Source organism: Onychostruthus taczanowskii, unplaced genomic scaffold (assembly GCF_017590055.1).
Source record: "Onychostruthus taczanowskii isolate IOZ18803 unplaced genomic scaffold, ASM1759005v1 scaffold75, whole genome shotgun sequence".
Classification (NCBI taxonomy): domain Eukaryota; kingdom Metazoa; phylum Chordata; class Aves; order Passeriformes; family Passeridae; genus Onychostruthus; species Onychostruthus taczanowskii.
Genome location: NW_024505339.1, coordinates 3816112 through 4102939, shown reverse-complemented (window position 1 = coordinate 4102939; position 286828 = coordinate 3816112). Strand labels below are relative to the sequence as shown.

The following is a 286828-nucleotide window of genomic DNA, read 5'->3' as shown; positions in this document are numbered from 1 at the left end:
CAACGACATCAGGAGCCACGTGAACTTCTGACCTGTCCCTGGAGAGGACCCTGCACCGAGGGGCTGGATGAGCTTCACCTGTCCCTGCTGTTCCCCCTTGTATATTTACCATTTGTATGTTGAACAATACACCTTTTACATATTATTTTGTAAAGAACTGTGAAATAAAATACTTTTGATATGACTCCTCACATGCTGTGGTTTTTGTTTTTGTCATGGGAAGGGGACGTGCTGCAGGTGTTTTATATTCAGGGTGTTAAGAGGGTAACTCTTGCAGCTGCCTCAGGAGTGGGGGATTGCTGCTCCCTGGGGTTATCCTGGGATGGTCTCCCAGCCTTGCTCCATCAGGGGTTCCCTGGGGGGAGGCTGTGGCAGGAGGCAGAGGAGAAAGACCAGAGGCATGCACACACACTTCAGCAGCTTTTTTTAATTTGGAACACTTTCTCCATAAAGGACACACCTTCAGTACAGTTAACAAATGGTTACACTGGAATCCTGGAGACAGCAGAATTCTACACCCACGATTGCACAGGACACCAATGGCTTGGCTCACTGGAATGCAGTATTGACTTCCAAACACTGCCTTTTGCAAAAGATGGCTCTGCAGTCCTTGCCATTACAAGGCCAATTCAGTCTCTGCTGTAGACAGACTCTAGTGGACAATAAGGAATTGTTGTCCCGCCCCCCCTGCCCTTGGAAAAGGCGCCATGGTGAAGCTCAGGGGGGACAGGAGTTACTGCACTGCTAAAACAGGGGGGCACTGCTTGGGGGGTACCAGACATGCTGCAAGAACACTTTGTACAGGTTAAGACTATACAGGTACAGGAATGCAGACAGAACTCCACCTGGGCCCTGTTACAGCCTCCACCAACAGCTCAGCCCGTCACAGCTGAGCAGTGACGCTGCCTGAGACAGGAGAACCCACCCCGGCCCCAGCCACGCTCCACAACACCCAGAACTGGAAAGAAGAGCATTTGTTTTCTCATGTTCATGAACACCAACACCAGAATCCATCATCCAGTGAGTATCTACACCAAGAGCTTTTCCTACATTTACAGTCTTTTAAACTTGCTCTGCAAATTTGGCACACACTGTCTTGTTTTGCTTTTGAAGGCCCCTTTGAGTTCAGCAGAAGCTCAGTTGCTGCTGCTGAAGCTTTGCTGTCCTTCCCCCAGGAGGAACAGCAGTTTGCAGGGAGCACATCTCCCACCACTTCTGTGAACAGCCAGGGTTCCAATTTCAAACTGAATTGTTTAGAAGTCTGACATGACAGCAGTTGGTGAAAAGGGTGACTCGTGTTCCAACACTAAAATGGTCACAGCTGGTACTGAGACAGGAGCACAGGTGTTGGGCTGGTGATGGAACAGGGAGGTGAAAAGGAAAAACCATGCAAGAGCTGCCTGACCTCCTCTCCACACCAAAGAAAGTTCCTCGAGGCACTTGTGCAGTGCCTGCTTCACAAACCAGGAAAAGCACACAGTGCACACCCTCCAGACCTGCAGATCTACCTCTGGGAACAGCTCCACAGGCCCTGGGGCTACCAAGGAGCCCAAAGCACTTGCCCCACTCCCTCCTTCCTGCCAGGCTGCAGCCATGACCTTGCCCTGACACCAGCACACCTGGGGAAAGCTGTGCCCACGAGCCATAAAAACAAACAAGGAAAAGCCCCCAGCACTGGAGCACCTGAAACGCTCTGAGCCAGCACAGCCAGGGCTGCTGAGAAGAGGCCACACACAGGGACCAGCAAGGGCTGCTGGAAGGGCAGGAACAGCCCCTTCCCCTGCTCTCTCGCACTGGGACCATCCAGAAACACGACCAGAAAATACTTCACTGTGAAAGACCTCAAGGTGCAGTTCCTAAAGAGCTCAGCTTGCTGAAGAGGGTGCAGGATGTGGTGTAGTTTTGCCCTACAAGAGGCTTCCTTACACCTCCTGCACAGGTGAAGTAGTCCCCAGTTACAGTAACTAACCCTGTAACCTGTTACACATTAGTTTTTGGCAAGGGAGGGTGGGAACAGAGAAAAAAGCTTTCCTTTCTGTTCTGCAGCTCCTACTAAAGGCCTGTAGTTTTGTCTCCAAAGTCTACCCAGCCATTGGAAAACTGAATAAAAATATCTGGTCCTGGATTTATGCATCAGGACCTGGCTGCTGTCACCCACAGTTCAGCAAATAGTGAGGAAGAGTAAAAAACCCCTAATCTGGTAATAGCCAAATAAGACTCAAGCCATACTTCAACGTCACCTTTATGTGACAGTGTCATCTCTAGACATGACAGCTCTGCCATTTGTTAGTCATTACTAAGGTGGGGAAAATTACTTTTGGGTGTCAGGATTATGAAGGGAATTAATTGCTAGGGTGAATAAAATGCTTTAATTCTTGTAATGAGTGGAAAGGAATTGAGCTTATATGATGCTTTTTTGGCTGTTTTTAAGGCATTCCTCTTCAAAACCACTGGTTCTGACTTTATGTCAGTAGCAGGATATACACTGCTAAAAATAGGATCTAAGCACTTAAAATATATAGTCATGTGCATTGCAGTTTGGAACATTTTCTGTCACTTTTGAAGGTGATGAAGAAAAGCAGATCTCCCGCCAATTATATGAAGAAAAAAACATCAAGGAATGGAGGAAAAACAAAGAAGTTTTGGACAGTGGGATCTGCTCCTTCAGCCTCCTTTTAACTGAGTTGCAAAGTCCAAGAATTGGGTTTGTACCACCAGGATCATCAACACCTGCAACAGCTCAGGAATCCATCCAGCTGTGTGCATGAACTCCAGGAGTGCAGGAGGAGGAGGAGGAGGAGGAGGGATGCTCATGTTACCTCTGGACATTTATAGAACAAGAAACCCAAACCTGGCAACTGAGTGACAACAAGAATTTCCTGCCTCTGCTGCCACATCACTCAGTGTCATTTAACTGTCTGCGAGCAGAACCAGGGGACAGCACAGGAGCCACCTCTGAGCAGTGCAGGACACCAAAGAGCTGCACTGCCCCCTGCAGCAGCACAATCCTGCAGCTCCTGCAGGTCTGTGCCCTGGCCAGGAGTGTCTGGCAGTGGTTCCCTGTGAGCTGACACGAGGCTGACCTGGCAGAGGGGTCAGGAACAGCTTCACTCAGCACCTGCCCTTCCCCAGAGAGCTCCTGCCTTCACACCTTGTGCCACCCCAGAGCAGAGCACACCTGCCCCACCTCAGGCCAATGCTCAGACATGCACATGACTTTTATCAGCTTTTTTCTGTTTGGGTTTTTTGTTTGCTTGGTTTTTTTGTTTTTTTTTTTTTTTCCACAGAGAAGGGATTCCAGGCACTGCTCAGCTTTAGGAGATGAGAAACAACCGGTTGTAGCTCCATATTCTAAATTACATTTGTGAAAAGAGATTACAAAACAGTGCATTTCTTGTGCTTTTCTTTCTGTATCTGAATTCAACAGAAAAATGGTAAGGAGTTAAATTCTCAGTACAGTGTTCTTTTTCTTTTGAATTAGCATTTATCTGTTCAGGAGATACACAGCTCACTCATATCCACATTTCAGCAGCATTCAGATTCTTCACAGAGCCAATGGTTTTTAAAAAAAAAGGTACTGAGTTATGAAATAAGATCAATATCCAGTGTCCTGCTAATAAAGTCATATTTTAATATAAAATATTCATACAGCATACTCTACACCTCATTCTCTCTGCTAGCTGAATACTGTTACTGACTATTCAAACAGAAAAACTTCAACCACTTTGCTCTTCAACGTTTTGGAGGGACAATAGTTTCCAGCAGCTACTTTGATCACAGTAGTGGGGGAAAGAACAGAGGGAAAGACAGGGGTATATGTTCCAAAACTCTATATTAGGTTACGAAGTCGGCTGAAAGAGGGAAGTTTTTCAGAATGTAAGGACTGATCCCACTCAGTGGAACACGAAACACTGCACTCATTAGTGTTTCCATTAGAAATTCTCCTTCCTACACTACAAGTCACCCTTGTGCTCTCTTCCTGCCCAGTACGAAACCTTTTCCCCTCTAGAAACAAAACTTAAGTCATTGCTCCCCTCTGTTGTCTTCTGCTCTCTCGGTTAGAGTTAAATAATAATTAATGTTGCTATAAAGATGAGTTAAAAACCCCAGACACAGCCTTGGAGCCCATCAGGGTGTCATGTTTCAGGGAGCTGATTAATGTCCGTCAGTTTTGTGTCGTTCAGGATTGCACGGATCCTCTCCAGGGAATCTGCCTGCCGGATCCTCTCCAGCTGCACCTGCAGGGAACCAACACAGGCACTGCAGTCAGCAAGGGGGCAGAGCCCAGAGCCAGGCCCAAAGGGGGAAGAGCTCACACCCAAACCCAAAGGGAGCCCCCGAGGGATCCAACATCACCAGGGGCTGAAGAAATGCAAGCTGTGAAGGAGGACAAGCTTAATTTGGGTGCAAGAATGGGAAGAAGAAGACATGAGGCAGTTGTGATTTTACAATAAATCCCCACATTCTGGGGGGTTCCAGGAATCATCAGGACTCTGTGTTTTATCTCATGTCCAGTCACTGACACTGTACTGGAAAACTGGAGCTGTGCAAAGTAAACCTTCCCAGGAGCAGCCCAACACATGCCTTGGAGGCTCTCAAGGTCACTGCCAAAATGCTCTTGGAGCAAACATCCCATTTGCAGGCTCACTCCTTGCTTTGCTGATAGTCCAATTTAAGCTATTTCCTGTCTGCTGAAAAAGGGCCCAGCAAACCTGTGGTGAAATCAATGCAAAGAGCACAACTGATTTCTTTCTCACACTCAAACTTTCACCATCTTTGCAACAGGATCTGGGCTTTCAGTTAAAAATCCCCAACTAGCATTTAATTGCTTTTTAACCCTTCCTCTGAATTGCTGATAACTAATTTGGCCAGTGGACCCCTCACACAAGGGGTACCTGCCCAGGCTCTCACTGACAAGGGCAGGCAAGGAATAACCCTGCCAAAAAACCACAGTCCTCCTCTGATGCTCATCTCACACTGTGCACAGTGCACATGGCACAAGCCATTGCTTAAACTGGAGCACAAACTGATGTGCAGTACCTGCTTAGGGCAGAAGGAAAACACAAAACACAGAGCTACAGTTCTTACTGAGCTCAAGGTTTACTAAACCACCTGCAAGTTGTGGAGGAGTCCAGCACACATTTTCAAAGTGGTGGCTGTTTGCTCTAAGAACTGCAGGACTTTAAAAACCAAAAAGTGAGGATGAGGACAAACAAGAAACAACTTCCCTAAGCAGGACAACTCAATAGTCTCCTTTGTTCTACCAATTCCTCCAGACACAGAGCCAGAGAGGACAGATCTCTATTGTCCATCCAGCTAAACTGTGTCTAGTAAACAATCTCCCACATTCTGATGTTAATTTTCCAAGTAAACCTGAATGCCTGACTCAGAAAATATGTAATTTGAATTCTGCTGGATGTCACTGAGGGCCTGGCCAAGGATCCAAGGAGATGGGGCTGAAATTCAGCACCTCCTCTGTGAGCAAAGCTGGAACATAAAGAGGGCACAAACTCTGGAAACACAGACCCTGCAGGTGAGCCCAGTCCAGCCTGGCTTCCCCAGGACACTGACAGTCCCTCTGCACACAAACTGCAGCAGAGAACAGCCTGACAAACCTGCATCAGCCTCAGGGACACCCCTGACAAAACTCCTCCCCTCAGCCACCTCTTGGCATCTCACAGCAACCACAGGTTCACTTGGTAGAAGAAATACAAGGACAACAACAGAGACAACAGCAAGGAAAAGACTTCTAGAACGTACAAACAGAAATCAGTAACTGTAACACTAAGAACCATTTCATATATTCAGGTCAAGCAGTACCATTTCCTTACTTTGCCCTCAAATATTTGCATCTGAATGATTTGCTAGGAAAGTATCACACTGTAAGCATCAGGAGATGGACAAGGAAAAACACAGGTCTGGAAGAGCCATCATCTTTGGCCCTGCACAGTTTCTTTTAGTACAACAACTGAAAGTTGGCTGAAAATCAGAATATAATCTCAATAGCTTTAATAATAGTATCATAGCAGGAATATCCAATCAGTTTATTACACTAACAAATTCTAAAATAGATCATAAATACCAACATAAGAAAATTTACAACTGCTCTTTCTTATTTTACTCAGCTCTGGAGAAGTAAAGTACACATTGATTGGACTCTCTTACCTGAAGTGTCTGAGAAAGCTTTACAAAGTCTCTCTGCACTTGCTCACTGACATCCAATTCAGTCTGCAACCGCTGGGCTTTGTTCTTCTCTTCAAACACCAGCTGCTCAAGGTTGGCCTGAGGAGGAAAAGGTTCTTTTGCTTGAACTGAATAAAAATCAGCAGCTTGTATAAACTGATTAAAGTGTGACACCAGAGGAAAGCAGCACAGCATTCACAGGGCCCTGGCAACAAACTAAACCAGTCTTTCCACACCTCAGTTTTCCAAAGTGCAAAATCAGGGGCTAATACCCATTAATAGGTGCCAACAGACTGGTTAAGGCATGGAAAAGCCCAAAGTCCCTTAACAGCACCATAAGCAGGGATCTCAAAATACAAAGGCAGAGCTCTGGTTTTAGTGCAGTAAGTTCATGGTAAGGGCAGTAATTTGCTGCTGGCAATGTAACTGCCTTGCTGTCCTGAGCTTTAGTCAGAGAAGTGTTGGGGGAAAAGGCATAAAAAACCAAAACCACAAAAGAGAGGGCAGAAAATGAGTGCTCAGATCACAATTAATTCACCTGAGTGCTGAAGTAGAGCCCCTTCCTACAGCAACTACAAAAAAAAACCCCACCATTTCTTCAAAAGCATCAAAGCATCCAAGCCAAGGTTTGGTATCAGGACACTCCACAGGCAGGAATGTTCCTGAGCCTTGACTTGGGAGGACAACCCAAGGATGGTCAGGTCAGGTCAGCAGCAATTCAGAGCCACCACTTCACAAATCCCAGTGAAAACAGGGGTGAGGATTTAACCACATCCAGAGGACATTACTGCCCTGCCAGTTTCTTACCAACATTCAAAAGCTTCTTTTTTTCATTCTTAGGTAGTGCCACATTCTCTGACACAGCTGCTCATCACAAAAGATGCAGATACACTTCACATCCAGACATCATAGCTACCTTTGCTGCAGTCTCCTTCTTCAGCTGTTCTTCTAGAGCATTCTTTGCCTCCTGCAGACTCTCCAGCTGCTGCAGGTTTTCCTGTGAAGAACTTTCCAACTGTATAATAATAATAACATTGAAACAAAATTAACTAAATTTCATAACATTTCCATCTCCCACAGTCCCTCCATAAGGAAGTCTAAGTATCTTTCAGATACTTAGGGGACTCAGAAACACACCTAACTAATCTCTTCTAGGGCAGAGAAAACACCTGAATAACATCACTTTCTCGCCATTTATTTACTTCTAGAGCTGGAGAGAAATGTCCAAACCTGACATTTAGGTTAGCGTTAGGCAGTCTAGTAGTAGTTAGGAATTAGTTAATCCAGTATTTAGGTTACAAATTAATAAAACAGATCAAACACCTTTTAAGGAACAGAACTATGAATGTGTCCTACTCCTACACTGACATCAACACAGGAAAGAGGAAAAAAACCCTGTTATTAAAAAACCCCACATCACCAAACCCAAAAATTCCACAGTAAAAGAGCTTCTTACCTGTTCTTTTTCTGCTTTTATTCTTTCCAGTTCAGCTTTTAAACTGGAAATGGAAGCTGAAAAACAAAAATATTAAAACTTAAATGCAAGAAACACAGGAAATTGTTCATACCCTGTTTACTTCTGTTAATATTTAAAGGAGGATTAAAGTCATGTTACATCAAAGGTACCTCAAAAGCAAACAAATAATTGTACTTTTGTTTTCAGCTGCACAACTTTGGTGTCTCTGCTTTCAAAAGTGCACAGTATTTAGAATTCAGGTAAGTCTACTACAAAATCAACTCTGAGCATCTTAATAATTCCTTATATTCCTATTCTGAGACCGTTTCACCCCTGCTCACCTATTTCCTCTTTGCAATTTTCTATTTCCAGCTGTAGAGTTTCTTCTATATTTTCTTTCAAATATTGTTCAGCTTGGATCTGCTCCTTCAAGAAGAGGATCTCTGCCTTCAGCTTCTCCTCCAGGTGATCTGCTGCTGTCCTCACACTGATGATGTCCTCCCGGTACTTGAGGATCAGCTCCCGGAGCTCCTGGATCAAGGATTAGCAGAGATGTGCATTTGGCACCACCCAGCACTGGGCTATCTGCACAAGGACAAAGCTCTGCTGCCCCAGGGTCTGTCCTGACATCCCAGACCCTGCTCCCAGCAGGGAATTACAGCCACAGTCTGCTGGGCCACAGGAAATGAAAAGGTGGCACACATCCCCAGGGGTTTATGATGCTCCCCCTGCCCTTCAGCCCCACCAAATATTTTAGGCTTAAAGGAAAGGAACAGCCATGAAAGGGATGATAAGGCCTATCATTATTCAAGGCTTTGGATTATCACTGGTTTTAACTGGACAGAAGTGACTGACTTCACTTGAATTACTGAATCAATACAGTGGGGCTCTGCTGACTGAACACTTGTGTGCCCAGTTGGAAAATGCAGCTTGAACTGGCTGAACTGGACCAAAGCCACAGTAACTGACCACAGAGCAGCTGTCAGGCCACAGTAGCTGGTTTTACAATCCATCCAACACCCTGAAGCAGCCATGGCACAGGGGGACCACTGGCTGACTTTGTCCATCACAGACTTCCAGGGTTAAAACCCCAATTACTGTTCTCTGTGCTGTTTGAGAGAGCTTTTTGATAAAGAATAATACTGCAGTGAGATCAAGTCACAAGCACTATTGGTGTTAATGACTTAAAAATGTTTTACCTCTGTTGCTTCAGGTAGAATGAAATCTTCAGCTTGCTGTAAGGACACATGCAAGCTGTGTTTTCCTTGAAGACTTTCATTATCTTTTTGCAGTCTCACCAACTCTTCTGAAACCTGCTCCCTTGACTGTGTCAGGACAGCCTACAATGCAAAGAAAAGCATAAATTCACACTCAGGGTCATGCTCAGATCTCTTCTGCCCCATTTACTGCCCCTACTTTCAGAAGTCTGGTGAGTTGATATTCTTTTTAAAGAAGGGAAACAAAATGATGCCGTGGATCAACACCAGCAGTTCCCTCTTGCCTGGCCTATGCACCAGAAATAAAGGCAAGGCCAACTTTAAGGATCCAGGCAGACAGAAGGAAGACAGTGATAAATAAAATACAGCTTTGTTCAGTGTCCCACTTTTCTCCATTAGCTGGCTGAGCTCATGGAAGGGAAGAAGAGTGGGGAATCACAGGTGCTTTCAGGAGCTGCAGGGATGTTTATTAACACCACCTCAGCACTCAGCTGTAAGAGCAGGTTATCCAAAAACCTGAAATATTCACCCTGGAACTTTCCCACTGTCCTCCCAGCAGAGCACCAGAACAGCTGACCCCATGGAAAGAAAAAGGATGAAGATTGCACTACAAAAGAAAAAAAAATCCAGGGAAGTTTTCCAAGAGGAATGGAAATGGGGAAACAGGGACTTGAGCAATGGCAGAAGCTGTGCTACAGGGGGCAGAAGGAGAAGCAGACTCAGATCAACACATTTTCTGGATTTCCTGCACATCCACCAGATGTGTTCTCATGCAGAGCATCTCTGCCAGCAATGCCCTGATGTGCTGCACACAATCTCTGACCCCAAAATTGGGTCAATGAGGATGAATTCTCTTGGTCCCCCACAAATGCTGGGCCAGGGAGGAAAAAAGAAGAAACTTTATTCTGATATAGAAAGGAAAGAATTGCTCTAAGGAAGTCAAACTTAGTTCTAAAACATGAGGTCCTCTTCCTATTTTCTGGCTTAATTCCAACAAGATGCTTAAAAATAGTTTTTAAAAATTAAGCTTCCACACATAGCTCTCCCTGGTTGTTAGGGCTGCTATTTTAAGTCTGACCTGCAACAACACTGATTATTCATCTCTAAAACCTGAGAAAATATTCACTAATGATAGTACTTGTGATGAATCCTAAAACAGTCTTCTGTCTTCAGATCTGAGGTGAAGTTGAGATAGCACAGAGACATGGAATTAGACAATGAGTAAGGGGAAAGAAGCTGGCCAGTGATCTCCCTGCTCCTGAATGTGCAGGAGCACAGACAGCAGCACAGAATGACACAAACTCATTGTGTCCCAGCCCCAGCACCTCCCATCAGAGATCACTGCACCAGGTCCTGTGCAAGTGAAGATGCTCAGCTCCCTCCAGCCAAGCCTGGCTGGGCAGACAAAGCCTTTAACAGACACACTGAGCTCCCAGGGTCAGACAAACAGGGCTGCTCATGGGTCTCTGCAATTAACCTGTCTTACCATTTGCTCCTGGACACTTCTCTTGGCTTGCAGAAATGCCTGCTGCAGCTCACTGAGGAAATTCTCTGACTTCTGACACTTGGCCATGAGCAAGGAGATCTAAAAGAAAGAAAACACAGGCAGACATGTAAGAAATAAAGCCTAGAACAGATTCAGAAAAATAAGTAAGTTCTCTTGCCTGTTATCATTACTAATAGGTACTTTGAAATTTCAAACTAAGCCACTGCAGTTTATGTTAATTCTTCACTCAGTCAAGCAGGAAAGCAGCTCCAGGCAGTAAGGACAGATGTTGTGTTTCTGCACCAACAATATTTTCATATTCTATTTACCAAACTCTGAATCAACAGTTAATTCTAATAAAATTTACACGTAAGCTACTTTGGAGACACTGAAGGGAAACTGAAGAGCTTTTTTCTAAGTTTTCAGCATTTTTTGAATTTTTGTACCTTTCTGCGAAAGCATCTTCAAAAACTTTACAAGTCATTCCACAACAAATATAAGATTAATCATTACTTAATTAACAGCACCCTGGTACAGCCAGAAGAACATAGAAACATATTTCTATTGTCTGAGCTGGACTTTGTCTAATGACTGTTTCTTTAGTAAGAAAAAATACTGGGTGGGATGAAAGAGACAAAGTTCCAGCCCAAGTGAAGTAAATTCAGTGTCTGGTACACAGCATGTACCTACTACTGCAAGCTTTAATAGGACAAAGATGATGACTTTTTACTACTCTTTAACTATGACTACCACCCATTATATTTGGCTTCATTGTTCCAGAAGAATTAGGTACACATCTCAGACTGAGAAATCTTTCCAGTGGGCTATTATTTTAAGGGAGTTCAGTGCCTATTTTGGCCCTGCTAAGGCCTGCTCAGCTCCTCATTACTGCATTCTTCACCACAAGTCCATTAATTTGGTGTCAAATGTTTTAAGAGCAGGTGGTGGAACAGAACCACTCTTCTAGCAACAAGGCTGTGCCCAGAGCACAGGGCTCTGTCTGCATGTTTGGGTCATTTCAGACACAAGTCACTCCAAAACTCAAATATTACTCAAACTCCTACTGCCACTCTGTAACGGAGTTCAGGATTAGAGATAATATTTTAAGGCCAAAAATGGGTAACACAATATTAGAGACACAATAGATTTATCTAGAAACTGTGGCAGACTCAGGTGGAGCATAACTAACCCTAGAAATTCTCATTTGTGTTGCCTCTACAGGCAGTAGCCCATCCATATTTAGCAAAACACAAGCTCCTTCTGCATACTTTTGAAGAACATTTCATCATTCCTGGATCTCAATTATCAAATCCGTGTACCTGATTAGAAGAGTCTTCAGCACTTTGTTTCATGTAATCCTCCAATTCCTGTTTATCTTTCATTGTCTTTTCCAGCTGGTCATTAGCTTGCCTCAGCATCACCTGCAGCTTTTTCACCTGTGTTGTCACAACAAAATTAATTCATTTTTCATTCTCTCGGGGAGAATTTATTTTCTGAACCCCTTCACTCCTCAAACCAACAACATAAAATCCCTCAAAAATCAAAAAATCCTATGCAACCCAGAAGTTCCTTTGCTGATGAGACAGGCTCCAGCACAGATTATCCCCCTAAGGAAACATGGGACATCAAACTGCACTGGACCATGGCCACATAATGACTTCAATCACTTATTTCAAAGCACAACGTGACTCATGCCTTCCACACCCATCTGAAAATTGTTCTTTGGTATATGGCAGGAAACAAATATCCTCCAAGACTTGAAAGTCATTTTATGCTGCTAGGATGAGGTCCTTTTCTGTTAACAGATCTTACAGTATCAAAGATAATAGAATTTAATGCATGACAAGCGTTTTAAAATATAAATTATTAAAGCTCCTGACTTCAGCATGGGCATAATACTTTTTATAGAACACTACCTTTACTACATGGTCTTACAGCATCAAATAAAGGGGTTCTTCAAGGTGAATTCCCTAAGAAATATGTACATGACCACACATGAAAAAGAAATCAAGTTATGTCAAGTTATCCAGTATGTTGATATTGGTCAATTAAAACCAATGAATAAAACAGCACTCCTAGTAGTTCAAAAAGCTGCAAAAGCCTGGCTAAAGCAATGAGGGAATTCCCACCTGGTCTCTGGTCTCAGCCTCCTGGATCTGGATCCCTTGCAACTGCTTCTCATAATTGGAGCACATGTCACAGCGCCTGCCCAGCTTGTTCCCTGCATTCTGCACCTGCAGGACACAGAGTCAGCACCTGCCCTGAGCCAGGGAGGTCTCCAGGGAATGCAGGAATGCTACACACACTCAGGTGTTGTGTGACCACAAAGCATTGTAGATAAAAGACAGAATCATGTAATGGCAGGACTGAGTTGCTCTAGAAGTGAAGGATGGATAAATCAGCTGGGGGATATCAGCTTTTCCTGCCAGGGTCCCACCATCAGCAGAAAAAGCCATGACACAAAGAGTTCATCAAGTCACTGCTGTGTTATTCTGACAAGCAGAAACCAAACAGGAGAGAGGAAAATAACAGTGTTGGGAAGGGCAGCAGGGAAACCAAGAGTAAACCTGCTGTCACGCTGGAACTGCAATGGTTTTGGCCAAGGGGATAAATGGAAGTTTAATCAAAGTTCCAGCTGCAGGTCAAGTTTGAGCTGAATCTGTGCTTATGTTTGCTGCTCCATGTCCAACCCACAGCAAGAGGCATTCACACCCCAGTGTGTGCTCCTGCCTCCAGAACATGTGGGAAGCTGCATTTCTGTTCTGGATTCTGAAACAGGGCTGAAGTAAAGTGTCACCAAAATGTCAACAGGGCAAGGGAACACTGAAGAGTAAGGATTTAACTCAGCTCTGAGCTCAGGATGCTGTAATTTCTCCAGATATAGCAAATCAGTAGAAAAACAAAAACAACAATAACAAGAACAAAGCAATTTTACAACAGGTTTGGAGAGACCTCCTAAGCAACGATTTGCACTAAGTTAAATTTCAACAAATTGAGAAAAAAAAATCAGTAATGGTTAATTTCATCTGTCTTTCATTTGGCCTTTTCTCCTTCAATACATTTTTTTTTTTACTCCCATCTTGTCTCCCTTTTCACCCAGTATTGATTATTATCTACCCCCACCTTTTCTTCCCCCTAAAGTGTTGCTCCTTGGCCTCTCTTCCTCTGAAAGAAAAACCACAGGAAACCCCAAATACTCCACTTTTCAGCAAAAAACCAAATACAAGCTTTGAACTGGCATCATATAAAGCTGCTGAAAAACTGACAGGCAGAACACCCAGAAGCAACAATTTCCTTGGTCATTCACAGTGCAACTGGCCTAGAGTTTAGTCTAATCTGCTGCTTGCTGCTCTCAAAAATGGGTTTGTGATGATGCAAGTCCCCAATAATTTCCTAGAGTCTCTCTGTGGTACTTTGTGCCTTGGGCATAGTTTGGCTGCTCATTTCCAAAGTGCCCCCTGTGCACAGCCCTCAGCAGACACCCCAGCACACAGAGCAGCACCCCCAGCTCTGCTGCTTCTGCTCCTCTCTGCCCTCTCCTATTCACCCCCAGCTCCACTGCAATGCCCTCTCCTCAACTTCCCATTCTCTCCTAAAGTTCTCCTGTCACCCTGTTCTTTTGAGTTCTTCTAAGCCTTCTGATGTTTACATTCTTGTAATGAACTTTCCACGGACTTTATGTAAATAATTAATTTTCTGGACTGTTGGTTAGTCCAGTGTCATTGGAGAGGTGGCACTTTTACCCTACAATCCACTGTCACTTTTGGAAATCTATAAATGTTGGAATCAGAATTAAACACCCTTCCACCTTGGAGAATCCAGTGTCCGTGTCTTCCTATGTTGTGTCTTAGATGACATTCTCCCACCTTTTTCCCCCCCTCAGACAATCGAGAGTTCCACAGCCACCTCCTCAAAACCCAAAGCATCTCGTGTTTAGTAAAGGTGCCTGTCCCAGGAGCAGGGCCAGCTCATACACCTTACATTGGATGTGTTTCACCTGTACAAGCATTCAAAGAGGGGAAAGTGAACATCTGCTCTGGATGTGACCTCTTCCTCTCCCAGCTGGCTCTGGGCAGAGCCCAGGAGGCAGGAGCAGGGCAGGAGCACTCACCTCCTTCTGCAGCAGGTTCCACTCTGTCTCGCTGACCAGGCGGTACCCGCTGGGGGACACATAAGCACTTTCCACCCCCTGGGTGACACTGGAGAGCAGGGAAGCAGTCTCTTCTTGCTCTGGTGTCATTGCTTTGATTGCTTTTTCCTGATCTTTGGTCAACATGAACCCGCTCGGCATTTGCAGGGATCCAAGGGAAGCCGTATCAAAGTTCTCAGACGCTGAATCTGCTCCAACAAGTGGTCCAAAATCTGACTCATCTAGGTTCCCAGCAGATTTTGCTTTGTTGTTGTACCCTAAAGCTTTGGACTGTAAGGATCCAGATGTGCCCAGACTGTCTGTTGACTGTGCTCTCCTAAGTCCATCTTTAAACATATCAGTGTCTGGTTTATTGAAGGATTCGCCAGAGGAAAGAAGCAAGTCTGCATCCAGGGAATGGACTGAGCCATGGGTGCTATTCACATGCACCTGGAATTGAAAATCAAGGAATAAAACAAATATTTACTCCATTTTAGTGGTACAGGAGGAATGCTGGACACTAATTATCAGGCATGGCAAAGGCAAGTTTGAATTTCTTTGGCAAAAACATCTGCTCTCTAAGTTTAAGGTCACATAGGAAGGGACAGAGAACTAAAATGAACCAGCTAGAATTCAAGAACAAGTAAAACAAGTAAAAAAGTCTTCTGTTAACAGAGTGCTTCTGTAAGACTACCTTCCTGCCAGACAAGCAAGGACACAGTCACCTTCCATCTTCCAATATTTGAGGCAAGATGCTTCCCCTGAAGAGATGTACTAGCAACATTCCCTCTGCAACCATAATCTACACAACAGAAGGCAGATACTCTACTTCCAAAAGGAAATTCAGAAGTTTTTCATAAAACAAAACACTTTGCATTAACACAAAAATAAGCAGAGAAAAATATACTTAAAGTCTACTCTATACCAACAAGTATATGTTGGACTTCTATTTTTCTCTTCTGCTTTGAGTGTCTAACAAAATACCAAAATATTTCCTTCACAATGTTATTTGTACATAAAGAAAAGGGAAAAGGCTGGGCTTAGACCCAAAAGGTATCCTGGGGAATGCAGCACCAAAAGCCACACCAATTGTCCTGTGATGTGTATCAGGCACATGGAGCCTCTCGATCTATTTTTGCTTTTTGTAGCACTGAAAAGAGAACAGTAATGCTTTATTTAAAAAGCACATGACTGCTTTCAAAATACCTTCCAAAATATTATGCACTTCTGCTTTGCCATTAGACACATAAGGAAGTAACACTGGAACCAGGCTCTTGAGAAAAATTATCATTTCTGAAATAGGTCCAGAGACCAGCAGGCTGCTGGCACTTCATGTAAGTGCTCGTAACCTATAATAGATATATATTTATATCATGCACTACTGTTTTATGACTGTTGTAAATGCCTTGTTTTATCATTTTTACGTGTAATATTTATATTTGCATGTATATATACAAGTTCATCATAAAAAAGTCAAGAGAATGCAGACTTAGATGAAACTGCATTTTCAGGCTACAGCTGTTCTGTGATAACCAAAACAATATTAATGAATCATCTCCTTGTATTGCAAACTGCCCAAGAGAGAGGATCTTAGAAGCTACAACAAATTATAACAAGTTGCAAGAACTGATGAATAATATGACTGATTACAACATATAAAACATATTCTGAACAGCTAAAAAGGTCATAAATAACAAAACCAAACATATACAGAAACCCAAACCACTCTGAAAGTTATGCTCCTTCTCAAAATATAAATTTTCCATTATGCATAAATTTTAGAAGCAAATAAGTGCTGTGAATGATGGACTAAAGAATATGCTATGAACTGAGATTTAAGAAAACATCAGAAGATAAATTTTTTGTTCCTCACCAATGTGCCTCATTTGCATATCTGGAAGATACAAACAGTATTTGAAACAGAAAGTGACTGTAGGCTAAAGGGTAGAACTAGATCTCAGCTACCTTTAGATCTCACAATTCTGAACATCTTCCTGCATTCTGAACTGTTATAAATAACTTATAAAAGTAAAGGAATTACTTCAGAATACATATAATAAAGTATGTACATTTTTTCCCTTCAAAAATGATAAAAAAACAGGCAAAACACTGGCTCACTCTGAAAATTCTCAAGTCTCTTGAAGGTTAAATAAGCTCCTATAACACAAAATCTTTGTGGGTTTTTATTAATTTTTCCTTCATTTGACTCACAAAACCAAAATGGACCCTGAGAAATGATAAGTACAGAGTTCAACAATTTGGTTAGCAAAGTAGCTGCAACACTCTTGCTGAATGTTCAGATATAATTGGCTTAATCCTGAACATTTAGGTGTGTTAAAACCTTCTTAGAAATCCCAGGAGAACCTACCAGCAGTTAACCTCCAGAACGCAAAATGTAAATTACCATTTTTAATGGCACCTCTCAGCATGGTGCACTATTGTCTTCCAATCTTAATTAGGATTTTTAGATTCAACTGCAACTCTGAGGATTTTTTATTGCCTAATAAGATTAGAAGCTACAGAGAATAGAGGGCTGTAACTCTGAATTTGTATTTGCAATGAACACCCTGAGGAATGCCCAAGTACAAGTGAAAGATTCAATTGTTTTACCTCTTCATTGGAGAGCTGGGTAAGGGTTTCTTCAGGGGCCAGAGAACACGAAGCCTTTGTTTCATCATCTGAATCCTTTTGCTTCTCTTCCTTTCTCTTGCTAAGCCTTTGCTGATCATCTTCTTCCTAAAAATCAGTGGTCAATAGAGCATACACAGAAAATGGGATTCAGTTTTGCCATAATAGTCATGACATCAGCTTTCATGATAAACTAAGCTACTGAAAATTATTATTTTGGTTAAAACCCAGTGGTTTTCACATAAATATTCTTTTAGTTAATAAATACAGTGTTCATTTCACAAGGCACCCAAACTGACTAAAGTGAGAACTTTGCACATTTAGTGGCTGAATGATGTTCTAGAATGATTTCATTGAAAAAGCATATTACCTAGTTTAAAATTCTAATTATAAAGATTAACAAGTAACAAAACTACTGGTACACTGGCTATTGTACAGACTATAAATATATAACATATCTACCCCTAAAAGTCCCATCAATAGCCATTACACAGGCATGAGCATGAAAAAAAAAAAAAGTGAAATAGGAAGTGTCTTGATCACTAAATGATGGAATATAAGGAATCAAGAAAAAAACCCTAATAGATGACCAAGCCATAAGTATGTACAATCACTTGTGTAAGTTAATTTAAAATGAAAGTCTTAACTTATGTCTAGGATATGTACTGGAAGGCTGAATAAACCTAGAAAGAAGTGAAACTTGCTGACATCCTTAACCCAGACATTTTGCATCACAGATGACTCTTTCTTCTTCCAAGAGCAATTTCTGGATATTTTTACATTTTCATTTAACTATTGGCAATATTAGAGCTCCTATATATAGCACTATTAAAATACTTGCCCAAATGGGGTCTGTTATAACTGCCAGCTGTCACTCAAAGGGGAGATTTCAGTTAAAACTGTCAGTTCTCATTTTTTTGAGCTATTACCACACTTTCACCCAACATGTGATTTCCATGCCTGTTACACCACAGTAAACCTACAGTATTACAAAAAAATAAAAGCAAAAAGAGGAAAGCAGCAGGCAACCTGATCCTTTTTTTTCAGCTCTTCCACCTGCCGGAGCTGCTCTGAGGTGAGCACAATTTCCATCCTCTGCATGTCCCTCATCAGCAGCCTCTGGGACTCCAGGAACTGGTCATTGGCTTTCTGCCACGTGTGTTTCAGCTGGTTGTGCTGCTGCCTCTCTTGCTCTAGGAGATGGCAAACTATGCAAGCAGAGAAAAAATTCTTCTGAACCATAAGTGTTTAAATATCTTTTCCAAAGAGAAGCATTTTCAGGAATAAAAGCAATTATTGGTCTAATCAAGAACAGTCAGGCTTTGTTCAACAAATATTTAGGTTAATAATGTCTTATTTCAAATACCATTTTCTTAATTTCCAAACTTGGCTTATGATTAGGGATATATTACTAACAGTTCAAGATTTCCCAGTGAGAAGACTAAAGCCTCAACTTCATTAATGAATTCTAACAGTTTTGGGGTTTTTTTAGTGGTGGGTTCAGAAAACTGTCTTCTACATCGCTATTCTCTTCAGCAGCAGGTTCTGGTTTCCCCTCCTCTGCAGTGACCCCGGGCTGTGGTGCCCTACAGGGGTATTTCCACACTCAGCACTGCTACACCTCAGGAAGCCAGGTCTATACATTATGGAAATAATGCTCATAATTATGCAGAAATACAACACACACCTAAAATCACTTCAGCAAGAATGAAGCCTGCAATGCTTAAAGAACTTAGAAGATATTCCACAATAAGCCTTGAGGGAATTAATGACTCTGCTGTTTTTCTGACATAAGGGAATTCCACATTCAATTCTTCTGCAAATATTTTATGGCTTTTCACATTTAAACGTCCTGCTTCTCTCTCCCAATTTCTTTTATCAAGTTCAAGTAAGAAATTACAAAAGAATTTACAGCTCCACTGGGTTTTGCATCCTCAGTGGAAGAGAGTCAAAGGACTATTGTTAGGTAGGTACCTTCATGCAGCTCCTTCCTCAACTTCTCTGCATCTTCTTGCAGGACTGATTTTTGTGTGTTGAGAACAGCCACATACATCTCCAAGTCTGTCCTACACGACTTCTCAGCTTCTAAATAATGGTTCAGTTCTTTAACCTGAATAAAAAGAGGAAAATAACCAGCTCAGTGGGGGAACACTCTCAGACATTTCCTTCTTATTAGAAGTTATAGTTCTCCCTGTTCAGGTAATGTACAGGTGCTGAAGGACCAGTTTATTTGCAGAAATCCTAAATATTCAACTACCAGTGTGTAAGCAGTGCTTATGAATGAGTTACTCATTAAAATTCTAAGTCAAACCTATCAGAGTATCACAGTTATAGCAGCTGGATCACAGCAGCAGCAGCACTGAGCACAGATGGTAAAAAGGGAAATGTCTTAGGAAAGCAGACAGTGAAGTAATCAGTGCTGATAGCCAGGATCTAAATAGCTGATAAACACTGATAAGCCAAGAACTCCTTAGTTCAAAACAGAGTAATCACAGTAGTCAGAAAAAAATTAGAGGTCAGCTTGAAGTAAGTCTAGGAATAGAGAAAACTTGGGGACAGACAAGAAAAGAAACTTTCCAACACATGAAAGACTGTTGCAAAAAGGAAGAAAATCTATCAACAAAAAGCAATTATATCAAGAAATATTGAAGAAATATATTTTGATTTTCTTCTTCTTGCTTTGCTTTTTTAGATTTTTTTTTAAATAGCAGAGCTAACAAATAACTGAAATGAATGTCCTGCAGAATCTCCAGCCAGAACCTTGCAAGACAGGGTTACATAAACATCTGTCAGACATGATGCGTGGAGAAATGGATTCCATCTTGGAACAAGGAACAATTTGAAAGATTTCTTTATGGCACTATTCAGCTTTACAGTTTGCTGAGTCAGAAATCACAGGAGGTTTTATCTCAGAGAAAACCAAAGCCTTCAGGCAATTCCTAACTGGCTGCAGAGAGCTGCTGTTCATCTTCCTCAGCACAGCACGGGACACGCCGACGCCAAGCCAGGGCTCAGGACAGCCTTGGGCTGGGACTGCCACTGATGGTGGGGACAGATTTCCTGCCCTAGGACACCAAACCTTCCATCTGCTGCCCTTTAAGCCTTTCAAATGTGAAAGTCTGACTTCGTAGCTCCAAGTGTGCCAATAACCCAGAGGCCAGGTGGCTGGGAGAAGTGCAAAGTAGATATTTTTCTAGAGCTTTTTTCTATTATTAGTAGACCTGGAGCTGTGCAATTTATTCTAAACCCAGATCCCACACACACAGTGCAACTCTCAAAACAAAAAGATGCAAGAACGTATTTAGGCTAAACATGACATTTGAGCTCCAGGAGAGAAGAAGGGCATGAAGAGTTTCCCAAGACACCTTTTTCTTTCTTATAAAATTTGACTTGTCCGCATCAAACTAGCACTCTGCAAAATATAAATCAGGATTCAGTTAGAGCTCCACCTCACCTCTGATGCTGCTTTTATTTTTTCTTCAGCTTCTGCCAGTTTCTCCTTTAGGGCTGCAATCTCTTTCTCCATGGGCATCACAACAGAGCGCAGCTTCTCAGCATCTTCCTGAGCCTGAAGTTCAGACAATAAATTGTAATGCAGCATCAGAATTTTCACACCAGTTCCCATTACTGGAGACATTTGGAGAAAATGTCTACATCAACAAAAAAAGCTGACTAAACTTCCACTTTCAATGCTCATATTACTGCTATTTATTTAGTTCAGCAGCCATCTCTGTGACAATGGGCTGATACTACTCCATTCACAGAAGGCGACTAAATTTTAATCTGTGTATGGGTTAAGCCACAAATATCTGTTTTAAAAGAGAATGTTAGCAAATCTATCACTCTTGATGCCTGGGAGAAAATGTATGGATCAAGCATTTAAAACAATGTGCACTCTATTAAAGGCCTAACTGTCCCACAACCTGCTGCCACAGAGCACACATGAAAAAAACCAAAAGAAGTGCATGATGAGGTACTGATCATGCAGTTACTTACTCAAAAAGTTAAAAGCTAATGGAGCTGCACAGTAATGCCTAGTGTAGCTCAGTTCTCTTTTAGAAGATCATTTTTCAACTTTACATTACTACTGATGCAGCATCAGGTTTTGGTGTTACTGTACTGAATATTTCAAACTATATATAGACAATTTATCCCATGATTTCTTTCAAAAAGTAGTTCTGAGAAGATCAAAGAGCAGTATAATTAGAGGATTGTTTCAAGGAAAGGGAAAAAAAAGGGAAAACCAGGTAAAAATAGCAAGAATTAAAATGAGAAATAGCATTCGGGGTTCAAAACCAGAACTGCACATTAACGTGTGGCCCTGACATCCTCATTTCTTAAATGCCCTGCCTTTCCTTCAGGGATGCACTGCAGACTTTCCAAATGAAAGGAGCAGCTCCCACAGACTCCCCAGGAGCCAGCAGAACACTCAAATACTCGCTGCAGTAAAACTCTCCAAGGCACAGAGAATTCCAGCATTCTAATTTGGGCTGGCTTTGTGCATGAGGCTCAGAAAGCTCAGTTGTTCTCTGCCTTCTACTGGAAGAACTCAGCAGGGGAGGGAGGGCAGGGAGTTGTGCCCCAAAGCTGGAGTTTCAAAAGATGACACCTTTCATAACTTCATCAGCAAAGACAGACAGTAAATGATAACACTCATGTCTGGTTTTGAAACTAGACAAGAATGCAGGTTTTAGAGGTTATTCATTTGACTTTCAGTTTCTGGTGAGCTTATTGAGATCTGTACTCCTAGCAACACTTTCAGGAACAGAAATAGAAAATATTTTTAACCACTGAAGTTTTCTAACTTAGAATTAATAGACAAAATAAAATGTTATTGCAATACCTGTCAATTATATAAGCAGTACAATTTTAAAACTTTACAGAAAATTCTGAACACAACACTAAATTTAATTTCTTTACATTTCATTTATTTCTGCTACATTTGTCACTGCTAGAGTACCAATGAAAGCTGTGAGGAAAGCAAGGGATGTCACTTGGCAGTGAATTCAATACCAGGGACATGTGACTGTCATACACACCCAGACCCTGGTGCTTGAAGCCAGCAACTCAACTGTCACATTTTTCAAACAAATGGGAGCAGGAGTTCCACTTCAGGCATTGCTTTATATTTCATTTATCATACCAGTTCTATTCATTTAATAGAACGAATTGAACATTATTTTCTAATTATTCAGGATAACTGCAGCAATATTTCACTGCCAGCCTGGTTTCACATGGCTCACCACAGAATACAGAGCAACAAATGTGCCTGAGTAGGAACCAAGCAGTTCAGAGAAACAGTCAGAAAGTTCTCTGAAAGCAAAACCAGACTGTGAACAACTGGAAAGACAAAACTGTATCACATTTCACATACAGAAAAATTACTCCAGCTTTTACTGCTTGGTAAACACAGCTGAAGTTTGACACTGTGGTTGCAACATATTGTAAGGATCCCTATTAAAGGTCAGTGTGATCTTGAGCTAAACACTCCCAACAGCCTCTCTCTGCTAACAAAAGGAGTGCTGGGCCCTGGGTCTGCTTCTGGACATAAAGCAGAATTACTGAGACTCCAAAATCGAGGTTAAAGCTCCACTCAACGTTTTAATAAAACGAGAATACCTGTTGTGTTGAAAAATGCTACTTAAAGACACTGTCACATGTGGCAAGAGGCGCCACAGCACCAAATTTCCTGTGCTAAGAGGTGTTTTTCAGACTCTTCCAGAAGTGTGATCCTTAAAACATTTATTTCCTTTTAACTTTTTATTAAACTTAACTTGGCTGTCAACTGCCACAGTTCTACACATGATCACCTCATCTTTACTCATTCCTTAACCAAAAACCAAGCACCCAAACCACTTCTGCCCCAGCCAAACCTGTTTCCCCCAGCACGGGGGCTGCAGAACACACTGTGGGACCTGCAGACCACAGCAGAAAAATGACTCCATGGAGAGTTAATACTAAAAATGAGTCCAAGTCATTCTCAGAGGAACAAACATGTGACTGGAGAAATCCCCAGCAACATTATACCTGAGCCTGTTCCTTAAAAATGAGACAAGTGAAAAACACACAGACACAATTTGAAGATTTTTCTTTAAAGCAGGACTAAACTATTTAAAACTCCTCTAAATTTATCCCACTGTTCTTCACCATTACCAACAAAAATAGCTTACTGTATATCAGATTTTATGGCCAACTCTGTCACAAAAATCTGATTACTCTTCCTTTCCAATTTCCCCTCTCCTGACTAATAAGCACAATTCCTAACAGGAGCTTTGTACTTTCCTGCTCTCTCTGTACACAAAATATCTGCTCTGCAGACTTCTGCTACTCAGAGTTTGACACAACTGTGCTAAGAAGAGTATTTACATTCATCACAGCTCCAACAGCAAAACAGAACCTTCCCTAAACAGAAAATGAGGACTGACTTAAAAAAAAAAAAAAGCCAAGTCATATTTTGCCAGTGGCCAAAGTTTGGGCACAGCTCATCCCCAAGCAGTCATTGTGCAGAGTCAGCCCAGTCAGTCCCCAGCAGGGAAGTACATGCTGCTGTGCTAGATTGCTTTTAGCTGCTGTGAAAACAAAAAAACCCAGACCTATCTGGTACTACAAGCCAACAGGAAAACAGATTTTTATAAATCACTGCCAAGTTTTCTGAAAGATTAATCACTAGGTGAGCATGTTAATCATTAGGTCAAGGCATACACCTTTTTAAGCTGGGAAGAGAGATTAAGAAGACAAAGTTGCAAGGTTTTCTTAGAAAATGTTTTCTTAGAAATCATTGCTTTATGATACAAAATCACAGAACAGACAATTTCTCTACAGAAATTAGCAATTTGCAACCTGAAATTCACATGGAAAAGCAAAACAGTTGCTTCCAGACAAGAGCATGTGTTCCACCAGACAAGCTCCTTCTGACAAAAGAACATATAAAGATGGAGTATAAGCACTGCTGGCTGCAAATGGCATTTTGCATGAGGAATTGATCACAAGTCTTCAAATAACACATCCCAAGTGATCAAGAAAGTTCCTCTTTCACACTGACTGCTGACACATGAATATTCATTATTTTGCTGCCCAAGCAAACCTTTTTATGGGCTTGGGATTTGCTTGTTTGTTTTTAGGTAAAATTGAATGTCCTTTTCCAATTTTGATCTAATTCTTAGCCTCCTTGAGGAAAAACCTCACAGGTTTAATAATAACAAAGAAGATTAAACCCTCATGCAAAGCAGTTTAAGCAATTATTTCAAGCTGCACTCTGAAAACCAGATTTCCCCCTCCCCCTCCTATTACATAAGGTACATGTTCCTCTGCTTTACAGGCCTAGAAGGCTTTCCAAACTCCTATTACCAGAGATTAATAAACTGATCACCTTTTCCTTTAGGGATATTTCACTCCCTTTTAAAGGACTACAGTCAAAAATGCTCTTTATCTGCTATGCTAAACTTCTCTACTAAAGCCACAGATTTTACGTGAGCTGCGCTGCCATGTCAGCAGCTTGCAATTTCAACTTACACAATCAGTAATTTCAGATTAAAAATATGAATCAGTTGAGAGAGAGTGTTCTCTAGAAATGCTTATTGACAGGTAGTTGGGAGTGCAATGCCAGGACTTTTACACTGTGAGCTCTGCATCTTCTGGGCTGTTTCTACAAGACTCACTGATCCAGTTTTAAACCTCCATTCAGCTTCAACCAAAGTCTTTTTGTTCTTAAAAATACTAAAACCTTTTCTTAAAAACAGTAAATGTCTTACAATTGCAGTGGGATTAGAACAGGCTTTACCCTGACTCTTACCTTTGAAATCAGGGCTCCATGAAGAGCAGACCCACAGCAATAATGCAACTACAACTAGCAATAGTCAGGAACCTCTTCCTAAGTCTCAGAAAAAGAATTCAACACTAACACTGATTGTCTGCTACAACACAGTAAAATAGCTAAAATGTTTCTCCATACTGCATTTCTTCTGCTGACAGCAAGCAGGAACAGGGACATGCAGCGAGGTGGCAGATTCCCAGATGTTAGCCTACTTCTTTATTAAATATAGGTTCAGTCACTACTTTAAAATTTTGTTACAACACCTTGAAGCTTGGTGTAAGGTAAGCTTGCTGAGATGAGAAATCCATGACAATGCAAGCTATTATAATAAAATAATAAAAAGATTTTCATAAAGCACTGATTTGTTATGACCAGTTCAATTTCCTTCCTGTCTGAAACACTAAATCTTCAACCTCAACAAAAATAAAAAAGAAAATCCAAACTCAAGACAAGGCACCTCAATCTACTTCTATGAACTTTTCTTAGTCACAGATCTTTGAACAACTACAACACTATCTGTCCATACTCCAGAGCAATTATTTTTCATCATCTAGAGCCTGCTGTTCTGTGACAGCGAGGTTCTGCCCTTCCTAGGGAGGCAGCAGTACTGTGATGCACAAACATGGCTTACTTTAGAGAAAGAGGGAAGACATCTTAGATATTCTCAGGTTTTAATGGGCACTTTAAGTTTTTAAGTGCTGGAAAAATAAGTAAAAGTAAAGAAGTGTAAAGAAATCTTTATAGAACTGCGGTCAATCCAGAAAAATCTAAACGTGGTTTTACTTGAGCTCATTTGACATCATGACAAGTGCCTTGACAAGACTGCCTGTTTTTACAAGCTGAAGGCTAAACTTTACCATCTTCTCAGGTGCAATTCTCTCACTGAATGCACATAATTAGGAACAAAGCTTTTAAGGCTTTAAATGGATTAGGTCATGATGACTTCCATGAACAAAGGCTGGCAGCTGGCAGCACCAGGCTGTGTGAACTGCTGAGGAATTACAGCAGCCATAGGAATGAACCCATGCCTGACCTCACGGGCCTATCCTCACACAGAAACTGAGCAACTCCTTTCCAATGTACCTTTTTCATTTCATTTTCTAGGTTTTCCTCCTCCTGGCCTTCAGACAGTCTCCTCCTTAGCTCTGCAATTTCCCGCTCCATGTTCTCTCGGTACTGGCTCCATTGAGCTCGCTCTTGCTCCATCCTGTGGTGATACTGCAGCTCATAGTCACGGACAGTCTCTAGAAAACAGCGTTTTCAAAACTTATTTTCAATGTAAGTTAAAGAACAAAGCTTTAGGAACTCCATCCCCAACCTCTCAATGATTTACTATAATTAATTAAAACTAGGACAACTCTCCCTTCCCTCAGACTTCTGCCCCAAAACCCAAATACATAAGTAAAAGAACTGAAATTAAATTTCAATTAGTACCATCAACAGAACAGAGAGAAACAACTCGCAAAAACTGTGCAACTCCTAATTTCAAGGTAACGTACATGACTAATAGCCTACTTAGCAGCACACAAGTACATCATCCAAACAAATGAATAGAGCCTTAAAAAGGTACTCCAAAATGCAAAGAAATTCAAACCTCTCACACAGCTTCTATTTCCCCAGAATTCACACCACTCATCTCAGCTCAGGAGCTGCCTGTTTACACAGGCACAGCAGCTGGCACAGCTGAGCCTTAATCCAGGTTCATGTATCTGTGCAGATCATAAATAAACAGACATTTGTGTACTCAATATACATAAAGGTTTGTCTGTTCTGGGTGAAAAGCACAATGAGGTGATGGAAAAACTGCCCACAGCTGACAGCCTCTAGGCTCAGGATAGTCTGATCCTGTCTGTGAACCTTTAAGAAAACAGACATTTGTGGCAATAGTCTGTTCCCACTTCATATCCTTTTGTTCATTTCCTTTGTGTCAGAAATGTCAGCAGCTGTGCAATGTGCAAATATAACAAGGAAGAGATCAGAACTATTAAGAAAAAAAACCACCCAGGACTGAGAGAGCAACATGTGCAGTCAATACCCTGGGGGAAGGCCCACGTGAGTACTGGAGGGACACTTGACTGTGTGAGAGCAGAACTGTGTTCACACAGAAGGAAAGAAGAGAATCATGCTGGCAGCTTAAAGCTGTTTGCAGACTTGTCAAATTACAAGCATTATACTTATCTTCGTGGAAGGCTGAAGCATCACACTCACAGTCCCTCAAAAATGCTTTGCATATACATGAGGTTCCCTTAGCCATGAATTCTAAATTCTGTCCTCAAGCTGACAATAAAAAACCCATCAAGCTCCTTTTCACAACCTTGGGAGCTACACTTCATCCAGCCCTTCTGCAGCTTTCCCAAGCCACAACAATTATCCACACTCTGAAGAAGAGCAGGCACAAATCCCTAAAGAATCAGGGTGGCTGATCTCAGCAGCTTGCCTGGTTATTACCTTTCATGATGGCCTGGAGGGAAGCCACTTCTTCTTGCCACTGCCTCTTGACCTCATCGATGGCCTCCTGCTTGGTGGTCTCTGACACTGTGGCTATGGCCTTGATGTTCTCCATTTCGGCGTGGGCCTCCATCAGCTGGGTGCGCAGCTGGCCCAGGTCGTCCTGGGCTGCCTGCAGCACTGCATTCTGTCTTTTCAGGTCCTCTGAAAGGAGGATTGGATACATTTAGCTGGATTAATGAGTTCAACCTGAAGTGTAGCCCCAGTTGCTATGGCAAAGAACAGAAGGGAGTGAAGGAAGCACTGGTATTAAAACATCTACCTGTAATGACTGAACAGATGTTGGCAGGTCTCTTCAGGCAATGCTTTTTCTTGACTTTGCTTGCCCTTGCCTTTATTAAAGGAGCATCTTATGGATGCAGACGCTAGATACAACTAGGATCAGCATACTTGTGAAAGTAAACTGTGCTTTTCATCAGTTCTTATTATTTAACTAATTCTGGTAATGAATCTGGAAAAGGCATGAACAGACTGGAAAACAGTTTTCCCCCCATTTCTGGGACTAACTTGGTTCTCAATTTGGATGGAACACTTCATGTTTCTTAAACAGAAACACTCTGTGACACTTTAGAGAGCCCACACAAGAAAAATATACAGCCTAATTTGCTTTTTACTAAAGACTTTGGTAAAACTGAGCTTCTACAAAGAAAAGGGATACATTCAATGGAACAGGCACGACTTCTCTAATTGTTGCAACTATAAACAGAAATTAAACTAACTTTGCATTATCCTTCTGAGTTCTCGGCTAATCTGAAATAAACAGCTCTGGAAGACATATATAATTAATTCCAAAAGCACTAACACAAAATATGTGTTTTATGCCCACATAGCCTGCTTCAATGGCAATCCCTTTTAGCAGAAACATCTGGCCAGCATATAACCAACACCAAGCTATCTCCATGTATTTCCCTCAAGGCCAAAAAGCTGAATCAATCCTGGTGCTCTCACCGTGACAGAGAATAGAGAATCCCAAGCTAATCAAATACATAAAAGGACATTAATCCTTGTGTAAAAACAAAACAAAACTCTGTAGCATTAATATTCTTAGTTTTCAAATGACAGCATTAAAGGTGGGTCCCAACAGCCCCAATGAACATTTAGGAGAGGGTATTGGAGACAGGGAGGGGAAAAAACTTTGCAGGGGGTAAAAAAAAGTAATTGCTTGTATATTCTCCTCTGATGTCCTTTCACTTCAGTAGCTGTGAAAGTTGGGGTGTTTTTTCTTGCCCTATCACAATTTATTTTGTATTTTTTGACTGTACCAAAATGGGAGAATTATTGCTGATCTCATCAGTAATGTATTGTATCTTAAATTTCCTTTCATCCAGCCTTAGAAACACCAGTAAATAGGCTTGCTGCATGATCCAGTCTTCATTATGCCTGTTGTATTTCTGCTCTCATAAGCTTATACAGCAGCTGCAGTCTTAATGCATTATGTTTTGGCTCTGCTTTCATATGTTAAAGACAGGAAAATCATCAGAATTAGATAAATCAATCTGGCTCTCAGAACAGCTATCTCTACTCTCTGATCCTTCATCAGATATTTGAGCTCATATGATTTAAAGTTTCCTATAAATTGTGTTATTGAAATAGATGCCCTTGGCTGGTATTAAAACTTTTATAACATTTGCCTGCTTACAGCCTACCTCAGATAGAAATTTAAGACAAATAAATGCTACATAAAAAAAGGCCACAGAGTAGAAACAGCACAGCATCCAGGCTATGTCTTTCCATTTACCAGATCAGCTCCTGCTCAGAGAGCACACCCTGAATTCAGGAAATTAGTATTAAAACTCACTAATAGTATTTCTGCATGGACATCAAGTTGCTTTGGCTCCTTTCCATGAGGCATATCTTTAAATTTAATTCTAAAGTTCATTCTAGGATGCTCAATAGTCACCTACTGAATCTCTTACATTCTTATTATAACTGTTTAAAAGACAATGCTTTGTACAGGGATTATTTGAAGATGAAGTTCAATAAATTTCAGAATAATTCAGAGAACTAAGAACTTACCTTCCTTAGCCAGGTATAACTCCTTAAATTTTGCTCTCTTTTGATTAAATTCTTGCTCAAGTTGCTGCTTTGTGCGCAGAAATTCTGCATTGACCTTTTCCAATTCTGCTACCCGTTGTAGAAGAGCATCTAAAAATAAAGCAGAAGATAAGGTATGTCACTAACAGTTATCCAGACATCCCATTCTGCAAGGCTGAGGTTTGGGGCTTACTCTTTTTAAAATATCTTTACTCATTAGCTCTGCTGCTGCCCCATGATAACGAGGAAAACTAGCCAGTCCTGTAAGGCACAAAGAAAGGTAGGTTTTCTTAAGACTGTAACATGAAATTATAATTAAACTTCTCTAGGGAACTAGAGGCAACATGGCAGAGAGTTCTACAGAAAACAATCTTCCAAAGAAAGCCACAATTTGGTATATACAATGAAGGAAGAAATAGAAATAATTCTGGTGATGGTTTTTTCCCCTGGGAAGTGTGTGAGGGCTGAGCAATAAAGCACCAAGCGCTCAGAGGCTGAGGTCAAAGAAAGCCAAGTGACAGCAGCTCAGCTAACAGCTATGAAAGGGCAAAGCACAGGAAGGAAATGCTGTGAGCTAAAAATTAGGTGCCATTATCAATCCAGTCTTCAGTTCTGCATGTTAACCAAAAGATGAACCAGATTACATCTGGAGAAGTTTGCCAGAGGATGACCACAACCTACAGAGAATTAATTGATTGTGAGATCAAACCCTCCTCATTTTCAGCAGGTAAAAATCCTCAAGGGGGCACATACATCACTTTTTTCCCTAATTTACCACATCAGTCCTTCATCTGGTGGTACAACGAAAGAAGGAAGAGTAGGAAGTCTACAAGATTGTTATAACATGCTTATTATTGGAAAAACCCCCTTACGATACCATTGTGTGATGCTATAAAGACCCCCTACAACCACCAACCTATCTGCATGTGCAATATCAACTTCTTTGCACCTCAACTTCTGCTGTAGGTGGCAGTTTAAACTTGCACACCTCAGAATTCAAATATGAAATAGAAAGAAAAGACTGATGAACCAGAAAAAAACACATCTCTCTGCTGAAATGCACTGGGGGAAAAATGTTCTTCTATATGAGTCTCTGTGTGTTCTGCAAAAGCATTTTGTGGGCATGTTCCAACTCTGCTATGCAAAGCGAATCACTTCAGTTACAGCCTCTATATAGCACAGACTAGATACACAAAATATTGATCCATCAGAGGTGTTTGTGTAGCCCATCCAACACTTCCCACCACAATCAAGTAGTGAAAACATTCCAAAGGCTACACGACTTCAGTATCAAACATTCAAACATTCAGACTCACAAACAGCTGGAGTCAGCTCTACAGCTTGCAGTGGTAAAACACTGGATGGGCAATGCCACTGAGATGGGGCCAGTTATTTTTGGTACCAGATGACGTAGACTAAGAGCAGACACAAACAAAAGGACCATCTAAGAGCACAATTATGTTTTACTGATTGCTGTTTATAAGAGCTTATGGTGTCACAAAATACAGCACCTAATCTCTTCAGCTCTGTACTGAATAAAAGAGAAATGCAGACATAAGACTGACGAAATTTTAATGTCGCTTTTTAAAAAGAAATCCTAATTTGGGGTTTTTTTTAAATCACTTTAAATACAAACACATAGGTTTTTCTGGCCAGCAGAGAGGGGGGATAGTTCCTTATGTGACAGATCTTTATGTGGATAGTTCAAAGCCAACTGCACAGGAGTGTTCTCCAGAAAATGAAAGGAATCCGCAGCAAAGAGACACTGAGAGCAAAGCTTCAAGTGAGTTCAGAGAGAGTCTGGATCAAAACCAGGGATGAAACAGCACATGTGGAACCAGGTCTGGGTAGGAAAAACGCTTCCCAAGGTTAAAGGGTTGCCTTTGATCTCTTGCTGAAGTCTTGCAAAGGAAAGGGTTTGCTTGTGTTTCCACTCCCCGCAGTCCTGTGCAGAGCGATGCAGAGCCCGCAGCCACCGTGGCACCTCCTGCTCCACGCCCCACCAGCAGCTGTGCTGGCCTGAGAAGCTGGGCTTGAGCTCAGCTTCAGCTCCTCAAGGGAAACTCCTGGAGGCACTAGAGCCTAAGGGAGCTGTGTGCCAGGGCCAGCCAGGCAGCTCTGCATCCACAGGTACCACCCTGCAGCCTCAAGCACACATTCCAACTGAACAAGGAGGAGTCTGGGCATCAATCACCTTGCACACACTCTTTTGAAGACCACACAAATAAACTGTTTCATTCTACAGTTAGTAATCCTGAAAGTTAAATCAACTGTAGACTCAACTCTCCTGCCCTCAAAGATGACTAGAGCATTCCTTGTTTACTTAATCCCTTTCCATCTTCCTTCAGCAGAGAGACAGCAGCAGCTGTGCTGCTGCTCCCATCAGAAAGTGCAAAGCAACCAAGCTGTACTTCTTCCGAAGGTGTGAGCTGCTTCTACTGAGGTTGGAAGGGCAAGTGGACACCCCAAGAGCAGAATGTTCAAGTGCTTTCAGCAGGGGAAACAACAGACTCATCCTTTTGAAATCTTCCTACCCAAACAGAAAGAGGGAGGGCAGAGTCACCAAGAAGGAAATGAAATTTAAATATTTACATTTTTACAGCATTCCCCCCTCTCTGCAACCTGGCAGTTATGTCTAAAAAGTAATAAATAAATAACTAAATAATCAACTCCCTCCACAACTGAGCTCTGGCAGCTGTCAGGGCCAGCTGCAGGCATTCAAAATAACAAGCAGTTTAAGATCTCAACTGCAGGTCATCCATCACTGCAACTGTGCATTAACATTGTTCTTTTGATTCTATACTAAGTTTAAAGTGGTTTTATCACCTGTGCTACATATACAGCTCAGGACAGAGCTCAGCACATCCCCACTGCAGTGAGACAAGGCATAAACTTGAGGACAACAGGTTTTAAAGATCAACATCAACCCCCTCAAATGCACCTGGATAAGAAGTAAAAGCAAATGAAAGTTTATTTTCTGAGACACCCTAACAACTAACACCTTTCTGCTAAGTGATTAATTTCACAAAGAAATTATTTTCTTCCTCAGAGGTACAATTTGTACAAAAGCCACACAGACACTTCCCAAAATGCAATTGTGATCCCAAGCCCAGACTGCCAGGCTCAGGTACCCTCGGGCTCCATGGCACAGGTTAAAGTCCACCTGGACATGCACTGGAGTCAATGGCAGGAAATGGGCTCATCCATAGATTTCCAATTAGGCCTTTGTCATTTATCACTTAATTTTCACTCTGAATTTAGGCTCAACTCACCCCAGGCCTATTAACAGAGCTCAAAAAGCAAACTCAGTTGCTATCAATTTAAAGGCAGCCCCGAAGCAGCCGTCCATCTGCAGCCGGTGGTGCCCGGGCTGCCAGGCGCCGTTCCCAAGCTGCAGTGCCGGCTATCAATGTTTAACCAGAGCAAACACAGCCCGGGATGGGCAGCGCTGCTGGAGCCGAGCCCGGCTGCAACCGGAGCCGGGGTCACACACGGCACCGGCACGGAACGCTCTGTATTTCCTCACAGCAGCACTGTGGAGACCTAATTCCCTATTTAGGGCCCTAAGTCATCAAGAAACAAACAGAGACCCTAAAGAAACTGCAAAAACCCTATCAGTTTCTTAACTTTGTAAATAGCACTGGGAAAACTTTACAAACTAAAAAAATCCTAAGAAGAAATTCTTTTGGCCGACAATTTAAAATAGCGTTTTTTCACAGATTATTAGGCTAAAAAGACTACAGATGACAGAGTCATAGATGCCAATTAAATCACTAACTTTATTTCTAGCTGGCAACACGGATTTTGCAGACACTCCAGGTCAGACACAGGGATCCCCATCTCCTGTGGAGCACTGACATTACAGCAAAGCACAGTGAATGTCATCATGTGCCTCAACCAGGGAGAGGAACTCAAAAGAAGGGCAGCAAAATCTATTTCAGAGCAGGCTCAATGATTTACAGGAGAACCATGAAACTGCTGCAATACATGAAAAGAAACTCTAGTGAAAAAAGATACAGCTTTCTGTTAACCCACTGCACAGCAAAATTCCAATTCTAGGAAAACACAGGAAAAACATACATTTCTTAGTGACTAGTTATTTATATGCTGTTCCACAGATCAGCTCCAAAAAGAGTTAAATTTTATATATGACAGTTTCCAGTTACACAAACATGTAGCGATCATTCCAGAACTAAGACAGACAAAGCTGATTATCAATAAGACTATTTTTGAGTACCAGGTCTATTTATAAAATTAATGCCATAGAGCTTTCTGCTTGATATTTAAAGAATCAAACATGACATCAAGAGTTCAGTCCAACATAGCTGAAATATGAAAACAGAGCAGAAAAAAAACTACATGTACAATCAACTTTTTGGAGACAAAAAAATACATAGTTTCTGTAATTTTCTACCCTTCTTTTGTTGTCATCATTGCTTGAGACAGAAGTATGGAAAAATACTTATTTCTGTGAGTTTCTACTATGACTTTCTACTATTTTCTATGAGGACTAATTTTCATCTATTGTGACATCATTCTGGAGCCACAATTCTGCTACTACATAAACTTTTAATCTGTCTGCCACCAGACCGTTCACATAGACTGCTAAAAGCTTTTCTTTATTTTACTCAAACAGGATTTGATGAAAAAAGAACAACCAGCCCCCCCCACACACACACTCTTACAATAAACCCCAATTTAAACCACACAAACCCCCAATAAACCCCAGCTGTTTGCATGAGGCACTCAGAAGCAAAGGAACAGATTATGGTTCTTTGAATAAGCACGTTAAACAGCAGCAATTCCTGACTTACGAAATGGGGTTGCTTTCTTTCAAGAAACATTTACCCTTACACACAGATACCCAAGAGCAGCAGATCAAACTGGAGGGGAAAAAAAAGGAAGAAAATAATTACTTACTTTTCTCAAACTTGCATTTGCAAGCATGAAGCATTTCAATTACTTGGCCAAATGGCTCAGGCTCACTGGTCACACACTTGTTTTATTTGAGGGCAGAGAATGACCCCTGACTTCTCACTTGCCACCTTCTGTTTCAGAGTGGCACCAAACACCTCCGACTGTCACAGCTCCCCTTTCAGAGCATTTCACCGGGTGTGATGAGGAGAACTCAACCCCAGAAAGGGGAAAAACAGGGGGTTCTGCCCCACAGCTAAGCCCTGGAACAGGACATGGAACTCAACCCCAGAAAGGGGAAAAGCAGGGGGTTCTGCCCCACAGCTAAGCCCTGGAACAGGACATGGAACTCAACCCCAGAAAGGGGAAAAGCAGGGGGTTCTGCCCCACAGCTGTGCCTGGCACAGGACATGGAACTCAACCCCAGAAAGGGGAAAAGCAGGGGGTTCTGCCCCACAGCTGTGCCTGGCACAGGACCTGCTCCCAGCACTGAGCTGCTCTGCAGAAGGAGCTCAGGCAGTTCCCCATTTCGGGCAGCGCAGCTTTCAGACACTGCTGCATTCATCCAGCCATTCTGGCTGATTGTGCAGCTGAAGGTTATTTGACATCCACAATTTGTTCTCTATTGACTAAACATTCACAGGCAAACAATCCAGTACCAATTTAAGGCTAAATCCATAAAAACTTGGTGTTGCTGACAAATGCAGGTATCACCATGCAGATCAGAGCCTTGCTGCATCATATCTGTTACAGAAGCTTTATATTTATTACAGTAAATCAGCAAGTGGAGGATGAAAAATATTCAGCCAAGCACTGCATGTTACCAACATCTAAACACATAATAAATACTCTATTAACATCAAGTGGAAGTGTGCAGTATATTATTAAAGTTTGAAAGTAATGTCATTTTTCATTGAAACTGAATGACCAACATCTTTCCACTACAGCCTGTAATCTCTGTAGTCCCTATTCCTACTCTTTATTTTCCTTTTTTATCCTAAACACTGTTTGACATCCTACATTAAGGATCTTAGAGAGAAATGAAAAGCCATCACTAAATTAAAGTAATTAAAATCTTAAGAAATTTAGATGTTTGAATAAATGGGAAGACTCTCTTCTATAATACAATCAAGAATCACAGAATGGTTTGGGCTGGAAGGGACCTTAAAGATCATCTCATTACAAACCCCTGGCTTGTACAGGGACACCTTCCATTAGATGAGGCTGCTCCAAGCCCTGTCCAACCTGGCCTTGGACACTTCCAGGGATGAGGCAGCCACAAGAAGAGAACAAGCAAAAGGGGGAGAGAAAACAAAGGTCCTTTAAATGGCTTAACTAAACCTGCAGAGACAAACAGCCACATGCAGTAACAACTAAGTCATTTTCCCCAACAGCACAGCAAACATCTTCATGCACAATTACAAGGAAAAGAAGGCAAACACACAGTTTCTCCTTCCCCATTTTTTTTCCACTTCCACTTTCCGCTTTTTCTCCCTTTTCACACCACTCACAATGTGTTAACTACTTCCTTGCTTTGTTATTGCCTCCTTCATCTTCTTTCGTGGACACAAAAGCAGGCAGCTGCTTCCTGGGGTCCAGATCTCCATCTCATGGCACTCCATTTCACTCAGTAAAGGAAAATCACACCTGACTTCCAGTCAGGTAAACCCACTTCATGAGACAAGTAAAGCTCTTCTATACACTAGTAATTCTGACCTCAGGTTAACTTAAGTCCAGTTTTAAATTTATGCTTAGTTAACTATTATTTACATTGGACTGCAATGGAACACTGCTCACTCACATCAAGTATCACAGGAATGAACTTAAACGTGGATGTCGATGTTGACAAAAGTGAGCTTGAATTTTTTTTCCAAGAGTTTATTTTCATTTGCCAAAAGCATAATTTCTTTCCAAGAACAGTCCCCTACCTCCATCATTATAGCCTGGTTTTTTGTACATCCCTGCTCACCACAGTAGCTGCTTCTCTCCTTTTAACTAGTCTGCCATCAGAACTCTCAGTTTTGTGCAGTCTTCTCCACGTTAGTCCCAACTTAATGCACAAGAAGCTTTACCACCATTAGTTTTCACTCTATTTCATCTCTGCCACTGGTGTTTTGGTGAGGAGAACAAGTAATCCAGAAATTTCAGGAAAACACAGTTGTTCGCCTTTTTTTTCCAAGAAAATCAACCACACTCTCTGCTTTATCAGTTCTTTGAATAATTTAAATAGGGCAGCAGTGGATGAATCACAGAGTTGGAAAAGTCAACCAGGTAACACCATTAATGGAATCCTATGGAAAGGATTTTGGCTGTGTCCTGCTGCTGCCACCAGTGAATCCCCTCAGAAACACAGTGTTGCTAAGCTTGAATGCATATCAGAGTATTGCAAAAGTCAACAGCAAGCTACAGTCTGGTGAACTTTGAATTCATCTAAAATGACACAAAATGGAGTGAACAGAGTTACCAATCTCATCACAATCACCAGCATTTTCCCTGCTGCATAAATGCTTGCATCTTGTTGCCCTTGCTTTAACAATTTTTCTTTTTTATACCTGCTTTTTTCAGGAGGATCCATTTGGAAAAAAGAACAAAACAAAACCAAACAAACCAACCAAAAAAAAAAAAAACCAAAAAAAACGCTCAGTGTCTCCTTGGATTTATGAAGAGGGTTATTTACTTTACAGGCTTTGGGCATTTACTCAGACCAGTCACTGCTTGAGCAAACAAGAGCAGGGTGATGGCAGCACAGAACTGGGCAAGGTGAAGTCCCCAAGAACCGGGCACATTTCTCCAAGAGGGTTCACAGCTGGATTACATGGCTGCCACTCTAGGCCAGCCTAGGTAGATCTCCACAGCCTGCAGGCACAGCAAAGCTTTTTCAGCATTTCACACATCTGAGCTCAGACAATGCAGCTGTCAAACGCTTCACACATGTCCCTGCCCCTTTCATTTCACCAGCCCGTCCCTCCTCATTACCTGCATGATTAACACCAACAGAAGGTGTTTTAAGCAGGCGCAGAGGCTCCTCCAGCCTGGAACCAGACCTCCAGCACAGCCACCTATTCCCTTCCACAGCATTTGAAAACAAGTCCCCAAAAATGTCAAGTCACATAAGTCTTCCTGACCAGAGCAAGACTGAAAATATGAATGAACCTTCATATTTACACAGGAATATTTCTGCCAAGTTTTTCCACACTACCACGTCTCATCATTTGTATGATATAATCAGAAAACCCAGAACTGGATTACACGTGGCAATTCCACTTGACAGTGAGGTTTTCGGTGTGTCTTCCCAGTAAAAGAAAATTTAAGTTGAGGATATTGTCTGTTTTAGTAAACCAGCAGGAATTTGCTGTTCTGATGAAATAAAAATATTTCGTTAAGAGCCATTTAGGGAGAGATTCTGAAATGCATTTCATTTTACAGGAGACCCCCTACACAATTTGCACTCTGAGCACCACTAATATAACCGTTCTCTTAAAATGTAAACATTTGCTAAACCCAGACAACAGACTGATTTTCTTTCAAGATAATTTAATTGCTGACTCATTTGCAGTGGGAGGAAAAAAAAATCCCTGTGACACCTTATTATATGTTTATCACTTCGCCTACAGATTTATTAAAGGCTGTCCTCTTCAGGCAGAAAAATGGGAATAAAGTATGACTCAACTCTCAGGAAAAAACAACCAACAAAACAACACAAAACAACCCTAGTGCATTGTTCTCTTTGAAGAAGTAAGTTAATATATAAAAGAAAACCATTACATTAATTCCAAAATTCCCCCAGACACCACTAGTCTGAGATCTTGTGCTGTCTTGCTGTTTGTCATGGGGCCAAGAACTGAGGTGTAGCTTTGAGAGCATTCAGGCTGCAGACCACCCCAGGTACTCTGCTTCCCAGTTTCTGAGCAGAAAGAACAAATTAATGATAACCTGACACACTTTAAAATTCCAAGGAAGCTAACAAAAGTGAAATATAGCTTGACCAAGAAGGTGATGTGGAAGAAACCAGAAAGAAACCAATGTTTGTGAAATTTATACAGGCAATGGCTTTTGTAATTTACCACTGCTACAGGTATGAGGACACTGCCATTTAAAGCAAATTGGCATCCTTATGGACATTTTTGAAAGCTGAAATAATCACAAGAGCATGGAAACTCACTTCCACATGCACAGCTACCAGACAGCACTACAGTAATTTCACAGGTACCAGAAAAACTTCAGAAATAGCAGCAACTCATACACAACTCAAGAGCTATGGACGTGAACAAGCACCACAAAAGGGAGTTAACATCTGATTTCTCTCCCACTGTGGTTCCCTACCCCTTGCTATATAATTTGGCTACTCAAATTGGTATACAGAGAATAAACTGGGAAAGAGAACAGGTAAAAACTTATTTTCAAGGAATAGTAATTTTAAAATTTTAGTTGCCAGAACAGCAGGTTGTAGGCATGAAAAAACGGCACTGTAGAGGAGCCACTTAAAGGATATAAATCTAATAAACGGCCTGGAAAATAGCCTGTTGCTAGATATATGTATGGAGACATTGTGATGATAAATATAGTATAACAAGTAATAAAAAGAAAAGACAATTAACATCTTTATTTGATAAGGAACAGGATACAGATCCTATTATTTGGAGTAAGGTTTCTACAGCAATTTAATAGGTTCCCTGAGAACAACAGACTAGTACTCCCCCAAGCTCTAGAATTTATTTCTTGACAGAAAATACTGCTGAGATTCTATATATTCATATTTTTTGCTATCACTTGTCAACTACATGAATTCCTGAACAGTTAAAAAGGAAGAAAATCCTGCTCCAGCATGAAATTTTCAAATAATTTAAAATATTCCAGGGGTCTAAGCAATACAGAATGGGAAGGCTTGACTAAGCCTGCAGTTACAATAATTTAAAATCAATTTCTGTACTGGTGGTCATCTGACAGGGTAACTCAGCACTCCCACCTCACTGTGAGCACATGTGCCTTTTATCCCACCATGCTATGGGAGCTTTTGACAGAAGTGACAGCGTCATTAGTGATAGAGGAAAAAGCTGGAGGGTGGGAGGGGAGTGAGTCTCAAAGCAGGTCCAAAGCAGACCACACCTAGCACTTGGCTGAGCACAGAGTAGGTCTGACACACACGTGGCAATGAACACACAGATCAGAGTAAACTGTGAAAAAAAAAGCCAGAACGATACCCTTGGACTCTCATATTATTACTGTGTGGTCTACACCCTTCCTTTATGCCAGCTCTAATGCTTATCAGGTCTTTCACTAAATTAAACTAATTAATTCAGCAGTGAGTAGTTCTCAGCTGGGTGACTGAGCTGAACTGGGCTCAGTGATGAGTCCAATGTGCAGAGCTGGCACAAAGGAAATGAGGGAAACACGACTGTGGGAGCAGCAAGAAGAGAGCAGGAACACTTCTTTCAGCTGCAGCAACCTTCTAGACTGGCTTAGCTGCAACACGAAACCACAGCCTATGGGTACAGTCTGATTATCAGTTTAACCTAAGTGCTTGTTGTCTGCCAAAAGAAATAGTCTGGCCTTCCTTCTGTCCCCCACTCTCCCTTGTGGCTACTGAGATTGGTGTAGTCATGCAGCAGAACTTACTTTTTAAAGACTTGATGACTGACATTTTTAAGTGATAAATGACCTCTTTCAAATCCTGATTTCCATTCAGACTCTCCAGGGGAAGCTGACAAACTTAACTGGTATTAGAAAGCAAATTCCAAAGCTCAGGTTTCCCACCAGTGTTTGTACACACTCAGGTTTTGAACAAATGCAGCTGAAAGAGTTGCACTGCACTGCAGTTTCCAGTATAGAAGTGATTAGACTGGTACAAAACCTAGAGCTGTAGATAAAAATATATCAGAAAACGTCCCTATCCCACAATAAGATTAGTCTCGCATTTACTCTTACTTGAAAGCAAATACAGTTAGATTAGACATTGTAACAGGCCATTACAGCCCCTCCTGATGGATCCTCAGCTACATGTAATCCTCAGTGCCTCCAACAAATTTAACTCTGTAACATCAGGAGTTAAAGCACCAGTTTGAGATTTAACATCTTTATCTCCAGTTTCATCTAAGAGTCCAACAGAAGCTGTGAAGACCAGACAGACAGCTCTAATATCCTCACAGCTAGAAGTGTCACTCAAGCACAGAACCCAGAGTTTGCCTAATTGCTTTCCCATTAATTTCACATGGGAGAAGATACAAACAGACATTGCAAGCTGGCAATTAAGAAAACCTTACTTGAAACCAATCTTTAAAAGAACATTTAAAAGATGCAGCATATGACACAAAGATGCCAGCCTGTCAGATGACCTGAATTAACAGAGCCAAATTTATGCTTTGTACTTCACCAAAATAAACCAAGTAACACCACAGATAAAATGTATCAGAGGGATTTTGGCACAGGTTACTGTTAATGTAAGATGAATGTTCCAATTCTTGTGCCTGAAGTCAATGGGAGGTTAATATGAACTCCTGTAAGCCTTAGGAAAGACAATTTTCTTAAAGGATACTGGACACAAAAATTAACTGTAGATAGTTAAAATACTTACTGCTTGACCAATAACTTCTAGCACTCCTCTGTGTTTCTTCCTGTGTAGATTAAGGCAACGACACTGAACACACAGATGTAAGGATTGTATTATACTCTGTGGTTTTATCTGCCTTACTGTTTGCAAGTTACTGCTTTGTTATTTTTTAAAGCAACCAACCATGGTGCTGCCTCCTATTTTGCATAGCACTGATGCAGCACAGATGAAAATAAATCATTTCTGTTGGGCAGTATTTTAATGGTGACCAGCCATGCAAATACAAAGTTACCCTACCAAGGCAGGGGTGTGAGGGATAAACAGTTATACAGGAAACACTCATCAAAAACGGTGAAAGAGCTGTTTCTCCTTTTGCTGTGCATATTCCTCTCCTTTGTTGCCATTTAAACAGCATTGCAAACCTTGCTGCAATTATCTGCAAGCTAAAAACGTGTATTGGCAGAAGATACAATACAAACCACACAGTCTATTCAGGTCACTGGCTTAAAGGCATGGGAAAACCATTATAATCAATGCTGGTTTGGTTTGATCCCCAGGTAATCCTTCCCTCTCTCCTCCAGGCTATTCCCTCTGGAATACACACAGTTAATGCTACCATTGCCATTCCAGTTATTGATTCCAATTCACTTTGCCATGTAGAACTTCTGTTATTGCATTTTTGCTCCACAGCTTTACCAAAAAACACTTTCAAAAACCACAAAATACAACAAGATAAATATTAATAAAATCCCACCCAAATTTAAATTTCTTCTCAGTGTGACTCACCACAGTAAGGCTTATTAAGTGCTTCTGGCTTATTAAGAAACTAAAAATCAGACTGCCTTTTTTTTTTCTTTTTTTTACTCCAGGATTCTGGTTATTTTTCAGTCCCTAACCCAGCCAGATACACAAGACAGGGCCCTTAACTGCCCAGAACCAAAGGAGCAGATCACAGCTCTGCTGTTTCCTGTCCTCTTCTCAACTGATACCAACTTTCAGAACTGCTCTGACAGCCAAAAGATGGAATGCTTTTATTTTCTACTTCTATTTCCAAGAGGCATAAGTTAATTTCCAGCAATGAATTTTTTGCAATCTGTGAGGCACTTACCTACTGCAGTTTATAAAGATACCAAGGTATTAAAGAATTAGATGTCAGCCAACCTTGTGATTAGGTAACTGAAGTTCACTGCCTCAAAATTCTATAATCTGTTCTGAAAAACCACTCAGAACCTGGACATGTATAAGGCAGGGCTGCAAAGCAGGTCTGTATACCAAGAGTAAAGTACAATGAGATCTTCCTTCCTGAGTGACAGAACCCGGAGAGCTCTTAAATAAAGAAAAATATATTTTAAAAATAGTAAAAAAGCTGCAATTCAGCATAGCTAGGGAGCCATATTGTTTGAAAAAGCCATTTTTCACTGAGGAAGTTTGTACAGTCATGTGAGTTTCTCCAGAAGAGGAAGAATAGAGGGACTGGTGTGATCCCACCGAGGACAGCAAGGCCTGGAGCTGCCAAAACAAGGGCAAGGTCCAGGGGATACCCCCAGACAAGAGGTTGCAAAAGGCAAGGAGAACAATATTAAAGAAGCTGAGGTGGTGTCTGGGGAGGAAGGCTGAGGAAAGCAGAGGACCTGCTGAAGAGCAGAAGTTGCCCAAGACACTGCCAAAATGACTGACTGGGTGTTTACCAGGGAGGGAGCAAAAACCTGAGACCAAAGAGCAAGCAAGGCCACGTTTCTGCTGCTTGGCTGTGTGGAGCAGGAATTGCCAGAGGAGATGGAAACAGACATAAAAGGTGATTCAGAAGCTTTTATTCTTCCTCTTCATTGTACTGAAGGAGCCAGGCCTGGGAAGAGAAATGTAGGATAGGAACAGGAAGGAGGGAAGCGCCACCACAAGTCAGCTGAATGCCAAGGGGAGTTGTGGCTGACAGAAGGAGACATGAATGGGAAAAAAAATACATGCACATAATTCCTCTTTATATCAGTGGTCATGCTGCAGTTCTGCACTCTTAGGGTACTACAGGCACTGCTTGCAGAGCAACAGAACAACTCAGAAGTTTTCTCAAGCACCAGGTACTTTCCAGGTAAAAAAACCCCTCCTCCTTCTGAATAGCACAGAAATATTAACCAAGGGTACACTGCTCACTCGTTCTTCCTATGCCAATTTACAGAAAAATATCAAATGATTTAAATTTTTCCAGAGATAATTCATCATCATGCCTAACTGACTATACTATGACTAAAATGACACAATGCTTATCCTATTTATAGAATAACTTGTGGAGGATAGTACCATTAACTCAGCCACTACTAAATCAGACACTAAAACCAACTCTGTAAGTAAAGGCTGAACCACTGAGAAGACTTTTGATGCACAAGATGTTCCTCTGAAATACACACACACAATGGCTTTCATTGCAGCCTTGTTAGTAAGTGCTGCTTATCAATGTTACCAGCTCTTACCTTGAAAGACTTCAGTCAGAGTAAAGCTATAATCTCAAATTCAGGCTTTTTTTTAACTACATACTTGGTATTTTTTAAGAAGAAAAGAGTGTAGTTAAAATACCTCAATTTAGGATAGAAAACTTCACATCTGAGAAGCACTTTTTAATAAAAAGCCCAGCAAGTCTGCCAGTCAACCATCACCCATAATGAAGCCTATGGGATTTGGTCCACTCCCACAATGACAGAAATTGTTTGGTTTAGCTTCTTGAAAGTTTTAAAACAAAATTCCTTCTTCAATCACTTTCAAGGGAGTGCATACAAACTAGTTTCACAGTGGGAATCCAGTCCACCCACCAAGGGCTATGGGAAAGCAGTTAAGCATCCAGAGGCACCAGGCCAGGAAGGGAAGAAAACACATTACTAAGTCCATCTTCTCCCTGACAATGGTGAAGTGGCCAAGATGCAATAAAAATGGGCAAAGAATTTACATCTGCCAGCGTCCAAAATGCAAGAGTCAGTCCACAGGTCAAAGCATATTCACTGTGCTTCCTGGCAGATCAACAGGTAATGATAAAGAACATGGTCAGGGTACTTTGCAAAATTAGGAGATCTGCAATTTGACTTCAACAGGAAAACAGACACCCCAAATATGGATATTCCCATTTCAGAGCAAACTGACCTGCTGAGCAGATCAAAATTTCCTTAGGAACATGTACATTCAAGGTGTCTGTTTTGTTTTTGAAACCAAATTCCCTATTTGTCCACTGAAATGACACAAAAATACACAACCTAAAAAAATAAGTGTGAATGTTTGTGTTTTAATTAAAATGCATTTTAGTATATTAGTAATAATATGCTAAAAACATAGTAATATCAGTAATTATTGAACAATAATAAAGCAAGGACTGAGCAAAAAGAAAGTGAGGGAAGCAATTTTTTGCCTCTTGGAAAGTACCAACAATTTTGAAGTTAATCCCCAAGAGATAAGAGTCTGACACTTGACAGTTGCATCAACAAGGCAGAGCTGAACATCAGCACTCATGGCCAGTCCCCTATGAACCACACCTAGCTTGGAGATGAGTAACAGCACTTTTAGATCCTTCAATTTTGTTTAAAAGTGATATACTTACAAGGAAAATAACTAGAAATATAAAAGCACCTGAGGTTTTGTTAGTTAATTTTCTGTGACATCCCTGACCTCTCCACCAGCAACACTTGGTCCTGGGATGTGTGACAGTGACAGCAAGTCCCAGCTCTTGCTGGGATCCTGGATTATTGACACAGGGACACAATGCAGATCACGGCACTGCTGGTGGCACCAAAATCAATATGGCAACATCCTCCAATCTTCCATCTACAGCTGAGCAGCTCTCTCCACTGAGAGCTGGCACTGCCTCCCACTGCTGACAGACTGACACTTTTTACTGGCCTAAGTTACTCCAATACTGGATCAATTCCTTCTGCCAGCAAATTCTTATTAAAATATTTGATAGACTGTGCCATTAACAGTTTATCACGGCACAGTATCAATGGATATGCTAATTATCAGTCTGACTGCACTAATGGTTTAAGTTTAGAGCAGTAAGAAGAGTTTAATAATTGGCCTATCATTCTAATTAACTTTAGTATTGAAGAAATAATGTTTTATGTTACTGCAGTTCCTTCATGGAAGTGTTTTCCAGAAATGAGAAGGAGAATTAAATCCTGAGCATTCTGATAGGGAAAAGCTATGCCAACACATTTTGTTTGGCAACCCTACATTCAGAGATGGCAAGCACCCAGATCCAAACTAAACCCAGGGAGCCTGAGAGGTTTGAATTTTGAACGTTATAGTCAAAGTAAAAATATTTTGAAAAATAAGACATTACAGCTGTGGTAAAGCAACATAGACAACACACATAAATTAAAACCTCTCCAAAAAAAGCCCCTTGAGGAGGATCAGCAGGCAGCACACACCTACCTGCAGCACAGGTCAAGATGATGAGCTCCCAGCACAAAGCTCCAGCAGTAGCCAAGGGCTGCCCTCGGCCTCCCTGAGATTCTTATCATATAGAAACTCTGTTACTCCACACATTGGATTAGAGGGTTATTAATGTCTCCACTAATCCAAAGTACAAACCAGAGTAGGACACAACGCCCATTCTTTTCCTATTTCTCTGCACTATTCCTTCCCCTATTCTTGGACCCATTTTCATTTCAGTGCAGGCTTTAGAATAGAAGACAGTTTCTACATTAATTCTTCTCATGTTGTTCCATATGTTATTTCTACCACAGCAGAAAAAGTAGTTTTATACTTGCTTTCCACAAAACAAATCATAGCTGATGTGTCTTGCATGAGTAAAGAATGCATAAGTTATTTAAAATCAATACAAGTAATTATAAAAAGCCATTATTTTTCCTTAGGGGAACACACTAATCCAGTTCTATTTTGTCACACGTAATCTTAAATTGGAGGTTATGTCACTCCTTTAAGGAATAAATTCAGTACACAACTAAAGATATTAAATTATTTATTGAATTTTTTTCCACATTAAAACAGAACAGTTTCAAGGCACACTTTTGGTAAGCTACTTACAAACAAAATCAACACAGGTGAGAACAACGAAGTGGATAAGAAACCCAAACTGGTCCTTATGGTTGCCAAGGGAGGATGGGGAGAGGAGCCATTTCAGGAGCTCCAATTCTTTAGTGTAGGACACAGCAACCACTTTCAGAACCCATCCAACTTTCCAGCCAGTCTCCTCTACAGCATCCCCATCTCCCCACAGCCAAGGAGCAGGAAAGAGACAGCAATCCATACCCCTGGAAGACAGGTTTCACCAACCTATCAAACCACTCAATTAATCTGCACCTTTTTGCCTTCCTTTTAAAAAGCAACAACACAAATACATCCAACATGGATCTTCTAATACACTACAAACCTACAGCTACCTTTCCTGGTCAAGAGGCAGCAAACATTTGTACACTGCACAGCTCCCCTGCACACTTGCAGTCTGTGAGAGCCAAGAAGAAAATTTGCTGGAAGTTGTTCTGCAGCCCTTAGAAGAACAATAAACAATGGTTATTCACCACGAAGTACAGGAGAAATTCACCTTCTCCTCAGTGCTCTCAAAGGACAAGCCAGCAATGACTGATCTTAATGTAGGGAAAACCCCCCAACCTAAGCACCTTCATCACTGAAACTCTCAAAAGGCAGGCTGAAATCCCTAAGGATAAGCACTTTCTGGTGTAACTCAACAAAAAAAGAAAAAAAAAGGCCCACGCAATTCCCTAGACATGCACAATTAAGAATACATCATTGCCCTTTTCTAACAGAGTGCTTCCCCAAGGAAACTCAAATGTTCTCTAAAAGAGGAGAGCCCCGGCCTAGTCCAATGGCTGGGTAAGCACCAATCCTGCAGGATTCTGCACATCCCTCCAGTTCTCCTATACCTACATTACAACCAGCCTCAACTTAAATTCCTGGCTTTATCACCCCTTCCCACACATCCCATACAGTAAACACTGTCCCTTCAACCTCACCTCCCAAGCTGAGTATTACCTACAACTTTTTTATATGCACGCAGCTCTGTAACCTCTTCCAAGGTAAAATACGTTCACAATTCCTCTGAAACCAGAAAGAAATAACCTTTCCACAGCAGGAACCTTCAGGGAAAGCTTAGCTTCCTTCTGCACAGGTACATACCACCTTGAGAGAAGACCTGTTATTCTCTTTGTCTTTTCCAGCAAAGGAACGCACTGTTCACACCGCACATCCCGACCTGCACCATCCGAGGTGCCTTTTCGAGCACAGCCAAACATCCCCCGCCGTGGCCAAATCAATGACGGCGTCCCACCCGGAGGATCAATGTCTACCTGGATACACCGCCACCCTTCCCCTCCTCCCCTGCCAGGGCGGGGAGGCCTCGTCCCATCGAGGCTGGGCTCCCCTTCCCCAGCAGCAGAGCGTCCTCCCAGCGTTATCCCCGCACCGGGAGCCGCCCTTGCTCCACATTCACAGCCTAAAAATCCACTTGCGCTGCCTCCCGCCCCCTCCCATGGCCTCCCCAGCCGTGCTCCCCGCGCCGCTCCCCGCTCTCTCCCGGCGGGTCCCCGCTCCGTGAGGGCTCCCGGACCCTGCCCGGCCGATCGCGCCCAGGCCGCCGCCCTCGCCCCGCGGCCGGCGCGGCTCCCAGGCGAGCCCGGGGCTGCGCAGGCCGCGCCGCCGCCCCCGCGGTACCTTCGGTCTGGGCGCTGGGGCCCGGCTGGGCCATGGCTCGGCGGGCGGCACCGCCGCGGCCTCCTCCGGGCGGGGACCGCTACGCCACGGGCAGAGAGACGGGAGCGGCCGGGCCGGGCCGCCGCCTCCTCCGCCTCATCCTGACAGCGGCCGGCGGCGGCGGGAGGGGAGGACGGGCGGGAGGAGGAGAAGCAGCAGGAGGAGGAGCCCCGCGCAGGCGCCCACGGTGAGACACGGGACCGGCTGCGGCTGCCGAGCGGGGAGGGACCGGGAATTGGAACTGGGAATGAGACTGGGAACGGAGACAGGGACTGGGGGTAGAGATAGGGAACAGGAACCGGAACCAGGGACGGGGACTGGGACGAAGACCGGGAGCCAGAGGCAGGGCGCAGGGAGAAGAAACAGGCGCCAGAATGGGGAACAGGGGCCAAATACCGGGGCCAGGGACCAGGAACGGGGTACAGGGACAGAGACAGATACTGGGGACCGGGGACAAGAGCTTGGAACAGGGACTGGGGACACGGCGAGGGTGATGATGGCTTGTCCTCAGCCGCGGGCAAGGCAGAAATCGCCAGGCCTACAGCCCGGAGGCATAACTAATGTTTATTACTGAGGAAACAACACCAACAAATTCTGCTCTTTAATCACAGAGGTTGGAAAAGACCTCCGAGGTCATCGAGTCCAACCTGAGACCGATCCCCGCCTTGTCACCCCGGTCGTGGCACTGAGTGCCACATCGCTGAGGTGATGACGCACCCTGAAGGGGATGGAAGCACCCAAGGTTCACAAATCCTCGTGGCCAAATGACCCTCAAAAGTCATGATTTGTCTGCAAACAATCAGGAAGTTTTATTAGTAAATTACACACTTGGCATGGAAATCAGTGTATTAGTCCCTGGCCTGTTTTTAGTTGTCACACTTGTCACACCAATAATGACCTGGCTGGGCAGTGGAAGGAGCCTGTCCTGCCAAGGGGTCCCTTCCCCAGCCCTCAGGGTTGGGCTGTGTTCATGGAGGCTTAGTCCTTTGATGGGTTTTAGTCCTTCCATCTGACTGGGAGAACTTGTCTGAACTCCAGGTTGTAGCAATAAAATAGTAGATCTACATCATTTGAGCACATGTAAAATCACAGAAGGCAGAGCTGGAGTAGAAATTACAACACCAGTTCCTTTCAAGGGCAGGATCTGTTACAACTCACTTTTCTTATGGCTTGCATACCCTAAAATGAGTCACTTTAAAACTGAATCTCACTTGTTGTCACTGTCTTTGAAGCTTTGCTGCCAAAATACATGGTATGGCAAGGCACAGGATTCTGCATTTCCCATTAAAATTTTGCTCATTTAGACCAAATGCAAACCTGAAATAGGGAGTCTTTGAAAATTATTCAATTTTGCCCTTTTTGATCAGTTGAGGTAAATTTTTTCAGTCTTTGCTGTTGTATAAAGGAGGCTTAAACAAAAGACAACTTTTTGGTGTTCCCACATTGAGACATCCAGGGCTTTCTTCATGGAAATGTGGAGAACCCAGAAGTGTCATCTGCTCGCAGAATTGCTGACTTAGTGGCAGGTGATCAAAGGATGAAGTATCTATCACTTGAGGTACATTTACAAATGTCTTAGCTCCTTCTTAGGCTTTTTTATAAGTAGCTGGATGTTATAAGCATTCAGTGCATGAACCTCCCTGAAAATCTAGTCCTGAGTGTAGGAACTGAGCTCTTGAAACTCCACCCTGGTGTGTGTTCATATGGGTACCTCAGAGCACCCACATAAGCAGCTAATTTCATCTTATTCATGTTGAGGCAAAACTCTGACACATTCTGGTCGGTCAAGGATCAAACTCAGTGCAGCACCACTCCTGCTGCAAAAAGCAAGTAAGATAATAAGAAGCTTGATATCTGCTGAACCTACAAGTGCTTATTAAGGGATGAACATAATTTTACTTTCATCACGTCCATAGACTGGATGACAGGATATTGACTATTGGAATTGCAACATTTCCAAGTCTCTATCTGAACTCCTGAGCTCACATTCTGAATGGGTTTTATATGTAGTTTGAAAAATATAAGAACTCTCAAGGGGTTTGTACTTTTATTTTCCTTTCTTGTTCTTCAATTTAGAGCTGTACTAGCTTTATAGGTGTAGTTCTTACTTAATCTTTCTTTTCTGGACAGTAATTGGACTTGACAGAGGTGAAGGTTTATGTAGTATCTAATAGAATGTCTTCTAACCTGAAACAATTGAGTAACTTCCTCTGTGCCTCCCAAAATGTCCCATTTAATTCTACTCACTTGTAGTTCTTATAGCCTTGATCTCCCAGGATTTCCCAGCATGTCTCAGCTAAGTCTTAAAAGAACTAAAGGAGGTTTAGCAGCAGTTTTCAGTCAGAGGAAAAGGTCTTGCAGCAGCGAAACAGCAGAGTCCAGAAGTCCTGAATTGCAATCCTGGTGGTTGAATGTTAGACAAGTGCAGTGTTAAGGAATCAGTGACGCAGGTGAGCAGAGACTATTTCTGGAATAAGCTCCTCCAGAAATAATGCTCCTAAAATCCCATGATTTTTTATCAAATTTATTTGGCCTAAAAGCCTAACATGGGCATTTTCAGCATCAGCACCACATGCAGCAGACACGTGTGAATGGAAGATGCATCTTCCTGGAGAGTGTGTGCTGTGTCAGTACAGGTGGAGTAGCTGTCACCTTGCACTCTGCCTGAAATGTAATCCTGCAGGCTCATTGAAAAAAAAGAAGTTTGCAGGTTTTGTTTGAACAGTAACATCCAGGGGCAAGCAGTGAATGTGAACACACAGTGGCTGCTGGAGACCAGGAGGAAACTGAGGAGGGCTGGGGTTGTTTGGTTGCAAAGAGAGCAGTGAAGTAATTCACATAACACATCTAACATAACATAACAGGAGAAAAGAAGTATTTTCATTTTCCTTGAGGAAAATAAAGCAAATAAGTGGAGAACAAGCTTATTAAATCTGTTTTCCTAATAGGTCTTATGGTTAATTGACTTCTGTGCTTATGGGTGCTCAAATTCCAAATGTAAATTTCCCTGCTTATTTTTTTGATAATGTAGAAAGATTTTACTCTTTCTGTGTCTTTGCCTTTATTTTTTCTTCTTTTACTTGGGGCACTTTAACCTCAACTGAGGCATCTATTTTCACAAGGCTTTAAAGAATGTAATTATCACTGTCCTTATCTGTGACACTAGTCCCAGATCCTGAGGCTGGTTGAGTTACCCTAACTGTGTCCCAGCTCCATGTCAGGACAAGACCCAGTTACATGCATTGTACTTGTACAAAGGGCACAGCTTTGGGGGAGTCCCTGCAACTCCAGCAAGTCCCTCATTGTGGATGTTAAAGGGGCAGGGCCGTGATCACACCGGGGAAGAGGGTGATCCCAAAAGCTTTGTAGTCACAGAAAGTTTGGCTAATAAATACAGAGATAATTCCTTTTGTTTTGAGTGATACAAGATACTATTGTTTCATACAAGAGCTAAGCCAATTCTACAAAACCCAGAGTCTTTAAAAAGATAAACTGAATTTCTGGACTTGCAAGGCCAAGTCTGCATGTGGTGTGAATCCAGTGGAAACAGGCTGGTGTGTGGGAAGCTGGCTGTAGCACAGAATCAGAATGCAGATCCAAAAGGCCCTCTGAAGGGCTGCTCCCCAGGTCTGCTGCTTTACTGGCCACAAAGAAGTTGGATTCCATTGTGCCCTGTGTGGTGGGGGTTGGCAGTGAATCACAGGCCCTGCTCCCAAAGTAGTTCATCTCCTAACCACCCACTGCTTGATTCAATTAATCCAAAAAAGCTCAGTAACAAGGTGGATTTGGGAAGTGGCTTTGTGTGTTGTTAAGGCTAAACTCCATTGCACCCACAGGGGATGAAAATTGCAGAACTGGGGCCCTCTGCCTCAGCAAGAAGGAGATTTCATCTCCCCCACGTACTCTACCTGGAGAAGTTACATGTGGAGAGTTGGGTAACAGTCTCCATTGGCCAAACCATGCAATGACACCTTTGGAAGAATGCAACAAGAATGTTTCAGGTGATATGAGTAAACATGTTACCAGAAAAAACCCTGTGTTTGAAATTGCAGGTGAAGCCCAGGAAGCAGAAGTCACACACATCTTTAAGGAGAGACTCAGTGGTACAGGACAGTGAGCCTTGGCTGCATTCCAAAGGCAAGTAACAGCCTTGTCCTGCTCACAAAAGAGAAGAGGAAAACCAGAATTTATTGCTTGCACCTTATATATTTCTAGGTTCACCAGATTTTGTCTACTGTTTTTCTCACTTTTTTTTTTTTATTGTTTAAAATAAAATGTGCAGTTTCCTGATTTTTAAATATTTATTTTCCTTCTGTTGAGATTGATGGGTCATTAGCATTAAGTATTGGTTCTGCAGCTAGGAGTGTTTCTGGGCTTTGGTCCTTTCTTTTTAAAGCAAAGCTTTTGCAGAAAATTTACATTCAGCTAAGTATTACCATAAAGAGGCTGGCTAAAAATCCCAAATCAGTCATGCTCTTTGCTTCAAAAGTTCTTCTGGAATGCAAGGAATTTAGTCTGGAACAATTACATTATTTGCAATGGTAACTTCTTAGCGAACCCTGGAATAGTTTATGTGGTTAAAAACCTTTTCAAGAGCAATTGAAAAATTATGTTATCCCATCTATTGTTTAAAGGATCCCATGTGGTGCTGTTCTTTGAATATATGGGAAGAAAATTGAGCCAAAAATGAAAATTTGGCAGGCAAAAATTCCAAGTGCTTGCATTGGCTCTAAATCCAGATATTTACACATTAATGATCTCATTTGAAAGATGTCTATAATAAGATCTGAAACTCTTGGTGTTCCCAAGGGACAAGCTCGTTGAATGTTGTGATATAGCATGAAACGAAACAATTTTTCTTACTGCAAAATAACGAAGAAATCAGAAATTCAGTCTGTGTGAGTAACAAAGAGCATATTATGAACACAGTCTTTTGGGTAACCTTGCTCAGCAGTACATCAGTATTGCCATTGCAGGGAGGCACAACTCTGCTTTGTGCTTACACTCTCTTTCCTGGGAAGATCTAAAAATATGCCATACCCCATTCAGACTCACTAAAGCTGCATTACCAAGTTACCTGCACACACTGCAACTACTGCAATACCAGCATCTCTACTTGAATCTGCTGAAGGCAGGCTTGGACAAAGGCTCCCTCCTGGAAGCTCTGTTATTGCAGCAGGATGTCACAAGAGAGGAGAGAGGCACCAGCAAAATGTGTGAGATGGTATTTTTTGTTTGGATTTAGATGTTTATTAGTTTTCATTTATATTATAGTTTTATAAACTGTGAGTTTCATAATATTTTATTTTAATAAACTAAAAATGGAGTAATTTATTTTTTTACAAAGGTTTTTAAGGATAAACTGTTTCATTAAGAAGTGATACTTAAATTATTTTTATTTCTTGCTTAATAACTAATTACCTGTGGTTTGTAATGTGGACTTGTTTTATCTAATTATATAATACTATATTAACTTATGAAGAAGAAGGACTAGCTTCTGTTTTAAAATATCTATCTTGTTTGATATATTACTACATTTTAAAACCTTAAATTTTAAGTTTCCTGCTATGTGATATTGCACACTTCCAGTCAAACTACACACCTATAATCCCAGTTCTACAATTCAATTTTGGAAGCCTTCTTCACGGCCTCAGGTAAAAATGCAGTGTTCTCTTGGGGTCAGTGCCTGTCAGCACAGAAATTCTCAAATTCTCAGTAACCAGGGCTCTAACAAGTCACCACACTTTTCTCAGACCTTATTGAGCAAACCCAATGTAGTCCTGCACGTGGGGACAGCAAGGGCAGTGGGACCCCAGAGAGAACTCTCTTGTTTTTCACTCTGTGCACGCAATTACACTTTCCTTTTAAAAACCCAGAATAACAACAGGGTTCCTGCTTCTTGAGGCTGTTTTACACTCAAGCATTGCCTGTAGTAGCAGTTCTCTAAGCAGCAGCCTGTGTGAGCAGTAGCATCTCCTGCACTCAGCTTCCGAATCTTGAGGCGGCCGGTTCGTTAACCTCGATGGGATGAGTCATGGCAGAGCTGCAGTTCTGGGCCTTTCAGCTTATTTTCTTCCTCTGAGGCACAAGCAGCTCAGTTATCCCATAAATCCTAATGGTTTGCAATGCCCACTTGCCAAGAGAAGGAGGGAGTGTTGCAAGTACTGTAAAATTCATTATCCCGTGTGTATCGTATTAAATGGTGTAGCCAAAAGATTTCCATGTTAAGGCTTCAACAGCAGTGCTCAGTTTGGAGTGTTTTATTCATCCAAGTGCTGTTAACCCTCAGTTTGTCCCTTTCAGAACTGTCTTTGGAGACATTTAGAAGGAGGATGCCCAAGAAGACAGAGCGGTCTTTGTGTGAAGAGTGGATTAGGCAGCTGAAGAGTTGCCACAGGCTTTCAGGGGATCACCAAATCTGTGCAAGTCCTTCAGAGGAACAAGCCCACCCTCTGAAGTGCTTAATCCAGGTAGGATTGTTGGAAAGTGTCATTCAAGGCCTTCCTCCAGGTGGGATTCTTCAGTGATTTCTGAGCTTTTTCTGGGGCTGTGCTGTATAGCCAGAGGTGGTCCAATTCAAATACTTATCAATACAGGTTTAAATCTCACATCTTAGGTCAGTGGGTCCATACAGCTAGTTCAGATGTTTCTTATCAATGCCACCCCATCCTTAGGAGTCCTTTTATTCCCTTTTCCCCTGTTTCTCCTAAATGCTACAGCAATCTCTCTACTTGCTTCTTTATTTTGCTAGAGTGCCTTTTCCAGACCTATGTTCCTTAGATGCAGATACACAAAATATTTTGTACTTCTATGGAACCTTCCATTGAAGAAAGAGCCTTTTAGAAGAGCTGGAAGAGAAGGAATTATCACCAATATACAAGGCTGAGCAACTTCAAAGAGACAGCCTGATTTGCCTGGGGATGCACAAAAATCAGCAAAATAAAGGAAAAAAACCCTGAACATTTATCTCCTGTCTCCCTTTAACTTTTTTTTTCCTATAAAGTATATTTCCTTTGCTTATTCATGACACCTTTAAGAATATCAAAAATCTTCTGACCTTATGAAAAATAACTGACGATAAACATCTGGTGTAAAATCAATATTTCTTAGTAGGCAAAAAGATCAAACAAACTCATTTTCTATAGAATCTGTTTGATTCTCTCAAAAAGGTTTGCTGCTGAGAGAGCTTCCCTACCTCACACAGGCAGCCTTAAGAAGCTCCCTTCTCCTCTGGGACCACAGGAGGTTTCACATTATGTTGTTAACCTCCCTCAGATCATCCCCTCCATGCACAATCCAAGTCACATTTACATGCAGACATAATGTCACTCAGCCCACTTGATGCCACTTACATCTCCTTGTTGCTATGGGGAACACTGATAAGGAACCAATTAGCAAATAAAATATTTGAGGCCGAATGTGAAAGCCACTGCTCTGTGGATTTGTGTGTGTTAGGCAGTGACATTTCATTTGGCATTTGTCTTTACCTAGCTGAGCTTCTTCCACTGCAACCTCAGCTACATTCTGTGTAGTCAAAACATGCTCTTCTTGGGATTTAGAGGCTTAGACGTGCAACTGTATGTGACCCCGGGGAATTTTTACAGCTCTCAGGAGAAGTGGGAGCTTGGAAAGTGCTTTTGCAGCATGGAAGTGCCAAGAGCACCATCCAGTGCTTGAGCTGAGTAAACACACAAGAACTCGGTGGCGCTGGGACAGAGGCAGCTCTGCACATCCCATGGTCCAGCTGCACCTGCTGGGATGCACCAGGAGTTCATGGAAAGAGACTACAGTCAGTTAGAAAAGGAACTTATAAGGGAAGGCTGGCAGAGCTGTCAGCCTCTCAGAAGGGCAAGAGACAACAGAGAAGGTCACATCTTTTAAAGAAGAGCTGTATTCTGAGTTGGATTTGCTGACTGAGAGAGCAAGAGATAGAAGGAAGGAAGGAGGAAGTGGAGGTGGCAATAGATGGGGCCAGTTAAGAAAAGTAGGTGAATTGAATCCATGATGGAGAGGAGAGAGAACTGGGCCAGATACTTATCCTGTTATCCTTCCCCTTTGCAGGGTTGAATCACCAGAAAGAGACTAGGAGGGTGCACTGGCAGCTGAGAAAATAAAGGAGAAGTGACCTCAGCTGCCACTGCAGTCTCAACAGCCTGGTACTGTCTGACAAATGTACAGAAAATAAAGGAGAAGTGACCTCAGCTGCCACTGCACAGTCTCAACAGCCTGGTACTGTTTGACAAATGTATGTAATCCTGGATTTCAAGAATTAAAATAATTTGGAGAAAGGTTTTGCACAGATGTGTGCACTAAGTAGTAATTTTTACTACATATGGCTACAGGCTGTTAATGGGCTAGAGAGAAGGAACTAATAGGAGAACAAGGAGTCCATGGGGCTAAAAATGGGCACAGACAAAAAAATATTGTTATCTGTAAAGAAGTGATACGTGCACTAAGTAGTAATTTTTACTACATATGGCTACAGGCTGTTAATGGGCTAGAGAGAAGGAACTAATAGGAGAACAAGGAGTCCATGGGGCTAAAAATGGGCACAGACAAAAAATAATATTATCTGTAAAGAAGTGATATCCAAATAGATGTCCCAGAAAAAGGATGCAACTTTTCTGTGGAGTAGGAGCTATGCAATAATCTGTGGAAACTCTAGGTAAGCAAGGAAATATTAATTTGGTATATTATGAACCAGATATTTATTAATCAGAGATGAAGAGTGCTCCAGTTTAGCACAATATTTGTGGTAACATATTACTAATATACCCTCCCCAAAGCAAGACTTTGGGCATAATTTGGAAATGCTGTAATCCAAGACAACTCCTCTGTTGTGTTCAGTGTTCCCAGGAACAGCTTAGCATATGTTTGCTCTTACTCTTTTTATATTGAACTTGCAAAGAGCAAAGAGAGCAAAACTCACTTCTTTGATTAATATTAAGCAGTGTTTTGTTTGTGCCCTGTGGCAGAAGTGCCCAGATGGAGTGGGCTGGATACTGAAAACACAAGAAGCATTTAATGTTCTGTAGAGGTCTGTTAAAGTAGTCTGAATAGAACATCTGGTATCAAATATTTGAATAAATCAGTTTCTGCAAGTATTTGGACCTGCTCTGGGTCTGTGCTTTGTTCCAGCTTTGCATTCCCTCTCTTCCTTCCTTGTTGCTAGAGCCAATAGATGATGGTTTATTGCCTGGTGCAACCCATTAAAGTGCCTTTGTTGGGGCTTGGCAATTAGCTGAGCACAAAGAGTGTAAAAATCACTTTGACATCTGTGGGGTTGAAATGGCAACACCGACTTAAGATCTCCCTGAAAGGTTTTTTATCTGTCCACAAGGTGATGGAGAAAGAGGAAAGAAAGGTTATCCAGAGGTTTTGGGAAGATATTGTCTGATGTGTCTGCAGAGTGAGACCCTGTTTGAGAGCTTTGGTCTGTGTAAAATGTGCCTGCCCACCACAGGGCCCTCGTGGGGATATATCCATGCAACACCTGCCTGCCAGGGAAGGTGAGTGCTACCCCACAGCTCAGCACTTCCAAATGCCACTGCCAGCCCAGCCTTCTGTGCAAGGAAAACTCCTGCAGAGCTGAGGAATATGAAAACAGGAGCTGTGGTGTGTCATGGGACTGATGCCACTCGACAGATGGAGGTGCCCATATTGCAGTCACACAACATTCCACAGCCCTGGTCTTCCCAAAATCATCCCACTGCTGGGCACAGTGAGGAGGGGCAGGCTCTCACATCCCCAACTGTGACTGCAGAGGTGAGTCACAGGCTGGTGCATATGAACCACCCAGTTTAGAAGTGTTTGAGATTAATACTTTCACTTTAGGAAATGTTTCCGCTAAGGAAGGCTGAGTACACAGAGCTACTGTTACCCTGGCTGAGACTTTGGACATTTGGCTTCACTCCTGGACAGATTTTCCTATGAGTGGTGTTTTTCCCTGTAAATTTTACCAAATTTACCTGCTTAGAGGCTCTGACTCCTGGATCTATGACCAAAGCTATGAAAGAGCACCAAATGGGAATTCCTAAATTGCACAATTGAGAGAATTGTAAAGCAACTGTTTCATGTATAGTAACTAAGAAAAATGTCTCACAATGTAACATTCTGTGCTACTAAGAAAATAAGGTACTTTGAGTTACATTCCTTTAAGATGTCTTGCTATGTTTAAAGGGCTGGATTTCTTCTCTTTTTTCTTGTTTTCAGGCTTGATACATCAAGAAAACTTCAGAGGAGTTATTGCTTCACACCAATGGTAAGGCGAAAGAGGAGTAAGTTATTCATGTTTAATGTTGTTTTGTGCCAGATGTTTTGCTGGTAGAAATCCATAGCTCCACAGGCATCAATTTCTTCAGGATCTGGAATGTTTGACACAAATTTTTTTTCTCCTTTCTGGATGGTCTGTAAAGGAAGCTGCTTGGTTTTGCAATGTTGAATATTCACGCTGAGAAGTTATAAGCAAAAACAAAATAATGAGAGACAGGGTCTCTAATAAGCTTCCTGTCACATGAGGCTGTGGTTCTGGTGAAGCAGATGTGGTTGCTGACTTGTTTCCAAAAAGTTTGTTGAGTGGTGATTAGATTCTGTCATAGTGATGTTATATCTCTGTGATCTCATTCAATACAAGTAGTTCTGCAAACAGTGAAATATTTTTTTCCTATGGATTTATATCTTGGATTGTGTTTAGGCATGGATTCTCTGATGCCTAATGGGAATTTAATTAATTTTAGCCTATTTCTTCAATGAGAAATGAATAATCTGTCTTAACTTGGCTGTCAGTTTTCACAGACTTGCAGGAATTAAATATCGTAAGTTCTAAAAATCTGAGTGGGAATTATGAACCAGTTCCTACACTGTTTGGGGCCAATTCATATAAACAAACATAAACATGAGTCTCATTTTCTTACAAAAGCAAAAGGTAAGAATAAATCTTTATTACTTTGTATTTCCACATTACCTGCTTGATTCTTTGCTGATTTATTTGTGATCAACCACAGAAGATATGCTTTATTTATAAAGCTGTATGAAATATGGGACTTTTCCCCACATTGAATGCATATTAAGTCATCATTAATTTATGCTTGTTACGGGCCACACAAGAGGTCACATTCTCTTTTTATTGTCCTTGCTGGAGCATGGGAAAGAGGTGACATGCATTTTAACTTACATGTTTGCACAGACAAGTGCAGAGAAAACTAATTCTAAAGGAAAAATTATCTATTCTATCACCAGTTCTGGTGAAGGAAATGTAGAATTAAAATTATCTTTTGGATTGCTGAGTCCAGTCCTCTGCTCCTGTAGTGAGCCAAATTTCCAATCTTTTTCATAAACAGCTTGGTGCTATTCAAAAATATGCTCTTTCCTCCTTGTTGTCTCTCCTATTCTCCCAGTTTCCCACTTTATTTGGTGTTTGTTCCAGAATTCCTTCTTTTGATGGGAAAAAACCTTTTAATTTCCATTGTCAGTTTAGGCATGTTTCTCTTGTTCTGTGAAATTCCTAAAAAATTAATTACTGCAGGTAGCCATGTCTGTATAGGGAATAAGGGAGGAAAACCCTTAGAAGAGGACAGAAAATCTTCACTTGGGTAAATCCTTGAGACTTAAGTCTGTTGGAAACTAGGCTTTAACAGCACTTAGCATAAAGTGTTTGTGTATCTGATACTACCAGGTTTTTCTGGGACTGGCAAATGAATTATTTAGTAATGGAAACTGCATGTGCATGTGTTTGGCTTCTGTAGTTTCACATGATAGAAATTGTAAGAGTGTCTGTAGGGATCACAACTGCACAACTTTGTATCTTATACCCTATGTCTTAACAGGGCTCAGAAATTCCCATTTAGCTGGGTAAAAGAGAGAGAACAGAGTGGCAAGTCTCAGCTTTTATTGCTAATGCTTTAGTATAAAATAACTTTTACGGTCTGTAGATTTGGTTCTGTGTAGGTCTGTGTGACTTAAAATTTATTACACCACTTCATATTTGTGCATCTTTCTCCAGTTCCTGGATATGAAAAAAATTAAAGGTCCAAAAGGTTACCTTTATGTTAATAGATCCAGATATACCCAATATTTAACTTCCCTGCACAAAGGAACTGCATTAAGGGCTGGCTTGTCCTGTTAGCATGTGACAGTGTCAGCCCTGTGTGCTGCAAAGCTTCATGAAGCCTTAGAGAATAAAAAAGAAAAAAGCCAAGTGTACGCTCAATGGAAAACAGATGGAGTTTTCATTAGATATTACTTTTAATGATCTGCTTTAAAAGTCAAGATACACCATTCTGAGCAGAAGGGCCTCATAATAGCTGTGTTTGAGTCCCAAGCTCATTAACTTAGCTACAGATAAGGAAGACTGCAAGATCTTTGTATCATTAGAGGTTCCAGTCAAGCTTGCCTACCATTATTAGAATTCCAAACACAGCAGAACTATTTTGGAGCCTTAACAATAATTTATCCTGAAGATGTATCTTTATTTAATGATTCAGAGTTGTTATTATGGGCCTGGCAGTCAGTTGCTCAGTTTCTGGAGTATTACCATGTAACCTAGGTCAGGATAAAAATCCTGGAATATTCATTGCAGGGCAGACCTGAGGGCCTGTTCTTTACAGTTCTCTTGGGTGTGACTGTCCCAAATGGTGCCACTGGCTGTGAGAGGTGACCCCAGCAGTCTACAAAACCTGAAGATCCCTCCTAAAAAGAGGGACCCTGCAATCTGTGCCTGTGGGTACTAAATCAACTTTTGACATGTAAAGAACAATGCAATCCCAGGGTTTTAGGAGTAAATGCTTGCTGCCAAACCACAAGAAATGCTTTGTCTGGAACTCATGGAGCAGTAACATAGCAGTGGAGGGTGTACCCTTGTCTGTTATTCCCTCTGAGCAATTTCTCAGAGACTTGTTACCAGGATTCAGATAGATTTCATGGAACTAGGAGAGAAATAGGCTTTAATTTCCTTACAAAAGGAGGGAGAGACAATAGAACTCAGCAGAACGTGGCTTTTTTTTTTTTTTTTTTTCTGTCTGACAGTTATGCAAGCAAAACCCAGTGCCCATCTTCAGGCAGTACTCTCTAAAGTGAGACTCATGTGAGAAAATTTGTGTTATCTTTCTTCTGGTGTGAGCCGATAAAACTGCTTCATTTCCTCTGCATATGTGTAAATACAACCTATGTCTTCAGCTGATCTCCAGCTGGGGAGCACAAATCAGAATCCAAGTTCCTCAAAGTTCAAGGAAGTCTGGAGCTGATGTTCTGGTTCACTGCCGCCTCTGCAGAAAAATACCTGCATGAATAATAAAAAAAAAAGCAGCCTCTTGTTTTCATAAGAGGCAGACTAGAAGGATCTAGTCCAGTGACAATCTATCACAAACTGCTAATTAAACACTGTTATGGAACTAGGTTTTTCCCACTTGTTAGAAACCTTCTTTAACTTCCAGACTAGAGTTATTGGTTGGCTAGTTTGTTGACATTTATTATTGTGCCAAAGCTGTCTTTTAGTTTAGATTATTACAAACAAACATAATGCATTAGATTTCCTCTGTTTATAGTTAGGTTTGTACCTTAGTTGCAATGGTCCAACCCTTTTTCAACAACATTTCTGCTCTTCTGATTGCTCCTGCTACCTTATGTCCAAGTAATTGCAGTGGATTTCTTCCTTTGTGATTTATTTGCAGACATCAAGGATATCCCCTTGCAATGTTGCTAGAGTGAAAAAAACAATGCTTCTTATACGATTGTTTCTTTCTTCTTTAGCCATTCAGTGGCCTTTTCCTGATTCAGTGTATTTTGAGCATGGGTGGCCAAACCTGAAAAAGCCAGTTCCATCATAGTGGTGATTCCAGCAGGAGGTGAGAGGTTCCTACTGTAGTTTGTGAAGAATTTTCACAGGATGAATTCTCAGCAAATTCTAAGCAGGTACCTTTCCAAGGTGTCTAGTTATGCAAAGCTCAGTCACCCAACTTGTCCTAAGTAAATAATCTGTATGGATCAATGCAAAAATGCACACCTGAAGTGACAAAAGGCTTGCTTTGTACAGGGGAGTTAACCCCTGCACTGCCTGGGGAGCAGCACATGGTGTCTGGTACTCCTGGGTGCCATGGTGTCTGTGCACACACAGCACTGACTGAAGCTGGGGGAATTACTGCTGCAGTGTTTCCAGAGTCTTGGGAAAGGCAACTTCTCAGCAAGGTAAATTGGTATTTGGCAGATCTTTGCTGCATCAAGTATTCCACCAGTAGATAATTCTGAAGAAATGATTAAGAGGAAATGCAAGTGACCTCCATAGCAAGGTACTCCTGTTGGAAAGTTAAGATGTGTTTTAAGAGGTCCTGGATACCTTCTAGAAGTTGTTTCTTAAAGCATCTGTGTGTCAGCACCCTAGATATTTTCAAATGAGCATGCAAAACCCCAGCATGGATGGGCACTCTACAGTGAGGGGGCCTACATGACTCCCTTTAGTCACTTGGCAGCACAATAATAGAAATAGGAACGTGGGATTTCTTATGTCTATTGTGTCCATTAGAACAATACTGCTGAGAGCAACTGAGACCAAAGGCCTGGCCTTCAAAATATATGACTTGAAAAGAAAGCTGCATTTTTTTGGTAAGGTCCAAATGTATTTCATTCAGTTTTGCTGCTACTCCCAAAGTTTAGTTGTAAACAAGTCACACATCTGGGTAGCACTGCCTGTAACTGTCCTCATCCTCACCAGGAATTGCTGGCTTCACAATGTTCTGTGTGTGCAGAAAACAGTATGTAAGAGGTAACCTGAGCTAACTCTTACAACTGAAGAGCTTAAATATCTTCAATGACCTGCCTGCAAAGTAGCCACAGTCTTTAAATTTATGGGTATAACCCTAAAGTCTTGAAATCCTGCATTTTAGCCCTGCAGAGTTCCTCTGATTCTGACTCCTTATCAAATTTCCATGCTGACTCTTTGTCCAGACAGATCAGCTGTCCAGAGCAATGATGTCCTAACTGCTTTCATGGGAGGTGAGTAGAACTCATGTACAGCTATAAAGGGTTTTGCAGCTATACAGCAATAAAATTTTGAAAACCATTTCTGTACATCATAAACAAAATGAAGTAAGCTGTCAGAATTATCATTACTCAGTGCCAAAATAATGTTGCACCTGAATAACTTCTGTTGAAGTGACAGGTTTTTTTCTCACTGTATGGTTGGCATATCCTGGAAACTGAATTCTGTACTCTGGAGGCTAAATTTATTTGGATTAATTAATATTTAAAATGTTCTATGCTCCTGATTCCAGCCTCAGCTCCCAAAACCATGACAGAAAAACAACTGGAAAAAATACCCACTGAATTCCAGTATGGACAGGGATCCACAGAAAGGGATAGGGAACTTGGAGACTCCCAATTTGTGCACAGCTGATACAAAAGCCAGGGTTTGGAGTTCATGGCTGCTGACAGGATGAGACGGGGACACGACCTGTTCACCCTAAGAGACTGAGGACACCTGGAGAAGGTTACATTTTGGAGGAGTTGTCTGCCTTTCTCTTGGAACAGCCACTCCAAAAAGCCTTTACAAACTTCCCAGCATGGTGGTGAGGTCCTCAGCATGGAAGAATAAAATAAGAGTGCTCTTGCTGCAAAGCTGCTGTTCTCCTCTGCTCCTAGAATGTTCCTACTCCCAAGCACACAGCTTGCCAGCTGATTTGTGGCTGATTGCCACATGCTCCCAGTTTCCTTTACAATTGCCTGGCACTTCCTTGGTGTCCCAAGCAGAAATAGGACAGCGCACAGAAGAGCCCCTCATGAACCACCTGGCTTCAGGCACAGAGACAGTCTGAGTAACACCAGGATGTGGCATCTCCTGGGGCTCTGCAGGCTCTGAGAGCCCAGAAAGGCAGAGGCAGAGACCCCACGGGTGCTCCTTGGCATTCCCACACCTCTCTCCTAGCTGGGTGTCACTGATGGCCTTTGTAAATCATTAATGAAAGATACTTCCGAATAAATACTTTCTCTGTTATCTTCTCCAGTACTAAGGATTAATTTTGCATGAGTCTATGCCTTTACTGCTCTTCAGCAGTGACAGGAATTCATTTCTTGGCCAGATTTTATGAATGATGTTCCATATTGTGTATTATGACCTTTTTGGATGATACAAAGTTGAGTCTAGACATCTGTCTTTGGTTTTCTAACACTATTTTTCTTCTCTGATGAACAGTGTGTTGCAGTCTATAGATACCTGTAATTTACAACTTTTTTTTAGTTTAAACTAAGATCATGATTGACATTTTATATGAAGGTGATGAACAGGAGAGTTCATTGACTTTTCAACCCTGGAATCACCCAAACAGTTTTACACTCCAAGTAAAATATCTGGTAGGTTTCACACCAGTCATTTACCAGTGAACATCACAATATTGCTGTTGGGAAAAAACTGAATTTATTAAGGCAGTATATTTTAAAAATTGGCTCCAGCACCACACAGCTGGAAACAAGGAAAAAGTAATCTAAGGCAGCATGTAAAAAACTGTTCTCTAGTTAGACTGTGTATTTTTAATAACTGCTTCCAACAGACCACCCTATGACACTGATTGCAAGCACAGAAAGCCTGATTGTTCAAAAGCCGTGTAAGTAAGACAGATGTTGAAATGCCAACCTCCCACTATTCACCTCCAACCTATTCTTTTCATCCTTTTCAGCTTATTTCACTTGTTTATTTCCTGGTGTCCTTTCTCTCAATGATGTTGCTCTTCAGTACCACCCTCTTTGCCTCCCAGAACCAACTGTATCTTTTAGCTTTAATGGCAGAACAAGAACTATTCAGAGAACTTTTAATCTTTCACCTCACATGCCACTTGCACAGGCTACTCACTGCTCAGAGAAGAACTATGAAAATAGGAAAAATAGTAGATTAATTGAGCTTGATCACCAAAAAACCCAAGAATCTCTTACTTCTGTTTTCTTGCACTAAAATACATTAAGTACTTCCTGGTTTGTAACACACTTTCTCTAAAGGATGTTTACTGAAAGACTGTGTCAATGTGGTGTCATTCCTTTGGCTACTTGGGTCCCAGTTTTTGAAAATGTCTCTTGTTGTAGGCTGAAATGTATTACAACTTTATCACTATTTTCCTTACTAAAAATGAAACAAGTTGCTAAGAGTTCCACAAACCCATAATTTACTTCCCCTTTGAGAACAAAGAGGATGCATTTTTAAAATGTTTTTATTGCCTTAGTAATACACGATACAAAAAAATGTCTTCTGCAGCAAAACACACAAAGAACAGGAATGAGTGCAAACCAAACAAATCAGAAAGTAAATTATCTATGAAACCACTTACTTCAATGCAACAGGGAACAGTAAAGTTTTGAAACAGCTTTTCCTCCTCTGGAGAACGCAGAACTTATTGGAGCTCCTGACCTAAGTCAGAATATTGCATTAAACCAAGATTTCAATTCCTTCCTCCCAGAGAGACCTAAACATTGTCCTCACAACGTGTTCATTTTGTTGGAATAGAAGAAAAACTTAGTCTTGAGAAAGACTGCAACCTGCTCTGTCCCGCCAAGGCAATGGCTGTGCCATGTGCTCTCCTCAAGGGAAAGACAAGGACAACTTGGAACATAAAAATCCACATGGTGGATTCTACACCATGACTTCTCAGATCTCTATTCCAATCAGTTTGTACTGACTTCCAAAGACAAGCCTTCAGCAGCTAACACGAGCACTTTGCCCAGATGCTTCAGCAGAACTCCAGTGTCTTATGTTCTGTCAGGCCTTCTTCTCCCAGCAGTCCTGCACAGAGGAATTCTCAAGACATGGCCCATACCTTTGTATTTTGGGCCACACTAACACGGTAACACCTTCCTGTGCCTCTGATGCCAAAGTGCAGCTACAAAGTTACTCAAATTCCTGGATGTGCAGCCATCTCCTTGACACCACAGTTCACTTGATGTCACCCCTTGTTCACAGGCTGAAGCCTTTGTAGCCTGGCAAATTCTCCTTGGGAGGGTCTGTTCACAGGATAGTATAGCTTACAAAGGGAAAATTGTATTTTTTCTTCCTTGTTCAGTATCTTTTTTAATATTATGAGATAATTGACATTTCTTCCCTCTCTCTGCTCTCATTTATTATAGTGATAATGCTTTTGAAGTACTTGATGAATTCCATCCGAACATCTTCAGGATCTTCTTCTAAGTTGGAATGGATCAATTTTAACTTGTTCAGTGGATAAGCTTTGAAAAGAAATAAGAATAATTAGGGATATTCCTCTTATAAAAGAAATAGTCACAATCATGAGACAGCTCAGCTGGAATTCAGTAACACAACGTATGACAACCCAGATAACACAGAGGAGGGCAAGGAGAAATACAGCAGAGTTTGTCAGTGCTGCAAATAAATACAGCTTTTTGCCAGATTAAATTCACAATCAAATTAACTTCAAAGTTTATTATTATTGAAGCATAAAGTCTGGTTTTGGTCTCACATTCAGTTAAGCAGAATTAAACAAATTGAACACTCAACTGCACTTTTATTATTAAAGTGATATGATACTCTTTGATTATTTCAAAATTATGGAATGATATTGTTGTATTAAATATATATTAATATATTAATGCCTATAACAAACATGTGCTTGTTTAAACACTGGAACAGGTTGCCCAGAAGGGAGAGTGTGTTTCCATAGCCATAAACAGCCACAAATAATTTTGCAGTATCTAAGGTACCTATTGCTAATTTTAAGATTCAGCTCATTAGCCTTTTATTTCAAATAAAAGGCTATTTCATTAGCCACTTATTTCTCCTGTTCTTTTGGCTGGCAAAATACAGACTTAAATGTCCTCAAAAGTGTCTGTTACCAAAAAAACATCCAATGTAAGAAGAGTTCTAGTTTCTGGCTCAGCTGCATACACACTTAGAGAAGCCACTAAAACCTTCCCTTCCCTTCCCTTCGAATATTACTCACCTTTGAAATCCATTATTTCTGTTTTTGCCAAGCACTTTAATCTAGTAACAGTTCTTTAATCAACAGATTTAGATGAAAAATGCAAGCCACGAGGTATTAACAATTTTAAAGACACAAAGATCAATCAAAAACTCTGAGCTACAAATGGAGTTTTCCATCTCCTTACCCAAGGACAGGTTTTCTGTGTCCCCTGCACTGCCAGGCTTGTGATGTGCCACCAGGAGACACTGACTGTCAAGCAGAGGCTGCTGCTGCACGAAGCACGAGTACCACATCTCAATTTCTTTCAGGTGGCTGGGCAGCTCAGGGTTGAAGATTATTATTACACCATGAGAGTCCTTCATCAGGGCTGGCCAGCATGTTTCAAACCTTGAAAAACACAGAAAATGGAAAGACTGACAGCTGTAGAGAAGAAACATGCACTGATATTTCCTCAAGTTTTTTCCCCTTCTCAAGAACATATTAAGTGCCTTTTTAACATCAGTAATCTTGCAAGTTATATATCATATTCCAATTATTTTGATTTATCTATTATGATAGTTGATCCCATGATTTTCTGATTTGATGACAATGTAGAATTTGGTCAAATGCTCATATAAACTTCATTTAACATTGCCCTAAGAATGGAACATTCTCAATTCCATCTTTTAGAAATTAAGGCCTCAATCATATGCATACATTGTTTGAAGTCCACTCACATAATTTAATGGAGATGAAGGCAACTACAGAGTGGTCTCTGTCTCCTGTATCTGTAACTTCCTTCCAGGAGTTGTGTACTTTACTGTTTGAGTCAGTCCTTATCCAAAACAGAGTTCAGCAGTGATCATGGAAAAGAGTACCTAGTGTTGGATGCTTTACAGCAGAAACTATAAAAATATTTTGGGGTAAAGAGTCAGGAATACTCCTCATATCAAACAGATCATTGGATTGTGCCTTGAGTATCTTGTAAACAGAACTATCAGGAGTTCTGTAACCTGGAGGAAGTAACAACGCTGGCTTACTTCTGATCACCACTGCAATCCCAGAGCTCGAATCGACACGCAGCTCCCTTGTTGTTCCCGTTGAGGTTTGGTTTCTCATACTCCAGGATCCTGCGGGGATGATGGATGCACAGTGGGATGCGATGGCACCCACAGCAGAGCGCGGGGCTCGCGGGGCTCTCGCTCACCTGACCCCCTGCGTGGGGCTGTAGCTGCAGATCCCTTCCGTGCTCTCGGACACGAAGTTTGCCAGCACAGACTTTCCAGCCTGGCACAACGCGGGGGTGAAAGACAGGACACGCACAGGAATTTAATGTGCCAAAGCCACAACGTCAGCGCTCACCCAAGCCCCCCGCGCCATCCCTCCCGCTCAGCCCCGGTGCGTCCAGGCCTGGTCCCGCTTCCTCCTTCCTTCCTTCCCTCCCTCCCTGTCGCCGCAGTGACCCCGCGGGGCTCGGCGGTGCCGTTCGGGTGCTCCCGGGGCTCCCGGCCCGCGCTCACCTCACGGGGCCCCACCAGCAGCACCTTGGCCCTCAGCATGGCGGCCGGGCACGGCGCCCCCCCGCGGGCGCTGCCCGGCAACGCGCCGAGCGCCGGGAGCGCGCGGCCATTGGCTTTGCCGCCGTCACGTGACGGGCGGACGGGGCGGGACGCGGCGTGAGGCGGCGCTCTGTCCGTGTCCCTGCTGTGTCTTCTTCGTGTCCCCGCTCCGTTACCGCACTTTCCGCGCTCTCTTTACTGCTCTGTCCCCTTCATGTCGCCTCTCCGTTCTCTCAGTGTCCCCGCTCCGTCCTCGTGTCCGTCCGCTGTGTCCTCACTCCGTCCCCGCAGCCTCCCCGCTGTGTCCCCTTCGTGTCCCCAGACTGTGCCCGCAGCGTCCCTGCTGTTGCCTCACTGTGTCCCTGCTCTGTCCCCGCAGTGTTCTTGCTTGACAGAACGAGAGGACACAGTCTTAGGCTGCACCAAAGGAAATTTAGGTTGGATGGTAGGAAAATGTTTTTTAGTGAAAGAGTGATAAAGTGCTGGAATGGTGTGCCTGGGAGGTGGCGGAGTCACCATCCCTGGATTGGATGTGGCACTCAGTGCCAGGGTTTCGTTGAGGTGGTGTTAGGGCGTGGGTTGGACTCGATGATCTTAAAGGTCTCTTCCAACCCAGTCATTCTTTGTGTGAATTGTGTGTGCGAAGTCCCCTCGCTGTTCCCCGACTCTGTCCCTGCTCTGCCTGGCCTGCCCATCGGTCTGCTGGAACAAATGTGGTGTCACAGCAAAAGGGCAAAGGGATCCTTCACAATGCACGTGCTGCTGTGGCCCAGGGCAGCTTTGCTAAGGGGGAAATCCTCCTGGCATTCCCAGCTGCTGCTTTCAGCCAGGGACAGGATTTCCAGCCATTGAGCTGTGTGACCCCTGAGCACTGAGCAGAGGAGGAACAGCTGGTGACTTTTGAGGGCAGAAGTGGGAGAAAGTGGAAAGTCCCTCTCAGACTGTTTTTCTGCCCACAGATACCAGTCTTTGAACCATGAGAAGATAAAGCCTATGGCTCCTGTGCAACCTTTCAGGATCTAAAAGTCAATGAAAGATGGAATAGACACCACCAAGCCCACTGCTGCACCCCATTGCTGGCCACATCCATGCAATGCTGCTCCTGCACTGGCCTCAGTGCCCTGGCAGGCAGCCCTGGAGGGGTGAAACAGGCAGAGGTCAGTGCCCTCTCCCAGAGCCCTCTGTCAATGTGGTCTTCAGGCCATTCTGCACTGCTCTGGTGTCCCTCACTAGCTCCAGCAGTGCTCTCCTTCCTCGTTTCTTTGCAATTTTAACTGCAGATTCTCCTTGGAAGGATGATGAAGCCAAGCTCTTGAAGATTCTTATTAGGGCTTGTTAGGGGAAGCAAGAGGCTTTTTGAAATGGCAGCTTCTAAGAAAATAAAACATCTGGCAGACAGATGTGCTGCTTCAGAGCTGTTTAGTGCCCAGGTACAATAGCACTTCTAGACAAGCTTTCAAATAGGGCCTCTAGGCGCTACCACAATGTAAATGTTTATTACCAGTGCTGCTAATAAATGTGAACCAGAAATGCTCTGCTCTCACTGAGGGGGTACAGTCTTCTCTATCACAGTGGAGACTCATTTGTTGTTTCACTCCTTGTGCAGGGATAGTTTACAGTACTTCAGTGTGGCAGTGGCATCCCGATGTTCACACAGTATTTTAAATATCACAAAGCCCTTTCTTTTCAGGTTCATGGGACTAAGACAATGAAAAAGCAGTAGCTGCAATTACCCATTAATTTGATTCTGCTGTAGCAGAATGGATGTGTGCTTTCTGTTTGTGTTCTGTGTGATTTGGGACCAAATTCACAATGAGCTGGGACAACTCATAGTTAATTCTTTCCTCAGCTTTGTTGTTTTCCACATTTCAGACCCACAACTTCCAAATGAAAGACAGAAAGGGTGGCCCAGAGAGAAGAACCAGGACAGCCTCAGCTGGCATATGGTATTAGCTGACACTAGCACATGAGGAGAAATGTGTTATGAAGGGTCCTATTGTGGACACCAGCACAGAAGAAGGGGAAATAAAGCATAAGAGGTAACTGAAACTGGGTAAAACTGGCTGTTTGTGCAGCTGCCCAGAAAGCTATTAGGATTAATTTTTAGATGGAGTGTCAGATAGGGACTTTGTGTGTTTATATTAGCCACTGAAGAGTAAGGAGAGCACAGCTGACTAAGGGTGCAATTTTTGGATTTATCCATGTGATTTAGGGTTTGAAGTCACTTTAGAAAGTGGGAATTAAGCTTTCAAGCCACTTAGGATGACTTTTCGAAGGCATCTAAGTCAAGTACATTTGATGTTATCAGCATCTGCCTTAGGCATATGGGTAAAGCTATGTTAGTGCCTGATGTATTGTTTGCTGAGAGCACATGTGTGTGAATTATTTTCCTTCACTGATTTAAAACTCTTTGTCAGACTGCAGCAGAGAGGAAGCTCCAGCAGTAAGTGAACTACTTCCAGACAGTGCTGGTAATGGTCTTTATGTCTTGCATTTATTAGATGGTGGGTTTTCCACCATGATGTTTTGATAGCAAGCAAAAATTATCATCTTCAGGTGATTTTCCTTGTGAAAATCCTCCTTCTTCCCTCAAAAGCCAGTGGAAGGTATCAATAATATTTTAATAAAACTGTTGTTTGCTCTAGAAATGCCAGTGAGAGATGCAGTTGTTGCTGTATGAGGGCAAGTGATGTTTTTTGCCTCAGTTGCAGATCAGAGGATATTTGCCTTCAAGGTAGAGACCCACTGGTTTTACTGGAAGCAGCAGTAAAATGTAATGCCAGTCAGCTTTCAGATAATACTTGAGCACTTGCAAGACATTCAGTCTTTCAGTATTTTAAATTTGCATTGTATTTCGTTTAATGTGGCACATAAAAATTTTCCTATGAAAACAACTAAAAAAAATTTTTCATAAGCTTTTGTGGCTCAGTATTGGTGCTTTGTTTAATGTACTGTAGCAATGTTTCCAAACTTTGGGAAACACGCCCTGGAGCACTCCAGTTGTGTGTGAAAATGCTGCCTGGGTTAGAAGTACAACCACATGGCACAGCTCACCATGAAGGGCAGGCTCTGCCTGGTTGCTGTGTGTTGCGTGACATTTATTGTGTGTGTGCAGAAACAGCTCTTCAGTGGGTGCAGACAGAGACCTGCATTACATCAGCCATTTATTTATACTGGTTCACCTGGAGGCAAGGCATGGAATACAGAAATTGAGAGGAAGGAACACCTATTTTTGAGCATTGTAGCCCATTATTAAAAATTCAGGAGAAAATCAATATTGTATTCTCAAAGCTTGTTGGTTAAGAAGCTCAGGGCAGGGATGTGTCTCTGGGGCTCAAAGCGTAGCTGATTAAGTAAATGATGGTTTGGATGAAGTGTGGCTGCTCTCTGGAAAAATCTTTGGGGGGAGCTATGGCAAGAGACCAAAGGGAAGCAGGACATTAAGGTGCATTGACAGGGGTGCAGTGCAGCCCTGCTCTTTGTCATGAGTCTGTGGGGTAACACTCAGTTCAGTCTCTCTCAGGAAACCCATTCTGGAATCAACAGGAACAGCTCATGCAAAACCTTATTGCTTTGTTCATGCCAACAGATTGTCAAGGACTTCAGCTCTTATTGATCTGTGGCCTCACAGTCCTTCCCAGGGGAGATGAGCATCTTTGTTTCTATTTTGTAGATGGAGAAACAAAGCAGAGATGTAAGAACAAACCCAAGGAACATCAGTCTGCCTCTATGGTCACCCCAAGAAAAGACACCAAAGTGTTCTGATTTTTGAGTTACAGTACATGAATCCAGAAGTGTTTGTTTCTGTGGTTTAAATCTTCAGGTGCAGCTGCAGATGACGCCTCTGATAGATGTTTTCCTTATTCTAAAGTCCGTGGAGCAACAGTAACACCTAGTGGCTGAATGTGCCAGTCTGTTCCTCCTTCCTTTCCTTCCTTTCAAGAAGTAGAGTTGGAGGGCACATGGTGTGATTGACAGCTTTGACTTGCAAGGCCAACACTTAGGATCTCCAGGGATTTGCTATTTTCCTTTCAAGCTCCCACCACATTCTGTTTTCTATTAAAAGTGGTAGATGAAATATGAAACTCTTCCTCCCACCTCCCAACCCCCTTCACTTTTCTGGCTTATGGAGGAGGTTGTTCCAGTCCATCTTGATCTGTAGGTGGGTGGGCTGTGAGTGACCAAGCCTACTGCTTCCAGCTTGGAGCACTCAGATTTCTGTAAGGAATCCAAGCTTTTTCATTTTCTTTTCCTTTTTTTTTTTTTCTTTTGGCCTGAAAAGGATCAAGCAGATCATCTGGTGGAGGTTGGTGACCTCAGTCCATTTGATAATGTGGTGTTAACTTGCCTGCATTAAGGCAGACCAAACCAATCAGTTCCAAGAAGTACCATTTCCTAAAATGTGGTGTGTGGGATTGTTTGCCACAATCTACTGGGACTGCTAATTCATCAGAGAGGGACCCCTAGAAAAACAGCATTAGGGAGGAAAGAACCCACAGATGTTTATTGTGTTAGCAGGAGAGCCCTTCAGAGGGTCTTCACTGCCCCTCACAGGGGAAGGTTTCCATTTTTCCATGGAAAAAGAAACATTAAGCAAAAGTATTTCTGCTTAAGCCCAGATCATATGCATTTGTAAATAGAACCTCAACTCTTTGTGGGAACTACTGAGACACTGGGTTTGTCATATTCATGCTGTTCAGTTTTAAATTTCTGGTTTAGGTATTCTGAATTACCATTGGAAGCATCTGTTTAGGGGAGTCTTCACTGCCTGCTGCCAGAGCCTGAACTCTAATTTACACTGTGGATATATGCTCTGTTACACATGACATTAACTTGTATCACCAGTCAAAGAATAGTATTTGCCTTCCTTCACATCCCCAGTTCTTCATCCAGCTTCCTCTCAATTACCTGTTTAGATGGAACAGACTAAGTTGAAAACTAGCCTGATGCCTCTGGGATAAAAAAAGAAAATAAAAGAATCAGCTCCATGAACCCATTTACTGAAAAACTACACAAAAGCCTGGTGCAAACAGAAGGGAGGTAATGGGGACCAGTGGGGACATGGCCAAGTGAGACAAGGATGGGACCTTTTGGCTGCTGTGGAGATGTACATGGAATTAAAGCATGCATATATACATACCATTAGTCAGACCTCCTAAACCTGGTGTTCCCAATACATGTTTGTGAGGGAAGGCAAAGAGAAACACACCCTGATGATGAGAAATGAGGAATTTTGTGCTGGCATGTGTTGGGCAACATTTACTCTTAGAAGGAGTGTGGCAGCCTTTTTGGGCTGGGCGAAAAGTCTTCCTTAATTTTTGCTAAAAATGCTGTCAGAGGTGGCAGACCTGAAAGTAATGAAAGAAGACAATCACAGGCTAATTGTTATTTGTAATTCATAAGGGATCTTGGATCCTCTTCTATTAGACATGTATGCTTTTTGTTTTGAATACAGAATTTCAAAGTCAGCTTTATTTCTCAGTGGCAGCTGTGGTGTTTGCCACCCGTGTTGGTCTGGGAAGAGGCAGCATTTATTAACGTTCTCTGTTCTGGTTATTCACTCAAGCCAGACCCTCAATGACTTCATAGAAAGAAAGCAAAGCAGTGTGTAGTGTCTTTAGAGGGACTGCCATGTACCCTGTAGGAGAGGAGAGCCTACTGACAGGAAGATTTTGTTTTCTCTCAGTTTCATTCTCTGGTTTGACTTATGTGTAACTTTGCAGTTTATGGCCAAACACAGAAGTTCCTTAACCCCATGATCCTTCCAGGCATTATGTTTCTGCTAACATCCTGGGTCAAATCAGCTGTCTTTTCACACGTCTCACATTCATTTTCATTTAAGGCTCAATTACCTCTTGGCAATATGCCACTTGTGACAACAGATTTATACCAGTAATTAGTATGTTTTGAGAAGTCTGAAATAAAATCTTTGCTCCTTTGCTTAGGTACCTGGATGCAGTGATGAATTTTTAACTCTACACCCTAAGCTTTAAAATATTTATTCTTAATAATTTTGCCTCAATTCCCTTTAAAACTTAGTAAAAGTAGTGCATTAGTTTCCAATGCTTGGCTCACTTGCAAACTCCTCATTTGAAATTCCCTCCGTAATATCTCTGGGCCGCAAAAACCCGTGTGTGAGACTGGCCCTCTGAAAGGGAGCTGCCACTGCAGACCTGCTGAGACTGAGCCTCCTTCCACTGCTGCAGGTGGGCTTGAAGCACTGTGCTGTTCTTGGTATTTTAAACACCACGAGGAATGTCTTGGAAATATAAAAAGCAAAGTAGACTGGGCACTCTGAAGGAGTTCATATTTAATAGAGATTGTTGATCATTTAGTATTAAGTGGTTCATTATTTTATTGTTCTTCAATAATTTGAGAGCTTAAATCTTCTACTTTTGGCTTGGCTAGTGATGCTGTCTTGAGCTGGGTTATAAAAATACTGTGCTTCACCTAAGCACAGATTGTTATAGTTTTCATCTTAATTAGCAAGCTGCAGATTTAGATGGATTAATACGATCACCCTTTCTTTTGCCATAGAAGTTCAGAAGTATAATCTGTCACTTGTGAGAACATAAAGAATTGGACTGGAAGCATTCCAAACTCTTTACTGTAAGTGTTCAAAGATTTAATGGAGTCCTCAGTCATAAAATCTTAAATTTGAACTAGACCTTTATATTCTCCATTCTTAAATTCACCATTTTTATGTCCAGGGGATTTCCTGTTATCCAAGTATGTACGGAGGCCCTTTATTTCCCTCTGTGTGTGTTTTTTAATTCAAATCAAATGTGTATGTCAGTGGTTGATTGCACTTAACCTCTTTAGGTTCATATTTCTTATTTAATTACATTACATTTTAAGGTTTAAGGCTATATATTTACTGCAGTTAATAGCAAGCCATATTTTAATGAAGCTGTTATCATCTGCAAATATATACAGAACAATGGAGATTGATTGTATAGGACCTTTTGAAGAAATTGTATCTCAAAGCCATTTAAAATGAATAAACACAGTGGAGAGTTTTTCTTAATGTAGTTCTTCACCTAACACAGCTTTAGAACTCAGGAAATGAGTGGTTGGGTTATCAGGGCTGTTGTTCTCCTGATCCCCACCCAGGGACTGCACCTCTGTGGGTTGCAGACACAGCTGGAGTGTCCCAGTCCCAACAAACCAGAAATGCTCCAGAACTGCAGCTCCAGTCACCTCCCAGGTACACTGGCCAGGATCCCCCTCTGCCCTGCCTACAGCTCAGCTCTGTGCATCTATTGTCAGTCCATTCAGGGAAGGCTCAGTACAGGAACAATTATTATCTGATTTTACTGAAACATCTGAAAACAAGGACAAGTATTACCTAGAGATCATGTCCAGAAAATCTGGGACAAATCTCCTGTGCTCCACTAGAATTCAGCCAGCTGAACACCTGTTTTCAGTGCAGAACAGGGCATCACCCTATATTGGGGCACTGCATTGGGTTCCTCACAACAATCTGAGAGTTAAATACTCTGAATTGAGCCAAAAAATGTTGGGAGACACTTCTTTCCAGGCACACAGCAAGGCTGATAGTCTTGTCCTACCATTCCATCACATACCAAAAATCTCCTTAGTCTGGTCAAAAGCTTTTATTTCTTCTTTTGGGCAACAATCAGTTTAAATATTTCATAGTATCTTGCAGACTTTATAATTTCCTTTCTGCCAAAAAACAATTTATATCTCTCTTTAGATTACATCTCATCTTGCTTCTTTTATTTTTATTTCTCTTCTTTCATTGTTGTTACTATTTATACCATGTCATTTTTATTCCATTCCTATTATCCGTACAATAGCCATGATACATAACAGAGCACTGAACCCTGTGCTACAAAGGGAAGCACTGAGAGATTTCCTGATGGCTTTGGTAGGTCAGGGAGTTCAACCAGATTCTTTCTGGGTGTAGACTGACAGCCCATGTATCCTTTCTGCCTGAGACCCTGTGGCATGAGGGGCTGTGAGCCAGTGTAATCCCAGAGGATTATTTGGGGATTGGTTTTGCATTTGTAGAGAGATTGATCTCCCTTAGGCAGAAGAGAAAACAGAGAGATGAAGAGCATTTCTTGTGGTAAAAGAGATTTGTATTCTGTGTGTAGAGCTGGACATAAGTAAAGTACAATTTAGTAGCTCCAGCTTGGGTCATTTAAAAGTGGAAGCGAGGCCCTGGAAGAGGGATGGATTTTGGAAACCAAGCCCATTAGGTGTGGAATCCATTGCTGACAATGGAGTATACTGTGAACACCTAAGCTAGCATTAGTGTACACGTGCTTAGCCAAGAAATACTTGGAACCTGTTGCTTTGCAGTGACTTTATCCTTTAATGCCTGCAATCTTTCGTGTTTAGCACCTTAGCTGCCTTTTTATTGCTTCCTTGGAGGAATCAGTCAGGTTCAGAGAGGAGATTGGGTAGAGAGCCAGCTAAAGAGCAAGGCAGTGCCACTGAACAGTGCTGGTGTTTGCTTGGATGATTGCTCCCCTTGGAATGAGGAGACCCAAATGTTCATAAAGGTAAATTGATAAATCTGGCAAATATTCTCTTTAAATAATCCCCAGTGCTCCCAGAATAACACACAGCTGTAGGGGAAAAATAAGGACCCCAACAACTGAACAGGATGTTGGGCTGCATTACAGTAAGAACAGAATATATATCAAAAAGGTGTTATTGTTATTACCTAAACCACTGGTGAGTTCTTGTTGAGAGTGCTCTTTTCAGTACTGCTCCTTCTTCCTAAGGAGGATGTGATTAAGGGATAAAGCAAGGAAAATGACAGTAATACTGTGCCTTTCAGCTTTGAGTTATAAAGCAAGACTGAAGATATTTGGTATTATCTTGTTTTAAAAGAGAGCTTGCAGTGATTTTAAATGATTTTAAAATAATGAAGGAGATTAATCACAATGAAACAGACAGAGTCTATGAAAACAAGAAGAGTTACATTGGAAAATAGAATCTTGGGAAAAGAATGAAGACAGAGAAGGGAGAGATTCATGTGAATGCTCCAATAAATATGTGATGTCAGTTATCAGAGGGGTCCTGTGAATCTGGATGTGCAGGGTAAGGTGAAGTTAGAACCGTAAGGAAAATAGGAGAGTGACAGTGGCATTGTGACTGTTGGCCAGTAATGCAGGCAGTGGAAGCCACACTGGAGCAGGCTCTGGGAAACACCTGCAGCAAGGAGCAAAAGGGAGGTCCTGCAGCCTGGGTGGTAGGTCCAACACGGGCAAGGATGCTGCAGGGTGGCACTGACTGACAAAGAGTTTGCAGTGTGAAGACAGGCTGACAGGTAAGCAGCTTGTGGAACAAGGCGGGAGAGAGAAGAGGGAGAAAGCACATGGCTGCTGTTAATCCACCTGAACTGCAGACAACTAAGGTGAAAATACTGGAGGCAATTTCAGCTCTTAGCTGGGCAGGATCTTACTGTGGACGTGGTGGTCCATATACAGTGGGACTGAGTGCAACAAGTTTCAGCTTGCAGCCCACAAATTTTTGAAGGACCAAAGCCAATTTCTAGGGGCCCTGTGAAAGTCAGTTAAGAAAAGCAGACTATTGTGGTTAGTCCTTGTTGTAATGGCCCACAGAGAAAGTTCCTAGGAGATTTTAAAAAAAAATCAATAAAAGCTGTAAAAATATGGCTAGAACATTCAGATTTGTTGGATGGATGAAGGGGAACACCAGTCTCCCCACTTGCATCCCCACTGGTTGTTCTCCTTGGTTCCAAAGGGCAGGTGGCAATGAGGGTGTGCAGGAACAGGGATGAGGGTGCTTATTTCCATTACTACTTAGGTATGTGTTTTGTGTGCATTTACTTGTGTATTTTGTGAGGAAGGGAGCGAGCCCACTCTCTCTTCTGTGACTTGCACAATACAGAAGGGGGACTCAGACTCCCACTCAAGTCAAGCAACCTTTGTCCATGGGAATATTAGGAGGAATAGGAGGATTTAAGAACCAGAGTACAAAGCTGAGACATTCTTGGGTCATAAAAGTCTTTCCTTCTCTGAGATTCCGAGAGGCCAATACTCAGGACAGGTTTTCAAATTAGCTAAGCCCACTGTATCTGGATATCCTATAGTCAGTGACTTGAATAAAAAAATTGCAGCCTTGTCTCTGGTAGCTGCTCCCACTGCATCTTACAAAGTACTTTGTTTTGTTGTAAAAGTTCAAGATTCTCTGTGGTCTGGAGAATTTATAGTATCAGTGTTTATGTCCTGTACAGAATCAAGCAAGCAGGCAGCCCCCAGTGACTGAATGATGTTTAATGAACAGTTAATGAGCAGGATCATGGTTTGGGGATACAGACATGGAGACAGACCTCCCAGTGTTTTCTTTAGTGATCTCAGTGATGGAAGAGACAGCAGATTTATTAAATCTGTAGATGAGGCAAAGCTGGAACTGAATGCAAGAGTTCTGGAAGGCAGGATTAAAATTTCAAGTGATCTTGACAAATTGGTGATATAATCTGAATAAAATTAGATGAAACTCATTAAGGACAACTGCAGGGCACTTTGCTTTGGCAGGAATAGTTTTAACTAGCAAGTACAGGATGAGGGAAGGTCAGGCTAGCAGTCCTGTGGAAAAGGTAGAGAATCCCAAACTGAACAGGGATTAACAATAGTGTACAGATGTCAAAAAGGCAAATCCTCAGCAGGGCAGTGGTATTCCACAGAAATATAAATTATGGATATCATAAAATAGATGTAGACCAATTGGAAAATCCAGAGGAGAATACCAAAAAGAAGCAGAACTATTCCATCTATATGACTATATATATATAACTATATCCATCTCCTTCACATGACCTGAAGAAACTGCTGTTGTTTTGCTTCTAGAAGACAAAGAATGTTATTAAAACATTTATTAAGTATGTTGAGGAATTAAAAGTCTCTTCAATGAGAGAAGAAATAGTTTTCTATATCCATAATAAAAAAGTAAGCCATTAAGAGCTTAAATTACGGTAAAGCAGAATGAGGTTGGATGCTAAGAAAAACTACCAGAACAGAGCACAAACATTGAAATTTGTTTTCAGATGACCATGGAGACTTTCTATCTTGAAGTCTTTCAGAACAAGGCAGAAAAATTTGTGCCAACAATAATCTGTGTATATCAAATCTTTCCTTCTTACTGGGAAGAGGAAGAAGGAAAGGGTAACTCTTACAGTCCTTCCTGGCTACTTCTGGATGTGTTTCTACTCTGGCAGGTCTGAGTGCAATACCCTTGGTGCTATTTCTGCCTTTTCTTTATCACACCTGTGTGCACCCCTGCTGCATTCTTGATGATTCTGATGGTGTGTCCACAAACTCCCTGTGCCTGTGCAGATCAGTGCCTGACATCAAAGGTGACATAAATCTTTTTTCCCAGGACACAATCATGCTCAGAGTATGTATAATTCCACCGGACATAGGCATTGTCTTGCTGATCAGTTGAGTCATCACATTTTCCATCTGCTGAATTATGCTTCAATCTGAGTTATTTTATCCCTTGTATTACTTTATAATACCCACACAAGTGCTTCACTCAGGCAAAGTTCTCATCTATGGTCAATGAATTTTGCCATTCATGACTTCTGACTCATTTCTCATGCTTCAGGCAATAACACTGTCTATCAGGTTTGCTGTATGCTAAACTGCTTGTGTAAGTGAGCCTTTTTTCATTTCTATTCCATTCTGAATTGTGATGAAATTATTCCTGGTCAAATGTAAGTAATGTCCACACAATAGCTATCTACTAGCTTAAAAGAAAAACCTCCAAAAATTTTCAGTCTGGTTTAGGTTTAGTTTGACTCCCCAGTAATAGACATGTTACAATAACCTTAGTAATCATATAATTTAATTTATAATAGAGGTCGTGAACTCTTACTGTTACTAACCTCTTATCCATCTCTTTCAATTTTCCAATGTTTCTTGAACGCTTTGTATATCATAATGATCTAGGCATTTTGGGAAGCTAGAAGGGATTTATCTAAATTATTTTTGGGTTTAGATGATCTTATCAATGACTTCATTCTAGCTTCAAAAGGACACTTCATAATTCTAAAGCTCCTCAAGGTTTTATCAACCAGAACAAAGCTGCTTTTCCTTTGGTCTCCTCTTAGTATCCACATGAAAAGTGCACTTGAAAAATCCTAGGGATTGCCCTTTCAAAATTTGTATGCCATGATTCTAACAACACTGTGACTTTTCTTTTTCAGCTAATTACTGACTTTTGAAATAAAAGTGGTGCTGAAGAGTTGAGATGGCATTTCTGTTGTGGAGCTGCAGTCTGCTTACAGATACAACAGTGCTTTTCTACCTTTTTGTGCCACAGATACCTCTTTTGCTGTATCATTCCAGTTTTTCCCTTTCAACTGAACAAAAATCAGACTAAATGTTGATTATTCCTTTTATTGTCTCTATTTTCCACCACTTCATTTATTGGTTGGCTTGCATGCCAGGTGTGTATGGTTAAAGAAATTATAGATATTTTCTCAGAGCAATTTCTGATGTATTAAGGCTCAGGTTTGCCTAGTGGGTTGGGAGGCTGAAACACAGTCCATGTGCCCACATGGTTTATGTTCAATGGATTATCCTTCTAACATGACAGTGTAAGGCTGGCATTTGCATAGCAGGTGAGCAGAGTGCAGGAGGACAGTCCTCCAAGGATTTCTTCTTTATGACAGCAGAGTTCACAAGGCTGCTAAATGAAAACCTGCCCCTTACCTCTTTACTTATTTCCCCCAGTGCTGCTCTGCATTGTGGCTTTCCTGTGTGCATCTGCCCCTTCCATCTTGAACTGAATTAGTGAAACACATCCAAATAATTTATTTAGCCCTGCTTGCCTGGGCAAATCTTTAATTAACAGGCATAAAAAGTGTAGCTTTCTATTTTAAATATAGTACGTTTGGTTTATAAGAACAGGACTGTTCAGATTTCAAGGGTTTTCTTCTCAAAGCCAGTCCCTCTGATAAATTGAAGGGATTATGTTTTTGTTGGCTGTCTTTGTTACCTCCATCACTGTGTTTCCAATTTATCAACATAGTTTTGAGAAATTGTTAGAATATGTTGCACTCGTAAGCACCGTTGGGAGAAAAAATATTCATTTATTACTGCTATTGTGTTTGATTATATTACGCATATCCAAAGGACTAAAATGAAATGTCATCTTTAATTCTCCCCTTACAGTAGACAATATCACCCTTTCTTCTCTCTTTCCAGAAACAGCTTGGAAGTCAATTCTTCATTTTCATTTTAAATCAACCATACAGAATAGAAGCAAGTGTGTGTTAGGGACACGGAGAAGTAATGGGAGTCTGGAGATCTGAGCTCTGTTTCTGGCTCTGCCTTTAGCTCTTTCCAGTCTTGAGCAAAGTCATTTGACCTCTGGTCTCCACTCTCTCAGTTCATGAAATAGGAAGACCATTTGCTTCCTGCAGATGTCTCTAACAATTTGCCAGAATCATGTCTTGTCTAATCACCTGTGTTTAATATTTCCTAGGGTCTTGCAAAATCAGTGAAGGCTGAAGCAGCAAATTTTCCATGCAGTTGAAAATAAAATGCTTTTGGAAAGTTAAGACTTGAAGACTACGAAGAGCTTCTGGAGGATCTAACCCAAGAGAATGGGTCAGAAAGCCACTGGTGCTGTTCAGAGTTGTTAAATATTGATAAATGATCTATCTGAGCCTGTCAGGAGAGAGAGGTGTGACTGGGACAAAACCCTGAACCCTGCCCTTAACATTCAGTCTGGTATGCAAGGAACTGCTGGGGTGGAGGTCCAGCTGCACCCACTTTGTGCACACAGAGCTGAGGATGAGCACCCAGGTTGAGGAGAAGGAGGGTCTCAGAGAACTGCTCAGTTTTTGCTGTTCCTGCCTCCTGTCCTAGGTGAAGGTTGAATTTGGAGTGGTCTGTAGTCCAGCTTAGAGGGAAGAGCAGGGAGGAACTTTCTTCTTTTGTTGCCCTGTCAGGCTGAGCAGAGGTTTCCTGAGGACTGACTCTGAACGGCATGTCTGAAAGGCTGAAGATCCTAGGGTGACTTTCTGAGAGCTATGTGCTTTCTTGGGGGTGAGAGAAGGGAAGGGAAAACGTTCCCCTTGCTGGAGGTGAGGGAAATACAGAGGGAAGAATGCTCAGGCTGCAGGCCTGGGGATAGAGGGCCCTGTTATATCCCAACTTCAGGCACTGAGGGCTTTTGTAAATATATAGTATCTGTTTCTGAGTGGGCTTGGCATCCAGTGTTGCTGTAACAGAAGTTTTAGTTTTTTTTGGGCTCAGAGAGTGCTGGTGCACTGCCTGCCCCAGCTCTGGTCTGGGGCAGCCTGGGGAGGCTGTGCTGAGCTGCAGTGCAAACTGCATCTCTGCCTCCTTGTGTGATTTGCTTCAGTGATTAATGGCAGCGGCTGTTTAAAAACCTGGTGCCTCATTTGCAGTCTAAACTTGTCTGGTTACAGGCTCCAGCCAGGGGCTATTTATCTCTGTGTGCAGGCTCTGGAGGTGGGCACCGTGGGGGAAGGGGTAGCTGCTCACCTGTGGCTGGGGGCAAATGCCAGATACAAGATAGTGGATTTTCCCAGCATCTTGTAGGGAACATTTTTTCAGCTGCAGCATCTTGCAGGGATTGTATTGTTCTTGAGGGAAGAGGGTCTCTGCCTTTGCAGAACCCAACAGGGAGGCCCTGGGCCCCTAGAATATCCCAGGAAGAGACCTGCTTTCAGTGGTACATCAGGGCTGTCTTTGGCTGACTGCACAAACAGTGAAGGTGCAGAGGGGGTGTTGAGAGCTTGCAGGATCTGAGGGTAAAAAATTTAGAAAGACAGTTGTGTCATCTTAAAAATTAAATCCCTTATTGAGGTGTTTGGTGCAGAGAAGTTGCTTGCCTAATCAGTGAGCTGCAGCAGCCCAGGTTCCTTTGGAGCTGGGAAGGGGACACGGAACCAGCAAAAGAGGTCATGACACTGTTGCCAAATGGGGGATGTACAAGGGTTTTAAACACAGATTCAGCTGCTGTACTGAGGGGGAGCCTTGCTGCTGCCTTTCTTCTTGGGGTGTTACTGTTGTGAAACACCCACATCCTTCTACAACTGCAAAAATGTTCCTCCTGCCTCTTCAAGTTCAGGGCCATCCTGGGTGATAAACCAAGGGGGTCTGTGGGAAGTGGTGGCAAAGGGAGTGCTTGTGTGTGAATCATAGAATCATGAAAGTTGGAAAAGATTTCTAAGGTCATAGAGTCCAACAGTCAACCTCACACTGGCATGTTCACCACTAACCCATGTCCCCATCTGAGTGATGCCGGAATGAGCAGGATGCACATGGTGAAAGCAGAGATCACTTTCTCACTGCTTACTGTGTGAGTGAAATGTCTTAAAATTATTTATTTCCTATTTTATTTGTGTAACTTCCGCAGCAGAAGTTATCTGTGAACGTGGCAGCAGGCACCAGCTTTCGGGTATTTGGGCTGCACTGCTGAGCAGTGAGTTCCCTTCGACCTGGCCCTCGGTTTATTGGGGAGACACATGGACTTCTGCTGTGTGTGGGTGATGCCTGGGTTGGGGTGGGGATTGGAGCTCCCCGGGCGCTCCCTGCCCGCGGGGCGCTGCCGGCAGTGCCCGGGGCAAGGCGCAGCCCCGCGGGTTCCGTGTCCTGCGGCAGCGCGGCTCGCCTGGCCCGGGCCGCCTGCCCCGACGGAACCCCTCCGCAGCGGGGTCTGCCGCGAGGCCTGGCAAGGGTTAACGCCGAAGCCCCACGCCCCCTTTGACGGAGTCGGGCCAACCTCGCCAAATTTGAAAAGGCATCCGGGGCTGAGTGTGCGCCCTGGGAGCATCGAGCCGCGCTGGCCCCGGACCCCCTGCGCGGGCAGCAGCCGCAGCCGCCGGGGCTCGGCTTGCCGAGGGTCGGGGCTTCCCTTTGGCAGCCGGAGCAGCCACCCCCTTGCCCGGCACCCCTGCCCCGTGCTCCCCGCTCCCGGGGCTCCTCCGTGCCGCGGGATCCCGTCGTGACCCCGGCCGGTGGAGCACGGTGTGGCCCTGCGCCTGCCGTGCAGTGTAAGAGGGAAAGGGGAGGCGGTAGGAAAACCCCGTTCTTGCAAAAATGCAGCTCGCTCTTTTCTTATCCTGGTGCTGCTGCCTGCACGGATGCGCGCTGGGCACCGGCTTCCTCTATCAATTCCCAGCATCAACCCTGCAGCACAACTACCCAGAGCAGAGCTCCGGCTCGCCGGGCAGCGGCTTCGCCAGTCGTCGGTGAGTAAGAGCGGGTCCGCCTCCGGGCGAGGAGGCTGCGCCCCGCCGGTGGCTCCGGGCGACAAACGGGCACGGCAAAGCCACGGGCACGGCAAAGCCACGGGCACGGCAAAGCCGCGGGCAGTGGTGCCCTGGAGGGTGCCGGGCCGTGCTGGGCTGCTGCCCCTCGGCGAGCCGCACTGGGCTGCCCGCATCCTCAGCGGGGTGCGGGACGCTCCCTACCTGCCCGCAGCAGTGTCCGCCTCCTGGGGCAGGGAGCGGCTGGAGATCGAGGAGCTGAGCTTGGGTAAATGACGCCCGCAGAGTCTCCCCCTGCCGCGCCCAGCCCGTCGGGGAGGGGAAGGGGCTCTGCCGGGCTCCGCGTCCCTGCGCAGTGCGCAGCCGGAGCAGGAAAACCTCCTGAGCCGGGACACTGGGGATGCCGGCAGAGGGAACTGTTATAGCCCTCGGCTGCGAGGAGAAACTTGTTCAGCTCAACAAAGGAAAGCCCTTAATTACAGATCTTTCTTCAAGAGCTGTAACTTCCAAGTAGCTGTTTAAAACCAAAGCTCCCACTTTTCTCCTCTCCCCCCACCCCAACCCAATTTCTTACAAACTTAATATAAATCAGGTTTGATTTACTGTATCTTACTGCTTCACTAGAGCAAACAATTTAGGCTTCTCCCCCTCCCCTCTGTTTTCTCTGGGTATTTCTCTAGAGGTGAAACAGCTGTTCAGATGAATGAGCTGCACTGTATAAAGCAAGAGAGTGGCTTAACCTGATTCCAGTTGTTCTTGAATTTCACTTTTTTCTTTTTTCCCCCCCGCATCATTCCCTTAAGTAGGGACTTGAGATTTAATATTCAGGGCTCGTCCATCCTGTCTCTACCTCTTTTCCTCCTCCCTTGCTAATACCTAGTCTGCGTGAGTTGTGCTGCTGTGGAGGAGGGCTTCTGTTAGCACGGCTTACTTGGGCTGGGGTTTGGGAAAAGGCACGGGCTCCGTGGATTTCCGTGCCGGAGGTGCAGGGGCGGCACCAGCCCGGTGCCTTGCACGGGGCTCGCATATGGTGCGGAATTCCCCCGGGGGGAGGTGGCTTTGTCCGCTGCGCTGTCTGACAGCCCTGGGGCTGCAGGGGGTGTGATGTTAAACTACAGCAACTGTCAAAGGGTTTGAAACGGCAGAAAATTATAGGAGAGTAATGGGATAAACCTATCCCAGCTGGATCTCTTCCAAGGTACCCCCTTCCCAAAGCATGAGCTGCAATGAGAACCACATGTCATTTGTCTTACATATCTATTAGCCTGCAGATCTTTGTTCAGAGCTACCACACTTACATGAGTGTGGACTCTGCTCACCAAAGACCTTCCCCAGTTTGCACAGCTTTCCCATGCCTCAATGGTTTGGATAGCTGATGCTTTGTCAGGGGAATGTGTCTCTCTCCAAGTCTATAAAGTGTTGTGTAAAACCACATAAACCTGATTTAAACAATTATGTTGGAGAAAGCTGGTAGTTTTTTTTAGATTTATTTTTTATGTCCGATGGAACTTTGCCCTGGGAGAATCTCCCATTCTAGTTTAATACAGAGGGGGAAGTAAAAAACAGAAGGGAGGAAAAAATCACCAGTGGATGTTGTGAAAGAAAAATTCAAGTGCTCAGTCAAATATCACACGTTGAAGCAATCTTTGTATGTTTTAATTTCCCCTTGAGTGGTGAAGTTTTGTTGTTGGCAAATGTCTAACAGCTTCACTTTCTGATGGGAAAATCTGTTCCCCTTGAGTGGTGAAGTTTTGTTGTTGGCAAGCTTCACTTTCTGATGGGAAAATCTTCGTGGGAAAACTTTCCCCAGCCACAGTGTTGGACTTTTGAGGGAAGTCTTCTGCTGGGTGCAGCTTCAGGTTGGGATAGCTGGACTTTTCTGGGTTTAATATGGTCCATGATAGGAGAGAGGCTTTTTACTCTGAGTTTGACATTGATCTATAGGGGTGCAAAGCCATTTTTCAAGGACTGAATCAGACTGGTATAGATGGGTTTTTATGTTGTTCAGTGTTCCTTTTGCCATTGAAGCAGGGAATCTTGGTAGCACCTGAATTATGTGAAGCAACAGCAGCTCCATCACAATGAAGCTTTCTGGCCTCTGCTTTGGAGAGTCTGGAGGAGACAAGATGATAGGAAGGTGATTGCTGTTAATGGCACTACATGGCCATTCCCACTTTCTCTTCTTCAGCGTTCCAAGTGTGTGATTTGTCCAGTGTCTTCTGGCACTTTTCTGAATCAAAAATAAGCAGGGACAGAGCCTTGAAAGTTCCTGCTGCAGCTCCAGGTGTTGGTACATTGCAGCACATACTGATGGAATACTGTACAGTGGATAGGTTTCCTTGATACAGGACACACCATGTTTCTGCAATTGTCTTTTCCTGTCTTTGATCAACAAGTGATTGAGCTGTTTGAGAATCTGCTATCAATTTTCTAAAAATTAACTTGTCATAAGAGTTATATTTCTTCAAGGGGAGAAGTTTCTGGAGTCCTTTGTGTTGATACAGCCCTTGGTGTCTAGATTGCAGGCTGGCTCAGAGATGGGCTACTGAGGCTCTGAGGACTGCTGACCATGTTTCCTTTCCTGGCAGAAAAATAAGGTCCTGAGCCCTGTAAAAACATTGGGGTGGTGGTCAAGGGAAATTTGGAGGGAAAATTACTGTTATTCACAGTCTTCAAAGTGAAGCCATGGAGTACTTGTTCTGGAGGAATGATGTATTCTTTGTTTCCCTCCCCTTTTTTTTTATTTTAATGAATATTCTAGCTTCTGGTTGGCTTCAGTTTACAGGTCTTGGTTATTAGACCACTTGCAGTCTATCTTTGCACATGCTTGAATTGAACTTCTGATGTGCAAGTGCTAGTGACTGAAATCCAGGCAGCAGTGTCTGTTGGCATTGTATGGACTGCAACAGCCTCACAGTTTAGCTTGAAATTCCCATTCAGTGCATGCATTTTGAACTTGCTGCTGTGTTAAGGCAATGAATGGGAAGTGGGCCTTACTGGAAGCATAAGAATGGAGGGGCTGCCTGCCAAGGAGAAATCTTCCTCCAAGCTCTGAGAAGCTTTGCTAACTGAGTTAAGGGAAGCTTGTTCCCGTGCTGGAAGTAGCTCAGTTGTCAAGGAACGCTGCCTCTGTGTTAGTTGTCTTTGGGGTTGGTGTTCTTCCAACTCCTTATTCTGTTTTCCCTGTACTTTCTAATTAGTCATGCATTGAGTCCTTGTGAACTTAATTGTGGGAACTTCTGAGAATAGATGCAGGGCTTAGACTGGAAACCTCTTTGGATGAGAAGTGGAGGTGGCTGATAGAAAATCCCAAAACATGAACCCAAAAGCAAAGTAGGATGGTAACTTTTTCACTGTGATCATTACAGTACCATCACAAAAGCCCTCTGGGGTGGGTGCAAGTCCAGCTGTGGCAGTTAGTTCTTCAAAACACTCTTCAACCTAAAAACATCTTCCTGTTAATGAACATTAGAGCCATGATGTTACAAATAACAGGACTGTGCAAATAGATACTCTTATCCACATTCTGCTGCACATGTGGTCACAGTAATTCCCAGTGATTCCTATAGCAGTGATGTTTCTTGAGGATGAATATGGAGAGGAAAGTAATATCTGATAGCTGTAAGTGCAATATTTGGCTTTGACATGGAAGGCTAGGTGGCCTTTAGCCATTTCATGTTGTGACTCAGAGCACAGCCCAGGAGAGTGAGACCTGGGTTCCAGTTGCTCCTCTACCAATGGTTTACTCCATATTATGGAGCAAATCACTTTGCCATGGTTTCCACCATGGCAATAGTGGAAATAGTTAAACATGGAATAGTTAAAACAAGCTCTGTGAGCTGCTTTGATGTGGGAATGATACTTAAACAGATATCAGCTTTCCAGTACTGCAGCTCATCTTGCTTCCCTGAGAAACCCAAAGTGTTGGTGCTTGAAATATGTTGTCAATTATTCCATGACGCTACCAGTTTCCTAACAGATCACTTGGATGTCTGGCTCTCAAGATCAAGATGTCTGTGTGAACCTCTTGTAGGTAGATGTGTTCTGTCCAGAATAACTGCCTGTGTTATGCCTGGCCCTACAGCTACATCTGTGCTGGGCTGGAAATGACCCTCCCCAGCACAACTGCACTGAAATGTAGCAACCTCCAGCCTCTTAGGTGAGGTTTTAGTTCTTTTAAGTAACTGTGAGTCTCTTTATGTGATAAAAGCCTGTTCTTAATATTAAAAGGTCATCTATGAATAAGTATCCCTATTTATGTAGTCTGTAAGAATGCTTTCAGAATGTGTATCTGGAGTTTTCCTGCTGGATTTTTATTAATTCTTTCTTCACTAGAGACAGATGACTTGAACCTTATTTCAGCCTCAAATTCTGAACCTCTCGTGACTCTTAAGTGGGTGTGGAATATAAAACTATACATATTGGCCAAGTGTGGTTCTCTCTCCTTTTAGTGACAGGATCTTGCTCTCTGAGTCATTCTCTCCATCACCTAATTGTCTGCTCATTGCCTGAGGTCCCTGGTTTTGCTATGGACTGTGAGGATGTCAAGCAAACAAACTGGGATTTGTGTCACGCTGAGTCCTCTGCTCTAATTCTGCTTTGAAGTGCCCAGCCCAGGTAACCAAGAGGTCAGAAGGTCTTGAGCTCATCACCAGACCCTGGAACTATCTGGTGTTTGTTCCCTGGACTCTGCAGCCATATGATCTTCATCTGGCTCGTGGGATTCAGGGCTGTAAGTTTGCAATGCAATTAGCAGTGGAGCCAATGGTAGGCTAAGGGTCTGGTGACACTGGAATGGCTTTGAAATACCAGATGTGATTGTAGCTACTGCAGTAAATTGTACTCCTGTAGAAAATCTACTGTCCTGCCTTTCCAGCTGCTTGTGTGAATAATTTCCCCTTAGATAGGTTTCATTTACCAGCTCAAGGGGAAAAAACAAAGGGAGCAGAAAGGCAAAACAATGGGTGCCAGTGAACTTGTGCTCCACTTGGATAAATTAACAAACGTTTCTTTCAATAGTCCTTATTTTTTAGTTTTCTCAAAGTTGAAATTGTTAGGGTGCTAAAGTGCTGGTCGAAATGGGTCAGGTTAGAAATGTCACAGCTTTGCTTGGGGAGTGGTTCTGTGACACTGGGATCATAGAATATTTACTTACATCTTAGTTTTGTTGGGCTGTGTCTTGATAAAGAGGGGAAAATGAAGAATGACTTTGAGATAACAATTAAGAACTGAAAGCATAGAGTGCTTTAGGTCTTCTGGGTCAGAGTAATGGACCCTTTCCTGCATCAGACTTCCAGCATGTCTGGAAATTTTACTGATTTATAAAGCATAGATGCCTTTCCTGTAGGACAATACAAAAATTGTCCAACTGCATTTCTGAAATATACACAAAGCTCTTGACTCACTTTTAATTAGGCAGATCTAGACAGTGCTTAAATTTATTTCCACTGAGGCATAATGTTTATTTTAAATCTTTGAGCATACAGCCAGCCTGTGCCAACTTAATATCACAAGGATTCTGTTGAGGAGAATAGCTGCAAATTAGAAAAAAGGCAAATGCTACTAATTTGGTTACTGTCCTAAATTTTTCATCTTTTTATATAGCTGAGTAATACTAAATCTTTTGCTTAGTGCAAATATGCACAGTGTAGCACTCATCTGAATTAGAGTCCTTAGTACTGCAGAAACCAACGAGAGTAGGAACTGTGATACTATTCCTTGTTGGTTTTGTTCCTTGTCTCCTTTTGTTTGGAGAAATGGTTGTTTGTTGATGTATAATTTATTACATTATTTAGGTGCTTTGGCTGCTTTTGACAATGGCTTCCTCCTCTTGGAATTGGACAGATGTGTAGGTTAGGAGTATGCTCGGATGGAAGTATTGTCTGTAATGTTTAGGCCTCACTGTTTGAAAATAGCTGAATCTTTTGGGGAGGAAGAACAAATAGGAAGATATTTCAGATTTCAGACTACTTTTCTGCTTCTAAAGCTGGGCAATCATATTTCTGGCAAATAAAGAAGCCTCTTCTATCTCTCTAGAAATGGCTTTCACCCAGAGGCCCACACAGTGTATGCCTCTGAGGCAAAAGTTGAAGGCAGTTTCACAGTGTTTCGTGTTTGGAACAGGTCAGTCTCCTCTTCCATATTGATGTAGTTTATCTGAGAAAGAGAATCTGCCACTCAAAATCATAGTAGCTGATTTTGAAACTGAGAAGAGTTGCAATCTGTGAGATTCTTTTATTTAGGACTCTTCCCTTTGCCTCTGTGGTTTGCTTTGTGTCTCCTGTCCATCCTCCCAGAGCTGAGTAAGGCTGTTCTTGTCCAGCCACCTGCCTTTGTGCTGAGCAAACAAACCATCTGTCAAAACATTAAAGATAAACTGAGGTAGCACTGCATAGAAGGGACCAATTCATGTCCAATATTGACATCAGGTTATGTAGTCAGATGTCTTTTTAATAAATTCCACTTTTTCTGCCCCTAGGAACTGGGTGGAAGTGATATTCTCTGCAGCATTTGTGCTGCATACAGGCATGTGTTTGCTCAGAGCATCTCAGAAATGCCAGTGCAGTGAAATCATGAGGCAGGGGAGTATTCCCTGAATGTGGTTGTGTAACCAAGTTAGACTGAGTCTGTAGAGTTACGAACAGGTCCAGTTCTGTTTCTTCTGGATGTCCCCCCACCTCTTCTGTGTGTGTATGTGCACTCTGGAGAGGAGGTGTGTTTGTTGGACAAGACTCTTGGTTCCTGATTTCCACTTTTCAATGGGATAAAAAGACCAAGGATGTGGATAGTGTGCCTTATAAAGGTAGTATAGGACAAGGTGTTTCATAAGAGATGCCTATTTCATGCAAGGACAGTTTTGGGGGTGGACTGTGAGGAAGGGGGCACAGCAAATTTGGTTGCAGGACTTGAGCACTAAGGTTCTTGGTCTTCTGTGTGAGAAATGGGAACAGGATGCCCCTTGCCCTGTGCGTGTTGGATGATAGACCTGTTTAGGACTAAGAAAAGGCAGCTGCATAGGTGCTAAATGAGCTAAATACTCCTTTTGCCCTGTTGGGATGACCTCGTGAGATGGAGCTGCTCAGTTAAGGCACTACACAAAAACTTCTTCTTGATTTGTGCCTGGGGTCAATCAAATCTGCTTTTTCCCTCCAGGACTTTACTTAGTTGTTCAGGAGCGTGGTGCTGGGAGCTCTCAGCTTGGTTGGAGCTGCTGCTCCTGGGGAAGGGCAGGGGCAGAGGGGCTGGTGGCTGGATGACATAATGTCTCCACGCTGGGCTCCCGTTGGCCCGCGGTGGCGGTGCTTGCTGGGGTGTGGTAGCCCTGAACGGAAGGGCAGACATTTCTTTTTTGCTGTGTGCTGCTTAGCCCTTATTAAACTCAGATGTTTCTAACCCCTTCCTCCAGGCTCTCATTATTGCTGTAAACACAGCAGAGCACAGGGAGCTTTTTCAAATCCTCGGTTGAGGCAGCAATGGGTGACAGCTCTCCTCACATGAATTTAACGCTTCAACCCGAGGGAGATTCTGCCTGTGTTTTCCCTAAAGAAAAAGACTTTTTCATCTGATGCCACTTCTGTTGTGCCTGCCTTAAGTTGCTCGGCTTCCTGGCTTTCTTCTTGCCTGATTCTGTCTTGTGCTTCCCCAGAACCTGTCTGGTTTCTGCAACCCTGCTCAGTGTTGGCTGTCTGGCTGCTCGTCTCATCACTGTATCCTGTTCAAATGTTGAGTTGTTTGCATTTTCAGTGCCAGCGAAAGCAATACCAGCTAAAATAAGGTTTCTCTTGCTGTACTAGGATGAGTCAAAAAGGCTGTCCTGGAAGAAACACCTAGATCTGCCTGTCAGCAGGTCTGGATCTCAGCTGTACCTGTTCCAGATTTACTGTGTGCCTCCAACAGAAACTTATATTTCAGCTTTCTGTGGAGGGAGAAAGAGAGGAGAGACTGCCATGGCAACAGGATCTTTGATGCTTCCTACCTATGAACCACAACTTCACCCAGCATGAGCTACTGTGCCCCTGTGGGGGAACTTAGGAATCCTTGGTATCTCTGAATATAACCCACTAACTTTGAGGTAAATCCAGGCTATTTATAACCTTCTTGTATGCAGTTCTCCAAGGACTATATACATTGCAAATCTACTTAGGAGTCTCAAATATCTGTCCATTTAATATAATTCTACTTTGAGCTGAGAAATTCTTGGCCCATTTGAGATATCAGAGCTGCTTTGTGCACAATATTGGCTTAGTAAAAGCTGTGCTCCTGCAAGATCTCTGATGGTCTCTGTCAGATCATCTGTGTGACTTTTCTGGAGACATTTGTGTCTTGCTCTAGTCTTGTGCTGTCTCTTGTAAATTGAGCTGAAGAGCTCTTGAAAGAGAGCTAGACAGAACCAGGCTATGGGAGATGTTTGGAAGGTCATTGCCATTCTGATGCTGTATTTAGTCACTGGTGCTGTTTCCTTTTGGAAATTTAGGCTATCCTAAAACACTTAAAGAATGAGCTACCTTGTTGCAAGATTCTCAAAATCAGGTCTCTTGAGTCTATGGCTTGATTTACATTGCCCTTCAAAAGTTTCTGGCATGCGGGGAGGTACAGAGAGCTTCTCTCAATCATGATTCTACATCTCCAAGAAAACACTGATTTAATTAGTGGTCACTGCAGATTTGAGGTGAACTTTTAATGCAGCTTTTAATAAACTTAGAGCTAGAATGGCAGTGCCCCTGAGAACTGAGCTGTCAGCTTGTGTCTGTCAGTGGCACCAGCAGTACAGGACAGAGAAAATCTGATATGCTTAAGCTTCAGTATTTCAACATGGCAAACCCTGCTAACCTAAACACTGAGGGGGGAGCTGCATTCTTTGCTATGCCTAATCTCTGTATTTTGTTAAACATGCATTCCTGCCAGAACTTTATTGGACAGAACAATAGTGACCAGCTGGGCAAGTGACCCTGGCTTTTCTGGTCGGCAGAGGAATTCAGCATCTGAGAAGTTCAGATTCTCATGTGCAGCTTAAAGTGATCTGGATTTAGTTGCTTTTAATTATTAGCTGGCTGATTCATAAGGCTTTGTTTTCCACCCTCTTTCCCAAGACAAAGACTGTTTCCTTAAATACTCAATATATATTCTATAGAGCAGCACAGAGTCTGGGAACTGAGACTTGCAAGTTCTCTCTCTCTTTTCTTTCCCCTAAATAAAATGGGAATAGCAATACTTCCCTTCATGTAAAGGAAGGCTCTGGGGAGTATTTCAGGAGGGTGTGGTTATATCTTAGAGGGAAAGCTACAAAATCCAAAGCACTGTATATGAATTTATGCCGAAGTTTATAATAAATCTATGAATGATAATACTTGGCTCTTATATAAACTTCCACTCTTACAGAATAGAGGTCATTGTGCTCCCTGTTTACTGCACCTCTCCGAGTCTGAATGACTGAAATTGGTCTTAAGGAGTAAGTAAGCTCAGCAGAGAGGGATTAGTTTGAAGGGGATGCTGAGGGGTGGCAGAGGGGGGTGCTGAGCAGGGCAGGCTGGACTGACCAGTAGCAGAAGGCTGGGTGATGGCATAGGCTGAGGGGCTTTCCTGTCCCCAGGGCAGTTTTGGGAGCCTGGTTGTGGGACATACCTTCAGAAGCAGCACTGCTTTGTGCTCAGAGCACAAATGCCTGTGGCAATGGGGGTGACCCAAGAGCACCAGCCTTGGAGCAAAGGCAGCTCCAAAGGGCCGTGATGCTGCAAAATTCCCCTGTTCTCATCTGAAGTACAGCAGAGAGCAAAAAGGCAAATTGGCTTTGTAGGATGTTAGAGTGCTTGGCTTAATGCTGCTGTAAATCAGCATAACCTGCAGCAAAAGCTACAGCCTCCCTGCAGTGTATTTCAGGATACAGCACCGAGCCAAAGGGTTTAAACTATCACACAGTAAAATGCTGTCTCTGGGGCAGCTGTTACTGGAAGTCACTAATGTATATCACAAATGATACAAAAATTTTGGATTACAGAGTGGTAGGAATTCTTCGGCTGTCGGCCTGTGGATAAGCTTTGAATGAGTGTGCATTGCAAGCAGAAATAATAGGATCTCATATTGCCAAGCACTAGAAAAATACTTGAGGCCTGATACTGTAATTAAAAGTCTGCTAAAACCCTTGCAAGACCTCTGCAACCAAACCCATTGTAAATTTATTTCAAGAACCGCAGCAACATACTAATTTTCTTGGGTAATGTCCTTTGAAACAATCAAGCTCTCTAATTATGTCTGTCAGGTCTTGCCAAGTGGTTCTTGACGTCTGAACTAGAAGGTTTTCAAAGTAGCTTCTGCAAATGACTGTGGAATTTTGCTGAAGGTAAACTTTCAGCTCCCAGGTACCATTTGGAGAAGTTGCTGCATAAGTTTTAGGAAGGTTAGGGTGAAGCTGTGTATCTGTACAGTGGCTGGGAAGAAGGAGGAGGAAAAGTGGGAATATGGAAATTACAGGAATCATCCCAGCTTCTCTCTTGAATTGAATGCAGTTAGAAACTGGGTTGATTTGTGTTGGGCATTTCAGCTGGTGTCCTGGCTGAGCCTGGGAGTCATCTTGTGCTGGGTGATGGTTGGGATCTCAGCATCCCTGTGGAAGCAAGGTTGGCTTTGCAGGGCACACTCCATGTGTGGGGATCGTTTGAGGGTTTTTTTTGTTGTTGCTGTTTGGTTGGATTTTTTAACCAACCAGCCAAAAACGCCACCACCAAGACCAACACCAAACCCCACACAAGCATTTGACTGGAATCCCACACTTCCCATGGGCTTGTGGCTCAAGTGTTGCCAGTAGCAGCTGGATCGGTGAGCAGGCTGCTCCCATGGACATACCTCCAGCAAGGGGAACCAGTTCAAGAGTTGTTCTGTCACTCTGTGCTCTGAGGTTCTACCAGACTTTTTGATTTGTGAATGAGAGTGGTTTATAGTGAAACTCAAACCACTTTTTTCCTGCTGTGATGTGAGTCTGTCACAGCCATTTAATGTGATGTTCAGCACTGCAGTGTTCATATATCCCTCTATACCTGCTTAGAAATGGCTCAAGTGAGTGCTATGGCAATGGCAGCTGCTGGCTTTGCTTCCAGGGTGGCTCAATCTGGCACTATCCTTTGCTGAGACAATGCATGGAAAAATTTCTCCAAACTGTAGAGGAAAACTCTCGTGTATTTTTGCATGTAGGAGGAAAAACCACAAACAAGTTTGAGCTGTTGTGTGTGAAGGATGTTTGTGTACATACTTAGTGCAATAATAAACACAGATTGTTGCTGTGTGTCACAAACAGATTTGCTGGTTTGCCCTCATTCAGTGAAACAACAGTGAGATGTTCCCAAACTATGTAAAAGGTACCAGAAATACAGAATAACTGTCACCCATTGATAAAATTCAGGTCATAACTGCTTGTTTTAATCAAACTTTTGTCTTGCATGCTATTTGTGTCACTCTTCATTCTCTGATGGAAGAAATGTGTGTAAATAGGAGAGGAGGAAAAAAAGTTAATCTCTCTTTCTTTAATGGTTTTGCCTTGAATTTGCCCCAAGCTTTTGTCAGTATTGTGTGTTTAATGTATTTAAACATTAGCCACTCCTTTGCTCACATGGACAGAGACCCTCTCACCAGTAACTCCAGGCATTCCCATCCCCAGCAGAAGGATGAGGGATGCCTGTGAAACCTTTGCTTTAGGAGTTTGGTTCACTTGTGAGCATCAGGTTGCATTTTCACCAATTTGTGGTTAAAATGCTTTATGTTGTGGGTTTTTGCACCTTGCCATGGTGGAGCAGTTAGGTTGCCCTGTCCTTTTGCATTGGCAGGCAACTTCTAATGTAAACCACCACCAAAGAAACCCTGCAAACCCCCATCTAGTGGAGTTTGCTTACAATGCTGCACAGGGCAGGAATTTTTCTGACCAAATGCCTGTATCTCCTTCAGACCTCCTGCTGTCCCCTCTCTTGCTCAGTGCTGCTTTCTTCCCATCCGGTTTCCCACGTGTCTCCTCGGGAATGTTTCAAGGCAGTGTTATCATTCCTAAGGAATCTACTGTGCATGCACAGGCTTTGGAGGGTTGTTTTTTTTTTTTTCAGCTGTTATTACTTGGCCAAATCAAACCCATTTTCCACCTGGATACTGAAATGTAGATCTCCTCCCTTCCAAACAGAGGCTTCCAAAGCACTGAGGCACTAAAGCAGTTTTGTAGATTGCTCAAGAATTTTTTAATAATAGAGAAAGGTGTTAGTGTTTCCATTCACAAGAGAAAGGCTTTCTTTTTCTAAGCTCTTTTTATTTCTAATGAACAAACTGGGTTGCAGCAGTGTTTAAAAGGAGAATACAAATAATTGTTCTTGGCTAGAAATGAGGTATGGTGAATGCTTCCAGAACCAGTGAAAGCTTAGGAAGCTGTGTTAAAAGCAGAACAAACCTTTTACATTGAAAATACTTAGGTAGAGCACTTAGTTTCTTGCTGTCTCTTTACAGTCTGTCTGTAGACAGTTATCAAAGTGCAGTGGGTTCTGTGTGATTAAAACACACCATCTGCTGAAGAGTGAGTTTAGAACTTGGTGAGGCAGCACTGGGTGCTCACTACAGGGGTTTGGGACTTCTGTGTGCAAAGAGCTGAGCTACAGCAAACCCTGTGGGGTTATTTTTTATGACGTTGGACGGGTGCAGTCAGGAGAGTGTAAGAGTGGGAGTCTGGAGGAAGGTGAAAAGGAGGCTGCTGGTACAGCAGATTGTTGTGCCTGGAACTGCCTCATCCCAGCCATGCTGTAGTTGCAGGGAGGTTTCAATGAGGCCTCCACTTAGTGCAGAGGAGGCTCTTTGGAAAGGCTGCTCATTGGCAACCAGGAGGTGTTTCAGAGCAATTAACTTCATTTACATGGGCACTGGGAAGGACTGGCTTGAGAAGGAGACAAGCAAGAGAAAGATATGATAAACTAACACCCATGGATGTGAAAATGTGTTTGTAATGGCTATTGCTAGTTTTCTATGCTAATGGTGGTTTTTAAGAGTTTTAGCCTGTGCAAGTTGGAATTTATTAACCTTAGAGGTATTGATACATCCTCCTGCCTTAGCTCAGCTTCTGATCCTGCTCTCAATATGCCCTTGGATAAAAACTGGCTGTTGTAAAGGGCAAACTCAGCTCTCTGATGACAGGACAGATCTCAGTTCTGATGTTCCTACTTCCCTACACATGGAACTCCCATGGGTGTGACTGGAACAATAGGATTATTTTCCAAATTATTTTTTATTGTAGTAACGCCCAGGACAGCCTTGTGCCAGACATGGCAGACATGGAATAAAGTTTTCAATTTAAATAGCAAATTAACACACAGGCTTTGGGGTTTGTTTTTCAGGCTGATTAACACTTTGAATACCCAGGCAGAAAAGTTTTCCAAGGCTTTGTTTTCACTGAACTGGGTCTTATGTGGCTCATGCTGGGAATCTTTGAGCTGATTTATCTACTGCACACAGCACAGACTGGTGTTCAGATGACCTGGCACATTGGTAGAGCAGTTACTGCAGAAAAGTGCTTTGCTCTTGAGGTGCTGATGTGTCCGTGGGGTGCAGCTGTTCCCAAAAGAATCCTCCTGGAGTCTTGTGTCAGGCCTGGTGCAAATGCTGGCTCACAAGTACCTGAGCTTCAGCTGCCTCACTGCACACAGCTGGCTAATGTGAGACATCTGAAAGGAAGAAGAGAGATTGTTCCTCTCGAAGCAAAATAACAAGATGGATTTGTCTAGACTGGCCTATTGTTTCTAATCACCTTCTCCAGCACAGGAAACATTAGAAAACTGTAGGGTTTTCTTGCACTTGAGGAAAGGCTATTCCCTTGGTGGTTTCAGTGGGGTTGTTGTCCTGTCTGGCTCTTTGGCAGCCACCTGAACCAGGAGTGCTGTGCAGCTGAGCCTGCACTCCTGCTGCAGCTTCACCCTGGAAGAGGTGCCTTTGACCCATGGAATCCTGTTCCCAAGAGTGACGGACAGCCACATGGTAGGTCACTACTTAGAAATGTCTGCTGTGTAGTACCTTGTCCACCAGAGCCCACAAATTCCTTCACAAGTTGCCGACCAAACTGAAGACCTAGACTGAAAAAATTGTAATGTACCTGAGGAAAAGAGAAATGAGCAGGTGGAAGAGGTGCTGCTAGAAGAGTTGTGGATTCAGTTTACCTCACACAGCTGTTTGTGCAGGTATTTCCAGTACCATCCTAAGACCTGTGAATCTGAAGCTGAATCTTTTATCTGGTTTTTGATACATTTTGGGGCTCACTGCTCTGACAGTTGAAAACATAAGGAAGACATATCTGTATTGCCCTAAAGAGAAAATGTGCTGTCTGCAGGATCTCTTTCAATACTTTTTTTGTTTTGTTTTGTTTTGTTTTGTAGCTATCAAAAGGATGTACCTTCTCCAGTGGTAGCAATATCCCAACTGTTCAGCTGCAGGAAAAACCCAAAACATGCATGTTACATGAGCAGATTAACATCATGCAATAGTAGGAATCTTGATCTTGCCATCTTAATTTTTTTTTTTTTTTATACACTCAACACTGTCCTTTTGACATTGCCTTTGTTCTTGCTGTACTTTGTGGTTTTTGGTGCCAGTATAATGTTAATGAAAAACACTGCTTCATTTAGGCCAAGTGCTTGTGTTCCTGTCATGCATGTGGCATTCATTGCTGCTGGTAAGTGCTGGGAGTTTGGCACCAGAGGGCTGAATGGGAGGCACAAAGATGCTCTGTTGTCTGTACAGAGCTCTATAAGCAAAAAAACAAAACAAATTTGGGAGTGGGCCCTGTCCAATCCCTGCAGATTGGCTGCTGATGCAGATACAGGCTTTGTAGGGCAAAGGGTGGGATTTAAGGAGATGCTGAAACCAGCAGGAGCCTGATTTGTCCCTTTTGGAGGACTGAATTGTGCAAAGTGTTTTGTTGCAAGGGGAATTAAAGACAGCCATGGGCACTGCCTTTGTGGATGGTTGAAGAGCAGCTGTAGCCACAACAGCAGCAGTAGTAAAGCATAGGATGCTCTGACAGGGTCACTGACTCCTTGTACTGCTTTTCTTAATGTTTTCTTTTCTGCAAAGGTTTTGAGGACAAGCAGGTGTGTGTCAGTGCCCTGTTCTTCTACTTAAAATTCACACTCTACCTCTTGCTAAATCAAATTTGGGGATTAATTCTGAATGAATTTTTGTAAACTCAGATGTACTGACTTTTATCAAAGTTAGTCTGGTGCTATTAATGAGGATCAGAGTCAGTGTCCTCAGCTTAACCAGTTCTAGATCAGACCCTCAGAGGACACAGACAAGTACCAAATGTAGACTTTGACCACAGGGATCTGTTTAGACAAATAGTTGGTGTGCCAAATCCCTACTGCCAAATCCCAGCTCTCTACTTTCAGTCAAGGTCTTAAGGATTTTTTTTTTCCTGTGATCTCACCCCTCTTTTCAAGGTCAGGCTTTTTAGGAATGAGCAAACCAGTTCTATGGATGTATTCACAGTATGGAGGTGTTAGACCTACCTACAACCACGTTATCCAGCTGTGCAAAAATGTTTAGACTCAGGTTCTTCTTTTGAAAGGCTCTAATTCAAGCAGCTTTTAATGTTGCAAAAATGACATATTTGGTTGTAATTGTGCATGATTTCCATGCTGCAAGGATATCAAATGCCAAATTCCATCAAGTCAGTCTAATTTAACAAAGAGAGATTCCACGGATATTTTTGTACATTTCCTCTTTCCTCCCTCTGTGAACACTGGAAACTACTGTCTTCTCATTGATTGTGATAAGCTCATGGGAGGGAGCAGCAAAACACTGCCGTGTGTAAAAGAATGTCTGTAAAAGCAAAAAACTTCAAAGGGGTGAAGCCCCTTTTATTTCTGAGCGCTCAGTCATGGACTAACTTCTTTCATTTCACTGCTGAAGGTAATTATGGTTCAGGTCAACCATATTTATGGTTTGATTCAGTTGGAACGTGTCACTGGCAAACTGAGAGGAGATGGGTACTGAGTATGAATCAGAGGGACTTGATGCTGGAGGAATATTCCTTGTGCCCTCTGCCCTTACACACACACAGGTATGCAGGCTCAGAGAGACATGTTTTGAATGTGATCAGTTTGTTTCTGATACTAGCTGCCTGATCAACACTTAAATCTTCATATCCCTCTGTTCAATCATTCATTAATACCAGTGCTGATGCTCTGCAGGTGGATCAAGGGTGTGTAATAGGTGAGTGTTCTTATCTTCAGACCACTCCTGCAGCAGCTGCAGCAGCTGGCAGGTGCCTAGTGAATGAGGCAGTGAATGAAAGTTAGAAGAGAAGAGGAATGTTCTCATGGCTGAAGGAGCTGAATGTGGCTCTGGGGAGCTGGATCCCCTCCTTGTCTCTGTAGAAGAGTTGCACACATGTTCCTTGGTATTTAGCTATGCTGCTTCTAGGTGTTTAATAATTCCAAGAGGGAGAGGTTTTCCCTTAGCCCCTGTAACTTCAGGCTGCAGGAAGATAAGGTAAAATCTTGTGTAGTTTCCTATGGATTGAAGAAAGCTCAGCCCTCAAGGTAGTGCCTTTTGGAGGGTCATCCCTGCATAAAACAAAGCAAGGAAAGCACAGTTAAATGTGCTTGGCTGCAGAAATTGCTGAAGACTGAAGCTGTTGTGCAGACTGAATTGTGTTTTCCTCCTCAGGTAAAGATTCCTCTAAGGCTAAACTCCTTCCAGCAGGCTCTAATAATACACTTTGTATGGGAAAACTTAAGGCTGTTATTGGCAAGTGAGTATTTGAAATGCACTAAGCACAGAACATATTGCCCCCCTGGGGAAGGGTTATGCTATTGGGAGCTTCCTAGATAAATTGTCCCATCTTACTCTGCTAGCCAGAACTTATTTTTATGGCCACTTTGTTCAGACTCTTATTGTGGGGGTGGAGTGGTGGTGTGTGCAGAGAGATTGGAGCTCCTTCCAATCTTTGTCTGACCAACAGAGCGGAGTGGGAGACCTGGAACTTGTCTTGTTCTTGTTCGTGCCTCTGGCTCTCTGCTGCTTCAAATGGCTGCTGCTGTCTGGCTTCAGAAACACCAGCAGCCTTCCAGTTTTATTCCTTTCCCAAAATGAATGGGCTGTTGCAGAGATTTTTCTCCCTTTTTTGCAGGAGTCAGGGTAACCTCTATTAGTGACTATGAAGTGCTCAGTGGGAGTAAGGCATGCGTAAAACATCAATATTGACAACAAGATTACTGTGGCTCGTTGTGGCTTCTGACTTGCAGGCCTCTTAAAACTTTGTAATGGAGGAGCAGAATCTGCTTGGAACTGAACCCTGCCATGATAAGCTTGTGTAGAGCCAGCCCCTCACCCCTGCCAGGTGGTCTTGCATGGATTCCTTAGCAAAGGTCCATCTATCTACAGGCAATCCTGAATCAATCCATCAACACTGAACATTCCAATAGTGTGGAGACTGCTGGTTACAATTTAATTTTGTAGCTGGACAACGAGCTGGATGACAGCCTTGATCCTAAAACCTAGTTACCTGGGGAGAGCATGAATACAGCCAAGAACAGGGGAAACTTAAGCCCAACTTGGCTTTTATCTGAGCTTTCCAGTAACATGTGATGGGATAGTTTCCTCTTTAGCCAGGTCACAGCAGTAAAGAGTAACCTGCTCACAGCCAACTGAATTAGCAGGTGAACTTGATCCTGATGAGAGTCAAAGCACATTCAGGGAGGTGTGTATTTGTGAATAAGAAAGCAATTATGTAGTTTTATAGAAGTGGATGGTTTGGGAAGAGATACCCCAGAGAGCCTGGCAGCCTTTGAATTTGGATTTCTTGGCATGTAGAGGGCAACTTCTGCTCCTGGCCTCAAGGGAATATATAAATAACTAACCTCTCCTAATGCTGGGCTCCAGCACACAGTGTATGGATTGCTGTTCTGGCAGAGCAAATGGGATGCTGTACTATTTACACAGAGAAAAGGGCACAGTTTGCTTTCATTGAGTCAGAACAGCAACTTTTTCCCAGTGAAAGTCAGTGACCTTCTGATTTTATTGAAATTCCTCACTAGGATTGCAGGGAAATTGATAGCTCCAGTGAAAAATGTTATGAGGAAACTTGGGGAAATCTACCTAGCTATCAAAACACTCCTACTGTTTTCTGTGCCCTAAATGTTGATCTCTGCTAAGTATAACACACAGTGTGTTATCCTTATGGAAACAAAAAGATAATTCAGTGCAGTTGTTTACACAGGACAAAGCTTTAGGGCAAATCACAAGCATCAGAAATGCCAACCTTCCTGAGAGACTTCTGTGATATTTATTGAGAGTGGGGAGGGTCAGTTTGTGCCCAAACACATGGAACAGGTGCTGATGAAACCATCCTGCATATTAAGTGTTCTCCCACTCTCAGAAAGAATTCTCTTCCTTCTGGCTTGTCCTGTTAACTCTTTACCAAACCCACACCAAATCTCCATTTCACTCAGCTCCACAAATGGCTTTGTGCAGAGCCCAGAGGACTGTTTCTGCTGGAAGCAGTTCTGTGCTGGTGGGAGCATGGTGTGCTTGGAGACCACGGATTTCGGGAGCTGGAGCTGTGTCTTTCAGTCCAGTGAGAGCATCAGCCCACAGCTCCTGTGGGGGAGGTGGTGCCTGCTGTAGGTCTGTCCCTAGCAGGGCAGGCAGCCCTGGGTTTGTGTGTGGTGCTGAACTGTCACCTCTCTGAAGGAGGGGATTAGGCAGGAATGCAGCCACTTCCATTCCTGAGCTGCACATTCCCAAGTCACCCTTGCTGGGTCCTGATCAGTTCAGCGCAGTGTTCTGACACTGCTCAATTTGTGATCCCTTCTCCAGTGAAATGGAGACAGCTAACAGCCATGTGGCTTTTCTCTTGTGAACCACCTGGAACGTCCTCCAGGGACCTCCAGGATGCAGAGAAGCTTGGAAAAAGTGAGCAGTTTGGACTAGAAAAGAAGCAAACATTGCTTTTGGGGATGGCTCTGTGTGTTGTGGTGTGAGTGTTCCTAAGGATGGATGGATGGATGGATGGATGAAGAGATCCCTTATGCACCCTGTGGGCTTTGGGAACACTGTGCAAATCCCAGTGGTGAGAAGGGAGGGAAGATGAAGTTTCCTGTCAGTATCTTCCCATCCATGAAATGATTGCTCTAACTATGCTATCCAGGAATTAAGCTTTGATATGTGAGTATGTGGCTCTTCTGGAACCCACAGTATTTTAGCTGGGTTGTATGTTACTTTACACTTGTCCACCCTCTGCAGTCCCTTTTCTCTCTCACTGTTGGATGACAGGCTGTAAAATCATCCAGAATCTCCAAGGGTGAACTGTGAGTCCAAATAAACTTCTGCTGAGGGGTGCAGGAGGTTCAGAAAGTCAGTGGGGTGCACGTATGGCTTTGTCTGGTGTCTGCCTTTGGAAGCAAACTGCACCTCCAGCTTCCTAAGTAAGCCCGGATGCCCTGTGAGCTGCTCTCAGGCTGTTCCCCGTGTGCTCTGGGAGGTGAGGATTTCTGGTGTCCTCCAGTGTCTAGGTGCCCAAAGCCATCACTGCTTTTGCTGAGTCAGCAGAGAGCAGGCACCCTCAGCATCTGCTGAGGGAGGGGTCTGTTCAAGCTCCAAGCAAGCAGGAGTTTGCAGACTACCTCTAAATGGAAGCAAACTATTAATTTTGTTGTTCCATTTAGCCTGAAGGGTCCACAGTAACATCCTGAGCTTACACAGTGGATGTGATTAGATAGCTGCTGGCACCAACACCCCTGTTCCCTCTGGAAAAACACACTGTCAGCTGGGATCAAGACGTGAGATCTGGGTCTGTAGCCCCAGAAGGAAACTGTCTAAATCAGCAGCTTGCAGGCCATGATCTGCAGATCCTCTGTTGTCTGTGAAAGTCTTCCAAGAATTAAATAGGGTGTGAGAGGAGGGGGTGTTTCTTTGGAAATAGCTGGAGGAAATGGACCAAGTGAAACTCCTCTCTCTGAGCAACGACCAATTCCTTGGGATGCTGCAGAACATTGCACGAAATATGCTGGTGATAAGCATGCATGAGATCCTAAAAGAGATGCTGTTTGGATCATTTTGTTTGCTTGGTTGGAGTATTCTTTTTGAATAAGCAGCAATATATTCTCTGCCATCCTGGATACATGCCAGTAAAAGTCCTAAACCTTCCTTCCTAGCATCTGTGTATAATATAAAGGGTCATTTATAATCTCTGTAAGCCATGATGGGGCCTTTCGTCACGTTGTCAGAAGCCTGCTTGCATTCTGGAGGCTGTTCTTGCTGACTTTTGACTTGCAAAGAGAAGTATTGGGATGGTTTTGTCTGTCTGTCTTCTTTCTGTTGTAATCACTCTGCTATTTTATCTGCACTGAGTCCCAAACTGGGTGTTCTAATGCATCCTTGACCACCTGTGTTCCTGTTTTTTTCTCACCTGCTGTGTGCCCCAGTAAAAACCCCTAAAAGTTGTATTTGTAGGAAAATTATGCTATTTATGGGAAGCCAAGAATGTGATGTACCTTTCACTCCTGGCTGTGGGTACCTTTGCAACCAAACCCCCTCTTCTGTTGGTAAAGAGAGAAATTGGAGAAATCTGTGTTCACATTTGATTAGCTGAGTATCTTTGGGGTCTGCCCCTTTTTTGCTTTATGCCCACACTGGTGTTTCTGCTTTGGAGATGAGGTGATAAGTGTGGTACTTTATCACTGTCACTGCTCTCTGTGCCCCTGCTCAGGAAGGTGAAAGGTTGTCCCTAGATTTGAGTGAAGGATCTGTTACCCTGCCATGAGCTGCCGGTCATGTTCAGCCTGGCAAACCCAGGTGATGGCTTCAGGCAAGGAAAGCAACGCATGGAGAGCCTCAGGGAGCTTCTCAGTTCCTGTAGTGATTGATGAGGAATGGCTGAGGGAGCTGGGGGTGCTCAGCCTGGAGAAAAGGAGACTCAGAGGTGACCTTATCACTTTACATCTCCCTGAAGGAGAGATGTACTACAACTACAAGGGTAGTTGTAGTCAGGTGGGGTTGGTCTCTTTCTCCAGGCAGCACTGACAGAACCAGAAGACACAGTCTTAAGCTGCACCAAGGGAAATTCAGGTTGGATATTAGGAAAAAGTTTTTCATGGAAAGAGTGATAAAGTTCTGGAATGGCTGCCTGGGGAGGTGGTGCAGTCACCACCCCTGGATGTGGCACTGGGTGCCAGGGTTTAGTTGAGGTGTTTAGGGCATGGGTTGGACTCGATGATCTTGAAGGTCTCTTCCAACCTGGTCATTTTGTGAATTCTGTGAATGCAGGGCTGTGATTTTCCCAACCCCTCTCATTCTCACCCTTTCTCCTGGCTGCTTTTCCTTCTGTGCTTAACTGGCTGTTCCCATGGCATGAGGAGATATTACCCCTGTCTGGACAAACCCCATGACTAAGGCTTGGACAGACCAAATGGCTGATTGCACCAAGTGTGCAAGTGAAAGGTAAAAGAAAACTTTACTTTGAATTATCATATTTTCAGCCTTTAGCTCCTGTTGCTTCTGCTGGTCCTGCTCCCTAAACTTTGTGTGGAAGTTCTATTGAGCCCATTAAAGGATCTGATGTCATCATGTGATCTGAAGCTTCATTAACTTTATCTTTTCCCCCCTTGTTTTGATGATGCAGATGTCAGTAGAGACATTTGGGTACTCCAGTGCCTGATCCCTGTTTACACAGCACAGATCCCTGGCAAACCTGAGATAAGTGGTTCTGGAAGACCTCCCTGCCCTCCTGGGGTCCCCTCAGGTGTGCCCACACTCCTGATCCCTGTTTGCACAGCACAGATCCCTGGCAAACCTGAGATAAGTGGTTCTGGAAGACCTCCCTGCCCACCTGTGGCACACTCCCTGCCGAGGAATCCAGGGGGTTTGTGGTGAGCAGGAGCAGTGTCTCAGGGAAAGCTGCAAGCTGAGCCCTGTCCCTGCTGCTGGGCTGGTGGCACTGGCACAGAGCCACCCCTCCCTGGGTGTCCCAGCCTTCCCGGCCGGCTGTAGCCCAAGGGTCAGCGAGCAGCCCGCTGGCCCCATGTGGTCCTGGCATGTGTGCCTCCTATTCATGGGGATGGGAGCTATCCAGAGAGCAGGGATTCCTGTGGAGATGGGAGGGGAATGCAAAAAGGGGAAAAAAACAACAAATGCTGTAAATGGCATGTTCTGGGGAAATCAAACTGACGTCGAGGAGGTGGATTAGGGAAGGAGAAGGGGATGTGCAGGTGCATTTCCACTTTGATTTTTGATGTGCAAGGCTGGGGAGTCACTGTGGTGCTTGAAGGGATCAGCTCAATTGAGGGCTCTTGCTTTAAGATAGATGAGGAGCCAGAACTGTGGCTCTGGTTCCGCAGGGAATGCTTACACAAGCATTGGGTGTGTTTTGGAGCACAAGCCGCTGTCTCCATGTCCCACAGTGACCCTAGCTCTGATCCCCAGTCAGTAGGAAAGTGGCTCTCAAACCTGTTAACTACACTGATGTACAAAAACATCACAAAATATTCACAAAAACGATATTCACAAAAACATGAACCAGTATTTGGCAAAATGAGCAATGCTTGCAAGGGGGAAATTTTTTGTATCCCACTCAAGCATGTCACTGGGACCTAAAACTTTTTTTTTTTTTTTCAGAGAAGGTCCCTGAAGGATCTTTAGGTCCCTGAATTCCCTGTGCTGACACTGCAGTTCCTTCTGTCTCATACACCTTGCAGTGAGGGGTCTGTCTCTCTCTTGAGACAGTTTGAGACACTCATCCCTCCCTCCCCTGCATTTTCTCTTGCCCATTCTTAGGCAGTAACCTCAGCAGGACAACAACAGGACTTGTTCAGCACCCAGCTTGTTTGAGCCCTGCTGACAGAGAACTCCACCACACCAAAAAGCAGAATTTTCCTACTCTGCTGTTGTTCAGAATGGTGGGAGGCTGGGGAATGATACCATAACAAGCACGGTGGAATTAAGACCAGTACAATGGGAGCTGACTATCAGGAGATTTGGAACATGTCTTTTTTTTCCCCAAGTCCTATTGTTTCTGATAAGTCACAGAACTAAATTATGCACTGTAAAATTCTGGCCTCTGACAACCAAGCAAGAGGCATTACTGGATCTGTGGTTCAGGTTGGCAGGAGCTGGGAATCTTTCTGCAGCTCTTGGAAGGAGAGGGTGGGGTGAGAAGTGAAGACTGCAAGTTAGCCTGGCTATGGCTGGCAGAAGAAACCACCCCACCCACGGATTCTTGGTCTGTTTTTCCTGCAGTCTGGTGTGTGTTGGTTCCCTGGTTGTCTCTCTGGGGCTGACTAACGTGTGTCCTCTCTCTCTGCAGGCACTGGTGCCACTACACAGTCACAAGGACAGTCTCCTGCCAGGTGCAGAACGGGTCAGAAACAGTGATCCAGAGAGTTTATCAGAGCTGCCGCTGGCCAGGACCTTGTGCCAACTTAGTCAGGTAAAAATCTTCATGTCTCATGCTGCCCAATCCTCCTGCCCTTCCCCTTGGCTTGGCTGGCTGGTGAGGGCTGCAGAGGGTCAGGTGGGATGTCCTGCTTTGGGGTGCTGTGACTGAAGAACATCCCTGGTGATAACTGCAGGGAAATCACAGGTGAAGGTAAGCATAGCATTGTTTCCAGTTTTAGGAGCTCCCTAAACACAGACAGGTCTAATTTAGGAAGGAGACATTGTTTATTCTGTGCAAGGTGGAGGTTCCCACAAATCAAGCACACTGAGGGGTAAATTATAACATCTTTTATACAGAAATGTTTACATGAACCCCCCCGTCTAATATACATTCTCCACCTACCTAATGCCTATTTATTTAGGTGATATAATCTTACACAAGATGCTAGAATCATAAAGTCCTTTTCTTTCATTAAGCAACTTCTATTGTGGAAGTTATGTGACAACATCAGCTACATTTACAAAAGGGGAGCAAATTCAGCCTGGGGACAGATAGTTCAATTCAAAGACATCAGGATTAGGACAAGTTATGTGAAACAGTTTAGCTCAGGCTGTAGTGCCAGTTTGTGCTTCTCCACACAGGAGGCTGCTGCTGGTCAGGCATGAAAGCAGACAAATGTTCAGAGTGAGTGGACAGGTGAGCAGGGGTGCTGGGTCAGTGGTTCTGTGGGACTTGTTGGTGTCAAGTCCCCATACTCAGGGCTGTAGTGGTAATATTGATCACATACACTGGAAAGCTGTGATCAAAGCCCTTAGGGGCAGTGGGGGACAAAGGTAATGTGCCCTGTATCTTTCAGGGTGACATTTCTTTAGACTTCCTGGATTTCAGTACCCTTTAAAGACATGTGGAAACAGAATGTCCTCTCCTCAGACAAGAAGCAAAGCTTAAAAACAGCCACATGTCAAAAACTTGCCCTGAGCCTGCTTTGCCTTTTGATCATTTACAGTCTTGGAACTTACATGTAAGAAGGGAAAAAAGTGTGAAATAGCTGTCCCCAGCTACCACCTTTCAGTAAAATGTCTGCATTGTTGTGCTTTGCCTTCTCTGAAAGGCATTCTCAGAGCAGAATAGTGTTACCCACCCATCTGGGAATTGGGGCAAAAAAGCCATTGTGCTCTAAATTTGTACCTAGCTTCTAAAACTATTTCCCAAATAGACAAGCCATAACTTAGCTCACAGAGCTCACTGATTTTATTGTTATTGTTACCAATTCACCCACAGGGCACTGGTTGAGGTCCTCCTATAGTTGATAACCTGGCCAGAAGGTGACTGCAGACTGAGCCCCACCTCCCTGTTCCTGTGTCACTTCATCTAGAATTCACATATTGCATGGGGCTGTTCCCATTGTTGGTTCTCCAGTTTCCACTTGGCCAGTGGTCAGTCTCAGTTTTTTCACTTGTAATATATCTGCTTTGGTGTCTCTTTTGTCTTTATGCAAGGCTGTGGTTGAAACACTTCATATTTTACACTGTCATGGCCAAACTTCTGTTGAAGCCTTTTAATTTCCCAGGCTTTTTAGGCACATAATTGTCATTAGAAACTTGTGAGCTTTCACCTTGTCTCCTAAACATGCCAAAAATCTTAGCTATTTCTCCTTTTTAACACAACTGGAATTTCATAAGAACCAAACATTTGATCATGTTATTAGTAAAAATTCTTTTTGTGGGCCCCTGCAGTTGATTGATGCCATTGATTCTTACATTAACCCAGAGACTTTAGGAGTAGTGTGTGCTGTTGTGACATTGTTCATGGAACATTTTCAGTTTCAAATGTAGTTTGGTTTGTTTGCCTGATGAGTCCAATTGTTTGGAGACAATGCAGAACAGCAGAAGACATCTCAATTTTTCTTTCTGTGTGAAAATATCATGGAAAGAAACTGGGGTTATTAAATACTTAAGATCTCAGCTGGTGAAAGCTCAGCTAACAGGAGCTGCATTTTTGGAAGATGATCACTATGGAGAAACCTTGAAGAGATGGGAGGACATCAATGCTCTGTTCCCTTTGGGCTGGGAGGAAATGCAGGACAAGAGGATGGAACCCTGCCAGGGAAAAGCCTGCATGCTTCTAGGCACATATTGTATGACATTCTTGCATAAAGTAGAGAAAGACCCCGCACCTCTTTCCCAAGGACCTCTCTGAAAGCTGCTGACAAAATTCTGGAACTCATCTACTTATCATCAGAGGTAAACCAGGTCCTTGATAATTTCCCCTACTGCCACCATCTGAAAGGGAGAGCCCCAAGAAAGAGTAACAACAAAGGTGGGATCTGAGATCCTGAGAGTTGAATGGGCTGTTGGATAAGTTAACCCCAGCCAAGACACCTTTTAGAAGTGGTTGTTTGTTTTCAGCAATGCACCTGACTTTGATAAGAGAATGAAAACAGCTGCTGAAAATGATGACTCTTGTGACGTGTGACTGCTGTGGGCAATGTTTGGTACCTTGAGCCAGGTTGTGTGGTTTGTTGTTGTTTCCTGAGCACACAGCAGCCTAGCACTGTTTTGTTGCCAGCCTATAGGGATGCTTGAAGTGGCTTTCCTTTTTCTGGGAGTTAAGCTGAAGTTCTAAAACTAATTTTTTTTTAAATACTTTTTCCTCCTCTGTCACCAAAATGAGTATTGTCTTTTTAGGAACCACCAATCTCTCTCCTAATTCAGGTAAACCCCATCTCCTGTTTTGAGATGAAATAGAAATAAGGAAACCAGTTCCCAAAGTCACAAGGCAATGTAGTGCCTTTCCTGTTAAGAAACTGGCTTCAAAGGAGCTTGTAAGAGTTTATCAGCATCAAGCTGTACAACTTCCTTTGACAGGTCTCTGAAAATGCCTGCAGAAGATGAACAGAGCACAAAACTCAGCCTGGATGCCCTACTTGTTTCTGTTTCCTCCTTACCTTGTCTGTACCAGTCCCTCTTTTTGGGATTTCTGGAAGTCTAGCTTCCGGCAAGGTCAGGCTCATTCCAGGTCTGGTAGTGGCTAAAAAATGTTCTTGCTCTCTATATCCCTGTGGTTGTTCAGGTAATAGAAATATATCTGCTTTTCCTTTGCTAAAAAAGTACATTTAAACTGTCTTTTGCTCTTCTCCTATTCTTCTCCAGGGAGGTTTGTGGTGCCTGAGCTTGAATTGAAGGGCACAGAGTGTTCTGTGTGACTGTAAGCAATGCAATGTGTCAGCAAGGTATTGGCACCATTTTGCCTTTCTAGTGTTTCTCCCAGCTGTGATTTGTAACAAACTGTTTTCATCTCCTTGTTTACAGGAGTCAGCCATATCTGGAGAGCTTTCATTCTGCCAGCACCCCTTATCAGGCAGCTCACTAGCAAAAGGGATGTCAGCCAAGGAAAAAGGCATCTTTCAGACTCGTGGTGACAGCTGAGAGGGGCTCTCTGCTACAGAGACTCTGCTTATGAGCAGACATTGCTGGGGCCAGACAGGATTTAATCCCTTTCCTGTCTCCCATTCATTCCTGTTGGGTTTCTTTCTCTTACTGCGCAAACTGCAGGTCAGGGTCAAGCCTTTGGCAGAGGAGGATCTGTGAGATCCCAGCCTTGCAGCCCTGGCTGTGGGATGTCCTTGCTGTCCGTTCACTTGCTCCTGGGAAGCTGCTTTAGCAGGAGTGTTGTCATCTTGGCTGGGCTGGGCTGGGATGAGCTGCTCTGTTCTTGCCCTTAGCCCCAGGCTCTTTATTTAGCTTGGGTGCTGAGTTGCTCTGGAGCAGTCTTGGCTGAAGGATTTCCCTCAGCAAATCTGTTCTTGAGCTCTCTCCATTTGTGCAGTGAAGGCTTCAGCTCCTGTGTGCTGCAGGCTGTGCCCTTGCCATGTCACACTCCTGGTGCATGGGCAGCTCTGCAGCAGCCTGGCTGAATGCTTCAAACTCATGTGCCATTTGTCTGTCTGAAAGAAGGCACAAAGTCCCTACCTTGGGGTGTCAAAGGGAGCCTAATCTCTGGTTCTCTGCTGCCTGGATGTTGTCCCCAGCCTGGTAAGGCATCCAAATTGTAACTCCTCTCCTCAGCAATCCTTTTGCTACAGCAGCTGCAGGGTGATGCCCAGTCCTGCCCTGCTTGGGACACTGCACTCCTCAAGGATCACTGAGAAGGGTGGTCTTGAAGGCCAGGCAAGGATTTGAGACCTACTCTGAGTTTCTGGGGCTTTTGTGACCTCCTGTGCCTTCAGACCAGCAGCGCCACCTCACCTGTGAGATGAAAACAGAGCTGCTTTTGTCTTACTGTGTTTTATGACACAATAGGGCAGCTTCTTGCTATACACTAGTTGGACAAAATCAGCCTACTTTTGATTAGAATATTTGTGTATGATTGTTGTGGTTGGTAAAGTAGTGTCTTGGGAGGTAAATGGATGGGATGAATGGCCTTGGCAGATCATGTGCTGTTACAGCCTTCAGAAGACAAACACTTTCTGCTTCAAACTGTTGTTGCCTTGAAAATCCCCATCTCATCTCTGGAAAATCCCCATCTCATCTCTGGAAATCTTTTTCATTTGTGGTGGGATATTCCAGCTCCTCTCCTACTTGTCCCATCCTTGAAAATGAATGTTCCCAGCAAGGCTGTGTGAATTTTTATTATGCTTTGCTGTGTTCTGTGGTCACAGAGCTGTGTCACTTTAGCTTTTGAGCCTCCTGTCTCTGCAGCATTTCTGCCTTCAGACACTGCGAAGATCTTCCAGGAAACCCACATCTGGCTTGTACAGGGATGGGTTTACCTGGTCTCTTACTTTGATAAGAATCACTGAAACTCCAAACATTAAGTTAACCATCTGTTGCCTTTAAACTTCACTCAGAGATGGGAGAGATGGCAGGAAGAGTGTTCTTGCAGCACAGCAAATCTGGGTTGTGATGCCCTTTCCAGCTGCCTGTCACTGCCCGGTTTTTTATTTCAGTGTTGTAGCTGGTTTGGCTTATCACAAATACTCTGCATTTGATGTAAGCAGGCTACACATCTTGCATGGATCGTTCTTGTTTGGTGTTTTTGAATGCTGGGTTTTCTTTTTTTTTTTTTTTTTGTTCTTTTCATTTAAGTTGGACACATTACTCTCCCGGAGGGATTTTACAAGCTAGTTTGTAGAATAACAAAGAAGGAATTCTGCAGGCTCATCCAATTTGGTCTTCTGTGCTTTTGAAAACTGTTGCTACAGGGTCAGTAGGAGAAGTTGGGGATCTGTCACCCAGGAGATTGGACTGTAGATGATGTTTCCCCTCAGTTTCAGAACTAGTAATGCCACAGGGAAATCCTTCTCTCTTTCTTGCTTTCCAGTCAATTGAATAATAAATCCCAGAGCTTATTCCAGTGCATTAGGATTGCTATTTGAAGTCCTGTTACACATAAACTCTTTTATGTGTTTAATTCCCTCACAACTCCACATCTTGGAGAGAAATGTGCTTGGAAAAAGGCATCTGCTCTCTGAAGCACACATGGGGTATAAAAGCAGGATGAACAGTGCTCCTACGAGGGACAGACAGAGGCTCTGGGTGTGCAGGATTAGAGCTGTAGCACAAAGGGGCATTCTCAGCTTTGAACAATGGCTCTGTGGTGCTGCCTGGGCACAGGTGGAGGGTCACCTGTTCCAGGGGTTGTGCTCAGGCTGCTGATTGAGGCCTTTTGATCTTGCCCAGACATTCTCTGAGCACTCCTCCTCCCTTCTCAGTGCTGCTCTGCAATAGCACTGACATCTGATTGTTAATAAAGGCAGGAGCTAATGGTTACTCTGTGGCGGCATAGAAACATCTGTCTCTGTGTCCTTGGCCTTTTTTCCTGGGACTGAGAGACTGTCAAGTATTGCTTGACAGCAGGGCATGGCAGGTAAATAAGTTTGTTTCCTGGGTTTAGACTTTTGCTAAGTTGTTTGAACCAGATGTGTTCAGAGCTAAACAAAGTCTTCTTCCTCCCCCTTGGCAAAGGCAGAAGACACAATGAGCTCCAACACTCCTGCAGCTGCAGGTTGGTTGTTTTTTGTTTAATCTGGTGTCTGCAGGAGCATATTTGGAGCTCCTCTGGTTATGTTGTTCCCTGGGGATCTACTGTGTTTGTGGTAGGGAAGCTGGAAGAGCTGGGGCTGCAGGAAAAAAGAGCCCAGCTCTGGTTCACAGTGATGGTCTCTGCCATGCCTGCGAGTGCAAATATGATGGCAAAGGTGCTTCTTGTCCCTGCATCTGCTGTGGCCCTGGTTTGAGGTGAAGCTGTGTCAGAGGAGCTGCCTGGTGTAATCAGTGTCTGGTAGGTTTTGAGGGGATGGTTATGATGGTCTGTGTGGGCGTGGTGGTTTGAGAACCAACTATATATTTGATAGTTTCAAATATATATTTGATAGTTTCTCTGAGCTCTTAAACTCCCTTCTTTCCAAGTACTTTGAGATATGGTTACTTAACTTGATGGATTTGAAATCTGATTTCAGAACACTCTGATTTTCTGTGGGGAGTTGCAGGGTTTTGGCATGTCTGGTACCAAGAATTAGAGGAAATACCCGAGCTTTGTCCTGAATGCCTTTTGATGCACTTGTTGGAATGAAGATGAGGATCCCTGGAAGACAATATGGCAGTTTTATGGATGGCGTTGGACCCTCTGGGTTGATACCTGACTTCAGCGCCATGAGAGAAGCAGGCAAACCAGAGCTTGGATTCCTTGGTTTCTGGACTCTTTGCCAGTCAAAAAGGCAAGTTCATTCATCTTGTGATCCTGAAACCCATCAGTAAGTGATGGTGAAACTTCCAATCTGGGGCTTGAATAAAAATCAATAGAAGCCTCTGAGGGTCACTGAGGTCTCCTTGGGCACAAACTGCAATGGCTGAATGAATCAGAGTAACAAAACCTTCTCTTGTGATGTGGAAACGAGTTTCACGCCTTCCCTCTCTGTGGTCTTTGTGCACAGCTTTGTTTGTGAGTGTCAAAGGGCAGGGGAAATCCAGAAAGGGTGAAGGTATTTCCTGTGTGTGACAGGCTGTCCTGCTTGGGTCATGGCAGAGATCACCCTGTCTCTTTTGACCTGATTTTTGAGGCTTTGATCCAGGAATGTAACACTCTTCTCCTTCCTTGTGTCATGTCTGCCCGTTGTGTTCAGTGACACTTCCATGAAAACAAGGGAGACACATCCTTGTGTGCTGAGGACTGAGAATCATTGGCTGCCATCCCTTGGTGTATCCTGACCTCCCCAGTACTTACAGTTTCATACCCCCACATCAGTTCATCAGTCAGCTCATGCTCCTTCCCCAAATTACCACCTCCTTGGCAGTCACTTAGAGCCACAAGAGATGCTGTTTCCCAAATGATAATTGCATGTGGACAAGCTCATGTAGCTCATCCTACAGGGATCAGACAGCTCCAAGGACAGCCATGTGCTGGCTCTGGTCTAGGAACAGCTGCTTCAGCTTTCTGGGCTCTTCCCTGGGAGTTGCCCCACTCCCTGGGATATTGTTGTGAAGCCTCAGCAAATTCCCTGGAAATGACTCCTGACTCTTGCAGTGGAGTGGCAGACCCTGGTAGTTTGCTCCTCCATGAAGTGCTTGGAGTTCTCCTGCTGAAGGGAGCTGTGTGCTGGGCACATCCTTTGGCTCCCTGAGGAGCAGAGCAGTGCAAGGTTGTGGCTCCTCCAAACTTCTTCCCCTCTGCTTTGGTAGATTTCTGTGCCAGCGTTTGTGGCTTGAGTGACATCCAAGCGAAAGGCTTCCCTATTTTGCTACCAATCCTTTTTCTGCTTCTTGTGTTTTCCACACATTTTCATTCAGGGGCTTCTGATCTTTAACAGGTATCTTCCTTCCCTCTCCTTTTCCATATACTTTTTTTCATCTCCTTCAGTTGCAACACTACAAGCATCAGATGGTGACGATGCTTTTCTAAAGGTGCTTTCTGTGCTCCCCTCCTGGAACAGGAGTCATAAATCTGCATGATGTGATGCCACAGGTCATAGCAGACCTTGGTGCCATGTCACAAAATTGAGGAAAAATGATGCTATGAAGAACAGAGCAACTCCAGAACAAATTGGACTTGCAAACTGGGCCCATTTCAGATGCCTGAGTGCACAATGCTGAACAGAGCTGCACACGTCAGGACACTTCCAGGGAATTCAGAGTGGGTGGTAGACTGTGACAGCTGAGCTCCACGCTTGTCCTGCCCTGAGAAGTCCTCCCTCATTTGAGGATTAAACTAGAGCTACTTCCCCGACACAGAAATGCTGCCAAAATTCCAGTCTGGCTCAAGCCACTCTCCACACTTCATAATGAAGTTTGAAAGAGTTTTAACATCTTGGTGTTGGCAGAAACATGGTTTTAAAATCACGGTGTGGTTGGAGACACGCTGGCTCTGGACACTGGTAACAAGGCTGGAGACTTTCATCTGAAGGTCAAATCCAGCTGTGGTGTTAGTGACAAAGTCATGAACTTCTGACTGATGCTTTGGGGCTTACGTGTGGAAACGTGTCTGGAGTCCAACGCCAGGACTGGGAATTGGGAGACCTGGGTTCAATTCCTGGGCTTTGCCAGAGCTATTCTGAGAGACCCTCAGCAAGCGTCTTTGTGCCTTTGGTCTCTTTGTGAAAAAGCACCGAAGGTCCACCTACATCAGCGTGCTGCAACTCACACAACTCCTGAACACCACTGGATGCAGAAGAGCAAAGAAATAGGTGGGATGAGCTGGCTCTGTGCAGCCCATACCATCCAAGTGCCTGGATCACAGCTGTGGGTAGTAGCATGGGCTGGTGTGCTTTTTGGCAGCTCCAAGGCTGAGGACATCATGTTCTCAGGAGACTGTGCTGCTCTCCTGTCTCTGGGTAAGGCTGTTCCCAGGGCAGGCAGCCCTGTGCAGCCCACCCTCTCCAGTGGCTATAGCAGAACTTAGTTTCTGTGTTTGGCAGCTGGCACAAATCATCAGCAAACAGCTTCCTGAGAAATTAGCTTCCCAAAGACTCTGCTAACCACGACTGAGCTGCTCCCTTCTTTCTGAGACACACATGGGCAGCCTCTCCTGGCAAGCCTTTGTTACTGCTTTTGGAGTAGCTACCAGCCACTGCAGTGCTGTCCTGGGTGTACACCTGCCTCCCCCTGAGCAGTTTTGGATGAGATTCATGCAACCTCCAGCTTTGTTTTCCCCCTGTGCCCAGCTGAGCCTGGGGCAGTCTCTGTCTCCTCTGGCTCTCAGCAGGAGGAGCCTCTTCCCCAGGGACAGGGTGCTCGGGGCTTGTGTCTGCCTGGCTTGGAGAGACAAGCATAAACTGCAGCCTGCAACACTGTAATCCCAAAGCTGCAGACTCTCCCTGTGTGTGCCAAATTCTTTTGGCTGTTAAATAAGGGTAGGAATTTCGAGGGGAACTTGTAGAGTACAACTTCTGTGTTTGCTTTTAGCTTCATGAATAGCAGCAGTGACTTGTTTGGCTGTGTACTGGGAAAACTCTTGAGTTGCCAGCTTTGAGGAGCTGCTGTTTTAAAGGAAAAGTTGTCACTTATGCAACTGTCTGTTTTGTGTTGACTTCAGAATCACTGGTGCTTTGCACAGCCCTGCTGTGTCTGCAGGTCACCCTCCAGTTCCCAGAGGGGCTTGGCAGTGCTTGTGCTGTAATTGGGACCCTGGGGATGCTGTGCTGCTCACAGAGCTCCCAAACTGTCCTGCAGAACCTTGGCTGTGGTCCAGAAGAGTGTGATCAGTGTGAAGAGTACTTCAGACTGGGGGAGAATTGAGGCACAGGTCAGGTAGCTGGGAAAAGGCTCCATGAAGGTCTCTGATGTAGCTGTCATGCTGATGTGTTGGTACATCTCAGGTCTGAGTGGTGGGGAAAAGGAAGGCACCTGGGAGATGGCAAACTATTACTGCTGAGTGAGGAAAGGCTATTGCCAGCCTCTGTTCAATGTCACAGAAGCCCACATGAAGAGAGAGTGTGGAAAACAAGTCATCATCTCTGCTACTTGCAGGGCTTTGCAGTGATGAGACCTGCACAAAGCTGCTGGTGGTACCTGCAGGAGGAGAGGTATGGGGAAGAGCCAGTAGAGCATGAGGGCTTAAGGAAGAAAATAAAAGCTGTTAAATTACATCCACACTCTAATAAATCCTTGCTGATATTTTGTGTGACTCCTTTTCTATGGCTGGGGTTGGCTGGGTGCTCTGGGGTATATCTAGGTGGGAAGATGTGCTGTGAATTAGTAGCAGCACTGTTGGAGTGGGTCACTGTGCTCTGCTGACTCCTTGTTTGTGTTAGTTACAGGACTCTCATCAGGCCCACGTACAAAATGTCCTACAGAACTGTGACCACGCTGGAGTGGAGGTGCTGTCCTGGCTTCACAGGGAGCAACTGTGAGGAGGGTGAGTTATCAGCAATGCCTCTGTCCCTATGGAGCAGCAAGGATGGACTGGCTGCCTTGAGCTGGGGTTTGTTCCTTACTATGTCCTACACCTCTTAAACACAGGAACAAATCACCTGTTCCCTTCCCCATTGTTATCTGAATGTCACACACAGATCTGAAAGGTGGTCTTGGAAAACAGATCTTTCTGAATGCCCGCAAACAGGCTTGAACAGGGAGGGGGAAAGAAATAAAGAAAGAAAAGGGAATCGGGGATGACCTTTTTAGAGATGTGATCATGCTTGGCATCCCTGTTGTGTTCAGAAAATATGCTTTCTCCTTTTTGTGTGTTATTTTCTCCCAGTCCCTGTTGTCACCATCAGTTGCTGTATCTAATAAAAGCTGGTCCCTGGAAGCTGCTTCTGAACGTTTTATGGCTGTAAGGTCTGGACATAAATAATGTGTGCCCCAGAGAGCTTTGAATCAATGCCTTTGGTTCCCCTTTCTACCTGCTCCTTGACTTATTGGTGTAACATTCATGTTGCCGAGCATGTGAAAGCACAGGCTCTCCACTCTGAGAAAAACACAGGGCTCTTTCCAGAGCAGGAGGAAAAAGTATTTTCCTTTTTTTTATCACAATAGGGCATGTTTTATATTTTCCTTCCTAACATTTCCTACTTTAACTGTCACTTCTGGGGATTTGAAACAAGTCCTGCTTCTCCAGCAAGTATCAGGTTTAGGCATTAAGGCATCTGCTGAACCTGACTTGAGAGTTCACAGCTTATGAATGGGAGGAGAAACTAAGCCTGGAGTTTTCTGTTCATTTGCATCAGGTCAACACAGCCTGTCTCTGGCTCTGAAGGGTCAGTGGGGGTGTCCAACATCTGAGTCTGCTCTTTGTGCTCGTTTTCTTTGTGCTGTGATATCTTAATACCAATCACACAATTCAGGCAAATCTCTGACGAGGAAGTTGTCTCGTTACAGTCCCAAAGAGTGCTGGCTGCAGACAGCAGCTGGCTCCAGGCTCCTGAGGAAACAATAGCTTCCCAGAAGCTCCAGAAAACCCTTACAAAGTGGCAAAACTACCCAAAGTTGCATTCTGCAGGAGAAAGCTTTACATTTTAACATAATGCTAAAAGAAGTGAGCTGAGAGAGAAGCTGCTTTGTGCAGCTTGAGTTTTCAGCTGTCCCTGCAAGGAAGGGGGAGCTGGGGGTGGTGGCAGAGCTGAGGATGTGCCTAGTGACCTGAGGAGCCCTGTGTGCAGCCTGTTCGTGCCTGTAGGTTTGGACAGGTGGGAGTTATTGCAGCTTAGTGGTGCTGCTAGTGCAAAGGAGAGATTCCAGCTCCCCCCTGCAGTGCCAGATCTGTCTCAGCAGAGTTCAGTGCAAATAAAAAGCCAACATGAGCTGGTTTGAGAAAGCCGGCAGCGACCTCGCAGGAGCAGGTATGTGCAACGAGGTGACAATTTTATACAGTTACTTTGAAAGGTGGAACTGTTCTTTTGGGTTTGGATATGGTCTGTGGGGTGTGAGAAGAAAGCCAGTAGTAAGCCCTTACTTTCAAGTGTGAGATTCTTTTTACCTTTTTTTTCCCCTCTCCTTAAAACATCTGGTGCTACTGACAGTCCCATATCCTTGAATGAAAGAGGAAAATAAAAAAGACTCCTTTCTAGTGCAGCAGGGTTAGGCCACTTAGTTTTTAGTGTAAATACTGGTGCTAGTGGTCTTCATGGCCCTTCAAGCTGTCAATTTTAAAATGGAAATATTTACTTACTCCTTATGTTAATTCTTAATGTTAGTGTCACTTGGAAATCAAAGTAAAAAAGGCTAAAAATAGGCTGTTTTAGGGTTTTTGGCAACACAATATAAGGCCTTTTGTACTCTTTCCTTTCTGTGCTCTCCCCTACTGCAAGATTGGTTCCTCTGAGAGGGTGGGATGCTTATCTGTGTGAGTTCTTCCTGGAAACAGCAGACAAAAGGAAACAGAAAACTAAACTGAAGCAAAACAGAAACAGTGCAGTGATGAAGCCACACTGAGTTAGCAGGGCAGAACCTCAAAATGCTTTCATCTTTCTGTGGTAGTTAGGTTCCTTCTCAATATTTCATTTCACTTGTATGTGCAGCTGGTGCTTTAGAAGTTGGTGTGAGGTACGTATGACTGGAGGCAGCCTGGACCTGCATTATTTTTAGCTTGCTTTCTTGCTGTGTTGCAAATCCTTCTGTTCTGTGACAGCCACTGTTGCCAAAGGAATGGCAGCTGCAGTGGCTCTGAGCTTCCACTGCAACATCTCCTGGTCCAGAGACTGAAGGGAAACTCTTCCTTTCCCAATGGGTCTTGGAACAGTCAGGGTTTGATTCCCTCAGTGGGATGGATTAAGCCAGCAGAGAATGGATTGATGAAGCACACAGAAGAGTTCTGGAAGCTGTGTGTGCATGGGCATGGATGAAGGTAGTCTTTGCATCCTGATGACATAAATCTATTGATTCCTTCTTTAACCCCCAGTGAGCAGAGTTAATATTTGCTCCCTTTTTGTGCTGTTTTGGAACAGTGTCTTTGGGGGAACCACTGTAACATATCTGGAGGATAGATTATTTTTACTAGCTGTCCTTACATCAAGCCTTCCTTGCCCTTTTAAAATTTATTTCTTTTAGCATTTTATGAGGGAAGACAGGACAGGGAGAGGGTGAACCAAGGAAAGAAGTGAAAAAATTTGAAGCCATTCAGAGGCTGCAGCTATTTCTGGTACCATAACTTGTGATCTCCCAAATGGCAGGTCAGCTTTTCTTTAGCAAAAGCAGCAGCTCAGTGTGGTGTCTAGCCCCAAAGTATGACCGACTCCTGATGAGAGTGCCTTGCTGTAACACACCTTCAGTGGGAAAATCCTATGCTAGAGCAAGCTCTTAAAGGTAATTAAATCGTTGAAGTGTCTCCATCCTCAGCTGGTAAGTTTAGCTTGAGACAGTAACCACTTGTCACCAGCTGACAGGCACCTACATTAACACTGAAAGCTGCACAATTTTGGATTTAAATTATCCTGGGAATCTAACTCCTGCACTGGAGCTGATAAAGAGCAGCATTGCCTGGAGGAAGCCCAGCTCTAGAGGTGGATGGACATTTTGCTCTCAGTGGGCCATTAATTTACTGAGGTAAATTTCCAGCCTGTTTCCTTTTTCAAGCTGACACTGCCTTGGGGCTTTCTCCCCTTCCTTTCCTTTCTTTCTACTCAGCCCAAGGTATGTCAGTATTTGAAAGATCTCCAGTTCCTTCACTGTAGAACTGTGACCTGCTCATTGAGTTGGCAGTCAAAAACCACCAGTTGTACCAGGCCTTCCCAAAGGGTTTCTGGCAACTTCCTTGGATGGAGAAAAAGACTTGATGCAAACTGGTCTGGTGAATATAACTGTCACTAGATACTAACTTTTATTTTCCAGTTTCAGGGGGTTTTTGTTTTGTTTAAAGTGGAGCCCAAGCCCAGGACAGGAAATGAATGCACTGAGCCACCCAGTCTGCTGCCTGCTGATATAAAGAACATATGGATGAGGGCAGTGCAGGGGTGAAGTGGTTTAGCCGTTGCAATCATGCATCAAGCTGATTGATTTGAATCCAAGATGATGCTGACATTTCAACTCAGCCTTTTTTTCTATATGGCTGAAAGTTCAAAGGCAAATGCAACCTCTTGGGAGAGGAAAAGTGTCCCCAGCAAGTTCAGGGGCTCAGCACTGCCCTGGAGCTCTCCAGCCAGGCGAGGTCTTATTTTACTTTACAAATATAGCATAGCTTTCTTCCTTGTTTGTTTGTACTGCTTGAGTTTGGGACAGTAGCCAGTATCCTATTTACCCCAGAAGCAGATTGATGGTAGACAGCTTAGCTGTTTGGGCAAGAAACAGCTCCCAGAGTAACCTCAGCACCTCTAAAGTGATGCTATTGTGATTCCAAGCTTTTTAAAAAATTTCTTTCCTAAGAATGCAAGTAAGATAGGAAATTTGAGCAGCCTTGTTCGAGTAATAGCTTAATTGGAGATTTTTTTCCTTTTTTTAATGTCTCCCCCTCCTCATATCAGTTCTTGCAATAGTCTGATCTACTTCTAATAACTATTATTTGCATCTTTCTTGTCATCCTGATATTTTTTAAACTTCTTAAGATTCCCATGTGTTTACAGTTTTCAAAGCAGCATAAGAAAATGAGGACTTTGCTCTTGGTATGATAAAGTGCGAAAACTCCTTTAATTTTTACTGCTGGTTTACAAAATTTCTTGGTCCCAGGAGGAGAAATGCAGAACAACACTGCCAGGAAAATCAGCAAGCAAATGCAATTACAAGACAAAATTTGACGAGACTGGGAGAAAGGACATCAAAACAAGAGATCTGAAAGCCCATTGAAGTGCTCTGAAGGGAAGGGAATTCAAAGTGGTGTTAATGGGACCTCACTTCTCCAAGCCTTGTCCATCTTCCCCATGAGCCACTAAGACACAGAACTGTCCATGATGTGAAAGTGCAACACCGAGATTATGAAGTAATATTTCCTGTAGTGTCACAGCAGTTCTCTCCAGGAGTTGAGCTTGTGTGTTCTCCTTTCCTCAAGTCCCTCAGTTCCTTCCCCAGCAGAGCTTTTTGCTGCCACTGAGCTTTTTAATCTCCCCTTAGAAACTGAGAAAGTGTAAGAGAAAGCAGTGGGAGTCAGAGCCACTGCAGTGCCTGTTCCTGTTCCTGCTGAACCCTGGTTCAGTGATGTTTGCCCACTGCAGCTGAGTCCAGCTCCTGTCAAAACAAAACTTCCACGTGAACGCTGAAATTCCCCCCAAGGTGGTTTTTTCAGTGCCCTCTGACTGGATGGGCAGTTCTGTGCTGCAGACATGGCAGACTGAGGTTCCTTCCCTTCAAGTTTGGATCTAACAGGATGCAGTTCTCTACTAGAGACTGGTTCAGTAATTCCTTTAGAGAAATGTGACTTATCTCTCATCTGAGACCTTTAAAACCAAGTACAACATTTGATTCCACACAGCAGATTTTTTTTTCTGAAAATAACTTTTCATGCCAAAGTTTGTTTGTTAGATACAGTGAGTGAATTATGTGAATACGTTACAGACTATTAAGTGGAATGTAAATTAATTATAGTTTTTTTAAATAGGAGGTAAAATGTGATAACTATCTCTGTAAATCTGCCTTCAAAAATACTTTATGAAAAAATATAAGTGGAATGTAAATTAATTATAGTTTTTTTAAATAGGAGGTAAAATGTGATAACTATCACATTTCACAAAACATGTGAATCCCCCATGAAGGAATTGCTGACATGTGGAAATGGCTTCCTGAGCACTGATGTTTGTGATGTAGGTCCCAGGTGTTGGACAGTACCTACCCCAGTTTTTTCTTCCACAGGATACACCTCCTGGTGCTCCAGTGTTCCACCTCCTGCAAGTACTTCTGGTGGCCTCTTCAATACAAATCCACCAGAAGTTGCCCAAACCACCCTACAATGTATCACCCACTTGCTGTCTGCTCCCATCACCGTGCTGACCACTCAGCAACCTCTGGCTTCAGGCATAACTTGTGTCACCCCTGATCAAACTGATCAAATTTTCTGAGGAGTTCCTGGAGCGTGTGGTCACTGTTGGAAGTATCCACAGCCTGCTGAGAGCACTTTCTGGCATCAGCACTCTGTGACTACTTGAACAATTTCTAAATGTTCATCTTCCTTTTCAATACATAGATTTAAAAAAAACCAAAATCCCTGTTAGATTTCCAAATATTTTGACACTGCATTCCAGCATCTGAGTAGTTTCATTTTTTTGGACATTTCTAATGTGAACAGGGAGAATTTTATTGAGCACCTAATGTCAAAATATCTGAAGTGCTAAATATCTGCAGATGTTATCTTAACATAAGTGGGAAAGCTGTATTCTGTACCATTACACTGTCCCAAATTTTTTAGCTCCCATCAAATTACTGTGGTATGTGGAGAATCTTTTGTATTTTCATAAGCTATTGGCTTTCCCAAACACATGGGATGCTTTCTGCTGTGTGTATGTCTTAATTCACAAGTGAAGGACCCACCTGTTTATAGAGAACGACTTTCCTATGAATTTGCTTTATTTCTAATCAGGAGTGGGCATAATCTTCCCCTGGGTAGGGCTGGACAGGGCTTGGAGCAACCTGGGCTGGTGGAGGCTGTCCCTGCACATGGCAGGGGTGGAATGAGATGGAACTTTAAGGTCCCTTCCAACCCAAACCATTCTGTGCTTGTTTCAGACTTGTATAAGCTCAGAGACATCTCTAGTGATAGATTAGTTAGATATTGAAAGTTTTGCACCCAAGGGAGCTCCTGAATTACTTTAGAATAGAACTTGGGAGGTGTGGGCTCTGAAGAGCTCATCCAACCTCTTGACATTTTCTTTCATAATCTTTACTGCCTCCTTCAACCCTGAGCTTTTAACAAGCTACTTTCTCATGCAGCTGTTCCTTCAGAGCTCTTGTTTTCCCCCAAATTATCACTTGTTTCCCATTCATCCTCCCAGTGATGAAATTTTATTTGCTTGAGGCTGTTAGAAGGGAGTTGGTTTTTTTCCCCTCTGTGTCTCATTGTTAGAGCCTTTGGGAGTTGCTGACAGTGTAGTGTCCTCTGGAAAAAGGGACATGTGACATGTTATGCTGTGACTCCTGCAAATGCAGTTAGTACCAAAGTCAGGAAAAACATTCTCCCAAAAAACTCCACCCTGTCTCTCTTTTCCACAGCCACTCCCTTGGAGGTGGTGGGGAAGGGGTGGAGCTGTGTTTAAACCAGAAATTAGTACTTTTTGGAGTGAACACTCCATTTCCATAGGGAAGAGCTAAATGAGAGGAATGGTCTCTAATTGGTGGCCAGTGATCAGTTTGATGCTCTTCAAGTGAATTACAGATAATAATGGAAGAAGAACTAAACCCACCTGCTGATGCTGTTCCCAAGTTTCCTTGCTGCTGCACTGACTTGTTTTTTATATCAGGAATAGGAAATGAGGCTTAGGCCTTTGATGTGAAATTCCACAGTTGGAAGGGGTGGCAATGAGGAATCTCTTTCTTTCACTCACTCTGCAAGGCTATTACCCACTTAACCAGCTGGTTTGTGTTTAATTTTTGAGCACTTACAAAATTACAGCTCCCTCCCCATCATTTTCAAGGGCTTAGTTATGAAATGTGTGGATTTAATGTTGCTGTCAAACAGTGCTGAATGGAATGGTTCCTTGAGGAAGAACTTACTGAATTTCTTGCAGGGGAATTCTTGAGTGGCCTGATTTGCAGAGTGCCATTTCTTTTTAGTGTAGTAATTTATTTACTTTTAGTTATCATTGACATCTGACTCTAGAGGCAGGGGATACTTGTGCAGATATTAATGTTGGGGAGGATAAGGGAAAGATGAGGGACAAAGTTCCAGGTTTTCAGGACTTTCACCTCTAGGTGTGATTCTGTGTTCAGAATCCTGCTGCCATCTCTTATTTCTGTCTTGTCAAATACTGGGGGAGAGGCAAGAACATAATTTACACCACACAAGTTCTAAGAGACCTGGGCAGAACTGATCAAATAATGAGTTGTCACTTTGTGTGAGTGATGGAGAAGTATCTTGTACTCCTGAGATTTAAAGACATAGGATAAAGGAAGATCCTGAAGATGGGAGACTTCATCACCAGCTTTCCACAGAGAGCAGATGGACAGGCCAAGGTACTCTTGCAAAAAGTTTTTTAATAAGTTTAAGCCAAGTTGTTGACAGTGCAAGCTTTTTGCATGTGTGAGTGGCAGGATGTGTCTGAGGGGGTGTGAGACGAAGGGGAGAAGGGGAAGGAGGACACAGAGTACATGGGGTGGTGCAGTGGTAGCAAGCTGAACTGGAGCCAAGATTTGAGGGTGAAGCAGATGGACACATTCCTATTTATATCTTAAGGAGTCTTGCCTTCCCCCCCTTTTTTTACACAGGTTTTTCATTAAACAAGTTAATGTGATTGGTACTGTAACACTTCTGTTTTCTCTGGTAACTAATTCCAGTTGTGGGCTGCTCAAAAGTATCATCACAAGGAGGATTTATGCAAGGGCAGGATGTGAGCAGGGTAAGCCTCATCCACACAAACTTTCTTCAGGAAGAAGAGATTTACTAGGTACCTAAATCCCCATTACAACAACTTTGTTGTGTGGAAATGGGATTCCAAGGAATTGGGATCCAGGTGGAATTGGGATTGCAAGCCCAAGAGTAGGAGCAAATGTGGATTTTCCAGAGAAGTTGGACGTTGGTTTCATGTTTTGTAGACTTCAAGGTGAAAGCAAGAGGTAAGCATTGAATTCCCGTGTTGCTGTTGCTGAATCCTAGACTTTATTCTTACTCCATTCCTTGTTATCAAATGGGGAACCAAAAGTGTTCTTTCAAATAATAATTTCTGGTGTAGTTTAATTTCAATTTAACATGAAGTGCTAGGCAAAAGCATGTTCCATGCATTTCAATGTTGTCTTCTCTATGTGAGCCCCTTACAAGGATAAAGGCAATAAAGCTCCATTTGGGAAGCTACAGAAATGTGCAACTGCAAACCACACATCTCACTTGAAAAGAACCCTGTGCTATCATTAGTGAGGGTTTAGACTGTGCCATTTTGGGCAGAGGTGGCAAATGGAGTTGTCCCAGGGACTGTGCTCAGCCCAGCATGGCTTGTTATTCCATTTCCAAGTTAGTGTAAGGAATGGAGAGCCCTCCCTAATCAGATCTGTGTGTGTTGGAGGCTGGGCAGTACTGGGAATATGTGGTAGACCAGGATTAAAATGCTGTTAAATCTTGATTGAATTGTAGAATTGGGCAAGAATCCATGAAGTGAGATTTGATCAAGGACAGACAGAGAGGCAGGAATAATTAAATGCACAGATTTAAATAAGGGATTCTGAAGGTAGTAGGATCCCAGGGGTGGGAATGGAGTTTGTGGAAGATGTCAGATTGAAGTGTTGCTCTAAAGTCAGGAGAAGAAATGCCATGTTGGAGTTTGATGATACAGATACTCTGACCAGGTGTAACATTTACTACTAAATAATCCATGGCACTGCCTGACACACAACACATAAAACTTTCATGGACTGTGGTACCTGCATGTGTTTGTGTTGGTGGGTTTCAGAGAGGTCACATTTGAGCATTGATTGGAACTTCAGCCTTTTAACTGCTAAACTCATGTGAAAGCCAGTCCTAATTGTGCTGCACATGTCAGCCCCAGGGCCTTAAATACTGTAAAGGGATGTGTTGCATCTGTGAAGGAAAGTGTTTGGCTCAGAAAGGAATGTGCCTTTCATGGTAGATGGTTGTGAATATGTGGTACAGTTAAATAATTAGACTGCTTAACTTTGGAGGAGTCAATAGGTGTGTGTTATACACTGTGGAAAACAGCATCAGCACAAACAAGCTGTTCTAAATATGCCATGACTACTGGTCATTTAGGCTAACTCATGGTTTTCAGAAACTGGATGAGAAGTAGGTATAGACTCATTCTAATGATGACATGCATGTGATTACAGAAAGTCTAGGAACTGATTAAATATTTCCTATGAATGTATCACTGCAAGATATCCTGATTGTCACAGCAATCTTGTCAAGAAATCTTATTGGTTCTTTAGCAACTTTACCATTCCTAGGTAAATGAAGGCTGGGAAAAACATACTGGAGAAATGAGCTTTGCTTTTATGTGCCATCAGATTTCGTACAATATTTAATAGAAGTCTTCACCAAAATGCGAGTGAAGCATCACCATTTCACCAAGTTGTACTAGGTCCCTCAACCACCAAAGCAAGAGACACCAGAGGAATGGCTCTGTGCAAATCCCCTATCATGAAGCTCATTAAGGACTGATGAACTTTATTCTGGACTCGTAACATATGCTTCTTGTTCGGGCTCCTGATTTGTGTCTCCTTGGATAGTGCATCCAAATCCACAAGTAACATGCAAGTTTGCATTTCATTTTGAGCCCAGCAGGCATACAGCAGTGAGGTTACAAGACCTTTCCAAGTGAGCCTGGAGGGACTTGTTGGCTAGAGTTTGGATCTCTGGCAAGCAGCTCCCTCCAGCTCTGTTCTGTAATAAACTCAGGGTTCAGTCCCCGGCCTCGCACAGATACCGAGCTCTGTTGCGTGTCTCTGGGTAATCAGTCACTGGGAAGGCACAGATGTTTCAAGATGCACAGCAATGGGTGCAGCATAAAAGAGAGGCAACAGCAGGGTCATGCTACAGATGCAACCACATCTCACATGTGTTCGTTCTTGACAGGAAAATTCTTGTAGCGTTTGCGGTTTTCTGGTTGCTAATCCCATCAAATGAGGACTCAAAGGCTGATAATGCTTAGGTCTTTTATTGCTTCTCCTTTAGACATGCAGAGCCAGGTATGGCTGATGTCTCCCCCGCAGGCAGGTCCAAGAGAATGGCAATAAAGTAACAGAGAGGGGTGCACAATTGCCCCAGGCAGTGGCTGATATTAATTTGGGCAGCAATTCTAATAAAGTCAGAAGCATTAAAGAAATCTGGGGCTAGAAGATGTCCTAGCCTTCACCTGGTTGTGGAGATAAGAAATGAAAAAGCTGCATTTTTTCTTCTTTTCCTGTAGATGAAATACACTCAAGCCTAAAAGAGAAGAAGCCAGACCAAGTCAGGATTCAGTTTGATGTTTCATTTGTGTGCACATAATGACTTTTGTAGTAGTAATGCTGAAGAAGTTTTGGCATGTGTCCACGTGCACTGTGGGAAGTGCAGGGCCTGTGTTCATTGCTAGGTGGTCCTTCATTCTAAAAACCTTGAGGGACAACCGAGGCAGATGGGCTTTAATTAGACTATGTCCTGCTTGCCAGTGACTGTCAAATGTGTCTCCCCAGATCAAGCACTAGAGCTTTCTGTTGAAGGTGTCAGGTCTTGCTCTGGAAAGAGAGTTTCCTGCAGCATGAGCTGTAGAAAGTGCTGTGGTACCCCTGAGACACCGACAGAAACTGTGGAGTATCTTGGTTAATTAGTTCTTCAGCGGCCAATTTGGATGGAGATACAAACCTGTTGCTGTTGTCAGCCAGTGTTTTAGCCTCAATGGCAGGCCTGTGCTAAGTAACAAAGGTTCTGGTTTTCTCTTTACTGGTGTGGAGACTTGTTAAACCCAAGTGGCTAAGAGTACTTGTGTAGGGACGGCTCTGCTGTGTTGCTGCAGGGCTCTGCGCTGTAAAAAGTTACAGCCCATTCAAGGAGGGGGACAAGCTACTCCTAAACTTGGCTTGTTTGATCTTTTCTAGCTTAGCCTCAAGTGATTAAGCAAACAGTGTCTTTTCAAGCGTTCTCCGGTTCTGTGATCTGCTAAACACATCTCGCAGTGGGATCTGCCAGAGAGATGCCTTGAACACTGTCCTTGTGCTGTGCACTGGCTGGTCCTTGTGGGAACATAAATAAGCAGTTATTTCTATTGCATCTGGTCTGTCTGGGTGGGATGCAGAGGGTGGGTATCGGTTTATGTTTAACCTAAACTTGAAGATTCTTGCTTTTGTCTTAATATTAGCACTCACAGCAAGGCACAGCTCTTTATTAGCTACCCAGGAAAACAGTCCTTTATCCTTGCAATGAACTCTTCATCTGCAGTGTGATGTGTCTGTACAAAGGGGTCATTCTTGCTCTCCCCTTATTTTAGGGAAGTAGAATGTCTACCAGCAGTATTAGTTGGGATACCAACCATAAAACTGTAATCTCCTTACAGACCAGTGTTAACCAGATCCCTCACACCCTTCACTGCGAACATGAATGAGCATTTGCATGGCTCCATTAATGCCTAGTGGCCATTTTTTTTTTCTTTGACACGTAGCACTGGTCTCCTCTACCTGAGCAAATGTGAATGTTGTACACACTAGAATATAAATCTTCACCCTGGAATCTATGTTCTGCTACAGATTCAGTTGTTAAGCTTTGGACTTTGCTGATTGATGCAGAAGAGAGCAAAAGTAAATTCGATGCCTCAAACACATTTGAAGTGGTCAGGAGTTAGAGAGGATAGGTTTCCTGAAGTGTATCAAAAGCTGATTATTTATCAGTCTTTTCTCCTTGAAATTTGGGATGATCCCAGAGTAAATGGGTATCCTTTTTCCTATCCACATTACTTTGTATCTTATTTATATCTCAAATCAGCAGAAACTCTGATCTTCACCTGGTTTTTTATGGCAGCTTGTGGAACAGTAAATGTGAATATGCTGTGACAGCAAACTCTAAATCAACCCTTGGTCACTACAAGCTGGAACAATTTGAAAACCTGTGTAACCTTTTGACCAAACCTGGGCTGATATTCAACATCTTTAACAAGAACTGAAGCCAGAACAGCTCTGATGACTTCAGACTTTCATTATGAGCCAGCTGTAGGCTCTAATGTACACCCAGGTTGGGACAGAGGATGTAGTGGGTCAGCTGCACCATTTGGGTAGGAATGTGCTTCCTCCCAGGGGATTCATTGAGAAATTATGTTCTCAGGGCTGCTTTTTGCTTTGGCACTGAAAAGCAGTGGGCACTTCTCCTTTTCACCACTGCTCCTGGGCACCAGCCATGCCAGGGAAGTCCATGCCAGCATCTGTCATGGTTTTCCTTTGTTCCCCAGCTCTCACCATGGCCCAGTGTCACACTGAGCAGCTCCCCAGGAATCATTCTGTAGCTCTGCACAAACCCTGCACTACAACAGTGGGTCAGATTTGCTGGTCCAGGTGTACAGCTGATTTGAAATGTGTGTTAAATCCCTTGTTCTGGCACAGATCCCTGAGCATCTTGATGTCCCATCCATGTGGATTGGAGCAGGCAGGGTTGAGCTAGCACTGGGTCTGCACTAACCTGCTGAATAGGAGCTAACTTCAGTTTGGGTGCAATAATCAGCCTCTGCTGGTGCAGTAGTATGGACTCTCTCCCATTTGCTGTTAGCTGAAATGGTTCCCAGTTTCTGAGAGGGTGTTGGAAGAGCTAAGAAGCAATCATCAAGATTTTTCTGATTACTACAGATGACAGAGGAGAGTTGGACCACTTATGTTTATATAACAAAACTCTGTGCAACCTGTATAGAAAGGGAAGGTGATTTTATTTCAAAACACATCAATATGTTGATGCTACCCACTCACATTCTTGTAACTGTGAGCACTTGTGTGGTCTGGATTGGATCACTTGTGGGACATGGACAAAAAGGGACAGTAGTTGTCATATCCTCTGTCTTTTGAGTCTTTCCAGGGTGTTGAAGAAGGCTGGATTTTGGAGAATCTTTCTTGCCTTCTAAATGTCAGCAATAGTTATGATGTTACCTTTTGACTTAGGAGTTTGCTTCCTTCACTGTCAGTAACTACAACTTTGGGTTCTGCCTGTTGTCTTTGACCTTGTTTTGGCTGCTGTTTGTCTGCCCACTGAGATAACGGGAAGGAGCACAGTGTGTGTAACCTTCATGTGTATTTCCTTCTCAACAACATTAATGCTTCTGTCACAAAAATGAGTTGGGCTTGGACTAGGTGATTGTTGTAGGTCCCTTCCAACAGGGACTGTTCTAGAAAACAATTTTCCTGTGTGTGACATACCTGTGCCTTTTGAGATTCATGTTGTGTGCTGAGTTCTGTCTGATGCACCTGCAGATCCAGGTTTCTCTTTGGGATCTTGGAGTTGCTTTGGATTCACAGAATTCACAGAATTTGGATTCTGGGTTGGAAGAGACCTTCAAGATCATCGAGTCCAACCCAGTCCCAACACCTCAACTAAACCCTGGCACCCAGTGCCACATCCAGGCTTTGTAAACACACCCAGGGATGGTGACTCCACCACTTCCCCAGGCAGACCATTCCAGAACTTTATCACTCTTTCCATGAAAAACGTTTTCCTAATACCCAATCTATATTTCCCTTGGCACAGCTGAAGACTGTGTCCTCTGTTTCTGTCAGTGCTGCCTGATGAAAGAGACCAACCCCACCTGACTACAACCACCTTTCAGGGAGTTGTAGAGAGAACAGCATGGGTGCTTCTCTGGGTTTGCTGCCATAAAGACAGTTTTGATGTGCCCTGAAGCATCTTCCTGAGTGCTCTGCTCCCAGCTCCTGCTCCTGGGCTATCCAGCTTGCCCGTGCAAACAGACCAACCCCAAACCCCCAAACATCATTTCGTGTTCAAATTGCACAGCTTTCTCCCTCATTCCAATGACTAAATTCCACTTTGTTGATGCAATAGGATGCTTCAGGCCATGTTCTCCAGGGCAGTGATTGTAACTCCTCATGTGATTAAAGTCACTTGGCCACCAGCCCTTATCACAGCAGGGCTCATTCCTCCAGTAAGAGAGGCTGGTGCATGTTAACCACACTGGGGTTCCAGATTTCATAGCCTTGGGATTTCTGCCTCAGAAGTGAGAATTCGCTGGGATTTGTTGTGATCCCACCTGAGCCCCACAGGATGTTTGGATAATGTGCATACAGCAGGATCTGGGTGCCTGTAGCCATCAATCTCCACAGGCACAGTAGATGTTTTTATTGTCCTTGCTTATCTGGCTGTCCCTCACTCTTTAATATGAACCATACCAAATAAAGCTGACTGAGGATGGAAGATTATCTGTGGTATTCGTCACTTGTAGGAAGGGGAGTTGGTTCAGTGTTGGCTTTTAGCATTTGCTAGGCCTTGTCTCCTTGACAGAAAACAACAGACTAAAGCCATTACCAAGAACAGCTGCTTAGAAGGGGCTTGGAATATTTTTTCCGCCTTTGCTGACCTGAACCACAGCAATTATAAGTTCTGGTTATTGTAAACTTACCACAGAACACAAGGCATACCTTAAAATGATGTCATGTCTAGACACACAATTCAGGTATAAATTATGGAGAGAAAGTAGCTTGTTCAGTGGTTAAACTGTAAAAATTTAACAAGATATTTCTGTGTCTCTAGCCTTCACTCTTGCATACGTATTTCTTTACCTCTTACCAGGAGAATTCTGTGACTGCCTCTTAATTTTTTTGTGTTGGGAGATGGAATTTCCTCCCTGTTCTCCATTTCATTTCCTATTTCTGCCTCGCTGGGTCTCAAGGGAAGCTGTGTAGCCATCTACTCAGAGTCCAGAGCTGGAGAAGAAGACTCTTGGGTCCAGTCATGACTCAGGCAAGGTCACACAAGGGGTGATGTACAGCAACCTTTCCAAAATTTGGCTTGCTATTTTGGGTAGCTTTGTTTTATGGGGTAGTAGGGGAAAGAGAACTCTGCTGTAGTGCCCAGGTGCCTGATTTTCCAAATACTCAGAATTTGGACTCTCGGCAACATCCCAGTGAGGCTGCATGGGCCTTAGATTTCAGGGGAAGTTGGACCCCATTTACAGCAGCCTCATCCCTGTGCTTGTGTGAGCTGCATTTCTGTCTGGAGTCACTGCTGCAGCTCTCAGGGGAATGGTGGGCACAGCTGATGGGCAGTCTCACACCTGGGGGCTCGGGTCTTGCAGGCTCAGAGGAGGGGTGGCTGTCACAGGTGCTGGGGAACAGCATGTGCACATCAGTGAGCAGCATGTGCAAATCAGTGTCCTGTCCACCACCAGGGACTTGGGCAGAACTCCACTGGGAGAGTTGCCCTGCTGACAGAGCCTGGATACTCTGACTTGTGTCAAAATGCAGCTCTCCGCACTTGGCCTGGGCTGAATTTCCCCATGAGATGGGAATGGTTGGCTTAGCACCTGGTGTAATCTATACCTGCAGGTAGCTGCAGTGAAAGGCAGGCTTTGGAGGTGGAGGAGGCCTGTTGGGTTAGCAAGGCTGTGCAGGGCTATTCTCCATAGTGTATTCTGTTGTGCTTTTCCTGGTCTAATTACACAGCCCTCAAGTGAAGGAATTTGGCAAGAACATTCTTCCGCTTTTATTGGTGTTTGGTCTCAAGTTCTCTTAGTAAGCTTTTTCTCAGTCATCTCCATTAGAACAAACTGCCATCTAGAATTTCTCTGTGTAGAAGCCTATTGTGGATTTTGCTGCGAGGTCAAAATATGATACTTCTTCTTACCTGAGAAGCACCTTGATGTCCCCAGACAGCTGGTTTGCCATCCTTGTGTCCTCTTGAGAGCAAGGATCTAACTCTTGTCTTACCTGGGCATCTCATGGTCTTTTTTAACCCATAATCACATCAGTTTGTTTCCTGGAAGCTGTCTATGCTGCAGGTCTCTGGAGACAACTATTAATGCTTGGCAAGCAGAGATGGCAATTGATTCTAGAGAAGTTGTTCTGTTCTTGTTGCCATGGGGACAGTTTTGGAATACACTGAAGAACAGTTTCACTCTATTTTCAGCTTATGCAGCAATGTTCTCAATTCCAAAGGGGCACATGTTTCCGCAGTCTCATGAACTTGAAGCGTCCACACTGGCAACTGGTGTGGAAGACTTTTCTTTGGTATCCATGAACTTAGGGAGAGAAGCCCTAGGCCTTGGTTCACTCTCAAAACCCATTTTTTTGGTAGAACAGCAATCAGGTCAACTGTCCCTGTGCCATATAGATGTCAGATCTGCTCTGGAACTGTGGATTTCTTGTCCTGACTGTTCTGGAGCTGTTACCTTTCTTGTCCTTTGTTTGTACAAAGGTCCTTTTGTATAAAGATCCGCATGTCCTTTTTGCTGTCCTGCTTTTCAGGATCACAGCAAGACCTGCTTTCATTTGGATGCATTTGTATCTGTTGTTTCTCCTGGCTTCTTTGTCCCCTGTCAGCCAGGAATGACCTTTTTGCTGTGTTATTTCTCTGTGTTTGCCCCCTGCTTTGCTGCTGTCTGCAGGGCAGTGTGTGGAAGGTGAACATTGTGCATCCTGCCAGGTGCCCAGTGTCCTCTGAGGGATTAATGCTCTGTGCAGGGGGCACAAACCTTGAGGTATTTATGAAGGCACAAATTGCTATAACATCTTCAGGCATCCACAAATAAAGTGATTGTTGAAGCAAGGCCATGGAGTAAATGCTGCCACTGGAATACTTCGTTGTTTTAAGAGCACTGAAGAAATTAAAACTCCCACTGCACCCTTGCAATGTCTTGCACAAGCTGAGGTGGCCTTAGGGCCCCTTTTCAGCTTTTGATTGAGTGATTGTTTTTGTACATGGATGCCTTTTTTTTTTTTTCTTTAATGGCTATTAAACATAGGAGGAGAGTGTTATTATAGCTCTAAGTGCTGTCAGCCAAAGTTTGTCCTCACTCCTGCTTCTAGGATATCCACTTGCAGTTGTCCCAGTTTTCCCTATTCATGGCTTTTAAGAGGTTCTTTTTCTTTCATGAGACTCTTGATCAGCTCAAGTACAAACAGATGGAAAGCAGCAGAGATCCAGCTCCACAGCAGCACCCAGGCCAGGGTCTTAACTCATCTGAAGTGTTTGGTGCTCAGGGATGGGGCTACAGCCAGGAATTGCATAACCTGGGGCAGGATGTTGTAGGTTCTTCCATGTGTTGTCCTTCACTATTCTCCCATCTTTACTTCTCCCTCACTTCCCCTTTCACCCTGTCTTTCCAAGGCTCACCTTCTTTGCCCAGGTGGAGCTGACTTCCTTTCCTGGAATACTGATGTGTCCCTCTCCTGGCCAAGTCCAAGAACAGGAAGCTACAGGCTCAGCTGGCACCTGTCCCCTCCCTGGGCACAGGGGGACAGGGAGTGATGGTTGATGGTCTGTGGGAGTTGAAAGTTATGGAGAAACAATTGGTGTTTCATGGAAGAGTTGTCTTGGCACCCTCTTCTCTTTTATGGTGTTTAGGAAGTGCTCTGCAATGGAAGAACAGTTTCTTTGGATAAAGGATTCTGGTCCTGCTGCTGAGTGTGTGTTGTGAATGCCAACTTCTGCTGTTCCTTTACTCAAATACCCACAAAACAGAAGACCTAGTTAGCACAGAAATTGTCACTAATGGGCCATCTTGCCTCGGGGTGTGTGTGTGTGGTTTTGAGCCCCTGGTCACTGCATTACCTCCATTGTAAGGAGGTTTGGCCATGTCCTGACTTTGTGCCAACAAAAGGAATTCTCCAGTGGACCACTGTGTGTGTTTCGCCTGTGGAATGATCACCATGTAACTTTGCCAGGGTCAATGTGAGCCATCTTTCAAACAAATGTCATATGCAAGTTTGCAAATCCTATTGTCCCAGGAAAAATTAACTTTCTCCAAAGTGTTGAAGTGTTGCAGGAAGCAAAACTTCAGACTGTACTAGAATATTGAACTATGTAGAAGTTGGAGAATTTTCCCACTTCTGCTCCATGTGGAGTAACTTAGCTTTTTCAGCACCTTAAGGGCATTGACATACATCCAGAGAAGGGAAAGGAGCAGAAATGCAAAAAATGAAAATGTAAACCAGAGCTGCTTAGGCAGAGACCATGGCCTCGATATGAGACTCTCTTTTGCTTCAGATTTTATAGGATTTTTATGGGGAAGGGAAGAGATATGATCTCTGGGAAGAACACACCTATTCTGCAGCTTTCTACTCCGAGATGGCCTTTAGCAAGTGTGTGTGATAGATAAGCTCTTAATATAAAGCAGAGCTTCTTAAAAGTTCTTAACAACATCTAAGTATCACCACTAGGAACTCTACAGGGAGAGGTTTTGTTTAATTTTAATAGAAATTTTAAATTTTAATAGGAATTTTAACTTGTGGGAAGTTAAAATTTGGTTAACAGTGGGACTAGCTTTTCATGCATTGTAGTTGGGACAGTGCTGTTGGGAATTGAACATGCTTGTTGGAGGTGAGGCAGTGGATGGAGTGTAGTGTGAAACCTGCTGTGATGCTGATTCTGAATAGATGTTGTGTTGTTTAACACAAAACAACAATTTCCCTTTATATAAGTTCTAAATATACATAGAAAAAAAATGTGTGTGCATCTGTGGATGTACTGAAAAGAAGCATCTTTGCTCACAGATTTCCATGTTTTCCTCTGGCTGACAACCCACTCTGGCATTTTGTGCCATGTAATTGCAGGACTCTCAGTCTATCCATTTTCCAAGTAGTGCTCTTGGCCACACCAGCAAGTCAGGCTGTAAACATTGTGAGGACAGACTCTATCACATTTTTCTATAATCTCAGCTAGTTCCTGAAGTGGAGCTTTGAGTGACTGGTGACAGATCTGCTCTACCTTTGGAAGCAAATGCAAATTATTTTAGAGAAAATCTTTTTCACAGAGCAAGCCTCTGCTGGCTGGGGAGGAAGGATCAGATATATTCACCTAGGCTTTCTCATCTAGCCAGCTTCACATTCCTTTCCCTCCTCCTCCCAGGCTTCTGTTTCTTTTGTTTTCCCCCAAGACCCATTGTTCTTGTTCTCTTCCAGTGGTTAAGGCACAGCTGGAGTCAGGAGCAGCCACAGAGCAGTTTTGGGGTGCTGGACTGAGGTGGGCTCCCCATTCCCAGCCCCAGCTGCTCTTCTGTGCCCAGTCCTTGGTGCTCACAGCAGCTCCCACCAGTGTCATCATCCACAACTTCTGCTGGCTCCACAGGGTCAGGTATTCCAAACTCCTCTGCCTGTACTCTGCAAATACAAGGCCTCTTCTTCTGCACTCTTAATGGGGAATAATCACATCAGTCTCTAGCAGTGTGAAAAGAAGGCAATTGTTTCCCCATCTCTCTGGCATCAGACACCCCAAACCTGGGATTTTGTGGACAGAAATTTGTTCTGAGAGCAGCAATGCCTGGGGAAGCCTCTCTCCAACTGGTACTAAACAGAATTTCACTCCTGTGTGGAGAGGGTTGGTAAAGAATTGTCCCCACCTTGCCGTGGGTTTTCAGAATGGCAAAGGCTGCTCTCCTGTGCTTGGTTCCTCAGGCTGAGGAAGGTGAATGAACTGTCACAGCTCTCCAGAGGACAGGGTGTGGAGGCCCTGCCTCTAACTCCTCTGCAGCTGCTCCTCGTGGAAAGGAACCAGAGGGTGAATCCAGCAGGAGCCTCTCCTGTTCCTCAGCTACCTGAGGAAGGTATCTCCTGTGCCTGCTATCTACAGCTGCCTTCCCTGGAGGGCTTCCCTGATGGAAATGCAGGAGGGCTGTTGGCTTGTGAGAAGGAAATTGATACTTTGGAAATCACCAGGCTCCAGGATTTAACTCTTTAGCCTCTGGAGTTCCCAAGCATGGGCTGCTTCAATATGCTGAGTTAGCCCTGCTTTCCAAGTGTCCTGCAACTGAGCTGAGCCTTCTGGGATGTGCAAGCCAGCCCATTTTCTTCCCTGCATCCATAGGATCCCAGCTGTGTAGGCAAGAAATCATCAGGGAACAACACAGCAAGAAAAGAAGGTGAGAGCAAGTGCCTGAACTCTGAAAAGCAAAACTCTGGGAGTGGCTCACCTTCCTCCCCACCTTTCCTAAAGCTCAGCAGCACTCATGGAGCTGGAATAGGGGCTGCATTTATCAAATTCCTGTCTGCAACAGCAATGCAGTTGTTTTAGATTAGTGTACAAATAGACATTAGTGTAATACATCTGTTGTTAATCCACATCTTGGTAGAAAAGAGATGCCAACACATCATTTATTAGCCACATCGATCCTATAATGTCCTTTCTTTTGTCTTTTGAGTATGTAATGGGTTCCAGGATGTCTTTTATTTCATTGTATACCACATTTCCTCTTGTCTAATATAGCAGGACATAATGTGTTCCAGGATATAATTTATGCCATTTTGGAACTGGACACCACACAATGTATCCTGAACCTTTCTGAAAACCTTCAGTGTGTTGTGCTCTGCTCACAGGTCTTTGCACAATTGATGGGTAGAAAGAGCTGGAAAACTAGTAGGAAGGAAAGCAATTTTTTCTTAGTCCAAGGAGAGCTGAAGGACCATGAGGACCTCTGGATGCTGGCATGGCAGGCTATAACTCTTACACCCTTGATTTGTTTAGAAAGTTGGAAAGGGAAATGGTAGTCCAGCTTAAGAGCCTATCCATGACAGCTTGTGTAATACCCTGATACTTTCAGTGGGATTCCACCTTGAAAAGGAGCCCGTGAAGGGGAAGCTGTTTATCTACATTTTTTTGTGAAAATTGAGAGCTGCTGCTTATCTGTCAAATCTCTGTGCCAACCATAGGTGAAAAAATGAAAACCACTTCACTGTCTTTTTCTCTGTTTGGTGGTGTTAATAGGGTTTGAGAAGCAGATGAAATTTACAGGTGATGAGGGAAGCAGGGACACAAGACCTGCTGAAAGTTAGGGAGTTTGGTGGTAATTTTCTTGTGGAATGATCATCTGGGGAAGAATTGGCAGTGGCCACTTGCCTGATAGCTTCTGCAGGAGTCTGTTCCTTTTGCTTGTCTTTGTCATGAATTAAAATCCCACCCAGAATAATGGAATCCCTGCATCTCCTCCCCACTGCAATATCCCAGTGTCAGCTTTGGCCTGTGCCAGATGTTCACTTTGTGGTGGAGTTGGACATTTGAGCAAGAGACTGGTCCAAAGGGACAGCACAGGATTTCAAATCAGCTTCTGCACAGAGGCAGGATCACCGTGAGCAGAACCTTTGAGTTTTAGGTCAGACCAACAGTTGTTGTCAACTCATGGAAAGGTTTTTAAAGATAAAATATTTTGGCATGATAAAATAGATTCCTTTTTTTGTTGTTGTGTATTTGTTTTTGTTTTGTTTGTTAGTTTTGTTGTTTTCTTTCTTTCTTTCATCAAAAGATCTCATAGCAGACAATTTGTCTTGCACTGTCCCAGTTTCCCTGCTGTGGACCCCATTCTCTCTGAGTGTATCTGGCTCCTGATGCCTCAGTCCTGAGGCTGGAGGACTGGAAGGTAATAATGGCCCTGTTAACTGCAGCCCTGAGTTCTTGCTCCATCAGACCTTTTTCTTTATTTTGTGCTGCTTTTAAGCACAGGGATAGTACAGGGAGTCTGGGGAAGGGTTGCTGGGGTAACAGAGACGTAAGACCAGAGGGAATAATGTTAATAAAATAAATTGCTGACTCGGAGCAGCCTGATAACTCAGACGGGTGAGTTCTCAGGCTTGACATCATGTTTTCTCCTTTCCTCCCTCCTGCCCTGCCTCTCTGCCTCTCACTTGCAGGCACTGTCATTCACAGGCCTGCAGTTCAGCTAAATCCAATCCAAGTGTCATGCCATTAGCACACAGGTCTCCTGTGCCAGGATCTCATTTCCAGGTCTCCAGAGAACCAAATGTTCAAACTTTTAAAAAGGCAAACTGTTGTAGAAATAGGAAACTCTTCTTCCTCTCCACACAGCTCAGCACTATTCCTGTGCAAGGGGAGATAGAATATGAAATAACAAACAGCACAGACACCAGTCTAGTGATTAATGCTCCTGCCAAGACATAAGAATACCAGAGGGTGGGAAGGAGTGGAGAAGGTGGAGTTATTTATGTTGTGAATAACAGCTGTAGGTCTGTATCGTGCTATAAACACAGATTAGAGTCTCAAACTGAAAGCTCTTCCTGTCTGCACTGTCTGCTTTAGTTAAAAGATCACAAAATGAGGGCAGTTGTGAAATTGTGTGTTTGCATATGAATGGTCTCCAGATCTCAGTGTCACAGGACATGAACACAGCTGAATTTTCTGTGTGGTTCAGAACTTTTTACTGCTATTGAGATCTCTTCTGGTTGCATCAGAGCAGATAAACCTCTCAGAGCACAGCCCAGCTAGAAAATTGTGGTTCTTGAGAAGAACCTTAGGGAAGAATAAGTTTTTCTATTAATTGCCTGATGTATGGTCCTTTATGCTTTCCTTGATGCCAGCCCTTTTCAAAAACTTGTTCTTCCTGGCACTTCTTGTTGGCATTTACCTTGTTGGTACCTGAGGCAGGTAGCTACTGTTGAGGGCCTAGATGGCACTTTGTGCTATCACCATGAATTTAAGAGCTCCTTAGGAGGAATGGTGTGTGCCTGTACACAGAGGAGGAATTAACAGCACACTTAGGTGCTGTGCAAGTTGGGACACTGAAGGAAACCTCCAGTGACTTTCCCGTGGTTAATAAACAGTGCTCTCTAGAAGATGTTGGTGCTACCCAGCTCTGTGTCTCAATCCAGTTTGCATTTTCTCTCCCTGGAACAGTAATGACAGATATGTGAGTGACAGAAGCTGCCTTGATCATGTAAAATTCTGCCCCTGTCCTTTTTCTCCTAGACCAAGTCCACTTTGTGTAGCACTGCTGAGGGTCTGGTGAAACCCCCCTGCCCTGCACCTGTCTGGCCCCCAGCATGGCCTGTTGGAGGATGTGCTGCCCCAAACACTTGACCTCTGAGCAAACTGGCTTTCCTGGGGTCCAGGTAAAACTGGCTTGTGGTCCTCATCCAGTCCTTGGTCCATCAGCTGCTCTAAGATAAACTTTAGTCACACATTAGCTCAGTTGGTTAGAGCATGGTGCCTGTACCACTGAGGTTGTGGCTTCACTCCCTGTATGGGCCATTTGCTTAAGAGCTGGACTTGATGATCCTTGTGGGTCCCTTCCAACTAAAAATATTCTGTTTTGTACACTTTGGTTTAGTGGCTTATAATGGCCAAAGGAGCCACTCCTAGGCCGTGTGTGCTCCTGTCTGGGCCCTGCAGGCAGAAGGTTGTAATTATTTCCTTGCTCTTACAGCCTTCATTATGCTGCTCCACATGCCTTCATATGGTAAAGGACACTGCAGTTCTAACAAGCTTGGCTGGAATAATCATTCCTTCTTGGCAAATACTTCCCTGACTTGAAGCTGTGCAGTGAGACCAAGGACTCATCTTTATCTTTTGCAGTGGGGTGGGGATGCTGCACTCTCAGCCCTGTCCCTGCTGAGGCAGGTGTCCATTCCTGTGGGAAAGGGAAGGAAATACTTCAATTCTGGCTGTTGAGCCAGTGCCTGCAGCTCACCAAGCACTAGGAATGTGCTGTTGCCACGGTGATGCAGGCTGGTCAGTGCCATGTGCGGGTGCCATGACTCCCCAGACCACTGGGGGACTGGGTTAAGAATCCTATGCCCAATTAAGCACAGCAAGCACCAGCCTACAGAGCTGTACAGGGAGTGAGTGGGATGGCTCTGTGGGAATTGTAGGCAAAGCAACACTTGAAGACACTTAAAATACCTTGGAGGTGGTTGGTTTTCCAGATGCACTTTCTCAGGTGAAGCTGGTGCACTTTCAGGTACCCTTTTACTTGCACAACACACGGACCAGCAGGTTAAATTTGATTCCTTCTTGCTCCTGAAGGCCCTGGAACTGCTCAGAATTTACCCCAGCAGAGCTGAAGTTGGGTTTAAAGCAGATGGAAAACTTGGCAAGCTGTGCAGGCAGGATGGCCTTTGCAGGGGCCAGGCACGAGTGCACATCTGTGTGCTTCAACCATTCTGTGAATCGAGTGAGAGAGGGGGTTTAAGGGGGTTAGGAAAAAAAGGAGAAATCATGGTGTGATGCAGTGTTTTGGCACGACTGAGTTATTTTCCTTAATAGCTTGGAGATGATTTAATCTTGGAGATAATTAAATTGAAGGTGTCATTTCAAAAGATAACAATGTCTGTATGAGCTCTGTTAGGTTTGGCATAAACTTCAACTTGTTTTGTGGGGATTGAGGAATTTTCTTGAGTGGAACATGGGGGAGGAAAGTGGAACATGGTGGAGGAAAGGCAAGGCTAGCTTGATGGTATTTATTTCCACCCTTTCTTGCTATAAAATAATCTGACATAATGCAGAGCAAGAAAGCAGCGCCTGCGACTTCAAAGGGGTGAGAGCAAAATACTCCCCTGGACTTGAGTGTAGCTTCTGAAAAACATCTTACATCAAGTCCCATCTTCATGCACCTGCTCCCATGACCTGCTCAGGGACAGAAACTGCTCTGGGAAACAGCACTGGGGTCAGGAAGCACTGTGAGCTCTGCAGGGACCATTCTTAGGAATGTGGGGTCACAGGGTCCTTCTGTACTCCCAAAAAGTCACTCTCTTTTCTGCTGTCACTTATTTCAACTGGAAGGTCCCTGTATGTGTAGCTGATGTGGTTTGTGGCTGGCTCTGTGCCTTTCCTGCAGGACAGGCAGGTAATAATGACAGCCACCTCTCCTTCCAGCCCAGCAGGGGAAGTTCTGCCCTGTGCTGGGCATGACTCTGTTTGCGGTCCCTGTGGGGACATGCTAATCCTTATGCTTTGGGTACAGGTCGCCTCCAGAGCTGTGTGTGATGTGGGGGACTTACCCAGCCAAAATTTAACATTTAGCCTTCTGGTATGTGACCTACAGGTGACTGGAACACGTGTTCCAGAACTGAGGTGCCAGCCTGCTCCTATAGACCCTCTTTCATGGTTGGATGGAGCCAGCCTGCTGTTTTCCCAGCCAGAATCCCTGTGAGTTGGCAGGGAGCCCTCAGTCCCACGTGTCAGTGCTCTGCTCCATCCCTGCCGTGCCCCAGGCCCTGCCTGTGACACAGGGGTGACCAGGGGAGCTGGGCTGCTGGGGAGCAGGTCTCTGCTCAGGACACCTGCCTTGGTGAGCTCTCCCCTGACTGTCCTTAAAGATGCTCCCTCAGCCCAATCCTACTCAGCAATGGGTTTGTGCAGCAAGAAATTGGTAGCAGTTTTCCTTCTCTTTGAGCACTGCATTTTTAGTGATATTTTGCCTTCTTCCTAAAAGCTGCATTTATTTCTCTGGGTCTCAGAGCTCTGCTGCCAGCAGTTTAACACCAGCTGTGTGACCCTCAGAGAAGAAAGGCTCTATGTAATAAAGTGTGTGTGTCTGTATTTTTTTCACTTTAGCTCTGATGTGAAAAGCCCTGTCTGGGCATTTAAGTGGAGTAGCTTGTGATATACACCAATTTATGTAGAAGTTGGCAGGGTTTTTTTTTTCTTGCCAGCAGGAGAAGGAAGGGGACCTGGGACCTCCTTCTGGTGAATTACTTAGAAAAACAGCCAACATTTAAAATTACAGGTTTGGAATTGAACTATAAATTCCAGTCAAGTAAAAGATCCATGAATAATATGTCATTAGTCTGAAATATAATTTGTTTGTATGTTTTAAGCAGTAGAAAGGAAACAGGATATAATTCCTATTAGCAACGTATATATTTTCCCCAAGCAAGAACCAGCTGCCTGATGGAAAGTTTATGTTTGCTCCATAAATGTTTTTAACTGTTTGGTTGTACTGGGTTCTTTTTCCAGTGGTACACAGAGCTTTAATCTCTCCTGGTTCAGCTGGGCTGATGTGCTGCTCTCAGTCTGGGATTGTGTGCCCTCTGTTCAGTGTGAGCGTGTCATGGGCTGCCACGGATTTAACACAAGATCCAGAAATCAATAGTCAGTTTGTCTGTCTGCTCTGATGGGCATCTTGAGAATTACAAGTCAGACTCACAGAAGATCTTCTCACAGTTTTGCTCAGATCTGACCAACTCTTCTGTGATCTGGAAAAGTCTGGTGAAACAGGAGGAAGTGTTTTTACAAGGAACTTTTTGCATTTCTCGCATAGTGTTGGACCCAACGTAATCACAGAGCACTTTTGGTGGTTTTATTGGGGACCACATGATTTTGTTTATGCCCTTAGATGTCTGAGTGAATTGGATCAAAGCTGTTGCATTTGCTTCTGTTTGAGGCAGAAATTGCCACAGATTCTTCCACAAAAAGGTTTAAGGCACTTGTGGTGCCCTTCAGTGTTTGCCCTTTCATTGAGCAGAGGTGGATACCAGCTGAAGAATCTGGAGTGTATCTAATTTTCTTTTATCATTCTCTGCTCACTGGGATGATGGTGACATTATGGCTGTACTCCCACAGCAGGTAACTGTGGAAGGCAAAAGCTTACAGAAAACTTTTCTTTTTTTTTTTTTTAGAATGATTCCCGTTTAACATTCTTGGGTCCTATCTTATGTTTTAAGTCACTTTGAGTTTAGGTTGAGAGGCTGGAGTATGGGACTTGGTTTGAGAAGTTATGCTGGCTCCAAAGGGTGCATCCCAGGGGTGAATTTGGGCTCACAAAGAGCTTTTGTGGGATCTGAAAAGGTTCTGAGCTTCCTGCAATCTTAATGACCTTGATAAGGGCTTGTTGTGAATTCAGCTTCAGAGAGATTGAGAAATAAAAGAGGACAAATGATTCAAACACGCTCTGTGTTGACACCTGGCACTGCAGGAGGCTGAAGGAGCAGTGCCTGTCCAGCAGCACCTGGGTACAGTAAATCTGTAACTCTGGACTCCTGGGCCATTCTCACTGCTTGGAACTGGAAACAACTCAGCCAAAGGCAGTGGAAGAGCATTTTGACAAAGATGGCATAAACAGAAACATGGTGGAGACCTGCAGCACTCCTGTGAGTCCCGGGCCGAGCCAGAAAGAGTTAAAGAGCTCCTGTCCAGGGAGTAATGGCAGGAGCTGCCATTTGGTGCTGACAGACAGGGAGTCACTCGCTGCCTGCAGCTTCTATCAATTTCCACTCCGTTGTCAGCAGGTTGTAAATAAAACCTCTGCTGGGCTGCTCTTTGTGCTGGCTCTGGGACTGCAGCTCCGACGGATTCGAGGCCTGATGGACACCGAGGCCTGGCGGGGCCTGGCGGGGCCTGCGGCCATGGCTCGGGGCAAGGGACACGTCTGAGGTCCTGCTGGCATGGCCCCAGAGCCTGCCAGGGGCAGGAGGAGCCCCAGGGCACGCTGTGTTCTGTGGGGATCACCCCAAGGAAATAAACTGCTGTCTGATGTGAGCTGGCCTTGATTTTTTGGCAGCTTTGAGAGAGAGAAATAGGATTAAAACTAAACGGAGGAATTCCTCTTTTCAAAAAGAAAAATGGAAGAGGAGGGAAAGGGTCCAGCTTGAAATTGAGCTTAATGTTGCTGCTCACTCTTGGAGTTGCTCAGAAAGCATCCAAAAATGAACTTGTGTGTTTTTGGGAGTACCCTGGCCCAGCACAGCGAGCTATGGAAAGGGGGCCCCAAGCTGTGCTTTGTGGCTCCACCACCAACTCCTGCTTGTGATGGGGACCAAAGTACTCAGGCCAACTTTTCAGAGGCAGTCAATAATTTTTGGGCTGTCTGGTTTGGGAGTTTCCAAATCCAAGCAGCTTCCACTGGCTTCTGTTGGTGGTTCGGGTAGGCAGAGCCTTAAACAAACAAACAACCCCTGCTGTTGCTGCTCAGACATCCCAGCTTAAGACATCTGAAGTCTCCAGTTCCCAAGTCCTTTTTCCACATCAGAAAATGTTGACTTTCATCTTTGTCTGTTTCTTCATCCATAAAATAACAATTTTACAACCAATTGCTTACACCTGATAGCTGATGTAAGGATAAAAAAAAGTTAGCTTCCTCAAAGGAAACAGTTGTGAAGAAAACTTTACAAATGTGGTGCCAAGGCTTTCATGATGGCCAAGTCTCTATGGGAGGCTCAGATGCTGTGTAACTCTCTGTTTTGAACTAATTTAGAACATTTCAGGCTCCTGCTAGTCTTCTCTTTTCTGAACATGGGTGTTCCCATTTTCCAGTTTATTTTTCACATCCATGTGGTCATCTGTAACAGTCCAGTTCCCAGGACAGGCTGTATGGAGAGCATTGGATTTGAGCAGGATGGTGTTCAACCCCAGAAAATGCTGATTCGAGATCACTCCACAGCAACAACCCCACGAGGACACTGCCAAAGCTGCAGCTTTGGGGGTTTGAGTGGTGGCTGTGGGCCTTGGATCTCTGAAATGAGGCTGAAAGCTTTTAGATTCTATTAAATGGGCATTTTTACTTGCATTGGCTGCTGTGATAAAGGCAGGGGCTGTTCATGTCTCCTCCTGCCTGAGGGCAGAGTGTTTGGTGCTGTAATTTTAGCTGTTCAGCATCTGCTCTGTTACAACCCTGCTCGAGAAGGGGACTCAGCACTAAACTTTCCAGGTCTGTCTGCAGTTGATCTGCTTCAGTCATACTGGCATTTTTGATGGGAATTTTACAACTTTTTTCTTGCAAGTTTGGTACACATTTTGTTTTCTTTGGAGCCAGTATTGGCAACTTGTGCCTTTCTTTTGGAAGCTCCAGTGATCAATGCCTTTGGTTGTGGGAACTCTTGCAGAGAAGAGTCCTGTCATCATTTATGGGGGTACGGGAAAAACAGATGAAGATGTGTAATATATGCCAAATATTATCCTCAGAACTGCTCTTACCTGATATCTACAGCTGTACTTGTTTAATGTTAATAATTATTTTGCTTAGCTGGACCTTTCTGTAGGGAATTTTTTGTTAAAAAGGTGGAGTTCTCTGAAATCAGGCATCTTTGTTCAGCAACTAGAATTATCTGTGTTGGTGTCTGTGTGTGTGATTCACTTTTACTGCATTGGGATTGGTTTTGAATACTCTGTGTTTTCTAAAATCCCATTCTGGTGGAAGCCATCAGCAGGAAAGGAGCTGTTGTGGTTTCAGATCTTGGATGCTCTCCACTGGTTGGCTGGATAAGATACATCACCTTATTTTTAATCTGGCACTGCTCTGCCACCCAGATTGGCTCCTTAGGTAGGTTCTTGAAAAAAACCAGGAATTCTTGGGTAGCACGAGCCAGCATGACAGATTCTCCATTTGTATCATTGTCACATGTGATGTTTATGCTGCCTTATGCTCAGTCACCATCTGCTCCTGAGCCTGTTAAGTTATCTGAGCAATTAGTCCGAGGCTCATTCATCAGCCACGGATTGTTTATGCTTATTTTTGGATCTCCTTCATCACAGTGCCTGGACCTAATGAAGGGAGTGTGGTACAGATGCCAAGGCAGGTAAATGAAATAAGTAAACCTCAAAGTTCTCAGATCCCCCAGTAACTTTCGTAACCAAACAAGCTGATTTTGGAGATGGAGCACTTGGCCTTTTAAGGGAAAACTGTTGTTCAGTCTGGTAATTCAGACTAACAATTAATCTGTAACTCCTGCATCACTGTTATGACCCACGACAAGGCATCCATTCCTTTTGCAAAGGAACTGTAATCCAAGCCCTGGCCATTCAGGATAGTGATGATAAAACAGGAGCTATTAAAGCACTCACTGCATGAAGCCAACAGTTAGAAAAACATTTTTAATAGGTGTAAAAGTGCCTAAAAATATTACCTGCCTACACAAATAAGTTTAAATCAGAGTAAGGAGTAGAGTCTCTTAAACACATCAGCCTAAGATTCAGAAAACTTTTTTTTTTTTTTAAAGTGAAAAGCTTAAATAATTTCCCCAGAAAGCCAGTTTGTAACTTAAGCCTTCCCAGGGAATGATCCAACGTCCAGTCTAATCGTTTTATGTGACTATTTAATCTACTGTTTAACAAACAAAAATACTTGCAGTACCATAGCAACTACTGCACAGATCAGTGCCCTTGGGACAGAGATCAGCTTCCTGATCCAAAGCAAACCTGCCTACTCGAAATTCTAAGATACACTTTAGGGCAACATTGTGGAATCATAAGGAAGACTTTCAAATGCGGGTTAAATGCAGGTTAAAGTGGACCTATTTTTTGGGTGTGGATGTTTCATTCAGTGGCCCAGAGATGCTTAAATATGCTGCTTGCTTTGGGATAAATATGCAGCCATATTCTGCAAAGCCTCAAGGCCATGAAGATTTCCAGACTTTTTCCTGGATGTAGGTGTATTATAGCTAGAAACCACTTTACTCTTTGTGCATAAAACCTGTGTGTGTTGAGTTTCAGAGGAATGCCCTGCTAATGGTTTTATATTTAAGGTAATAAAGAACCTCTCCTACTCTGACTGTGGCTGAAAAGCTTTAGGAAACTTTGCAGAAGCATTGGTTTTGATAAAAGGTTCTCTTGTGGGTCTACACTCCAATACTCCTGATTCCCTTCCTCTCTTCTGGATGTTTATTCCACAGCTTCACTGCTGCAACTGTCCCAGTCTTTCATATGCTTTGCTCTGGTGCTGTTGGATTTGCAGCATATTGAGGAAATTAACCTGGACCCCAGCACAGCTCAAAAATTAAAATGAATTGTGATCAATCAGCTACATTTGTGACCCCTGATGAACACGCCCTGGACCTATGGCTGTCCTCCTGTTATTCTGTGAACTTTGATTTCTGCTTTCCCCTCTCCTGTATTAACAGCACAAACAAAAGCTGTTAGTATGTTTGCCCAAGAGAAACAATTTATCATATATGTGTGTGTCAAGTTTGAGAACCTTTTTGGTTCAAAACATAAATAAAATGTTGAGCTACCACGATCCTAAAGCAAATTACTGTACTTCATCTAAAAGGAATCTTCCCACACTGCAGGATCTCTGGGCACTCTATGTAAAATGATACCCTACTAAGAAATAGAACTTATTAATGAAAGTTTTGACAGAGAAGATTTCACTTTGAAAATAATGTTCCCCAAAGCTTTTATAATAATTGGGTTTGAAACAAGGCTGTGCAGACAAAATAATTTTTAGGCTGAGTGATCAGATATAACTTTCTTCTATAGTTTCTTTTTCCCCCTTTTCCCTTAAAATCCCTCCTCATAATTGGACCTGCCATAGATTTAATACTGGAAACCCTCAATACAGCATTACAAAGACAAAAGAAAAAAAGGAAGGAAAAAGCAGGAGGACACTTCCTCCAAGCTTTCTTGGACTTCTCCTTTTCAAATTATCCTTGGTCTTGAGACAATTTAAAATCAAAATTGTACTTTCCATTGCAACCCAAATAAACTTGCCTTTATCAGTGAGCTCTGTCTTCCCCTTCTGTCCAATCTCTGCCTTTGTTCTGCATACAACTCATAATACCTAAATATACTTCATAATACCTGAATCACATCAATACCCTGCCTTGCCACTTTATTTACAGTAATTTATTCTTAAAATCTTTTAAGTGCATACTTGAGGACTGTGCTTGTTTGTTGTACTGAGAGCTGTATCTGGGTTATTTACTCAGAGCTGGTTTTTTTTTGCCATTTATCCCTCGGGACATGATGGGAAAGGTTGTTTGAATGATATCCTGTCGGGTTTTAGGAGACAGCAGGGCCCATCCATCTCCTGCTACAGCAGAACTGCAGGGGAAGCTTGCAAGGCACCATGAAAGCTCATGAGGTCAAGCAAAGGGAATCTTAAAGCAGTGGAGAGATGGGGATTAGATCCCCTGGCCTTAGATTAGGGATTGTGTCTGTGACAGGAGAGGGTTGTACCAGGTATGTAGCAGTTCACCTAACTCAGGTTAAAATCACTGGGAGAGTTCACAAATTGATTTTCTCTTATGCATTAATTGGAAATAACCATTCTTGCTCACTTTGATTGAGGGGATTGAGGCTGTTCATGTCACTTAGAGATTCTAGAGGAAATTCTCTTCGAAATCTAATGATTGGTACAGGTATCTTTGCCAGTTTGTTGATTGGGGAAATCAGCTTATGGTCATGAAAAGCATTGTTGTAGCAGGGAGAAGGAGCTGCTTGTCCCCTCCCAAATTTAGATGATATCCACATGCAGATATTTAACTCAAAATTGCTTTGATAGTCTGGTACTTTGACTAGTGCAAATCCCATGTAGGAATGCTTATTTTGGGTTGCATTAGGAGCAGGGATGTGTATGTGCTCTGCTCACTGCAGGCTGATGAGTGTCAGGACATCAGTTTAGCACGCTGCTACCATTCTGTGCCCTCTGCATATTGTGGCACAAAGGACAATCTGTTGGCTAAAACAACCTGAGTGTGCTAGGAAATGGTTCACCTGACTTTGGTTAATCATTGAATCCCAGAATGGTTTGGGTTGCAAGGGATCTTAAAGCTCATCTTGTTCCACCCCCTGCCACGGGCAGGGACACCTTCCACTATCCCAGTTTGCCTCAGGTACCTCTAAAAATACCCTCTTTTCTCATTTCCCATTCAGCCCCTCAGTCAATTCTTGGCCAGAACTGCGATGGGGGCGTGCACAGAGTCTGCATCCTCACAATCTGCACACCTGCTTTAAATTCTGGAGAGTACCAGGGTTTTTAGAGATAATCCCAGCACTGACATAGCTGGATGCTGCCCTGCTGGAAAGGTGCCCGTGGGATTTGGCAGTGACATCTGGAAAAAAGCTGAGTGTTGTGCCCTTGCAGCACCATGAAGAAAAAGCTCTGCAGGGTGGTGTTACAGTGATGCAGTTTTGTGCTTTCCAGGTGAATCAATTGTGGATACACTGAACCTATCTTGTTTTTAAAATGGTTTGCTGGCATAAGCCCTTGATATTGGGATTTATCCTGTACCTTGATATGGAGTAGCATTATCTTAATTGTTCTTGGCGTGGTGCAGGACAGATCCAGCCCTTCAGGCTTTGGGTGGGAAGAGTGAGGGCCTTTGGGAAGCACAGGGGTGTTTTTCTGTTGTCTGGCTGCTTGATTAAATTGCTGGGAGTTCAGCTGCCTGAGCAGCTGAGTTTTAGTGCATGATTTGTGTTTTGAGGGTTGTCAAAAGGCTAAGATCCTTGAACAAGCATGCTTTTTGCTTTTTTCTTTTTCATCTTAATTTTGAATAAATAAAACTAAATTACAGTGACAATTTCTGGAATTTCATCACTCTCAAAGCTTCTCCAAATACTCAGCCTGCTCAGGTCCCAGGCAGCCAGGTGAGGAACATCTGTCTATCACATAACATCTGTGTATGAGTTAGATAAATTAAGAGGCTTTCTTATTGCTCTGCAAGAATTATTGGTCTTAGAGTTGGGAATGGAAACTGAGACCTTTGCTGTGCTCCTCAGACCACCCTTCCAACTACATGCTTATGTTTCAGTGCTCAGGCTCCTCTCAAACACGTGCAGTTAGTGATCTGTGCTGCTCATGCTATCAGGCATCTCCATTAAATTTATTATCCTGCAAAAGATCTAAGCTTTTGCATAGTTATACCCTGGCTGTGTTCCTTTGTGAATTATTTACGGTAGTATTTTTGGTCTTCAGTCATCCAGTTTTGGCTAAAACTCTTCTTCCTCCAGTTTCCTGCCATTTATCCTTCATGCTTGAAGCCAAGCTTTTAGATTGTATGATTACTGCATTTCAGGTGTTGTTGTTCACCTCTCCCTTAGAAGGAACAGCTTTATCCAGCAGACATTATTGAAGCTCTAGGTAGCAGATGAAGATTTTTTCCTTCTCAAAAGGGATGGCGTCAGAAGCTTTGTATTGAAAACCAGGAATTAGAAGTCTCTGCTTTTAATAAGCCAAGGTTATTTTGTAACATAGGGAGGAGTCTTGGTTTTTAACAATTGTGTTTTTGCCATCGATTTTGTTTGCTGCCATTTGAGTTTCTCAGCTGGACAATGAAAAATATTCTTATTTTAGCCAGATCTTACAGTGAGCACTGCTTTTCTCTTCCATCAAGAGAAGTTATGTGTGGGAAGGCAGTAAGGGAGCAGATATTTTCTTTATTGATGTTGTTCTCTTTTCACTTTTCATGCTCCAGGACAGACCTGTGATCTTTGCTTTGTCAAGCAAATATTGCTGATTTTTAAAAACCCAGCAGAACATGTCACCAGAGCGACAGTTCTTTGGAATTTCAGAACAGCAGTGAAAGCTCACCTGTGGAAAACTTATGATTGAAGGCAGAATTTACTATCTTCCCTCTAATTATAATAGTGACTGCAAAGGTGCTGGAGACATAAAAGATTAATGCATTGCCTGTAGTGGCTTTACAGCCAATCCAACTGCAGAAAATAACCTGGTTTCTTAGTGAAGGTGAAGAGGGATAAAATTAACTCTTCTGGTATCTGATCAGGAGTTGCTTTGTGAGTGTGAAAGCTGGTCCTTGCAAATGGAGATTTTCTCAGTATTTTTGACTCTAAATGCAGATGTTATGTAGGCAGGATAAGAGTAAGTGGGTGATAATGTTTCAGTAAGAAAAAAGGAATTACTCTGAAGGATCTGTGGCAGAAGGGCAGCAGCAGAATATATCTGTGTGTATGTGTGTGCCTGTGTCTCCCTTCATTCTTGCCCAATCCCATACAAATTAAACCTATTTAATCTTCTTTGCTCCATTTTACAGGCTGTGCACAGGTTCACATATTAACTGTACTTTGTCTTAGCTATAACAGCAATACAGATGATGGATGGACTGTCATGCATGTCCTTGTTCATTTAACAGAGATGGAAACATTCTTCCTACAGGCAGGTTCTCATTTCTCTTTCTGCTTTCTCCATTGCTGTCTGGTTGACAAGAAGATCTTTGTTCTGTAGGAGTTTATCTGCTCCTGCTGTTTATTCTGCACCTGGAGTCAAGATATTGATTTGTGGCACTGTGTAATCCCATCCACAGCAACCCTCTGGGACAGCTTGAGCAGTGTGGGGATGCTCCAGGTGGGAAGGACACAGAAGGGGGAGGATCTTTGAAAACTGGAGAATCCTCCCCTCCAAATACCCTGCAAAACAGAAATGTCAGTTCAGCCCCATGGCATCAGTCCTGTGGGTTTGAGTCCTGAGATTTTCTTCAGCAGTGCCTATAATAATAGTAAAGAATCTGTTTTGGGAAAACTGTTGACAACTTCTAAATGGCCAGTGTGGTTTAGAGTTTCTCTTTGAAGCATGGCTTTGCCTTGAACTGTCTTTTTGGGCATAGCTCTTCTCCCCCTCCCCACCTGCTTACCTCCTTATCTCTTTCATGCTAAACTGTAGGGCTTGGTTAAAATAACAATGTAGTTTTTAGGGCAGCCAAAACAGCAACAACAAAAAAAAGCTCTTCACTCAAGTGACTACAGGTCCTTGATTGCTTCCATCCCATTTTGTCTTGGGTCTGTTATTTTTGCTTTATTGGGTTAGATGCTTTTATGGATATTAGCATTCCCTTTCATCTTGGAAACTTGAATATTTTGGTACCAAAGAGTGCTAAACTTGCCTTCATATGAGAAGAAATTTTGCTCAGCCAACAACCAAGGAAATCTGGCTCAGTTGCCTTTTGTAATATTTCCTGATTAACTTCCAGTTTGCTTTATCTTCCTCAGTTTTATTGCTATAGGTGTCAGCAGCAAACTTGTTCATGGTTGAGTTTATTCCAGTGATACACTCCAAAAAGGAAGAGGCTTTTTCAGCCTTGACCTGCAATAATCCAGCTAACCAAATGTGTGGAGGGGAGTTCAACCCTTAAAACGAGACACTCAAAATGTTCAGGGTCAGAGGGACAAAAACTGTTGTGCATTTTTTGCTGCTTTAGCAGAAACAGCTCTGTGGACCTCTAGTGGTCTAAGGATCAGACTTTTAGCCACAGCTTTTATCTGGAATTAACACATTTCAGAAGCTGTTCTAAGTTTGAAAACCTGGTCTCTATATGTTGAACCACTTTACTGAAGAAATGCTGGATTCTTTGGCACTTTAATGTCAAAAGCTGAGCAACATTTGAAAATCTATCTAAAAACCCCTTGCCCAGCAAAAGGGTAAAAATTGTCCACCCAGTCAAAAGAAAATACAGACATAAAGGAAAAATCTAAGGTCAGATTTCACCCCAAATTTAGGGTCTATGTTCTCAAGAAAACATCATGCAACATTTCTCTCAGACTTGGACTTGACAGAACATTTTTTTCTCTGAAAAATGTTCTACCAAGAGAAATGTTTTTCCTCCACCAAGATGCGTGTGTGTAATACAGAATGTGGTATCCTTTACATCCTCAGCACTCCCACATTTTCCCAGCACACCAAGAACATGTTCAGTGAGACAGGATGGGAGCTGTCACCCAGAACATGAGGGAAGAGGGTTCTGAAACCATACAGTGTGAAAAATGAGGAAAGAGAAGAGTTTTTCAAATTCTACATTTCAATAATGTGAGTGGATCCAAATAATTGATGGAAGTGTTGATTTCAGTTGTCAAACTGATGTTCTCTCTGCTAGGAGGCAGTTTTTGAGGCAGCTGTGGTGTGCAGGATGCAGAGGCTGCATATCCCACCTGGCCCCCTGCTCCCTGCTCTAATACAGACCTGATGCTGTGGAGACACCAGGGAAAAAGGGAACCAATCCCAGTTTATGGTGCACTGTCCCAAACAGCTCATAAAGCAGTGCTATTTTCTTTAAATTGCAAGTTAATCCTCACAAAAGAGCATTGTATGACCACTCAGTTGTATGTATTCTTCCCTGCATTTGGTTGTCTGCTTCTCTAAAACCAGATTTTATTGCAGCAGTGACTACAGAATACTCAGAGCATCACAAGTTAGGTACCTGAAAGGACAATTCTGGGTTTTTTATATGTGATTAGGCTGTGACAATCCCCACAACAAACTGGAAGGGGGAAAATTCAGGTCATCCTGTGCTTTTCTAGCTGCAGCAGATAGAGAAAATGCAGGAGAAAGACAGACTGGCTGCCCCATCCCTAAGGTGCAGTCATGGCAGAGGAGAGGACTGTGAATCTGGCCTGAGACCATAATTTCATTTGAGAATGTGTTCATAATAATTACAATAAATTGTAATTTTTCACAGACCTGATCACAAATTTTCCAGCAATTCTCTAAAATGAAGCTGCTGTTGGAAATAAAGGTGCAAGTTGTTCAGTGTCAAGTCCTGTTCAGAGGATTTGGAAGCAGCAATTGTATCCAGATTGCCAGTGTTGTTTCTTGCAGGTACCAGTCACTTCACAGCAAATCTTATTTAAATGGAAATGGGCTAGCAAGGCTAAAGGCACAGCATCAGGATTTCTTGCACCTTTATCTTTCAAATTTCAGATTTTCTGGTGGAATGGAGAGGTTACTTTTTTTAATCACTTGGGGTTGATAGGAGGTGTTTGAAACCATGATGAGGGACCAGGCTCCCTGGTGTCCATGGCATGTCTGTGTGTGCAGCTGCTCTTACCTTGCAGAGCTCTTTGGGCTCAGCTCTTGGGATGAGGGCAGTGAAGCAAAGTGATGCTGCCTGAGGAGCATCTCAAGCAATCTGTGTGCACAGAGCCCCAGATTTCAGATTTTTCTGATGTTCATTGTCATTTGTCTTGCTGTTGAATTTTGCTTTGCCATTAGAAGAGTTCACCCTCACCTTTAGAGGCACTGGCTTGGTTCTTTTCATCCTGAGGTGGCTGAGTTCCCTGTGTAGCTGTGGCCACTGCTTTTGGAGATGGAGTTTGGATCTCAGCCCATTTCTGCTGACTAATTCAGTGTTTGTGATGTGAGGAGGCCACAATTAGTAGGTGAGAGTTGGATGTTGGCACGTAGAAGATGAGAGAAGACAGTGGAAGGATAGGATGCCACTCAGCAATGTCTGAAATGGAAGACAATGATCTGGTGTGCAAGATGGGGTCCCTTCCAGCAGGAAAGTGGGCCTTTGTCTTGTGGGACAATGTTAGGGCACAAAGCCATCCTACATGCTCGGAGTGGGGAGCTTAACAAATGAGCTCATTCCTACTGAAACTCTAGCACTCTGAGCATATTACTACTATGGATTAATGCAATTTATTTCTGTCACTGACTGATTCATAGGGTGTTCTCCTGCAATTTGCAAAAGCACCTCGTGAATCATTTAAGTAGGAATTATAAAATTAAATGCTTCTTTCCTCTTCTGACGCTAGTCCTTGGAGCCAGGCTATCTGGGGGAGGTGTGAGGGAAGGGTGTGTGACTGTGCACAAAGAGTCATGTCAGCAGTTTCTCCTCTGCTTCTTTCACATCACAGCTTGGAGGACATTAAGATGTTGAGGAACCCTCTTGCTCTGCTTCACATGCTTACGTTGGAGAGAGGGCTGGCTCTCACTCCACAGCTTTGCCCAGGTTTGGTGGATCAAGTGCTACATCCATTTTATGTGACCACCTCTATTTTGTGTTTAAGACCCACTTACGCTGCTCTCCTGGCAGATTTTGGGCTGCCTGCAGCCAAATTTCCCAGACAGGCACCAGCTTTGTACCGTGGGTTTGGGTGTCTGGCTTCAGCAGATAAGCCTGAGCATGGCCACCTCTTTTGGACACAGGCTGTGGCCACCTCAGCCTGCCCAGAGCACCCACCCAGGATGGACAGGTGTTATCTGCTCCTCCTGTGAGCCTCCCAACCTCCCTGTGATTTCCACCATACTGTGGTGCTAAGATCAGCTAACTGCTCCTCCAGGAGCTGTTCTCCTTCCTTCACCTCTGGAGTCAATATTTCAGGAATTACTGGCTTATTCTTCCTTCCTGCCTCCTCTTGTGGGTCAGTGGTTGATTCTGTCTATGCCCCAAAGTACTTCAGTCACTTGGTATTTTTCCCTTTGTTACCACCCTGACATTTTGAAGGGGGGTTCTGGGGCTGGCTTTGGTGATGTGAGTATCCCTCACTGCTGCTGGTGTCATCTCAACCCTAAAGGGCACTTCTACAGTCTGGGTATTTAAAGAGCAATGAGTTGGATATTTAATTGAATAAACTGAGACCTAAAAGGATGGCACCTTCTAGCAGCTGGACCAGTGAAGACTGCAAACTGTGGGAGAGCCAGAGCACTTCTGCAATATGATGTCAAAAATGTGTCTGAGATAATTTGATTCATTAGCCAGAAACACTGAATCTGTTTTACCTATAGCATACCTTTTCCAAAGGGGCTTAGCAAGTGAAAACATCAGGTGTTGTTTCATTAGAGTATTCCTCAATTTGCAGGGTTTTCTCTTTTTTTTTTTTTTTTTTATTTTAAATGACTATGCTGTAGCTTTAAACCCCTGGAATATTGTAAACATATTGCAAGCATATGCTTTCCATGCAGAAAACCACAAAACAATAAACCTAATGTTGAAAACCACATTAAAACAAGGGAAAATCACTTCACTAATGTTTTGTTTCATACTATTTTTTAAGACTTGGAATGGAGTTGAGTCCATTCTCTTGGCTGCTAATCAAAGAGTCAGCATGCTTCACATAGAAAAAATGTAAACTTTAGAGGGCCAAGGATTTTACTTTCAATGCCCCTTTCAGACAGTGGTTTTTATGGGTTAACAAATGTTAGCCAATACTTCTCTGACAGAGACAATCAGTACTTGGGTATCTGAGAGTAGCTGAGCTCCCTTTGGGGGACCTGGAATCACTTAGTTCTTGTTAGCCCAGTGATTAGAGTTGTTGAGTTTTCAGTGTGTCACCATTTTTGTAACCTGTTAAGGAAATAAACAATATTTACAAAGGGAAATAAATTAATGTGGATTCCTCAGATAATTGCATTCATGTCTTCCTAAATCAAGATGCTTTATTTGGATTTGCTGGAGGGCTACAATTCTTGTCAAAGGCTGATTGATTTGGACTTTTCTGAGCCTTCATCTGGATCTGATTCCCTCTTGTAAAGTCGACTAACAACAGAAACATCTGATAAAAGGGCTTTTCACTTGGAGCCCTTTACAACTGTAATTGCAAATTATCAGCCTGAATTAAGATAGGGGAAAATTATTAGTAAAAAGGTACTTGGCTCACTAAGTTCCATACATCGTAATTTTAGCTAAGAGTCTTCTGGCTGCTTTCACATCCCATCCCCTGATTATTCAGAAGCATGCCTGTTGGTCTCAGACTCAATTAGATGATCTCCTTTGTCCATGAGATCACCTCTGGTTTTAGCATTTATAAAACTTTTGAAGGTTTAGAAGACTTGGTGAGGCCAGGGTGCAATGCCAGCCACAGGGGCCATGCACTGCTCTGCCTTCCCTGGCTGGATCATCTGCACTGGGGAGAGCTCAGGTGATTGCACAGGAACTGGGAAAGGTCACAGGGGAGCTTTGCCCTCCTTAGTGCACAAGGAAATCACAAATGGGAGCAAACCAGTGCTCCTTTGGCATTTCTCAGTGCCTGAGGGAGAATCGCTTGGGAAGCCAGAAGTGAGGGAATGTGAAGTGGGGTTCACAGTGTGGAGTGCAGTCACTAATCACCAGGCCACTTCCCTCTTGCCCACTTCTTCCACTCCTCCTCTTGGGAGTAGAATAACAAAACCAAAGCAAGTCAGGGACACTCCTTGCCACTGAAACTGCTACTGAAGGGTGCTCTGGTGCCATGGATGAGTGCAGCGTGGGAGTGGAGGCTGGTTTAGCTCTTCAGTGTCTCCCTTTAAGAGTTTTCATGGGGATGAGGCACCTGTTTCTCCCTGCACTGCTGGATTTCTGTATCAAACATCCTTCCTTGAAGGTATAAAGTGATTTGCTCTGTGTGGGGTGTGATCCAGAGCCTGTGAGAACCTTGAACTGAGCAGTCAGTAGATGTCAGTAGAAACTGAGCCATTTCTCACCCTGTGGGGCTGGACTCTCCTCTCAATTCACCAGAGCTGGAAGTGTCTTGGTTGTCTTTCAGTTCTTGGTGATTCTTCTCCTGGTCAATGCTCTCTGTCCACACTCCCAAGCAAACCAAGTAAGCACAAATTCTTAATTTCCTTGGGTTTATTTCCCAGGCACCAAACTTCTGCCTGGTCCTGCAGCTGATCTCTGCCTGTGTTGTTGACTGACTTCCCTTGTAGAAATGTTAAGGTTGGAAAAGACCTCTGAGATCATGGAGTCCAAGCAAACAGACCCTCCAGAGGCTCTGCTGCTGCAGTACAAGTGTTCAATGTCCAGGGCTGTAGCTTTTGTTCTTGGCCATTGCCTCCCTTCCCTCAGAACTGCCATTTGCTCCTGTGATGTGTAATCCATATAAACATGCACTATTCCTCTGCATCCATTTAGTCTGGTGGAGTTCTGCCTTCATATTGACTCCTAAACCTGCGTGGATTTCAGTTTTAATTGCTCTAGCTGTTCCTTAAGTATTTCCCACTTTTTTTTGGTGATTAATTTCTAAGACATGCTATAAGAGTCCTCATTGATGTTCTCCAGGGCATTTTCAATCTACTGCTCAAAGGGAGAAAAATCTATACATTCCTTTCTTGAGTCCTTACAGTCTCCTCAAGAGCTCCTCAGATCTGCTGATAAGATCAGAATGCTCCTAAACATCTGATGGATGTAATTATGGCCAGCTTGATTCTGAATTGTGAAGATTAGGAACACAACATAGCTTGATAGTGTTGGCTGCTCAGCAAATCACACCAGGGAGTTCCTCCTCTCCTGACACATGTTCACCCCTGCCTTGCTGTGCCTTAGTGTCATCTCAACCAGTTTCTGAGTCATTGGAATTTTGGAGTGATTGGACTCCTGGCTTCTGCCTCAGGGTTTGGTTTTTTTCCTTTTTTTAAAGATGTGTAGCAACATCCCTAATCCATAGCCCAAATTTAGTATCCTGAATCTCTGCCCAAAAAATCGTCAGATGAAAAGTTTTTAAGCTGTTTCCTTTCCTCTCTGGGATCTGTTTTCCCATCTGTCTCTCCAGCAAGAGCCATTTGCTCTCCCTCCTCCTCCAGAGAGTCTCTGCAATGCTAAGGTGGGGCTGAGGAGGGAATGCTGTGTTTTTGCCACCTCTTTAGAGGATGGAGCCAAGCACCTGGCAGGCTGGTGCTTCTCATCTGCCATCTCAGGCTGCAAACATTGATTTTCCATTAAAAAATCCACAAGACATTTAGTTGCTTTGATTGAAAGTGCTGTCAAGGATTGAATGAAGTGTAACCAGTGCAGAAGAATGCTCTTGTCTCTGCAGGGAGCTGGGAGCAGGTGCTTGGGAGGGAGGACAGGCTGCTTTGTGCTGCTGAGCACAGTCCAGGGAAGCTGCTCAACCACAAACCACTGCAGTCTGGGAGGGTTTCCAGGTCAAGTATTGCTTTGTGCTTGTCCTGTACACTTCCACACACAGCAGCTATGAAAGTTGGGATCCCAGGGAACCTGGGACATGGCTCTGAATTCCTAAAGTGGTATTTTATGTGTTAAGTTCTTTGTGTGGAAGAGATGAGATTCTGTTATTTACTGTGACTGGCACCTCGTGTAGCAGGTGACAACCTGAGCTGTTGCCTCTTCCCTCCCACCCCCTCAGTCCATGTAAGCAGCCTCAGCACAGCTCCTGGGCTTTATCTGAACCCCTCCTTCTTTCTTCATGAGGCAAACCAGACCAAACTAAGGGGGTTGCTGGCCCCCAGTGCCTTTCTGAGTACAGATTCCAAAAACTTTTCAGGGAGGACTTCTTTGTGTGTGACACTTTGACAGTGTTGGCCTCCTCTATCTCATTTTAACTCTTTCTTTTCCCTATGAGACGTTATAGGTTCTCTCCTCTTCTTTAGCCCATTATAATGAGATTGTCATGGTCTCATAAAGAAGGAAATTTGTGTGACCTTAGGTAACCCAAAGTCCTGCAATTTGGGCCTTACCAAGTGTTACTTACATATTTTTGAGCAAAACAGTGCTGGCTTAGGTCTTGTATGACAAAAGAGAGCAATAGTGTGCTGGAGGAGCCACTGAGTGGCAGCTGCTTGATGGAAATGTCATAATTCCTGAGTGTCCTCATTGTGATTTGAGGCAGACCCAGATCTAGTACTCTCAATCACAAGGATATTCAAAGCTTAATGCAGGAGATGTAGTTCAGATATATGCTGTGCACCAGACATAGAGCAGGGTGGATTTTTTCCATGCCACAATTTTCCCCTCCTATCACATGGGATTGGATCAGTGGTCTTTTTTTTAGCACCTTTCTTTTCAAACTGTCCTTGCCCTGTGTCATCCCACAAGCCCACATGCCTGAAACAAATACAGCCCACATGGAAGCTGGTCAGGAGGGCTGCTCTGCCTGTTCCCCTTGCTTGTCCAAGGACAAGGAAATCCCCTGTGGAAGTCTGGCCCTTCTATGGCTCCCTTCTCTTATTCCAGTTTGACTCAGCAGGTTTCAGAGGAAGCTTAGATTTTCATCTGGCATGGAAGGAAAAGCAGTTACCTTCCCATCACAGCTCTTTGTAGAAAGGCTCTAAATTACCATCACAGCTGTGTGGAATGTCTGCAGAAGAACAAAATCCATCCTGCCCCGTGCCAGCTCCCTCATTCCCGCGCAGATGGATCGGAAGCCAGCTGGGAAGTGACAGCCTGCTGCACCCCTCCACAGCCTCTGGGAGCAGCTGGAAGTGCAACACACCATGGAACTGCCTTGCATGGAAGAACAGCCATCATTTATTCCCTCCTGGATCGTCTGCCTGGGTCGCTCTTGGATGTGCGGTTCCTCTTTCATCTGAGACTTGGCAGGCGGTGCTTTCCTGCTTCATTGAGCTCTTTTTCAGAGAGAGACAAAGATTTCACTCTTTTTTCTTTAAGGGGGTGTGGAGGAGAAGTCATTTGCAATCCATAATTTGGTCCCAAATTGAGAGCAGCAGAACTTTCCAGGAAAGGATGAGTCCCCCTTTGGCATGAAATTCAGTGGTTTTCATTGTTCCTGGTTCATTGCCTGACTTTTCAGAGATTGCTGAGCATATGCAGCTCTGCCCAAATTCACTGGGATACAGAGGTTGAGGACTCCTGGAAGTCACACCTTCCTCGTTTAACTTAAGCTCATCTTACTGGATCACTGGAGGAATTAAACTTTAATAAGTGGCAGATTTATGTCATCCTTTAAATGACTTGCACCTCACACTGCATTTTCTTTTGATTAATATCAGGCAATGATTTAATCAACACTTTTAGTTACAAGCACATTTCATTCCTGGCTGGAAGTTATAAATCAGCAAACTCTTCGAAAGGATGTAAATAGAAACCTACAGAATTAATTTGTCAGCCAAGAGGTTCTAGTTTGTCACAACTGTTACTTAACCATGAGAACGTGTTTTTACAATTAGAAAGAAATGTTGACTTCAAATGGTATATTACATTAAATAGAAAAATATGCTGTCAGATTGGAACTCGAGCTGGGGTTATGGTGGAAGCAACTGAATAAACCAATGAGGAGAAACTGAAATATCTGTAAACCCATCCAGTGAGTTACCCAAAAGGTATTGTGTGTGTAACTGAATATAATTCAAATACAAGGTAAACCAAATAAAAACAAAACAAAACCATAATCAAGGTGGCAAGGAATAACATTAAAATAAATTGCCAAATATATTGAGAATTTAGGGAAAAACACCCCAGCTGGTGAAAAGTACTTTCTACAGGAAAAGCTTAGAACTTCTGACATGGTGGGTCTGGAAGTGCTTCCCATAATTCCAGTTGCTGTGTTTGTTTTAATTATATGCTGTGTATGTTTTGACCAAATGCATGGAACAACACAAATTATATGCTTCAAAGGAAATTGATTAAATTTAATTAGACTTTGACAGAAAGAAAGAAAGAGTTTGAGTTAGATAGAAACAGCAGACAATAATAAATAACTGGGAGAAAAATGGCTAAACCCATATAGTAGTGTAGCTCTCTTTAAAGAAATGAGAGCTTTAGCAGCTCCAGCCTGAGGTGGGAGAGTCCAGAATCCAGGGAAGTCTCCCCAAGGCTCTGGAGATGGGAATGGAGAGGTGCTGATGCACAGAGACTGAACCACAGGGATCAAAAGAAAACTGCAAGAAGTAAAGGAAGTCATTGCCTTGTCAATGACCTGATTGATAACTGGAAATCCTGGAAAACCAGCTGATGAACCATGCAGATAAAGAAATTACATATTAAGGAACTGGTTCACTGGATGTATGAATCCCAGTGCAAAGCAAGGAGATGGAACATTTGCAGGATGCCAGCTCAAACTGCAGATTATAATTTATGTTCCCAGCATGGTAAAAATGTGAACATTTCTGTGGAATGAGATAAAACCCTCGGGGAAGGTTGGTACCCCCCCGCAGTGGTGGTCCTCCTCAGCAGAAGGGAAAATTACTGTATAATTGAGGCTTAAACCTCTGAATGGTTTTGAATCACTAACCTAAAGGTGCTTTCAATAACTCTGTGTATCTGCCTGCTCTGCAGACATCTCAGGGTGCTTGGGCTGGTGTGCTGGTTTGCAGCAGTGGCTGCAAGTGCTTGTGCATTCCTGGGATGCGCTGGGAGTGCTGCTGGGACAGCGGCGTAGGCGGCGGGCACTTGTGGCCATGTGCTCTCCAATCTTTCAACATCAGCATGCATGTTTCAGACGTTTTTTTTGGACCTAAGTGAGCAAAATTAAATGTAGCATTCAATTTGAGATGAGCTGCTGATTTATATAAAACACACACAAGATTGCCTGAAGTGGTTGTGGAGCCTCCAGTGTTGGAAATCTTTAAGAACCACTTAGGCAAACATGTCAGGAATGATAAGAGCTGAGCTGATCCTGCTTTGGGATGAGAGGCTGGGCAGATGGCCTCCCGAGGTCCTGGCCCCACGGCTGGAGGTCAGAGAGGCATTTCAGAACGAAATAAAACACAAGAATCAGACCTCTGCAGATCAGCTCTGGCCAAGAAACACGCCCATTGTTAGCAAGTACAAAAGGAGAATTTGAGCCACTTGCACTTCATGAGCCTTAAAAAAAAAACCCCTCCTGAAATAGCATCCAGTTGTTTAAGTGACTCAGATTTTTTTGCTTTGACAGCGTGCTTGGTAAGCTACATTGTTTTGAATGATTTGCTGCTCAGTTCTGTGACATTTATTGCTTTTTGGATGAAAAGGATAAAACTCCCCTAGGTCTGTTTAGAATTTGTTCATCTGTAATTTCCACGTATGTTTCCTTATTTAGCGGTTGGAGTTGGAAGTGTGTGTTGGCATTCCCTCCCTTCAAATTTATTGAGTTACACTCAGAAGAGCCTCTATTCCTCTCTGTTGGGCAATGTGTACAGAACAGCTTATTCAGCAGTTGCTAAATAGGTGATAGGTATGTGTGGTTTCTTTCCCTTTACTCCTCTGCCTTGTTCCCAGCCTTGCCTACAGTCACATTTTGGGTTGGGAATGGGGAGCTTGCTCTGAGAGCTGCCCCAGCAGGACATGCCTGGTGCCCAGGTGCAGCCCACTCATGGTGTCCCAGCCAGATGTGTCCCAAATGTGTCCCAAACATGTCCCAAACATGTCCCAGACACCAGGGCAGTGGCTGGTGGGGCCATGGGACTGGCAGTGGGGTGTGCTGGGAGGGAGCTGCTGGCCAGCCCCAGCTCCAGCTGCAGGGAACGGGGCCAGCAGGGACTGGGGAAGAAGTTGATGTCATTGGGTTGACCTGGGACCCACCCACACACGTGCCCAGCCCCACGGTGGACATGAGGGAGATGACTGTCATCTCCCACCTCCTCCCTTCTGCTGTCACAGGGGCTGTGGCTGCTGACTTGCTGCTGCCAGCCCTGGGAAAGGGTTGGGATGAGGCTGTGGCTTCAGGAGGGTCACTGTCTTCTCGTGGAGTGATCCCAGACCTGCTGTTCTTTCTCCTTGGTGTTTTTTGTCTAGACAATCCCTCTACTCTCTGACACATGTCTCATATGTGTCCCATGGCACCTGGATTGCAGGTAGGACAAGCAGCACATCTCCTCTTGATGCTGGGGGTGTTGGAAGTGACCTCCTTCACTGCAGGCCTTTGCTGCAGTATTTTCAGTCCATCCTGAGTCACAGCTCTGGCTGTGGATGTCCTGCATCGCTGTCGTGCTGCAGAAGGAAGGCTACATATGGCTTCTCAGACATGGAGGTTGAATATTCTTTTTAATAAAAAAATTTTCTTTTTCTTCATACTTAAAGATCCTTGAAGAGTTCAAAAGTCAGATGAACACTAGCACAGAAGGGAAGTTGGTTAGATCTTAGTTCAGCTACCAGTGTTCACAAAGAGCCTGTCCTATTGATAAGGAGCAAGAGCAGCGGGAGCTGTACAAATCCCTCTAACAAGACTTGCTCTTGCAGAGAGAGAAAATTAGGCAAATATTTCACCAGTAAGGTAAAGTCACTTCAGATTAAGAGTGTGGGTGGATGTGCCCACCTTCCAGCTGGCTCCTGACTGAGGAAACGTCAGGCGACAGAAGCAATGAGCTCCAGATAGAGCCCGTGGGCTCCAAAAACCTCTACCAGAATCGTGAGCAGAGGTAGAAAAGTGCCAACATTCAAGTAATTATTTCCAAAATGCTGCCAGAAATGATTTAATAATGTTCCACTCCTAGCAGTTCTTCCCTCTTGCCTTTCATTTCTGGAGGAAGTCCTAGTGGCATTTTCTGGACCAGTTGTATCCTGACTGAGATCAGGCTTGAATTTCATCTCTTCCCCTGTGTTGTTCCAGTCCTGTTCCAGTTGTGAATCCTCATTCCCAGCCCTCTGCAGACTCATGAAAATTTCCGTTCTGGCCACAGTGGTGTGAGCAACCTGGGGGTTGGTTACTCATTGAAGCTCTTTTAATTTCCTCTGACCCCTGTCTGGCGGAGCTGAAGGCTGCAGCACAGACTGTGGCCCTTTTTCCATGCAACTTGCAGTGTTTTTTCTCTTAGGTGAGGCCACTGAATGGGTCAGCCAGGAGAATCCAGTATTGTTGGAGGTTATGTGAGATTTTAAGCTGCCTTTTATGCCTGTGGGCTTGTAGTGTTTGTTTGTAGGTCATTTCTGACTCTGCAGATGTTACTTGAACAAATCCACTGTATGGTTCAACTTCTTGGGTTAAGCTGGTAGATGGTGACGCAGAAGAGCCAGTGGATGGTCTCAGGCTGTGCCTTGTGCCTCCTAAAAGATTCTCTGCAACATTTGCTGGTCTGTGATGATGAAGATGGGAGAGATCCCTCATCTCACATGGTTGTGGAAAATCTCTGCTCTGTTCAGACACAGAGCTCCCAATTGTGTGTCTGACTTTATTTAGCCACGGCAAGGTTGGAACCAGCTGTTGAGTGAGTGGCAGACACAATAATTTAACAGAAAAATAAGTGAAAAAGCACAGTTGATGTAGGGGAGTTCACCTTCATTGTCATGGTTTGAAAACACTAATTCAGTTATCCTTGAGATCCTGCACAGATCATAGTAGGCTACCTGCAAGCTTTGAAAGAGAAGTTGGTTCCAGTGTGTGTGTTTGGGGACAGTCCCATTGTTTACACACAGATTTAGGTTCCTCCCTTTCCTTTTAGTGTAGCTGATAAAATGAGAGAAACAGTGGTTTTAGTTCACAGGAATTCACACCCTAAAAACCTACTGCAAACAAGAAAGAAATGCTTTGAATTCCCAATGTGAAGTGCACAGGGCATTGTAGGAGATCCAGGAATGATCCTTGTCTGTGGGTTAACAGCAGGAATCTGTGTTTTCAGGGGAATGTTGCCCTTGTGTAAGGATTGAGGAGCTCAGATCTGATCTGTGTTTTCAGGGCAGTGTTGTCCTTGTGGAAGAACCCAGCAGCTCAGATCCGATCTGTGTTTTCAGGGCAGTGTTGCCCTTGTGGCAGGATCCAGGAGCTCAGATCTGATCTGTGTTTTTAGGGAATGTTGCCATTGTGGAAGGACCCAGGAGCTCAGATCCGATCTGTGTTTTCAGGGCAGTGTTGCCCTTGTGGCAGGATCCAGGAGCTCAGATCTGAGCAGCCTCTTGTGCTGAACCCTAGAAAAGATGGATGTTGGTGCTGAGTGAGCACGGCCATTGCCACTGCTGGTGGCAGTGACTGCCACCTTTGGGTCCCCTCAGCCTGGACAGTGAGCTCCAGCCCCAGCCCTCAAGCCCTTGTGTGCCCTGCTGGAAGCTGTGGGGTGGCTGCCCTGGCCTTTCAGCCTCTGCAGGGGCACTCCTGGCCCCTCTCCCCGGACTCCTGAGAGCCCAGCCTTGTCTAGCAAGGCTCCCCTTCTAATCAGAGCTGGAGGAAAGGAGTCCTCAGGGGTCTGTTCCGAACAGGAGCTGATAAAGATCCAGAAGGTGATTTCACTCCTCTGTCCATTGATCACAGGCAACCCAGGGAGACCAGACCAAACACAGACATGTCGGCTGTGTCCCAGGGTTATGTGATACAAATGCTCTTGCTTAAGAGGTGGGGTGTTTTAAACTCCCCTTGATTATGTGGTCAGTGTGTTTAATTCCTTTCTCTGCTACATTATGAAGTGGGATAAAATCTCAGTCTCTTGCTTTCAAGAGTATTTCCTGCATCTCCCTTCCTCCCAAATGCCCATTTCTTCTTGCCTAATGGCTGGGATCTGTTGGAATAGGACTGGGGCAGTGTGTGAAACCACTAATGCACAGCAGCCTTTAGGAGGATCAGGGATCCGTGGTCCAGAATGCAAATACATGCTTTAAAAGTGTTCCACCGAGCAGGAAGGGAGAGAGGATTAAAGTTTCACTTCCTTTTCATTTTTATGGGCTGAAGTTATTTGTCAGTTGGAAACATGATAAATTAGACAAACATTATCCTTTCCCTCCTCCAGGTTGCATGTTCTGCTTTGCATTTCACAGTGCAATGAATAACTAAGCTTCATTATCACCAGGCTGTCAGCACTGAAAAGCTATTGCAGAGCTCTTTGCCTTTAATTGAATCGAGTGTGTTGTGCACTTCGTTCATGGCTTGGTGCATTTGTCATTCAGAGCGTGAATGGCAACAAAAGATGGTTTTGGTTGGAGCATTGCTGCTGCCTGGTGTTCACAGGTCACTTTTCAAAGCTCCACCAGCCTCAGGTATTTGCATTGTGCAGTCAGGATAACAGTATCATGAAATAAGTACAGCAGGGACCATTTTATCATTTCAATTATGTGATTGAAAGGTGTGGGGAGCTGCAAAGCCACTGAGGTTAAGAATGCCATGATGTATAAATAGCCTTGGATAAGTGTAAGCATCAAATTGGATGCAGATGGGTTTGTGGACTTTGCAAGTGGTTTGCTCAAGAATGTCTGCACCACACACCCAACCATGCATCCATCATGGTAAAAGTGCAGGCTTTGTCAGCAGGTCTGAATTATGCTAAAAATACCTAATATGTGCCTAATATTTTGTGAGAAGTGCTTTATTGCAAACGATGGCATTGTTCTTCCTGCCCTGCATTTACAGAAAAGGTGGCACGGAAAGCCCTGGTGGTAGAGCAGGTGAGATGGGAGCTGAGGAGAAAACCTGCTTTTGGGGCAGCCCTGTGCCTGGGCAGGAAGGAAGGTGTTCAGGAGAAATGTGGTGTAGAGTTTCCTTTTGGAGCTTCTTCCTACAGCAGCCAGCACTGGAAGTGAGCTTTGAACAGAGGCAGTGAAAGGACCCAAGGACTTTTCTCTTCTGGGGAACTGGTGAAGGGTCCTTTCCCTCTGCCTCCCTCTCTGGAGTGGCATTCCAGCACTGGGTTCTCTGGGATTTGGGACTTCCAGTGAGGGATTTTGGTCTGAAGGCATGGCAGAGCTTGGGCCACTGCCTGGCACATGCAGCATTCCCAGCCCAAAACCAGGGAAATGTTCTGTCAGCCACACCAGGGGGAAACAGGCTGGGGTGGAGACAACTTCTCCTCATGAGTCTGGGTCACTGACTGGTGCCTTGCAGAGGTTTCATTTCTCACCTCAAGATTAAATCTGAGATTTAATCTTGATTTTTTGCAGTGACTTAGTCTTCCCAATGCTTTTGGCAAAATGGTCAGCTTTGATGTTGGTCTTAGCCAGACGCTCTTATGACATGAAATGCTGCCCATCCCAAACTTCCCCCACAGTTCCATTTAGCAAAGGAATTTTTGAGAAGGATCTTAGAGTTGGCACTTTTGAGTGCTGAGTGTAACCCTGAATTTATAAACTTTTAAGTCTCCACCAGTCACAAGTCCTTTTAGTGTGTGACCTCCTGTTCCCAGCCTGGAGAAACAAAATGGGGCAGGATGGAGGATTCTGAAATTTCAGAATTTGAAAGCTCTATAAAAGGGCCATGGCCATCTCCATGTGGGAGAGAGTCAGAGCTGTGGAGGGGTAGGTTTGGGTTAGACTTTACTGAGAGATGACACTTTGAGACTAAAGCCTGCAAACATGTTTTTTCTTTCTGCAGTCTTGTTTTCCAAGATGTTGTGGCAACACAGCAAGAGGAAGGTCTTTTCTCAAGGCTTCAACCATCTGACCAGCATTAAAATTGCTCTTTTTGGGGTTTTAATTTGGCTTGTGAAGAAGGGGTGTGCTCTAGCAGCTGGTGTGGAATATAGAAGCAGCTGAATTTTAGAGTTGCAACTCTGAAGTAATAGTTTTTATGCTTCTCTAAAATGTGCTATTTTTAAGTGTCAGTGCAGAGAAATGATCTGTACAAAAGGAACTTGGTGATCAGTACAGGCTGCATAGCCAGGACATGTTATGTGAAAGAAGAGAGAGGTAAAACATAAAATTGAAAAAGGGAATTATAGGAAACCAGTACAGGAGCACTTGGTGAGCAGTTCTTTAATAATTTAGGGAAAGTTATACCTGGTCTAACTTAGCATTAAAATAGAAATCGTGGGGTAAGACTTGAACTGTAACATTCCCCTGTGGTTAGTAGCAAAATTTATTCCAACAAGCTCATGGGGTTTTTTAGAGATATCTTTGGTCTCCTAAAGTCAAACTCGTGGCTAGTTCAAAGTTTTATGGCTGTCTAAGGTACCAATTTTCATTTTCTGTATGTTTCCATACTGTGCAGTTTTTATGGCTACACTAGAATTACTGATGTTTGTGCATACTTACTAAGTTATTTAAATATCCTGGTGACTCTTAGCCCAAAACACACACTCAGGCTCTCCAGGGAAGTGCCTGCTACTCCACACAGTTGACTCATGTGGTATACATTGCTGAACAGATTTGAAGTACAAGCTGAGAACAGAGGCCCTATGCTGAGTGACTAAGATAAATTACAAAAATTGTGTTATTTTCAGCCTACATGCAGGAAACTCTGAAGTCAATGAACCTTAGGAAAGATCAACAAATGCAAGATGCTCTTTGTAATTTTTTTTTATTGTTCTCAGTGTTTTATTTATTTCTTATAGTTTTGGATTTTTTTTTGCTTTGTGTCCTCACTTTGTCCTCACCCCAGCCACTGCTGAGCTATCTTGGTGAGAGGCAGTGGGAGAAGGTAAAATCTTGGGACACTTCTTTTCCTTCATCTTTGTCTCACTGTTGGGATGCAGGAGAGTTCCCTCTAAACTCAGGGAAGAGCCATCTGTGATGGAGGAGGAAGAGTGAAACTGTTCAGGCATGGACACCACAGGAGGAGGCCCAGGGGAGAAGTTTTCCACATGGAAATGGGCTGCAGGTGTGGGATGTGGGTGCCCCACAGAGCCAGCTCTCAGCTGGAGAACTGGGATGGGCTGTGGATGCAGGGATGGGACTGTGGATGGAGGGATGGGCTGTGGATGGAAGGATGGGCTGTGGATGCAGGGATGGGCTGTGGATGCAGGGATGGGCTTTGGATCCTCCTGCAAAGAGAGGCTTCCTGAGATGGTCATTGAGATTCAGGTCTGGAGTGTTAATGGGTATTTGGGTGTTTCTGTCCTATAGATCATAACTGTGAATGTGGCAGGGGAATCCTTGTTCAGTGGATAGTCATGTTAAAACCCCCCTAAAATCCTAATTAGTCTGTCTTGCAATGCTGATTCAAAACCAGGAAAAATTTGCATGCTGGCTTTCATGGAAAAAAAAAAAAAAAGAAAAAAAGAAAAGTGTCTCCTGTACAGTTTTCTGAATCTGGAATTAAAAAAAAAAAATACAGCTATTAATATCTGAAAGAAATGAGCTGATGTCTAACTAATGATGTTTCAATGCTGCTGGGAACATGGTTTATATTTTTAATTTTATATGATGTCAGCAACCACTTCTGGGGGCTGGCACGTACAGTGGGCGAGTCCAGAACATTTCAGAGACAAGCCAGCATTTTCAAAGCAGCTGTAAGAGTTTTGACTCCTGGGCACTAAGGAAAAAAATGTTCTTTATGAGCTAAGCCCATCCACAGAGCTTGTTTCCCAGGCTGCCTCGTTTATTCAATAATTTGAGACAGTGTTGGATTAAATTTCATCTTCCAAGCCCCGTCTGCTGAAGCTGCTCACCAGCTCTGTCATTTATCAAGGACACTACATGTGAGCCTTGATTTGATTGCTGCTTCTCTGGAAACCACTAACAGAGGGTGAGAGTATAAAGAAACAGGGAGGGGGAAAAAAAAAAGGAAGGAAAAAAAAAATCTGTGTTTCTTGGAGGCAAAGAGTCCCTGGCTAATCTGCTGAGCCCTGCAGTCCCCAGAAGCCAACTCCTCAACTAGAGTCCTGTCAAAAATGAGTCCTTCCCTAATGTAGTACTGAAGGAAGAATAAATTTACAGCTTGCTCAGGGAGGACAAGAAGCCTCTCTGAGATGTCTGTGCTGGACCCACCCTATCTGGTTTTGATTTTTTTGTTTTGAATGCATCTCCAAACAATCACTGAAGATAAACAACACGAGCATGGAAACTTAGCCAAGTGGCTGAAATTACTGAACCTTTGAAGACTAAACACATGCAGGATCAATCTTCCCTGTAGCCTTTCCTACTGAAACTGGATCATTTCTTGCTGCTACAGGAAAAATTGTCTGGAAATCCCACAAGGCCTCCCAGAAAGACTGGTAATCCCTTACCTGCAGCAAACTGTAATGTGTTTTCCCTCAAACAAACTTTCAAGCCTTCCTTGCTGGGCTCCTTTTCTTTTTCTTACCAGTTTAGGAAAGAGTATGGATTAGCCTAATAACTCATGGGGTCATCCAGAAGTTGTTAAAGCTACTGATGTCTTTGAAAGCCTTGTTCTCTGTAGCAGCCAGAGCTTGTGCTTGGCTTGAAGTTGGTTCCACTGTTACAACCCCTAACTTTAGTAACTGAACAAGGAACCTTCCTGTAGCGACCTTCATCTGCATTTGCCCAGATCATTTTCAAATTCATAAGCAGGCTGTTTTCAGCCAGGTCACAGAGCTGTTTGCCAGGGTGTGTGTGCTGATTTGGGCAGTGCTGCTGCTGTACAGGGCAGTTTCAGTGCTGGCATGGGGAGAGCTGAGCGTTTGTTTCCAGCAGAGGAGCTGCTGCCATGCTCTGCAATGCCTCCTGAGGTACTGTGCAGTGAAGCTCATTAATCAATGTGTCACTAATGACTGGAACCCAGCTGAGCTGGATGCTGCTGCTGCCTGCTGAGAGCAGGGCTGGAGCAGGGAAAGCAGACCTGGGAGGTGGGAGCAGAGAGTGTGAGCAACCTGTGGCAGATCCTTCTGCTTCGCTTCCCCTTGTGGCCTCTTCTAACTGGAGGGTGTCACCAGTGTCCAAAATAATTGTGATTGCAGCTGCAGTCAGCAGAGTCCTTGGCTGTGTCTCTTTGGGAATGCTGAGATGCCACTGTTTCCCTCCCTGAGGCAATCTGGGAAGCAGCAAGACTCCACAACAGTGCTGTGGTGCACCCCAAAAATGACCAGAGGTTTGTTAGTGGTGTCTTCCTTTAAGTGCCACATGCGTTCAAACTCATATTAAAAGCCATATTTAGGTGAACCACATGTCTTGGTTCATCCCCAGTCTGGAGTTGGTGATGCACCCATGCTGTATTAGGAGCAAATGTGTATTTATTTGTGGGCAGTTTTGGCCACCCACAAACTGTTTTGCCATCCACAAACTGCAGCTCAGCTGTTTTATTCATCTGAGCTGCAGTTTCCTTACACAGCACTATTTAGCATTACAGTGCCTCAGCCTGACTGTGCAGCAGCTAAAAGATTCCAGCAGCAGTGTCTGACCTACACTGCTCAGCCAGGGCTTGGTCTGACCCTTCTCCCTGCAGCTGTCCTCCCTGTCCTTGTTCACTGAGTGCAGTCTCTGCCTCTGCAGGCACTGTTCTTCCTTCAGGAACTCATGTCTGCAGTGTTTCCACATTTCCTTCCTGAGCAGGTTCATCCCTCAAGGAAGGAGCAAGTTTTTTTGGTTTGGTTTTTTTTGCTGGATGCTAAACCCTGGGTGACTCCCCCTCAACTGAATCCCTGCAGGATGTGTGTATAAATTCTGGGAGTGGGTCACTTTGTGCATAGGCAGAGAGAGATCTGTTCCAGCATCATCTGCTGTCTAGAAAGCACTGTCTAAACACATCAAAGGGAGCACTGTGATGTTAAGGCTTGGCCACAGTCCCAAACCCTTATGGTCTTCAAGCCCATCCTCCTGGAGCAGCTGCTTGTGGAGCTTCCACCAGGTGCCTACAATGAGGATTTGACTTGGTGCCACTTGGCACTCAGCCCTCAGCATTATGGGCTAGAAAAAGCAGCAGAGGCTTAGTCCTGCTAGAGAAGACACTTTCCAGGTATTCTTGCCTTAATCCCTGTGTCTGTCTTCTTTATCCCAAAGAGCAGGAAAATCATGATAGAATTAAAATGGGATTTGCTTGCTGCAAAATCCTGAGCAGCTGTCTCCTCAAAAGCTGCATATTTTAGCAACTCTTCTGTGATGGTCCAAGAGGTTGGTGGTTAGATGCAATTGCTGCTTTTTGATGGGATAAGGACCCATCATATCCCTCTCTCTTTGTGCTGTCAACTTCCAGGCTCTGATTTCCATAAGAGAGAATCCTAGGTGGGTTAAACAAGAACCATGTCAAAGATTTCTGTTCTTCAAAAGTCTGAGATAAAGAGCAGAAATTCCTTATCATCTACCCTTATCTTTGAAGCTAGGGAAAGCAGATGGAGAATGAAGGCACAGGGATCACATTGGTCGTGTTGGATCAGATCAAATATCCATCTATCCGCTGGTCTTGTCTCTGACAGTGGCCAGGAGCTGATTGCTGTGGGAAAGTGTGAGTAAAAAGGCAAGTGTGTACTAATGCTTCTGACTACCCTGCAGGCCTGAATCCAGCAAGCTATGGCTCAGGCATGTCCTTAGCTGTGAGCTGATTTTATTCCTCTTTTTAGCCCTCAGTGGATTTTTCTGTAGCTTCCTCCAATCTTTTTGTGAACCTGTGAAAAATTTGGTCAAGGGCAGTGTCCTTGGGATGATGTTACAGTGCAAGGTTCCTGGCAAACAGCTACCCAGCTTCACTGCCTGCAGTGTGGAAGAGCAGTTTCCTGCCACAAACTCTGTGGTCTTGGGCAAGGCATTTTGTTTCCCTCTATGTAAAATGGGGATTATGCATTCCTGTTTCACAGGGAATTGGGAGGATAATATTTAGAGGTTGTTCAGATACTGGGGCTGAGAGATTTATAGAAACATACATACTAAATTAAGCAATTTGGTCTCCATCTGATTCCTTTCTGACTTCCAACAGCCCAAGCCACAAAACCAGGCTGTCTTTCTTTTAATTATTTTTAATTTGGTTTCTCTCTCTCTTAAAGAAAAAAGAAAAGGTGTATCTCTGCTGTCTTTATTATGCCCAATATTTGTGCTGGACATGCTCTTAATGTGGGCTTTCCAGTGTTAAACTCCAAGATACAGGATGCTATTGTATCTTGAATGGGATATCATTAAAAATCACTGTAGAGTTAAGAGTTCCCAGGTTCAGCAGGAATCCACAGTCCTTGTCACATTGGAACATGAGTTCCAAACTCCATAGCAGAGTTTAAGATGAGTCTGGTGTTTTCCTGATTGAAGAGTCTGAATGTCTCCTTGCCGGGGCTGGCTTGGGCTGAAATGCTTATCTCCAGAAAGGAGGGAAGAAAAAGGAGAGGAATAAATTCTCCTTGGTGCCAGGTCTGTCCTGATAGGTGGAATGTTCTTCAGGATGGGTGGCACCTGTGAAATGGTTGAACTGAGTGTATTTCGTGATATGAAACATGAGACTGTTGCCTTGTCTCCTGTGTTCATGCAGAGCAGAAACTCTGAAAAGGCTGATTTATCCATGTCTTCTGTTCTCTAAAAACAAGAAATCATTCCTGCACCTTTTCATTTGTAACTTCATGGAACTCCACATGTGTGGCAGAAATTAGATCATCTAATTGATTTATAGTCAATCAGTGACTGTAAAGCCCTTGCATTCCTCATGAGCAATTTATAGAGGTCTGAAAGCTCACCCCCTGAGCTGCAGTGCGGGCTTTAGCCTGGCTGCAATATGGGTTTAAAACTGCTAAAAATCCCTGGACTTGTGATCCTCTGGTGTTTGAGATTAGGTGTTGGCTGTGTGGTGGGAAAGGGGGTGATGAGAGAACAGAAGTGAATGCCTGCAGCCTGAGAGCTCTGACGCTGCAGAGATGGAGCAGCTCTGGCCAGGGGTGGGAGCTGCAGCCATGGAGGCATCACTGCAAGGGACAGGAAGGCTTCATTGCAGCTCTGTTCATTTAGTCCAAACTACTGCAGCTCTGTGTCCATTTAGCCCCAAACTACTGCAGCTCTGTTCATTTAACCCCAAACTACTGCAGCTCTCTGTTCATTTAGCCCATAACTGCTGCAGCTCCATGTTCATTCAGCCCATAACTACTGCAGTTCTGTGTTCATTTAGCTCAAACTACTACAGCTCTGTGTTCATTTAGCCCAAACTACTGCAGCTCTGTGTTCATTTAGCCCAAAATACTGCAGCTCTATGTTCATTCAGCCCATAACTGCTGCAGCTCTGTGTTCATTTAGCTCAAACTACTACACTGGCAGGAGCACCCTGGCTCTTGCTCCTGTTTGAGATGAGAATTTGGGAATATGGAAGTAAAGGTGAGATGGATTGTTTTTCTTTATTGCTGTTAGTGCATCTCGTTATGTTATTGGAAGCTATTGCTTCAGTTTTGATCACTTAAACAATTAACAATTCATGTACAACCAGGAGTAGTCTCTGTTTCTTCCCAGATCTGCCGTTGGAAAATATTGGAAGAAGCAATTAAACCCCCAACCCTCAAATGACCTCAAAATCATCTCTTTCTGGAAAAAGAAACAGGGAAAAGGAATATATATGCACTGGTGTAACAGCAAGCATCAGTTTTGGCTCCAGCCACACAGATGGGTTTGGTTGCTTGGTGTTCATCCCCCGTTGCCAGTTATATCTTGTGAATTTCCAGTTATCATGATCCACACACAAATCCCCACAACCCTTAGTTATTAATTCTCCCTTCCCACTGACCTGGCTCTCCATAAATCTTAGGCCTGGAATCTTTCTTCCTTTCTTCTCCTCCTGCTCCCACCTCTTTCTCTCTTTTTTCTCTTTTAAATTAAACACATTCCAGAGAGAGGCTGGGAGCTGTTAGGAAGATCTGCATTGATGGGGTTTCCTTTGGGATGTGCAGGCTGGTGAGATTCCTGCCAGTGCTTCTCCAGCTTGCAGCAAGGAGTAAGGGGAGACATCAAGTTGTGGCATCCAGCACTCCCTGTTCTGCTCCAGAACCACTTTTGTATTCTGAGTTCACCCGGAGAAAGGCACTAAAAATAAGAATAAACCCATACCAAAATCAAGATATGTGCAAACTACTATTGTGACTCTTTTCTCAAGGGGCCTGGCATTTTACCACAGAAGAAAATTAGATTAGTTTGACATAATTTGTTCTGGGCAGAAGTATGTTGACTGTAAAGTGACTTGATTGTTATCTTCCAGGTGCTTATAAATAGTCTGTTTATTTACTGCTTCATTTTTTTGGGTATTTATGTAAAAATGGCTGTCTTCTGTTCTCCATTTTAACAGTAAGCATCATCCTGCCCTTCTGCTCACAGGATCACAGGATAGCCTCCAGAAATTCTTGAACATGTTCACCAGTCACTCACCAGAACACTCTCTAAGTGCTCTCAAGATACTGTGGCTCACATAATCAGAAACTTCAGAATTGCCTTGATAAGTCAATAATTTAATAATTAGCAAGATTTTTTCCTTTGGATGCTGGAGATGTTTGTGAGAGAGACATTGTAAAACTTTTGATTTATAAACTTTGTGCACTACTTTGGTCATGCCCAGAAACTCAGCTTCCTAACTGGGTGAGTCTGAATGTGGATTCCCCTCATACCCAGAGAAGAAAGTATAAAAGAAGCTGGGAAACTGGAAAAAGAATCTTAAGGATGATTGAAGTCAACCCAAGTATGGCAAGAGAAAGCCCAGGGGTTTTATGTAGTGCAGGCCCAACAGAGAAATAAGGCAGGGAAGCAGCGGATATCCCACCTATTAATTTTGCACTTTGTGTTTGGGTTTACCAGATTCTTTCTTTTAGCTGTAGTGCTTTAACACAATAAGTGGTGTAAAATGTTTTAACTTTCTCAAAGAAGCCCAAATACTTTTAGCAGATGACTTGATCTCTCGTGCCAGTGAGCGTGTGCTTCAGTCTCTGAGCAATTTCCCTTTGACAGAGTGCCCAGTCCTGCAGCAGAACAGCTGAAGGCACAAAGTAATTTAACCAAAATTTTAAGACATCTTGAGGGATCTACGGTTTGCCCATCAAGAAGAACCACTTTTCCCCTTTCCTTCACTTCTGCCTCTTAAAAATCCATAAGGAAGAAGAAAAAAATTCCCCAGTCCTTAATTTATATTTAGAAACGGACTGTTTTCCTTGAATCCCTTTCTGGCTCAGCCAAACTCAGAGCCTAGGCTGACAGCTGTGAGTTTGTACCATCAATTTCCATGTACATGTTCCTCAGATAATTACCTGAGGGAGCAGGTTTCAAACCACAGCGTGTGGCCCACGGCCAAGGCGATAGAGATCTGGCATTGCGTGGGAAGAAGGGTCAGTGCAAATCAAATATGAGCCCCATTCCCACATGAAAAGGAAATAAAACCTCCACGTGCAGGCATGTGGAGAAGCTTCTCCTAAGTCCCTCAGCTTAAATATAACCAAGCAGGAAAAATAATGCTGGCAAGGAAATACAGCTGTGTTTATTGGCCATTCGGTGCCCAGCAGGTCTCAAACCCTTCAGTGCTGGTTTTTCATTAGTGCTGCACTGGAAACCCTGGCTGCCTGCTTGTTTTAGGAGCTGAAAATCTTCTGTAGGCTGGAGGCAGGAATAAAAGTTTGCAGCAAAGAACATAAAAGGCAAAAGTTGACATGACTGTGAGCAGCTTGGGTGGAAAGCTGGATGTTCCCCACACAGAGTGCAGAAACAGGTTCCTCCAGAGTGGATGAAGTGTACTGAATGTCAGTCACCAAGGGATGTGAGCCCCCACCCTTTGCCTCTGAGCACGAAGAGAGGCCAGGGTGACCACCTATGGCTTCAATGTCTCACTTTCAGGTGCCTAAATTAGGGCAGGTAAATCCCACACTTGCAATGCAGGCAGGGACTCTTGCAGACAGTGGGAACAGGGCAGTCTGAGGGAATACAGTGGCAGGAAATGCCATCATGTCCTGCCATGCTGGTGAAACTCAAACTGTCTGGGATGGCTCCAAAGGCCCTGTGTTCTCTTTGTCCAGGACATTGACCCCAGTATGGTTCCTTTTCCACAAACAAGAGCAACCCAGTTTCCACAACCAAACTGTTTCAGTAGCTTGTTCAACAAGCAGCCCCCATGGGCTCAGCTGTAATCATCCCCAGTGCCACCCTGTCAGAAACTGCTGGATTTTGATGTGTGTGGAATGGCTCTGTGCTAACAGGGGACCTGCAGGTGTGGCCATCAAGGTGTCCTTGTGTCCCATGGGCTGCAGGACAAAAGAGCTCAAGCAGCACAGTCACCTGAGCCAGCTGCTGGGTTTATTCCCCATGCAGTCTCACTTGTCCCACCCTGGAAAGCCACAGACCCCAGGCCTGGTCACCTCAACATCCTGGTGACATCCACTCCTGTGAATCAGCTGTGGATGCTCTTGGGAAGTCAGGAATTCTTCCCATACAATTCCAGGCAGTGTAATCCAAATTGCTATATTTAGGCATTTGAGCCACAACTCACTGAGTGCCCCCAGTGTAACAGAGCAAAAGGAGTGTGAGGAAGTAGCAAAGTATTTGTCCCACATAAAGACTAAATATCCATTATCAGCAATCTCTTTGGCCTGCTTCCTCTGTTGTTTCTTTCCCTCTGGAGATTTGGCAATTGGATTGATTTGCTGCCTGACTCACTGTCTTAGATTGAGATACTGAGAATTGCTGACAGTATTAATAAAATTAGCATTAGGGAGGATGTTTGAACATTTGCCTTTGACGTTTTTAGGGGAGAGAGCTGACATTTAGTCTAAGTTGAAAAGTTACTTAATTGCCATTATTTTTTTCCCTGACCAAAGTCTTTGTAGTTTTCATGTGAAAACTTAGTCCAGAACTAAGAATTTCAGATTGCAAGTTTTGGTCTTCTTTTTGCTGAGAACCTCTGATTAGTTAAGAAAGCACTAGATATTTAACAGCATTCTTGGGAGAAATATTTTCATAAAACCATAAAATACATGTACAAGTATCTCCAGCAGTATTGTTTTATGATAGTGAGGATTATTTTGTTTTGTCTTAGGTGACATAAAGATCAAACTGAAACAATAATCTTAATGTCAAAATCTAAGGACAGGCAAATAATTTTCAAGAATGGTTTGCATCATTACTTTTAAATGCAGTTGCCTGGTCTTTAGGATTTGTGGTTAACTTTTGCTCCCTGTGGGAAATGACTGAATTGAGGAGACATTTGTTTCATGTCATGACTGCTCTTTATCTACACACCCTGCACTGTTTTCACGTGGTACAATTAATCCCCAGGGAACAGCAGCAGGCTGAGCTTGGGTTTGCTCTGGTCAGCAAGAGGATCACTTCCCAACAGTCATTATAGGCAATTTTCAGTAGTCCTTAAAGGTTTAATTCGGGTGTTCATTATTTTGTGCTCTTTGCCTGACTAGTGGAGCTGCCTCGTGTCACTGAGAGTCTTCTTGAATGTGAGAACTTCCATAATCACTGGGGCAAAGTGTCGGAGATGCTGCCACTGCTCAGTGTCCATGCAAGGTGTGGAATAGTGTGAAAGATCTTCCACATGTTAACACTCATTTATAGGTTGTATCCTTTTAAATAGGATCCTTTTTATCCTTTTAAATGGGGCACTGCTGGTCACCTCCCTGCCCTGTCTGTTTTCTGCTGGCCTCAGCCCTTGGCTGCTGGGAATGCCATTTTTTGAGGCTGGAACTGCCATTACTTTGTGCCTGTGCCATTTTTAGGCCCTACATGCTGGCTGTGTGCTGCTATTAGCAGACCCAGCTCCTCTTCAGGGGGGTTTTCTGTAGGGGAATCCAGCAGAAAGCTGTGCCAGTCACAGCTGTACATGTGTGAGGTCAAATTCCCACTGCCTTTAATGAAGAGCGAGTGCCAGAATCTAAAACAACTTTTCCTGCTCTCCCATAGACAGCATTGCTTGTTCCATCCCACAAAAAGTTGCTATTCTCTTATCCATTTTTCCCTTTCTCTGACTGCAAAAAGAATAAATTATTTTAGTGCAAAAATTTTGGAAGGTTTTCTCCCTCTTCCCCATTTCCTGAAAAGCTTGCATACAGAGTGAGACACTCATAAGCTTTTCCGAGATAAGAATTTAATTTATTTATGCTTCATTGTTCCAAGCATGGCTACAGACTGGTTTGGAAATTTGCTGTTCCAACTTTAACAGGTCACTGCATGGAAAGGAGCAGCTGGATTTTCCTCCAGAGCAGCCGTCAGCTGTTGGAAATCTCTTGATACTCCCCTGGCTTCTCCAGATTCAGCATTAACTTCTCCTTCCTGTAACAGGAATTATGCTACGTGCTGTAGACTCTTTAGCTAGAAAAAGGAGGAAAGCACAGGAGGGGAATACAGCAGATGCTGGTGGGGCTGGCAGAGGCCACACCATTGCTCTGACTCCTTTTCACCTCCATAAGGTCAAAGTGTAGGAGGAAAAACCCTCTCTGAATCCAACATGTCACAGTCTGTCTGAAGTGACTCCTGTAGCTCAGGCAAGTGGGCAATGAGTCCAAACTCCAGAAATGTGAACTACTCCATGTTTTTACACTGCTTTTCCCTCTCACCTCTTCCCCTCTTAGGAAGTGCCTCCTCCACTGCATATTCCAGAGCTCTGGGGTAGCTGAGGGATGGATGCAGCAGCCCCATCCTGCATGGCAGCAGGATTCTGCTGACTCTGCTGAGTTGGTCCCAATTTGTGCAGATGGAATGACCCATATGTGAAATCTGTGTGATGACATCTGCAGGAGATGTAATGCAGCCAAGGAACTTTGCCATGAGAACAGTTTCAGTGTTGCTTGACTTTCTTTTAGAATACAATGACGAAAACATCATATTGCATTAAGTAGTACTTAATTAATGTAAGCCATGAGAGAGAGAAATTCAAGCAACTTGCTCCTTTGAGCTGGATGTTTCACTGAGAACTGAGCCAGAGTGACATAACTGGTGACTTTTTTCAGAAGTTGAGCTGTTGGTTGCCTCTCGTCTCAACTTTACTGAGATTTGTCCTTCAACACCAGCTAAAAAAAATTTGAAAGCAGGTTTTCTCCTTGATCTTTTGCATTCTTTGTATCACAGCCCTCATCAGAGTGCTCCTTGCTTTAAACTTTGTTCTGTAATTTATCAGTCCTGAATGTCTCCAGAGGTTGTGGGACAGAAACTGCACATACAAGAGTGTCCCAAGGCAAACAGAGCTGCAGGCACTGGCAGCACAGCACTTAACCTCTGCAGGGAGTTGGTTGATAGACATTTTGCATCGTCACAATCAATAGAACTTTTTCATGTAACTAAAATTGATTATGGGAAGAGAATAAAGTGAGAAGGGGAAAGGACAGGGGAAAATGCCACACAGTTACCACTGCTGGTTATCAGAACTTGCAATTTATGTCCTGTGAAAAACATGGGGAAATAACTGAAAGTCAGAAGGGAAGAGTTACTGGCCATGACATCATTAACTCAGTTAATATAAAACATTAAATGCTCACAATGGGAGACTTGTTTGTTGAGCTGTTGGAAGAGGGGTGGATTCTGCCTGGTATAAAATGACACAGTTCCACTTTGACATGTCAGATTCATTGGACTTTAGTGTGGTTTTGTCTGGACCAGGAGATCCTCAGTTCTCTTATATTAGTGTGACCTTTTCCCCTTAGCCTTTCTGGTTAAGGTGCAAGAGAGAGGATATAAATTTGGCTGTAGGACGTAAGGAGCCTGAAGTCACTCAAGATGAAATTTCCAGATCCTTTTGATGCACTGTTGACCATTTTCAGGCACTTTTCCTCTTCCCTATGTTCTGAACTCTGAGCTATTCATTAAAAGGGAAGAAAGAAAAAGCAGTTCCCTCTAACTGAGGCACTTAATCATGCTTGGGAGATGCAGATGCAGCCCCTGACCGAGCCCAGTCTGAGGCTGGGCTCTCCCCGGGGGATATTAGCGGCTCATCCTTCGCACATCAAGCTTCCGTAATGACGAGTGGGATTATCAGAGAAAATCCCCCCTGAACCAGCAAATCTGAACTCCAATTCACAAAATAAAACAGCTGGATTAGCACAGGCAAGGCCAAGTTATCTGGGGGAGGGGTACATCATGTCCTGTGAGCAGAGCAGGCATGGCCCAGCAGCATTCCTTGGTTTGTCTGACCATGAAACGATCTGAGATTGTCTTGGTTTGTGTGGGGGAAGGTCTTCACAAAACCCTCCTGAAAAATGGCTGGGTTTGGAGTTCTTGTTGATGGTCCTGTATGGGAGAAACAACTGCTCACTTTGAAAATTTTAAGAGGTTTATTAAACCTTGACAAAAATGCAACAAAAGGACTATATAAGGAAAAATTTGCAGCGCTCGGAACCACCCTTGTGGATACGATGTCACCAGTTCACCTCAAGATGGGTGCTCAGTCTTTTATACCCCTGGGGGTTGTTATCAGCCAGCCCTGGCCCCTCCCAAAGTCTGTCAGTCAGCTCTTCTTTGCCATTTATTGCTGGAGACTGCTTTCCTGTAACTTGACTGGAGGTCAGGTGTTGCCATGCCTCAGCCCTAAGCAACAAGCTTTTCCATTCCCAACTGCCCCAGGTAAGGGACACATGTGCACGTCTTCTTTTTTACCTGTCCTACACAACCCAGGCTGTCTGATGGCAACAATACAGGGGGGGAAAAGGGAACTATGGGGAGAACAGAGGACGTCTAAACTACAATAACATAACTATACATCACTAAAGCTTTTCTAAATATTCCCACAATAGTTATCCTTTAATTGCGAGAGCCAATCGTCTCATTATCCATCTATAACATGTATAATGTGTGACTTTATGGTAGAACTCTCCTGACATTCGGTGAGCTCACAACCTCCATGTCTTGGCCAGTGCAAATCATAATCACTCGTTAATTGGAAAACGGTGAGGGAAATTGGTAGCCTGCTATAGAATGAAATATTCCATGGACATCTGGAGTTAGATGCATATATCCAAGGGGTGTGAAATAAGAAAGCAATTGTCTGTGTCCCCAGGGAGCTGTAACCCTGTCAGTAATATTTTTTTTTTGTCCAGAGAATGTAGCAGGAAGGATGTCTTCTCCTTGGAAAAGTATGGACAGCGTTGGTATTGTCAGAAAAATTAATCCACAAACATCACAGGTTTATGTCCAAAAAGGAGACAGAGAAGTCCTTTTACTTTATTTGAATAAAGGGAGAAGCCATGGGACATTCCCCTGGGATCTCTCAAATTTTTGGAGGATGCAGCCTCCCTTTTATCCCAATTTCCTGGCTGCATTTCCCTTCTCCGTTTCTCCATTGGCTGAGGTACTTGAGAGGTACAGACTTCCCAAAAAGCCTGATACCAAAGATTTCCCTCTAATGTATAACCCTCCCTTTCAGTTTTTAATTCTTATGAGATTTAGGGTTTTTCCCCACTGTTTATTTAATCTCTCAATGTCCAATTTCATTTATCAGCAAACCTGCAGTTTGTTTGTAAAGGCAAATACCTTTTTCCATTCATCAATAAGTGGAATTCTTCCCATTGTTTCTTTTATCTCTCAGTGCTGGTTTTATCTACCAGCAGACCCACATCTTGTTTGTAAAGACAAATCCCTCATTCCTCTCAGTACTGAGGTGAAGGACCCTCCTACCTGCCCCACAGGGGGTGAGGGCCAAGGACACAGAGGACACGGTGTCTCACCCAAGGCTGATGAGAGTGGAGCCCACCAAACATGGGCAGGAGGTGGCTGGGCAGGCATTTCACTACCTGAAATGTCAACCAAGCTTCAGAGTTTAAAAACATGTCATCTGCCTTCCACAATGAGAATTCCAGATGCATTTCCATCCCATGATTTCCAGTTAATCTTCCACTGGTTTGTGATTTCTGAGGAGCTATAGATTGAATCCAGGCATGCTAGCTCAGCTGAATTTCTGAGTGGTAGGGGGTTTTTATGTTTGTTTATTTATTTAGAAATAATTTTTTTCCTTTGAAATTCCTTCAGTACCAAAGGGCACATGGATTTTTGGGCACTAATTTAAGATATTGCTACTAATAATAATCTAATGCTTGCAGTTTGCCAAAAGCTGAGAATCAGCAGTGATGAAAGATGAAACTAACCCAAGTTTCTTGGCAAAAGTGATGGAGGCAAATATTTCAGAGGTCATTTCAATTTTGAAATTTGCTTCCTCAGAGATTGTGCTGTGGTAACATTTGCCTTCTAGATGTTATCAGAGAAACACTGGAATTTCATAGTAACTGAAATGAAAGAATTTTAGGATGTAGAGTCTGGCTGTTGGAGATATCCCTGTCCTGCTGTTCTCATTAACCTTGCTGGTGTTGCAGGCAGTCTCTATGCAGTCCAGGTCCAGCCTTTCTCAGTCAACATTTTACATCTCAAGCTCAAAATGATTTGGTTGTCCCCATTCACTGATAACACACTTGACTCTTGTCCTGTTTGTTATCTGTTGGCTCTTCAATAAGATTGTGTGTATTTTTTTTTTTAAAGCAAACATAACCCCAGACTTGCTTGTGCATTAATTGACTTTGCAAGTTAAATAGTGCTCTCTCATTTAACAGCAATGCTGCAGGAGCACCAAGAGACCACTCAGAGCAGAGCCCTCTGTGGGCATGGAACAAACTCACAGCTGCAGCAGGACCTGCCAGGTAGCAGCTTCTGCAGCCCCAAACATTCCTTATTTTGCATGGGAATAATGGAGGCTCTGAAGAAATGCTGCTACAGCTCAAGGGCAGCAACGTAGGAAAACATAATACCTTTTAGCTTTTCTGTGCACCTTTTGATACTATCCTAATTTTGATATTGAGTGATTCTTGCACAGCATAAAACTCCTGTTGCTTTGGTTCTTAGATGAGTTCAGCTGTTCCAAATTTGTCCCCTGTTCCTAGTCTGGAATTCTGACCTGTATCTTACTGGGTGGAGCAGGAAGGCTGTACCCAGACACCGGTAGGAAATTTATTTGTGCTTTTTTCAGCTAAGCTGAATCTGGCAGCATTTGAGAGCAGCTGTTGATGTGCTCCTGTAGTTGGTGCCTCTCCTTGGGGTATCTTGGACCTCAGGGAGAAGAAATTGAAATACCTTTTCATTGGGAAAATAGGGCTTGTGTGGGAGCTTGAACTGGGAGAATGTCCTTTTGCAGAGGCTGTGAAAGCAGGTGGCCTGTTCTCCTACAAGTCATCAAGTGGCTGCTCTGATCCCAGATCAGAAATGAAGTGCCTGTTTCTGTGAGCAGGTGAAAATACCCCAGGATATGGTCAGATTTCTAAGCAGTTTCAACACCTACTTACTCTGTTTCTTTCCTTATCTCCCTCCAGCAATCATAAGCCATGTGGAACACCTTTCTCATGGAATTGAGCTGCAGGTTGAAAACCCCTCTGCAGTAGATTGTGAGCAGGTTGCTGCTTTGACTTTTCAATCTATATCACTGAAGACAAATTTTATTAGTAAAATCTTGGGCAACTCAGCAGTGGATTTTTAGGCTCTGACTGGGTGCCTGGAGCTGCATTTCTTTGAACTGTCTTCTAGAGGAACTGCAGCTGTATAAATGGATGAAGACTGTGGAAAGAAACTATAAATAAGGCTTTATTAAGGTGGGTTTTTAAATCAAAGTGACTTTTTGAAATATTTTAATGAACCCTAAAAACTATTTTGCAGTTCTTTCCAACAGTTATGTTACTTTTCAGCTGTGGAGGAGGAGGGAGATGTTAGTGAGGGAACTGTGGCCATTGCATCTGTGGCAGTGCCTTTTCCATAGACTTGGCTGGATAGAAAACTTAAAATGTCCAGGGGCTAGAATGCCTCTTCTGCTACTAATTTTCATGGTGTAAAATGTAGCCAGGTTTCACGGGGATACCACTGGCATGGTGTTGTGGAGTGAGGAATTTGGGGGCATTGGAGACATTTCCTGTTGCCCTGAAGCTTTTTCAATGGGCAGTGGTGGATTGTGCTTTACCAGGAATGTGACAAACCTACTCAATATATGTTTTCCTTGCTGGAAGTAAATTGAAAACAACACTTTAGAATATAAAAAAAAAAAAAGTGCAAGCATTGCTTGCTGATGGTTTAGTGCCTTCTATGCCCCTCGTGTTCTTGTCCCAGACAGTTTAGGATCTGTGCTTAAGCACACATGGCAGGTTTCAGAATTCCACAAGCCACCTGGTCCTTGGTGTTGGCTGTCCTGGGAGTTAATGGTGGGCTCAGTAAGCACCACTGAACTGTGCTTCCTCAGCAGCTGGAGCTGGGAAATTCCATGGTGGGGCTTTACCTCAGAAAAGACACATCCATTCCAGCTTAAACACAGATCTCCACATCCCAGTGACTCCAAATCTGGCTGCAGCGAGCTCCAAAGGGACTTAGAGTGAAACAGGCAGAGAGTGGAGCAAAGCATATGTGGAGGGATATGGGTGGTCAGTGGAAAATCAGGGCTAAACCTCTGGCAGTTCTGTCTTGCTTGTTCTCCACCATGACACCATGAGGAGAAGACTGGGCAAGGTTCCTCACTGAAGGCCATAGCATGAAGGAAATCATTCAGAAAGCTGCTCAGTAGTATTGCAGAGTGTAGAAATTGCTGTGATGGAAGCAGTTTTCCTCTGGGTGTGTGCACATTGTATGTCTGTGTAAATGAATGTGTAAAAGGAAAGGCACTGGAGTGCATCATCCAGAGGTGGTCTGAGCTGGGATTTCCACTCAGCAGAGCCTGACGTGGGGAGGCTTTGTAGCAACTGCAGTGTTCTGTTTGGGGAGGCAGAAGTGTTCCAGATACACGGTACCATCATGCTAAAAATGATTTTGGCACAGAGGTAAGCACCTCTCTTTTAATTCAAGTGTCACATTTTACCCGCTTGCAGTTTCCTGCTTGTATGTCTTGGCTTTTGCCCAGCACCTCTGGCTATGTGTGCTCATCTGGTTTTGATACAACATTGGACTTAGACAATACATCTTCTTGGACATTTCTTCCTGTTAGATTCAAGTGTGATACAAAGCAACCAGCACTTGATCAGTAGCAGACACTGTTTTTATCAAGCATTGTTGGATGTTCATTAGCCATGAAAGGACTGTAGAGAAAACTTGCCACAGGACAGGTTGGTGCTTCTCCTTCCTTAGCCACCTCAGTGGCTGCTTTTGGGTGCTCTTTTGAAGCCCATCTTCACATACCAGGCTACAATATCCAAGTTATTTGGCTGGTGTTTATCTTGCCTCTTTCATAGTCTAGTTAGTCTGCTAAGAGAGATAAAAATGCCCATGAGATTTTGAACAGTGGCAGATGAATGGGAGTAGTAACCTCATTAAAAATCATCTCCTCATCCTGACATTTAGGTAGCATTTGAGAATGCAGTGCAGTAAAACGTTGGGTGAAAAGATGAATAAAAATATGGTGTGCCCAAGGAGCATCTGTGATCTCTGATATGACTGTGAGTCACTCAGGCTCTGTAACACTCTTCATGTCCCTGATATATGCAAGGAAAGGATATAACACATCCATGTTTATTAGACAGTGACCTAAAACATGAAGAAAGGCATTTATCTCCCTGAAGCTCATCTGTCTGCCTGTCTCCTTTTCACCAGTCACTGGGCTCCCCTTGGAGGAGGGAAAGGAGGGATATCTCCAGAGGCTGAGCATCCCTGCCTGATTTGCATGCCTGAAAAGAACACCAGAGGTTGCAGTGTCACCACATGGTGTTAGTGGTGCTCAGGGGGCTTGGGATGGCTGCCCTGTCCCTGTGTCAGCTCCATCCCTCGTGGAGAAATTGTCCAAATTCCAGTCCCAGGGGAGTTCTGCCTTGCAGCAGGGCACTGTCCCTGGCCTGTCCTGCTGCTGGGGATCCCTGGTGTTGTGCCAGGACAGCTCCCACAGCCCTTGCTGTGCTGCTGATTTCCGTGCTGGCACCCAGTGTCCAGCTCACAGCTCTTCCAGCAGGAGGGAAATGGGTGACACTCCATGAAAACCTCCTGGATAAGCTGGTCCTCGCGCTGTTGGGAAGCCTGAGTTGCACAGGGAGATAAAAGACACTCAGACTTGCAGAGCAGCGTTGTCAGAGGCTTTGGCCTGACCTCAGGCTCTGACAGACGTGTTTATCCAGCATGAGGGAGGCTGGAGGCTCTGCAAGGACCTCTTTGTTCTCAGCTTTTTTATCTCTTCATGTCTCATCTCCCTTCCTTCCCCCGGTGGACCGAGATGAAAGTTGTGTGCACCCCTCTGCAAGCTTCCTCAGAGATCCAACTGGAATACCTCATCCCTGGAGCATATGGGAGGGTTGAGCCATTGAACCTATTCCACTGGAGGCTTACAGTCCCAGAGCTTTTTTTTGTCTTGTTTCTGGGATTATGGATATTCAAAACTGAGATTGAACACTTAAACTTTTATGGGAAGGGCTGGTAGAACTTAATGTGCTCTTTGGTTTTCAGCAGATTTTTTGCTCAATGTGGATCTGAGTTTTGCCATCTTGCTGCAATACTATACTCCAATAAATAAATGCAGTAGAATCCCATTTAATTTGTATGAGTTGCACCCCCTAAAATCCTCTAGGCTATTTGAACAGATTACAAACCAAACCCCAGAGTTTTCCCCTAATTTTCCAGCTGTGCAAATCCATCCTTGGATATTAAAAAGACGAAGTCTCATTATACATTTTCTGTCTTCTCTATCATGAGCAATTTGCTAGAAAAATCGAAGATCTGGTTCTTGGAATGTTGTAACTAACAAGTGGTTTTTTTAATCATATCTTAATCCTTAAAGGCAGGAGATAACTCAGAGTAAGAGCTGCCTGCAGGTTTCCCAGTGACACTGAAATACCTGATAGACCCTTACTAAATCTGTCTCCAGGTCCAGGGATTTGAAGGCAGCTGACAATTTTCATTAATGATATGTAGGATGAGGGGGAAATCCAACTTACACTCCCTGTATTGGTTGTTGTGATGATTGAAATGTGGTTTTATTTTTGCCTTTATCATATGTACATGGAAAAGAAGAAATACATAGCAAAGGTTCCATTTTTTTGAAGTGTCACTCATCTGAGCCATCTCTGGTGTAAAAAATGAAGTTGCTTTTACAGAAATCATACAAAACCATTGTCAGGGCTTATATGAAATACTGTTGTGTCCTAATAATAACTTCTAGCTGAAAAATCTTGGCATTCTGCAGCTTAGGAAAGGGTTTTAAAATTCACCTTCAGTTTTTGGGCAACAGGCAAAACATGTGGCTCTGTTTAGGAGCTATTTTCGTTAAAGCTTGACAATACAGGATGATAAAATACAGCTGCATTGTTTAAACTTTCAATTTAATTTCTGGTTTGGGTCCAAGCTGTTTCATCAATATGGCGCCATTCATTTCAAAACAAAGCCCTTGGAAGGGTCTCCATTACCCTACCATTGATCAAGAGGGTGTTAAAATGTAGAGCCTAATTATGTTCCTGGCCTGCTTGGAATTCCAAAATTGGATTTTTATAACTGTCAAATTTGCAATCAGGGTAACTTTCCATGACAATTACTCAGAATTATTAGTGCTTTCCTTGCCAGGGAGTTATAACTAATGGTGGTGGCTCACTTTTCAAGGCTCAGTAAGAGTCAAAGGCAACATATATCTTACAGAAGAGCCATTTGACTGCAAAATTGTCTGCACTGAACTGCACCCGAGCCTCTACTACTGTTACAGTCATTTTTATCAGTCCTCTAGGGCTGAGTTGTGGCTACAACCTTCACTGCAAGCTCTGCACATAGAATTAGCCACTGGGTTCTGTCTTATTGCAAGATGGGACTCAAGAAATTGTGACATGAGGAAATTAATCCTTGAGTATTTCACTCAAGCTTACCTTGGTAAGGGCTGGCACTCAAAAGGTTGCTGATTTTGGTCAATTGTTGCTTTGAATCTTTAAAATGAGCTGAGAAGAAACATCTGTACAACCTGTCTGAGGAAGGCTAAATCCTCTCAGCCTGACTCGCAGCTAAAGCTCCTGTCTGTGTGTAAGGCTGAGTTTGTGCTAAAGCAGAGATGTTTGCCCAGGTGGGAAATCCTTCTTGGTACAGCTCTGCAAACGTTATACAAAATATTCAAGGGGAAAAAATAAAGAAGAAAACAGCTACAACAACAAGCAAAGCCAAACCCAAAGACATTGAAGACATTATCTACCCCGTGCTGTCTAATGCAGTACTTTGCAGACGCGTGGTTCCTAGCCCAAAAGCTGGTGCATGAGGGTGTTTGCTCACAGGAGAGCCAACACTGGCAGAAAAGAGCAAACCTGAGCCTTGCCTCCTGTGCTACATCAATTTTGGAGGCATCTGTTCGAGATGCAGATGACCTTGTGCTGATGTGGGCAGATTTCTGATGAGCTGCCTGGCCACGGCAGGCAATGACCATGTCCTCATCCCTGAAGGAGTTCAATGAGCCCCTTCCCAGGGGCTGCTCCAATCACCCCATCCATGCTCCTGCTCCTCCTCCCACTCTGCTCTGCCCTTTCTGTCTCACTGACACAAGTGGAACAGCCACGTGGTTTAAAGAATTGATCTCCTTGAAAAATAATCAATTGCTATCTCCAGACTGGATTCATTTTCATCTTTCTCCTTCTTATCTGGCAGTGTCCCTCCATGAGCTGCAGACACTCATTCTAAAAGCAGAGGTGGCAACTCCAACCAGTTAAACTTAAGCACAAGTGCTGGTGTCAAACTATCACCTCTGGCTTTCCCCAGGCAGCCAGAGCCTCCCTTTTTCTCTTAGGACATCTCTTTTTCTCTTTGATTTTTTCTTTTTTTCCTTAGAACACCTCTTTTCCTCTTAGAACACCTGGAACATCTCTGTGTCCACTGACATATATTTACCTGGACAGCCATGTGATTGTTTTTGACAAAAAGATCTGGAATTTAGCTTTATTGATACAGGTTCCAAGTTGCTCATACACCTAATCCTGCAGAACGTTTGCCCTGGAAGAAAGAGGGATTGTGCTCAATTTTGCTTAATTAAATCAACCTAAACTAATTGTCAGCTAATAAAATAGTGTTGGTCAGCTCATAAAACAGAAATGAAGATTAAAAGAGCAGTTGCCATGAACAGGTGGTAACTCTGTTTCCAAGTTAGACCACATTACTCTCTGGCACAGAATCTCTGAGAATACCTCATATTCCAGGTTTTTTTCAAAAAAAATGTTTATGAAACTTATAAAATATAGAGCTCATTTTATAACCAATTTTCTATCTCACCTGCCAAGAGAGTGGGGGTTGAGCCAGCACAAGGCGGATGCAGAGTTTTAGGCAGATGTCCAGAAATGGATTCTCTGCACAGGGCTGTGGAATACATTTCTACCTTTGACTGGCCTTTCTGTTACAATTCTTGAGGCTTAGTTTTTTCTTTCTTGTTGCTATTACAGAAAAGACCTAGTAAACATTTTTTTAATGTCATTGATCTTGACCTGACACTGTTGTGCAAAGAGAGAAACTCTGTTCTCACTGTGGATGCTGTTTAACTCTAGATGGATCTTGAGTTAGTTAACAGGATCCCTCTGGATTTGGCCTTTAGTATTTTTGTTGACTCTGCAGATCTTGCAGAAGGCATTAAACATTTATCTAATTTCATCTGGAAAAGACTAAACTGGAATCTTTCTCTGCTTCTCAAAGTAGAAGCAGAACTCGGTGGTTTGAAGTTGCTGTTAATGGTTGAATGATGAAAGAAAATTTATCACATAGTGATTATTCTATTATTGGGATAAGAGTGCAAAACCATATGGTTTTGAGCATTTTGTTATGGTTTGCAGGTAATGTGGATGCTCTGTAGTGGTGCAGGGCTTCCAGCACCAAAGAAACTTGCCATTTTCTGTGATTTCTGTTTCTGCCATTTTCCCAAAAATCTCACAGAGGATGTGCTTGGTTGATCTTATGTTAAGTCCTCAAACACGAATGACAAGATTAATTTTCCTGCCCTTCACTCAGGATCAAAGTGCTGCCTTGATGCAGTTCCTCAGGCTGCACTCACAGTGTCACAGCAGAGGGGAGGCTTCTGCCAGACTTGGGGTTCAAAAGCTCCATTCTTGTTTCTCTGCACTCCTCTTGCAGCTGACATGTCCTTCCCTGGCTTGCAGGGCAGGCAGCTGTTGTGGCCAAGGGGAACCAGATTTGAGGTTCTTTGGGACTTGGCTGTGCTGGATGAGGGAGGAGAGGAGAAGGATATGAGGAGAAGGATGTGAGCCTGCCCTGCTGACTGCCCTGGGAGGGGGAGAAGGTGCTGGAGCTGCATCCCAGTCCTCAGCTGCAATCCTGCTGCAGCCGAGGCGGGCAGCAGGGTGGGTGGGACTGGTTTTCTGTGAAACAGGGCAGTACTGTGGCTTGCTGCAGTCTTAAGGCAGACCTATAAAAAGAAGAAAGAGATTTAGACACAAAGATGAGACACAAAGAGATCCCGGCACATCTGACAGGATCGGGAGCTGGAGCATCTGTGGGACTCCCCTGGGTGGTTCCTGCTGCAAAAGTGGTCCTGGCCATGTAACAGGAAGGGCTCACTCAATAAATGCCATGTATTCTATGTTTGCACTTAAGGGGCCCTGTGATCCAGCCAGGCTGCCCTGCCTGGCTGTGTCCCAGACCCCTCCTGCCCTCTCTCTCCCCTGCGCCCAGAGCTGGGCTTGCAGCAGGAGCTGACACAGCTTGGAGCACCGGGGATGCAGGAAAGGCTGCAGCATGGCCATCATCTTGGCCCTACAGCATTTCCTAGAGGGAAATGCTGCTGCCTGGCTCCCACTGCTTGGGTTGGTGGGAGGAGAAGAGCTGTGAGCAGTGCAGCATAGCCTGTGGTTGCTCATCTGAAAAAAAACACGGTAGGAATTTATGGCAACATCCCCTCAGGGATCTGATTTACCATCTCCTTGCTGAATGAGCATCACTGAATCCCAAATCTTGGATTAAACTAGCTGAAAAGATTCCCCACACTGGCAATCCTGTGGGGGTCTTGGGGCTGTGTCCTGCTGAGACAGGATTTCTTTAAGGGAAAGGGAATAAGGTAGTGCTGGAGTTCATTCTGGGCAGTTTTCTGTTCATCCACATGTCCCAGATTTGCACAACATTATGAAAACATCTGCTGGGAGTCACACCAGCAGCCAAGTCTCTATTTATTTTCCTCAAAGAATAGGTTTAGGGGGAATGTAACACTGACTGTGGGACTGGCTGGGCCCATTATCACTGCTTGTGTGCTTTAGAGGTTGAGTGACACAGCAGAACTGGAGGAAAGTTAAAGCATCATCCTCCAAAGAAATGTGTGTGGGCTTTAGTGACTCTGTGAGGGTCCTAAAGGGCTCTAGACATTGTCCAGATTTGCACTGGTGTAAATGCACCAGCATCTCCTGTTCCTGCCAGTGAGGATGAGTAGGAGGACTGTGAGCAAGTTGGCTGCTCAGCTTCCCAGGCCTTTGCACAAAACCATTCAGGACCCCAAACTAACAAAAAACACATTCAAAGCAATTATCTGATCTTGTTTGGTTGGTTTTAATGTGATGTTTCTAGACAGTGGTACGACAAACACACTCTTGTAACAGTTGTTTGCGGTTAGTATCTTCAAGATGGTTTTATGTGTGTGATCATGACTAATATCCATCACTTCAGTGGGACTGTCACCCTCTGCTGCTGGGGGAAGTTTTTCCTACTAAGACAATTATTTTCTCAGCTTGTTTAGCATTTTTCTTTTTCCTTTTATTACCCTTTTAGTCACAAAACACAGATACAGATTTGCTCATATATTTCCAGATGAAAGTGCTTTGTGATTCACAGACTTAAATAATTAGGTCTTCACAGACCTCAGACTGGTTGTAAAGGCAGTTGGAGTCGTCATCTCTGGCTCTACTCTTGGAAACAGAAAAAGTCTGTAGAGGGAAGGTGAGCAAACCAGCTGAGAAGCAGAGTTGGGGGCAGACACCCCCTCTGAAGTGTACTCTATTTTTCTAAGCATTAGGAGATGCTGCTGTGCCCATACTGCTGAAGGCCTTCCCCTCACCTTGATCCCATCTCTTCTTGTCACAAACATAATTTTCAGCCCATGCACGAGCAGCTGGAAAGGTGCTGGATTCTTCTCCCCATGGCTCACCCAAAACAACAGCAGCTGCCCTCCCTCCTTGCACCTGGAACCATTTTTCCTCATGGTGTGTGATGGAAGCAGCAAGTGCTGTTACCTCAAAAAAACCACCTCAGCCCCAACCCCTGCCCCTTTTACACTGAGCCAGGGTGGATGCTGCAGCCTGTTTCCTCCAGGAGTTTGTCTGAGGCTGTATTTCCTGGAATTGTCACCACTGAGCCACAGATGACACCAAGTCATATCAGAAAGCAAATGGTAAAAACCTCAATGTTTATTTGAGCCTCTCTTCTTTTTATACCTTAGTTTGCTACAGGTGGACCTCATTGGTCATTTAATCAATACATTTCACATGATTGGCTAATTAACAAGACACCCATTTGTAAACAACCTAATGAGAAAAACAGCAAAAACAGATGGTTAAAAAAACACCACCTGCAGATTATTTTAATATCTGACTATCACTGTTTATCTCCACTTCCCTAAAGCTTCCCAGGCTGATTCATGGGAAAACTTACCTGCTTTCTCTCTCTCTGACCAGGCTGTCACATCCACACTGGAAGCTTGGCTAATTGAGGAGTTTTGGGGCTGTTTTGGGGCTGGTGCAGCCCTTGGGAGGGCAGTGTGTGCTGTGTGTGCCAGGGCTGCTGCTGGCCATGGGGCAGTGGAGGTGCTCCTGTTCCTCACCCAGGTTTGCTCTGCTGCCCCAGCTGAGGGAGCTTTCTCCTGGTGCAGGGTGAGGCTTTGCCAGGGCAGTGATAATTCCTTGTCTCCCCCGCAGGTTCCTCTGGCCGCCAGCACGGCTCCTCTCCCAGCCAGGACCGTAAGTGGGCACCAGGACCGGGCTGTGCTCCTGGGGGAGGGGGGCTGTGCCAGCCAGGGCTGCCCTTTGCTCCTGGGAGGGGGGGCTGTGAGTCTCTGCCTGCTCCTTGCCTCAGTTTCCCTCGAGGATCTGGAAAAGGGAGCTGGGAATGGCTTGCTTCTCTCTGGGAACTGCCCAGGAGGCACCTGATGAGCACCTGGGAAGGGCCACCCTGCTTTCTCTTTCCTCCTCCTTGCTTGGTTCACTGTCTGAGAGAGGACACCAGGCTCCTGGGGCTGTCTGAGGGGACCTGTTGTGCTGTCCTTGCCATTAAAGCTCATGCCTCTGTTTTCCCCAACCTGCTTCTCATCAGTCTTTTGGGGTGGGATGCTGAGAAGAGCCAGGAATGTGTTGTATTGCACTAAGACATGGATTCTTACAGGAATGGGGTTATCTGAGGTGGGTACTCAGAGGGAGGGTGGCTGTGGACTCATTTGCAGTTGTAGGCTCTCCTTTGAGGTTCCTCAGCCATTGGCATCCAGCAGCTTGGTGTCTCCTCGTGTCTGAGTGTGTTGGAACAGCCTCCCTGAGAAAACCAAGCTGGTTTTAAAGGTTGAAAGTGAATGAAAGCTGATTTGTTGCTAGCTGGTATGTGAGCTGTGTGTCTCCAAAATAATGTTTAAAAAATCACTTGAAAGTTCTCTGGTGCAGATGCAAAAGCCCAGCCAAGGTTTTAAATTCTAAAATGCATCTCTTGATGGCTAATCAGAGAGAAGCAGGAATTTACATGGGAGTCTTGTGTGGTTTTGTGGAAGGTGAAAATCGTGGCAGCTCTGAAGCAGCACATGCTGAGTTATCCCAGGCTCTGGGTTGTGAAGGCAGTGGTGTGACAGGGCATGAGGAGCTCTCACTGCTCTGCCTCTCTGCTCTCCTTGCTGGACACACTCAGCAGAAAATCTGTGTCCCACAGCCCAGAACCTCCTATGAAGCCTCAGATTAGGACAAGCCCCAGCCTTGTGCCCCACCATCTGCTGAGTGTGTTTCTTGCTGCAGCTGCAGTTCATCTCAGTGTGCTCTGCCCAGGGGTGTCACAGATTCCTCATGGAATGGGTATTCAGGCTGGAGCTGGCCCTGGGTCTCAGGCACAGCTGGAGGAGTGGGAAAGAGCCAAGCAGGGCAGAGAGGGCAGCCTGGGAAGGATCTGTGTCCAATCTGCAGGGCTGCATCCCGCAGGTGTGACCCTGAAGATGCCCAACACTATTCCCAGTGCTCACTATGGAGACCAGAGGACATCTGGGGTGTGTAACAGCTTCCTTGAAATTCTTAGTTCTTACTGTATCAGGAAAAAAAAATCAATGTCTGAGTAGAGAAGCCAGCCCCAATTCTTCTGGCAGGGAAGGATCCTTCAGGTCTTGTTTCTATCCTCATTCCGTTTCCTGCTCTCTGCCATGTTTTGGGATGCTATTGCTGACTGCCCTCTGTTAACTTGGGCATGTCCTGGCACACAAAAGCATTTCTTTGCCACAGTGACCCTGGTGTTGGAGCTGCCATGTGCAGGAACTGGTGACATGTCCAAGGACACACGGGAAAGTCCTGTGTCAGCAGAAATTATATCTACATTTTCTGCAGTCCTTATTATTGGTCCTGCCACAGATCACTCTGAGTTCTGGATTGTCTTTTTAAAGTGGTGATTTGTTTCCTTGGCCTGAAACTTTGTGCTTCAGTTTCTCCCTTGGTGGCTGTGCCCTTTTGAACATATGTCCTGTTGGGTGTTCAGGCAGAGCACCAAGAGTCCTGTCCTTGCACAGCACAGCCCTCGGAGGGGGAAAGATATTAAATCATTTGAAAATGAGGTTTACTCCACTGTGCACTTTCACACCCTTTAAAGGTTTCATCCAGGCCAGATCTAGTGCTGCTGTTATTCTGCTGATGTGACAGCAGGTTAGAGAATATGGGCTGGGTGTTGATGATGGTTGTGATGGGAGTTTAGGAGCTCTGAACACATCTCCTACAAACACAGGCTGAGAGAGCTGGGGTTGTTCAGCCTGGAGAAGACTCTAAGGAGACTTTAGAGCCCCTTCCAGTGCTTGTAAAAAGGAAGGAGAGAGACTTTCTATACAGGCAGATAGTGATAGAACAAGGGGCAATGGTTTTATACTCAAAGAGGGGAGGTTTAGATTAGATTTGAGGAAGGAATTCTTTCCAGGTGAGGATGAGGAGGCCCTGGCACAGGGTGCCCAGAGGAGCTGTGGCTTCCCCTGGATCCCTAGCAGTGTCCAAGGCCAGGCTGGACAGGGCTTGGAGCCACCTGGGACAGTGGAAAGTGTCCCTGCCCATGGCAGTGGTTGGTTGGATTTTTAGGGTTTTTCTGACTGTTGAAGGAACCCTTCATCTTGGCAAGCTGGCCTGGGATTCCTCTTGTTGCCTGATGTTTGAAGGTTTCCTTTCATGATTTAATTTTAGTCATTCAGCTTCCAAAGGATGCTCTGATTTTAGGATGTGAGCTAAACCCTTTGGAAGTGTGAGGCCAGGCAGCAAGGCAGAGACAGTATTACTTGGACATGGTTATGGGCTTTTTCTACACCCTGTCGTGTGCATCCCAATACTTTGGGATTGTCAGGCAAGGTGGGCAGGTAATAACAGTGTTGTGTTTAGCACTGGGAGGCTTTCAGAAGTGTGAGCTGCTGCTGTGTTTCTCCAAGGTACAGGAAGGTCTGTGTGTTTTCTTTCACACTGCAGTGTTCCTCATGGGCTCCTAAGCACTGCAGTACAGAGAGATCTGCAGATGCTCCTGGCTGCAGTCAGGCACTTCCAGCCCTTCCCAAGGTGGGTGTCTCTGCCTGGCCTTTGCTATTGGCTGTTTCTGAGGCTTCAGCCCATTAGAAACTTTAGTTTCAGGGAGTGAAGTGGAATTTAAACTATCTGAATATAGTCCTTTGTGTCAAATCAAATGATTTGTTAAAGTGAGGCCAGATTTGTGGGGAGAATCAATCTTTTTTATTAGATCAACTGATGTGGAAAAAGCAGACAAACTTTCAGGCATATTAACCCCTCTGCTTGCCTGTGTTTGTATTGCAAGAATGAAGAGACCTGTGTGCCAGGGGAGGCTGTGCTTTAGGCTGTGCATTCACTCTGACTGTTCCTCAACAGTCTTGGTCTGAACACAGGCATGGGTGGTATTTTTGGGTGTGCTTGTACACTTTTTGGGGAGGAAGGCTTTTCTCCCTCTGTATTTGGACACTAGATGTTACTACAGAACAAATAATGGGCTCTGCTCTGCAGCTGACTCATTGTGCAAGTCTGGGGCTAATTACTGAATCCCTGTGTGCCTCGATTTCCATCTGTAAAATGTCACAGATGCCCACCATTCATAAATCGCTTTCAGATTTCCAGATGAGGTGCTGTGTAAGTGTAGAACAGCATTAGTTTATGCATATTGTGCTAGAGGATAATACAAACCACATGCAGCAGAGGAGCCTCACAGATGTGTCTCCTTCCACTGTGAAAGGCAAGGCCCAGGCTGATGATTTAGCACAGCACTAATTGGACTAAAACAGGAGATTGCTTTTGTACTGATGCAATTGTCACCATTCAAGTCCTCATTTACCAATGGTTCTTGGAGGTAGCCCAGTGCTTCCCTTTGAGTTGAGGAGAGCTGCAGTGCCTTGCCTTTGGAAGCACAGCAATTTACAGCGGACACTGCTGTGCTTCCAGCACCCCCCGTGCCCCCATTCCCACCTCTGGACAGGGACTGGCCATGCTTTGGTGGGAATCTGCATCTTGCTTGGCCTCCAGCTACACTTAGCACGTTTTTGCTGGCATTTCCTAATCTCCAAGCAGAGGCATTTGCAGTGCCATTCTTGGGTGTTGCACCCCCAGGAATCCCCATTTATCGATAAGAAAAGCTGTTCCCATGGCTGCAGGCAAGTGAGGGCCTGGCAGCTGTTCAGCATTAAGTCGGTTCTCAAAGTTTAAAGGATTTGTGGGCTGTGAGGGTTTGGGTTCAGGCAATTAACTCCCGTGAAGTGCCTGAGAGTGTCTTGCAGACACATTTCATGGAGAAAGATGAACTTAAACAGTGAAGAGTTTTGATTTGATTAAGTTTCTGTATTGTTGGGGCTAATTTCAGTGGGTACAAAATCTAGGAGCTCTCTGACTGCAGGAGAATTATGGTTGTTGCTTCCCATTGCAGTCTGGCCCTGTGCTTGTTTTAAAGTGCCAAAATCACCCCCATTGCCAGCAGCATCCCATGGCAGCAGGCACCAGTGACTGTGCATTGGCCTCTAAAGCTTGAGCTGTGTCATTTTAAAGCCCTGCTAGGAGCTTATTTGCCAGTGTATTGTTGCCTGGTGCTCAGAAGTGACTATTGATGGTGTGGGGTTGGAGAGATGGAGGTGTCTCTGGAGGTATCCAGTTCCTTCTGGGTGTATTGCAGGCTAATTGCACCATTCTGGGTTTGTCCATTTTGGACTCGCTGGCTCTTCTCCCTGTTCCTCATCAGTGCTCAGAGGGAGGGTCAAAATTCATTGTCAAAACCTCCACAGCTGTAAGAGTAACATAATACTGAGGCAGAGTGTGTGGGGTGACAGGCTGGGAGAGAAGATTGGCTGACACCCAGCTTTACCCAATGCTTGCCATGTTCCAGGAGAAATCTCCCCACAAGCCAGGCCTTCATTCATGGGGCTGAAGTTGCCATTTAAGGCATTTTAAAGGAGAGTTTCAGGGTGGAATCATCTAGAACCTCAAAATGAGGTTCCTCAAACTGCCACTAGGATGAGGACTCTTAGGGGATGTCCTGTGCTGTTTGTCACAGGTCAGAGAAAGTGCAAAAAGGCAAATGATGATTAAAACCTTGATCCCATCAGAAAGTGAATAGATCCTCACGTTTGGGAAGTGCTTAGTGAGGTTTTGATTAAAACAACAGAATGCAGAAATCCTGGAAAACATTTTGATTATGAACATCCTTTGATTTTTTTTCAATCTAAAATGAGTTGGAGGTGTAGCTTCTTTGGAAGAGTTAAAAATCTGAAGCTGAAACTGAAACGTGCCTGGCTAAGCCCAAGCAGATATTTCCTCTACTAATTTTTCTTCACCTAGAAGTTAACAAGGCAACAACAGAAAGCAAACCCAAACAAAAAGTCCTTTGCACAGCTCTGTGCTCCCCAGTAATGGGATGCAAATGTTACCTTGTTCTTCACATGATGGAGACCAGAGGATGTGAGGGATTTGCTGGGTCCCTGAAACCCCAGTGTCCCTGGGTGTCCTGGAGAACAAAACCACAGCTGCAGAGAAATGTGGAAAGGATTGCTCTTCCTGCTGCTCAGATCTGTGAGGACCACTGCAGAGCTCAGGGGGATTTGGGTAAAGGCCAGCAAGGGGCAACCAGCAGCATGAGGCAGAGAGAGGGTCCTTGAGGGATGTCCTGGACCTGTGAGCATTTCAGCCCGGCTCCCAGTGCTCACTGGTGCTCACTGGTCTTGTGCAGGGCTGGAGGGTTGGGTGAGGGCTGTGGGGGCCCCTCAGAGCCCCAGGGAGGGAGGGAGGGAGTGGGGGAGAATGGACAAACCATGGTATGGTTAACCTGAGGCTGAAATGAAACCTTTGCAGAAGTGCCCCTGGCAATAGGAATAACAATCATCATCATCATCATCATTGTGCATTTGCTGGAGGAAGAACGTGCAAACGCAGTATTTTGATGTTCAGGGAGCCAAATTCTTCTGAATTCTGACCATCCTTTTCAGTGGCTTAAAAAGTTGTTTTCCTTGTTGGTCTTTCAGCTTCTTTTTTATCTTGGCTAAAGGAAACCAGTGCTGAATGTTCTGGATGAGGAACAGCTAGAGCTTGACTGAGCATCCTGAATGTCACATGTTTGTGGATTGCAGAGAGGAGGTACCCAACCCTAGAGCTGCCCTGCAGCTCTGCAGCTCCAAGTAATAAAACTCAAAGCAGGGGTAGAATTTGAGGTCAGCAATCCCAACTGGAAAGAAGATGCATATTTGCTATCCAATGGTTAACTTTGGATGCAGTTCACTAAGGAAACCTTGGATGTCTGGCTCTGGAGTGTCTTTTTGAAACACAAACCCCAGCTCAGCACACGTTGCTTGGCTCCAGACTGTGAGAGATTCCCTGTCCTGTGTTACACAGGTGCAGAACCAATATTGTGAGAGTCCCTGCAGACTTCACAGTGAGCCTGATTCAAATGTTTCCTTTTGTCCTGTCTGCTTCCTTATTTCATGTTACACTGCACCATACTTTGACTGCATTTTCCCTCTGATTGCTTCTCCCAGTGGGGAGAAGCAGTCTGGTTTGTGAGGGATGTGAAGCCATCTCAATGTGAGATGAAGTTTTGAGTGTAGTGGAGTTTCTGTGTGTTCTTCACATGGGAAACTTCCCATGAAGTTTCTCTCCATGTCATAGAGCAGGGATTGAGGAGAAAAGAGTTCAGCTCAGTGATGGTGGTATCAAATAAGGGATTTTGGCATAGTGAGGACTGGACTCACTGTAGTGTTTTCCCTGGGAAGGAGCTCCAGGCCCTGTGGACCCTCAGCTTCCTTGGCTGGAAAGCCTCTTAAAATTTGGGGGCTTTTAATCTAGTTTAGATTTGTCTTGCTGTGAGAGGTTTCTATACATATCATTCCTCCTACCTGTGTTTCTTTATTTTCTGTCCTTTTATTTGCTTTGTCTGCTTTGCTGCCATGCCCTGCTACAGCTGTGAACCAGGGGAGGGTTTGTTTGGTGCAATATCAAAATTATTGAGTAGCCTCAGTGCCACCAGCAAGACTTGGAGGTCCAGAATCAGCAGCTGCAGTCAGCAAGGCTTTAGCAAACTCATGCTGGACAGGTAAAGTTTTGCTTTCAGGGTAACTTCAGTCAGGCTGTGTTAGTGAAACGCCCTTAGTGCTTGTAAAAATAAAGATGATGCATTTCCATCCAAAAATGTTGCATCAAAACCCAGCCATTCCCTGCTGAACCTTCCTCTGGCAGATAGAGGTGGATTGGACATGGATCTCAGAGCTGATGGTTCCCTGTGAATAAATTATCCTGATCAAATTCCAAATGCTGACAGAGCACCAGCCTCACCAGCAGGATGGGGACAAGCACAAATCCCCAGGCTGAGAGGATAAAATTGTGGATAAAATTAGTGACTGGGTGGGAGTGTGCATGTGTGAAATCTTAAATAAAACAACATGAGTGATGTGAGCTGTTTAAGAATAGGTCTGGGTATAATGGAGGGATTGATTGTTCAAATTAAAAAAAAAAAAAGGAAAGCAAAATGATTTGAGAGAATATGAAATGGAAAATTTTAAGGTTTTGACACAGTGTAGTAACTAAAATATGGGTTTGGGTGAACCAGAATTGTTTCTTTTGATCCAAACTAAACCATTTAATTTCACTTAAGACTATTTAATTTGTTCATTTATTTTTAATTTAAGTGAGATTTGACAACAATGCTATGCAAAACCTAAGGCTGAAACATTTAATTCAGAAGGTACGAAAAATCATTTAATAAAAAACCTCTATAGATAATATTGCAAAACTTTTAAAAATGGCACCTATATTTTTTCACTTGAAACAACGTACCAAATTTTGTATAGCTTCTTGAACAGTAGTTTTTACCCCAACAACTTGGAGTAACTTGGATTTTGTCATCAACCTTCTTTTCACTCAGTTTTGCTGAAGTTTTTCTTACAGACATTTCAAAATCAGCAAATATCATGATAGTGAAAAACATTTATTGTTTGTTTATGAAAAAAAAGGCTTTTCCCCTTTTTTCCTCTTTAAGAAGGAAAAGAAGAAAGTAGACACGAAAATGAAGTATGAACACTTTACAAGCGGAAAAGGATCAGATAGCAGTTCTCATAAGAAGGGAAATCTGAGCTGCTCTTTAAAGATAGCCAGTAAAGTTAAGGGTAAGGGTTGTTATAATAGAGATATGAGAGACATTACAAATGGGGGAATTTTGGCAGTGATTGGGGTCTCATAGCAGAGATGGGGAATTATCTGGAATGAAGGTAAAAAGACAAAAATATTCTGGAGGTGTTCTGTTTCATATTGATAGGCAACCTAATAACTCACAATTTCCAGGTGAAGATAAAACATTCCAGCCTGCAAAATCCTGATGTGAAAACTGTGGGAAAGAACAAACCCTCTTTGATCAAAGAGACCATCTTTAAGTTTCTCTGAGCTCCAGGTTCCTGATGTGGGAGATGTTTTAATTGTGCTGATGACCAGTGAGATGTCTTGGGGCTCTGCCATCCCAGAGTAGAACTGGACCACAGAGTGGTCTGAGCAGGAAGGACCCCAAAGGATCACTGGGTCCCACTCCTGAGGGAACAGAAGGGCACGAGATGTGCAAATGCAGGGTGGAAGGTGAGGCTGTGGCCAGGCTGGAGCCTGCAATGTCTGCAGGTCAGCCAGAACACAGATTTGGTGCAGCTGGGCATGGGAAGTGTTGGGAGGAAGAGGCACTGAGGCACAGCTCCTCCCTGGGTTGGGGGCCCTGGCCTTTCTGTCCCAGCGCCGGGGCTCTGCCAGCCCCTGCCCGTGGGGCCCTTCCCTTGCCACTGCCTTTGCCAAAAGGGGAAGAGCAGAGGCAGGCACTGATCTCTCCTCTCTGGTGACCAGGGACAGGATCTGAGGGAATGGCCTGGAGGGATATCAGGAAAAGGTTCTTCCCCAGAGGGTTCTGGCACTGCCCAGGCTCCCCAGGGAATGGGCACAGCCCCGAGGCTGCCAGAGCTCCAGGAGACTTTGGACAGTGCTCCAGGGATGCCCAGGGTGGGACTGTTGGTGTCTGTGCAGGGGTTGAAATGGATGATTTTTGAGTCCCTTCCAGCTCTGGGTATTCTGTGATTCTGTGGTTTACAATGCACACAGCAGGTAAATATCAGGGCAGTAAAAACAGAGCAGTGGAGTCTTGATGATCCTACACTAAACAAAACTCAGAGAGCTTCCCCTTGCAGAAACAGCTCCTGCTCTGCCTTTACTGGGACTGGAGCTGTGGCCAGGGTCAGAGCCCTTCCCTCCTTTTGATTCCTGAGCCTTTGCTCCTCAGGCCAGAGGCTACTGGGTGACAGAGGTGTCCATCCCCTCCCTGCCTGCTGTCAGCCCTCTGCCTTTCACGTGCTCAAACCCCGGTCGCACACAGCCTGTTCTAAACAAGCACAATTAATAAAGCCTATCTAGCCAACATCTGACTCTCATTAGAGGAAATGTGTTGAAAAAACAGATCCCAGGTTGGCTGTGATTTATGGCTTGGGCCTGCTATCCTTCACAAGCACTGGCGAAAGCTTTTGCAAAGGGCCAGAACATAAACTACTTAAGGAAACTCAGTAACCATGTAAAAAGGCTGGAAGGGTCAAATCAGACAAATTAAAGAGAGGTGGAGATGCAAGCCCAGGCTGGCTGTCCCCCAGCTGAGGGCCACCTAGGTAGGCACAGATGATCTGTGTTCATATTTCTGCTGTGGAATTTGATCTGAAATTCCTCTTGTGCCAGTGTCAGAAAGTGTCACTGTTCTTTTTCTGGCTCAAGTGTCCATATGTGTGTGGCAGTAAGGGGATGGTCTGGTGGTTTCTCTCAAGAGTGTCAAATAAAACATCAGTGCATGCGATCCTGGGTCCTCACTGAGGTGATGGTTCTTCCTATTTCCCTTGGGAGTTTTGAGTTCATCTCTGCAAAGAAACGTGGTTGACTGGATGAATTTAGCTGAGTTCTTCCAGATTTACTCAGAGACTGCTCTGAACTTGTCCTAGGGGAAGGTGTCTGCTGAGGGAAGCTGGTCTCCTGCTTACTTTGACAGACAAAGTGTTCTTCCAGCTGGACCTTCTCGAGCTGTATCACTGATGTGTCAGGGCAGTGCTGTGGCTGTGGTGGTGCAGGAGCTGATGCTGCAGTTGCTGCACGCTCAGAGCTGTTGTGTTGAGTTCCATGGAGCTGCTGTTGCCTTCCCAGTGCTCCACCATGGGCTGTTGGCAGCTCTGGTTTGCTCCCCTGCCCTGGGGATCACCCGGCCTGTCCTCTTTGTGCATGGCCATGCAATGGAAGTGCTGGACTAGATCAGATGGAGAGGGAAGAGCTGCCAGGCAAGTGGTGTCACAAAAATCAAGTATTTAGTTTGTTCCTCTGCATATATGTTACATTTGGTCCTTTTTCATCCTTTGACCTTGGATCCTTTACAGGTCCTTTACATTAAGCTAACAATGGATGAAAGGAAAGTGATCCTGGGAGGAGGGAAGTGTGTTGTTTGGAGTCTGAGCAGGTTGAAGCATGAGCTGCAGATGTGGTTCTCATGTCCCCGAGCCTGCCTGTGTGCTACGCCCCATTGCACTGCAAGGTTGAAGTTTCTTGTAATAGGAAAATATGGTCTTGAAAAAAAACTGGCTGCAAAGACTTTATTTGTTTAAACAAAGGCTTTGTGATTCCAGAATTCTCCCCCCTTTCATATGCTATAAACCACCTCCACTGCCTCCCCTCTGAAACACAAATTTTGGAGCAATCCATCAAGAAAAAGAGAGACAGAGCCTTGATCCCTTGACTTCAGTTGAGCTGTGCAATTTATATCTACTGAGCATCTGGCTGTAGGGAAACCAAAAGCTCTTTTAATATTCTGCAGAGACTCTGGGTGTACAAATGAGTGTGGGCTGTCAGAGCTGAGAAATGGGGCAGAGGTGCCAAGAGGTTTCTTTGCCTTCTCACACAAAACTGACCTGTGGCCCCATGGTGAAAGCTGGGCTGGTTCTTCTTTTATTGCCCTCAGTGCCACTGTGATAACTGTGCTGAAATCACCAGAGCCCTGCTGGTATCAGGCTGTTACCACACTGTTCTTGTTAGGATTTGAGTGAGGAGTTTGAACACTTGTGGGGCTTCCAGGCTTGAGAAGCTGAAGTGTGCAACTATTTAATAATGAAATTATGCAAAGCAGGAATACAAGGTTAACACAGCAGGACTGCCAGATTAAGAAGGGACCTGAAGTCATCACTCACTGCTTTAGGTCACTCACAGGGAGGATCCAGACTGGAAGCTCAGGCACAGATCTGATGCCTGTTGGCAAAGCTGCAGCACAGGAGGCTGATCTTTAATCAAAGATGGGTTGAACATATCAACCTTTGCGTCAGGGTTAAGGGGGTCACAGCTGGTACAGCGTACCTGGGTTCCTTCATGTCTCCTCTGCATTAGAATTCTCCATCCCTGCAGTTGCATTCCAGCTGAAAGGAGGAATGGGAAGGGAGAGATGTGCGGGGACAGTCTGTTGTGGAGACAGACTGGGTGTCATGGGATATGCTGGTACTGTCTCATGTTCATTATCTCAATTATTTATCCTCCCTGCTGAAATATTTCTTAAACAAATCCTACCATGTGTTTTGAGGTTGGGATTCATAGAGTGAAATCGCAACTCCTTTCTCAGAGTTTAGCTGGAAAAATACAAATCTGCCAACTAGGAATAGAAGAGAAATAAACTGTGGTTCTGTGGAGCAACAAGTGATGGATTTCTGCAGATATGGAAAGCGTCTGCTCTGCAGTCCCAGGTCAGAGAGTGTGTGCATTTGCCCCGGTGTTATATTTGTTCCATGAGAAATAATGATGTGAGATTCTCAAGCTCTTCTAAATAACACAGATTGCTTCCACCCTGATCAGAAAATTCAGCTTCACAGTCCCAGGCCTTGGAACCACCAGCCATCAAGATCAGACACTAAATACTTCAGTGCATCGTGCTTAGGGAAGATATTTATTAGCTTGATTTGTCACCACCATTCTCAGTCTTTCTGCAAGGCCAGCTGTGGTGGTGTGGCTTCAAGGACAGCCCCTGAAGAGTCCCTGGTGTGTTGTGAGGAAGCTCTGAATGGAGTGTCTGACACTGCAGCCCTGAGCATTCATCTCTGCCTTTGAAAGCCTTGTCTGCCTGTTGGTCAGATAAATAAATGTCACATGGATTTGTTGGCAGGACTCTCGCCTTAGTAAGGTCTTTTGCATTAGGATATCCACTTTCTGGATTATTTAAATGTCTTTTGGGCCCAGTCTAAGTACCTTGGGTGTGGGTCTGGGTTTCCAGGCATTTCACAACAGAAAGGATCAGAGATCAAATCCAGCCTGAACTTAAGTAGTTCTCTTCCTGACCCAGGCTGTGTTTTCTGCCTGTTTCAACATCGCTGACATGAAGATCATATCAGTACAAATATCACATGCAGTGACACTGCTGGTTTCCCTTCTCTTCTGGCACTTTGTCCATTTAAATCAAACCTTTCCTGTTGCAAATGCACCTCAGAGGGCTCTTTGTGACACTCCTCAAAAGCAGAGAGCTGCTGGATTGGTGCTGTCCCTGAAGTCTGTCCTTCCCCTGGGGAGCTGGTTGATTCACTCCTGTGCACAGGGGTGGTACAAACCCCTTTTTTAATGAGCTGAGCTCTCCAGAGGGATCTGAAGTGGTCAGTCCATCTCAGAGATGCAGAGATGGTTTTCAGGCAGCTCAAGTCAGTCTCTCTAAACCCGTGGGAGTCACTAATACGTGCAAGCCAGCAGAAGTGAGAATAGGACTCTGTATTTTATTTGCTCTGTAACACATCTGATGTGTCTTTTGGCTCCTGGGAGCACTGGATTTATTCAGTCTTATCTTTCTGTGGGGATGAGCAAGATCAAAAGGCTGAAGCCAGTTACATACAGAAACCAATTCCCTGTTGCACACACCACAAGCAGATCCAGACCAAACAAGCCTCACCCATTTCCTTCCCCACAGGACAGTGCACTTATGGCACTTGCATGTTCATGGATCAATTCAAGCCAAAAGAGATTGCCCAAGATATATTGCAGAAAATAAAAATAAAGAAACGTTATTTGCTGTTGGGTAAAAGAAAGTCCATGTCAGTATTGACCTGTGAGGAAATCCCCCCATCTGAGTGTTCCTGAAACATCAGATGCCTTTTCTGCAAGATGTTGTATATTATGAGGTGGAAAATCTCTGTCTGGCTCCTTTGGGAAGCTACACAGCTCCTCACAGAGGGCCAGTGTGAGAATTCCTTTGGAAAGTGGATGCAGTGGGTTGCTGTTAGCACTCAAACAATCTTTTTAGCCTGTAAATCACCAGGCTGGAACAGCCCGGCTTCCTGTTCTTCCAAGCCATGCATTCAGATCTTTGTGTGGCTGAGAGCCACCAGGGCATGCACTGTGCTCCATGAAGCCAGCTGGAGACTGGAGAGGTCCCTGGGGGGCCTTGTGCAACAGGGGACAAATCTTGTTGGGGGGACAGCAGAGCCCAGGGGTTGGGGTGTTCACTCAGGGCAGAACCCATGTTCTTGGCCATTCCTTGCCACAGGGAAGCTTTGGGTTTCCCCACCATCCTCTGCATCACTGCAGCCTCAGCTGCAGCTCAGCAGTCTGTTAGGGGCTCAGGAACTACAGGACAACATTTCCAGCTCTATGGAAGCACCAGAGTTAAATACTTCCATGGCCAGTCAATGGAAACAGGCTCTGGCCCTCACGGAGCACAAAACACACACAGAGATGTGATTCTGCTCCGTGGGACATGAGCTGTGATTCATCACCTGAATGTGGATGGTTTATCTTCTGAAATGCTCCATGCTGTAAATCATTTTCCCCTTTTGAGGACTGCTGGGCTTCAGAAGTCATGAGAGGTGAGGGGTCCAGTGTGGAAAGCTTCTCTGAGAGCTGGGAATGGGCAGTTCCACTCTGCTGCAAAGAACTGGGAAAGCACCTTGTTGATTAAATCTCTGTTCAGGGCTTTATCCTCCTTCACTCACTTCAGAATTGCTGAGATGAAACCAGAGGTAAAGCTGCAGGCCTTGTGTTTAGGTAAGGAATGTCCTTTGGAGGGAGCAGTCACTTTAACCTGCACTCAGAGCTCCTTCTGGCAATGTTTGTTCTCACTGAGGCCTCCTGTCAGGACTCCTTTGGTGGCTGCTCACTGTCTGCTGCTCCTCTGCAGCAAAGGGAGATGGAAACCACCTCATGCTGCAGCTCTGGGCTGCGTCAGCCCTGGGATCTGCCTTGGACTTCCTGGCTGTCACTGAGATGGGTGCTCTGTCTCATTTTTCTGGGAGTGGTAACATCCCTGGGAGCCCAGGGATGGAGCAGGACTCCACAGAGATGGGCATTTTATGTATTCATTGCTTTCCTTGGTATTTTTAGCAGGAAAATAGTAGTGAGAAGAGTATTAAAGGGAGTGGAGGTTATGCAGCCTGGTGTCCTGTGAGGTGGGGGCAGGTGTCACACCAACCTGCACCAGTGGCAGGACAAGTGTCTCTGCCTATGACAGCAGGTCATGCTGCTTGGCAGCATGAAAAGTCTTAAAACTGATTTTTATTTCATCTGCTTTCTGCATTTTGGGAACTCCATTCAACACTCTGCCCCAATAAACATCCCCAAACAAGGTTGATGTAACGTGGCTGTGGCTGGTGACCTGTGCAGTGAATTTGATTATTCATTTTGCCCCATAACTGATCTTGACTCACTTTTCCATGAGCCCTGGATAAAGGGATCAGCCTGAGGCCATGGGTGAGCACACACAGCAGTGGGCAGTGTGACATCACTGTGTTTTGTTCTCTCTAGAATGCATGAACTGCACCAGGCTGGCTGACATGACCGAGAGGCTGAACACGCTGGAGGCCAAGGTAAGGAGCTGCCTTTATTCTCCTGTTGCACCAACATTTCCAAGAGTTTCTGGTGAAAAACGCATTGTGTTGGCAGGCTTGGAGAGATCAGGTGCCTCTTCCTCTGTCCATGGCAGTGGCTGTGCCCCAGAACATGAGGCACTGTTTGCCTCCAGCCCTGCTCCTTCCCTTCCCCTTCCCATGGCTGCATCTCTGCCTTACCCACCTCCTCCAAAATACTGCTCAGACCTCAGAAATACCTTGCCAAGTGTTGCCATCATGTTTATTTGTCACTGTTTGCCTGTCACACCTGCCCTCCCTCTGTTCTGCTGTATTTCCTCAAGTGTAATCCAGTCCTGCTTTTCTTATCCCTTTTCTGAAGGGTGGGAGGCTCTCGTGCATAGTTTAGTGGAGACAAATATTAGGGGGAGACTTTCACGTTGTGGAGGGCTTTTTTTCCCCCCTTACAAATAGTTTTAATTTCTACCTACTGGGATTCAGATAAATTGTTCCAGTCTAGCAACAAAGCAGCTGAGTCAGCATTCCCCTTTGATCTGTGGTCCCTCCTGTGACAGCCCACTCCTGGCTGCTACTTATCATGCTTTGGTCCCTTTAAGGCATTTACTGCTGTTATTATTCATTAACTGATGCTTATCAATGACATAAAAGAATTTAGGGAGAAACCTTTGTGGAGGGAGGTGGTGGTTGTGTGGTGTTTTTGAGGCCAGTACATGATATTATGGTAATTTGGGAATTGTTTGTGCTGAAATGAAGTCTGGATCCTCCTCAAAGCCTTCCCAGTTATATTTCACTACAGGAAAAATGAAGGGGTGGGGGGAATGAAGTTCTGGGGAACAGGATTGCTCTGGAGTGTAGTGCAAAGGACCAAAGAGAGCTGGGCTGTTTGTCTGAGCAGCAGGGGCTGGCAGTGGGGGTCCTGTGGCAGGGCAGGGCAGGACAGAGGGGCTGCTCAGTGACCCCTGTGTGTGCAGTCCTGAATGCCAGTGAGCCACAGGCCTGGCCTCAGAGAGCTGTGAAGCAGCCCTGCCCCCCCAGGCTGTGGCCAGCTGTACCTTTCTGCGCTGTCCAGGATTTCTCTGTCTGCCTGACTGGAAAAGGACAAGCAGAGGCTGTGCTGACACCACTCCCACTCTGCTGCCTTGTGCTGCTCAGCACTAGTGGGGGTGACTGCTGGGTACCTGTTGCTGATTCCCCGACTTCTCTGACTCAGGCTGGGCCCCTCCAGGGGCTCCTCTGTCAGGAGAGACCCTCCTGGAGCAGTCTTGAGTCAGGAAAGTGAGACAAACTGGATTTTTTTGGTCTTCAGGTTCTTGTTTGTTGTTATCTTATCTAGGGTTTTGCACGCTGTCCACACCAGGCTCAGCGCACTGGAAAAGCACCACAAAAATGGCTAACAGTCTCTTGTTACAAGGTCTTTTAAAACTAAACTATCCAATTAAGAACTGACACCTACATTATTTCCCTTTTTAACCCAATAACTGATACCAAAGAGCCCTCAATGTTTTTCCACCCAATTACAAAATGCCACCCAAATGCAAGAAGAAGAAGAAGGCAGAAGAAGCGTGAAGAAGAAACCCAGGACAGAACCCTGTGCCCTCCATCTTGCTTCCATCCACAACATATTAAAAATCCCAAAACCTAAATTTCCCACCAAGTGATACACCTACACTACTCTCTACAATCTACTTTACACCCTAGTGGATTCTAGTCTATTCTGGAGTTAGGAAACTTTCTCCATGAATGAGGTCAGTGTTCCCCTGGGGATCAGGGCACCCCAGAGCAGACAAGGAAACATCCCCAGTGCCCTGGGTTTCCACAGGAACAATGTGTAAAGACTGATGGCAGTCTCAGCTGGGGCCTGGCAGGACTTTGGGGAGGGGGAAGGAGGTTCTACCTGCCCAAACCCCTTTGGGAAGTCAGGCAGAGTGTGCTGTGTCTCTGATTTAGTGCTGCAGTCAGGCAGTTGGTGCTGTTGCTGTGATGGTTTTCCTCCTGACTTCCCTCTGCTCCCACACAGACTGGGAGCAAGGCTCATCAAAAGGGTTCACTTTTACAGAGGAAAATGAGTTATTGCCTTCCTTTTTGAAGTACTAAAGACCATGTGTCTGCAAGGAGACCTTCTGCAGCACAGCCCAGCAAGGTCCTTATCAATCTTTTGGCTTCCACTTTGTTTGAAAAGCTGTGGATGCTATGCAAAAATTGACTGTAGCAATGAAACAGAGTGAAGCAACAGTACATGACTGCTGGTGCTGTACACAGGAGAAATATGCTGATTCCCCCTTTTTTCAAGGTTAATTTAAGTTCAGTTTGATCTCTGTAGCAATCTAATGAACTCAGTTGTTATTATTCAACAATAGCCAGCATCATTTAAAAGGTGCTTATGTTTGTGTGGTGGTGTCTGCATTCCTGCTCTGGATTTTGGAGGAAGATCCCTGTTTTGCTGGATGATCTGGATGTGAAGTTGTCTCTCAGCTGTCCATACTGTGTCTCCTTGTAGTGTCTCATTTCACCACAACAACCTGAAGCTGTTTTGAGGAGCACAGGAAGGGTGGGATGGGCACACACATCTCTGCCAGTGCCAGAGGCTGTTTCCCACTGGATTTTTGCAGGTTTGTTCTGCAAAGGCAGATGTGGAATTCCATCTTCCCCACGAGCAGAGCTGGATTTTCCTGCCACAGTGCTGCTCCCTCTGGAGGGAGCTGAAGTTGAGGCAGTTTGCTGCTTTTGCTCTTTTGAATTTCAGCCCAGAATGAGCAAGGTGAGCTCAGGGGATGGCAAGGGGAAAGACCAGCCTGAGTTTTCTTCTTTCCCCACTCCTCTTCAGCTTTTATAGCAGCCCCCCTAAAAATGGGGCTATAACCAGCAATGGTCTCATCTTTCCTATTACAAGGGTGAGCTGGTTCATCCAAATTGTAAGATCAGTGTCCAAATGAGGTAATAAAAGTAACCCTGATTTTAGTAATATGAGAGTTGGATCAGAAGGTGAGAAGCAAAAATAAACACAGAGCAAATGGAATGAAAAATTACTCATTAGGGACCAGTGCTTTTATTGCCCTTGGGGAGCAGAGAGGCTCAGCTGCAGCACAACCAACTCTTCATGTGCCTCACACCTTCCTGTGCTGCTCCAGGATGTCCTTGTGCCTGCAGGAGGTGTTTCTGCAGGGAGGGAGGTGAAGGCAGAAGGAATCAGGTTCCATCCTCATCTCCTGTTTCCAGCTACCACATTGTCTCCCCAGGATGGAGTTCATGTGCTCACCAAACCCACTGAGTGCCAGAGTTCTGAGCTTGATTGATGGTGCTGAGCTGGAAATCTACAGAGCACTGTGTCAGGGGGATGGTGACCATCCTGGGCTCCAGGACAAGAAATGGTGTGGACTGGAAGAAAAGCACCCCCTCCCCAAGCCCCAGCATGCCAAACCTTTCTTCTTTCCTGTGACATCTGAGTTTACATCCCCACAACACCCCCTGACCCCAGGGGAGCCTCGTTGGTGGGACAGCAGAGCAAACCCTGCTTTTATTTCATAGAAAAGGTTTCACAAAGAGTAAACCCTGCTTTTATTTCATAGCAAAATTTCACTTAAGCCAGCGCAGGCCCTTAGAGGGAAGTGTGTTCAGCCCTTCCTGAATTTCCTGAGCCTGGTGCTGCCCTCCTGTGTCACAGGACTGAGCCCAGACAAACCAGGGGAGTGACAGCACTGCCCATGGCAGAAAGGGCTGGAAAGGGAGCAGGGCTGCAGGCAGGGATGCAAGTGGGGCTGGCAGATTTGCAGGCAGAGCTGGAAGGGCTGCAGGCAGCTGCACACAAATTCCTGCTCATTTTTCTCGCCCAGTTTCTCTAAGTAAGCAGCACCACAGAGCTCTGGGCAGCACAGTATTAATCCCAGGTTTGGGCTGGAGTTGGAGTGCAGTGCTTGAGCTGAGCTGATGTAAGCCAGCCTTATCTCCTGACACGGCTCTTGTGAAGCTCGTGGCATTTCACTCACAGCTTTAATGCCTGGAGATAGCATTACATATCCAGTGTCTGATTGATTCATTGTGTGATTGATAAATGACATGCATAGTTTTTGCATGAAAACAGCCCCTGTAATGTGATTCCCCACGCAGAAGATTCTGAAAGGTTTTAAAGAAAATCTTTGTGCAGTGCACAGAATTTGATCGATTTATTGCTATTTTTCTGAAATCAGCCCATTTATTTTGGAGAGATTACCAACAGCACCTTCACTGCCCATGTCTTTGGATGGTAAAACATCATTACTTGGAGTTTTAATGTGATCATTGTTTCATTCCATGAAACATGAAATGTTTCTGTATTTCTCTTCTCCCAGGCAATTACATTAAATACTGGCAGCTGTCTGGGATGTTTTATGGGATTTGTCTTTCCTTTCTCTGATAGAAAATAAAAAAATTCCCTGCTGTAGGGGAGAAATATTTGGAAGATAGCAAATGTTTCACGGTGCTGTGACATGGCAGAGAGATTGGGAGGGGAACCAGAACTGCTTGGCCATGAGGCTGCTGCTGGCTCTGCAGGGTGGACATGAGCAGTTGCAGTTGAAGTTGATACTTCAAGGACTTCCATGGATTTTCCATGTTCTGTGTGTGATAGCTATGAGCAGCTACATCCTTTCCTTTCTAAACAGGAAGGTGGTATTGTTGTTATTATTATTATTATTATTATTATTGTTGTTGTTGTTGTTTGTTGTTGTTATTATTAATCCCTAAGGTTTCCTAATGGCTTTGTGCAGAATCTGTTTCTCCAGCTCCAGCAGTACATTGAATTTAAGGAGAATTTGGGCTGTTTCACAGGTAGCTATATAATAACTGTCTGGTTTCTGGTATTAGTAACAACATGGAATCAATCCCTGTAAAATTTCTAATTTAATGCTGAGTTTCTGTAGGTCAGTTAATGACTCAAATATCCCTAATAATAAAATGCAAGTTCCTAACTGATTCTTACAAGGAGGAACCATGAATCAAAACTGGGTGGGCAAACTGAATTTTGTCTAACTTTGCATCCATCTCTTATTTTTAGCTGCTCTGCAATAATCCTGATAATGAGGCACTTTGGGTACTGACCCTTCTCTCATTTGGGCATCTTGCTGTCTTTCACAATGATGGTTAAAATCCTTTCCTCCTAAAGTCTAGCAAGTTTTGGACCTTATTTCTTATCACTGTTGGATTGAAGGAGCAGTCTGTCCCCTAAGACTGTTCCATGTGTTTGGCCAATGCTGTAAATCGTTTGCCAGAACAACAAAAAGGCTGCAAAGGCCTCCTCATCCACCATTCCCTCCCACAAAGTCTTTCAGTTACAAGTTTGGCATTTTTAGTCAAATGGATTTAATATTTCCATAAAATAACTTTGCAAAATTCTCTTTTCCTGACACGCAACTGAAGTTTGCCAAGCAAATCCTATGTCTGCATTAGGAGATGCTTTTGGTGTGTTTAACACCTGGGAACACTGTTTACAAGTTTGGATTTTTTAAGAGGAATACATTTGTGGACAAACAGTAGTTTTTGTCAAGGGAGGTGTGTGAGGAGCCCAAGGGATGTGCTCAGATCATTTTGTGCATCCAAACATTTGAATTTCCAGTTGGTTCTAGTCTAAAATTCTATGGGAGCTTCATAAGTAAAGTATCACTGCAAGATAAAAACTACTTTGGGCCCTTTTTCTTTCAATTTGCACTGAAGGTGAGCCAGGAAAGGCCCAATCTCCTCATCTTTTCCCTCATTCTGCTCTCTCCCAGCAGCTTTTAGAGCTCTGTGGATGACAAGAGCACACGAGGCAGCTGAGCCTGAGGAGGTGAATCCCTGGGCTGATCCCTCCTCACCTGGGGGAAGCAGAGCAGATCCCAAAGGCTTTGCTGGGCACTTGCTCAAGACTAAATTCACCTCAGCCTGGGCTGGGTTCACATCCCTGGTGCTCCTACATCCCCAGGAGGCCTCAGCAATACCTGGGGCAGAGGAATGATGTGATTTTGAGGGTGGAAGGTTATAGCTCCCATGTATTTTTATACAGTGTTTTACAGCAACAGATCTGATTTCACTCTGAGCTCCCTTGTGTGCTTTGTGTACAGGGCATTGCTGGATCCTCTCCACATCTGGCTGCTTGGGGTGCCAGCTGTGGCAGGCTGGGGGTCTCAGCAGCAGAGTAAATCCCACTGGGGAGCACATTCAGAGGAGCTCCCCAGTGCCTCGCAGGAGCACAGCCAATCCTTCCCTCCAGCTGTTCTCTCAAGCAAAGCCTCCAGGGTCTGGGGGCTGCTGAACAGTGCCTGTGTTTTGTCTGAACTGGGAGGGCAGCTGGGCTTTTGTGTCTTCTCTGTCCTGATTCCCCTCCAGAAGATACCTGCTGAGGAAAGAGTTGCATTTTCCATCCTGATTTTGGAAATCTGGTAGCTCTCTTTGTAGAAAGAACAAGAACTGTGCTACCTGATAGAAGCCTTTGGTCCGTGTCTCTGTCTTTCATGATGACACAAACCTCACCTTTTGCTCTGCACTGAGTCACTACAATGATATCAGCTAGTGCTCCCCCATAATTTATCAATGCAACAAGAACTTCTCCCTGCACTAATTATCTTGTCCCTTTGGCCAAAGCCTCTAAGATGTTCTAAGTCTGAAGTCACCCAGATTCTCTGGGCACCTAGTTCCTCAGGTGTTGGTGGACACTTACTGGATGTCTTTTGGCTTTTGAAACCAAGCACTTGTGTCAGTGCTGGAGCCTTGTGTTCACAGGTCCCACATTGCTTTGAGAGAGAGACCTTCCCCATCACATTTTGTCAAACTCCCTGTTTAGATCTGTCTTGATGAATGATTAAAAAACTCTTATATTGCCAAATAATTTGCTATGAAGAAAGATCTGTCCAACAAGTTATGTAATTTACCGTTATTAATCAGCTTGTGTCTCTAGAAGATCAGGGGACTCTTACTTTACACTGGAATTTTTAGCCGATGAGCTGGATTCATGCAGTTTCTTTTCCTCCTCTTTAGAGAGGGATGGAAGAGAGTTAATTCCACCAATGCTGTGAGAGACCAAATATCCCCTGTTTATTAATTAATAATATCCATCTGGATTTTTATCCAAAGGAAAAAGCATTCTGAGCCCTGTCATATCAACTTTTAAATCTTTGGAAGCCTATCTGCTCTTCCCTTGTTACTAACACCTACCTAGTTACAGGACATCAGGAATGTGAGCAGAGGACAGATGATGGGAGGAGGCTGCCTTTGTGAAATCTTTTTTTGATGAGTGGGAACAACAAAAATAGGGCTCTGGAAAGCCACTACAAGCCAAAAAAACTCCTCTGACACCGAACATCTCAAGAAGATGAAAACCGTCCTCCCATTTCCATTGTCCCTGGCCTGAGCTTTTGATCTGACGCAAGAAATGTGGTATTTGTCTGAAGCTGAGAAAGTTTATGCTGGCAAATGGAAAAGGAGGAGGTGGGTTGAGTGAGCTGGGACTGAGCTCCAGGCACACAACGCTCGTGTCCCCGCGGAGGGCCGGGAGCAGAGCAGGATCCACAGCCAGGCTTCGAGCCCTGGGAGTGGAGCAGGAGCCAGAGCCTGCCCTGGGAGCCTGGTGGGTCTGGGAGCCCTGGGGTGACCCTGCAGCCTCTGCAGCTGGCCCTGAGCCTTGCCCAGGGCAGGATGGTCCCCATGTTGTGAGCAGCTCCTGCGGCCAGCTCGGCTCCCGCGCGCTGTTGGCAGCAGAGGTGGCCCCGTCTCAGTCCCTTCCAGCCTCCTGACCCAGCTCAGCTGTGTCTGACCTGGGGTCTGAGCCAGACACAAACCCTCTCCTGCCAGAGGCTCCAGTTCAGCAAGGCCATTTAGGCTGATTTGAGTTTTTCCTTCCGTATGTGCAGAAAAACAAAAGTTTGAGTGTTTTGCTGAGTTGAGGCTGTCCTTCAACTCAGACTGCACATTGCAAGGTGGGGAAGAAAGGGGTTTTTGTGTCCTGCAGGGATCTGCTGTCCTGGCACCACAGGCAGCAACCACTGTCCTTCTCTCTGCCTTCCCTGGTTGGCTGGTGAGTGACATCATCCAGGGCTGCAAGACATATTTCATTTATCTGGTGGCATGAGGATGTCTTCTGCCTCAGTTCTTCATGGAGGCAGAACTTTTGTGTTGGAAGTTGTAGCAGCAGCACAGGTGGGCGCTGCTTGCAGTGAGGATTCCCTGTGAAAACCGCACATTCTTCCCTTGATGTTATCCCTCTCTCTACCTCCACCCTATTGACTAGAAATTAACAAGATTTTAGTACTGAGATTTTAATACACTGCACATTTTGCTAATTTTCTTTCTGGCTGTGAGCCTCTGTGGTATCATTTTCCAGCGGTTTACTCAGAGGGCTCGAAACTTTCTTTTTTTGTTTAATGAAAGTGGGAATTCTCCTCAAGTCCCCTGACTACAGCAATGGCAGCCTTAAGAAAAACAGAACGTGACAGAAAGTGGATGAATGGCTCCAGTGCTATTGCAATAATGTGTAAGGAGCCCGTTTGTGCTCTGTGCTGTGTGAGCTGTGAGAGGACACTCCTTGTTGAAAGAGCTGTGTGTAGTGTGAGATTTTTGAATGTGACTAAATCCCTTGTGCTTCTCCTTCTTTAGCTTGGCTCTGTGGATCTCACAGATGTGAGAGCTCTCCTCTTTATGCTTTATTTCTTTTGGGCATTTCTTCAGTCCTAATCATAAAAACTAGAATTTCTCAGCAATTTCAAGTCTGGAGACTTCCTGACCTGTATCATTTCGTGCCCAGGGAAAATAAACTTGTTACTATGGTTTGAGCCTTAATGACTGCAAAGTATATATAGTCAATTTATAACAGTGCATGCTGGATTATCCTGTGCATGGCTTTACAGCTTTTACAGCATTTATCAGCAGAGTGCTCATTTAAAACATGTTGTTTTAATGAAAAGGATACCGTTGCCACTGTTTTGTGTTGATTATGTGGTAACACATTTTTATTATCACCCATAAAAATGATTTGGAGCCGTTCCACCCCAGATGCGACCTTGGGCAGAGCCGTGCTCGCGCCGCCCGCGAGGGCCACGGGCCCCTGAGGTTTGCTGGGCCCTGACCATGGCTGCAGTGATTTAATATCCCTGTTCCCACAGCTCTGCAGAACACTGGCCAAGACAGCCCCTGTGTGCCCCTTCCTCACAGCAGGAGCATCCCAGCCCTGCCCTGGCTGCAGCCCCTCTAATTTGCCACCTCCAGGGTTACTCTGCCTCTCTGCCCGAGCACATTTTGGCAACATCCAGATGTCTGCTGGGAAAGTGAAAGGATGATAGAATAAATAATATAAAGTGATGCAGAAAAGGTCTTCAGCTCACACTTGAGTCCCATGGCAGTGGGAGCTAAGCACAGTTATGGTAAGGCACATGCTTAAGTGTTTGTTGAACTGATAACACGTTTCCTGGAAAGTCTGAGGAATAAATCATTGGGTAGGAGCACAGAGTGCAAGAGGCAGATGGAACTGATTCCCTCCTGCCTGGCATCAGTCAAACCTGGTGAAGAAAAGTATTGTGACCTTATTCCATTTTTCTGTACTCAGAAAGCAGAACTCTGGATCTGTAAATAAAGATCCTTGCAATAAAGGAAGAATTTTGCTTGTTTGCAAGAGTGAGGTTCAGTTCCCTTGCACTTAACCTAGCTCCCTGTTTAATTAGTTTCTGATTCACCCCCATCAGGCCAGTACATTCTGCAGGAAGTTCATCATTCCTGGCTCTGCTGCAGTGCTGGCTCTCACCAGGCCTTGCAATAAAGAAGTGATAAACCTTGTAATAATTGCAAGTTAAAAACAAACAAGTGGAGCCAAGTCACTCTCATTTATAATTGCAGTGTGACTTCATTATGTAAAGACAACACAGTGTGTAAAGGCTGAAACTTCTAGGGATTTAATGGAAAGTTTGAGCCATATTCTCTTTTATTTCCCTTATCCCTAAATTAGTATTGCTTAGGTGGTTTTCAAGCAGGAAAAGATGATGCTGTAACAAACCTCGGTGTTGCATGCCTAGAAAAATGTTCCCATGTTAGAGACGAGCTCCCAGTTTCACAGAGGCTACCAGTGGGCAGGGAGCAGAGCCTGGTGGACAGCCTGGAGCATATGGGGAACGTGGGGTCAATTTGCCAAGGAGAGAAGGTTGTAAATGGCCCAAACACCTCAGGGATGCCTGTTGGGATGTGGGTTTGTCTGAAGGTTGTGTGTTTTCAAGGCCTTGAAACAGCTGTGAGTTTTAATAATGTTCTGTTGCTTCTAAGCAGAGCTCACTGAGTAAACAGCCTGCTTTTTTTTTTTTTTATTTTTAATTTGCTTCAAAGTTAAAGCACATAAACTCTTTAAAAGATTCATCATCTTTGATTCCATTGGTATCTGTGCTTTTACAACCATAACTTGTCCTCAGTTTGCTACCCTGGGGTTTCAGGTACAGCCCTTCATCCCATCCCAGCTGTCAGTAATTTCTGATTTTCTGGCTCTGGTTTGAACACCAGGGAACTGCTGCCCCTGACAGCAGCTTCAGTCCCTGGTCTCATGTTTCTCACCAGGGACACAATCCCACGTGAGGCCGGGTCCCTCTGGAGGCAGTGAAGTCCTCCCCAAGGAGGGTGTGTGCGGGACACACTCACAATTAACACAGCAGCTTCCTAGGAAATTGATGCTGATTTCCTAAAACCAATAAAGCTTTTATGCTAAAATCCTGTGGTCTGTGAGCAGAGTTATTCCCAGCCCCATCTGGCAAGAGGAGGAGTTTTAGGACCTCCTCAGGAACTGAGACCGAGTCTGAAACCATCCAGGTCACAGATCACAGAATATTCTGAGTTGGAAGGGACCCACAAGGACCATCCAGTCCAACTCTTAAGGGAAGGGCCCATGTGGGGGCTGAACCCATGTCGTGGTTTGAAAAGACAAGTGTCTGCTAAGGAAGGCAGGAGTCTCCCTTGAAATGGAAAATGTAAACCTCCTCTCTCTCAATTATTATAATTTTGAAATTAAGGGGTTGTCAGGCAAAGATATGGGAATATGAATAACAGTTCTTTAACAGGAAAATTAAAAATACAAATGCAATAGTACAAAAAAAACCCCAACACTGCCAGAGTCAGAACAGACCCTGACTCCCTGTGGGTCAGGGTGGTGGCACAGTCCCATCCCATGGTGGCTCAGCCCTCCTGCAGTGCCATCTGTGGTTCTTTTGGAGCAGGGATCCTGCACAAGGGTGGAATTTTCCTCTGAAGGTCCAGGGCTGCTGGAGATGGGCCTGCTCTTCCTCTGGGAATCCAGTAGGAAAAGTCTGTGGTGTTCCAAACTCAGATTTTATCCAGGTAGGAATGCTTGGCTCTGTTGTAGTTGAAACTGAGTCAATACAGAGCAATACTCCCTTTTCAGAAGGCCTCAAACTGGTTTTATTATAGCATGCATGCTTTTTATACATTCTTACAAAACTCATAAGCTTACACTTACAAGTTTCAGTTGAAACTGAGTCAATACAGAGCAACACTCCCTTTTCAGAAGGCTTCAAACTGGTTTTATTATAGCATGCATGCTTTTTATACATTCTTACAAAACTCATAAGCTTACACTTACAAGTTTCTCTTATTTATCCTTCTTTCTTTCCTGATTTCTATGTCAACAACTTTGGTAGAAAATTCTTTCAGGGGTAAACATGGATCCTCTTATCAAACTTTGCTCTGGCTCACAGAAGTCGCTTGTAAAACCTCTTCCACATGGCTCCATCCCTTGGGCAGAGCATCTCCCAGTGGGATGATGGAATTTTATCAGCCTCGCAGAGACACTCACTGGCCCATTAACAAAAGAGATCTCCTGGAGGGAGGATTGGTTGTGAGAGAGATAAAGAAAAAACTGCCCAGTGAGCAGGAGATAGTAGCCCCAGCTCTGACAGATGGCAATATAACACACACCCCCATTTCCAGCCTAACACACCCCACAGCTCTGGGCTTGTGAGCCCCTTGCTGTGAGAGCCGGCTGACCTGTGTGTGCTGGTTGCCCTGTGCAGATCCTGCTGCTGGAGGCTGCAGAGAGGAGCCCAGCCCTGGAGAACAACCTGCCCATCACGGGCACCACGGCCACGTGGTACGAGGAGCTGCTGCCCGACGCCTTCCCCCTGCTGAACCCCGGCACCGCCCTCCGGAAAACCGTGGGATCTGCAGGTAAGCCTGGCCTGCTCTTCACCAAATCACCCATCCTGCAAACACCGTGCCTTTGGGGGAGCTAAAAAGGATCTGGGTCTGCTCTATCCTTGGGAGCTGCAGGGTTGAGGGGTCGGGAGGTCTCTGCCCTTCCCTGAGTTCAGCCAGAACAGAGCAGGGATGTCTTTGGAAAAAATCCATTGAAGCTGCATTTTGCCAGCCGTGGTGGCCTGTGGCAGCCACGATTTCTGTTGGCAAACATCTGCTGGAAGCTGAATTTGGGTCTGTTCAAGTTCTGTTCACCCCAGCAGGGCCACTGTGTGTTTCAGTGGGCTTGTTTTAAGTTTTTTGAGGATTTTGAGGCCCAGACACATTGAAACGTTCCTGAAGAAACTCCAGAGAGCCATCAGGATCACAGTGGGACAGCTTCTGCTTACTTACAGAGCACCAACTGCAGTGTTTCCCAGTCTGGGAGCAGTGCTGGGGAATAGAGGAATGGGCTGCATGGGTCATTCTTGGTTTTATTGGACAAAAAGCTTTCCCATGAATAGCAGCACCAGTTGCAGTGTGCTTTATATTTTCTAAATTTGCCATAAACACAATGGGCTGTTTTATGATCCCTCTTGTGGCATGAAAAAAAAATACACTTATAAGAAAGTCTCCCTCTGAGCCCACTTGGCCAGACAGATCCCCATACATTGAATTTTCTTGACCTTGGCATCTTTTTTCAAGATCCCTGCTCTCTGCTTCCAAAGCCCTGTCTGTCTGTTGCTTTGCTTGCTCCCAGAGCAGTTCTTTATTCTTTAGGGCCTGCTTTGCTTTTTTCTTCTTTTTTTTTTTTTTTTTTTTTTTTTTTTTGGCCCAGGCAGTTTATTATGGCAGCCCTTCCCAACTGCAGCAGACTTGGAGCGACCAAAGCAGTCCAGATGCCGTCCCTGTTTATGATTTGTCATGATGCCTCAACATGGAGGGAGGTTCACTAACAATATGTTCTGTAAAGTATTCTCAGAACCACAGCCACAGCTGCCAGGAACTGAATTAGAGCAGTTTCCCCAGTGTCCATTATATGCTCATTCTGCCTTTCCCATGTCATTTATTTTTGCTGTGGCAGTGGCTCTGCACCTGCACTTTGCTGCAACAAAGTCAGCCCAGCAAAATGCTGGAGACTCTGGGCCTTCCACACCAAGTCCTGTCCTGGTGGAGGCTCCCCACACGAGGTCATGTCCTGCTGGGCACAGAGCAGTGCCTGCCTCTCCCCCAGGCTTCTGGCAGGGCTGCCAAGCAGAGCAGCACCTGGATCAGCCCCTGGTGCAGGGTCAGCACCTCCCAGCCCTGCAGCAAGGCCAGGTGCTCACTGGTGGCCACCTCCGAAAGCAGGTGGTGATGTCTGAGCTGTGGGTGAGCCCATGGTGCCAGCCAGACTCCAGGCTCTGTGTGTGTGCTACCAGGTGTAGTCCTTGCTCGCTGTTACCCTTTGTTTTTCTGGCCTTGATTTATTTAACCTGGTGTGGAATAATAACTGTGGTGTAATAAAGGAATCAGGAATGCACTGGAGCGTTTGGAGCCAGGCCAGTGTCTTTCAGCAATGAGAAATAATCACTTCAGTTGCTCATTGACACTGCTGGAGCCCCTACCCAGCCTCTGTGGGCTTCAAATTCTTGCTTTGCTAAAGAGCTGTGGGGATATTTCATGGATCTGGGTCCATATTTGGCCTCCTTCCCTCCCCACACCAGTCTGAGTCCATGATTCAAAGCCAGCCAAAAAAACTCAGCATGGATTTTGGTGGAGTGAAGGGAACCCCACACAATTTAGGATGGAGGGGAGCTGCCCATTTTGCATTATTTCAACACCATGCCCTGACCTGCTGCTCCAAGGTTCCCTTGCAGGGATCTCAGGAGATCTTTCATCATGTGGGATATTGGAGAAGGTGGAAGTCAGGCCTGAGTGTCCTGGGTGATTTGGAGCTGTGGAAAGCTAATCCTCTGTCCCTCCCACCCCTTCCCCTAAGCCTTTTGGGAAACACTCCCTACTTTGCCCTGCTGCTGGGTGTTCAGCCAAAATAAATCCCAGCCTTACCTTGCATGCTACACAGCTGGATGGACCAAGGGCAGGATGCTGGGCCTGACACAAAGGTGGGTGACATGGACAGGATGCTGGGAGCTCTGGAAGTGTTTCTGGGTGACCCCAGAGCTCTGGGTTGGCTGATGCCTTTCCAGGCTGAGGTCCAGGAAAACTTGCTACTGTTTATGAGGGTGGTTATTCCTTCTGTGAGTGACAGGGCTGAGAATAGACAGTCATTTAAAAGCAATCAGTGCTGTTGAGACAGCTGCAGCACTGGCCTTTCTGATCAGCTTGTTAATCAACAGAATAAATTTTTCTGAGTATTAAGAAAATATATATACTCTGGCTGAGCCACTTGGCAGCAAAAGACCTAATTTTTCATATCTCTCTATTTTTCTCCTATTTTTTTTTATTATTATTATTTTACCCTGTCGCATTCTTGAACAGAGCCTAAAGGACACAGAGGTGCAGAGGAGCAGCTGATACCACAGGGTAAGTTCATAGTTTCTGATATTTCTCTTTCAAACACTAACTCTTGTTGTGCCCAGTCCTGTACTTATGTCCCAAAAAGCAGAAGGGTCCTGTGGCCAGGAACTCTTTGGAGCCTCACAGATGGAGAGGCTGAGTTTGTTCTTTGGGTTTTATCTGATCAGAGGCTGCTTTGGTTGGAGAGGCCACACACCAGTTTTATCACCTCTGAGACATTCATTCCCCAGCACACAAGGGATGGACAGCAGTGTCTGATGGAGAGGCAGCTCATGGAAGCAAGTGTGGCCAGAGCCAGCAGGGCATGTCCTGAGTGATGGGAGAAAACTTCTGTAGCTGGTGTTACCTGCCAGGGGCACCAGGAGCCTCTGGGGATGTGGGACATCACTTTCCTGTGCTCCATATCAACAGCAGCTCCTGTGCAGAGAAAACCCTAAGGAGGGCAGCAGATGGTGTGTTGCAGGTTAGTGACAGAGCCAGGAAGAAAATCCAGGTCTCTGCACATCTGATTTGGTTTCCAGCAGTAGATTACTCACCCTCTGCCTTTTAAAAATTCTTTTTCCTGTGGTCTTTTACTTCATATTGTTTGGAGGATAAACTCTCCAGGGGCTTCAGCTCTCTGGAAGCAATGCCACTGCAGCAGAGCTGTTTATGCCCGCTGAAGAGAACTCCCTTTTTTCTCCCCCTTTTCCCTGAATCCTTCCCTCTTTCTTCCCCCTGTTGCACTTGTCTCTTTTGAGCTGGTAACACCATTTGTCACCAGTGTGAGCCCTTGCCTGACTCATTACCCAGTGCTGCTTCTCCAGCCTATCCTTCAGCTCTTCCCCTCTAGGGAAGGAAGTGCCAGCTTCTCTCAAGCTCTGCTGCAGCACTGGCATTGAGGATGCTGCAGGAAATGATTGCTCCTGGGCTGCAGGACATCATGGGGTTGAGTTATAAGGTTGGACTGAAGGATTGAGGATGATTTTCCACAAGTGAGGGAATGTTCTGGCCCACACTCAGCAGCACAGTGTGTCATGCTTGCAAAACAGTTTCTGCTGTTCTTCCCTCTGTGCTGCAATTGCTGCAGTGAAGTTTCAGGTGTGCTGGGGTTTTTTTAGGGGTAGAAGCTGCTTCCTAAAAGGGCTCCTGATCACCTGCCTGGGCTTCCCAGGACAGCATCCCCTGCCAGGAGAGATCCATCCTTCTATCCATAGAAAAGGCTGCAGTTTGTGTCCTGTGGATAAGCAAATTGATCCAAATTGAAACTTGAAATTGAAAATTGGCCTTGATTCCTTATTCAATATTCAAATTAAATCAGATCTTTATTGAGGACTGAATGCAACAAAAGTACAGGTTCACACTCCCACTCAAAGCCATTGAGAAATGTAATTTCCTCAGTCCGCCCAGTTTTATCATGGATTGAAGGCAGAGAGATTTCGTTTTTGTAAGAAAAACCAGTTTGGACATCTCTCCAAAATGGAAAAAAGAGAGGAAGGGTAATTTTTCCACGGAGGACTAATACTGGGGGATTATTGCTTTGTTCTGAGAAATTAGGAGTCTGGGGTCATCAGGTTTTTTGTATTCCAGGTAGGCTATCTCACATCTAGAGTGGGAATTGTACCCAAATGTGGGAGCTGCCAATCCTGTGAGCCTTGATGTGATTGTGCAGCCCTGTTCCCTGGTACCAGCTGGGAAGGTGCTGTCCAGCTTCTTTCCTCCTTTCCTTTTCTCCTTCTCTCCCTCCATTCCCATCCATGCTCTCCACCCCCATATGCAGCATATTCTTTGGTTTTTGTATCAGGAGGGTCCAGAACCTCTCCTGATACCTCCTGGGAAGGAGAAGACACTCCTTAAGAGTTGATCAAACCTTAAATTGCTCTGCTGTGTTGTGATCATATGTAACACATAGACTAAAATCTGAAATCTGAGTGTGCTGGACTTTGGACTCATCCTGATCTCCCTCTGGCTTTGGAGCTTGCATCTGGCACTGCTTTCAAATACTCTGAGCCCTTTGGTAGCCCAGAAACCAGGAACCTCTGACTCTCTTGGCTCTGACAGTTAATGCCTTTATTATAACCATTAGCCACTGAATCTGAGCAGACAGACCCACTTGCCCACACCTCCAGGGCATCAAAGCTTCAGTGCTGTTTGCACAGTGTTTAAATGTCTCTCCATGTGAGCCCAAGATCAGCAGTGTTCTTCTGAACAACACCAAAAAATTGCCAAGTGTTGTTGTTATTTTGATAGTCTGGGGAAAACAGCATTAAGATTTTATTTAGTGTCACCAGAAGTGGTGACTTTGAGATCACTGATGCTGCCTCTGCACCTCTCCTGGGCTTACTGGGGGTCTGAGTGGGCTTGCCAAGAAACATCCCACTGTGCTGCAACCACTGCTCCTGGTGTTACCCTGGAACCCTGCTCAGTGAGATTCATTACTGACAGCCACTTCCTGCACAAGGGGGGCATTAATGTCACTTTGGGATGAAAAACCTGTACAGAGCACAGAGCCCTGAGTGAATGAACACAGGAGAAACCAGGGAAACATCACTGATACAGAACCTCTGGGTGGTGTGAATAGAGCAAGTGGGAGACAGGGTCTGATTGTCTTTGGCAAATCTCTTTTGTGTATTTTGGTACTTTGGGATGGCCCAGGAGTTGATGTGTGTCTGGATGAACCCAGCAAAGGACACCCAGACCCTGCCAGAGCCAGTCAGGCCTCGGCAAGGGGACAGTGTGGGCTCAATGTTGCTCTGCCCAGCACACCCCAGCTGGAGGTGCACATCCTGCTGACTTTTTTGGGGAAGGTCTTGTGCATGGGGATGTGCTTTTTCCTTACAGGATTGAAGGAAGAAGAGGAGAAGCAAAGCCCAGTCTGGCTTGTCTGGCTTACAGCCCCTGCCAGCAGTGCCACCCTGTCAGTGCAATGCTGCATTTCTCCCCTTTGCAACTCTGAGTTCCTCTCCTCTGGTTTCGAGGTTGCTGAAGCCTTTCTGACCTCAGCAGTGTCCTAACTTCCAGCTCATTTCCTTTCTGAACATTTCCAGGGATTCCAGGACGGGTTGGTCCCCCGGGCCCGGTTGGACCCACTGGGCTCCCAGGACCACCAGGGCCCAAAGGAGAGAAGGGACAGCCTGGAGAGAGGGGTCCAGCAGGGCCACCAGGTGAGTCCTATCACAGGAGATGGTTCACTTCATACAAATTGTATGGTGACAGCAGCTCAGACAAGGCCAGACACACAAGACTGAGCATCTTCAGCTGGTATCAAATCCATTCCAGTGAGTCCCCTGGCAGCTGGAATCAGCCAGGAACTCCCAGGGCAGGCAACCACCTGCAGGAGCAATGATTGACCCTGGGATTTCCTGTGGAGCAGGAGAGAGCCTGTCCCAGAAAGCTGCAGAGCAGGATCATGTTTCCCCATCCTGCTCAAGAGCTGTAAGAAAGAGCCTGTGACCTGTCAGCCTTTGGAGCAGAGCATTCCCTGTTTAACCCTCTCACTGGGTGCCTGTTTTAACTCCCTTTTTTCTCCACCATTTGTGTCAAGCTGTCAGATGCCAGGATGTCAAACTAATGATGCTTTTGTATGTTAAGGGAAAAGGTTATGAGGCCATTCTTTCAGAGAACACTCCATTCCTGGGCTAGGAGTCTTTCTTCATTCCCCAAATGTTCCTGAATGTTTTGATGAAGGTGATACTGCACAATAGGTGCCAGACCTCAGGCTCTGCGCTCTCTGTGTCTGAAAAGCTGTGCCTTGTGAGCCTGAGCTTGGGTAAGATTTAAAACTCTGACAGTGCCTTAGATGTGAGAGCAGCCCTGAACATTTTTTGGCATTTCTGGCAAGCTGTCAGTGGCCAAGGTCTGGCCAAGGATGTGTCTGCTTTTTTTGGTTTCTCAGTTTGCAACAAGAGCCTTGCAGCCCCACAGGACATGTGATCTGTCTGCTCCTCGCCTGACTCTGCTTCCTGGCAGGGAGGTGACACAGGTGTACCTGGAGGCAAAGAGGATTTGATTTCACACTTTGCTTTCTGTAGTTTCTCACTCAGCCTAAGAGAGGGGAGATTTCAATCTTTCAGCAATTGGGCTGCTCAAAGGCAGCACCTCTGAGCCAAGTCAAGCTCTCTCCTTTGCAGAGAAAGATGCTAAACAAAAAAAAACCCAACCAACCAAACAAACAAAACCCCACAAAAACCCCCAAAAACAAAACAGAAAAAAAAAAAAAAAACAACAACAAAAACGACAATAAAAACAAAAACAAAAAAACCCCAAACAAACAAACAAACAAAAAATTGGGAAGCTGTTTCTATTTTCCCCACCCTTCTATGAAGTTCAGGCCTTTGTCTTCTTGCTGCCTTTTCACATGATAGCATCATTAGCACATCCCCAAAGGCATTAACACTCCTCTCTCTGCACAGGGATGTTGGGACCTCAAGGACCAAGAGGACTTCCAGGAGAAACTGGGATCCCAGGTCCCCCAGGTCCTCCAGGGCCACCAGCCACCCCAAGTCTCCCTCTCACCTTCCAACAAGGGGTTCTCTACTCACTCCAGCCCACAGCTGAAAAAGAAAGTAAGTTCCCTCCTCATTTCCCCTGCTCTCTTGTGGCATCAGCAGAGTGGGCAGGCACAGGGCAGCTCAGCTCTGCTCCCACCTCCTTGCCAGGCTCTGCCAGTGCAGCTGGACACTCCCTGCACTGTGTGGGTCTCTTGGAAGCTCCTGTTCAAGATGGAACATCTTGGAAGCTACAGGGGGTTCACCTCTCCAAAATGAAGAGCTAAGTCCCTGCTCTCCTAAACTGTCAGAGCAGGGTTTGGAGGATTTTGTTCTTCGTGCCTGTTTTTTTTAGGTTCATCACAGCTTTGGGGAGGCAATTTGGTGTTCTGTAAGCTTCCATCAGGAGTGGGAAGAGGGTCTCTGGTGAAATGACAGAGCTCAGCTAGCATCACCTGAGAGAAAGGGCCAGAGGAACCCAGAGTGGGAGATCAGGTGCTGGTGCACCAAAGCTGTGGGGTTGGAGCCCTCTTGGTGCCACTGTTGTGGTGTTGGAGTGTCAGGGCTGCTCAGGAATCAGCAAGGACTAGAGATTTGCAGCTCTGGAATTACAAGGACATCTGTTAAATGTGTCTCCTTCCCTGCCCCTGCAGATGCTTCTTCCACCTGGTGCATCCACATTATCCCACAGAAAACACAGAATTATGGCCTGGAAACCATGATTTATCATGGACTGACACCACGATTTATCCCTTCCCTGTAACAGGAGGGCCAGGGTTTCTTTGTGCTTATGCTGATTTAAAGAATAGATTTATTTGATTTGTGCTGTGCAGGGCAAGATAAAGCTTTCTAGGAAGGGCACATCCTGCACTTGGATTGGAATGCCCTCGGATTTGGGCTTCATTCTCCTGGTCCAGCCCCGTGGAGCTGGCAGGTAATAATGAGGGAGCAGAGCTCAGCTCTGTCTGCCCTTGCTCTGCAAACTCCTGGAGCCCCAGCTCTGCCGGGTCTCCCACCTCCACTCCCCCAGACCTCAGCTGTGCCTCTTCCCCAGCTCTGCTGCTCCTGCCCAGCTGAAAAGCTCAGTTGTCTTAGTTACAGCCAAGGATTACTAAGTCTCCCCATGTCTGACAGTTATCTCAAGCTCTCCCTTCCCTTCCACCCACTCTGCTCTCCAGACTCCTTTTCCCCAAAAGTGAACAGATGTATTTTTAATTTAGGGTGAATTTTAACAGCTCGATTTTGTACTCAGTTACTTAGGGTGTATGGGCAGGATGAATAACTGAGGTTCAATACTGAGATTTTCACAAAATACACATCAACATGCTGCATTCATCAGCCTGAGAACAAGGGAGTTTTGCATTACAGTTGTCTCACTCCTCTCAGGGTCACACATTCTGCCTTTTATTCCAAGTGATCCCTAAGGATGGTTTGGGTGCTGCTGCTGTCCCCTACCTCCAACCACACTTTGAATTAAACTCTTCCTTGTGATCAGTGGATAAATTAAAATGTGAATAAAGGCTTTGCATGGCCTTCCCAGCTGATGTGTGAGGAGGGTGAGCTCAGTGTTGTGCCAAATGGAAGAAGATAAATGGTGGATAATTATTTATATTCTCTCTGCCAGCACTGGGCAGCTACATGGACTTGAGAGCAGTGAGGAGATGGTGACTGCTCCATTTCCATCCCTGGCATCCCTAGGCATTCCTCCCTCCATGCCTGTGCATTGCTTGGTTTGCAGAAGGAGTAGCCCAAAACTTTATGACGCTTTTTCTTAATACAAATCCAGCTGCAAGTGTAAGTTATCTATGTCACCATGACAATGTTCTGGCAGTATCAAATTTATTTTCTTACCATTTTTCCTCTCTGTTGGCTGATTTTGCCTCCCACAGGCTGGTGGAAAGCTGATCTGCCACCAGCAAAACTCAGCCTTGTAAATTCTGTTTAGCTTTTTAAAAATGTATTTACTTGTTTTGAAAGGAGCACATCTGAAAACTATAAACACAAAATTCCAGCTGCTGACAGCAGAGGGAAGCATATGCCTGCTAATGGGAATGAGATGTGAGAGCTGTCTCAGGTTATTGTTATTATACAGAGTTTGGATCTGCCTGAACATGGTTAATGCCTGTGCCTTTATTAATTGCAGCAAGTTCCTGTTGGCAATATTTATCTGCAGGCAGAAGCCAGAAATAGGGAGACAAATATTTTCTCAGTTTCCCTGTGCTGTGGTAAAAAAATGGTCCCATTTTTTCCCTCCAGATCAGGTAGCAGGAAAAAATTAAGACAGGATTACTTCATTTCCATCCTGTCTCAACAAATCAAGGCTGTAATGGGGGAATTTATCCCTTAGTCAGAAACCTTAGCCCTTGGCCAGAAGCTGAGCTGCTGTTCCCCACTGCTGGGGCTGCTGCTACTGGGACCTCTCACTTTCCCTGCCACTTAAAAATGAGTGATCAGGTACATGGTCTAGAGCCAGCTCATTCCTATTCCTTGTGCTAACATTGGTGATTTCTAGCGAATAGAGTTGAGAAAATAATGCAACTCTCACTCTTGAGGGTTATTTCCTTCCAGCTCGAAGATCTGCCAGGGACACATGAAATAAAATTAACCTGTTTTCATAGAATCATCACTGTGGGAAAAGACCTCCAAGATCAAGTCCAGCCACCAACCCAGCCCCACTAAACCATGTCCTCAAAGGCCACAGCCACACATTTTTAACACTTCCAAGGATGGTGACTCCACCACTCCCTGAGGGGAGAGCCAGGAGAAACTGAGGCAGAGCAGCTGATGGTGTGCCCGGGATGTCAGTGGTGGTAAGGGAGAGGGATCTGTGCAGCAGCATCCCAGCTGCCAGCAAGGCCCTTCCTGAGGAAGGAGAACAGAGCAGAGGGAGTGCAGGGGAAGGAGAGGAGGAAAGGAATTGTGAAAACTGATTTCTTTCCAAGTGTGCCCTGAGCTGCCTCTGCTGTCTGGCTGGGCAGCTTTCACTGTGTCCTCCAGGGCATTTCTGTGCTGTTTCAGGGTGTCTCTGTTCCATTCCAGAGAACACAGGTGCTCCTGCCTGACCAGGCCACACTGGTTTCACTCCTCTCCTGGCTTGCATAGGGGTTGGAAAGCTCCTGAAGCAAATTCAGTATCAAGGTCTTCTCAAATGAAGATTGGCTGCTGCTTTGGGGTACCCAGGAGCACTGAAACAGAACCCAGCTCTTGAGCCCAGCAGAGCCTAGGTCAGTGCAGGAGGTGGCTGAGAAGGGAAGATTCCTGCTACCATTTGATGCTATTTTGTGGCTGCTCTAACAGTCTCCAGCTGCAGAGAGCCCCAGAATGTCCCCATTTATAAGGGAGTTTATAAGGAGATACAAGTTCTTCCTGCTGCTTTATGAGAACATGGAGGCAATCCCTTAAAAAAAATATGAGGGTTGTGTTTTAACACACTTCAGTCCCATTTCATTCACAGTGTGTTTCATTCAGAGCTGATCCTGGAAAGAAACCTGGCTCTGAGTGAGTCCTGCCTGGCCAGGAAGGAGCTGGCACAGTTCTGTGCTGCCCGGGCCAGGCAGGAGCTGCTAAGCCCTGGGTTCTTGATCAGAGCTCTCTTCTGTGGCACAGCCATGGAATCACCTTTCATTAAATAATGTTGAGTCAAATGTCAGGAGGGGTGGATTTGTGGGACTGTCATGGTAATAATGTTTAGCTGGACTGTTTTGTAACCCAAATCTTTATCCCTGGCTTACCTCCAGCAGAAATTAAACCCTGGCTGTTTGCAGTCCAGCTTCTGCCCCTCTCAGTTGGATGTGCAGTTGATTTTGTTGATCACTTTAAAAACGAAAGGCTCTGCAACTGTTAAAGTCTTCACTGCTGTTTGATGCTCATTTCCCAATTTCATCTTACTCCCAAGCTGTGATGGACTTTGGCATGGTCAAATAAAACTCAAATTAATTGGATTACACACTTCACTGGGGTACCTTTCCTCCTGAACATGAGAAGAGTCTCAGTTTGTTTCAGGGCTGTGAGGAGGGGGAAGATGAATGGGTTTAGAAACAGCAGTCAGATAAATACCCATTTACATTCAGGCTTTAGGCACAAAATGTGGTTCTTAGAGGGATCTGGGTTGGACCTTGTGCTGTCCTGCTGCCAGGAAGGCATTGCAGAGGTATCCTGTCATCCTTGGCAGCCAAAGCCATTGCACAGTTTCCCCTGGGAACTGCTTTCAAACACCTGCCTTGGAAGTTCCCTCTACCACTGCCAACACACCAGAAGCTGGGAAGGCTTCACAACGTGGCTGCTAAAATTTCTGGAGAGTTCACCTTCTGACCTTTGAGCTGGACTCTGCAGAGTAAGCACACACCCTTCTGACCTTCCTGGTGTCACTTGACATTTGCAGTGAGACATTCCCAGCCTTTTCCTGCCCAGGGTTCCCCTGAATTTCACTGTGAGGAGTTACAGGGATGGGTGGAAGGAAACATGAGTAAGCTTGAGGTCATGGGCAGGAGGAGGTGGACATTATTCCTTTATGGCACCTCCAGCTGTGGAAAATGTGGGATTTTCAGGTTTGCTATCCTGGTGACCAGGAGCAAACATCTTCATCCAGGTTAAACAGGACATTTATTGTTGGTCCTCCAGCAAAGAGTCAGGACAGAAAGGCTTGGTAGCACCAGGATGTGGGGCTCCCTTGCTTGTTTTGTGGCCTTGTTGTCTTGGTTGTTCATTGAATTTTTGCTCCAGGTTTCCACAACTGTCCCAAAGTGTTGTGGGGTGCTCAGATGAAAGGTGCTGCCATACAGGTACCTGCCCAGATTACAGGTGTGCCACAGTACAGGTCCACAGGGAAGGGGGTTGTTGAGTATGGTTTTGGCATTGCATTAAATACTGGGGGTTGCTTTTTTATTTATAGTTGTGGGTTTTCTGTTCAGCTGCCAACTGAATAGAAACCTATTGGCTCCAGGCTGAGGGGGGATATGGACAGCTGCAGGCTGCTGGGTTTTGTTCTTGACTGGAGAGAGCTGAGAAAGATGTGCAAAAGCATAAAACTCCTCCAATTCCTGCTGCTGCCTTTCCCTTCCCTGCTCCACTCCCATTTCTCTCCATTTCCCAGAGCTTAGCAGTTGAACACCTAAAATAATCCTAAATGGCAGGAAAGTTTCCTGAGCACGTGGAGGGGGGCAGAGCACATCCCTGGGCTTTCCTGCATCCTCAGAGCTCAGAGCAGCTCCCAACAGCACCTGCCCAGGTGAGCTGGCTGGGCTGGGGGCTGTGCTGCCAGGGAGGCTCAGCAGGTCCTGCTGCCAGGCAGGAGGGAGCCCACAGCCCTGCTGCACTTGCCAGGCAGCCACAAGCCAGCTGCGTGGTGGGGATGGTGAATTTGGGGTCAGTCATTGCAAGGCAGGATTGTACAGGTGGATAAAACACCAAGGTTTTGAGAGGAAGCACAGCTTGTCTGGGGTTCTCAGGGGTGAGAGGAGCAGCTCTGCAGGATGAGGGGTCACAGCCTGTCGTGGTTGTGAGGGAGACAATACAAAGCAACACTCCATTTTCAGAAGGCTTCAAACCTGTTTTTTTTCTAGCATGCATGCTTTTTACACATTCTTGCAAAGCTCTTAAGTTTACAGTTTACTCACTGGTCACGAGAGACAAGCAAAGCGCTCATTGGAACAGGCAGTTGCAGGTTTCTCTTATTTATCCTTCTTTCTTTCTTGGTTTCTGTGTCAACGACCTTGGTAGAAAATTCTTCCAGGGGCAAACATGGATCCTCTTATCAGACTCCTCTCTGGCTCACAGAAGTCGCTGTAAAACCTCTTCCACAGCAGCCTTGGAGAGCAAGGGCAGTGCTCCAGGAGCCAAATTCAGCATCCTGCAGCACTGCCGGCCCGCGGCCAGCGACGGGCGCCAGAGGATTGCGGAGAGAACCGGCTGGGCTCGGGTCTAACTGAGATCCGGCTGGGCTCGGGTCTAACTGAGATCCGGCTGGGCTCGGGTCTAACTGAGATCCGGCTGGGCTCGGGTCTAACTGAGATCCGGCTGGGCTCGGGTCTAACTGAGATCCGGCTGGGCTCGATTCTAACTGAGATGCGGCTGGGCTCGGGTCTAACTGAGATCCGGCTGGGCTCGGGTCTAACTGAGATCCGGCTGGGCTCGGGTCTAACTGAGATCCGGCTGGGCTCGGGTCTAACTGAGATCTGGCTGGGCCCGAGTCTAACTGAAATCCCGACTGGGCCCGAGTCTAACCGTGATCCCGGCCGGGCCGGGACTAACCGCGCTGTGTCCGCAGATGGAGAAGCCCAGCTGGCCTCCACCGTCATCGACACCATCATGGCCGGAGTGCCCGGACCGCGGGGAGCCCCGGGGCCCATGGGGCCGCCAGGTGACGGCGGGGCTGGGACCGGGCTCGGGGCTCGGGGCTCGGGGCTGGGTTTGGGGCTGGGGTTGGGGCTGGGCCCGGAGCTCGGGGCTGGGCGTCAGGGTGGGGAGGGTGGCACAGCCCCTCTGATGGAGAGTGGTGGGCCGTGGGTGCCTGTAGGAGGGGAGGCCTTCTCGCTGTCCAGAAATAACTGGGTTTTTGTCTGTTGATAGTGGCTGATTGTTTGACCTTTACATCTTGAGAAAAGGGCTGATTAAAAGGTGGTTTTAGAGGTTGTTCAGTGATTCCTTCCTGAGAGCAGAGTTGTTCTGCCCCTGCTGCAAACCTGGCCTGTCACTGCGGAGCTGCACCAAGCAGGGCCTGGCCAGATGCTCTGCCATGTCTGTGAAGACTTTGGAGCCAGTTTGAGCAATTCCAGATTTTCACCAGTATAACTGAAATCAGAATCTGAGATGAAAATCCAGTGACAAGCCTTCTTTCTCTCTGTGCTGATGGGTGGCTTAAATGATAATATTCCTGCAAACGTCAGCACTTCCCTGTATGATGCATATTTAGGAGTCAACTCCCATTAGTTGCAGAAAAGACTTCTCCTTTCATTATGAGGGCCTTTCATTTATCCTTCAATTCCTTTATTCTTTGACTTAAGCATTTGTATGGTGCATTAATGATTGAGGCTGATTCAGCTGTACTTTGTGTATAATGTCCACATTGTTTCATCTCAAGGGTTGTGACAACTAAAGCGGAGAGGAGTATTGCTAAGCTCAGGCTAAGCAAATATCCTGTCTCCCATCTGCAGGTATAATTTAACAGCTACTGTTGAGATATAATTATTTTTTCAAAAGGAATGAATCTGTTAAGTCACTGTGTGAGACAAGTTGACCTGTTTAGATGGTGCTTAACTCATCCTGGAAGCAGCTCTCCTGTGGTACAGATTTTAAATTAATTTATTGCCACTGCAGTGAGTGAAGACCAAGAGAGAGCTTTGCTTTGCCCCACTCAGCCTCTCCTATCTCTGACCAAGTGCAGCAGCCCTGGGGCTTCCCTGGCACCTGAGATTGTTTCTGGACCAGCACCTGCAGTGTCTTGCTCTCATGGAGCTGTTCCATGGATCTAGTTTAAGTTTTCTCAAAAATTGCATTTAAGGAATGGAAATGTGGATGTTACTGACATCCTTCCTACCTATTTTCACAATTTTTTCCTCCCAGAGCTCTAACATCCCCCCTAGGGCATGGGGATGTGTTCTGTCAGGATGTGGGTGTCCAGTACTCCAGTGTCTGGTGAAGGGTTCTCACTCACTGGGAGACTCTGCAGAACATGAAAGGAAGTGCATGCCTTTGGAATTTAGGGTTCTTCCTTCTAAGTCTCCTTAACATTGTCTCCAATTATGATTCCCATTCAGGGCCACCAGGTGCTTCAGGACCCAAAGGGCCCCCAGGACCCATTGGAGCCCCTGGATCACAAGTAAGGTGCTTTGGTGCTTTGGGATGAAGGGCAGAGGGGGATCAGGGGTGAAACATCATCCCATACACAAGGAGGGAGGGTAATCTTAGATCTGCTGGTTTGTTCCTCATGAAATTTTGTTATTTAATTCCTTTTTTTGTGATTTATTTCCTTTTTCTCATTCTAAATTAAGAGGTTGAAATGGTTGTGCTTTCCAGAGTTTCCTTTAATCATAACAACACATCGTGCTGCTGTGGTGTCAAAACATTTCACTGTGGCCTGAGTTGATGGAAAGGATCTGACATGGGCTTTACTAACACAGTGATAGAAAAATTCTGCATTTCCTGTGGAACACATAAAAAGAACAAAAATGCATCAATGGGAATTCACCAGTTCACCACAGTGAACGTGTTAAGCCTACTTTTCCAGACACAGCACTTTGTATTAAAGAAAAATATCACAAATTCCCATCAGTTTGATTATTTATTGATACACACATTGTGGAGGGGGGAGATAATAATGGAGTGGGAAAAACTCACTCCAAAGAATTTATGGTAGAAGAAAGGCACAGAACTCACATGGATGGAAAAAGCTGATTAAATGGAAAGAAGTGAAGTCATGAATAGGGAACTGCCAAACTACTCCAAACTGTGGTTGGCTGATACAAAGGGACTCAGTTTTGGGAAGAATATTGCTTAATGTGGAGGTAAAGCAGCAGCATCAAATTTTTCAAAGGAATCCCACATGACTGGAGAGCACAGAGAAAGGTTAAGTGACTTTATAGAGGGATGTAACTCAGATCTGATCAGAGGAGGTTTGGAACTGAAAATAGAGAGAGAAGATTTTTCCTATGTGTTTATTAACCACTTTGAAGAAGCAATGAACAACAGGTTAGGGAAAGTTTGCCAGTGTAGCAGAATCCTTTCAATTAGGAAATACTCTGGAGAACAATGAGAAACTCCAGATAGATACAAACACAGTGAGAGATTTGGCAGCCAAATGACAGATGCAGTTTAACATCATTAAATATAAGGTAATTCACAATTCATAAGTAGATTCTGCAGCAGAGTCTGGCTTTTTGACACACAGCACACACTGTAAGCCTTTTATTTTTGCACTGTGGAATTCAGTGTTCTTGAGCATCCCTGTCTCACCACACACTGCTGAGAGCTGTCAGGAGCAAAGGATGCTTATGGACACTTGGGCTTTGTCCATGCTGCATGTTTGACACAGGGCCAAGCCTGGTTTGTGCCCTACCTTGTTCAGCAGCCCCAGGGAGCCTCCTGAGCCAGGCCTGAGTCTCTGAGGAGCTCAGCTGAGCTGGTGGGGCTGGCTGCAGGCAGGGAACAACGTGCTGCTGGTGAGCACTGCTGGCTCCCAGCTGAAATGGGAGAGGGCTCCTCATTTGCACCCCTAGATCACAGTGTGCCTCCTCCTTGGGCCACTTCACAGGCACTGAGCTCCTCACAGCAATGCTCCTTTCTCTGGGCCTACAAAACCCATTTCTCTGGGTGCTGGTGTGGGGATTTGGGGGCTGTTCCTAACCAGGCTGGCTTAAATCCCCAATGGCCTGGAGGGGAGCTCCAGACTCACTTCTGCAGCCTCCAAGACGACGTGCAAGTCACTTGAGGTGGAAAAAAAGCATCTTGTACGTGGCTGTGGGGGGGAAGGAGAGCTGACAGGCTGAATATAAACAAACAATATTGTTCTCTCTTGGTCTGGTTAATAACTGTGGCTTCTCTGGGTGGATAAGTGAAGAATTTGGATCGATTTCTGCATAGCAGTTCAATTAGTAGAAATCTGGAGACTGTGCCCTTCTTAGCCATTGGTGACTGCTTTATAGATTTGTTCAACCCAGGGAGTAAAATTATTAGCAGAGATTGGGCTTAATTTCAAAATTGTTTATTAGGGTGAGTGAATAGCTTCAAAATAATTTCCACTTCACAATCCAATTAATTTTCAGGTATGTGTGCTTGCTTCTACCACCCACTGAGGCAATTAAGAAGTAGGGGGAAGCAGTGGGGATTTTTAAGCTAAACATACTACCTGTGTATTAATTTCTTCTTGGTAACTGAGAACAAGAACTGTCCTGTCATACTGACCCCAAAAAAATGTTACATCAGGGGCCTGCAGTGCATTAAAAGAACCAAATAGAGTGATCTGCAGAAAGTGCAGGGCTCGGGATATCTGCAAACAGAGCTCCTGTTGTGTTTGCTGGAGGGAAAAAGAGAATCCAGCCCAATTGCTTAATGGGTGTGTGAGGTTTTCAGGAGCTGAGGATCACTGGGAAATGTATTCACTACACCTACACAAAGGCTGCACAGTAGAAATTAATTCCTCCTCATTCTGCATCTCTTCTAGGGCTTGCCAGGATCTCCAGGACAGCCTGGACCAAAAGGATCCAAAGGAGACCGAGGAGAGAGAGTAAGGTTTTACAGGCACAGGGAGATTCCCACAGCATTTGGGGGCTGTGGAATTATACACAGCACAGGCCTCAAAGATGCAGTGGGGCTACAGCCACCACCAACTTTAAATGCAGAATTTCTGAGGTTTCTGCAAGAACCAAGATGAGGTTTCCTGTACAGAGAAAGAGTTGAATTCCTTGCAAAGTCAGGTATTCCCCAAAGAGATTAGCAGATTTGCTAATTTATATTTGCTACCCCAAAGACATGGTGTATAAAGGCCTGTGGATACCAACTTTCTTCCACCAGCCAAACCTGTTTAGTGTGGAGTGTTTTGAGAGGTCTAACTGAACTCTTCCTTCTGTGGCACTAAGGCTTTAAAAACTCACCAGATTTTCCAGAACCAAAGTCATTCCCCAGGTCAAATGATGTTCTTAACATATTTGGAATATACTGAAGTCACGTTCTGAATGTTTATGGGGCTCAGTCCTTAGTGGGCTATCCAGTGCTGATAACTAAACAGAGAACAAAAAGGCTGTCTGAATGTTAATTCCAAACTGGTGAAGTTTAGGAACTACCAGAGAAATATCTAACAAGGGTATAAATGTGTCAGATTCCCAGCCCAGCATTCAAGCACTGGGAAGAGTTTGAAAGTGGCATTTGGGCCTTTGGCTGCTTCTGTCCAGCTGAATTGCCAAAAGGTCATGGTCTGAAATCTCTGGGTGAGTCCAGGAGCACAAAATCACTTGGAAGTGATTGGAAGAGGATCATCAGCCCTTAGGTCTGAAATGGGCACCATGGACTGTGGAGAAGCACTGAGACCCCAGCATGGAGAGAGCCAAAAGAGGGGCAGAGACAAGGAGGAAAACATTGGCTGGTTCCTCTGAAGTGATGGATGTCTGCAGTGGTGGCTGCACTGCCACAGCTGTGGGAGACAAACTCCCTCTCCTTCAAATTTCCTGTCTCACAGATGGGGGTGAATGAGGGCTGCAGGTGTGTGACAGAACCTCCTCTGCATTCCTGCTCCCCTTCCCATCCAGCAGAGCACAGGGATGCCTGAAAGAGCCAGGACAGAAAAATGCAGAAGTTCAGGATCAGTGAACTCCAGTGTGCTGACTTCTCAAATTCCTGGGGATAACCAGCCACAGACAAACTGCTCCTCTGTCCAGACTGTTCAAGGTGCTTGTTTCCCCCTCCTGAGGCATCAGGAGCAGCAGATATCTGATGGTGGGGCACTTCTGCCTTTGGAAACCTCTGTTCTATTTCAGTTTGGGGTGCTTGGTCCTGTTCTTACATAAGAAATCACTTGCACTTCCCTAAAAGACAGAGTGACTGTTGGTCATTTTTTGTAACATTTCCCTTGTGCAGCTCAGCCAATTTGGGCATGACTTGGCTTTACAAATAGATTGCAGACTGATGGAGTTCTGGGATTAGAATTCAAGATTCTGGTAGAGAGCACAACCTGAACTGGTGAGATGGATGCACAGATTACCAACTACATCTCATTGCCATTCAATCTTTATTTTCAGCTGAAAAAGAATAGAAGGGCATGGCATGTGGCAAAGAGTCACATTTCCATCCAGGAAATGGATAAACTCTTCCTCGATGATTTATTTAACATTTTGCTGTAGTTTGTGGTTGACCATATTACTAATATTACTACTAATATACCATATTATTACTACACTTATTCTCAAACAAAATCCTGTTGCATTGTGTCCACTCACTCCTGACAGTTCCCTAAGAATTTGGTTTTGTTCCCTCCTTGCTAGGGATTTAGAATTGTAATTTTCCTCTTAGATTTGGGACAAATGAGATTTTCAAATATCAAAGTGCCTTGATAAATAGAAAAAAACCCATATTTCCTGTTAGTGTGAAAATGGAAGCTGACAGCTTTTTCTGTCAGAATTTCTGTAGGATGCTCTGTGTGCTTTTTGTCTATTGTGAGTGTGGCTTTGAATGCTGGTTTTGACAACTACATGCTGCAGTTTTGGGTTTGGTGGATAAAAATGAGGGCTCGAGCAGAGGAGCTGTGCAGCTGCAAAGAAAAGCAGAGGGGGGGAGGTTTACAACATCTACTGAGATTTGAGAAAATGTTATTATACATTCTTCCTGCTTAATCTTGGAGAGAACAGATGTGGGAGAGACCTGCAGCAGTCAGAGCACAGCCCCTGGATGGCTCAGCTCTGTGTGCTGCTCACGCTCAGCCTCTGCTCATCCCAAGCACTGCCAGCCAGGGAAGCTCCACAGCATCTCCAGGCACTTCAGAGCAACAGCCAGGGAGGCCTGGGGTAAAAGATATTGCCAACATGCAGCCTAAATATCCTTTGATCCCCTTTAAGCTGATAACATCCTTTCTGTTCCTCCTGGACACGGAGCACAGGCTGTTTATGTATTTTCAGTCTGTTGTTGTGCTCCTCTCTGAGATTTTTCCTCTTGCCTGTGCTTTTTCACAAGCTTTGCTCCCTCCAGTGCAGAATCAAGTATTTCCCTTTGAAGATACTGGGAGCACCTGACAGACTGGGCTTTTCCCCCAGAGCTCTCCCTGTCCATAGGGGTCTGTCCCTGGTGCTGGCAAGGCATTCCACAGGAACTCATTCCATGGGAATGTTCTGTAGGTGCCCCTTGGTTTTGTACAAATTTGATGGACACAAACCCAGCAGCTCTCCCTTTCCACTGCAGAAATCTGCTACCATATATGTAGGGTTTTTTTGGGGGGAAAAAGGATGTGTTTGTTGCTGTGTGTGTCTACAGAAGGAGAGCCAGGGGAAATATGTGGCTGTTTCATTAATGGATTTCTATGAATGCTTTTACATTTTGCCTCTTCTTCCCAAGCTCCTGCTTTCTCACTAAATAACCTGTAACTGCTCTCCTGGTCAGGGATTGTGCCCTGCCCCAGCTGCTCCAGGGTGGGAACAGTGTGGAGGAAAACAGGGGGAAAAAAAGATGTTCAGTTCAACAGTATTTCATTCTGCCCCAAACCAACACTAGTTCAAACTGTTTCTCTTAAAAAAAAAAATTAAAAAGGAACAAAAACCCCTCACTGAGAACAATGTGGAAATTAGCACAGCAGGAGAAAGAAACAAACCAACCAAAATATTGTACCTGTGTTTTGATCAGTAGCTGTGGGATGTGTGGAGCAGGAGCAGATTAAATCAGTGCTTGGTGGGAGTCCTGGGCTCTGTTCTGGCTGGGGCAGCAGCAGCCCATCACTTCTACCAGAGAGAAGAATGCAGTGTCTTTGTAAGGAACAAATCTCCAGCCAAATTCCTTCCTGGTATAATGTAACTGACTGCTGGAAAGTTCAAAAAACCTGCTAATCGTCTTACAGAGAGGGCACTGAGCTCAGGAGCTCTGAATCCAACCCAGCTCCTCCAGAGGCTGATGGGATTTGGAGCTGATACTTGACAGAAAACCATAACCCCCTTTTGCTGTCTCTAAGTGATAATGTCAAGGGAGAGGAATTTTTTTTACACATTATCCCAAGTGTAAGGTTTTTTTCCATCAAGCCATCTTAATTCCACTAGTAAAAATTACACTGTGCTCTTGTCAAGTGGCAAAGTATCTCCTAATGACACTGCCTTTATTTCCAACAGGGGCAAGCAGGTCTGCCTGGAGAGAGGGGCATTAAGGGACTTCCTGTAAGTGCTGCACTGGTGGGAGGGTGCCAGGCTCAGGTGGGGCTGGTGCCTGGCACTGCAGGTGCCTCTGGAGCTGCTTCAGAGCTCAGCTCTGCTGCCTCCAGCTCAGACATTTGTTCCATAGACACCCTCACCTTAACAAATCTCTGCAAATGAAACATGCCTGGTGTAAAGCACAGTGCTGACGTGACCGGGGGCATCAGGGGAGCTGTGCTGTGCCTACAGATCCCTCTGGCCAGAGCTGGGCACACCCAGCAGCTCCTGGCACCACCAGAGCCCAAAGGTGGGCACAGTTAAACAGCTCAAAGTCCAGCTCTCAACTCCCTCCTGCACCTCAGCTGGCCAAGCTGAGCTGGAAATCCTGTAATGAGGTTAAGAGGGTGCCTCTGGAGCTGCTTCAGAGCTCAGACATTTGTTCCACAGACACCCTCACCTTAACAAATCTCTGCAAATGAAACATGCCTGGTGTAAAGCACAGTGCTGACGTGACCGGGGGCATCAGGGGAGCTGTGCTGTGCCTACAGATCCCTCTGGCCAGAGCTGGGCACACCCAGCAGCTCCTGGCACCACCAGAGCCCAAAGGTGGGCACAGTTAAACAGCTCAAAGTCCAGCTCTCAACTCCCTCCTGCACCTCAGCTGGCCAAGCTGAGCTGGAAATCCTGTAATGTCTCCAAATGATTTTTTGGCAATACCTGAACAGATGCCCAGAGGAGATGTCTGCACTGGCACATATGGCCAGTGGAAACAAACCAATGGTGATGTGGCTGACAGAGATCTAGTGGAGAAAATTGGTTTCTTTTTGGCTAGCAGCTTCCAGAGAAGCTCCAGAGCCTCTGGGAGGGTTCTCATCTCTCTTCCTCGGTTCCATCTCATCATTTCACACAGCCTTTTCCTTGGTCCTTCCTCCTGTGCTCACCTCTGCTTTGCAAATATCTCAGGGGTGTCCAAGAAGTTTGAGGAGCCCAAGCCTTTCCACTCTGTGTTAGATTGTTAGTTTTGTTTTATGTTTAGCTTAGAGTGGTTGAATCTCTCCTTGTCATCTGCTCTTCAGAAAGTGCATGAACTTCCTGGCTGGGGGGAAACATGGGAGCAATGTTCACAGCACAGAGAGATCTTTGTTCAAGGAAACCTTAGTGAGCATCTTCAGAGGCAGAAAGTGATGTGACTGATTAATGAAAGCAGAATGGAGGGTTTTTCTGTTGTAAATCAAGATGAACACATGCATACTGGGGGGAAAGCAGCAATTTATCTGTGGTTTAGCAAACAATGTTGTTCACTGAGAGCCCAGTGAGATGTCTGTGGCCTTGCTGGGGCCCAGGCCATGGCAGGTGACTCCTCCTGCAGCTTGGCCGCTCCTGGACAAGTTCATTTGTGTTAGAAGTGGTGGTGACCTCCTGGGCACTTTGGCCCTTGGCATGAAGTTCCATGTGTTTTCTGCTGGTGAAATGCTTCTTTAATTTTTCTCCTTTGGTGGGGAGGGATCCAAGGGGTCCTGGAAGGCTCCTCAGACACATGTAACCAAGTTTCCTTCCTTTGTTTCAGGGTGAACCAGGCAAGAAGGGTGAGGAAGGTGACAAAGGTGCTGATGTAAGGATGTGTTTCTACTGTTTTACTTTTGGTTTTGTCACTTTGCTGTCCTTCAACTCTTTGACGGGTGGGTTTGGGGGGCCAGAGGGTGAGTCCACAGTTAAATGTGCAAAGCAAGTGTGCCTTGGGTTTGAATTTAATGTGTGCCAGAAATCCTGGTCTGTGAGGTTTCCTTGGCCATGTTGTCACCATGTTCTTGAACACCTCAATGCCCAGAGGTTGTTCTGTCACGTGGAGCTGGTTGGAAATTGCTTCCCTATTGTCCCTCCCAGCTGCTGAGGGACAGACTTCCAGAAGAGATCAAACTGCATGTGCAGAGCACTGGAGTTCTCACATCTCTGCTCTTAATCCCTGAAATACTTCCCAACATCTCTTTGGCCCTTCAAGCCCACCCCTAAGGTGACAATAACAACAAACTACAGCCTGAGTGTACACGAGGAGCTCTTTGAGCAGGGATTTCTCCTGCACTCCTGCTTAGACTATCTCCTCTTTTGCATATTTTCATTTTTAAACATGCACACTGCAGAGTTTGGTGCTATGAAAGTGACATTATGGACAAGAAGCCTATTCTGCAACACATTCCAATGTTAGTTTTGTTTTCTTTCTTGCAGGGGGAGGGTGTCCAACAGCTTCGAGAGGCTCTGAAGATTTTAGCTGAGAGGGTATTAATCCTTGAGCACATGATAGGAATTCATGGTAAGCACTGCTAAGGTTTTCTTCTCTAGGGAACCAGGGCTCTGCTCAGGCTTGATGGTTAAACATCCTCCCACTCTCCTGACCTCTCTGGTGTCTGTTCAAGCCCCATTTTCAAAACTAGGTGCCATGACTTAGTTCTGAGTTGAGTTCCAGCAGCTGTACTACTTCCTCTGGTTTTCCAGTAGCAGGTGAAATGACCCTTACAGTGATTTTTGTTACAGTTCAGGCAGCCAAGTCATGAGCAGCAGCTCAAGCCATGTGGCACAGATCACCCACCAGCTTCCCACAGAGCTGCTGTTCAAGTCTTCAGGCCAGATCATTTAATCCTGTTAACAGCATCTTCCAAGTGACTTGACCACCACTGAGGCCCTTGCTTTGTGCAGCACCACATTTTGCAGAGAAAGCCCAGACAGTGCTGCCATGTCACCCTGAAAATCAGTGAACCCTGCACATTTTGTGATCCTAACTTACATAAAACCTATTTTCACAGTCAGATTTAAAGAAGGTCCCACATGTTCTACATTCAGATAGATTTTTGTGATCTCTTGAGGCTGTTGGCTCTGCCATCACTGGTACTACAGTGTGTGTATCATCCCTTAAAGAATGTTCTCTTCCCTTAGCCACAGGATGGTGTTGGTTATTGTCACAGGTGTTGGTTATTGCCAGACTGCTCCTTCTGGGGTAGCCAAGGATCAGTTCTCTCACCGCTGCCAAAACCAGCTGTGCCAGAGCATCAAACACCTTCTGTGTTTCAGAAACACTGTTAGAGGCAAAATGTTTGGCTCTGCTATCCCAGCCTGGGAGCAGCAGACCTGTTCATGGCACTGAGCAAGTCCCAGAGCACTCTTGTGTCCTTGACACTGGAACCTCACTCCTGACCTTGTTTGTGAGCCCACCTCACACCTCCCCTCAGATCAGCATCCACTTTTATTGGGATGTGGCCTTTGGATATTGATTTAAGCTGTGGGAATGCTAAGTAGCTAAAATGCCCAGCAGTCCAGACAGTGCCTCACTACACAGTAATAAAACACTTCAGGCAGCACCTTGGGATCCCAGCCCTGCCTGGAGCCAGCAGTGCTGGGTTGGAATTGCTGCTGGACCCTTCCAGTGCCAGGGCATGGCTGGCCTGGCCTGGAGCCTGCTCTGCTCAGTGGCCTCCTGCCCTTGGAGGCCCTAAGTTCTATTTCCAAAAGCAACAGGCAGCAACAGCATAAGATTTTTGGGAAACCCTGAATCACAACCCCATGATTCAACCACACTCACCCTGACCTTACCTCCGCTCTAATCCTGCTTTGCTTCTCATTTTCATTCCAAGGGTAGAAAAATGTATTTTTATGCTGCTTTTCTTTGAGCTGGTGGAGGTACCAGGGAGATGCCCACTCGATTTCCTAGGCAGCAAGCCCTGACAGCTCGGATGCTCTCCAGGGAAGAGGGAAAGGGGGGTTCCCTGGATGAGTCCATTAGAAAAGGGGATTTACAAGAGCCAGGGTCTGGGCCTCCTTTGGCTTTTACTTTGTACCTTCATTTATAGTGGTATAAAGCAAAAAATTACATCCTTAGGAATCTTCTGTAGACCCTGGGAGTGGAGCTCACACAGCCTTGCCCCAGCAGAGCTGCCTGATTTAGCTGTTTTTCACATTCTCTTTGGAAATACAGCAGCAGCAAGGCATGTGCTGCTGTTATTTTGAAACAGTCATTTCAGCAAACCATTTGTATTGATCTGTTACTGCTTGGGATGGAGATGAGTTATTTACACTCATCTGTACTTCTATACCAGTGTAACTGCATCAGCAAAAATTGATGTTTTTTAATTGTGCACTGTGGTTGGGTCATATTTAAACACCTATATTGTATGACTTTAGGGGTTTATTTTTGTCCCATAAGTATTGATAATTGTATTCCTACTCTGTGCTTTTGAAATAGTTCCATTCTTTCACTTCATACATATTTTAGGTCCTAAAAAAATACTGTTTAGAAAGGGAACTTGGAAAGTAAGGCATATTTTCCTTGTGCAATTATGTTCATCTTTGTGTAAATGGTTAAAAAGGCCCCAACAAACAAAAAGAAAAAGACATTAAATAACAAAAAATATTTTCCTTGAGCACAGACCTCCCTGGACTGAAAGGCACCACAGAGGTTTAAATCACCCAGCACCAACTGTCTGGTCATGTTCCCAGTGTAGGTGTTAAGGATTTGGCCACAGGTTCTGGGGCAGCCCAGCTTTAAAACCCCACTCAGAAATGCCAATCCCATGCTCTCATTTTCCCAAGAAACTTCCCACTGAGTGTGGTTTCCAAAACCACACCACCCAAGCAACAAGGCAAAACATCCCAGCAAACAAACCTCTCCTCTGCCCTGGGAGGGCAGCTGGAGCTGACCTGGCCTGGAAGCTGCAGAGAGCAGCCCAGCAGGACACAGCAAAGCCCAAATTGTTTGGCAGGGTTTGGTGCCAGCAGACAGAGCCCAAATCCTCCAGCAGCCAAAATCTCACTGGAAACAGAAACGCTGCCTGGTGGGATCAAACCAAGGCTGGCATGTTGGGCTCCTGGCAGGGAAACACAAACATCCAGCTCTGGAGGCAGAAGGAAGAAGAAACTGGGGCATTGGAAATGATGAGGCAGATCAAGCCACCAGCATCTGTTGCTGAAGAGTGGCCCAGAGCAGTGTATATTTAATTTGTTTAGCTGAGGGAAGAGCAGGAGGTTGTTACTTGGAGGTGCTCTGGGAGCAGGGACAGCCACCATCCATCCCCAGCATTATTGCTGATTTGGCTGCAGCCCAGGGTGGGTCAGTCCTTCCAGTCAGTCCTTTCAGTTCCTCCAAATGTCCTTTATTAGGAGTGAAATGGTACTTAAACCCTAAGAGCATCACTGCCCACTGCCCACCAGCTCATCCTCCAACACCAGGAGTCTGTGGGCAGTGCTGAGTGGTTGCTGCAGTCCAAGTAAATTCATAATTAATATAAGAACAGCACTTTAGAAATGGAACTACAAAGGAGAACAGGCCCTGCAGTAGGAGCACTTACCCCAGAGAGCTCAGGCAGAGCAGAAGGGAAACATCTAATGCAGGAGAAGTGTGATGGCAGCAAAGCTGTAGCTCCGAAGCTGCTTCCTGCATGGAGAGCAAACAGAGGGAGCCCACTGCTCCAGAAGAGGAACCACTCAGAAGGGCCCATGAGTGTCTTCCTCAGCCTCCCCTTTTAAATAGTGCTCTCCCATGACTTTCTCTCCTTACAGACTCTTTGTCTTCCATTGAGCCAGGCTCTGGACAGGATGTGATCCCAGGCTCCCCCCTGAGAAGCAGCATCAAGATCAAGCGAGGAGGAGCCCGGCAGCCCCAGGCCCACCAGATCCTCTCCTCCCTGCTGGATGATGCTGAAGCCAGAAGGAGAAGCCACCGGATGAAGTAGGAGCATCTCTGTGTCCTCCCTGCCTGTTCTGCAGTTCAAGATACAGTACCCAGTGCTTAATTGCACCCTGCAGATGAAGTGGGTGGGAGGCTGCAGTGTTGGTGGCTGGGTTTCCTTCCCTGGCCAATACTGAGCCCTGGTTGCAGGGAATGACTTATCCATAGCTCAGAGAGGGTTTTGAGAATGTTTTCCTTGATTTTGTTGTTTTGCCTTTGGAATAGCAGTTGTCAGGTGTCTCAGAAGCTGTCTACAGGAGTGACACCTCCTGGCTGTGCCTCGAGGGTTTAACCCTGCCCTTGTTCTCTCACTGCCCTTGACAGTCACTCAGTAAAGCTCTGCTTAACTGGCCAAGCCCATCCATCCCACCAGAGCCAAAGCCAAGCCTCATCCTTGTCCATTGCTGCAGTTGGAGACATCTGCTTTTATTTCCTGCATGACCAGCAAGGATTTCTTTTAAGCAAAGAACAAATTAGAATACAAAGTACATTTAAAAGTATTACTCTGAAAATTCAGGTGGCTCTCTGGACTTTAGCAAGAAAACCCTGGCTTTTCATGTTGTTAATTGCATGTGAGTGACATTATTTCTATTTGTGGTTGGCCAAACAAGGACTTTAGATGCAAATGTTCATGGAAACATTGGCTTTCTGTCTATCTTCAGAGAGTTTAGATTATTTCTGTGAAAACATAGAGCAGTTTGCATGAGATATGATGGAATTGTGCAAGAATTTTCCCATACTGTGTTCAGCTTGTGCATACATCCAGAGATAATTAATTTAAGTGGTGGCAGTAGCTATTCACAGAAAAGGATATTTTGCAATAGTTTCTTAATCCTACAGCAACCAGGAAAAATGTTTTCACAGTGTTTTGTTTTAATCTTGTGAGTAAATCCTCATCATTTGGATCTGGAGACAGTGTAGGAGCAAACCACAGCCTAGGGAATTAGAGTCTTGTCAAGAGCTTATCTTGCACTGGGAGTTAAATACAGAGTCATTTTCCTTTTTGCAATAACTGGTTATTTTAGGGGAAGTACCAGCTTCCAGGTTTAAGAAGTTGAACCTGCCCTTCAGTGACAAATGAATCACCTGCTGTGCTAACCAGGTCAGACAGGCTGATGTCATTCATGTAGACAGTGATTTTTGTTAGAAGGGGGAGATTAATCAACAAAACTGACTGGACTATTTTTTACTTTTTAATTCCTGCATTCTGACAGTTCTCAAATTCAGCCCAGGACAAAAGTGAGCAAATTGAGTTGTGTTATGGCCCCTGTGTGTCATGTTCCTGTGCAGAACACAGCTGTGTTTGCAAGCTGGGCTGCACTGCTGTAGTGTTTCTGTCAGAGGCTTTCCAAGGAAAACAGTCAAAACAGTCTGCAGTCCCTGGGTTCAGCACCCCAAGGGATCTTCCCAAGGCAAAGCCCACTGGAAATGAGGCTCAAAATGGAGGAGCTCTGCCAGCCCAGCATTAGCCACACATTAAATTGACTGTCCATAAACACTGTAAACATGGCAGTGCTACCAACAGAGACCAATCCCAATCCTTCCTCTGAAGACCTGGCATTTCCACAAATGAGCAGGTCACAGGCTCCTTCAGGATGGCTGAACCCACCATGCCTTCACCTGGCCCTGCTGCTCAGGAATCCAGCCATCCCCAGCCAGGTGAAATGGCACACGATGATGCTGAGCAAGCACCAGAGCCTTGCTTTTACTGCTGTGCAGCTGAATAACAACCAGCTGTGCTGGAGGCAGCAGGGATGCAAGTTCCTGCCCTGCTTTTGCATCCTCCTCCCCCCCCTGCTTGGCCAGTGCCAGCTGTGGGGCTCATCCAGCCCACCTGGTTCAGGTTGTGCTTCTGAATGATTGAATTTCCCAAGAAACAAGCCCAGAGCTTTGCAGGAGCCTGGGGAGGTCCCTGGCTGCACTCTGAGTCACAGCTGGAGTGTGGTGTAGAGAGACAAGAAAATGAGTAAAACTCAAGTCCAGCAGATTCCTGAGCTCAAGGAGCCTTCCTGTATCTGCAATCCCTTTGGGAGAAGGAAATAAAGCCTCTCTGAATGCATCTTGGTTTCACCCCCAGCACTAACTCTAAACCCAGCATTAACTCTGAGCATGTCTGTGGTGCTCTAAGAGCCCAAGCCCCTCCTTCACTACTGGCAGGGCAAGAGCTCTGTTTGTGGCCAGCCAAGCAAGGTGCAGCCATGGGAACATTCTTGGAATAATCATTCCATCTACGAATTAAATGTCCAAAAAAAGGATGTTTCCTCCTTTGCAGACTGATTCCTGTGCAGGAATTAAGAAGTACTTGGTTACTGTGGTGAATTGGGACCATCTTGGTCTGGATCACATGGACACTCCAAAACCTCACTGGTGGCTTCCAGGAGATAAATCAGCCAGTTGCTGTTGGAAAATCAGGCCTGGGGAGTGAGGAGAAATCTCAGTTCAGTCTAAACTCATGCACTGGGCAGGCTGGTGCCAGCTGTAGTCGAGGCCACAGGAACAATCCGTCCTCATGGCAGCTTCAGGAACCAAACCCAACCAAAGCAATATTTAAAAAGGGAAATGGGAAAATTCAGTTTCACTGGTGCTGTAGCTGCAGGGTTGAATTTGGGGAAGAGGGAATACAATGAGGCCATTTTTACTTCCCTGGCATTTCAGAGGCTTCGCACTGAACTGAAGGAGAAATCTTTCTTTCTCCAAGTTTGTCTTCTGAATTCAAAGTAATGCTTTAGTCACTCACATTGGTGAGGCATTCATACTGACATGGATTTATGGACTTTGAATTTTATATTATTTAAAACAAATTATTGACAAGTTGAAAGGAAAATTTAATGGAAGTTGTTTGCAGTTAATCCTACCAAGTCAATTGTCAAAAGGCTGTTCAGGTTTGGGTTGAGACCACTTTAATTGTTGATAGTATGAGCTATGTAATTTTTTCTCCTTGCTTTGTTCAGCCCCATCTCTCTGATGAGGTTCTGTATCTTTAAATGGGGAACAGCAGCATTATACCAGATGGACTTTCTCTCTCTGCTGGGGTTTCTTTCCTCTCCACTCACACGAGGGCTGCACCACACTGTTGTGACACCCCAGTTTAATTCAGTTTAAAGGTGAGCACAGCCTCACACACTGACAGTGATGATATTGATGACCAAGCAAACCACTCCAACCACATTCTCCATCATGGGCAGGATCCTGAGGTTCATTTCAGCCAGGGCATATAATGCTTCTTGCCATGTCTATGTAACTTAGGGGATTTATTTTGAATGCGTGCTCATTTAGAAATGTATTTTAATTGAAATGTTTAGTGCTTTATCTTACATACATACTGTGCAATACCATAGTGTGTTCTTTTCCTTTTTTCTTTTTTTTTTTTTTTCCCTAAGACTTTTTTAAAATTCTTGATGTTTGTTTGAGCTCCAGTGTGTTTTTGACTTGGCTCAGCTCTGGTAGTAGTAGTGTTTTCCTTGCCCTGAGCTAACCAGAAGCAGCACATTGCACAACCAAAACCCTTTGCAAGTCATGCACCCTCACGTTCACCAGCAACCTGGAACTCCTGGGAGGCAGGGAATGCTCCTCTCCAGAGGGTCTAATTTGCACTTACTGTAAGGAATGGATAGCAACCCAGGGAAATAGGAATTAATTAGAGAGAAGAGCCCTCACCTGCTCCCACCAAACTCCACGGTCATTTTGCCATCAGCTTTCAAAGGAACAGGCCTTAAAAATCAGAGCCAGCCCTGGAGCAGCTCGTGCAGGTGCTGTGTGGGCTCTGCTCCAGTGTCTGCCGTGAGCTGCTGTCACGCGGGACCCTGAGCACTGTGACAAAGGCTTCCAAAGACAATCAGCTTCTGGACTTCCCTCCTGATGCAGTGATTGGAAACCCATCCTCCTCCTCCTCTGTCTGCCTCAAGATGACATTCCACTGGGGGTGTAGGGGTTAAACTACTCAGAGTCTCTGTAATTTCTTGGTTTCCTGTGAAACCAAGGGATTGAAAGGTGCTATAATTGTTCACGAGGCACATTCCCAGCCACAGAAGGAAATGGTAATTTCTTCAGCAGTTATTTTACACAGTACCTTTTTTATTTATATCAGTGTGTTTCGTATGTGTGCCAATGGTCCTGGCTTCTCCTGGGGATCAGCTTTACAACCATTTGGTCTTTTATAGGGCAGCCATAGGCAGTATCTTGCAATCATGTGTAATTTCTTAACTTAGAGCAAGAATAAATCTCGTCTGACAGGATGAACTCATTTATGGCAGGCTTTAATGTTTGTTGTAAACACAACCTGTTTGTTCCACCTCTTGCATGGTTACTTATCTGTTTTCATATTGCTATGTTATTGTTCAAAATATCTATTTCTCTTTATTTGCTATGGGGTTTGTTACTGTATATGGAATGTTTTGTATTCAGCATTTTCTTACGGAGCAGAGTGGGAACAGTATTCAAGGACCCACAAATACCAAAGACCTTTCATGTAATGCACTGAGAAATAAACTTACTGTAAATGAGTATCATGTCAGGTGTCCTCTATTTATGAAGTTCAGAGCAAGTTCAAGGAAACTGCAGCCTGGAATCAGGGCTTTTCCTTCCTGAGCCTTCTCTTTGGGAAAGTTCCTTTACAGGGTGCTTAAAAACAAGATGGGCATAGAGGCCCTGCTGTGGGCTGGAAGGGCAAAAAGAGCAAAATGAGTCCTTCTTGCCTAAAACCAGAGCTGAGTCTCCCTGCCCTCGGTGGCACTGACTCCTCTGCAGGTGTTGGACAGAGAGCTCTGTCTGCAGGACACACAGACACCCCGCAGCATTCCCAGCCACCAGAGCCAAACACGGGACAGATCCCACCCATGGGGACACATCCCAACCATAGGGACACATCCCAAAAACAGGGACACATCCCAACCATAGGGACACATCCCAAAAACAGGGACACATCCCAAACACAGGGACACATCCTAAACACAGGGACACATCCCAAAAACACGGACACATCCTAAACACAGGGACACATCCCAAACAAAGGAGCTCATCCCAAACACAGGGACACATCCTAAACACAGGGACACATCCCAAACACAGGAGCTCATCCCAAACATAGGGACACATCCTAAATACAGGGACACATCCCAAACACAGGAGCTCATCCCAATCATAGGGACACATCCCAAACAGGGACACATCCCAACCATAGGGACACATCCCAAACACAGGGACACATCCTAAACACAGGGACACATCCCAAAATCAGGGACAGATCCCAAACACGGGGACACATCCCAAACTCCAGGACACATCCCAAACTCAGGGACACACCCTGCCCTCATGGGGAGATGTTTTAGCTCCTCAGGCAGCCTCTCAGGTCACCTTTGAGCACCTTGCTCACATTGTAGAGTGAGGCTCTGCCCAGACCTGGCAGATTCCTCCTCCAGTTCCTGCAGGAATTCTGTGCCAGGGCAGACCCAGGGATCCCAGCTCTGCCTGGGCTCAGTGAGGGCACTCAGAGGATGGGTGGCTGCAGCAGATTGTGAGGGGGGAACAAGCCAGACAGAGAATTGTGCTCTGCCCAGCAGTGTAAATTAAAATCTGCTGATATTTGCAGTGTTCCTCACTTCCCCAAAAGTTTCCTCCTAGTACAAGGAAGTCGAGTTGGCTCAGCCAAGACAGCAAGGGCTGCCCAGACACCCTCCCTGACAGCCCCTGGTACCTCCTGGGCATCTGCCCCCTCCAGCAGCCTTTGGGTGCTCTCTGAGTGTGCCTCTGGGCTTGTGGAGACCCCAGAGTCATCTCTCGTGGCAGTTCAAAGTGCCAGAAGAGGATGTGGGTAAAGCCCTTCTTTTAACCTTCCCACTCTGGGAGCAGCTGCACCTGGAGATGCAGCACCTCTGTGTTGGCAAAGGGAGGCTGCAGGCGAGGGCCTGGGCTGTTTCTGTCACAGATGTCACAGCTCTGGGCTCTGAACTTGTTTTTCATATCCCAATGAAAAGAAGAGATATGCAAATCCCAGCCAGTTTTTCCCCCTCCTGATCAGACTACACTGCAGAGATGCAGATACCAAAAGTGCAGCGAAGGGTGAGCCTTGTAAACACAAAAATGTCCACAGAGTCGAGGTCTCTGCTTCACAGGGCTTTGTGCATCACTGATGAGGACATGCTCAAGGTTACTTCATGCCAGACATTCCCATTCTCTGGTCTCTCAGGGTGTATTTATCTCAGTTTTTGAGTCCTAACACCTCCAACTCCGATGTATTTATCCTTGCAAAAAGTCCTCTGAGGGAAGGCAGCTGTGTTAATCACCACTGTACAGATTGGGAGTTGCTGGATAAAAGGCTAAATTAATTTCTTGGGACATTTGTGGCTGTGCTGGTCTGCCAGGCACCAAATTAGCATCAGACCCATGTTGGTCTCTGGGCCATTATGGCCACTGATTGTAATCACAGCGAGGGGAACTGACTTCTCCTGAGCTTAACACAGCCCAGGAAAATCAATGGCAGAGGGGAACACATTGAACTTATAGCAGGAGCTGATTAAAAGAAAACTATTTATTCATGTGCAAAACACAGCTACTCTTGGAGTTCACTGCCTTAACTCTTCATTAACCTCATGCTCAGCAGCAAGTGGCTCTTGAGCCAGGCACTGGCACTGGGGTAAGAGTGGCTCTGGCCATGAATGCAGTTGGAATTGTCTCCACATTCCAGCCTGGGGATGTGGAAAGCAGGGAACCTGAAACAAGAACAAACCCACCCTAAACTTCCCAAGCACTATAGAAAAACAACTACTACACTGTGTAAAGGGAAAATAAGCAGGGAGATCATATGATCTTATTTACCCTCTAAGAACAGTTCACCAACAGGGACAAGCTGCTTCAAAGATGGATTGGAAAAAATGTGACTATTCCAGACTGCAGAATGGCATTTGCTTGGCACCAAGGAGAGCCTGGGAGATGATCAGGCCTGACTTTGTTATCTCTGAGCCTTTTTGGGAGAGGCAGGGAGAAACAGGACAGGTCTTGTCCCTACCACATCCCACTTTTAGGACAGGACCTGGACAAAGCTGATGCCATTTTTGGACTCCAGTGGGAAACTGAACAGCACACACTCTGTAGAGCATAGCAGGGAAAGGTGTGTCAGCCAAGATGGAACTTGTATCAGTGATGAGAATTAATTGCTGGAACACTGTGCCAAAGGATGTGGTAGAGTTTGCAATCAATAGAGTTTTCAAATTATGAGAGGTCCTTCTCCTCCTAAATACACACACACACACACACACACACACATATCAATATATATCAGAGAGAGGGGTGTGTGTGAAGTATTCAGCTCAAGGCAGATCCATCCAGGAGAGCCTTGCCAGATCCTCAGACTGCTGGATCTGGTGACCACAAAGCCCAGCTGCCCCTTCCTGGCACAGCTCAGCTCTGGAAGGACTTGCTGCTCTAAAGCCTCTCTCCAAACCAGCAGGGCATGGGAACAGGCTCCTTGCAGCATCCCACTCCAGCCCTGAGCTGATAAACCTGCCTGTGGGAAGGGACTGTGCAGGGAGCAAAACCAGCATCCAGATTTTGGCTTGAGACTGGACACACCCCAAGGCAAGCCAGAGGTGTCCCACTGGCCATGGGAGCAGGGAAAGGCTGGGTCAGAGAGCCCAGCAGGGGCAGCACTGTGGGACCATGCCAAGGAAAAGCTGATTTATGTGTAACCAGCTGCAGTTAATGTTCACCCAGCAGCACTCATGACAGCTAAACTTTAGACTTAGCTCAGAAAACACTGGCTGAGTGCATGATAAGATCCTGGCATCCTCCTTCTCTCTGCCCCTCACCCACAAAAACATCTGCAGCAATGGATGGAGCCTGGGTCTACCTGGTGACAGGAGGATGTGGGTTTGTGGGGGAGAGGATCGTGGAGCTCCTGTCTCAACAAGACTACATCAAAGAAGTCAGAGTTTTTGATTCAGCAGCAAGAGAAGAAGTAGAAAAACTCAGCACAGGTAAGAAAAGGCCAGCAGCATCTATTTAGTGCCCATAACCCTCCCCTTCCTGGCAGCTGGGATAACACTGGAGATGCCACAGTTACAGGCATGGGGCAGGAACCTGGATGAACAGACTGGGTGAGGAACAACTTCCAGCTCAGAAGTTTTACAGCACAGCACTAAATCAAAGAAAAAAGACCCCTAGGGATGGGTCACCCAAGAGAAGTGTCCCAGTGAGGCTCTGAGTGCCCAGGCAGGGCTCAGTTGTGAGGAGCCACGTGCACACAGGGGCTGTGACATGGGAGCTTGGCTGCCCAGCCAGTCTGACACAAAGGGGCTAAACCAACACCCTCCTGAGCTGCTCCAACCCTCCTGCTTCTGAGGGAAATAACTAAAAACCCTGACAGCAACAGAATCAGTCTCAGCACCTACTGCAGGCATTGTGAAATGAATGGTGGAAATCATTGAGAGAAACCTTTAGCAGCCTTAAAAAAGGAGGGGCTGAGTGTCAGTAAACAGATACTGAAATAATTCATTTGATCATATCCTGAGTGCTGCCCTCATGCCGGGTTGAGCACAGTGAGATTTGTTGGGGAAAAACATCCTGTTTTACTGGATTCAGGAATACCCATGCAAAACAAGCCAAGGCAGCTCAGGGTGCTCTGCTCAGCTAATGCTGGGCTGGGTTCCCTGTCTGTGACTGCCCAAACCTTCAGCCTGCTTTGAGAGAGGAAAAAATGCTGAGGGAGATCCTGTGGGGAGATATGGACAGAAAGGGGATGCACCCACAGCAAGTCAAGACTCCCAGGGAAATATCACTATCAGAAACCTCCCTGGCAGATGAACTCAGCAGACTGGTTTCCCCAGCTTTCAGGGAGCCAATTACCTTAAAAGCACCCATAATTGAAGAAAAAGCTGCTTAAACCTTAGGGAGGTGCCAAAATCCATGCTCCAGGAGGGGTCTGTGGCCTGACACCCCAGCAAACCACAGGCAATGAGGCAGGAGCAGCCTGAGGGGCCATCCCAACCCCATCCCTGTGCCCCAGGCACTCAGCTCCACCACAGATGTTTGTTCTGTCCCCAGGCCACCCCAGCAGCCCATTTATCTCTGCCCCACCAGGCAGTGGGTACAGTCTGGGTCCTTGATTTCCCACCTAAACGTAACAGGTAGAGGAGGTATTACAGGATTGTTGTCTTTTTTTGGTTTTTTTTTTTAACAACAATCTTCACCATCTGCAAACCACATCCTTCCACTCCACACTGGTTTCTGCTTTAGGCTAAAGCAGCTCTCACACACTCCTTCCTCCTCCTCTGCTCCATCCAGCACTGCAGGGCACTGCAGGGCACTGCCATTGTTCCTGTCTGCAAGGGGGCATTGAATTTTGGGCTGTGGCCTTCCCATTGCTGCAAAAAGCTGATGGGTTTGTCTCTTCCATCCTGTAATTTATCCTCCTGTTTTACCTGTCACTACAATTGTGCCTTTTCCAGCTGACAACAAGAAACAGCTCCTGAGCTGCTCTGGCCCAATTCAATTCCTTCATAAAGATCAGCTGCCTCTTCCCTGCTAAACCCAAAAACTTCTCTTTGTTCCTATCAAATTTCACTTTTTTTTTTCCCCCTCCAGACTCTGTTAATTCCATTCAGCGACTACTCAAATCCTCCAGCATGGTCCCTCCCAGTCTGATGTTATCTGCTGATTTAATGAACAAATCTGCCAGATTCTTGATGAAAACAATCAAAAAGACTCAAATACAGCAATAAGCCCTGGAGAGCCCCAGGGCAGCCACCTACCACAGCTGGCAATTCCCTGGGAACTGTAATTCCACCAGCTTTGTGCTCTCCTTAATGGGGCTTATTTAGCCCATGTTTTACTGACTCCTTGTGAGAATGACGCCGAGTTTCCAAAGCCCTTCAAAAATCAAGATAGATGACATCAACCTGTTCCACAATATCCCTGCAGCCTGTTACCTTGTCATAAGAACAAAGGAGGTTTATCTGGCTTGATTTGTTCTCGACAAATCCATGTCAGCTGCCTCCGTTCTGCCCATTATCCCACAGGTGCTCATACACGTGGTTGGGTGCGTGCTCCTGAATCTCCTGGGGTTGAAACCAAAATGTTCTGTAATTTTCTGCCTCTTCTTTACCTCCCTTCTAAGCACAAGCGTTTCATTTGCTCTGCTGAACGCTCCCAGTGCCTTCAGAAGCTCTCCAAAGCAGCTGATAACACACTGAAGCTGCAGTTACACCCCTCACCACTTTAGGAGCCCTGGGAAGAGCTCATCAGGCCTTGTCAATTTGGAAATTCCTCATGGTTGCTTTACACCAGCTGCCTTAACACAGCTGGTGTGGAAAAGGATATTTAACACTCCAGCCTGGTGGCTTCTAGGCTTTCCCAAACAACAGAGGAGCAGAAAAATTCCCCCCAAGAGCCTGCTGACACCCTGCTCTGCCTCTCAGCATCCTCCTCTGCACTCTGCTCCTCCAGGCAAGGGTTTTAGCTCTGCTTCATGGACAGCTCCTTTCCTTTCACCTCTGTTCTCACTGCACCGACTCTGCTTTACTACTAAATTAATATTCACCCTCAGTGTTAATTAATTTAATATTTAAACTCCCCAGAGTGAGTCCACTGATTGTTGGCTATGCTAATGAAGAAAGCAGCTGGACTCTTTGGTAAAATTCCTGTCTCCTCCTCCGTCCTGGGCTGCTCAGAGGACACTCAGCCACTTGACCTGCTGCCTTGGATTGCATCCCTCCTTTTGGGCCATGGGGAACAATCCTCTGCCCACCTTGCCCTGCTGGATCCTCTCTGAGGGTTTCCAACCATAACAGCCCCACAGCCAGAGCCACAGACCCTTCCCTGATTTGTGGGATCCTCCAGGAATTCCGACCCTGGAAATGGCTGGAATTCCCAGCCCAGGATGTGTGGGCTCTCTGCCCAGGGCAGAGCAGACATCTCCTTCCCAAAGCACCCCCATGAGTGGCTTCTTGCAAATCCCTGAGGAGCACAGGCTGCCCATCCCAGCTTCTCCCTGTTCCAGTCCCAGAAAGGGGGAAATCCTACTTAAATGTTACAACACTGTCCCGAAGCTAGAAAATGAACAGTAGATGCCAAGAGTAGCCATGTAAGGAGCAGCTACTCTGAGGAAGAAGAAGGAGGAGGTAAAAGGGAATCAGGGGAAAATTCTGAGTGGCTCTAAGGGAGGAATTTCCTATGAAACTTTTTAACCCTGATGCATTATTTTCCTTCTTAATCTCCAGTATTTGCAATTTAAACAAAGCTCTGTGTGATGCCTCTTGAAATCACCAGGTGTTGCTCCCACAAACCCTAAAATTTTGTGTCTGAAGGGAGGAGTCCAGCACAGCTTCCCTGGTGCAGAGGGGCAGGAGCAGCTCCAGCCCTGGGCCAGCTGTGTCCTGCTGCAGTGACACACACAGCGACGCTGCCCGCAGCTGATGCACAGCACCGTGCTAAACTAAAACCAGACGCAAACCTGGCTCCTTGGAGTTCAAAAAAAAAAAAAAAGTGCTGGATTTAAACGGCACAGTCACTATCAGAGTGCTTTGCCTTGCCCTGCAGAGAGGACATTCCATGCTTTGCAGGAAGGTATAATTTTTTTGTACTTTGCAGAAAGTACAAGTGCTGATTTGATGTATAATTATTTATAATTTTTATTTATATTTTTTAAATTATAAATTAAAATGAATTGTTTAATAAAATTATTTATTAAATTAATAAATAAATACTTGTTAGTGATTAATTATTAATTTTTATTTATTTAATTAAATTTAATTAAAATTAACAAATTAATTTTTATTTACAAATTTTTTGTACTTTGCAGAAAGTACAAATGCTGATTTGATTTATAATTTTTTGATTTCTAAATTTGTATTTGATTTATAAATTATTTATTTTGAAAGTAAAATAAATTTATTTAATTTTAAAATATTAATGTAATTATTAATTAATAAATTATCCGTTATTTATTCATCAATAATTAATTTATGATTAAAATTTATGTATTTAAAATTTAATTGTTATTTGTTTTTCTTTTATAGATTTTTTGTACTTTGCAGAAAGTACTAATGTTGGTTTGATTTATAATTTTTTATTTATAATTTTTATTTATAAATTTTTATTTATAATTGAGAATTAATTTTTTAATTTTCAAATTGTTTGCTTTATTATTTTTGTAGGTTTTATTTATTTTTATTATTTATAAATATAATTTTAATTTTATTACTTATTAAGTTTTATTTAATCAAAATTTAATTTGAATTTTTTTAAATAAATTTTTTTGTACTCTGCAGTAAGCAAATGCCAATTTGTACTCTTTTTCCCGCCCTGCACCTCTGTGCTGTGCTCCTGCAGGCCCCACTCGCGTGACGGTGACGAGAGGCGACATCCGCGACCCCGGCGCGCTGCTGGCTGCCATGAGCGGGGTGCACATGGTCCTGCACACGGCTGCCCTGGTGGACTACAGGGACACCGTGCCCTTCGGGGACATGAGCGCTGTCAACGTCGGGGGTGAGCCCAAGCTGGGCCCTGGGCACGGCCCGGCCCTCTCACCCCCTGCAGCCACATCCGGCCGCGTTTCGTGTCCCTCCGTGTGGATCCCACACGCCCGCGGTGGGAGAGGTGCCCAGGACCCTTCCAGCAGGGAGGTTTCTCCCCTTGCCCCTCTGTCCTTGCAAGGCAAAGGAGGGGAAGGTGCCCAGAACCTTTCCAGTGGGGAAGTTTTTCCCTTTGCCCCTCTGTCCTTGCAAGGCAAAGCATGGGAGAGGTGCCCAGAACCTTTCCAGTGGGGAAGTTTTTCCCTTTGCCCCTCTATCCTTGCTCAGGGAAAAGGATGGGAGAGGTGCCCAGAACCTTTCCAGCAGGGAGGTTTCTTCCCTTGCCCTCTGTCCCTGCAAGACAAAGGATGGGAGAGGTGCCCAGAACCTTTCCAGCAGGGAGGTTTTGTCCCTCTATCCTTGCTCAGGGCAAGGGATGGGAAAGGTGCCCATAACCATTCCAGCAGGGAGGTTTCTCCCTTTGCCCCTCTGTCCTTGCCCAGGGATGCTCCTCTCCACTGCTCATCAAATCTGAGCTCAGTTTTGGCACAGCTCTCCTGGGCCGGGGCAGAACTTCCCCTGGTGGCACTGAGGTGGGTCAGGACACACCTACAGTGGTCTGAAAATGTTTTGTGTGTGACAAGGGTAACAATTAAAATTAAACTCTGCTCTGGGTAGCTCGTAGCTTTCCCAGGGATTTTGCCCTGTCTATACCAGCACAAGGCTGTACTCATTGAACTGCACCCACCAGAAGGGAGTGATGCTGTTTTAATTAGCAGAGTGATGCTGTTTAATTAGTCAGAGTTCCCAGCTATCATGTATCAACAGGCCACGTGTAACTGAGAGCTCCACAATCCTGTCCTCCTACCACCAAGAGCCAATTTCATGTTGGGTGCAAGATCTGCTTAGAGAAAATTTGTTCATAAATCTAGGAAATAAGCACAGGCTATAAAAATAATGAAATCCCTATTACAGCAGCAATTCCAGTGGTACCTCAGGCTGTTAGCTACTAAAATAGTCGTTAACCAAAAGGAAGGAATTCTATTTTTTTTTACTATATATACATCTCCAACTCTATTACTGCTTAGGGCTTTGACTATTTGCTGATACGTTCAAGGGTAACATTTAAATTCCAGCCTTCTTTTCTTTGCTGTACTTGTTTTCAAAACTCAGTGCTTTTAAGAGCCTGTATTGTGCTCTCTGTGTTTTGAGAAGATCAGAGCCTGAGGGTTCCTGCTGCTTTTTAGTGGCTTTGTGAGCTCTTCCCCCTCACTGTTGCTGTGAGCTCAGTGCTTCAGCTCAGGGAGGATTTGCAGAGAGCACTGAACACCAGGCAAGTCCCCTCCTCAGCAAACCAAACCTCTTGCAGATGTTGGTGACATTCCCAGAAAACCACACAAGCAAGGATTTTCCAGTGTGACTCTTTGAGGAGCACGGCCTGGGATGGTCCTGCATTTCTGCCTCTCCTTGCATGGCTCCACATGGAACTCCCCAAAATGGGGCTGCTGCCCTCACTAGGGCTCCTCAAAATCCTGAACTCAGAGATTAGCCTGAAATTCTCTATTAAAATCATGACAGATAAAAGAATAAAAATGGTATTTGATACCTGCTGTAGACTTTGTGGAAAAAAGTAGGGTCAGGAGAGGTCAAGTATGTAATCCTCTAGCTGGCTCCTCTGTGCAACTCAGGCCACAGAAATCCATCCAATTACTGCTCTAAGCCCAACAATTTGTGGCTAAATTGGACCATTCCTTTTCAACAGGCTTGTTGCCTCGAATTAAGGGTGCAAGTTAATGGGCTATCTATCATGGCTTTCAGCAAGCCAGAACAATGCTGAGGAGTGGTGGTGTGGCTATGGTTAATTATCATTTCTGGCCAAAATTTACATCTTCTGCTTTGATTCCCTCCTCTGTTTCAACCACTGGCTGCTGAATCCTGTTATAGCCTTGTTGACTGAATTAAAGGGTTCTCTTCTACAAGAATTATTTTTTCCATCTAGTCACTTAAAGACTTTTTAATCTGCTTTTTGTTAAGCTGAATGGATTTTAACTCAGCTGTTTCCAGTGATGTTTCTCACCAGGGGTTCTCAGTTAACTTTACATATTGTGATAGGCTCATGAAGAAGCACATTGATTCTTTTCCACTGGGATTTCAGATGGATTCATGTGCTTGGAAATTATCCTAAACTCAGGATTTCCTTGGTAATTTCAGATTATGCCCTTAATAGCAAAGAGAAGAGAAATCACAACCCTCCCACACAAGATCTGCAGACAGGCCCAGGGCAGAGCCTGCTTAGCCAGGCACAAATAGTGTGGAGGTTTCTGGAAGCCAACCCTGCAAGCTTCCTTTCAGATCTGCCTTACCAGGTCTGAAGGCCCTCAGTCCATGTCATTGAGGTTCTCACAGGATCAACTTGGATCAAAATCACAATGAATGCAAAAATCACCCTTCAAGAGTCACAAATCATTCAAACCCGCCAAAATACTCCAAAATAAACACACTAAACCACACACACTGACCAACTAATTCATCCAGAACAACCTTCCTCAAAGCAAACCATGTTTTGGATTTGTCTGGATTTCACATGAATTTGTAAGCTGCCCTCATTGTTTTATTTAAAGTTCTGCAGGTGTCAGAGTCTGATGGAGTGATTTCACCCTGTAGGACCCTGCAGATCTACAGAGCAACACATGCAACTAAAACACTGATCCTTTGTCAGAAGGCTGCAGTTCACCAACAACCTGCCCCCAAATGAAAAAGGATTGTTTTGCTCTGCCAAGCCCTCAGCTTCCCTTTGTTAGCAGCTCTAAAGTCCAAGTTAAGTCAGTTGCCAATGGCCATGGAGGATTAGCCACATCAGAGCTATGGATGTGACTGCTTCTCTTGTTATAAACCATCCCCTCCTGAGGAAATGCAGCCCTGACCTGGGGCTCTACATCTTTTCAGCCATAAAAAAAAAGATGGGTTAGTTCCAAGTTGGGAAGCCCTTGGGAACCTATTTTGATTTGCACAACAGGAATCAAGGCAAGGTGGTTGATGTTTGTCCTTCCCATCCTGCCCCACAGGAACTGAAAACGTGGTGAGGGCCTGCTGTGACCTGAGCATCCCATACCTGCTCTACACCAGCTCCATCGCTGCCGTGGGACCCAACACCTCCTGTGAGCCCCTGCTCAGGTGAGGCTCAGCAAATCTCCTCCATTGCTCTGTTTGTCCAGTCAAACAGCAATGCAACTGCAGCCAGATGGAGATTTGAGCTGTGCCTACCAAGGAGAAGATTTGTGTTCCCCTTCCTGTTTGTTCCTCTTCTCTTTCTTGAAAACCTTTCCTTGCTGCTCTGCCCATTTAGGAACTGTGGCTCTTCCCAGCCTAAGCCTGGCCAGTGGTACCCCCAGGTGAAGAGCTGTGTGCCCAGCTGCACTGCCAGGCTGCCCCTGGATCTACAGCCCTGCCCCTCTGAGCCCCAAAATGATTTTCAGATAAGGTTTCACATGCTCAAATTTTGGGATATGGCCAAATTACATCCTGCTGTTGGATCAGAGGTTTTGCTCTCCCACACAATGAGTCAACCCAAAGGGCAGGTGGTGCCCCACTGCTACCACCACACTGCCCCTTCTCCTCCCAGCTCCAAAGGGAACTGCTGGCACTCCTGTGCCCATCTTCTGTTATCAAATGTGGGCAAATCCCAGAAAAAAGCAATTGCCCAAGAAGTCTTAGGGGACAAATGCACTGGTGTGAACATGCCCTGCAGGATTCAGGTGTAGTCAAATCCTTCAGTTACCTGCTTCTGATCTGCAAATGGTACCCTGCTATCCCTCAAAATCCTTCTTCCTGGAACATGCTCATGGGGGCTATCTCCTGGGCTCCTGGATCTCACCACTTTGGGGCTTTATGCTCAACCCTTCTCCTCTGTTTGTGGCTCCCGTGAGATTGACCCACAAGACCCAGAAGCAGCAGCAGAGTTTTAGAAAACCCTCTGTGGCAAAGGTGGGATTTGGATCGATACAAAGACAGGGGTCAAAATAACAGTTTTGAGGGTTTTCTTGCTTTGATCTGCAGAAGTGACTTTGACAATCAGTGACACCCCTGCTCAGGGCTCAGCATCAGGATTTGGGAATACTTTTGTACTCTTGGGGCAACAGCACCTGCACCTTGAGAGCAGGGTTGATATTTCTGAAGAAGTATCTTCAAAAATTCAGGGGCTGAAGTTTTAGGTTAAATTTGAGGTCAGTTTGACGTGTACTATTGGAAGGCTCCTTGCTGATTTCAAGCTTGGTTGCTCAGCCCCTGGAAATTTGTGTGCCAGTGCAGTTGGCTCCAAGTCAAGTGGTGTCTCCACAGGCTGGACACAGCTGCCTTCAGTCACCTGGCTCTAGAAATTTGAGCTCAGCTAGAAAAGACATAACTTAAAATTGCCTACAAGCCTAAATTTCATGCTCACAAGTAACTTAAGGCATAAGCCCCTTGTTTTGAAAAGTGTCTAAGCACTCAAATCTGTAGAATAAATGTATGGCTTATGAAAAAATCCATGAGAAGCAACTCAATCCACTTGGGACCACAAGCACTGGAGACTGTGTCACTGCTTAGCTATGGAATTTGGCCCGTAGTAAATACAAATAATTCCTAAGAATTCATGTAGATACAGGCACATCCTTGTCAGGATTTTAGTCCTGTGACTTAAGAGAGAGATATGAACAGATGTCTTGAAAAAAGCAGTCCCAGATCTTGCCTGATCAGAGTCCTTTGGCTTGTAATGGTGGCACCAACAGGGGCAAGAAAACCCACCCAAGCTGATGGCCATGGAGCTATGAACAGCCTTCCCCAAACAAAACCACACCTGGAGCCTTTCACTCATTTTGCAGAACACACTCCTCCCATTATCCTGAGAGGAAGCCCTAGAGAGGGGTCTTCATTCTCCAATTATTTTGATTTTAAATGAAGGGAATTGGATAATGAGAAGTATCAGCCTCCCAGTGAAAACTTACCCCACCTGTCTCAGGAGGGAGCCCAGGGATGACTGGGAGCAGCATAACATGGCTCTGCTTTCCAGACTGAAGGCACAGGTGATGCCTTTCTCCTTCCTCCTCTGCCCATCTCCCTTTCCCCACCCCATCTGTTCTGCCCTCTCCCTCACAGTCAAGAATCCTGCCTTTTCCTTTTCCTTTTCCTTTTCCTTTTCCTTTTCCTTTTCCTTTTCCTTTTCCTTTTCCTTTTCCTTTTCCTTTTCCTTTTCCTCTGTGCCCCTTCTCCATCACTGCACTGTAGAATTTATTTACCTCCCTTTTACGTGCAGGGAATTGGCACAGACAAAGCAGGAGGAGCCTCTGGCCGGGGTGATGGGCACAGGGATAATGCTCACACCTCAGCATCCGACAATAATAGAAAATGCCTCTGTCAGTCTCAATCCCTGGGAGACAGGCACTGCTGAGATACCTTCTGACAATGCTGCTCCAGTCTGATTAGCGTTCACTTATCTGGGATCGTTTTGAAAAGCAAGAGCATTATGCTGAGCTCTTTGTTACTACCAAGCTTCAGAGGGGTGGGGGAAGGCACACACAGCAGAGCCCAGGAACAGCAGGCAGGTTTGTCCCTTTGTGAGGCTGCTGCTTTTCAAAAGCTTTGCAGGGCAAAAAAACAGAGAAGAAAAAAAAAAACCCAACCAAACCCCCCCCCAAAAAAAAAAAAAAAATTGATTAAAAAAAAGAAGAAAGCAATTAAAACTAGAACTTCTAGATAACCCCCCACTAATTGTCTTGGGTCTCTCCTGGGCTTGCAACAAACCTTGCACAATCAATCTTTTGTCTTGCTTGCTTTTAGGTTTGTCTCTTGTTCATGCCCTGTAAACACGGGGAGGGGAGGAGGGTTTTGTGATAGAAGCCCAGGGTGTGTGAGGAGTCTGCATTTCTGATGCTCCTAATTTATTTCTGTTGCTGTAGTGCAAGGAGAGCCTGATCTCAGCTGGGATATCTGACACACAACATGCCAGACTGCTGAACAGGCAAGGGCCAGGCAGCAGCATCAGCCACGTTTCACACTGGGAGATCTGAGCACAAGAAAGAGAAAACAACTTGCCAAGGTCAAAGAGGGAGCCTGAGTCAGAGCTGACTCTCCCAAGGCCCAGTGTTTGACAAAAACACCTCTGCTGCAGATTTGCTGGCCACTGAGCCCTGCCAGGAGATGTATGCAAGCCCATCTGCCACAGGAGGGTGAGGATTCCTCTTTGCCCTGCGTGGGGTACCCTGTGCCTGGCAGGTCCTGGTTTGCCAGGTGGATTTCTCTTTAACAGCAAAATATAGTAAATGAATTTAAAAATGGGAAGAGTCTCCAGCAGCACATGGAGGGAGGGAGAGCTCATCTCTGCTACTCAGGGGAGCAAGTGGATGCTCCTTCCCAATGCTGCAAGCCAGGTTTCTTCACTCCAGAGCCCACTGGAGATGTTTAATCAAATCCCATGGTGGCCTCAGGCTGATCTAAAACCACTGGGATGAGATGCTGACACCCTCTGGGGAACAGAGCTGCTTTCTGCTTTCTCCTTGGCATTATTCCAGGCCCTGTGAGGCCAGTTCCATGTGAGATCCCACATGAGGCTTTCCCCTTGGCAGCTCTAAGGTGGCAGCCTGAGGAGCAGGTTGTCTTCCACAGTCACAGCCCAGTGTTATCTGCTTGTCCTTGGGCTCTACTTCTCCTTCCCCTCAAGGGTAATTTGTGAGGGGAGATGAAGGAGCAATCCCAGCCCAACCCTGCTGACTGCAAGGCTTCCAGGAGATCTCCAGCAGCTCCACCACATCCCCAAATGCCTCCCAACTTTAATCAACTCTGTGAGAAAATTAAGTAGCAGTTTCTCCTTTTGGTTTATGGCTCATGAGAGGCTTTTCTCTGCCCCTAATGAAGAAATGAAGTAGAATTGCTCTCATTTTGCTGCCCTCCATCTTCTTGTGCTCTTTTTTACCTTGCTGTGAGTTGCTTAAAAATGTCACTCTGCTGCCTTCTAATTTGCCTGATGGAATGTTATTTCAATCATGCTATTAGACAAAACTGAATCCAGCTCTGAGATGCCTGTGAACACCCCAAAGCACCTGCTGTTCCCTGGGGCTTTATTCCTCCCAAAGTGCATCGAGGAGCTGAGCTTCCCATAGCAGAAAGCCCTGGGAGCAGGGAATGCAGAGCAAAGCAGACTGGCACGGATGTCCCCAAGCCCTGTGTTCTGCCCCGGGTCACCCCCTGTCTCCCACAATCTGTTCCAGAGGAAACGAGGACACTCAGTACAGTGGGGAAGTGGAGCTGCCCTACGGGAAGACAAAAGCCATGGCAGAAAAAATTGTGCTTGAAGCCAACGGAAAAAAGGTACAAAATCCAGTGGTAGCACCCCTGGAATTACAGCCCAGGGCAGGGGAAAGGGGGAGGTGGTTGGAAAGAGCCCACAGCTCCTGGCTAAGTGTGTATGCAACCTGTGCCTGGATTTGATGCACAAACCACATTGTCCTAAGCCTCCCAAAGCCTGATATTCCCACATGAGCAGGAAGCTGCCAGACTCTCCCAGGATCACAGGGTGCTTTCCTTCAGCTCCAGCAGGAGTGTGACTTTGGAAAGGGCTGTGCTAAATTAGGGCTGAAGGAACCAGGTTCACCTAGCAGGGTGCTTTCCTTCAGCTCCAGCAGGAGTGTGACTTTGGAAAGGGCTGAAGGAACTGGGTTCACCTAATTCATACTGAAAATAAGTGTAATTTCCAGGCTTTTCAGAGTGACTTAAGAATTAAAAATATTGGTGTACCCAGAGCCAGCCCCCCACCCAAGGTAGCTGTTCAGTGTTTTAGGCTGGCAGTGCAGTCAGCAGACATATGAGTTCTTCTAGACAAAGAAGGAGAATGTAAAAATGAGACTTGTTCTCTAAACCACTGCCTGGAGCATCTCTCCCCCAGTCCCAGCTTGAGGCCAGCCAGTTGGGCTGGCTTGCTGTGGTACCTGGGTTTTGTTGTTGCAAATCCTCTTTTGTACACCAAACTGCAGAAGAATTCATGCCACCAGCACTCTCCAGCCAGCACCTCTCAAGGAGCACCACGTGGGTGCAGGTCTGCTCTGAAAACAAAAATAAAATCAAACTGGGCACCTGCTTGTGATTTTAGGGACCCAAAGCAGGTGCCAAGCAAGCAGAGCAGCTCTGCAAATGTTGACTCATCTAGGCCAATACTCCCATGGTTTGGGTTTATCTGGGAAACCCAGTGTCACTGTGTTTAGATGGATTCCATCTCGCATCTAAACTGGATCCATCCACTGACATCCCTCCCTGATTTTCCAGCTGAGCAATGGTGGCACACTCAGAACCTGCATCCTCCGTGCCAACACGGTGTATGGGGAGAAGGCAGGGTTCCTGCAGGAGCTGTACTTGCTTGCCAGAGCCAGGAGTGGTGTTCTGAACTACCTGGAGCCTGAGGACACCGAGCGCAATCACACCTACGTGGGTGAGTGAAGGGCTGAGCTCCTTGCATGGGTGCTCCCAGCTTTAGTCACAGGGGATTTTACACGTCAGCTCAGCCATAATCTCCCCAGACAGAGAGATGAGTCTGGTGAATGAGCACAAATGGGTTTGGAAGCACAAAACTTAGACTGGCTAAAGGATTTTAAAAGCAGTTTCTTATTAGTACTGTTTTCCTGGGAAGGGTTCTCTTGATTCCCTTTGAGAAGGGTTTCAGGGATATATGAGGGGCAGAGAGAAATTCTGGCTGTGTTTTTAAAATGTTTTTGCTAGGAAAAGACATTTCTTCATTAGAAAAAAAAAAAAAAATTAAACTACCACTACTTGTCAAGTTCTTTACAGACAAGGCTGCACTACATAACCAGTTTTAGCAAACACAGAAATTACTCACAAAAGCTACAGGAAGAGTTTGTTTTGGTGCCTTTCAGGGGGGTGTAATTCACCATTAGATCATGCAGGCATTCACTGATTTCTATGCAGCATACTTATATGTGTTTTTCCAAAAGTGCAGATTTTGAAAATGCTCTTAGAGAAGAATCCGGCCCAGATAAATCAAGTGACTCCTTCAAAGCCTCACAGCAGAGGCAGGGATAAAACCCTGGAGCACTGCCTCCTATTCATCCTGCTCTGACTACAAAACACTGCCCTTTTGCTTCACGTGAACCAGGATCACAAGGCACATTAATTGTCCAGCTCAAAGGGGAGACCAAAGGTTTGAAGGATGTTGGAGGCCTGGATTAACTACTCAGTCTCTCTGCAGCACAGCTGAGCACACACGAGTGCCTCCCTGCTCCCCAGCACTGAAACTGGCAGATCCAGTGCACTCGTTCTATGGTCAGCAGGGAAACTGAGCTCCTCCTGTTTCTCTCCCTCTCTTATTTCTCCAGGGAACGTGGCATGGATGCATGTGCTTGCAGCAAGGCACCTGCAGCAGAAGGCAGACCTGCTGGCAGGACAGGTGTATTACTGCTACGATGACACCCCAAGTAGGAAGGGTTTCCTGGTCAGGCACCAGCTGCTGTCCAGTGCAGACCCCTCGGTGAGGCTGGGCTCTCACATCCCCTACTGGAAGATGTGGTTGATGATACAAGTGCACAGGATCCTCAGGGCCATCCTGTCCCCCTTCTGGAGGCCACAGCCTTTCCTCAGCGTGCCCCTGCTGAACACCATAGTCACCACCTTCTCCTTTGAGACAGACAAGGCCTCCAGGCATTTTGGGTACAAACCCCTGTTCACGTGGCAGGAGAGCAGGCTCAGGACTGCACAGTGGTTGAAAGCAGCAGCAGGGAGCCTGGGACCCCCCCAGCTGCATGAAAAGAAGAACTGAACAGCACTTCTGGGGTAAGGAAGTTGCTTATCACAGCAGCAGGTTCCACCTGAATTCACAGAATGACTGGGTTGGAAGAGACCTTCAAGACCATCGAGTCCAACCCAGCCCCAACACCTCAACTCAACCCTGGTACCCAGTGCCACATCCAGGCTTTGTTAAACACACCCGGGGATGGTGACTGCACCACCTCCCCAGGCAGCCATTCCAGAACTTTATCACTCTTACTGTGAAAAAGTTTTCCTGATATCTAACCTGTATTTCCCTTGGTGCAGGGAAGGGAGCTTCACAATCTCCATGGACCTTTGGCAGGAGCTTTGCAAACACAGAAATCCTGGTACTGAAGCAGAGAGGAAGAAAAACTCACAGGCTGCAAGCTGTGATACCCTTGCCATGCCAAAATCTCAGCTATTTTGTGTCCCATGGGCATTTGAAACCTTCCCTGCACACCCACAGGACTTGCTGGCCTCCCTCATTGCCGTGGTGCCACCACTGCACAGTGACTTGTGGGAACAAGAGAGAGCAAGCTCAGCTGGGGGATGGTGCCCAAAAAACACCCTTGTGGTAAAATCAGTGAACCAGTTTCGTTCCACAGTCTGGGAGCCATGGTCTTGGACATTTGGTGAGGTGGCTGTACCTGGTTCAGGCATTGAAGGGCTCTTCAGTGATAGTTTTGGGGAGGACAAGTAAAACCCAGCAGGTCCTTGTTCTGATTTAGGGTTTAATAAAAAGTAAAACCAAAAAAATCCCTTTTCCAAAACTGCCTTTTGCAAGATGCTTCCTGTTATTCTTTACATGTGGAATATTGAATATCTATTTTGAAATATTACCCCTCTGAAAGGAAATCTTCTGATCTTTTGTCCTAACAAGCCCTAGGCTGATTTACCTTTAATTCTATGGATGGAGAAGTGTTGTCTACAAGCTTAAAGGTGGAATTCACATAGTTTGTAACTCCAAATCTCTTACCACAGAGCTCTCCAATGGCAAAACAAAGCAGATTAAAGCCCATGTTCAGCTGCTGTGCTGGCAGAAAGCAACTTCAAGTGAAGGCCTTAGGGGCTGCATTTATGCTAAATAACGTTTGAACTCCAGGAGGAAGAGGTCATTTCAACTCCTTCCATGGCACTGGAACTCACAGCCCATCTGGGAGCAGCATTTCACAGATGATATTTTCCTCACACAGATGGGGCGGGCACTTCCAGGAGATTCACAGCAAAACTGTGGTTTCTATCAGTTTATCAGCTTCTCTATTTTTAAGACTTGCAGAGAGGCTGGTAAATCTACATTATGCACAACTGAGATGTCAGTTTTCACTTGAGCTTGGAGGAATGGGATATTTTTACAATACTGGCTCAAATCGAAAATGTTAATGTCACACTTCTGTGTTCTGTGAATCTGTACCCATCTCTTGAGTGTTCTTGGAGTAAAGTGTGCATATGCACAAATAGCAGCTTATTTTAATTACAAGTGCCCTGATACTCCTGGAAACAGCAAGTTTCAGCATGGCATCCTGGATAGAAATGATGAAAATTTGCTTCCTGTTAGTCCTGGTAATTACCCAGGAAGGAAAGTGGAGCAATACAGTGAGAGCTGCCAAGTTAAATTCACACTCACAAGAGAATTCTTTTCAAAATGAGCTAACAGATCAGAAATCAGTTGTTTTGGTAATTCATTACTAAGCTCATATAACAATAAGTTTGGCCCAAACTGTTGCAATCTGCTTACACAGAATTTGAAAAGGTGAATTGTGTAAATTACCAGTTCCCTACTATTTTCCCCCTTCCTTTTGTGCTGGGAGGGGTTAAGAAAGGGGATAATAAGATTTCTGATTTTTATATGTTCATTACAAGTCTCTTTGCAGTTTTTTTGCCATTACCCAAACAGTAGCTGACAAATTTAAGAATGTGACAACCTCAATTCCTCATGCACATCCCAGAGCATCACCACAGTGCATCAGTGTTGGCCTCAACAAGTTTTGATGCCTCTGAAATTATGGATTTATCCTGCCAAAAAAGAGCCACTGGGTGGAGCTGCGAGGCTGGGAACGGATCCCTCCTCGCGGAGCCTCACCAGGATTTAGCTGCGTTCTGCAGGAGCTGAAATCCCTGCCCAGGCAGCGAGGCTGAGGCTCTGTCCTCACTCTGTGGCACTGGGAATTCTGGCCTTCCCTCCCCTGGCTGGAAGCAGTCACAATTTTATCTGCGTGTAATTCTGGAATCAAAGACACTGAGGAAGTTGTTTTTTCCACTCAGAGCTCGTTAGAAAAGAACAAAAGTTTGCTTTTTGTTTTTAAAAATAGAATGAATTTTGGCGCTCTGATCTCTGAGGAGCCTTGCACAAGCACAACAAGCTGATGCCTTCAGTCCCAGTCCCCCAGTAATTCCTTTGTGGGATTTGGAGCTGCTGCAGATATCAGATGGGAGAGTTGTCAAGCCCCAGCACTACCCCAGATTAATGCCTTACAAGCTTGCCTGCTTTCATAAACCTTGCTGGGAACCTCATCATGCTTTTGTTCCTGTCCTGCTCATCATCACCTATGATTCTGATGCTTATCAGGGTGCAGATGACATGCAGGATAAGCAGAAGGGATTTTCAAAGGTGGTTAAGTGCTGGATTTTTCACATGTATCTGAATTAGCTGGCTGCTCAGCCTTTTTAATACCTACTCACCACCCAAGCTTTGACAAAAGCAACCAGAGGATTCCCTTTCCCTGGTCATGGTAGAAATAGGGGGGAAAGTTAGACAGCAAAGCCTCTGTGCTATTTTCCAAAAAGATGAGTAAGCTTCCTTTGGCTGCCCTGCCTTTTGGCTCCTCCAAGCTAATGCTGCTGCAGACTTCCTGTTAGATCCTTGATTTTATCAGATTATAACTTGTTTTCCCCTGGCAATGCTTTAATTCTTTCTACTGCATTGGGTTGTCATTGGCTTTTCTTTTCAGGGTCTCAGCCTTATTATGTAACAGCAGCAGAAAAAAAAAAAAAAAAAAAAAGAGAAAAGAAAAAATATTTCAGATCTGTTTCTACTTCTGGAGAGGAGCCTTTGTGCACAATTACTCATCCAAGAGATTCAGCAGGTATAACTGCTTCCCCCAGGGGCTCCATTATATAATTGGATTTCAGCCATACAAATTAAATCCTATCTTACCCCTTAGTTAAGCCAGGCAGTAAGTATTTAATGCTAATATCCCTGACAACTATTGCAGGGAGAAGCAGAGCTGAAGCACAGAGGAGACAGATGCAGGCAATCTCTGCTGCAGGAGCAGGGAGGATGAGCAAGGACTGACACCTGCTTGTATTTTCAACATGGCTCAACTTCCCCAGGACGGGCCATGGCTCAGCTGGAGCTGTTGTGTAGCTGGAGCAGGGTTCTCCCTTGGTTTTCTGTGCTCCAGGAGTGTTCACCCCCAACATGCACACTTCAAAGAACCACATGCCTAACCCTGTTTGAGTTTCTCTGGAAGTCTCTGTTCTTGTGCAACGTCTGAAGGAAGCAAATTTAGCAATATTAAAACTCAAGCCAAACACAAAACCAAGCAAAGAATCCCCAAATGAAAAAGAAAATCTCGACTGAGTTACTCATTCATCTGCATTTTCTGCCACGTTCGGTCTTCTCCCGGCGTGTTCCTGTGAGACAAAGCCCTCTGGGCAGAGCCCATCTCTTTTGGTGTCTGGTACATCAGTCACAGAGTCAGGGCACGGTAATAAAGCAAAACAGATTCATGGTAGGAGTTAAACCAGTCGGTCTGGTCCTGTAATTGGAACATAATCTCATATTGACAGTGTTTAACTCAGGATGCACAGGGAGCAGATGGCACCAGGCCAGGCCCCATTGGCCTGCGAGGGTTGGACAGATATTTTCCAAGTCCAGCCTGTGATAGATGAGCAATGTGATGGTTGAGTCTCACAATTAAAAGGCAAATATCATCTAAATATGTTAAGAGAAGTTTTATAGATTTATAGTTGTGTTTTACTTGTGTTGTTATCAGGGGGTGGCCTGGGTTTGGGACATTTGGGAGGGTCACTCGTTACTATGGCAGTGCCTGAGCTCAAATCAAGATTTAAGGAAATAAACTCCTCTACTGGACAGCACAGAAGGAGTTGATGGACAGAACTTTGGGAGGTGCTAAAGTGTTAAAAGATCCTTTGTGGGGAACCCTTGCTGTTTCCATAATGTAAACATCCATTGTGAGACGAGCACGTGTGGGAAAAGTCCTCCACTCCCAGCACCGTAATATTTTCTCTATCCAGTCTTCTGTTGTATTTTTTATAAGGTTTTAATAAACCTTTTAAATTTTTGAAAGTGAGTAGCATTTCTCACAAGCTCCTGGACCTCATGTGAGATGCTGGAAGTTTTTCTTCCAAAAAGGGCCTTGAGCCCCTCACTAATCCTGGTTCACAGAACTCACGGAATTCACAGAATCACTGGGTTGGAAGAGACCAAGACCATCGAGTCCAACCCAGCCCCAACACCTCAACTAAACCCTGGCACCCAGTGCCACATCCAGGCTGCTTTTAACCATGTCCGGGGATGGGGGCTCCACCACCTCCCCAGGCAGCCATTCCAGCACTTTATCACTTTATCCCCCTTTCTGTAAAAAACTTTTTCCTAATACTCAACCTGTATTTCCCTTGACATAGCTTGAGACTGGTTAAAGCCCCACACATTGCTCTGCAGTCTGGCTGGCAGAACTGCCTTGGGAGCACTGGAACAGAGTGGGAACAACATGCAAAGGGTAAAAATCTACCACATCTGCTGGGTCAAAGAGCCCCAGAGCTCCTCATCCTCCTTGGGGCCAGCAGGGACCTGCCTGTGACATGGGGCACAAGCCCAGGGGTGCTCTCAGTGCCAGGGACACCGACCAGTGTCACCTTCCTGCTCCTTTTTTCACTTCTAAAAGCTCCAGTGGCACAATTAACTCCCCAGAACACACTGGCAACAGTGACTAATTCCTTTCTCCAAGCCCAAAATGCTGAGGTAAAGCAGGTGAGAGGAGAGGAAGCACATTTATTCCAACTCATCCTATGGCAGAGTCTAAGTGCAGACACAGATTCAGCTTTCCAAGGGTGTCGGACAGGAATACCAAGCTTCTTATAGCTGCTACAGGAAGTTTAAATTGATTTTTCTCCATTTCAGCAATTAATTCCCATTAATCAACTTACTGTACAATGCTGCACAATAATTCACAAGTTTTATGTATTATATGAATAAAATTGCACATATATTTTTATGTGATTTTCATTTAATTGAATTCCAAGGAGATTTATCTGCTGGGTTATTAATAAATCTTAATATGGCCTATAACACTCAATTGATATTTAATTAACCTGCAATAACTGCCTTGTAAAATGTAAATTAAATGCTTTATTTTTTTCCAGGCATATAATGTTAAATCAAATCCTTCATTCTACCAGCAAAGCAAAAAAAAAAAAAAAAAAAAAAAAGGAAAAAAAAAAATTTCAGGCAACCAAACCTTACACCTGGAAATATTTGATGTTTTAAGAGCTTCAAACTGGAAATTAAATCCATGCTTTGTAATCAGTTCTTCTCTTGAGGAGGTACTTTTCCACTCTTCCCACTTTTAAAGATCACAGAATTTGGGTGGATTTAGATGAAACAACAAAATCTCAGGAGGCTTGAAGGGAAGCAAGAGGCGCCCATTACTAATAATAAGGTTGCAAATTCCTGTAGGTATTGTGGTATTTGGCATTTTTTCTGAAAATCTTGGCACCTAGAGTCACATTATTAAATGAGAATGTCAATTTTCATTTAAAATTTAAAAAAAAAAAAAAAAGGAAAGGAAAAGGAAAGATGTTAAAACTCTTTGATAGAGGAAGTTTGCAAACCTGAATGTCAAAGGCATGAGAACTAAGAGACAAAAATACATAAATTTTGATCCTTATCTTTAAAAGTATCAGAACTTTTTGAGAATGAGATGTTTGAAAACTGGGAGGTGGCAACAAATGATCAAAACAGCCTTTACAAGAAAAGATGAGAACAATCCAAATTATATTTTAAGATCAAACTCTTCTCCTCCCCCTCCCCTAGCAATTTACATAGATCTACATTAAATACTGCAAACTGCAAAAACAACTGGTTCTGATTTCCAAACCAGGAGAGCTGGCTGCCTTTGCAAGGTGATTTGAAAACTTCAGGAGAATATGACTGTCCAAAATTGATAAGTCTATAAAGTTTTACTGCCACAGCATCTAAATGTAGTATATCTTTCTTTTTTAATGCATGGAGGGGCCAGTCTGTCTCTCAATATTTTATTAAACAGGGTATTTCTACCAAAGGACAGTTACCCTCACTGTCTGTAATCTGTCTGCATTAGATCACTTTAAAAGGTATTAAATGGAAATAAAAAGTTAAATGTACCATGGATTTTAAGGGTGTCACAGCACGGAAGAATGAAAATGAAGAGAATGGATTGTGACTTGCAGCAAATGAACAGAAATAAATCCAGGGCTGCTGGAGTGGGAAGGCTGTCCCCACTCAGTGTTCATCCTCTCCAGCCACCCATCCTCCTCCTCCTCCTGCACCACCCCAGGCCAGGGCAGGGATTCCATGGGAGCTCTGAGGTGCTCCCAGTCCCCGTGGCAGCAGGAGGGGATGTGACCCTGCTGTCCCCAGGGCTGCCAGGACCTGCCCTGCTCCCAGGGCACTGCTGAGCCCCAGCCTGGCCCCCCACCACAGGGAGCCAGCACAGGCAAGGGGCCTCGTGGCTCAGGAACTGACTGCACTTTGCAGGCTTGGGTTTAACCCCCAGCTCCACTGGATTTTTGTGCTGGTTTTTACATTTACAGCTGGTTTCTTCCTCTCTCCTTCTCTCTGTATTTTATGATTTTGGCAATTGATCGGGAATAGCCTTTCCTCCTTCTTTTACCTTTCATCTTTCTAAAGGAGGAGAATGTATCCCACAAGTGGGAGCTGCTGTCAGCCTGTGGACCACAGCCCCTTCCCAGGACTTGTGTTTTACTCCACTGGACAGACGTGGCCATGGGAGGGGTTTTTTCCCCCCTTAGAGTGGGTTTCTAACTGAGCTGAATCCAGCACTTGTTAAGGCCTAACCATGACTGACAGTTCACATTATCTTGGGCAGCACTTTTGATCAGGCAGAGTCCCCTGGGAGCTGCACCAGAGCAGCCACAGGAGTCCCATCCACTCACAGGCTGCTCCTAACAATGCTGGGAATGAAATCACAACGTGAGGAGCAAATGGAATTGCTCACAACATGTTTAAGACTTGAGACCCGTGAACCCCCTCCCAGAGGTTTTACCACAGGGTTTTCATGAGCCAGTGCAGGACTGCTGGCCCCTGTGAACACCCTGCTTTTTGGGGATGTAGGAGCAGGCTCTCCATCACCTGAATTACTTCTCTGCTCTGCCCTCTAGACAACAACCAACAGGCTGTCCCATAGTCACACCCATGCCTAGTCCTGGCCTAAACCCCTTTCTGACTACACTACTCTTGTCTTAAATCCCATCTCTTTCCCTTTGAGAAGCACAGCAGGCTAAGTATTCCTGACATTTCCGTGATGCTCAATGTCACCTTTTGTACAGGACTCCCACAGCAACAGCCTCGCTGGGAACAGAGGGAATGTCCCTGGTAGCAAACCTGTTCCACAGTTGGTGACCAAAAACAAAGCTTCCACAGTGCTACTGCTGTTGATCCCATTGGGAGCAATCCCAGTTACTTACAAAGAGATGGGGACTGACTATGGGGGGATTCCTAACAGGAGACAGCACTTTTGAGCTCTGCCTCTCTCAAAATTCACATCTGGAAATGAGCAACTGAGCAAGAACCACCCTCACGAGACATATCTAAACCAGCCCCTCTCAGCACTGGGGACATGCCCTTAACTCACACGTCCAAATGAATCGTGGTTCCACACAAACCTCTCACACTCTGGATGGTGCTGCTGCATCCTGTCCCTAAATTCACACCCATACCCTGCCCTGGGACAAGAACAGGGCTTTGACACCAAAGAGAATGATTTGTGTTCCATTTCAAAGGGATTTAGAAGCTCTGCTCCCTCTCAGAAACCTGCCCAGTCTCCCTCAGAGGCTGTGCACAGGCTTGACATGACACCAGATAATGTTTGTGGGCTCTGGCATAACTGGGGATTACTGCTCTGAAAAGGAGGACTTGCTGAAGTGGCTGTGGTTTAAAGAAGGATTTGAAAAGGGAGAGAAGTACAGAGGGAAACTGTTCTAGACACTAAGTCACATAAGAGAAGGCTTAAAAAGCGAGAGCAGGAGGAAATGAAGGGATCTGAAAAGGAAGGGATTTGGGATAAATGAGTGGAGGAGGAGGAGAAATGTCAGCTAGCAGTGAGATTACATGGGGCAATATGTGAGCTCCTTCAGCCCTCCTTCTTGGGGAGACTAAAGGGATGGGACAGGGGAGATGCACCAGTGAGCTCTGGGCTGGCTGCAGGAGGAAAATGGGCAACCCCACCCTCCTGGAGGGAATTGGTGGCATGACAGCACAGCTTGCTCAGACCCCAGAGTAACTGATGGTGGGAACCTCTTACAGGCAGCTCCAGCTGAAACAGGGACCAAAGTACAGCCAGTGGGTTTCCAAGCACCACAACAGAGGTCAGGAGAGGCGTGGGAGGAGCAGGAAGCTCAGAGATGCTGGTGGAAGGTAATGGTGTAATGTTCACTCACCAGGCTGAATTAAACAGGGCTGGCTCTGTTCACAGATTTTCCTGCACTAGTTTGCACTGGTTATCACAGATAAGCCCCATTAATGCAACTCTCTTATGATGTTGGGAAACCTCAATAATGGAAATTAACTGCTCTGCATGGACAGATGAATGGAAGTTACACAACTGCTGCCCTATTTCTGAGAAGCACAGCAATGTTGAGTGGGTGCAGCCAAATTTAATAGGTGTTATCAAAACCAAGGAAAGGACTTCCATTCAGGAGGTAATCAGGAGAAAAGCAAGGACTTGGGAGCGTTGCACAACCACAGCAGCTCTGGACTCACACCAACAGCAGCAACTCCAGTGCTGGAACAATGCACCAGCTTCAGTGCTTTGACAGGCAGCCAGGGGCCTTACAAAACACCTCAAAAAGTTAATGCAAATCCATATCACCAGGCCTATTAATGGCCTGTCATTGCCTGTCTGCAGATCACTATTTTGTGCCAGTAAGCTCTAGATTTCCTCAATCAGTTATCCTTAGCCGACATTCCCAGTGCCGGTGGGATTCCATAAGGTCCTAAAATCTGAAGGGCCAACCTCTTCTCTACTCATTGAATCACCATTTCCCCATTTCTGGCCTCAGTTTCCTCTTCCATTTAATCGGGACAACATCTTGTACCTTCACTGTAGTCATGGGACATTCGTGTCCAGCTCTTTTCAGAGCTGAATAACTCAAGCAGACGTGATTTTGAATTTCTTATTGTCTCAATTTAGGTTTTAAACTGATTCTTACAATCTTTCACACACATGACAAAATGATCAAAAGCCATTTGCAGCTGGTTTTAAATCTGCACCAGACTTTACTGAAACCTGGTGTTTCTGCCCCATTTGCAGAGGACTTGGCAAGGAGGACAGGAGAAAAACTGCATTTCCCCTGTCTCTGCTCCCTTGTCTGTTAACATGAAACCTAAAATACTCCCCTCCATTTTGGATCAATGTCACATAACCTCATTTCCTCAGCTTAAGAAAAAGCCTTAGATTTTATATGTTGCACTAAAATATGTCAGCACTGCTCAGTTAATAAACAGTGCTAAATCAAAACCAGGCCCCAGTTCGTAGATCATGTGAGCAGTGTCAAACACGGGGAGTGATACCACAGCAGAGATGTAATGGACAGGCTCCTTAGCCTGGGTTTATGGCTGTGAAAGAGAAAAACCTGGTGTTCAGTCACTTCTCATTCACCAGAGGCTGTCACACAATCTCTCACAGCTTTTTGGGCTATGTTTATTTTTCCTGGGGTTCCCGAGGGCTCTACCTTCTGATCCCCCTGCAAAACCTCCTCTGTGACTACCCAAAGGACTAACCCCTGACTTACAGCCAGAACTTGAAGCTTTTACTGCACGTTAGAGCAGATTCTTACCTGATAAATCAGAATATCCCCCATCCATTTACACCCACAGAGGAAACAATTTTCACAATTCAGAGGAACAAGGGCTTTATTTTCTTCTCCGTGTTGACTTTTCCTGTGTGGTGACTGTTGAAGCCAACAAACTTCTCTCTCTCTCCCTTGTCAGCAGGACACCCCAGCAGCTTTCAGGGCTGGGATTCAGCACCTATGGCCACCCCAGCCTGGCAGCACCACTGCCTGCCACAACCAGGCCACACTGCAGTTCCTATGGGCTCCTGGTGAAATTAAAGGAATGAATCCCATCAAACTGTCTTTCTAATTGCCACCTCCTAAGCTGCATCCTGAATTTGGGGGAAAACAATGAGGAACATGTCCTAGAGGCTGTCACACGTGGCCATTCATTATTCCCATGTTTCTGAAGACCACCATCATCAGACCTACAGAGACCCCATTTACTGCCCCTCACACCTGAAACACGACCAATTACTGTGTACCTTTGGAGATTAATAGTGAAAAAGCTCCTCTCACTCACTGCTGGAAAGAAAATGTTTTTGGAAAGCTGTTCCTGTCATTTGATATTGTCCAGTTTTTCCACTGAGAAAAGCCAAATGAGAAACCTACAGGCTGGTTCAGTTTTTCCCTTGGCAATACCCAGCTAAAGGCTGCTCAGTGTATCCATACACCTCCTCCTGCTGCTCCTGAAAACTGCCATGGATGAACACAGGGGTGCCAGCCTGCAGCCGGAGCCAGGCGCTGTCCAAGGCCACCTGGGTGTTGTTCCCAGGGGGATACCTGAGGGACAAATCTCACACCAGCGTGAATCCAGCTGTAAGTAATTGTGGCAGGGAACATCCCAACTCTGGGAGAGAGGCAGGACTACAACCATGCAAGGACTCATCCCTGCCACTCCCAAGTGAAAAACAGCCACCTAAAAGTTAGTTTGAGTTTGAACTTTCTGCTGTGGTGAATGGAGAGGGAAACTGGCACCTCTGGAGGGCCATTCATCCCTTCCCAAGGTATCTGTCTGAGACAGGGAGGGTGGATTGATGCTGGAGGTGCCAGTGTCTTTCGATGGGGACTGTAAAAGGAGCCTTGATGATTATCTTGGACTTTTAGGCAGAGTCACTTAAGGTGAACCTTTGTTGGACTGAAATCAGTGGTGGTTTCGCCTTTGCATTCAGTGGGGCCGGGTTTTCACCACGGCGATCTGAACAGATTAGAAAAGAAAAACAGAATAGGAAAACACATCTATAAGGGAATGAAATATTTATTTCCCCCGATTCGCAGAGAGCAATTAAGATAGAAAGAGATTAGGGGAACTCTTCACAGTTACTGAGTGGGCTTATATTGAACAAGAAAGGAGGCTTTGGAGCCTGCAAGCACAACTTGAGCTCTCAGCCACCCTGCCTTCCTCCCAGGAAAAGCATCATGCAAATGTGAGGAGGAAGGAATCGCGGCAGACATGCCATCTGGGAGGATGATGGACAACAAGCTGACTAGGAATAAATAGCAAAATATAATAAATTCCAAACCATGCCAACAGCAACTGTTGTGCTATGAATTAACAGTGCTATTAAATGTTTACGCACACACTTCTGTCAGCACCTGTCAGCATTTATGCAATACATACGTTGGCAAATCTGTATTACGTTATTTCTTGCAACTGATCTGCATTAATACTGCCCGTGCACATGTTCAAGCAAATTGCTACACTTCTTTTTGACCTATCCATGTGCAAAAAGGATTTTATGCCTATGCAGCAAATTCGAGGTTTATGTGCCTGGCAGCAGAGCAAGGCTGGGGGATAGAGGGCAGCAAAGGAAAGAGAAAGAGGAGCAAGGAGGAACAAGGGACCTGGAAAGCCCCGGCCAGGGCTGGAGGATGCCTGAGGAGATGACAGTGGGCTTAGGGCAAAGCTGGGTTCACCCCAAACCAGGCCAGAGAAGGGGAATCACACTATAAGCCTCCCTGAGCAAGAAGAAAAGGACAGAGGTGGGGGAAGGCCCAAAATCCAGCACTAAGCTGCAGCCCCAGTGGAAAACACACTTGGCCAGGGCTCCTGCTAAACTCGTGCTGCAGGGAACAGTTGTGCTATAGCCAGCAGCATGGACCACAGTGCTCTTCATTTAACTTTGATTCCCGCTCTGATTCCTTCTTTTTGCTCTCCCCTGCCTTCCCCAGCCCCGAGTGCAGTAGCTGGGGTGGAGAAGAGAAAAATGTGTAATTAAGGGAGTTGCCACTTACTAAAGCTGGAGCAAAAGAGAGGGTTTGTGGTGACAGGGCTAAATCTGGGACCCACCAGTGGCTGCTAATGATGAGAGCTGTGGTTGCTGAGCCACCCAGGCAGGAGCAGAGGCAGGAAAACTGGTGGTTGCAAAAGGGGCTGTTGTGCCCCACCTCTGCTCCATGCGAGCAGATTTAGGAGCCTCAGGGACATGGGATGCACACAGGGACTTGGGACAGCCCAGCAGACACAGGCAGAGCAGTGGGAATGGCAACAAGGTCACAAGTGATGCTTGATCTGGACATCCCAGGTCCCTGGCCAGGTTTAACCTGAGCACAAGGCTTAGGCCAGGGACCGCTGGCTCTGGTTCTGAACTGGTGCTGCAGAGGAGGACAAACATGCAGTGCCTTACAGGGCTGCTGCAGGACCTGGGAACTGCTCCTGTTCTCCCTCTCCTCTTGTGCATAGACACCATGAACTTTTGTCTTTTTACCCTTGATTTACTTGAAGTACCAAAAGCAGGTATTTAAACAAGAAAACTTTTTGAGTTGCTCCTCGTGGTCTCATCAGGAGAGATTTTTGTTGAACCTGAGGCCACAGCAGAATCCCAGCCCTGCTGTGAGCTGTGGCAGGATGCAGGACAGGCAGAGTTGGCTGATACCAGCAGTGCCACACAACACCCCATCAAGCTCAGCTCAAACTCTTGATTTGCAAAGGCCATTTGTGCTCAGCACAGCCCACTGAAATCCAAAGTGTGTATGGCCATTTTGCTGTGTAAATTAAACAGGATTCAAAGAGAGCAGGGAGTGAAGAGATCTACCCTGGCCGTATTTACCCTCAGTCATCCATATTAATTCATCAACTATATTCCTGTGTCTTTAAACACATGATTTTGACTCAAATTAAAGAAGGGCTTTTATACTTTACATTGGAATTATCATGACAAGCGATTAGCAGATCATCAAGAATAAGACTTCTCTTAATAGTGCTAATAAAAAGGGAGATATTTTTAATGCAGTTCCTAGGATTAATAATTGCCTTTCTGATAGAGTCAGAATTTCCAGCATGAGCCATTCCCTCCATAGCCACAGGTGCAGGTGGATGAAGCAGCTCAGAGGAGCTGAAGTTGATCACATTTTCCATGTAAAAGGGCACAGTAATTAGAACTGATGAGGGTGCTGGAGCCAAAACACTGGGTCTTGGGGGGAGAAAAACCCAGATTTGTAATCAACAGGGGCAACCACAGGAGAATTTTTAAAATCCTAATTTAAAAGCACTTAGAAGTAGCATGCTATGCTCCTCCAGGTACTGAGTACGAGGGCATTAAAGGAGAGGTAGGAAGTGTCCCTGGAAAGTGCTGCTATACAGGGGACTCTTCAGTGGAATTCACTGGGATTTTCAGTGTTCACACACCTGAAACTCATGGGGTTTCTTCTTCTGTTTAAGGAAGGCACGGAATATTTTATTGCATCTCCAAGATTAAGTGGAGAAGTGAAGAGGTTGTTGTTTAAGATTCAGTTTTGAGGACTGAAGTCAGCCCGAAGGGATAACAGCTCTGCATCCCCATTCAGGAGCTAGAATATCCTTGCAAAGCAGAAACATTAAGTTTCATAATATAAGTGTGGATTTGTGTCTTTAAATTGCATTTGCTTTGCTGAAAAAGATGCTGAGATCTTGTCTTGATGATTAGCAAATCGACAGCACCTAAAAGCTGAATTTCCAAACGAGTTCAGCCCCCCAGTTTGCAGAGCAGCTTTGTAGCACGGGGTGATTTCTGTTTGTCTAAATGAGTGTTAAGATCATTGGAAGTCTTTACTCCTGGTTGTGGGTTCTGCATACTTTAAAACACACCCCTGATCTCTTCTAACACACTGAACCCCGAGGAGAAATACCAGCAGGGTTAGAAACCACCACCAGATATATTTTGAGCTTGATTGCCTGTATTATCTTAACACCCTGTTGCTCCAAACCCTCTGAAAAGGACATATCTCATCTTTCTATTGTTATTACACCCAAAGGATATGTCTACACCGCAGTGCTGAGCTGCCCAAGCCTGAGCTCTCCGGAGCTGGAAGCAGCTCGCTCCGGCAGCGCCCGGCGTTTCCTCGGCAGGAGAATCTGGGCTGCTCCTGCCCTGCTGAAGGTGGCTGTGAAAAAGCAACGGGAGCTTGGCTTGACTCTTCTGGCAACACACAAATGCAGCAGGGCAACCACTCCTGATTAGCTCGCTCCCACACCATCTGTTTTCCAAGACTACATGGACTTTCTGGCACAGAAATTCCTGTTTGAGGATAGGAGCTTGTGTACAACAGTTTACCATAACCAGCAAAGCCGAGCTGACACTCCCTCCCTCAGAGACAGCAACAGTTTTGCTTGGGTTTTTTTTTGGCTTTGGTAACCCTTTGCCTATTTTGCATCTCTGGTATCATGCTGCAGGGGCGCAGCTGAAGAGATTTCTGTGCTCAGGGCAGAAATGTGGCGCTCTGTGCCACTTTGCTGGCACCGAGTGGAGCATCTCGTGGGTAGGAGATGGCAAGGCCAAGCTGCTGTAGGAAGGAAAAGCTGATCCCCCCAACCTGAGCAGGTTTCAGACCTCTCTGCAGCAGCTCTGGGGTGTGTGGCAGGGCTGGAGTCTCCCCAGGCTGCAGGATGAGGAGGGTGAGGAGCTGCAGATCCCCCAGTGGCGCCCAGGAAGGCTCAGCCCAAGGCAGGAGCCTGCACAGCCCCTCTCCTCACACTCCTCCCTCGGTCTGGCAGTGCTGGAGCAGCCTTAACACAATGCAGAACCCAGGCCAAAACCCAAAGCCACTCTGTCTGTCTAACCCTGTCTGGCAGTGGTGCAGTACATTATTACCTTCTGTAATTCCCCCAAGTTATTTAGGGCTGTCTCCTTATTATCTCGATATCTTGGCTCCCATAATAATTACAGACCCAGTTTTACAAGGGCAATTTTTTTTTCTTGATTAGTTTCCAGGATTCTGTTGTTGCATCAAAGCTGTGCTCATTTTTGTGTATTCCTGACAGATGTCTACTGGGGGAATTACAGCATGGGCATGCAGAGAGGAAGCCATCCACGGTGAGATTAAGGAAACAAAGAGCAGTTCTGTGAATTTAAAGGAAAAAAAAGAGGCATTTCTCACGCACGTGATGCACACCCGGCTGGTCAGATGAGCACACACACTTTGGCACTTGATCTTCTGTGATTTCTCCCAGCTTTTGCCCACCCACAGCAAAACACGTTACAGAAGTGCTGTAAGAACATCCTCTGGTCTGTGCAAGGGCAAGGAACAATTAAACGGAATTTGCCGTGTCTAATTTCGTACTCTTTCTGCTCTAGCCAAACCTCTAACAGACCTTCACAAAAGAGTTGGTCCTTAATTACACTTTTCATAGCAAGGAAACTTTGGTGAGAAGTAATGAAGTGGACAGTTAAAAGTAACTCGAGAAGCAGCGGAGCTGGGAATAAAGCAGA

At 44.8% G+C, this 286828-nt stretch overlaps 5 protein-coding genes across 6 annotated transcripts in view; 3 read left to right on the top strand and 2 right to left on the bottom strand.

Moving 5' to 3' along the window:
- The window catches only part of NUP88 (nucleoporin 88), a 9918-nt gene extending 9727 nt beyond the window's left edge, over positions 1-191 (top strand). The window contains exon 17 of the mRNA XM_041422824.1: positions 1-191. This exon is cut by the window's left edge and continues 33 nt beyond it. Within this exon, the coding sequence (XP_041278758.1) occupies positions 1-31 (31 nt within the window). The 3' untranslated portion in view covers positions 32-191.
- A 221-nt stretch (positions 192-412) lies between these two features.
- Positions 413-47752, bottom strand: RABEP1 (rabaptin, RAB GTPase binding effector protein 1). Of its 2 annotated transcripts, none has more exons than XM_041422875.1 (18): positions 47582-47752; positions 29437-29565; positions 27361-27564; positions 25996-26156; positions 20554-20667; positions 19074-19209; positions 18129-18307; positions 17082-17207; positions 14454-14921; positions 12472-12576; positions 11662-11778; positions 10343-10441; positions 8839-8979; positions 7981-8170; positions 7640-7695; positions 7100-7198; positions 6166-6282; positions 413-4238 (listed from the first exon to the last, which is right to left on the bottom strand). In XM_041422875.1, exons 1-18 carry the CDS (start codon positions 47613-47615, stop codon positions 4137-4139), a joined length of 2577 nt encoding a protein of 858 aa, XP_041278809.1. In that variant the 5' UTR covers positions 47616-47752; the 3' UTR covers positions 413-4136. The 2 variants fall into 2 exon arrangements, with proteins under 2 accessions (XP_041278809.1, XP_041278810.1); XM_041422876.1 differs by lacking the exon at positions 47582-47752 and adding an exon at positions 34375-34454.
- Positions 47753-64788: 17036 nt separating this feature from the next.
- Positions 64789-68140, bottom strand: IFT22 (intraflagellar transport 22). Its single transcript, XM_041423150.1, has 5 exons — positions 68028-68140; positions 67715-67794; positions 67548-67637; positions 66713-66915; positions 64789-65815 (listed from the first exon to the last, which is right to left on the bottom strand). The coding sequence occupies exons 1-5, from the start codon at positions 68064-68066 to the stop codon at positions 65667-65669; spliced, it is 561 nt and encodes a 186-aa protein (XP_041279084.1). The 5' UTR covers positions 68067-68140; the 3' UTR covers positions 64789-65666.
- Positions 68141-84142: 16002 nt separating this feature from the next.
- On the top strand, positions 84143-250004 carry COL26A1 (collagen type XXVI alpha 1 chain). Its single transcript, XM_041423060.1, has 17 exons — positions 84143-84294; positions 107624-107746; positions 117942-118045; positions 195459-195500; positions 210042-210103; positions 222106-222259; positions 224747-224791; positions 227812-227928; positions 229177-229329; positions 235517-235609; positions 237006-237067; positions 239408-239470; positions 243045-243089; positions 244633-244677; positions 245289-245373; positions 248610-248778; positions 249804-250004. Exons 1-17 carry the CDS (start codon positions 84143-84145, stop codon positions 249826-249828), a joined length of 1539 nt encoding a protein of 512 aa, XP_041278994.1. The 3' UTR covers positions 249829-250004.
- Positions 250005-256600: 6596 nt separating this feature from the next.
- Positions 256601-271077, top strand: LOC121345888 (3 beta-hydroxysteroid dehydrogenase type 7-like). Its single transcript, XM_041423192.1, has 6 exons — positions 256601-256748; positions 261100-261255; positions 264347-264455; positions 268523-268622; positions 269574-269736; positions 270638-271077. The coding sequence occupies exons 1-6, from the start codon at positions 256601-256603 to the stop codon at positions 271075-271077; spliced, it is 1116 nt and encodes a 371-aa protein (XP_041279126.1).
- Positions 271078-286828: the final 15751 nt, after the last annotated feature.

Bases quoted from the DNA above. Each gene is read 5' to 3' on its own strand.
- IFT22 (XM_041423150.1), bottom strand. From the start codon at position 68,066: ATGCTGAGGGCCAAGGTGCTGCTGGTGGGGCCCCGTGAG. The intron at 67,795-68,027 runs GTGAGCGCGGGC...GCGTTGTGCCAG, and splicing joins TGCTGGTGGGGCCCCGTGAG to GCTGGAAAGTCTGTGCTGGC. The intron at 67,638-67,714 runs GTGAGCGAGAGC...TCATCCCCGCAG, and splicing joins AGCCCCACGCAGGGGGTCAG to GATCCTGGAGTATGAGAAAC.
- COL26A1 (XM_041423060.1), top strand. From the start codon at position 84,143: ATGCAGCTCGCTCTTTTCTTATCCTGGTGCTGCTGCCTGCACGGATGC. The intron at 107,747-117,941 runs GTAAAAATCTTC...TGTTTGTGTTAG, and splicing joins CCTTGTGCCAACTTAGTCAG to TTACAGGACTCTCATCAGGC. The intron at 244,678-245,288 runs GTAAGGATGTGT...TCTTTCTTGCAG, and splicing joins AAGGTGACAAAGGTGCTGAT to GGGGAGGGTGTCCAACAGCT.
- LOC121345888 (XM_041423192.1), top strand. From the start codon at position 256,601: ATGGATGGAGCCTGGGTCTACCTGGTGACAGGAGGATGTGGGTTTGTG. The intron at 261,256-264,346 runs GTGAGCCCAAGC...CCTGCCCCACAG, and splicing joins GAGCGCTGTCAACGTCGGGG to GAACTGAAAACGTGGTGAGG. The intron at 268,623-269,573 runs GTACAAAATCCA...CTGATTTTCCAG, and splicing joins TTGAAGCCAACGGAAAAAAG to CTGAGCAATGGTGGCACACT.
- RABEP1 (XM_041422875.1), bottom strand. From the start codon at position 47,615: ATGGCCCAGCCGGGCCCCAGCGCCCAGACCGAAG. The intron at 12,577-14,453 runs GTGAGTGCTCCT...TGTGTCCTGCAG, and splicing joins GGAACCTGCTGCAGAAGGAG to GTGCAGAATGCAGGGAACAA. The intron at 7,199-7,639 runs GTAAGAAGCTCT...ATTATTATACAG, and splicing joins TAAAAGCAGAAAAAGAACAG to TTGGAAAGTTCTTCACAGGA.